The sequence below is a fragment of the Falco cherrug genome, chromosome 3, assembly GCF_023634085.1.
Source record: "Falco cherrug isolate bFalChe1 chromosome 3, bFalChe1.pri, whole genome shotgun sequence".
NCBI lineage: Eukaryota > Metazoa > Chordata > Aves > Falconiformes > Falconidae > Falco > Falco cherrug.
In genome coordinates, this window is record NC_073699.1 from 58,968,197 (window position 1) to 59,256,516 (window position 288,320).

The window sequence follows — 288,320 nt, forward strand, 5'->3', positions numbered from 1 at the left end:
CTTCTGGTGAAGGCTTGGAGTCTTTGTCTGCATAAACTGTCAAGCTGGGGTCTCTTGCATAAGCATGGCTCATTTCTACTGGTTTAAAAACTTGTTATCCTATTCTTCTGAAACACACCATCCTGTTCTCTAGTGACAGAAAACTTGTATCTTCCTTTGCAGTGCTTGTTTACCATTGTCCAAGGTTATCTCTGACATACCCTTACAGTTCTACAGCCCCCAGTCTAAGCTCCCAGACACAATTAAGTAGCAACTAGGTATTTCTCTACATTCTACGTATGTTAGCACATTGTACAAAGGTTACTTAACTGCCAACTCACCAAAGTTGACCGGTCTCTTATTCTTTTAACCCTTACGTATCAACATGGTGGGCAGGGAGGCAATTTGAGACAGCCAGCATGGCTTCCCCAAGGGCAGGTCCTACCTAACGAACCTAGTGGCCTTCTGCGATGGAGTGACTACCTCAGTGTATAAGGGAAGAGCTACAGATGTCGTCTGTCTGGACTTCTGTAAGGCCTTTGACATGGTCCCTCACAACATCCTTCTCTCTAAACTGGAGAGAGACAGTTTTGATGAATGAACTGTTTGGTGGATGAGGAACTGGTTGGATGGTCACATGCAGAGGGTAGTGGTTGATGGTTCAATGTCCAGATGGAGACTGGTGACAAGTGGTGTCCCTCAGGAGTCCATATTGGGATGAGTACTGTGAAGTGTCTTCACCAATGACAGTGGGATCAAGCGTGCGTGCCCTCGGCAAGTCTGCAGATGACAGCAGGCTGAGTGGTGTGCTTGACATGCCTGAGGATGCCATCCAGCAGGACCTGGACAAACTCGAGTGGCCCACGTGAACCTCATGAAGTTCATCAAAGCCAAGTGCAAGGTTCTGCAGTTGGGTCAGGGTATCAACACAGGCTGGGGGATGAAGGGATTGAGGGCAGCCCTGTGGAGAAGGCTCGGGGGGACCGCTGGGTGAAAAGCTGGACCTAAACCAGCAATGCACGCTGGCAGCCCAGGCAGCCAAACGTACCCTGGGCTGCACCAGAAGAAGCGTGGCCAGCGGGTCGAGGGAGGCGGTTCGGCCCCTCTGCCCCGCTCTGGTGAGACCCCACCGCAGCGCTGTTCCAGCTCTGGGGCCTCGGCACTGGAAGGGACAGGGACCTGCTGGGGCGGGTCCGGAGGAGGGACACAAACATGGTCAGAGGGCTGGAACACCTCTCCTGTGAGGGAAAGCTGGGACAGCTGAGGCTGCTCAGCCTGGAGAAGGGAAGGCTCCGGGGAGACCTTATTGTGGCCTTCCAGTGCCTAAAGGGGGCTTGTAAGGGAGATGGGGACAGGCTCTTCAGTAGGGCCTGTTGCGCTAGCACAAGGGATTATGGTTTTAAACTAAAACAGGGTAGATTCAGACTAGATGTATGGAAGACATTTTTTACTATTAGGGTGGTGAAACACTGGAAGACGTTTTCCCAGAGAGGTGGTAGATGCTCCCACCCCTGGAGATATTCAAGGTCAGCCTGGACAGGCTCTGAGCAACCTGATCTAATTAAAAGATGTTGCAGATTGTTTCAGGTGGGGTTGTGTAGAGGAATAGTAGAGGAATGAAGGTGGGTTAATTGACATTGATAATGTACAGCTGTGGGCTGGCTTCAGGGCCGGCGGGTTGGCTGATGTGGATAATGTGCAGCTGTGGCTGGTTCCTGCTAAGTAGTTAAATAGCTCTAAGGGGTATGAAAGAGGAGCACTGGATGAAGAGAGACCTGGAAGAAGCAGAGGGAGGAGAGAGGGAGAGAGAGAGCGCCCTGAATGTAGGAGAGGCCCCAGGAGAAGAAGGGGGCCCAGAGAAGGATGCAGCAGGGGCAAGAAGCAGGGTGGACTGGCCTGAAGAGGATGGAAAAACAGCACGAACAGTAGATGAACTGTTGAAACCTTGTGGGGGATTGGTGGCTGTGCCAGGGCAAGGTGTGGGAGCTACTTATTGAAGTTAACCTGGTATGGGGTGGTAAAAGCCTTGTTGCAGCCGGCTGGTTTTGATAGTGCTGCAACAGGGTTGGACTAGGTGACCTTTTAAGGTCCCTTCCAACCCAAACCATTCTGTGGTTCTATGGTTCAGTTGAAGAACTCGGTTTTACTTGATGCTGCTCAGGTGTTTAAAGATTCATTACAAATTAATTGTTTGGGCAAATATTACATCATTCCAGCAGTCAGTTTGCTATAGACTTTGCATTCTTTCTTTTTGTTGTTAATCCTAACAGTCATTTTCTCCTGGTACCTTCATCCTCCTCATCACAGTTTGTATTTTCTGACTCTTCAAGACTGCTTCTATCTTACTTCCTTTTTGTTTTCCATGTGATAGCAGCAGTCAGCATTGTTTTTAAAGATTGGTTTGCTTGTTTTTTCCCCAATCCCTTTTCCTAGCTAGTGTAACAGGGGTTCTTAATCAAAGACTTTTATGATTATAGAATGTGGCTGAGGTTGCGGTGGTGTCATTTCATGGACATTTAATAAAGCCTTAGTAAGGCACCATCATTAAAATGTGGTCCGCTTTCATGCATAAACATTTTCTCCCAATAAATTGTCCTCCCACCCTTTTTTTCCATATTTGGGAAAGAAAGCCACTTCCAATTGCATTTCATTAGCACACAGAAACGTTTCCACTGAGGCAGCCATCACAGAAGAGATCTCCAGTCAATTCCTTTTCACCTGTCAGAATGCAGTCCAGCACAAGAGAAGCCAAATTACTTCTAGTATTTTTTTATTTTAAAAGTCTGCTTATCCTCTGGGAATTAAAACACATTTTACTGATGGTAGCAGTAACAGTATCTTTCCGTATAACATAGCTGCTAGGCTCCCTTTCTGCCTGTTGCTGGAAAGGGTGTATCCAGTGATTTTGACATTCCTGCCACACCAGATCATCTCCCCATGCTTCAGCAACAGGGATCATTTCTGCTTCATAAAAAGTATAGGCACGTGTATGTGCGTACACACAAAAAGATATGTATGTATATGCATACATATAGTTCCTCTTCTATTTTATTTATTTTATTTCCATAAACAGGCTCTTCCACACTCACTGCGACTATGGAAATGCATGAAATTCCAGCAGAGCTACTGTGCTGACTAGGTGTACTTTAGCTGCTCTCTCTGCCTGTGCTGCATGTCTTTGCCACAAAACGGTTCCAAGAAACACCGCAACCTCAGCTTTAGCAAGCAAAACTTATATGAAAAATGTGTGCAAGTAAACTAATCGAATACAATTTCATTTTAAGCCACCCTATAAGTAAAACTAAGGAAAATTTTCAGATATTGGAGGCAAACAAGAAGCACCATGAATTTTGCAAATATATTAGTTCCACAAGTTTTACTGTGTTTAATGTATGTTAATGGGTTCTTGCATCTCAGTATTTTTTATAGGACTGGGTATTTGTGAAGGCTCTAAAGCAATCACCACTCATTCCTTTGTGAGCAATTATTTTATAGCATGCTAGCTGTTTACAACTACAACATTTAGGCCCTGTTTGTATGCACACAATCAATCACACATGTAGTTTGCAACAGAAATGGACCACAAATAATAGACCTTTGTTTGATTTGCCAAAATTGAAAATATTTTACAACACCAGAACTATTTGTTTCACAGTCTTACATAAGAACAAATTATGTAAGATAGGGTTTTTTGTTTGTTTCATCTAGTAACATAGGCCAAGAATTTTTGCCTAAACTATATACTAGTCACTTTTCTTAGCAAAGGAATGTTATGTTCTAATTGCTTAAGGACATTTAGCAGGCTCTTATTTCCTATCGTACACAAATTTGCATTCATGCATAATTTCTAGAACACAAAAACTGCTTTATTTTCCCCCAATGTACTTACAAGTTTGGAAGAATGGTGAACCAAGCAACTGACTGCAGGAACCTCTCATTCATCATTTTTCACAGAAACTTGGTAAGCTAAAAAGTTACTGAATAAAAAACTGGGCTATTGAATTAAAAGTTGCTGCTACTTTGTTTAATGAAAATGATCCCAAAAAACCTAAAAGTTAACTTTCTGCAGTAAACAGCTAGTGAAAACATTATTTCATATTACATGCAGCTCCTGCTTTTAGCATGTTCTTACAGCGAGCCCAAAATACAGTAGAGAAATGAAATAGTGGTTTCATAAAATTAGTAGTTAATTAAAAACTCCTTCATAAACAGGCAAGGTGGACTGATGTGCTGCTCCTCTTTGTCTTACTTTCAAGACCCTGTCTTTTTAACTCTAAGGGGTTTTTAGCATGTGCATGCCCCTGTGTGCAGGTATAATATCGACTTCAATTAACAGCTGCTGTGTTGGAAGATACAGATCTCAGGTCCAGCTCCAACCAAGCTGGAAGAGCTGGTTGTGCAAGAGGAAGATTCATGACAGCCTGAGGAATGCAGTGAAAAGAATTCTTCTGAAACAATGGAGGAGGCCATTCTACAAGTTGCTCAAGAGCTTCTTTTCTTCAGCAGAGTCCTGAGGCAATTCCAGGACAGAGGATGTCCTGTGAAAAGTGAGAAGGGATGGTTAGAAGTCCTCTTAACATTAGGGAGCTCTGGCAGAAGCAGTCATGAGAGTAGTTTTAGTAATGCATACCAGAGCTAACTCAGTGAGGGAAATCAAAGCAAAGCTGCTGATGTGGAAGCACACTGAAGGCTGGTGCACACGCAAGAATCCTCACGTGCTGAAATTGAGCCTGCTTCTGTTGCAAATGGTAATTTTGGCAGATAAATTGGCTACAGAGATCTCCGGTACAGCAACTTTATCTTCCACACCTGAATTGACCCGAAGGCATACAACAAGGCTGGTTGAGTCAAACTGCTGCAACAGTGTGGTAAAGATGGGGATGGGTTAGATCAGTTACTGAGTTACGGTGTGTTTCTGTTGCAGTGTGTTGTTAGACAGACATGTGGAAGCTTGCAACTAATCATGTCCTTCACTGGCATTTTAACCATGGTTTTGAAGTTTGTAATTACATCCTTCAGATGCCAAAGGCAGTTTATTGTCATGCACAGCATAAAAAGAAAAGTCTCTCTGAAAGCGGACAGTCAGGCCAAGACAATTATCCAGCTGGACTCTGGGTGGTGTTTTTATCTACCTGCAGAACTGAGCCCGTCTGGGAGCCAGCGTCAGAGCATCCAACCTGTATGAGATTTGAACATTCGTGTCCTCCTTACTCTGCAAGCACCGTGAGGCCAACAGGAACGCTGGCGAAGGGCTGTACTTGTCTCACACTGCACAAAGCCAAAAGGGTCTTTACTTTTTCCTCTTGACTGTTACTGGGAGTAAACTTGTGGTGCTGGTAGAGTCTCTCCCTTCCACAAAACTTTGCTGCCCATATGTGCCAAGATGTTTCAAATATAAACGAGTCCTCAGAGAAGTCCGAATGGAGGAGTGTGTGGCAGGGAAGGGGGAAGTGTGGAAGTGATGGAAGTAGCTTAAGGTATCAGACATCACTTTTTCACATCTCTCAAAAGGAGACCTGACATTCATTAGACCTCTGGTTGTTGTTGGATGCTTCCAAGACTGAAGCAGCTTGAGGTTAAAGATGGACAAGCCATAGAGGCTACTGGCAGATGACTTCAAGAGCTTCCAAGAGACTCAGCTCTGTGGTAGGAGTTCCCTACAATTAGATGCTGATAGCACAGAGAAGACAAGCAGGAAACCAGAAATGGTTAGAGGTCCTGAAAATAAAACCCCCAGGTATGCTAAGTATACAAGAAGTAACGTGAAAGCTGAACTGAGGAGATGGATATGTCCATCAACACGAGAGAGAGTTACTGGGGTAGATATATGGGCGACCTCACCAGCAAGGCTTCTAAAGCTGATTTCTGTTTCCACGCCGACAGGTAGGTGTAGGTTCAGGATTCTAGATTATACATTGCAAAACCTCTACGTAGAGTATTGCAACTTATGCCAAATATCTTGTCCCAAAAGACTTTTTCTGGGCCGCTTTTCCTGACAATTGTGATCACATAACTGCCCTGCATTGCTGAAAGATCAGGGAGACAATCATTTTTAAACAGGGTTTGGTGGTACAGTAAACCATTTTTCTTATGGGAAAGAAAACTCTGATTTTTTTAGACTTTGTATCTTCCTTGTGGGATTTTTTTGTGGCTCCCAGAGACATCTAATCCCCAGTTAATCAACCACCCACTGAATCACACCGTGGGAACATATGTTCTAGGATATGCAAGTCCAAGTAATTTTTTATGTTAATATTTCAGAAGTGTAAGCAGCATTTTCTAGAAAATTAAGTTAAGTGGGCTTGGAGAAAAAGAAATAACCACGGATATATGCAGATATACTTCATGTGCTTTCCATACAAAATGTCAGGTATTCTGGAGAAGAGTTGCTCCTTATATATTCATACACCAATTCTTAAATCCCATAAATACATTTAAAATGTGCATGTTGAATTTTTTTTTCCTGAAGCGCTCTACTTTCTCTTGTCTTAGAATGGTAATATGTATGACTTCTGGTGTAAAGAAAGATTGGAAAGATTATTTTAACCAAATGTGTTGAAGTGCAAATAACAAATGAACTTTTGAACTCTTTTGCACTCTTTGAGGGTCTGGAGGGGTCTCTGCCAGGCTTTGAGAAAGAGCAGAATGCGGATGCTTTTGTTAGAAATTTGGCTAATAGAATTATCTGGAATTAACATGGTTTATTCAGATGTGTACATATTCCAACTTTTACTTTTAGGGTGCTACTAAGGAAATTCATTCATGGTTCGTGATATTGAATCAAATGGTGTATTTTCACATTGGGGTGGTGAGGGTTTTTTCTTTACTTTTACAGATGGATTTTCTCAATAAAAAACCCATATTTTCAAGTGATCTGTCAGAATTCTCTCATACCTCAGATACTCTTGCACTCAGTGCATAAGAAAACTAGCATAGCCATAAAACAAAGGATATTTGCAATGTATTTGGTTTGGGGCCCAGCTTATCACTTCAAACTGGATTTCTCTTGAATAAGCGTTACCCAGTTTCTCTTCTGAAAGTCTCCTGTATGTGAGAGAGTAACAGTGACCCTGTGTCAAATGCATGATAATATTATCAAAATTGAAGAATCTGGGGTCAAAGAGTTTGCTGGTTAGGTCTGTTGCCAAGATTGACTGTTCCAGATCCTTATAAAGACATGCTGACACATCTATGCAGTGTGTCAAGGACCTGGTGATATGAAACATTTTCCACAGCCCTACTTGAAATGTGAGCCTTTCCTTTGTTGAAAAACTCTCCTACATATGCAGAGATTGTATGTGAAAAATAATGAAAAATATGCCATCTTTCTGGAGAGTAAGAACGTGAAAGAAATCCGGGCTCTTTTTCCTGAGCTGGCAAAGCAGAAAGTAGTTCAGTGTTCTGCACTAAAATGCGATTTTGCAAAACATTTACAACACAGTTAGATCTTTGGAAATCAGAAAGTTTATTAATTGTTACCTCGTTCTTTTGTTCTCAGCTTTCAGAGTGTTTCTGAATTTCAAAATCACAGCTATTGCTTTCAAATCTGCTCTGTTTTGGGGACCTATTTGCCATATTTTGCACGCACACTGACTGTATATCTCCCTTCACTCCTTCCAGCAGTGCTCCTGATTCCTGGGAAAGAAGGAAATTTGTGAGAACATTCCTCAAGTTTTAGGCAATGCCCATTATTGCTCTTGGAACACTTTGACAAAGCAACTACACAGAGAGAGAGATACAGATGTAGTCAAATCCTGTCAAAATTCACTTACGTGAGAAATAAATAATATTTCTCAGATTCCATAACATTTAGGGGTTTTGTCTGCATATTTTCCTTTGTCATCTTACCTTTTAAAAAAACAACTGTTTTCTAATCCTTTGCATATATATATGTAGCTAGTAAAGATTGAGAAAGATTTGTGAGTGGTAAATTTCCTCTCAAAAGGAAAAAGAAAAACCAGAATCTTGAGGATGAAAAAAGAGCTATCGGCTTATCTCTGCCAAAGGGTCTGAAAGGCTTTGAAGATTAAGTGCTGGATGTCACGTCACACAATTAATTTCTTTCTTTCCTAAACTTCAGGTTAAGTCTGCTGGTATAAATTCCTCCAGATGGAAAATAAAGATGATTAAATAGGATTCATTCCTGTAGGCAGTGATGCAGTAGATTTCTGTGGGAGCTGCTGGCTGTTCTGTACTACTGAAAATCAAGCCATTGGATTTCCACCCTCAGAACAGAACACAACACAGTGGCTCTCTTTTGGGTACCCGTTTTTGTTCTGAGGGTGATGACGAGTAGACTTGATCTGCTCATCATTGACTGTTAACAGCTGCAAAATCTGCCTGTTTTAGATGATCCGTCATTTAGTAACCTGCACTTGAAGTTTTAAAACCAAATGCTTTCTCCCTTTTTCTTCGTTTGAAATATCAGAAAAAGAACCAACATTCTAATAATTACTAAACAGCAGCTGTGGATGGGTCCTGTCTTTTTTAACAGTCTGGTCCTCTACTAGACTGGATAAATGTCTTGACCAGAGGTAGAAGCCATCATTCATTTACATGTGTACGATTCTGAATGTTCCAAAAGTCTGTATTTTCAGCATCAGCTTGTCCATGCAGCTACATCGGATGCTAACACCTTAAAGCACAGACACAGGGGGCCAAGATTCAGGCTTCCCATCTGAAATGGCTCACAAGGTCTACAAAACTGAAAAATTGATTCCCTGTATTGTACATTCAAATGCACTGTCTGGTAGAAAAAGTAAATAAAAATGTTTATTGTGTACCTTGCCTACAGCAACTGCCTGCTAGTCTGCTGTTGGTCTAAGAACAACAGATGGGTATATTGTGCATTATCAACAGTCTCAGCTACAGCACCAACTGCACATGCACTGGTAACTTTGTACTTACTGCTTTTCCTCACTTTCACAGGCTGTGTGTGCTTCATGCAGAGCATGGAACCTCCAGAGGCCCCTTGCCTTCAAAAGGCTCAAGCCAATCTCGTCCTTAACAGCAGTGAGTTTTTGTTGTCAGTGTAATATCATTTATAACCATCTTTTGCCAATGGCAGAACAGGACCAGACCCTAGAGACAGTCTGTACAAAAGGATTGTTTTGTTTCCACCCCTGGATATGTGTCCAACCTATGTTGCAATGTTTGGCTGTGGACTTTTGTCTTCCCCTGTCCCCACCCCCCTGCTTTTTTTTTTTTTTTTTTTTTGTTAACTGTCTGAAAAGAAAAAGTATATCTATGCAAAGGATCTAGGCTTGAATTTTAAACTGAGCTCCTCACACTTGGAATCACTAAAGCCTGGAAACAATTATGAAGCCTGAACACTTATTCTTCTCAGAATTGTGCAAGTCACCAAGAAATGAGTCAGGCATGAAGCACTGTCTGTAGATTTAGGGGGCAGCTGAAAGACAAATACCCAGTTACCACAGACTGAATTGAGGGAAAAGAAGGGAAAGTGTCTTTTACTCTAGGTTACAGCAAGTACCTGTTCTGAAAGTTTCACGCCAATAACAACCAAGATAAATGACCTGTACCAGAGAATGCTTACACACAAGGAAAATTATATCAAGTAATTGTAGAGGAAGGTTGAGCCATAAGAGAGAAGAGTGAAGAACTCTGATTCCATAATTGGATGGAGAAATTCATTAAAGTCTTTATTGCCTTCTAATATGCCACATAGTAAACAGTGCTTTCTAAGATAATCTGCATTGTAGAACAGCAACTCAGAGGACCACTGCAAGTCAGAAGCAGGTGGATAAAGACAGTAAGTTACTGCAAAGCTCTAGCAATAAAAAAAATTGGAAGACCAGCTTAAAAGTCAGGAGATTTAAGAAGTACACAGTTCTTTGCACTTGCCTTTTTGTTTCTGAGTCTGTAGGATGATTTTGAGTCAGGTTTTCAAATTACGCTCTGCAAAGGAATGCCAGAACTAACTTTTTCTTGCAATACAATCTGATGTGCTCAGATCACGCTGGAATTCCAGGAACTGGAGCTTGAATGAAAAAGCAAAATGTAGGAGATGCTGCAATACTAAAAAAAAAAAATGTAAAGACAAATGAAGCACAGCAGTTAGGGAGATGATTTTTTTTTTAAAGAGAAGACTAATGGAACAAAACATATCCCATAATCTAACTATGATAAGACATTCCTCCTCCATCAGGGTTTCACTGTTGTAACAGGTAAAGTCCATTGAACTGATCAGACCTCTCTAGCAATAAAGGTCTTGGGAGCATTCCCACTTTTTCAGGGCAAAAAGGACAACTCATGAGGCAGTCTTAGGATACAGTCAGTGAAGTGGCTCTTGTGAGTTATCTAAAACTAATTGAAACCCCTTCAATTACACACAGTTGATGTTTCTAGACATTTGGCTTACTGTATATGCCCTGGATATAGATGTCATCTTCTGTGAAAGAGAACTGTCCCTGTAATTCATGCTAATCTTCTGCAGTATACTATTTGCAGTGAAATCAAAATGTAATAATTTGCAGTGACTTCCTTGACCTCTAATTAGGAAACATCCTAATATGCTTCAAATATTTTATTTTCCCCTCGTGCAGTTTAAAACTATGTCTACAGCTATAGCCTTAGCGAGGTTATTTCTATATTAATGACAAACTTCAGGGAAACAGTAGGAAGAACTGATGTGACCCATTAATTGAACGTTTGCCTTCAAGTGGTCTGCTGTTGGTAAGATTGGAAAACTGTTCTTACTGAATGGGTAGACTGATGGGAAGCAGGGTGGCATCTCACAGCAGAGATTGTTCTCTTTCTCCACAATTAAATTTGAAAGGAGAGATACGATAGCCAATATGTTTCTTAACAGCAATGACAAATGTAAGCTTTTTTTTTTTTTCTTTTGGAAAGAGCTATACAATGTGAAAGGAAAGACAGAAAGTCCCTACCCCTTCTCCTCTGCTTCCTTCCTGCTGCCTCGTTCCCCATCCCAACATCAGCTGGCTCACAGCACTTAGCGTGGGTGCTGTTATTACTGGAACAGAGGGAATTTCATCTGACACAGAGCTTAACCACTTCCAAAACTGAAAAAGGCTATACCAATTTATGCACGATAGCCACATCTGTATCTACAAATCTTTTTTCTGGCTTTAACACTGTTAATATAGCTGAAGTGGCAAAACTGCCTGTAAGGACCAGGCCTTGGCACAAAGCTGGCAACTGTGTAGCGCTGAAGACAACAGAGCTCTGGTTTTGTTTGTATCCTCTAGCATCACTGACAAGTACCTATAAAACAACAGGATTTCTTCCTTTATCATTTCTTATCCTAGACAGTAATGACCCCACCATGTTGTTCTGTAAATGGCTAAAGGGAATAAAAAGAAAAGCCTAACACCAACAGGCACAGAGGGTATTAGCAGTCCCTGACAGTTCATCCTTAACTTTTGGTTTGCATTTAACTGTCATAAAAAAGTATTTTAAATAACACTCTACAAGCCTGCAATTTTGTGCTCCTAGAAGTAAAAGCGAATGCTGTAAATAATGCCAGATGCTCTGAATTGTGTCCATGACTGAGTTCATTCTTGAACACATGCTGCTATACATGAATTCTTCATATCTTATGTTCTCTTAAGTAAATTCTGAAACCATGAGTTCATTTTACCACTACTGCATACAGTCTTATTGTTCAGTGGAAGTATTACAGTCATTTGATTCACCGGCTTTCAGCCCACCACACAGGAAACACACCAGCAATGTTCATCACTTCTAATAACTTCTCCCTCCACCCCACCCCCCCCCATAGCCATAGCTCTTCCCAAATGATATAAAAGACACACCCTCTTTTGGAAATGGATATTTCTTTTTAGCAATAAAAGACAAATTAAAGAGGATACAAGTCTGTGGCTGATCAAGAATGCTCACCCATACAGCCTGCAGCAGGACGTGTCTGAAAGAATCAGAGGAAATGGTGTCACCAGGATGTTTTTATCTCAGGTGGGAAAAAGGAAATTCAAGACTGAGCTGGACTTATCTCACAGGTGATTTACAGATACTGCTGAAATCTCTGATGTTCTAAAATCTAAATATTTGTCAATATTTATAAATATTTACTTAGCTAAAGGATATTATGATGCAGAATGGAAATGCCGGTGGTGAGAGGGTTTAAATATGTGTTCAAATATTCCTCACTGTCTACTAATTGCAATTAAACTACATGGCTATTGCTTGTCAGGTGGCATGTATTTAAACCTACCTACCCACCTGTCCTGGTACTGGAAAGAAACAATCAACAAAGCCATCACCTGAGGAAAACACTTCTGTACTTCTCCATTCTCCAAGGACTTTGCCATCCAAGTCATGGAATTGCTTTAACCCAGCATGCCTGAACAAAAGGATATTTGATTTTGTTTAATTAAACTATTGATTTTTGCCTGAGATTTTCAAGAGAAGGTGACAGAGTGCAGCACACAATGCACACAGATAGTATCCAGTGATGTTATCTAGCAGAGGTTTGGTTGAAACAGATCTTGGGTGCTTAATCTCTAGTTCCCACAGAGATGAGGACTGTTAGCTCCCATCAAAGTTGGTAGGAGTGAGTGCTTAAATACTTCAAAGATGTTGCCCTGGGCTCATTTACATCGCTTAACTGATCAAACCAGAGCGCTGCTACCACCAGTTTATTTACTTGCAGCCCTGAGAAATTCAATACAAATGGCTTGCACAGTCATTCCTACACAATTAGGACACAATGCAAAATATTTATTGAGAATAATTTCTTGAAAATAATTTGCAGAATAACCTCTAGAATAAACACAGATAATTTTTTTTGTAAACTCTGTGAACAAAATACTTTCCTTTTTCCCAGTTTAAGATATTTCTTGGTATATTTGTCTTTGCAACCACACATCCCTTCAGAAGGTATTTAGAGTTCAGTAGTGGAACATTCACAGCCAGACTCTTCCTGGCATACAGGTATTTAGGGTTCAGTAGTGAAACATTCACAGCCAGACTCTCCCCAGCATGCAGGGGGCCTGAGGAAGAACAAACACTTTCCCCTCAGCCCCAACTAGTAGAAATTTATGTTAGAGCAGATGAAGTACAGGAAAGTACAATACAGTAAGGCATATGTGTAAATAACAAAGTTTCACAGGATTCGAGCATATGACCAGGGCAAGATGCTGCCCATCCTTACACCATGGAGCTCACCACCTCCTTTTTCCACATCTTACCTCCAATGTCTTTTTGTGCCTTATCCCCAGTTAACATTCTTGTGCATTCTCTTACGTTTTACTTCGTCTTCTTCCTTCTTTTGTTTAACTTCTCATTTTTTAAAATTGCCACCTCCTTTGAAACTCTTGGATGATAAAAAGAGAATCAAAAGCAACTGCAAAAAAAGATAAGATTGTTTCCTTTGCGTTTCACACTACAACGAAACAAGATATGAATTGTCACAATACAATACTGGAGCTTACAGATGTGCTGAGAATCATAACATTTGCTGCCTGAGTCTGATCTGACTGAACTCTTTTGGGTCAAAGATACATGTTCATTTTTATGAACTGGATTGTGATAGCCTTACTATTATATAGGAAGTCCTGTTGCTTTAGTAGGTCTGCACACATAGAAGTATTAATAGCCTCATCAAGTATTTGTAGGAGGTTGCCGATGTCCTTCCACACAAAAGCACTTTGGGGACTGAGCAGGGGAGAAAAGAGCACTGGGGAAGGGTGAAGACAGTGTTCTGCTGAAAGGGACTCTCCTGCCACCTTCCTCCCCATAGTTTTGCATTTCTGGTTAGCAGTCTCACTGGCTGCAGGCACCGGAGCCTGGGGCTGTCATCTGCTTTGCTCATCAGAAACCGCAATCATGTGTTTTCAGTTGTAGTTTTTGAGATGAAAGACAGCCACATACCATCATCATCCAGCGAGAATATAAAAATGGAGAAGGCAGGTGAAAGAAGAGGTTTTGGTTTTGTTCTTGTCTTTTATTTGGTTTGTTGCACCTTCAAGCTGCTGTAACCTTCATGAGCATTTACAGGACCAAAAATGATCAGCACCTTCTACCAGGGAGAAACCAGGAGAAACTAGAGAAGCTGAAGGAATTTACTCAGGGTCCAAATGGCTGAATCAGAAAAATGAACTAGCCGATACAAATCCTCTTCCTAAAACATGGTGTGACTGCAGAGAGTCATGAAATATTTGCGGCCATGGTCTTTACCTAATGAGGTCTTATTTAAAATATTCCTGGCATTTTTGTGTTTGGATAGCTCACTTTGAAGCACAACATTTCCTTAAGAACCCTACATTTTCTTTACAGTGTGAAAGTTAAACAGAATTTAACCTTGCTTTTGAATGCGAAATAGATAAGAATTAGAAGAAATTTACAGAAGGCTTCCTTAAAACTAGCAGTCATTTTTTTAAATTTGGAAATAAGTAGGCCAGGAGTTACTTTTTCCAAGGAAAAACACACACCTGTTGTGGCTAACCATGTGGTTACGTGGTCAAACTTCCTTTACTGTCTTGCTTAGTTAAAACACCAGGAACTTCAGCAAGAGACTGGATAAACTGATGAACAAGGAATTAAACCTTCAGAATCATGTAATTTTCTATCAGGAACAATGGATTTGTTTAAAATTCTGTTGACAGTTTTGTCCCAAACACTGTAAAGTCATGTGCCACTCCCTTTCTTTCCTTTCCAGCTCATCTCTACAAAATCATGAAAGCTGAAATCTGACACATTCAGAGAGAGGCACATTAGGAAGGGCAGTGTGCGCCATGAAACTCTGGAAGCTGCCCTGTATTGGAGATAAGGACTGCACAGTAATTAATGCCCTCAGTTTTATTCTTTGTTCTGAGCTATTGCGCTACCATCAGAGGTGAGATATCAAAACCAATGGCAACTCTTGATTTCATAACAACCAAGACTGGAAGAAACTCTTTACAGTAAAAGTAAACAATGCATACAAATTCAGACTTAGTCTTTAATTACGTTTCAGCAATTTGCCTGCATTTTTTTTGAAGGGTCTGTTCACAGGTAGCAGACATAGCTTTGTATGAACCGACTTTGTCCTACTGTATGTATATAGTAATATGAGAGAGCAGTCACCTTTCTTATGGAAGCCATGTAGATCTTAATAACTATTTTTTTGACTGTCATGACTATTTAGTACAAAGTAGATAGGATGTTCCACAAGTGTGGCATACTTGCAGTTTATGATGTTCCAGTGCTCAGGCAGATCATTCTTTCTGGTAGAGAATAATGTATATTGATCTCGTCTGTCCTGCCTTGAAGCCTTGAGCAGATTTTGTTCAGATAGCTGTTCCCAGGGACTAACTTTGTTTATTTTGTTCTCCAGCCAAACCCATAACTATGACAATAAAGAGCATCCTTTTGAATACAAACATTTAATGCATGCCACAACTGGGCAGTGCTTGGGCTGTTTGTAATACACTGATTTGGTTTTCTGTTTAAATAATTCAACTTAGCACAAATGTTTTCCCTGAAAACGGAAATAACACCAAGGAAGAAAGGCTGGAGCTGTGAGGTTGCCCACCCATGCACTGGAACACCCCCAAGCCTGTTCCACGGAGCTCATACAGCACCACACCATCAGTGCCCAGATAGGCAAATACATCAAGTAGGTGAAGATGTGGCCTAAGCATTGGTCAGGACCACATGGGCTATTTCTGTGCTCAGTCCAAAGCTTCTAGAGTGGATCTCCACTACAGACCTTTTTTGTGGAATTAATGAAATCGTTAAAGTTGTGTAACTGTTAAGGCCCTCCAAGGTGGCTCTTCAGTAAAAAGAAAACCAAAATCTTCTGTTCTCCCTCCTCTCTTTTGTTTATTTATTCACCTCTGACTAGGGCTTGTATTCTTCTCTTTAAGGTTACATGTTTATAAATAGTAATTTTATTAGCATCTCTTATTTACTTTTCATTCAGTCATTAATTTTCTTTAAACATTCACAGCTAAGTATGTCTCTGGCTGACCTTAGTGAGGTGATTACACATAAACATTTCAAAATTGAAACCTGACTCTTGCAGTGGGGAATAATTTTTGAAATTATATTGCAAAAAAAGCTCATGATCTTATCTGATAGGGCAGAAGTTGGAGGACACCAATCCTAGACTCAACTTAGAAATGTTAATGTTAATATTAAGATTACTCTGTGGTGACATATACACCAGGCCAAATGAACGGGACAGGGCTGTATCACATCTCTGCAAAACAGTATTCAAACTCCTCTTTCCCCATGGAATACTTTTACTGGTATATCCAAACCAGCATGCATCATACACCTCAATCAAAGCCTTCCTCTATTAGCTTGGAGTTTCCTACAGCTTCTTTTCACACTTTTCTTTGTTCCCTAATACCAGTTTCATCTTCCCAGAGGGACACTGTGACCTGCTTTGACTCATGGATGGAGTTAATAGAGCACCGAAGAAAGCCAGACTATACACAGATGTAGCCTGGCTTCTTGCCTCTGGTGGCCAGGTGAGAAGTATCTGAAAGACCTTTTGTGCCACAGACAGTATTTCTGGAGAGTTTTTTATTAAAGAGGAGCGTCAAGGGAGTACAAATGCCTTTCTAAAACCCAGTCACCTCAGGTCATTTTGGCAATTCTTTGAGGCAGTGAACCTGAAGAAAAGGAACACAGAATTCACGAAGCAATTTGTTGCTGAAATCCACAGAAAGAGCTGACACATGAGAGAGGTAAACTGCAGGGGGAACACCGTTTCCTCTCCATGCACCACACCATTAAGACACATTTCTCTTTTGGAGCTCTGCAGTAAATACTCTGATAATGTTTTTGCTGTTTATCCTGCCCACCTGCTCTGTGGACCTTTCTGTCTCTGGCAGACCCTTACATGTGGCCCTAGCTGCTTCCCCATCATCATCCTGTTCTGAAGCATGGAAGTGTTGTTGATCTTGGTGCTGGACACGCAGTCTGACTGCTTAGTAAAGAAACAAGAACTTTACAACAATTTAAAAGGATTTATGGACACACGCCTGTGATCTCCGTCTCCCAAGAACATGTGTACTGACCTTGCCGGTACCCGAAGCCCTCCTCAGTGCATTCACAGACTACACGCTCCATTTGGAGGGAGGGGTGGAGGGATGCTTTCCATGTACTGTAAGAATCATCTGACTTGGGATTTCTGTGAATTTTAGAGATGAAGGGATACAGCACAGAAAAATAAAGTGTGAGCACTGCTGTCTCCTTGAGAGCACTATTAACCTTCATACTTAGACTCTGAAATAAAACTAGTTACACCCTTAGAAAAAATGCAGCCATGAGCAGAGCTGGGACCACGTGTTCAGTGTGCACCTGAGCTAAAGATTCTCCTGGCAAAGCCCAGTTTCTGTACTGGTTGTTGTTGAATCAGCTGATATCATAGGCCCAGTGTGAATATTAGAGGAGCTGAGGTCAACAGTATGCATCTGCCCAAATTCATCCATTTCTCTTCAGCTCAATACTGCTCAGCACAAGTCATCCTCTGCTGTTACTCCTTACTGAGCCATCACTCAGCCATGCATAAAACTTCACTCTCTGCAACAGCACTTGGATTAAAGTTCCCACAGAGCTCTGGTTTCAGCAAGGAGAAGCAAATGATCCTGCAGGATTTTGTTTTTCATTGTTATGGTTTATTTTAAATGAAACAAACTCAAAAATACATTGTGCTTTGCAGTGGAAAAAGTCTCACATATCCTTATAAAGAAATGGCAGCAAATACTATCGAAGTCCTGTTTCATAATATTTACAAAGCAGTTGATCCAGACAATAAAGGGACAACTCCTCTATCAGAAATCAAGAGACTTCCTTGCACAGTTCTTGAGTGAACATTCACAGAGTCCTGAAGTTACAGGCACCTTCTGACTCATTATCTGCCATATCCATGGGGTAAGCAAAGGCTGTAAGTGCCCCATGTTATGTTTGATCCTGCAACTGAGTCTGCAGTTCACAGGTTAGAAGGGTGCCCTCATGGCAATTCAGGTAACATCTAGTTTATTTCACTTCACGGTATGTTTCCATACGCAAAACATTGAGCTTATATTTTATAAGCTCAGTGGTTTGTGTACGGAAACATACTATTTCTTCATGCTAATTTTGTTTAAATCAGCCTACTAATTTTTGTACCGTGCAGTCATTCTCAAGATGGGCATGACCTCAGTCTTTCATTATTTAATTATTTTCCCTTTGTGGGATAACACACAGCTCTTCCATGTAGCTCATCGCTTTTGGAAAAGGACCAACTTTGGGAGCTCCTTGACTGGATGAGGAAGGGAAAAAGGAAGAAAGAGCCTTCTTCATTGCTTTTTAGGGACTGAACTGTATTCTTGCTTTCTTCAGGCTGGAGAAACTCCAAATAGTTTCTGCTGGCACAAACAGTGACACCTGAAAGGGCATGCTGTTGCAAATGTAAACAGTGGCACAGCAAATTGTTTAACCTTTGCCTGAAGCATAATTTCTTCAACACTGAGGTGCTACCCTTTCCAAAGCAGCTGCAGAGCATTAGGACAGTGCCATTTTTTCAAGTGAAACAGGACAAATTGAAACGACAGTAATAATCTCATATTTTCCCATTGCTACTTAGCACCAGCAGAGTGTTCCTACGCATCTGTAATGGGACACATTTCTCTTGGGGGCAGAAAGCTTTCGTGTGCACTTCCAGTGAAACAATTACCAAAAAAGCTGTTTAAAAGCGTAATTTTGACCTCAGCATTTAAAGCTTACTTCCCTGTCAGACTCAGAGGCTGAGGGAAGTTGTTGGGTGAAACTGGCAGATGAGAAGCCCTCCTGTTTCAGCAGACAACGAGGTCCCGGTTCGGCTGGGGCAGGCTGCTGCCCACAGCGCAGAAAGGGCCTGTCCCTGCTGCCGGCTTTGTCTGCATGAGAGACCTGGAAAGCCTGAGCGGCTGCTGTGGCTGTGAGAGTCCTGGGAGTGCCTGGGCAGGGCTGGGACTTGTCAGGCTCAGCAGCAGGCACTGCTCCCAAAGCTCCCACCCAACCTTCTCCACCCAAGCATCACATTCTCCCTTCCCTTCCTTCCCTCTGGTGCGAGCAGCCTGCCCCGGCCCAGCCTTGACACCTTGTTCGGCTTTGGCTGATCCAAAGCAAATGCTTCAAAAGAGCTGGAGCTGGGGAGGACAGAGGGGGCTCCTTGTGGGCCAGGCCACGGTGGGACGAATCACAGCCAGCCTCATGCGGACAGGTCACCCAGCCAAGGTGCTCGAGTTACGTTTTAACACCCCAGTGAGCCCGAACACCCATTGCTCTCCCTGCCCAGGGAACGTTTCTCCTCATGACTAATGGCCTCCCCTGCAACACTCCCAGCGGTAGCCGCCAGCAGCCCTCCCAGGCCCAAGGGTCGGAATGAGCCGTTGGACTACACAAGAGAACTCCGGCCACGTCAAGCGGTGTCGAGCGGGGCCACAGGGCCACCACACGGCAGCAAGCCCACCAACCCTCCCTCACACACAGCCGGCGGCCAGCGGGCCTGCGCCGGCACCACCGCAAAGGGGAACCCGCGGCTCTGGGGCCGCCGCCTGCCCCGCTCCCCCCCGGGGCCCAGCCCGCTCCCGCCACCAGCACCATTCCAGTGGGACAAACAGGCCCGGGGCGGCCGCCGGACAGCTCGGGCAAGGGACGGAGAGCGGGGGCTGGCCTCGGGGGTCCAGGCGCCATGTGCGACCGGCGGCTGCCCCTCCGCCTGCCCGCCCCGCCGCTCCGCTCCTCCTCGGCCGGGGGGCTGGGGCGGGGCGGGGGCCGCCAGCGAGCGGGGCCGGGGCCGGGGCCGGGGCCGGGGCTGGCCGGGCGGGGGTGGAGGGGAGCGGCGCCTCGGCCGGGGGGGGTGCGGAGCCTCCGTGGAGGGCGGAAACGGGGTGGGGGGGATTTGCGTCAGTGAGGGAGCGGGGAGCGGGCGAGGGCGGGCGGGACGGACGGAGGGACAGACGGACGGAGGGAGCCCGCCGAGAGGCACCGGCCCTCCCGCTCGGCCGCCGCCGCTGCCCGTCGCCCCATGGAGCTGTGCCCGGGGCACGCCGCGCCCTCGGGCTGGGCGCTGCCGCTCCTCCTCGCCCTGGGCGCCGGTCTCAGCCACGCCACGCCGCACCTGCGGTACACCCGACCGGGCTCCCGCAGCAAGTGAGTACCGCCCGCCCCGGAGGGCGCTGCGGGAGCCGCTGCCGGCGGCGGGGCAAGCCGGGGCGGGCTGGGCAGCCGGGGGCGCTGGGGCGGCGTGTGGGCTCCCTCGTGCCGCCACCCGTCCCTGACGGCCGTTGTCTTCCCCCCCAGGAACTGGTGCGCCTACATAGTGAACAGGAACGTGAGCTGCTCGGTGCTGGACGGGACGGAGAGCTACGTCCAGGCCCAGTACAAGTGCGCCTGGAACCAGTTCCCCTGCCAGCCCACCCCGGTGTAAGTAGCCGAGGAGGCGACCTCGGGAAGGAGAGCGCTTGGCCACCCACCGCCAAGCCCCAGCGGGGAAGCGATCGCAGCCGCTGCGCTCGGGCCGCTCCGGCACCCCAACGAGCGCAGGGCTGGGGCGGGGGGGACTCGCACCGCCTTCTGCGCCGCAGCACGCCCCGAACAAAGCACGCTCTTAGTGCAGACGTTAAGGCTGCCGGAGCTAATTGGAGCCAGATTGAGTGCGTTGCCGGTCCGTACAGCCAGTCCGCTGCGCACAGCTGGAAGGGGAGCTGGGCTGGCACACCTCGTCACCCCGCGGCGGGGGGCTTGCCGGGGGGCAGCGAGCGCCCAGGCCGCCCTCCAGGGCGGTGGGAATGCCAGCACCTGCTAGGAGCACACCTACGCACCCTGCTCCGGGTTTGCCAGGATACGGCGGCGATTAAAATCAGTTTTATAGTTGCTCTGTCTTGCTGAATTGGTGCGTAACGGCAAGGGAGAGCCAGGAACATGAGCCAGTACATTTACAATGTGTGTCCTTGTCAGTTGTCCAGCAAGAAGAGCGGCCAGGGCAGAGATTTTTACAGGAGGTAATACAAAGTTACTTGTTTGGTTTTAGGCTTCATGTTGTTGAGTGTGACCACTGGGTCGTCTGTAGAGTGACCAGGTGTGCTGTAGCAAGGCCGTGTGAGCCTGCAGGTACAGCAGGAATCGGGGAACAGCTGTATCTCACTTACGTTCTGGCTAATCTCAAGTAAATCCCCTTTCCTCAGTTTCCCACTCGAAGAGCAGTAATACACACTTCTGTTTGAAAGCTGTAGGTGATAAGCACTCCAGCATGCCCAGAAGTCAGTGGAAGGACGCCCACGGATTTTCATGGGATTGGTATCAGAGTTGGGCTGAGATGATGGTGAGGATTCTTTTGCAACAAAGAATAACGAGTTTTTATTTTGACATGAAACAGTGAGGATGAGACTGATACTGATAGATCCTGGGTGCTACCGAGATAAGACTGTGGACGTTGATGCTGCTGCTGCCCCGGGGCCTGCAACAATAGGTGTTGGGCGTTTGGCATTCAAGTACACCGTTTTCTGTTTATTTGGGTCGTTATTTTTGTTGAAAAACCAGCTTTTCTCTACTGGAATATATAAACACTGGGATTTGAGGGAAATAACAAAGGCAGCAGACAGCTGAGTAACATTGTCTTGTGTAATTTCCCTTGTTTCTCTTCTGAGTGTCGAACTGGCCATTTTGGACTTCTGGCTGAGCTTATGGGCTGTGTAATGGGGTGTGCCCTCTGTCATGCCAAGTCTCAGTAGTGGAGCTACAGAGGAGTGAGCTGAAACTGAGCTCTTTGAACACATAAATCACCAAGCATTAAGATAAGGAATTTCAGGGGTGGTAAATTGGGATTTTCTTGGACTGTTTGCTAGTAGATAATGAAGAAAGTGCAAAGGCATTGCTTGTAGCTCAGGAAATTCCTGAACCAAGGACTGCTTGAACAGGTGAGATCTTTGGCAGGAGTTAGAAGGGGAAGCCCAGCTTGAGCATGGGGCTGGACTGGACGACCTCGAGAAGTCCCATCTCTTCCAGATTACTCTCTCTAGTTCTGTGAAACGCCATAGTCTGTCCTTGTGCTTCTAAACATCTGGAGTTTGCTGCTGTCAGAGAGAAAATATGGGGCTAATCAGACATTTGGTCTCGCCCGCTGTGGCCAATCTCATGGGGTTTTTTTGTTCTTTTGAGAATGGAATTAGATATTTACAAGCCTTTGTTTCCTCAATTTGGCTTTCTTCAGTGAGCATCACTGTTATGTTCTTCATAAGGGTAATGGCAACTGCAAAATAATTCCTTATTCTTAACATAAAATATTTTAAGTACCTTTCACAGCACCAGCTGATTTAACACTGAAAGCAGCTGGAATATTAAAGTCTTTTTATTTTATTGTTTTCAAAGCTCTCTGTTTGGAGGCTGTGACTCTTATTTTTCTGTCTGTTGCTCATATACACATTCTCTCAGTGGCATAGTAAGAAAGGAACTAAGCCAGAGCGTTGGAAATACACTTTCCAAATCCTGCAAACCCATAACTTCATTCCTGTGAAAGGTATTGTTTAATTCAGTAGGAGTAGTGGTCTGAATAACAAAAATGTGTTTATATACGTTTGTTAGCTAATGTTGACAAAAATAGCACAGGAAGGAGCTATAAAAGCAACAAAGAAATGGCTGTGAGGACTTTTCTGAAATTATTCTCTTTTTTCCTTTATGCACTTACGTAGAGAAGTTAAAAATGAACTAAATAGCAGATATTCATTGGAATAAACTACAGTCCCTGTGTAGTCTTCTTTTGATACCCATGGTTCATCTAAAAGCTCGTTCTGCTGCAGACAGTGAGGGCAGTGAGATCCAAATCAAATGAAGAGTTTGTTAACTGTGTCATAGATGTATGGGGTTTATTAGTACTTAAGTACTATTAAGGCTTTTTTTAATCAGTCAGTGGATTTACTGTTGATTTAAATTAGGTTAAGATGAGGTTTAAAGAGCCCTTATAGTGTTTATGTAGGCTAGGTTATGCATAACAATTTCTTATATTAAAAGGCTCACTGCATTTTATTTGGGAGTGTTTCACTGGTTTAAACACAGTGTGCTCCTGAATTCCCTGTGTTCTTCACATACAAGACAGTGTATTGCAGATATGGACTGCAGTCAGCACTGATTTTATTTTTTTAATTTTTTTTTTTAGAAATAGAAAGCTCTGGTGATTATGCCTAAAAATTATATGCATACATGAACCCTTTTTATCTACCCTTTAGGCCCATTAAAATATAATTTGTCTGAAAGAGCCTACTGTTGGAATGACTGCACTTCCAGGAGTGTTAACTGTATTTTCAGTTTGGCTACAGGGTTTTTTTTCCTGAAATGTTAAGTTGAAATTTGGGAAATTACTACACTTCACTGTTTAACTGTTCTATAGGTATTTGGGCTCGATAGTGCATTTCCTCACTTCACCGTTAGTGGATGCTTGGCTGATTAAGGTGTCAAGGATAAATGTGAGTTGAAGTGTGGCTGCTTAAGAGATAGGAAAAGAGGGAGTAGGAAGAAAAATCAGAAGGGCCCTTTGAAGTATGTTCTCTTTGAAGTATGGAGACTTCTGACTGATTTTTCTTAAAACTGTGACTAGCAAAGGAGGGTGGAACTTTTGTTATTTGTGGGTCACTGGACTGGAAGATACTTATAGAAAAATATTAGTGTTTTTACCCACTAAAAAGAACTTGTATGTTTTGAAATTTAATATTACTTCATAAATAACTTACCCCTCCCCACTTACTGTGTTGTGAATTTCCTTTCCTAGCTTTCTTATGAATGGTTTAGTAACTTAATTAGCAATTTGTAACTAATAGCATTGTCTGATTCTAAAAGAAAAATATGTTGCCCTTCTGGCTAGATCATACACACTTTAGGGTTGTGACTTCTCTTTGACATCCTCTGGTCAATGTTGTGGCTTCATGGTAGGATGTTACACCAGTTGTTTGTTTGCCTCTTGTGCTGTAGAGTATGTTGGATCACCTGGCTGTACCAGAGGTGCTCCAATTTATGACCCACTATTTTTAGGCAAAGTTGCTTTCACTAATAAGATTTTAATATTAAAGTTTGAAGTGAACTGAAGCAGAGGAACGTTTTCTGGGTTTCCATCTTTGCTACAGAACTGCAAATGGGACTTACGCATACGAGGTAGTAAATCAAATAGAAAATAAATCAGATTGGGAAGAACCTCTGAAGGTCATGTAATCCCCGCATAGCACACAGCAAACAGCAGCCCCAGCTTCAAAGTTAGATCAGTTTGCTCAGGGACTTGAAGAAAGGATGTTTTATCAGATCTCCTTTTTCAAGTATCAGCCCCCATTAATTCTGCTCATGTGAATAAATATATTTGTGTGCTCAACTGTGTAATGAGTCAGGTCACCTGTCCATAGCTTGTGGGGACTAGTTTCATAATTTAATATGAGCTTCTCATCTTAACACTAATGAGAAATGTATAATAAGCAAACTCATTATTTCACTAGGTTGCGCATACTTAGGAAATGGACAAGTAAATGATGAATGAATGAATAGCTAAATTAGCAAGCCTTTCCAAATATCTCATTGAGCAACATTTTCCAACTTCTTGTCATTTAATACTTTCAAATGAACGTAAATAAGCCCACTGCCAAATTAATGACAGCTTTATTCATTGCCAACAGGAAGATTTGAGGCAAAAGACTGAAATAACTATTTAGAGACTGGTACTGCTAGTTTTCTGCAGTCATAACTGTCAGGCTAGATGACTATATGTATGAGTAACACACCATTTTCAATAAGCAGTATCCGGTGTTTATTAATAAAATAATATTGAGTAAAAGTGGAAATTGTAGTAGCGAAAACTAGCAAATCAGACTCCCAGTTCAAGTTAAATGGCCTTATTGATTCACCATTTTCTGGCAACCCCAGAACAACCTGAGTGGAGCATGTCAGCCCCAGTCTAGGAACATGTAGGAAATCCACATGTAGTTTTCAACCCTTCAACAGTCCCAATGTATTTTTCGGTGAGACAGTTCAGTTGCTAGAAATTAAGCATACAGACCAGTGCCAGGCTGCTCAGCACCAGGCAGGATCAAACCTAAGATTTACAAGTTAGTACAGATCAGAGCCTGTTTGCCATTGCCTTCTAGCAATGCAGATCTCATAAGAAAAACTTTCAGGATGCACAAGAACTTGAAGAAAAAGCAAGGGCTGTTAATGTTTCCCCTCTAAATATCTAGAAAGGTCTTTTGGATTATTTTTTTTTTCCCTACTTAGTGTATTTTGTATGAAGCAGAATTTCTTTGTACAGGCTCCAGCTAGCTGACTGCATAGGGAGGTTAGCCTAAGGGGTTGTGCATTGAAAACAGTAAGGAAACTTAAAAAACTTCAGAACGTGCTTCAGTTTCCTGGAGTGCTTGTTTGAAAATCTTTGAGCCCCTGCTGGGTGTGGTAAACTTTCCTGGCTGTCTCCCTTAACTTGAAATTGTGCATCTCTGCCTCCACGCACTGAACGCAACAGAGTCTGACTTCTCTGTGAACCGGACAGGGAATTTTCATTTCACACATCGTTCAAGCTTGTTGCAGTAATTCAAAAAAATCTTGAACGAACTTCTCCTTAGTTCACATTAATGTAAATAATTAGAGGTTTTATACTTTTCTGGTGTGAGAATGTGTGACCTGGAGGTCTGGAGCCTCTTCTGTTAAACATCAAACTGTTGCCAAAACAACAAATGTTAATTTTGGGGAGCTGCTTACCAGTTTAAGGCCTATTTTGTCATAGGTCACCCAAATAACAAAGGAACATTTTGCACTGTTAGACATTTTTACACATTGCAGATTATTACTCCCATCTGACTTCCTTTTTGCATTCACATCTCATCTTTCCTCTCCCCTCTGGTTCATTTTTGACCTAGTGTCTTGAAAAGCATCAGCTCTCAAAACAATGCTGCATTTTGTTCTGAAAGTTGGGGTCCTTAGCTGATCCCACAGGTTAGCTCTTTGATTCGTGAAAGTACTGGTTATATCTATTTTGTCTGTGTATGTTTTCAAATAATCTGTCAGCAGTAGCTTTTTCTTGGAGTGATCCTGGAAATAAGCTTATTTCACAGGCAGAGAAGCAGAAGAGATACTACTGGAGCTCAGTTTTTCAGGCAGCAGTATCCATAGCAGCGCTCTGCATCCTCATTTGACATTTCCACCGGTGTAAGGTGAGAAACTTGGTCCCTGCTGCTGGAAGAGGTATGTGAGCATGTTAACACATAACCCATGGCAAAGTTGCTCCTGTTCCATCCCCGTTAGACTACATCACACTGCTGATCCACAAAATTTTTTTTACATCCTTTTGAAAGGACTGTATTTTCAGGGTTCTCTTATCCCATTTTATTTTAGCAGTTTTTATAATAAAAATAAGTATTTAGGGGTTTAGTAGCGTACTGTTGGTCTTTCAGCATGTGGTTGACTGGCATAGGTTTATCTTGTGGCAAAATGGAAGGAAGCAACCATGTAAGATAATGCAAGATTGTAAATCCTAAGAATGAAGCTCTGCTTTGAGCCTTGCCACAGACTGTGGTTGTAAGTTACTTAAATGCATTTTATGTCTTGGTTTCTCTGCTCACAAGAAGAGGATGCCTACCTAGCTTTCAGGAGTGGTGATTCATGAACATCAAGAGTATTACAATTTTCAACCCGAAACTTACTTTTTGAGCATTTTCTACTGGTTTTCAGTGGTCTGCTTTTTAAAAGTAAAGTCCTTGGCAGCTGAGAGAGTTAAACAGATGTTTTCATAATATATATTAGGGCCTGATTATTATGTTATACATAGACCTAACCATGGCCTTTTGGGAACTTCAAATGGCATGGCTGTGCCTGTGCCAGGCATTGGGCTTGTGGGTAAAAACGGCATTTTTTTCTGAAGAAAAAGTAATTCCCCAGACCCCAGCACCTGGAAACACATGCACTGACCTTTTTTTATATAAACTTTGGAAAGCAAAAATGACAACTGAAGGAAGAACAGCAGTGGAAAGATGAGACTTTTGTAAGTCCATCTATAAGAAGCAGCTTAGTGTCTATAATGCCAGATCAAAATAAAAAACTATTTTGGGATTCACTAAGATTCTTTTAAAATTATTTTTTCTGCAACATATAATTGGGATTTCTTACGGACTTCATGGCTTGCTTTCACTGAACACCTAGGCTTCTGTAAGCTAATTTATTCCTGTCAAAACATCTTTTCACTGCTTACCCTAAATGCCTTAAGGATAAACTTATAGTAAAGACATATTTTTCTCAAATTAAGCTCATCTGTGGGCAGGAACACAAGCTAGCTACCAATGCTGCTGTGTAGTAGCAAAGTTATTAAAGAACAAAACACAGAGATGGGATTCCACTTGCGTTAACTTTAGTTGTCTGCCATACAGAGGAGTGCATGTGAGCTTAGGCACCTGAAGTAGTGGTGATTCAAATGCAAGTTAGTGGTGTCCATCATGCTCTTTAGGTAATCAGATGTAAATAATGACTTTAGGATGAGAAGCAGCCTTGTTTCAACTCTACTGGCTGTGTTGACTATGTTTCTGTTGGCCATAATGGAAATACAGAAAACTAGTGCCTGTCCATACCTACACAGCAGGCACCTGAAATTCATGTGTGCTGAAACTCACTGTTACAATCACTAAAAGTCTCCGTGATTTCACTGGGACTAGGATTTCTGCCACCATGTGTAGGGGTTGTAATTAGGCTTGCACTCTTGGGAAACAGAAAACTTGGAATCAACTAGTTCAAGTTCAGTAACTGTGTAGTATAAATGGTCAACTTTGCTGTATTTTCAGCGGAAGCCTTTGCAGCATACAGAATAAAAAATGCTTGGTCAAAATATGATTGCATTTAAATGTATCTTCTAAGTAGTATTTTTTGGGGAGTGTCTATGTGCTACTTCAGCATTCCCATTGCAATATGTTGGAGATTTGGATGACTGGGACATGTAAGAGCAGACTATATAATTTACAAAGAATGGATCTACATTCAATAAAAGCCTTAAATAGTGAAGATTCATTATCTTCTATTCAGTAAGACTGTGATTTGCAGCCTGCTGAAGTTATGGGACCTATTCCAATGACTACAGAATTTTGGACCAACCTTGAAGTTTTGTGCTTAGAATAAACATTTTATACACTGCTTATGTAGAAACATATGCTGATTCTGCAGTCCCTTCCTCACAGTGAGGATGTGGTAGCACTTATCTCCTTGCATTTCCCAAAAGGTGGAATGTTAGTGTCTAGTTACAGAACTGAGCCATATGTTTTCCCACCAATTTTGTCCAAATGTTTCTAATTTGTTTTATCACTATTAGGTGACATTCGAAATATCAGTGCTAACTGCTTCCTTCTGTGGTTTAGCACCATGAGAAAATTACAGCTTGGTCCCTAGTCAGAATGTCTAGCATTTGCAGCAAACATGTATTTTTAATTAAGCATTTTCCTAAGAAAATGCTTTTCTCTCAAGAGGAATATTTGAATGCTATTGCCACACTTTACAGCTTTATTTCAGCTTTGAAAAACTTAGATATTAAAAGCAGTGTTTGTATCAGTGTTCTGAATGTTTTCTCATTTGATCAGCATGTTGAATTCATGGTGAAGGTAGTAGGTGTTGGTAATTGTAAGCCTGTTGTGCAAAGACTCCTAAAAAACAGCTGTTCTTATTTTCTCTGTTGCAAGGAAAGATCAGAGACTGTTGAAGTCACCCTTTATTCATGCTTTCTAAAAGAATGATTTCATTTGTAGTGTTTAGCTTAGTTCACCAAAAGGATACGATCGTGATCTTGGGCTGGAAATCCAGAAGAGGATGGGTTGACTAGGTACAGTAAATGCTGGTGTATCGTATGTAACTTTTAACCACATAAGATTATGGTTTTTTTTAATATCTTTGAGGCACTTGTAAAAATAATTGTGTTTATTAACACTTACTTGAATAGCAGAAATCTAAGTCAGCTGGAGGAAGATCTAATGTTTTACTATTTTTTAATTACATTCTGGCATATACAGGCATTAAAGTGGAGCCTTATTTCTTTTAAGAGACTTTATGAACCCTTTTGATCAAAATGCCTCACTAGGTAACTGTGCAAATATTCACTCCTGCAAAATACAAGGTGTGAAACTGGCATGTTATGGTCTAACCATGAAACTCTAGCCATCTGTATAGAGAAGCACCACTTTGTATGTTGGCTACACTGAGTGCATTTTGTGTGCTTTGAATGTTACATGTTTGCAGTGACTATGAGTGAGCAATTGGCTTCAGAATGTTTCAAATGTAAACAAAGATGTGTCTGATTTGTATATTCTAGTAGCCCCCAGTCCTGTGTCATTAGAATACATAGAATCACAATTTTTTCTCAGGACGTGGTCCCTAGCAGAAAGTTGCAGTTTGTTTTGTTAGAATTGTAACCAAGATCATAATTGTGTTCAGCGCTGTTAGACTGCTATATCCTGGCAAAATCCTGGAAGTCTCCATCTCCTCTACTGAAATCCACTGAGTGAGCAAAGTTCTGGCTTTAAAAAATGTCGAACCACTGAGAATCTCTCTCGGGCTGGATAATGAGAGGTGACTCTCATTAATCAGCGCATCTGAATGGTGCTGGCACAGTGACACCATTCCTTGCATGGGCGACTTCCACAACTGTGTATGAATCTTGTCATCGGTAGAGAAGCTGTAGCAATGAAACTGTGATTTTTAAGAAACTTTTATGTGACTGGATTCAAATTAGAAAGGTGTTGGTGTAAGTTCCTGTTTCCCAGCCTTATGTGACTAGCCTTGCTGAAGCAAATGGGACTAGCTGTATGATTAATTCAGCTGGACTGGTAGTATAAAGGAGCAATAGTTCTTGGCAAGTAGATCCCAATTTAATTTCTGACCCACCGGTGAGTATAGCTGTCTTGTTACCATAGTTCCAGATGTAAAATATGGAAGCAGTTCTACATCCAGATTTTGAAGCATTTTGGTTCTAGCTTATTTTTGCTCTAGGGGAATTGTGGTTTAGGATTCAGGTTAATCTGTATTTGATGTGCCATAGCTGAAATCAAAACAGATCCAATTTGTGTATTTGCTTGAGCTCTTAGACTTGCAAGAATTTGTAAGGAATAGGCTGCTGTAACACTCTAGATACACAGTGTTTATATAAAATACATATATATATATATATGGTTTATAATTTAGAATGGGAGGATTCTTCTGCATTTCAAATAATTTTTTATTAAATCATATTAAAACATTTAATGCCTATTAAGATCATAAAACTATGAAGTAAAAAAAAAGTGAGCGTTGAACTTGCTTATCTTTTAAGATGGAGTTTTGAAAAGTTTCATCATTTGCCCATATAAAAAGTACTAAGCTTGATTTCTTTTGATTTATTTATATTCTTCTTGTGTATTTGGTTGTGTCTTACAACTTGTCTGAATGTTGAAGTCATCTGAAGGTGTCTACGTTGCTGGAATGTAGAGGAAGTACACAAAGAAAAACTTGTGGAAAATATGATAGGAAAGGCAGAAAGTCCTCATTCTATAATTTGAGCAAAGTAGTGCACAATTTGCATAAAAGTAGTTCTTATTCCTTTTATAAGATTTGTTTCAGCTATATTCTTAAAACTTTGTTGGGAGAAAATAGAGAAGTTTAATGGTGTTTGAAGATAATCAAAATACTGTAATTTTCAGGAGGGAGTTTGGCCCTGAAAGTATAGAAAGGAACACACACAAAGTTTGGAGCAGCTAAATGTTTTATAGAAATCAGAGAAAAGTATGTACTATCATTTCCGGCATGTGAAAATTGATCTGGAAGTTCAAAGTTTGCATTTCAGTAATGTGGTGGTTGTGAGAGAAGTTGTAATGACTCTCAAAACCACTTCAAAACACTAAAGCATCTAGCTAATCCTGTTGCTTCTCTGACTCTGGCAGCTAGTTGGAAGAAAAGGAATCAAACCCAAATTACCTATGTGAGATGTGGTTTAATACTTTAGATAAGGGAGAAGGAAAAGGAAGTTCCTGGGTGGCCAGGATGTTGTCCTTCCCAATGCAGTTCATACTTCCTCTACACTGCACTGTTCTATTTAATTTTTAAAGCACTTGACTGTGGGGATGTCTGTACTTTAAATTTGTAAACAGGATTCAACAGATGTTTCAGTGAAAACTATAACAAAAAGATGAGCTGGGGTGCAGTCTACAGCTGTTTCATATATGGTGTTGCAAAGGTAAAAAAAGGATTGGAAACCCACTCGTGAGTTTGCGTGCTCCAAGTCAGAATCTGAAAAGCTGACAGCCACAGCAAACCACTGGGGTTACAGGCAGCTGATAAGAGTTACAGCCTAGCCTGCCCCTGCCTTCCTATGAAGATTCACAGGAGAAGGGAATACAGAGGCTTATTAGAATGAACTACTCTTTGACCCCAAAATAGTTCGAAAAAATATGACATTATTGCTAGTCATAGTAACTTTTTCCCCTTAAATGAGAAGTAGTAGGTAAGGTAATAATGCAAAAGAACACAGTATTTCCCGACTGCAAAAATTAGAATATATTGTGGCAGAATTGGGAAGGACATGGTTGGAAAAGAAACAAATTTGTAGTTAGTAGTTAACATTTTAAACCCTCGTCCCCTAGTTTGCTAAGCAGCTTGCCAAAGAGAGACAGCAAATGGCTATCAGATGTGGGATGTTATATTAAAATTATGTCTCTGAAGATGAAAGATGCTGAATAAAAAAATACAGAATTATTCAGCAATTATTTGCACACATGTCAAGAGAAGCTTTGAAGAGTAACAGTTAAACTCTTACTCTGTGACTTTCAATAGACTTTCAGAGTCACTGTAAGGTTTAACTCCATTATTGGTAGGTGATTACTGGTTATTTTTAAACAGTAAGGAATTTTGCATATTAATACAAGGCAATACAATTTTGTGTATTAATGAAATGTAACTGATTTTTGTGTGATTACATTGCTGTTTCTGGTGCCCATTCTGTACTGTATTCTTTCTGCCCCAAAATATACTCCCTATGAGCCCAGCCAGGCTATCAGTGAAATCTGCTGCAGAGCTCCTGTTGAGTACTTTGCCGCTGTCCTGTATTGATTCTGCTGGTTTTACTCCGTTAGGGACACCTCAGCTGTAAAGTGAGCCTGTTGTTCATTAATGGTTGCAAACTGGAGTTCTAATTTGAAATAATTTTAAGAAAAAAGTTCTGGAAAGACCATAGGGAGGTTAATAGTATGATACTAGTTTTATTCAGAGTGAATAATGTGAGAAATTGGAGTAACTTTTTTGTTTCCATGTGTTCCAAGTATACTAATTTATAGAGCTCAGGTGGCAAATCCCTGTTTTACTTACTTTCCTCATCTCTCAACCTGAAATGAGCTGTACCTTACATGGATTTAGTTTTTATGAAATAGCGCAGCCCTGCTTGTGATCTGGTGGGACACCAGAGTGTCTGACTGCAGTTGAGAACCCACGGTACATGTACTGAAGGAAAGTATGGAAGAAGTCTGTGGTTAAAGAAAGTTGCACAACCGGAATCAGTTTGCCATTTATTAACTTTTGAGTGATTGATCGGGGAAACTTAAGGTTGTATGTACATAATGTGTGCATAGGTTTGTCTGCAAGACCCTCTTCAACTTAACTAGTGAAGTAGGAGAGTTGATTCCTTTATTGGTTGTAGCGTTTCATCTGACTCCTTCTTTCATGTCCTTATCTGACTCATGCTTTCAGCATGTTGTCCTTCCCTGGAATATCCCTCCTAGCTTTTATTGCTCTGTGCATACAGATTCTGAGGAATGGTTTAAGTAGACTGCGGAAAGACAAGTGGAACAAAGCAGACAGAAACATTTTTTGAAGTCCAGAATAGTTGCGGCCAGAGTAGCCCTGTGGGTGGGTTTGCAATGAGAAGCAGTTAGAAGAAAAAGGGTAATACACTGTGGTCACTGTTAACTTTCACCAGTGTCTGATGAGTTGAACCTTCACTTCCCACAACATGTATCCCTCTGCTCACACATGAAAGCCCCTATCCTATGGCCATATTTGCTCTCCCTGACATGAATGTGGTGAGTGTAGATAATTTTAAAACCCAGAAGCATTTTTTCATTTGATGTTTGAAGGAGAAAATTAGTCATAGATGAAAGTAATTGATTTTCATTTAAAACAACCCATTTTAATTTTAGCTTTAGTCTAAATAACAGATTAGATTATGGATTGTTTAAAATGCTTTCTGTTTTGGCAGATACCGGATGAGTTTCAGACCTCGATACACAGTTGCATATAAGACAGTAACAGAGCTGGAGTGGAGATGTTGTCCTGGGTACAAAGGGGAAGACTGCAGAGAAGGCCCAGCAGAAAACCCAAACACTGCTCGTCGTCCCACACCGCCAGTGAAAGCTGTTGTGAAGAAAGGCTTGGGTAACTTTTTGTTTGAATTTTGGTATGCATGATCACATCTGGTTTCTTGTTTCATCTTTTAAGTATAAAAGCCGTTATGGTTTCTATTAAGCTCAACTACTGGCAGGTACAAAAACCATATGGAAGATACTGTGTGGTGGGAAAATAATAGCTAGTCAGTAACAGTCCTGGTATAGAGAATTTTCTGAACAATAATGGAAGGGTGGCTGTAGAACACTGGCTGTAAACATTAACTAGCTACTCATGGTTCAGGAAAATATTTGTGTTAAGATTGGGGTTTTTGTACGAATTCAGGATTTTTTTTGTCGTTTCTTCAATGTTCAGGAAAAAAAGATGTATTTGAGAAGAACTATTATTAAGACAAAAAAGGAACAGGTACTAATTTTAATGTTATATCATGCTCCTTGGTGGTTTCACAGTGTTTTGTTTGTTCAAGGGCTTGTGCAGATTTTTCAGATTCATGTTCTTGATCACCTGCCTCAGTACTAAGGAGTAGGGGAATGTCAAGCCTCAATTTCTGAAAAAATACCTTAATGAATGAATGAATTATGTTTGTTTGTGTAAGATGCGATCTTCTGAAAGAGTAAGAAGGAATGCTGTTACTGCAGTATTATACCTTTCCTGCATTAACAAAAAATGATAAACAGATGTTCCCTTCTGAAGGACTTTTTCCAACCTCATTGGAGATTAGTGTCACGAATAGTGCTTAGTCAGATTTCCATTTGTGTTTTTTGTATAGTGGAATGGATTGGTCCTGAACACATGGTTTCAAACCAGTCTTATAGATCATATACCTCCTCTAAAAATAAGCTTTTAAAATAATTTGTTAGCCCACCTAAAATATTATTTCCAAAAGACGATAATAAAACAGTGATATCTCTAAGTCACATGCGCACTACTTACGTCTAGAGATTTTCTTTCTGCTCTTACCCTGAAAGAACTGTAATTCAGTGCAAAAATAGACCAGTGTGTATGTAAAAGCTATATTCTGTGTGTGCATACTTTTTTATTATTATTAAAGGAATTGTCCCCCTGCCAGTCTTGAAGACTGTATCTCTGACTTCCTACTTTCTTTGTAATGTCTTTAAGCTGAAATCCAGTTTAAAACTAAGAAAAATTCCAACTGCATGTCCTTCAGACCCTACCTCAGTGTTCCCCTCCACTGTATATCTAGCATGCATAGCTTGGAACCAGTGCTAAAGTTCTTTTGTCTGAAGACTTAATGGTTAACACCACTTGTCATTTGAAAGTTATTCTAATGCTAACAATTGTGTATCTCTTCTCTGTCATATTTAAAGAAGTATATTTCCTTTGCTTCTTAACTCATTTGCTTTTTTTATGACCGCAATAGTACACCTTCACTGTGCAAAGGTCTTTGGATTGTGCTTTGCATAAAAGGTATCACGCAAAATCTGAATTACGATTATACACGATGTATTTATGGAGTGTACACCTCTGTGCGTAATGGCAAAGATGTATGCTAGCATGCAAATGAATATGGTCATGTGGATCCACACATTAAAGTGGTGTTAAATGTTTCTTAAACAATTGGTAGTCTAGCTGCAGGTTTTATTAATATTAGGTTATTATTTGGGATCACACTCAGTATCTTGACTTACTACTGCTTTGTTAAATGATTCTGTGGTTCTGCAATCCCAGAAAACAGGACTAGAGGAATCTTAAAGGGTCTCATTACCCATCCATAAGGTAGGATCAGCTATGTCTGTCCAGCCTCCAGTGGTAGAAATGCTGCTGCCTATGTGGACAATGTCTTATGGCATTTCACTTTCTGTACAGCTATCCCACCTTACCTGCACTTGCTCCAGTTGAAGCCCATTCTTCTTGGCCTGTCCCATCAGTAGCAGATGTGGGAAACAGTTTGTTCCCTACCAGTCTGCAGATATCTTCCAGAATATCACTCTTCATTCTCCTCTCCTCTAGCCTAAATAACAAACTACTTTGACTTTTTTTTCTACAGTTTATACTTCCGTGACATCTGATGTTTCTTTTTTTTCTTCTGCATGTTCTGCCATTGTTACACATTTTGCTTGAAACTGCACATCCAGTATTGCACATGCCTCTGCAAATGAGGTGCTGCCGATGACAAACATATTGGAAGGATGGTTTCAGATTTATTACGTGATTTGTACTAGGTAAAAAGTAGATTGCGGCTAAAAGTCTTTTACTTGATTTTGGCTGTGTAAAGTTTATGCTTTTATACGCATTTTTATTTCCTACTTACATATGTGTCAAATAATTATTTTTGAAGCAAGTGTGATAACTGAAATATCTTGCAGAACCCCATCCAGTATATGCATTTGGACCCCAGTGCAGCAAAATACTGGAGCACAAACCCACTTCAGGCACATAAATTACTGCCTCTTAAGTTTTCAATGGGAATTCAGAGCAGCACCTCCCAAATTATTGCTACAGGAGATGCAGTGGCTCTAAGGTGATTGTGTTGTGGTGTGTATGGATCTATAATGGTCTGTGATATACGATACAGCTTAGATATATTGCTGAACAAGAAGGGGGGTTCTGCTTTCTAATTTATTGATTTATTGCCATTGTATCTTGGCAGGAATTTGTCAAAGTGCTAAAACTTTTAGTTTGGAGTGTTTTGATAATATTTTAATAACAAATTAGAAAATAAGTATAGAAAAGGGAACAAGCATTATGCAATTTAAATCGTTATTTGGCTTTAAAGAAAAGTGAAGTTAGCCTCAGCTGATTAAAACAGATACCACTGGGAGTATTTACATCCAGACTCTGTCTGTTATTTCCATTAAACAGATGCAGAACCAACAGAAGTACCAGAACCTCCACCATATGAGAAGAAAATGCAGTTTCTTGAGGATGAATTGTTTAGACTTACACGATCAGTGCTTGAACTTCAGTCCTCTGTGGCAGGTGTGAATGAAAACCTGAAGCTGACTGTCCAAGAAGACGCTAGTAAGATGTTGGTCACTTGGCTGAACAACCTTTATGACCGCCCAGAGCCTGATCACGCAGTTGGTGGTGAAACAGACACTATTCATCTGCCTGGGCTCCTCAGCAATAAAGATCAAAAAGACCCTTTTATTGATTTTGAAATGGAAGACATAAAGTCTGAGCTAGCTGAGGTCAAAGAAGCCTTGAAGATGAGGAATGACAAGCTGGAGGAACTGAATGGAAAAGTAAAAGGCTATGAAGGACAATTAAAACAACTACAGGAGGCAGCACAAGGACCTACAGTAACAATGCCCAGTGACAATATTTATCAGGAGTATATAGACTCAAAATTTGAGTCCCTTAGACAGGAAATACTGGAAGGATTTGAAAAGAAAATGGCAGATCTGAAGAACTCCTGTGAATATAAACTACAGGATATCCAGCAGCAGTGTGATGACAATGAAAATAACTGTTTAGGAATAATTGATGTTATAAGAGGAAAAGAGAATGACCTGAGGAAAGAAATAAATACTCTCCGAACTCAGATTCCATCAAACAAATCCAGTTGTTGCAAAGAGGGCGAGAGAAATGACTTTGACCAACAGATAAAAGATTTAGATAAGAAGATTGACAGAATTGTGGAAGCACACAGGATCTTGAATGTCCGAATAGATAACGAAATCAGTCGATTGTCAACTCCAGATCTAGAAGACATGTTTGGTGAGAGGTTGGAGGAGCTAGATGCGAGGATGAATGTTACAGAACGAAATGCTGAAGAACATTGCTTTTATGTTGAGGAAACTCTCCGTGGTGCTATAGCTGCTGAGGTAGACGAATTGAGAGACTTGTTTGACCAAAAGCTGCGGGCACTAGAAGATAGGCTAGGCGGCACCATTTTAGAGATCGCCAATACCACAGACCCAGATGGAATGTATATTAATCCTGGGCCCATCTTGCCCAGTGACGCAGGGTTTGCAAGTGAGCAATTTACAGCAGAGGTGAATTTCCTGAAGAACAAAGTACTGTCGCTTGAACACCTCTGTGGGCAGAAATGTCAGTCTGCACTACAAGGTACAGAGGACCTTCAGAAAGAACTAGAAAACTGTAACAACAGATACAATCACTTGCTTTTGAAAACAGAGAATAATTCTGTTCTCCTGCAGTCTCTAAATAGTTCTCTTAATGAGAAACTCAACTTAATTAAGGGTAACCAACGTGACATCCAGAAAATGCAGAGAGATGTACGTGTATTCCGGTATAGTCTAAATATCATGGATAAAGATATGAAAAATCTTCAAGATGGCTTGAGTAGCTGCAAGGAGCAGCTTCTGGGTGTCAATTCTACCTGTAGAAAAACACAACGAGGTGTCTTCCGAAAAATCGATCAAATGCAGAGGACATTTGCAAATCAAACTGCTCATTCTAGTGATAGTTGCTGTGGTGAAGTGAAAGAGAGACTAGAACAATTGAATGATCATATCCTGGATGATCTTAGCAAGTGCAAGGAAAAGACTCAGGGTATCCAGGAGGGTGTTTCAGATGTTGAGAGCAGAGTCTCACGTGTTGAAAAAGTTTGCGGCAAGCTGGACTCCATTTCAGGTAGCCTGCAAAAGATAAAAGAAGGCCTGAATAAGCATGTGAGCAGCTTATGGAATTGCATCCACGAAATTAATGGAACTGTGTCATCTCATTCCACTGATATTTCTGGCCTCAAGAATTCTGTCCAGCAGTTTTATAGTCAGGTCTCCAGAATCACCGCAGACATTGAAGGCATGCTGAAATCTCAGCCTGACACAAGTAAGGGGTTTTTTTGCTTTTTTTAATACTTTTTTGTTTGTTTTTCAACTGGTTTTCTTTTCTGAATCATTTATAAAGGAACTAAACAAGAAAGGAAAATATTAGTACTAAACAAGGAAGGAAAATATTAGTATTAAGCGATTTCTACTTTGTTTCTACAGTGACTTAAATTTTGGCTCTTTGCTTTAGAATTCTTAGAGGACTTTGAGTGCTTTTAAAAGTATTCTCAAAAGGAAAAAAAAAAAAGAAAAAGTCATCTTTCATGCTTTCATGTTTACTTTCAGCCAGAATAAAGAGAGTGGGAAAACTAATATTTTTGGATAGTGAGTTTAAAGTAATAATTATCTGTGGGTATTATTCCAGTTGATTTGGTTTGATTTTTTAATTTTTTTTTTTTTGGTTTGTTGTGTGAGATTATTCTTGATTCCTCAGGGGAAATTGACAAGTAAGTGGAGAAAACCGAAGTCAAAGGAATTCAAATTTACGATAAGGAAGATTCCCTGTAGGTCTTTTTCTCAGCATAAGTTAATGATTATAATTCAGCACCAACTCTTTGATTTAGGACTTTTGCAAACAAGCTCTGGCACATCTTGGTGTGGCAATATAAGACTTCTGCTTCATAGCTCTCCCAGAAGTTTTCATTCCCACAATGTAGTTGGCAATAGGTGCACACCCCAGCTGGCAGGGTTTTCACACCTCAGCCACTTCTGTTAGTAGTCCAACGTGTTAGCTCAAATCTGCCTCCACAGATGGTTTAAAGTTTGCAATAGAGTGGCTGAGAAGCAGAGGCATGTTCCCTTTGGCTCGAAGTGCTGTGAGATGGTAATAACCTCAATACGTTGGTGAACCTTGCCGTGAAGGTTAGAGACCTTGCCAAATACCACTCTGTTCCCTCTGCAGTTCTTGCCCCAGATTTCAGCAACAGGTTGTTTTTCTGAGTCAGAGTTTACAGAGGGAAGCCAAGTTCCTGTTTCTGTTAGCATGGTACAAAAACCTAGGAATTGCAGGCTGTTTTGAAACTGCACTCTTCAGTTGGTTGGTGCTTCTGGTTTTAATTCTGTGCACGTATGAGATAAATAAGAGGCTGATTTCTGTAACTGGCCTTAAATCAGAAGAGGTGCTGAGGGAAGAGCCTGTGGGCTGTTGCAGCTGATGGTGGTTGGGGGAAATTTCATGCAGGACCGAGTGCTCTTGCTTGAATGGACAAGTTGTGCTTCATGAAGGGTTTGAAAGTAATTTCTTTAGGGAAGAATATCCTTTGCACTCTGAGGCAGAGACATGAAAGCCTGTGATAAATGTTTTTCTTCTGAGTGTTTAACTATTTAAAACCAAATGTACTGCAGTACTTGACACAAAAATCCTACTGAGGTGAGAAGCTCCTGTGTGAAATAAAAAAAAACCCCAACCCCACATTTCTCTTCCTTTAAGGGAAGGAGTGAAGGAGAATGGAAGGGGTTGGTAATTCTCAGATAATTCCTTTGGTGAAATCTTGACTTAAATTCAGAAAGGTTAGGACCTTTGCCCCTAGATCTTGCAGAAGCAGACCCGGTGCCCTTTAAAATGCAGTATGATATATCTGTGTAATCCTGTTTCTCATCCATCTTGTCCAAAACAAATTTGCACTAGGGACCGACATTGGAGGAAGGTCCAAGAGCAATCTTTCTTTTGCTATTTAAAGCAGGTGTTCAAGCAGCCTCATGAGTTTCGTTTATCAGCCTCTATTACAATATTGCAAAGCAGTAAAAAGCCTCAACATGCCTTGGTTTCCATAAAACAATGCTGTCTCAGGGCAGAGCTCTCCATCCACCATTGCGTGTTAAGTGCCTATGGAGGGACACTGCTGCTGGACCTAGGGTGCAGGCACTCTGAAAGATCGGTGAAGCACGCACTTCAGTCCCAAATGTTTCCAATTACAATAACACTGTATAGCACAGCAGTCCAAGTAAGTTCTGATGCCTGCAGTTGCAGAAAGGTTTTGGCAAAAGAGCCTTTTTTGGAAGTAGTTTAGGAACCCTGTTAGATGAGTTGGGGTATGGCTTTAACTATTTTTGTATCCGTGATCTGCAGCATTGTCTCTGATAGCAGTGTTATTTGAATGTCAGTCAGTCCTGGCCATAGATTGGTGTGGAATTTCTTATGCACTGTTTGTCAGCATATCGTAGCATTCAAATGATGTCATTTGACTTCAAAAGGGCTAAAAAAGAAACAAGTTGTTACTAATAACAGTTGAGGCCAGTAAGGCAAGGATATGTTGCAAGACATACAATATAAAATCTTACCAAGCAGTGTAAGCCCAGTGCACTGCAAACCTGAGCAAAGTCAGATGGCCCTGATCTTAGGAATATGGCTGTGTTTTCTTCCAAATTTTTTATTAAGGAGTTTCAGTGCCTCAGTCCAAACTTAACAAGACAGGTTAGTCAATGAGTGTACAGCAGATACAGACTCAGAGGCCAGAAATTTATTTAATTTGTTATAATTTCTGGTGAAGGTAGTGCAGTGCTCTGCTATAAACAAGGTGGTGGTGGTGGCAGGTGGTGGTCTGCTCTAAGTGTGTAGGGGACCGTACACGATGTGGTCACCAAGGTAGTGTAATCCAGCAGCAACTGGTCCACATTAAATGGTGACTGCCCCCAGCTTCAGGTCTAGTAGAGTAAGTTGTTATTGCACTCTGTGCCTCTCTGTGGGTACGTTTGCTCTTCAAATGGCACGAAGCTGAAAGCCGTGTTAAAGTTATTGGTCTCTTTTAACTTATTGCCTATTCATACAGATTCATGAAGTTTTCCAGGAATCAGAAGTGCAGTCTTGCAGCCAAATACCGTGCTGGGAGTGCAGTTTGCTTTGGTTACAGTTATTTGACCTGAACTGCAATTCCTCTGGTAATCGTCTCTGTAGCAGAATTTTGAAAGCAGCAGCAAAATACTGTCTGCTGAAGTTATGGTCTTAAGAAACCCAGTGTATGCTCTGCATTACAGAATCGATAAAGGGCAACATAAAATCTTAGTGTTGTAGTGCAAATACTCATACAGTAGTCGATTCCTCCAGGCTCCCTGTGAGCTTGTGCAAAATGGTACTTTGTAACTTAATTGTCAGATGCCTTTGATATCTATAAGAAAATTCAAGATCTTTTTAGCTTCTTGTGAGTGCAGTCACAGATTCCTTTACTCTCTAGGTTTTTTTTACACACTTTGTTTCTGTGTGTTTTGGGGGCTGAGGAGAGCATGGTTGGGCCAGAACAGTACTAGAAGCTGACACACCCTGAAGATCCACCCATCTCATCCATCCAGGTCACTGCTCATCTTCCTTCCCAGCAAATCATTCCTCGTTCAGTGAGGTAAATTGCAGATTAAAGCTGCCTGGCTGAACAAACTGAATAAAATAAAATATTTTTCAAGAGGGGAAGGGGGAAAAAAAGCATTCTTGTTTTCAACTGAGGAGGAAGGAAACCTTTCTGTTTCAGTTGCAGATGGGCATGCGAGAGCAGAAGCTGTTGTGTGACATGGTAACTGAGCTGTCACTTACACCAGTGATGACAACTGGAGCAGTAAGAATGGTGCTGCTGCGGACAGTGTTACCGTTCTTAGCTGTGTAATGATCTCGGCGTTGCTTTTTGCCTTCCCAGATAGATGGGAAGATGATGGGGAAGATTTTTGTTTTGCCCACTGCTCAGCAAAGCTTAAGCAGGTCCAGCCACATTCACCACAGCCTTCGTTAGGGGTTTATTTTCTCATTGCCTTGTGAACTGAAAACATGTTCTGGAATTCAATGTCAGGATGGGGTGGCTGCAGTGTTATCATCTTTTAACTAGTGATTTATTAGTACTTTGTCTTGCTACAATGCATCTCAGTAGAAGAGGCCAGAAAGGTTGGCAAAGATATGGCAGACCAGACCCCTCTCAACCTGCACATGTCTGATGACTGGCACTTTAAGTTGAGCTTTAGGCAGGTAATTTTGGATTGAACTTTATGGAGATGTAGTTGGGTATTTCTGAATATTGCAGTATTCATGTTGCACACAAAGAAGTTGTTTGCACGGGACACGAGCTGTTGATTGTTGTTTAAAGGTTTAGAAAAGCAAACAGAGAAATTTATTCCTTTTCTCTGTGTCAGCCCAAGTAATTGTCTTAATAAAGCTCAGCTTAACTGACTAGGGAAAGAACAAGTATGTGCATCCCCAGGTAATGTATCTTGCCCATTTCTATTTTGAACGAAGTTAGTCTGATGATCTTAGTTGAAGGTCCAAATCGATGCCACTGTGGACAGAAGATATCTTGCTAAGTTAACAGCTCTGTTAAACAATTCACTTTGATACTTTAAGCCTTTTTAAAAAAATTCTATATGATTTTTTAATCCTGGGATTTTTATGTAGATTACTTTAATCTATATAAAGTGAACATTTCACTCCTTAGTCCTCTCCCTTGTGGACAGAGTTACCGAGTGAGCTTCGGTCTAGATTTGTGGTGTGTTGCTTGTGTAAGTTTCAGTTCTTGTGACAGTTAAAGTCAGCCAGCAACACTCAGTAAGATTTTTTTTTCTAGGAGTTTTATCTAGCAAATGAATGCAGGTGGTGTGAGACTGTGACTTCAGGCAGCCTCTCAGTACCCTGGGAGGCTTGCGTAGACTCTTTATGAGACTGAAAACAAGAAATGAGATTCACAAGGGTAAAGTGCAGGTGTCAAGTAGTTGTGAAACAGCATGTGGGTTGCCAGCAACACTGTCTGGACCCCAGCCATGCATCACGGACAGTACCTGGTTGTAAGCTCTCACCCAAAGGTACAGTGTAAGGCCCTCCTGGGGATCCCAAGCCATGCAGCAGAGCTAGAGGAAGCCTCACACTACGTTTGCTTCTAGACACAGCCATTTGGTTTAGCCCTAGCCACTGATGAATTTACCCAAGCTGATTTTGGACTGTAATAAAGTGCTTCATTCTGACCACTGAGACCTCAGAGCGGTGTTCTCCATGGTGGACCGTGGCAGGCATCTCTGGTGTGATGGGTTGCATCAGATAAATTTGCAAGGGGATGTTTGTCCATTTCCCCAGAAACTCACTCCATCCCTGCACCTAAAGCCATGCTTTAGTCTCGAAATGCAATCAAAATAACCAATGCTAAATTTTAATATAGAATGAAATTCTAATTATTCTGTGTAAAAGCTGTCATTCCATCTGCTGAAGTGTACACATTTGTAAATTCCTGTTCTTCATGTAGATGTAACTCAGCTTCATTCTTGGGAGACACTGCCTCCTGAAGTGTTGTCTAGGACTTCATTTTTATGAAAAAGCTGTAATTCCTATAAAGGGCTTGGAACTGGAGCCGATGATACACAAATGTAACCATGTCAGCATTGTTCAACCCTGATGTCCTATGTGTTGGCTGCCCTACTGGAAAAGTCTTTTTAATGGTACCTCTTCTCTTCAAACAGTAAAGAATTTTCTGGTAGATTATATCCTAGGGATCTGCCTTCCTTGTCAGAAAATATTAGTAATGGGAGTGTTTGGAATTTTAAGTTCATTGCTTTTCAAAGTTTGGAAAAAAGAATCTGTAAGTCAGTGTTCGTTAGGTTCTTTGCTACGGATACTTTATGTTAGTGCTAAAGGGTCAGCCTTGTGCTATGCATTGTGTAAGTACAGAGTCAAAAGTAGGAGTGGTGGGCAGGAGGGGTTCAGAAGAACTGATGTGAAGGTAGAGAGAGAAAGCACACAATGAAGATGAAGGAACTGGTGGGAATAGGTGTGATACACAGCCCACTTGGAGCAGAAAATTAAAGCTGGACTAGTGGGTGAATGTTGGTGGGTTATTTGACTGCTGCTTGTTCTGTCTCCAGGCTGTCTTCATTCCTTGCCCTGTGTCAGAGGCTGGGAAAGAGGAGAGTCTGTAGTACTGCAAGAGCAGAACAGCATTTTGCCAGTGCAGTCTTGGGTATGAGGGAAAAGATGGCCTTAAATTAAGTCCTGTTTTATTTTGAAGTATTTTTCTTACAAAATTATGCAATTTTATATACTATTTTAGGCAAATAATTCTGTATCTTTCCTCTTCTTCCATCATTTCCAAGGGCGATCAGAAGTACCACGGCAACCGTTGCCACCAAGACCACCCCTGCAGCTCCAACCTGGCATACCCCTGCTGCCATCAAGGCCAAGGATACAACCACCACGACAGAGGACCCCCCTCCAGCCACCGCAGCCCAGACTTCCTCCACGCCCAGCACTGCCAGGGTCAGGAGTTTTACCGTTTCTGCCTGGAACAACCGGGATCATCTTGGAGACTGGAGAGGCAGGGCCTCCTGGCACTGTTTTAATGTCAGGAAGAGGGCGGCTTGGAAGTGTGGATGGTCAGGCGGGTCAGAGTACCATGCCCATTGCTGAAGGGTATGCTGGAGCACCAGGTGAGACAACCAAACTAATAGTGAATCATTCCCATCTAGGTGCAGTGGGCATGCCAGGCCTTGCTAAAGGGGTGACGCTGAGGTCTGTTGAGCTTTACCAGCCACTTTTCAGCCTTTCATGGATGCCCATTGTAGCTGTTGCTGTTGGGAATGGGCTTACAGCAGAGGTGATTAGTGAGTGGGCCTTCAGGCTCCAGCTGGCTACAGAAGTAGGAGAAACACATTCGGGGCCAGTTTTGTTGCTTTTGCCAAGGCTGCATAAAGCATGAAGTCAACAGGGCTCATGTAAAATCCTTGGTAACTACAGCAGCCTTTGCCACTAGGGAAACTACTTTTTTTTTTTTCTTCCCATAGAGCTTGCGGTGGATTTAGTACGTTGTAATAAGAATCTGGTTTTCTTTGCCATGATCACCCCAGTTTAATGATCATCGATCATTTCATAGAAGATGCTATTGGTAGCTGTTTTGGTAGGTTGCTGTTAGGTAACAAAGGATGCTTTTTAGAAGGCTGCAGTGATGTTTTGTCATAATGTATTCCATTATGTACTGTGTCACACATACTACTTTTCTTTTGTAGGATATCCAAAGTTATCTCCTCCTACCATGGACTCACAAGGTAAGGCAGTTGTTTCCTATAAATTGTTTACACAGGTACTTAATGTTTATTTCAGTCCATAGAAAGTCACGGTTGAGGGAAGAAAGTGTTGATTTTTAGTATTTAAGTTTAGCGTTGAGGAGTATCTGACAGATTTTTGCTATACCTAAACATTAAAAAAATTTGCATCCTTCAAAAATATGGGGGTTTTGAGGTTTTGAAAAAGAATTCATTTTGGGTCGTTGTTCCTTACTTCAGTGGGTTTTTTTAAATGCAAAGAGTTTCTGTTTCCTAGCAGATGTCAGTACTGACCTTTTTTATGTTTCTTTTAAATGAGAAAAAATATATATATTTTTGATTATTTTAATATTTCTTTAATAAGATATGAGTAAGGCCAAGACTAAGATCTTGAAGCAGTGTTAGTATCTGAGCTAGTGCATGACTTGGTCCTCCTTGTGGGAGAGTTTCTGGCTTTGTTAGAATCATGAGGTCTTCTGTTCCTGACTTCAGTGAACGCCGGAGTGCTGCCACTGACAGCCACAGTTTAAAAAGATTCAAGATGAAGTTTTCTTTGTTTGGTGGTTGGTTTTTTTTTACTTTTAATAATTGTTAATATCACAGTTCATTTGTGGATTTGTATGATAAACAGGTATAAATCTCTTGTGGGACATAGTAGTTGGCCTGGATACATACATGGATTGGGTGCTGCCTGCGCTACGACCTCATACTTAAAATACTATCAAACCCTGGGGAACGGTGTCGTGGATCAAAGTGAATATTCCCACACCCTCTTCAAAAAGAATGATTTCATCTAAATTTGTTTGAGGAGAGATGAGAAATAGATGAAAATAAAGCGTCAGAGCTTTATGGCATCCAAAATCCTACCCTTGGGACTTAGTTTGATGGTCCTAACAAAATCACAGATACATGTCTTGAAGACTGGTCTAGGGACTGACAAAAAGCGTTTTAAAAATTTCACACTGTAATTCTGATATTTATACTTTCTAATTAACGATCTGTCATAGCCTTAAAGCAGTCTGTTTGCATTTGAGGACTGTGGTGGTGGTAAGAACAATCAACAATAGATGAGGCTTCTGGAAGAGGATAAGAAGTAAAGAAATGTTTATCTTGATGCCAGCAAAGCCAATAGAGATGTGTAGATTTCTGTGATAAATGGATTTCCTGGGGGGTTTCTTCCACTTTGTACAATCTATTGCTTTTATAGACTACAGTATTTTAATAAGTTTATGCTAAAACTGTGGAACAGTAGGTGGATGTCAACAATGTTAAAAAGCCAGGATATGGCTGGCATTGCACCTATGTGCTGCTTGATGGAACATGTTGCAAGGAACATTATCACCTGGAATCCAGAGAGTGGTGGGCCTGACCAAGGAGTTCCTTTTCCTGATCCATGTCCCTGAAGACCTATGTAAATATAAGATATACCTGCTACTCTGTTCTATGATTTCCCCCAGAATGCCTTGCAAACCACAGTGGCAGATACAGTCATAGAAAACAGAGAGGTAAGGATGGTACAAATAACCGTTAGACTTCGGTGGAGTACTTTTATCCACTGTCCCTAATCGTCAGTGGCTGCTTATAAAAAGAAAGGGAGCATTCTGGGGCAGAATGCAGCAATTAACAGTGTTGTGGAGATTAACAGCTGGGGAAGAGAAGATTTTTGTCTTACTGGAGGAGGAACTTCATGCTTAAATAAGTCATCAAGGAATCCTTAATATCTAATTTGTGCAGGACCACAGTTTATAATGTCTTTGCCAGTCTTTACCCAGTATGTTTTGTGTTCCTGATATTGAAATTTGAAAAATTAGACCTTCTTGTAAAATAATTCCTAAAGTAAAACGCTTGTACTGTCGGTCTTCTGAGTACTCCCTTTCATTTCTGTTTCTGAATAGCTTGTTACATAAAAGCTGCTTAGGAAGAAGTTGAGGGCTCCAACTCTGTCCTCTGGGATTGAACTAGCACACTTTAGTGTCTTCTTGAATGCTGAGGCATGATTTGCATAGTTTCAATACCAAAGTATTTCTTGAGTTTTTCAGATTTATTAGCTATCTCTTTACATGCATTGGACAATATAACCTTCAAGGATTTACAAGTATTCATGAGAGAGTATAAAGTATGATATTGCATATTAGCTGTATTTTCACAGGTAAGGAGTTTGACAGAGGTGAGTTAAGTGTCAGGACCCAAGTGCATCCATGAAATCCCTTTTAATACAGAAAGAATCGAATCATTTGTTATTTAAAGAAACATCAGCAGCAAATGTTATTGCAGCCTGGCAGTTTTACAGTTATGAGAATTTTTGTTGCTGGAGCAAAGAAAATTGTAGAGGCAGAAGTAATGAATTGGCTGATGAACTAGTCTGGGAACTGATGAGAAAATGCTTGTAAGATCCCAGGTCACACAGCTAGGCAAGGACAGAGCCAAGAAGAGGATTTGGATGTTCTGATTAACATACAGAGGGTCACAGTGAAAAAAATCCACTGAAAGCTCTAATTGCCTTCCCCACCCTGCCCCTCCGTGCAGTCTGCCCTGTTGCTTGTGTCCTTAACCCTGCAGCTTCAATGGAGGGTGTCCGCTCCTCACTAAAAGAAACTCCTGGTATGGTGTAAGAAATGAAACAGCTGAGCTAGTGAGCCCTACCGCTGTGTGAACACTGCTGTCTATATCCGTGCAGATAAAGGGCTAATTTTGGTTTGGGCTTTTTAATTCTTTTCATTTATCTGACACTCAGCCATCTTTACTTCCTCTATGTGACTTCAGGCAGCAAGTCTGTAGGACACGTTTCAAATATAAAGGTATGATCTTATTGTAATGTTAAGATTTACATTGTTGTAGGTGGTCCTTGATTTGAATAAAGAGTTTACAGAATACATAAATTACCCTGCCATACTTGCGATGGGTTCTTGGCTCTTTCTTTTGATCATTGGGCAGGGAGCAGTATTCTTAGTAGTACACGTCAGTGGTCTCACACAGGGGAAAGAAAAAAGCGTGTTTACTGACTTTGAGGTAAAGAACATGTGATCACCCACAGTTGCACCAGCGGTTGTGTTTTGCTGCTGTTTGCATAAAAGAACAGCACAAGTCACAGATGCAGGCTGAAGCATGGGGTAGGAGATGGGTATTTGTGTAAGGAGCGGTAGGTGGGTGCTAGGGCAAACCTCTTGCTGTGGTGTAAAAAGTAGGAGTTGTAAGAGCAGAAAGAGCTGTTAATAAACAGACTCAGGAGAAAAGTAGCTGTGTCTTCATAACACACTGCGTGAGTTACTCTCTGCATCAGAAACGCTGTGACTTAGCAGGGCAGAGCTAATGGGCCCAGACTCATTGAGCACTGGCTCAGCTCATGGAAATAGGTGTGGCACTGTGCTGTGCTGCATGGCCGTCCCATAAGCAGATGGAATGTTCCTGAAAATGAGATGTGTTAGGGTCAAACTGAAGAGTTTTTAAAAAAAAAAAAAAAAAGGGAGGTGATAAATTGCTGATATTTTTGTCCCATTTGTTGTGACTGAAATTACGCATTTTTCCCTCATTTAGATTTAGGAATATTGGCCAAGCAGAGGAAATGTGACATATCCTCTCTACTCATGCCATACACAAAGGAGTCATAAGAGCATACTGACAAATTAATTACATACTTAAGCTCACTTTTTTGCATCGATTCTTGAAGAGTCCTCATTCCAGTTGCTGAGCAATTGTCAGCAGCAGTGTCACACTTACTTATTTTTTTTCTCCTTTTATCTTGACAGAGAGTGATGTGCACTGTTTCGTTTTGCTTGATTTTATTTTTTCGTTGTTTTTTTCTTGTTCTGGCCCTTGAGCTTTGTGGGAGGCATGAACTGTTCTGGGAAGTCAAAAGAGAGATGAAGAATCAGAAATACAATTAGCAGATGGGTGAAAGTAGATGTAACCTAACAAAGGCCACCCATGTACCTTCTGTGATCTTTTGACTCCCCAGAATGCATTATACTAGGCTTAGGCTGCTATGAACACACATACTTGCTCCTGCTTAGTTGTGTGCATATGTGTGTGTATATACGTATATAAAGTGAAACCTTATTGAATATGTCTGAAGTCATGAGTTTTTTCCTCCCTCAGAAGCTGTAAAATTATGGTTGAATCTTTTTTTTGTCTGCCTAGCAGTGTCTTCATCAGAGCTGTGCATGTGGTTCCCAGCTTTTAACTGCTTGAAAACTTCTCTTTCTCATTTTTATAATTCCACAACACTAACTGCTTAGGTGAAAGGAGTTTCCAAGCCTGGACCTTTCCTAGAGAAGCTGAACTTTGATCTTTGCATGAAGAAAAGTGTTTGCAAGCAGGGACATGTAAGAGAAGGTGCTTCGTTTCTCTGTAAGGTTCTGCAAAAGCACTGCTGAGAGTTGTTGGTAGAACTTGTGAAAGCTTCAGACAGGTGCAGTTCCAGCTGGAAGCAGGGAGGAGGGTAAGAGAGGACAGACACGTTGCACCTCTGCTGTGCCTCCTTATCTTGCCCACTGAACTGATCTACAGGATATTTAGATGGGTTTAAGATCGTTCCTTTCAACAAACACAGATGGTGTGCTAAACTAGGTTGCAGATCCCAAGCAATTTCAGCAGCAAACTCTAATTAAACCGTTCTAGCAATTAGTGCAGGAAAATCTTGAAGGAAACCCTGGTGAGCCAGGGCAGGATTTGCTCCCTTGTTCAGATGACACCAACCCAAACAGAACTGTAGCTACTCCAAAGAGAGAGGACAGTGTTTCTAGGCAGGCAGCAAGTAGTTTGTGCCATCTGTGCAGTATGACTGCAGGGAAGAGAAACCTTTCCGAGTGAGCCAATAAAAGTTAGTTGAGGTGCATTTTCAGTTGATTTAAGTCTCAGGGTAAGCTGAGAATACAAGGAGACGCTTTCTGTAAGCAGCGTGGTGTTAAGGGGGTAGAGCTTTACAGAAGCTGCTTAAGTAAGTAGAGTTCCTGCAATTAATTTTTGTCTTTTCAAATAACCTCATTTTAGCTTACAGGAGCACTTGCAGGCACACTGGCAGGTAGGAGTAATGAAAGAGGTCTTCTGTCTGTTTTCTGAGCGTGAGACAAAATACTGAATGAGGAGATTTCCAAAGATACACAGGGCGGCTGGTTACTAGCCCCTGAGGGAAATCAAGGTAGTTATTTGCCATTTCTGAAGTTGCAGGCATGTCTTCCCCTTCCCTTCTCCTCCCACCCTCCCATGCCAAGTTATTCAGAAAAAAATGGATAGCAGGGCGTTTGTATACCCACATTTTAGATGAAGTTTTGACATTTTTTAACTTCAATTTTTAAGCGGCATAGTCTGAATTGAGCCTTGGTTGCTGATAGGCATCTCAGATTGAGAGGAAGAAAAAACCCAAAGGTTTCTTTTAAGGAAGGCAGAAGGAGGAGCAGGGGTGAAACAGCATGGAGAAGACATGGATCCCAACCTGAACAGGGTAGAACAGGAGGAGCAACTGAGGACAACTTTAAGTGCAGTTAGGTAAACAACAAATGTTTGTTGTTTACCTGATTGCCTGAACAAAGCAACAAGAGTTGACTGCTTCTAGCAGTGTGTCCTGCCTTAGGGGAAATGTTTAGAGGGAAGGGAGCTGAAGGGAGCTAAAGTGGCACTAGTAAGTGGTCCATCACTAAACACTTGCCACTGAAGTCAGTCTAGTAAAAGTAAAAATTTTTCTCAGTGGCTCAAATTGTATTTTGTTCAACAGTAGTCTAACAGCAGTGTTTAGTTAGTAAGCAGACAGCTGCTACAAAATACCTAAGTGTCTGTCTGAGCTGCTGAGAAAAGAAGAAAAAACTGCAGAGTGAAAAGTCCCCCAAAAGGGTAGTACTGGAGAGAGAGAAAAGCCCCAGTGATGGTTCTCTTTGCTTCAATGCTGAAGTGTTAATTCTTGTAGCTATTTTCACTACCCTTCAGCAGAGAAGGTAAGAGATCTAAGCCATGCGCAGCTTCACAGGGTGGCTAGGAAAGCTGGCACAAGCTATACACCTTTAGCCTTCCTGTTGCCGTTGTGATAGTGACAGAGAGCGGAGATGTCCAAGGGCAACCTCAGTCCTGAAGAAGGTCGGTGGCAGAAGCATTGTTGAATTGAGACGTGGCAGGATTTCCAGTGCCAGCATTTACAAGCCATATACCTTTTCCTTAGAAGGAGGAGGAAAAAAAAAAGGGGGGGGGGGGGGGGTGGACACACGCGAGAGGGGAATTTTATGGTGGTCCGTTAATTTTATGGTGAGACATCTGGGACCTGGGCCAGCAACACATATTCTGCCAATTCTGGCATCCCTCAAGTGACAGAGTTAGTTGAAGTGGAGTATGTGCAGGAACAGAGACACTGGATTATAAACCATCACAGGGAGGCTGTGTTGTCGTCCTGATGTGACTGACTCATGTTGTTACCCATTTTAGGACCTGCTGCTGCGGCCTCTCTGGTGTCATTTTCTGCTGGGCTGACACAGAAGCCTTTCTCCAGTGATGTCGGCGTGGTTCACTTTAACAAAGTGCTTGTGAATGATGGGGACTATTATAACCCCAATACAGGTAACAGTGAAAGAAGGACTCACAGGGACGCCAGATGAGCAGTAGCATGGGTTTGCCAGTGTTTGATGCTATCTCAGGCCTTGCTAGTGCATTGAACAAAATAAGTTCACCTAAACCAGACACACCTGGGTAAAAGCTTCTTGTGGATGTGGCCAGGCATGCACTTTGCCACTGCTGGTTTTCCACAACTGCCCAGTAATACTGAGGCCCACCTCACCACTGTCTGCTGTGCCAGCAAGGTGATTGTGCTCCTCAGCCCACCTCGAGTCAGCTGAGCCTGGGCAGCCGAGGTGAGGTTCCTTGCTAACCCACTTCACTGCAGCTCAGCCAGCTGGGTCACCTGGGGGAGAGGAGGGAGATGGGTGATACATGCTGCCTCCCCAATAGCAGTAACTGCAGGCTGCTCCCTTCTTGAGCAGAGTGTTGCGTCACTTGAGGGTGTTAGGCATGCTGCTGGGGACTTTCACAGCATGTGGGTGCCTCTTGCCCCTTCGCCTAGCTCTGAGTCATGGCAGCTGCTTAGAACAGGAGATTTCTGAATGTGGACAAGACCTGCTTATGTCCTGAAGGACGGGTAAGCTGTAACACAAAAGCAAGCAACCCTTTGCCTTCATGACTGATGTCAGTTGGTCAGCTACCCAGGCTGACCTTGTCACAGTTACCTATATGTAGCAATGGGTGTTGGTTTATGTTTGTCATAGTGCTTAGAGCGATCAGATCTCTCAGTTTTTAATAACTCCAAAAAGCTCAGTCTGTCTCTTTTCTGCAGGCATTTTCACATCACCCTATGAAGGGCGCTATCTGATCACTGCTGTGCTGGCCCCAGAGAGGGACGAGTACGTAGAAGCAGTGCTGTCCGTCTCCAACGCAAGTGTGGCTCAGCTCCATACAGCTGGGTACAGAAGGGAACTGCTGGAGTATCACAAACCCTACTCGGGGAAACGGACCTGTGGTGGTCCTGGGACGTTCCACCTTGTTCTTCACCTCAAAGCAGGAGATGAAGTAAATGTCGTTGTAACAGGAGGCAAACTGGCGTACACAGACTCTGACGAAATGTACTCCACGTTTAGTGGGGTTCTCCTTTATCCTTCCATTTCTCATGTTTAGATTTACCTTGAACAGGAGAGAAGGGTAAGATATTCAGAAGAAATTAAATGTAATAAAATTCAAAGCTTTAATATATTCTGTTTATATATTTGATTTCAGTGATGGGTTTATATCTCTCTATACTGAGACCTTTTCCTTGTCCCATTTCCAGAGGTAGCTACAAAAGACATGTTTCTGTAGCTAAATTAACTCCTTCCCAAGCCCTTGTTTACTTGTACAAGCAAACAACTGTTCAAACAACAAATATGATTTTATGAGATACTTCTCCACTGTGCTCCTACTATCACCTATTAAATTGTCTTTGCAGTTTTCTCCCTAGTTTTTAAAATTGTCCCTAGTATATCAGAGTTTACATCACTGCTGAAGTTTACAGTTGTGGCCAGCTATTTTCATGTTTTCAGTAAAGCGGGGCCAAGAAAGTGAAATTGTATTGACACGGTTGATGACTTATTATTCCTTATGTTATTTAGTATGTTGGGTCCAGTGAATTCGCATAAACAATTTGCTCAATGCAATTGCTAACCATGATGGTTCAAAGCAAAATGATAGTCATCTGCATCAGTTACCTTTTTTCCTTTAAGGGCCAAACACAGTGCTAGAGACAAGATGAATGACTTATTCCAATCAAGTGGAAGCAGCCGGGCAGAGAGAAACTTACCTTGCCTCAGCTTGCCACCGGGCAGATGTGAGTGTAAGGTGCAGTTGCTGCTACTGAAGGATTTAGAACAGTTACTTTCAATTGATACGGTAAAAGAGAGGATCAGTTAAGTATGATGCTCTTGAGATTATAGCTTGAAACGAATAAAACAGTTAAGAAAAATGTCAATTGTCTATGCTTAGCTAGAAAAATGGTAATTCTGAAATGTTTAAAAAAATTCTACAAAGTTTGCTTCTGGCACTCTTACAGTATTTGCATTAAAAAGGAAGTTTTCCTTGTTGCATTGTAGAATACAAATCAGAGGAAAAATTGTTGATAGAGGAGAATAGTCTTATTAGCCAATACTGTCAAATGCACAAACCAGCCATCTGCACTGTCTTTGTTGTAGCAGCCTCCTGCATTGGTGCCTTTGAGTGAGGTTTGTTTTAACACTCATTGTCTGTTTATATGGGGAAAGCAACTTTTTTACCTTAAACAGATTAACACATTTGGGGCAACGGTATTTTCTCGTACTAGCCCCTTTGCAGTGGAGGTAACAAAAATGGTGTTTTGGCTCTCTAAGCATTTTGATCTTTTTCATGGCTGGAAAAAAAAATATATCTAGCCACACTTTACTGAGAGCAGGACTGTTCATTTGTCATCTATGTATTCTCATGTAAACTGATCCTTTTAATAGCCTATTTGTGCTGTATAGAGCTGTATTTATCGTAGTGGTTTGTGTAGTATGTTTTTCTTCTTGCAAATGTAGAACAGCTGTTTATGGCCTCAGAACAAAGAATTCCTTTAGGTGAAGGAAGAACTCCCCATGCTGTAAGCAGCACAGTATGGTTAGGTGAAGCCCTTCCCATCTGAGGAGGTCAGATGAAGACTTACGCCTTTGTTACTTAGTTTTGGAATAGATAGTCCTCAATAACTCTGTTTCCAGGCAATGAAACAGGGCCTTCCCACAACAAACTGTCAGGTGGAAAAAGCTTTCCCTCTGCAGAGGAACTCTGAGTCAGTCCCTGTGCGGCTGGGATTGCACGGGGGGAGCTGTGAGCACGGGAAGGAAATTGTGAGCAGAGTTGTAAAGCACCTGGGTTTAAGAAGAGCTCTTGGCACCTGATTTTGAGAAATGACAGTGTTACGGCTAAGCAGATAGGACTGGATGTATTTTGTAGCAGGGAAGGCTGTTCCTGTAAAAGCAGCTGTTAGTCAGCAGCCAAAGATGTACAGTGAACTTGCATTTCACAGCTTGATAAAGGGAGCCACCGTCTCATCTCCTGCACATTTGTCTTGATCTGTGCCAGCCTGTGAGGCATTAGCATGCAGTTAGGAACCACATACTTGTTTACTTGTTCAAGGGGGGGGTAGTTTTCTTTTATTCTAAAGCAACAGCCCCTTTCTGTCCCATACCTTTCTAGGTCTCAAAGGTACAGACAGGAAGGATTGTTTTCTGTGTTTTCAAAAGCCAATTACATCAACCACTTTTTTTTTTAAACATAATTTCTTATTATGTACAAAAGCCAGAGTCACTTTTCCTTCTAGATTATTTTCTCTCTCAAGAAAGTTGTGTTCTCCAAGAAGTTGGCTCCAGACTATGTGTGACTCAAGTGTTGTCAGATTATTGTTGCCTGTTCTAAAAATGACTCATGGAAACAAACAAAATGAGCTGAGCGCTTAGGGAGACCTAGCTGGCAAACACAACCTCCCATCTCCCGCAGCTGAGACATTTTTAAGTATCAGCAGAGCAAGTTTAGTGCTATAGTTACAAAAGTTGTATCATCTAATTCTTGCCTAACCGCTCTGGTAGATGTCCAGATCCAACCCACAAATTTTCACGAGCCCAGTTCCGCTGATGGGACAGGGCCATCTCTTACCAGGTTTCTGCCTGTGCCCAGGATCTGCTGCTGCTGAGATTCTTTGAGCCCTCCTGAGGCAGCGTAACTGGTACTTGTACATGGGTATAAAGCATTCACAAACCTGTCACAGCAGGGCCCGGTCTCAATGGCATATTTTGAGGACACCTTTTAGAGCTTTTAGGGATAGTTTCCCATCCACCATTTCTAGCAGCACAGTGGCTAAAGCTATTGACCTTTTACAAAGAACCTCTGTCTTAGATTCCTGCCTTTGTTGAGGGAGACTTGGCCCTTAATTTCCACTTCCTTGGTAATTGCTGTAACCAGGGTAGGTGGCTTGGTTCCTCCTAATGAGATTATTTTCCTGGAGCCTACAAGGTGGAATAATCACCCAGCTGGGAAGACCACAGCGCTGTAGCTCCTGAATAGCAGAGGGGGGAACCCGAGTTCCAGTCTCTGCTCCAGCTTGGATAAAACATTCATTAAAGCAGTAGCTGAAGCACAGATGCGTTCATGGGCCTGCTGAGGGTTTGCTCCATACAGGACAGCCCAGCTTCTGGAAGGAAGGAGCAAGAGCCCTACTCCAGAATATCCTGAACCCACTGTTGGAGCATTTATATCTTCGATCTTAACATCTCTTCACATCTTCATCTTAAACAGAACAAGGAAATGCCTGTACTGAAAGGAACATTTCACACTGTGGGTTCATGATTTGACCACCCCATCCAAGATCATCCACTGGTTTAAATAGGAAGCATCTGTTAACCAAGAAAGCCTTAAAAAAACCACCCTGTAAATGGGAGCCGAGGCTGGTATGCTGCCTGTTTCAAAAATCACAGTACTACCTTTTAGAGCTGCTTTGTAGGTAGCTTTGTAATGCAGTGTATAAGGACTGCGAGATTCTTTAGCAAAACAGCATCTGTTGTGCCAGGTTCTCCCATTTGACCTCAAAACAGGAAGAAAACCAAACCATACCAGGTGAAGTACAGACGTGTCTGACAGCCCCTTAGCTAGGCATGAGGCATGATTTCTCAGGGACTGTCCAAATATCAAAACCAGCAGAGTCCCCAAGGCAGCATTGCTTGCGGGACAGGTAAGTTCCCACAGCTAGGTCATCTGAAGACAAGCCAGCGTGCTGACAGCCAGAGAGGCTCTGCTCTGGGCAAACATGTGAGGCGTATCCTAAAGCAGTATGGAAAAAGGCAAAAAAAGGGACGTGTAGATCAATTGTATCCCCAGGAGAGCTTGGAGCAAAACTGGAATATCCATCACAAAACATGTCAAAAAAACCAAACCAAACAAGCTACCTCATTATTTTAATTTGCTACTACGACTTCACACACCGTGGAGACATTTCTATACTGACCACTCAACACAATGAGGATTTTCTGTGTCCTTTCAATGTATGCCAGGTTACTTGCAGTTTTTGTGCAGTTTCACTGAGAGACTCTAGTCAGCTTGGTGAGGCCAACCAGCCAGTCAAGAAAATTTACAGTCGAAGGAAATAGAGTAAGCTGTAAATGGAAAGCATAGGGAGGCAACTTGAAACAAAACGCCCACCACCTCCCAATACAGCTTTAAAATGCACTGGGAACGCAAGGTAAAGGGCTCCTCAACTGCAACCAGGAGATCCAAATCAGGATTAAATTGTTTCCTGAGAATACATCATGCATTTGGAAGTGAGTTTTATCTGCTGAGTCCTTATGTTACGGCCCAGTAGTGGATATGGACCTATTTCACCAGAACTACAAATGCACTTAGTCTCAGCTTGGAGATGGGAAGAATATGCGCTCCACTGAGACTTGATCAGCAGGTACGCTTGGGCTGCTAGTTGCTCCCAGGTAATAGCATAAAGTTCAGATTGTCAAGTTACCAGGAACACCTGGGGGCTATGTCCTGTCATCACAAGACGGACTTGCACTCGAGCCAGCACCAACAACGTACCCTGCAGACTGCAGAAGGAACAGCTCTGCCAGCCCTTTGTGTATGGGAGACTTCAAAGAACATCTTGTAACATGCTACTACAGAAGCAGGTTTTGACCTTCATCCATTTTGTTATCTTGATTGTGAACAAGGGAATATTACTGTAATTTTTCAGCAAAAAGAACAGCGCGTTTGAGAGTATGCTTTAGGTGTGCATGTGTATACATATGTTCATGTACATATATAGAGAGGGAGAGTAATATCGAGGAATATGAAGAAAATTGTGTGGTGGAAAACAACTGCGAATATGTCCAAATAAAGCCTACCTGTTGTGTGATGTCTTGATGCTCTCTCGCTTTCCACTGAACACAGCTCTGTAAACCTAAGTTTTTGCTCTCTCCTCCACAACTTTGGAAACTGCAGCTTCTGACTTCACAGTCAAGTCTGCATGTATATTTTCAGCGTTTATTCAGCATCAAGCAGTGTTGCATAGGCTTTGTACGGTACACAGAAGTTCTGCCCACACCGCTCTTACCCGTCTTTGTTGCTTATTGAGTGCTCCGAGTCCTGGCTCATCAAAAGTTAAAGCTTGTTAAGGACATTGTCCAAATGCCTCTTAAACACTGACAGGCTTGGGGCATCGACCACCTCAGTAAAGAAATGCTCCCTAATGTCCAGTCTAAACCTCCCCTGGTGCAGCTTTGAACCATTCCCATGTGTCCTGTCACTGGATCCCAGGGAGAAGAGCTCAGCACCTCCCTTTCCACTTCCCCACCTCAGGAAGCTGTAGAGAGCCATGAGGTCACCCCTCAGCCTCCTCTTCTCCAAGGTAGACAAGCCCAAAGTCCTCAGCCGCTCCCCACAGGACATGCCTTCCAGCCCTTGCGCCAGCTCTGTTGCCCTCCTCTGGACACATTCAGGGACCTTCACATCCTTCTGAAATTGTGGGGCCCAGAACCGCACGCCGTACTCGAGGCGAGGCTGTACCAGTGCTGAACACAGCAGGATGATCACCTCTTGTGACCGGCTGGTTGTGCTGTTTGATGCCCCCCAGGACGCAGTTTGCCCCCTGGGCTGCCCGGGCACCCTGTGACTCACAGCAGCCTGGTGCCGACCAGCACCCCCAGAGCCCTTTCTGCGGGGCTGCTCTCCAGCCACTCCTCCCCCAGTTTATACTGGTGCCCCGTGCTACTCCATCCTGGGTGCAGAACCCAGCATTTGGATTTGTTGCTAGACTTCATCCCATTAATCACTGCCCAATGCTCCCATCTATCCAGATCCCTCTGCAAGGCCTCTTGCCCCTCAAGAGAGTCAGCAGCACCTCCCAGTTTGGTATTGTCAGAAAACTTGCTAATGGTGCATTCAGCTCCTGCATCCAGATCGCTGATAAAGATACTGAACAGAACTGGCCCTAGAACTGAGCCCTGAGGAACACCACTGGTGACCGGTTGCCAGTCAGCTGTAGCCCCAGTCGTGACAACCCTTTGGGTTCTACCCTTCAGCCAGTTCCAGGCTGAACTGTTCAGGTTATGTTGCTTATTCTCACCAGAACATGTACACATGAAGTATCATCAGAAGTGGGGAACACAAGATCATAGAGTATAGCAAGGTAGGAAGGAGAAGGAAAAAGGTGAAGGCACGGAAAGACTGGAACAAAAGAAACTACTAGGAAGAAAACATGAGGTGCACCAGCTTTCAGTGCTGGAGTAAGCAAGTCTGGCAGCCACCCAGTCCTTAAAGCAGAATTCAGATGAATTCAGACTGAAAAGGAGTATTTAGTCAAAACCGCACCTATCTGGCATACTTCCTTAAAAGCAAAGGCTTTTGTAGCAACTCCTGAGGAGGTGGCTTAGCACTGGTTGTAGTTCTCCCAATACACAGTTAGTTGTGCCCTGTTCAAAGGCCTACACATGAAACCCGTTAACACAAGTCCTCGCTCCTGATGGCTCAATATCTGTTCTCCCACCGAGCCGCAGCTTGGCTGGGAAGCCTTCCCAACACACACCAGCCTGGGGCCTCAGCCCAAGCTGGCAACCACTCCCGCCACGGAGAAAAACACGGCACGCGGGGTTACAGCACTGGGGTCTTTCTGCTGTTCCTTGCTACAGTCCCCTACACGGTTAAAGGGGTCCTGGGAATTGCCAGTATGGGACAGGAACGTCTATGTGGATTTGATAAATTTGTCTAAGACAAGGGGAGAGGACGAAAAGCATGGTGTACCGTCATGCTTAGAAACCACTATGCATGGAAGTGGCCACCCCTGCCAGACAGAAGACCCTGATAAGCCCTGGCCGTGTCCAACAGTGAAACCTCTGGAAGCTCTGAACTGTCCCCCTCCCTCCCATGCAGCATGTGACACCTGCCCGGGAAACCCTTCAAGCGGCCAGCGGACTCACAGCTCACCACCGCTCTGAGAGCTCGGCTGGCAACTGCAACAAGTGGGAGCACACACGTGCCTCCCAGCCAGAACAGTGCACACGTTGCTTCCTGGGGGCCGCCACGTACAAACTGCATGACGTAACTCTGGAAACGATGCCCTGCACACACACAGGGAAGTACCCATTCTTGGAAACGGTGACTCTGTTCTTTACACATCTAAGACACTTGCTCCAACAGAAAAATCCTTCCACAAAGAACAAGATCACCCCAGTAGAAGTCCATCAGGGCAAGACGGACACAGGAGAAACACCACCAGCTCAGAAGTGTTTTTGCAACAGATCTGAACGTTTGGCACATACAGGACACACCACCCTTCCATTGCTTGCACTGGCACAGCCACTCCCTGCACACAACAAGCAAGTACTGAAACCTAGGTGTGAAAGATGGGCAGTGAAAAGAGCGTGGCGTGAGGAGTGAAGTGCCCAAGGTGTGAAGAGAAGGGTGCAGCGCTTGAGCAGAATCACAGGGGAAACCCAACAACAACGCAGGAGACAGAACTCTAGCAGAAAGCTCTGTGCCTGGGCACAAGGAGAGTGAATGGGTGCTGGGGGCGGCAACACAAGTGACGCACTGCATAAGGATCAAAAGGCACAACATAGTTTACACCTCTGTGCAGATGTGTCATACTTCTATGCGTGACAAACAGCTGCATTTTCTAAGGTAGGCTGCTAGATAGCTGCATTTACCAACAGCAGCAAGAGACCAGGAAGAATAAGCTTCTACTGAAAGCTTGAGGTCCCTTTCACGATAATGGCCTCAAGCAGTTTAACAACTGTCACGGAAGACAAGACTCTTTGCCTTGAAAGGAGAAAGTTAACTTTGATGGAATTCAGTTAAAACTCCAAATTACAGCAGACGAACAAAAGCTGAAGCTAGGCAGCCACGAGATTTTCTTCAAGGCAGCTTGTGTATCCCCAAGTCACGCATCTGTTACCTGGTACTCTATAATATTAATGCATGTTTGCTTTTCATTATAGTTATAAACCAATATCGGTACTGGAACAAAAGGTAAGTTAGATAGCAGCAACTATTTATCAGTTATACAACTACTCTGACAAAAGTAAACTGAGTGCTACAGAAAGAAAATGTATCACAGTCCTTAGAAGAGCAACTTGAATTCTGTGTAAAATATGAATACAATTCAAACACTCCCACATTTGCTAGACTAGCAATACAAGAATTCCCAAGTACAAAGTGAAGAAAAATTCTAGTTTAAGTTTGTTTATTGTGATAACATCGTTCTGAACATCAATAAACATTGCACGGAAGTGTGGGTTACTGTACCCAAGATAGTCCAGTCTTAACAAAACCCACTGTAGCGGTATGACCACAGATTTGACAATTTTAAACACACTACCTTATAAGTGATTGGGTTGCTTAACAATCAAGTATTCCACATCTTCAATGCAAAAATGCAACAAATGTTTGAAGAGAGTTTTCCCACCCTCAAAATAAACCAACATTTTAACTTTCATCTGGAATTAACACTGTAAACAAAATCCAAAACGATCCCACTCTATTCAGATTTTAACTTTGGAAACTAAAACTTCTTCAGGCAAAAGTGACACTTTAAAGGCATCTCAAATTCACTATGTATTTTTGATATTTCATTATGAATTTGCATTACAGTCATTTAAACGTTCTCTCATATGACAGCATTTTCCAGAAGACTTGTATGAAATATTAACATGAAATCTCATCTCTCTTGTCTTTACCATAAGTGGATTCAAAGTTTGCTTCAGAAGTTCCATAACAGAGTTGACACAAGTGTTAAAACTTTTCCAGTTGAAAAAAAAAAAAAGTTTTAGGAGGAGTATACTGATGACAGGAAGCTAAGGATACATGAGCCAAGACGCACATGCAACTGTATACTGTTAGGGATAAGAGCCCAACCTTTTGAAGTACAAACATGCTTGGTACTGTAAAAATAAAAATCCAGAAATGTGTACCACTTGAATTACTGATCTTTAAATAATTACAGAAAATGGGTAATATCCAAGTCACTAACAAGTTTTGAATTGCAATGTTCTTTACTTCCAGACAGGTGTCATTGATTCAGCCTTTGACATGGTTCCAATAAGTATCTGCATCTTCAACAACACAGTCTTAACAGGGGTGTGCATGTGCCTACAGACATACACACTTAGAAGTTCCTCTTTCACAGAAAGAATGATTTAGCTTGCGCTAATTGGAAAGAAGTATAGCACAACTTGTTCTCAAACACTAGTTTCAGGCCACTTCTCTCTACTAAGGTCACAAAAGACAGGCTAATGCATAATTCTTATTTACCCCACTTCATATTAATATTGCAGCACAAGCCTACAGTTTGATAGTAATGAGATGTCGTTTCTAGAGTCAGTAAAGTGCCCAGCAGCCCAAATTACATAGGTATGCAATGACAGGTACAGTGCCCCCAGATTCTGTCCCTAAACAGGGTTCACAAACAATCTGAAAAGCTTCAAACAAGCCAGATTTAGAAGAACAAAAGAAAACCCCCACCCTACTCATATCAGAGACCTGAAGAACACTTTTACATTTTATCAAAAACCAAGTATCAAACCTGTAGCTGTTACAGGGAAAAAAAAAGATTTTTTTTAACTAAGCAACTTGTTGGACATCCCTATAATGCAAAATAACATGTTAGCAGAATGAGGAGCTCTCTACAACCACACAACCCCCATATTCATACCAGCTTAAGTTATATGCATTTGGAGATACACCTGATACTATTTTTTCCACATTGCTCGTTTACTCACGTCCCCACCTTAATAACCACAGCTCAATTTTATGACAATCTGAAAAGATTAATTGAACCGAAGAGAAAAAAAATTAATCAAGTTAAAAAAATCATCATCATCATCAAGCAAGAAAGATACAGCCAAACCTTGGAAACAATCTGTCCTACTTGGAAACCCATCCCAGCTTCATGAAGTGCTTTTATTTTTAGAAAACCTGTGTAATACCAGGGCCACCAAGAATAAGTTGAGCATGGTAAATAAAATTTTGACATCCACAAAGGACTGTTTTAGGAAAGGCAGCTTTACTCCCTTTATGTAAAATAAAATCTTTAGATAGAATATTTTGTCTTGTAATTAAAATACTTTATTATGCTGGATTCTTATTTATTTACTTTAAAGTATTTAAGTGACTTAAATCCCATTGATATTCAAAGCACTTGGTGATCATGAAAATTTCAGTTTCTAATGAAGTCTATGGAATAAAAGATAAGAAAAAGAATGGAATGATCTTTGTAAGCGTCTGACAGTAAAAAACCAAAAAAAAACAACCCAACCAAAAAAACCCAACAAAAAAAAAGTAGTAAGAGCAAACTATCCTATGAGTTGAATCCTGTGAAATCCACTTAAACACAAAGTAGACTGGTGACAGGACCAAGATTTTGCTGAAACAGTCACGGAAAGCATTGTTCTCATTGTACAAGAATAAGGATGCCTTTCGGTTCACTGACATGCATGGCACACCGTGACAGAGCGGTAATTTTTCTTTCCTGCTCTCATACTCCTGCTTTGAAAGAGGGGCTCCATGTTGATTTTGCTTGCCTCCACTCTTTAATGTTTTACAAGCACAGGAATACACTAGAGTTTGATAAAAAAAAGTTATTTCATTCATATAGTGATCTAAAAATGACACACCCCCCCAGCGCTTCACCAACTGTCCAGCGTCAGCTGGTGTTGTATCAGAACTGTGGGTTAAGACTACTCAGCCTGATAAATGAAAGATCATATTCGCAGGGGGGTGGTGGTGGTGAAATCCTCTAAATGTACTCTTTTGCAGGTAGTGGGGGAGAGAGCTCCCTTCCCACGTTCGGCCCAAGTAAGCTGAAGCAGAGGGGCCTGCCCAAGCTGCTTCTGCCAAGCGCAGCCCCTGGTGCAGGCACCAGGGCAGGTAGCCATACAAATGCCTCCTAAAGATCACTGACACTGCCCTGCACGCTTCCCTGCTCCCACTGGGAGTGCTGCTTGGGAACTGGGAACAGAGCTTACCCCGGAGCCTGGTGGAAGCTGCCCCTGGAAGGATCTTTAATGTGTGGCCCCATGAACTTGCTTAAGGTGTCGCAGAAAAGACTGTGCCCAGAAAGCCCAGGACTGATGTTTAAATGACTGTAGTCCTTAAGCCCTCTGGACTGGTGAAACGGTACATTCTCACCATAGATTTGTCCAAAGGAGGTTAAACCACTAACTCAACTTACAAAGCAGAACCACCTTTGCCTTCAACTATTTCTGGAGAGAAATACTAGCTGCTTTTCCAGCTGATGAACACCAGACTTGGAATGCAATTTGTTCACAGGTTCTGATCTGAACCTGAGGAATGAACAGCATAATGTTTATGAATAACCCAAAACTTAATAAAAGGAAGAAAAAAAAAAAAAAAAAAGGTTTTCTTCTGCTCTGCAGCATTTAACCATTCTCATAGCTGAAATCTCATTATTGAGCTGCATTTCCTTCCAGCTAATGAAAACCTGCAATACAGAATTCTGGAAAGACCTGCAGTATACAATTAAAAAATTAAATACATAGTTTTTCAGTATTACAATTCCCTGAATATAATCTGTACATACGTTTTACTGGCCTACACAGCATACACACACATATGCATCATTTCTGTGTTGAAAAAGGAAATAAAAATACCTGCTCCCCAACTCTTACAGAAATGTTCAAGATTTTTCTTGATGGAAATATAACATGACATAGCGCAGCCTGGAAACAACAAAAGCCATACAAGTATCTGAAGACAACTTTCATTTTAACAAGCTGATGAAGTTTGAAACATTGCATGTAAAAAAAGTAATAAGCAGAGTTAGTTTGAGTGTGAACTGTACAAGCAGTCTTGTACATGTGACAAAAGGCATATTTACATTTAAAGAGGAATTTTATGTCTTCAGTCTGTCAGGCTAGTAATGTCTACACATTTTCTGTGTTTTAACTGAGAAAGAGCACACTGGTCTTATGTTCTGGTTCCTTTTAAAAATGGCCCAATTGCCCATGTGAACATTAGACCACGTTTTTTATTAACTGGTCTGACATTCTATTTGGCAGTTTCCATACACTTTTTGGCTTCATTTTAGAAAATATACTATTAACACCAATACCAAAAAAAACCCCAAACCAAACCAAAAAACCCCAATGCATTCCTGCCTACCCTCCCCCTCCAAAACAAAAAGAACACCCACTATGTTTACAATATGGTCTGTATTGATGAAAATGCAAAGTCATAGTTTACCTCAGCATTTAGCTGCCCTGAAGCACTTGGGTACCATGACCATCAATGACAGGCCAATCTCAAGTGCCTTAGAACAGGTATATAAAAACAAGCAATAAACAAACAAAAAACCCCAACACAATCCCCCCCCGCCCCCCCCCCCCCAAAAAAAAAAAAAATTAAGACAGTTAAGACAGTAGCTTTGCATTTTCTTTGTTTTAAACCAACGGAGTTAAAGTGATTTCTTTAGTAAGACTTAACGGTACCAGTATAGAAATTAGCATATTCATTAAGAAAGTTCTTCACATTTAAGCTGAAGTTGAGTAGCTGAATATGAAATTCCATCTCTAGGTGAGAAGTATTTTTCAGGCCAGGTCATCCATGTTAAGGTCAGGAAGAGGCTCTCTCCAATAGCAAAAAGAGCTGAATTCTGGGCATGGAAATGCAGAACTCTGTTCTTTATTAAGCAATGGGAACACATGTTCCACAAGCTCACTTAGTCTGAAATACCTATATTAAAAAAAAAAAACAACAAAAAAACAGACCATTATTTAACGGTCTAGTCACTGTTCAGCAGTAGCCAAAAAGGAGCTTTAGAAGTCTAGACCAGAAAGCTACAGTCAAATAAGGCATGACTACTGCAGAAGCAATTTTCAACTTTATTTTGCCAGTTTACTTTTCTTTTTGTAAAGTTTCGGTCAAGTACCCAAAGCTGTAAGTGTCTGGCAAACAGGATTTTCATGTGTCGCAATAGAAGCCTGAACCATCACAGTTACAAACTCAAAGATTTTGTAATCTCATGCCTAAATACTTTCTTTGCTGAAATAACAAAAATGATCTTACGAAGATTTGTTTCCCTTAGTCCGTTCTTGGATCAGTTCACCCTTTGGATTCACAGTAAATATTCTGCAGTCTGGAACTCCCACTTGCATGTAGGCATATACATCCTGCAAAAAGCATGAACAAAAGCAAATGCTTCAACATTTCCTTATTGAATGTGATAAAACAAACAATTTTTCTACAGAATGAGAAAACCTGATCCAAAAAGGCTACAGTAAAACTGCCCCTACAAAAAATAAAGCTTCCTAAACAACCGCCAAAAAACCAAACAAGCAAAAAAAATCCCAGCACACACATAGCATAACGAAACATTACCCCCATCCCAATCTCTTAAGTGTGGTCCCAGGCTTGGGAACAGAAAACACACAAAATCTACACCACACAATACCATTCCTTGTGACAATATTCTTCTTACAATACCCCCTCTCTCTCTAGCCCAATTACAACAGCACTGAGCTGCAGAGAAAATACAAGAACTATACAACAGGGAAAAGGATTCGAGACTGAGAAGCACTGAATGAATATCCTTAGGTTATAAAGCTGTCAAAAATGCTGAAAAGAGTATGGAAAGGTGGCACACATTCAATAAAATCCTGAAAATACTAACACATCTTTGTAACCTTTCTCATATAAGCAGTTCTAGCAGCTTTTAAGGTATCTGCATGTGGGTTTTCCCTGACCAGCTCCATAAAAGCACCAGTGTTCCATTTCCTTATTCAAATTTAAATAGACAAAAAGAAAAGCCTATTTCTTTTGCTTCCCAAGTACTTCATGCATTTTAACCCTTCAATTAGAAAGGGGCAGACTTACATTGGGCCTGTTTCCAAAAGCAGCATAGAAAGGCTGTTTACTGGGAGCAAACAAATTCTTGATATCATTCAAACATTCGATTTTGAACTTTTCAGGCTTCTTTTCTATTACTTCCCTAAAATAAAATTTCAACAGTCAAATTCTAAATCATGATTTGATAGAGGGTATCCTCCTTCCCCCATTTATCTGATATTTATCTTTGCATTGCTTCCTCTTGCTACTGTTAGTAGTTATATAGACATTGGTCTGTAGTTTTCCCAAGAATGACACAAGAGACAACAGAACAGTAAAACATCTGCTTTTTCCAACATCCATAGTAAAAAAACAGGTGAATAATCCGTGCATAAGCTAAGTAAACAGGATGAAAATTCCAGTTGTGAATGCAGTTTGTGAACTGCTTTTATTGTAGATGGCCATCTGAATCAGAAGACCTACTCAAGTACACATAAGCTTGTTACAACTCCTGTCTCTGACAAAAGTGTCAAAAGCCTATTTAGTGACCTTAATGGAAGTTACTGTCATTGCCAGTCAAGAATCAGTTGTTTTTACTAAAAACAAGCAAAACCAAAAAGGATTTTCCACTATTAGCTCTTCCCATCAAGGACAGGTAGACTAGGGCTGATTCAAAAGACCGAGCTGAACTGTACCTACAGTCCACATATTGCTTTTTAAGTAGTCATATATGTAGCACCCCAACACTGCAAGACCATTTAGTATGACAGTCTACATTCCCCAGCTTTTTTCCTTTTCCCTCCATCTTGCATAGTAGCACTGCACTACAATCCTTCCTGATATACTTGAAAAGACAAAATTGTACTGATATAAACAGAACCTAGTAGTAATCAGTCATGGACTTGAGGAATGAGGAAAAGGGAAAATGAACTGCTCTGCGAATGACATTTTGCATTTTGTAGCCACTTCTAACATGCCCACAGAAACAGAAGTATGCTACAAGTGAAATTCAGACAAAACACATAGCTTAGAAGGTCACTAGAATCACTAGAGGGACATCAAGTCTCAGTAGCAAATCTAGAACAGAGTGGAATGTTTGGTTACAGCTATAACGGTCAGCATGCCAATTCTTTTTTAGCCTGCTGCTTTCTCTGAGATGGGGAGGAAGTGGGTGTATGAAATCCCACATGCTTACCTATGAAAGGCAGAAAACAAACTGCTGGGGGACAACATCAGAGGACCCCTGGGAAGAATTGTTCCTTTGTCATTCACCCAGTGTAGGTATCCTCTGGTCATATCTGCCATCCCAATGGCACGTGCAGAACAGTACAGAAACTTGTAGCCATTTCTAGAAAAGAATTATCATTTTAGTTCATATTTCTGCTGAAGATTCTTTGCAAACATAAGCATATGGTTATAGCAATGTCCAGAGGCATCAGTTCAGGTATTGACTTGTTGCAGTGCTCTGCACACACACAAAGAAAAGACTGTTCCACTCTTAAAAAATCTGCAAGGCATGTAATAGTTTAAATACATGACTCAAAACTGAGAAAACGTGAGTGCAAAAAGAGCAGGGATGGTGATACTCAAATTACACAATTAGATGGACTAGACTGTGTTTAAATCAGTGCCATATTGGTTTATCCAGCTTCTTTCAGCCCAGCTGTAGGATGATAGCAATTATTTAAATTATCTGCAACGCATAATATTAGATGCCAGATCTGACTTCGTTGGATTTTTTCAAGTTGTTGGCAGAACTTGCAGCACAGAGTGAAAGATAACAAGAAGCATTCACCAAACCCCTAAATTTTTCCTGCAGACTTTGTAGGTTCATCTGTTACACAGATTTGTACACAGTTACTGCATGCAGAAAAGGCTTGAGTGTTTATGTGCATTTTCAAAGACGCGATTCAATTTGGCAAGTAATTCTGAAACTACTCTTCTATTATGCCCCGAATAAAAAAAAAAAAAAAGCTCAGGTTATCTCCATAGATGAAGTTTAGCCACTGAATGAAGGCCACAAGAATGAAGGTCAACAATAGATTCTAAGACCCCAAATATTCTTGGGGAAAGACAGACTACCAAACTTAAAGATAAAAGTTCATTATTTTAAGTGGATAATGAAGTGTTTAACAGTTGATCATCCTGTGATCCTTCTCAGCAGCAAGCATTATTTCTGGTATCACTATTTTTTTGAAAAAAGTTTGCTAAACGAAGGCCCGAATTTGAAAAGGGAGGAAATATGAAGGTTTATTCTGCCCTAGGTTAACTGCACGTAAATATTATAAGGCTGTATGTCTCTTGGGTGAACAGTACACTTATAAGGGTGTGGTTCACAACACTTTTGAACTAAGCAAACACCACTGCTGCAAGGGGGAAGTTCCGCACCTGGGCTGCCTCTGCAGGTTCTTGCAGAGCACAAGATGAGCACATTCAGAGACGGGAAGGGGAAACTGCTGTTTTGCCAAATTACTTTTCTACTGTTCTACTGAACTGCATCCGCTTATGCTGTAAGTGCAACAAAATGACAGAAAACTTGAGCCAGGCCACCACCTTCCTTTTGTGGCAGTGGCAAGGTGTTAATCAGGCTTGTTTCAGAACATGAAATCTATCCTAAGCAACATTCACTTGAGTTTGGTCATAAACACATTAAAACACAGAATATTTATGCACTGGAAGAATGGAATTTAGGTTTGAATTACACTGTACTATGTTTGTAACAGGCTTTGGTATCAACCTGAGTTGGCGGAAATGGACATATGCATGACTGTGTGAGAAACTGTTCCTATTATGGTTCTGTTTTGTAATCACAACATTACACACATACTTCAAGAACTAAAATGCAGAATCAAGTGTTTGAGAAAGGAACTAGTAAAAATGTTGGCTTCCATTCCTGTAAAAGTATACATCTGGGGAAACAACCTAGTTTTGTTTGTGTATGGCAGAAGCAGCTTACTTTCCAACATTTAGATCAAAAAATTGTAATAAATTGCGTAATTATTAACAATGATCCAATTACCTGCTCATTCATTCCTAAATTCCAGAAAATCCTAATGGCTTCATAAGATTACATACTCACTCGTTTATGGAATGATAGAGTTTTGCAATGCCCTGATGAGTCCAGTCCTTGCCAAGCTGAGGGAGGATCTGTCCTAAAGCATCAGACCTAAAAGCAAAATCAGAGATACCTAAGTACATGCGTTTTGTTAAAGAAAAACACTAATGAATATACAGTTTATAATGAGCATTCAAAGAAATACCTCTGCAGAAGGTCCTAATAATTTTAAAAGAGAATTAGTAACTACTCCAGACAGAGCAATTAGCAGGGCCATCCAGCACGAGTCAGTTTCCAAGTTAACCTATGGCTGCTACATCTGGAGAAGTCTAACTGAAAGGGCAATAGTCACATGGTAAACATTAACACCTTTGCATTATTCTTTTAAAAGACACTCTCTAGTTTGCTGTAAATGCAAGTACAAATTAAATCAAAGCAACGTATATTTTTAACGACTGTTAATGAACATTCTGTAATAGTTGTATTTATTTATTTTTTAAAGCAGGATAGGATCAACAAAGCAAGACACACAAACACACAAAAATTAAAAATTATATTTACTTGGTTATTGTTCCATCAATGTCTGATATGATGATTTTATCATTCCAGTTCCAGAGATATATTGTTCCTGCACAGCGGCAAGTCCCTTGATACTGGGTTGTAATACTAAATACAACATCATTAGGGCCATCTCTGAGCTTCAACTTTGCCTTTAGAAATAATGAAAATAATTGAAAATGTAAGTTGCCCCCACCATAAGATTTTTAGAATCATAAATGAGTGATAGAAAATGACTCATATACTCTTCCTTGACTATTTTGATTAACTCATCAAAAAGTGAACCATGGTTTAACACTGGCACAGTTCTGCTAGTAAAGTCTGTTTTATAGTCTGAGTACATGTATTTGTCCACAACTCCCATAGCTGCTTACAGCAGCAGATATTTGACTTTCTGCTACTTTAATTTTTGCTATTACAGTAGACTCACAGTAGTACCAAATGGAACTCTCAGTTTGTTACAGTATGCAATAGTATTTTCCAGAAAAAGTTAGTGCATACCTTCCACAAAATTCTTTGCTCATGAAGATTACATGTATAGACAGTAACGGAGTTAACTTCAAAGTTAGACTGCGACGAATAAACTGCATACCAATTTATATGCGAGTTATTAGACTGTTCAGACCCCCGGGTATCCAAATTGCAGAAGCCAACAATGCCACTTTTGGGGCAACGTCTTAATATAGAGATTTGATTATAGAACTTTGTTAGAAATTATTTTTTAATCCAAACACAGATTCTTAATAAAAACAACAGAAAAAAATAACGAAAAATTGCCTGCATCTGCCCACACTACCACAGGAAATGATTTTAAATTTCTTTTTAAATTTTAAATTTCCCCACTCTTTTTCTACTGCTAGAAAATTAACCTGGAGATAATTTTTTGCTTTGTGAAATGTACTTATGTCACTTCTAAAAAGCAGAAGAATCCCAAGTCTTAGAATCAGAGTGGAATTATGAAGCATCCTATGTACAAGGAATGCATGCCACTTACTATTTGGTCTGAAGACAGTCTAAGTGATTTCTTATAAGATGTAATGCTCCCATGGGCTGGATGCTCTACTGGGGCAGAATCTATTTTCAGGGATTCCTTCAACTCCTGTGATGCTTCGTCACTAGAAGAATCATCTTCTGGAGGTCTAACATAACATCAACCAGAATAAGCATAAGCTACAGAAAATCCTTCTTTAATGGTGTAAGATTCTTAGGCAAGAGTAATTTTGGCTTATGTTGAGGATTTGCTGCTAGCCTGACAGCATAGACTAACAAAATCCATGGTCTATCGAATGCCCAGATAAACTCAGCACATGCCAATAAGCAAGTAAGACTTGTAATGCATGCTAGTATTGGTGGAGCTCTAAACATTATTATTACTAGCTGGCTCCATACACAATGGGTTTCGTAAAGACACAGTGTCAAGTGGTGACGAATTAGGTAAACTGCAGATGAAAAGGGACACTGAATGAGTAACAGTGGTTTTTGGTTTTTTTAACAAGCTGCCACAGTTACTACATAATTTAAGATGTGGGTGGTAAGTTAGTGGAGTATCTCACCTTTTAACTTTATTTGGACTTATTTTTCTGCTAATCAGAGATTTCAAGGTTAAAAGCAGCATTTAATCTCTCTAAAGTACTCCATCAATAAATATATGGTTTTAAACCTTTAAGACACCAATAACATTTAAAAGTATCTTCACAAAATCATGGGAGAATATGAATAATAAATTACCTGGACTGGGACAGTTTTGTGCTAGTTGTTAACCATAATTTTGGCCAACTTGTGCACTGTAATTAATATTATTTTATTGTTTCAATTACTTAACATTACAAAAAATTGTACATGGTTTAAGTCATGCAGACAAAATTAGGCTTTTACAAAAAACAAGATAAAACAAAAAAAGAATGACAAACATTATCTCAGAAACAATACCACTATATTTACAAAGCAGTGGCCCATTACTAAAGGTTACCATATATATGTTTGTTGTTCTGTCAGTTACGTGATTATTTAAGAAGTAAACACAGTAGGATTTAAGAAATAATTGTAGTGTATTTGTAGTTCCTACAGTTTTTGCTGCCACATTATTTTGCTGAACTGTTTGCTAAACACATCTGGTTCTGCAGAGGAAAGTTCTTCCCACAGTAAAATTCCTACTGAATTCTTCATTAAAAAACTAAAACCAACCAAAAATACCCCAGACACTATTCAGTCCACAAAACAGTCTTCAGACAGGAACACACCTACTATTAACTTGCTCTTTTATGGTTGCTGGAAGTTCATTTGCTCTTTGTGTCTCAGTTTTCCCCTCTTTTGCCTCTGGTATCTAAAGCAATGTAATAATAAAAAACATATTGACATTTTAAGCATTTTAAACTGATCCAAGTGAATTCATAGTTTGCACTTAAGCAAATAGCTATCAATGTAGTATATAAACTATAGTAAGTCTCAGAATTGCTTATTCTTATTCCGTAAATTATTTAACAAAAGGATGCTTATGAAGAGATCATCCGTTAAAGCTTTTTATTATTTCAGGAAACAAAATTCTGCATGCCAGAAGTTGAGAACTGCTAGTTTAACATGACAAACTTATCATTAAAGGAGCTGGCAACCTCTAAGTTTATAAAATTCATTTTTTGGGGGGGAAGTAATAAATTTAAAGTTTCTTAAGCCTTGAGTATGTGCCCAATTTAGTCTAAAATGGGGTGCCCTCAGCACAACATCTATTATGCAGCACAGCACCTCATTTATTTGTGTATACATTCCTAAAACATACTGCAGTGACTGAAGAGAACCCCTGAAAACTGCTTATGGCTTACAAGGAAGAATTTTAAGAACACTGTGCAACAGTTGAATACAATAAATTTTGTTGAAGCAACTAGTAACAGCAAATAAAGATGTGGTATTTAAGACTAAATATACAGAAGCAGCCACAACTACTACAATGCTGAGTAACTCAGTTGGCAATCAGTGACACAGCTATATGAGCAGCATTCTGAGGCACTTCTGACAGACTGCAATTTGTTCACCTTTCAACAGCTACAGAAAGGTGAACAACAACAACAAATATGAAAATAGGTCTCAGTTACCTGTTTAGTCATGCTTTCTCTCTTGCGCCAGAACCACCACCTTCCAGACTTCTTTGGCATCTTTTCTTTGACCCAAGACTCAACAGTAGCCTGAAAAGTTAGGCATGTTTTTAATTTGTACAGAAAAACAAAATAATCATGTGTTACTACATACAAAATCTTCAAAAAAACATATCCATGTATCTATTTACCTTAGGCAAACTCTTCTGAAACACCTGCAAGCTCAGAATCATTGGAGCAGCCAATGCCCAGTTATAATACCTGTTTTAAGACATGTTATTGATAAGATATTACAAAATCCAACTAGAGGTAGATAAGTATCAGCGTGCAAACTGCCCTTTTCTTGATGAAAATATTTATTTGCTGCCAAAAACTAATATTAAAGTTTTCTGCAAGCAGAGTTACTTTAATATATACAATTCATTATCAGTGGTAACTACTGAAAAAAAGTCTCACTTCAGTTAAAGCTAAATTTAATGCAAATCTTCAGTTCAAAATCATTCTCTTTGAGACCGAGAAACAGATCTATCAAAAACACAAATTCCAGTAGAAGCCGAGAAATACATTCACTTTAAAGGGTAGATTTTAAAAGAGATCTTCTATGACCTAATTACACAACATAGAGAATTTACCTGTTATAAATCCTTATTACCAAATTAGGATTGTCTATGAGTCCAGGGTTTTCAGCAAATTCATGGTAAGTAATAATATGTTCCATGAATTTTTCTGTAATAGAAGCATATTTTAATTAGAAATAATAATATAAAGTCCCAATATGTCCAATTATTTTGTATCTAGGAAAATGCTTTCTGTCGTTTCAGAGTCTTCGCTGATCTTGCAGGATCACTCAAGATAAGCCAGTATGGCCTACCTGTCAAGAGTCTTGTGACTGCCTCCTCAGTAACAGGGAAAGCCTCACACCACTTCAATAGCCACATTAATGAGAATTAAGAAATTAGAAGAGGGAAGATACGAAGGAAGTAGGAACTAATTCAGCATGAAGTCTGGAAAAAAGAGTTATGCTTGTCCAAGTTTTCTTTAAAAATTATTATGACAGGTAAGGGGCCTACATACTACACTAAAAGGGAAGCGAGAAGGATGCTGTCAGCTTTTCAGGTTTTTTTAATAAAAAATATAATAGTCAGTTTAATAAACTGACTACTAATAGCATTTTCGTGACTAGGGACAAGTTTGCAGAAATTCATGATTTAGTGTAAAACCCTTGCAAGGAAGACTTTTTTTTCAAATCAAATCCAATACTACCACCATGTTACCAGGAGTGCTGTTCATTAGGGACACGATGACCATTAAAAGAGTAATACTAAAAATGCTGCAGGACATGTTCATGAAGACTGTGTGCTCCCTCAAAAATGCATATAGCTTCAACATTACAACTAACTAGAGCATGAAGAGAGAAGAATCTGCTGGTGCAAATCTAAAGGTTAACAAAAATTTAGGATAGGAAAAATACAGCAGGAGAAAAGGCAGTCCAAAGTTTTTTCATTGCTTAAAAAAACCCAACCAAACAAAAAAACAAAACCAGAAAATAAAACTGAAAAAGAAAAAATATCAGGCAACCGGAAAGAATATGAATTGTGAAGATTTATATAGGACTAAGCAAGTAATTGCAGCCAGAAACAAGAGTGGCTGGTTGGATAAGCAATATGTAGTAAGAAAAAGCAGACAAAGTTTCTCAAGATATCCAACTGCTCTTGATAATTTAAGGTTAAATTCTGCTATCTCTGCTTGGTAAATGCTTCAGGTTTTCAGAAAATGACAGATTATCCATTCCTTTTTCTCAATATAAGCGTAATAATAAGCCAAAGCACAGCACAGTGGAAATCAGAGCATTCAAGCCACTTCATCTGTTTAGCTGCCTGAGCTTTATTACTGTTTATGATTTAGTCTTTCACATACCTTTAGAAATCTCTCCATTTTCATTGAGACCCCCACAAAGTGAAAGTGTAACATCAGGCAAGTCCATAGCAGAATCAGACATGCACTCTATACCGCTGTCAGCGGCAGCACTTCCTACTGATTGGGGTGACTGGGAACCGGAAAGGGTGTCTGACTCTGTCCACTGCCTGAAGCCTGGATCAGAATCGCTGAAGAGAAGAAGTCCACATTTTCCATAAGTATTTCACTTGCAAAAAACGTATACATTTTAGGTTACAGGACACACACTATAAGATTACTCAAAAAAGTCATCTTGCTGTTGCATTTCTTTTAAGTACTACATCAAATTACAACATAGACTTAAAACAAAACAAACAAAAACCAGACACAAACACACCCCCCCAACCCTTCATAATACTGGCAGACTGACAGTTTCCAGGAAAATAATTACGTTTCTCTTGCCTGCAACACAATTGGATTTAAATGAGGAAAAGATCCTCTACATTCTGTTTTTGCAGAACACCACTACACTCTTCAGTCTTTACCAGAACGCTCTAGAACAAGACTAAAAGGAAAGAGAACACTGCTTGATGTTTTTAGAACACTGTGTTTGGAAAAAGTACAGTAGAAAGGAAAAGTATCCTCTTAAGTAAAAAAATACCACATTATCACCTAAGGTTAGAGTTATTAGTTTCATCCCAAGTAATGTAATCAGTAAGCACAGAAAAGTTTACAATTTTAGTTTTAACATAAACCAATAGTCTCTTCTTATTAAGCTGTATTTTTACAAAGTCTTCTACACAGTTATTCTTCTGGAGAATATTTTAGGAGTGTAAAATGCTTTGATTTGATTTAAAAATAAAGTGAATTTTGAGACTGAGCTGCCTTGCAGGAAGACCTGGTGGGATTTTTTTTGTTGGTCTTTTTTGATATTAAAAAAAAAAGTTGGAAGGGATGTACAGGTCATGCAAAAACCAAGCTGACGTGTGTTTATCTGGAGCTAGCAATATGGCACAATACAGTACTGGTGCAAAAGAAGCACGCAGTTTAAACTTATCCCACCTCTGTATCTGCAGAACATACATGTTCCACAAAGATGACAACTCTCAGTAATGACCTCCCATGTGATCTTTCAATGTGTTTCTTGTCAAATTAAAAACAGATTCTCACAGTGACATCAGTACTAATTACTCCACAAAAGCCTAGAAACCTGAAGTCCAATACTTTTTTTTCAGAACTGGTTCATAAACACCTAAATCATACATGTAATAACCCTCGTTCCAAAGAACTTTAATTCAAAATTACCTTTTGGGAAAATAGAGTGCTGCAACTTCAGGTTCCAAAGCTTTTAGGTCCTCCAAGTAAATATCATCAGGTCCCTGATGATGACTTCGCTTGTGCACCCCTATTAATTTTAACAAATAAGATTATTAAGATGATGCTATCCAGATGCATTAAAGAGAAATGTGATTGTAAGAGACTCAGACTTACTTGTAGCTTTTATAAATGCAAGAGTTTAAATATACTTTTAGACAGGTAAGACTTTAAATAGAAAACATGGAATAGGCACTTTTATACTACTTCCACTACGGCCTCAAATTTGGTAGACCACACTGAAGGAGAAAATCAACAGCTTTATTATATACCTTTCTTTTTTGAAGGAGAGTCCATTTTTGTTGTTGGCTTTGTTTCTGGTAAAGGGTCCACCAACAGCCTGGAATGATGATCAGCATCTAATGGCAATGGATCTTGTGGTTCTATGATTGCAGAAGCAAGAGAATCTTTAACATCCATCTGCTTAAGCAGAGGATGAGTTCTTGGCTCAGGTTTCAGTACTGTACAGACAGAATCTTTCACATCATCATCATCTTCAACTTCATCAGAGCTGAGAATGACCCTAAAATGAGTCTTCTCTGATGGAGTAATGGTAGCTGTTCTGAGATGTTCCAGTTTCTCTTTCTTGCTTATCTGAAAAACAAGACTGGTCAATCCTTTCACTTCACGTTTGTTTTATTCTGGTCTAAACATTGAATTTGTACTCATGGTAAAATTCTGGTCATACAGGTAAGAATTTAAACATGTATTTTAGCAACATAAAACATGCCCCACCTTATTAGCAAAGTCCCCTGCAACAGAAGCTTCATACGAGCTTATTTACAAGTTCAGTAAAGAAACTGGCATAGAGGAAATGCTGACTTGACTAAACCAGAGCAAGAAAAAAGGATAAATGTGGACATATCAGGGCTTCTGTCACCAGCTGTCCTGTTAGATACCAAATTTACTCTATCAAGGCTAAAATTCCTCTGGAATGAACTAGAAATTAGCCTATAATAAAGGAAATTAATTTCTCAAGTTTCTTTCTTCGGTTTCTAACTAAAAATTTTAAAATTTCAGACTTTTACTGTTAGGTTTTCTGAAATTACTTTGTTGACCAGCTTTTGAACGTAACATATTCTACTATCTTCCAGCCACAAGGGGGCGCTACTTCCCCATTTCAGCTGAAGCCTTCTCAAGAACCGCGGCAGATTTCCAGTCTTAGGACACAATTTGAGATACGTCAAATCTCAGTTCACAAAGTGAGAGCCGACAATAAGTTTACCTTGGTTGATTCTGGGAATCCTCCCCACGTCCATTCCATGTGAGATTCAGATCTCAACAAGCTCTCAGCAGGTTTAACTTCCAGTTCTGAATCACTTTTAGGGCAGACTGGCTCAGAGAAAGGGCTAGCAAATCAACAATTAAAAAAAAAAAAAAAAAAAGAAAAAAAAAGCAAGCTACAGTGTTTAAAATGCGTTTGTTGTGCAGCTACTTTGTTAAGACTTTTCTACAGCTTAACAGGGCTTCAATTATACAGCAACATGGCAAGAAGCCCAGCAGGGTTTTCAGACTGAGAATTAGGTTAAAACCAAAATCACATTAAAGGACTTACATAAGCCATCACCCTAAACAGATTCCTTCACTCTGTCTGCAGTGTAGGTATAGCTCTCCCCTCAGCCCATGCTCCATTTTTCAAACAAAACAGAACACAACAACAGAGTTTAATCTAAAAGTAAGACAGAAATTAGCTTCAAGTTCCTTTCCTCTGTAAAAATATAGCATTTAAGCTTGCTATGCCAAGACTTGAGTAATTGAAGTCCTGCAAACCGAACTCACAAATGCACAAAACAACACCAATTCCCAATGCAGCAAAAACAATATAAACAAAGTAACTTTGGAGAGGGGAGATCACTTGAAAACTTCCTTCAGATGTGTTTGGTCTATATGACTTTTCAAAATCCATCCTGTTTTTCCTATAGTGGTTATTATCCATAAATCCGAAACAGACCTCTGAAATTTACTTTAGCCAAGACTATTTTTAAGCTGGAAAAAAACCCTCTGCAAAATGCTAGAAAGGTATTATTTCAAAATCATTTTGCTCTTATGATCTTAGCAAGGACAGGAAACACAACAGGTTATTTTAAAGTAGCATTTAGTGTTGGGACAGATCCAAACCTCTTCTTTCTTGAACAGGGCAATTATACTGTCTATTATTGAAATGCTCTTTTTACACTTTGACATTCACAGTGTATTCTGGTTTGTTTGGGGTTTAGATAGATATAGATATATATATACACACATATGAAATCCTCAATATTTGATTTTGAATTTTAAGTACAGGAACTGGACACAGCACTCCAGATGTGGACTGACCAGTGTTGAGTGTAATGGGATGATCACATCTCGGTGTCTGCTAGTAACACCCCTCCAGATGCAGCCCTGGACCCAATCTGCCTTTGGTGCTGCAGCGGTGCTTTGACGACTCACGTTCAGCTTGCCGTCCACAGGAGCCCTGGGCCCTTTCAGCAAGGCTGCTGCCCAGCCACACACATCCGAGCCCGTACTGGGCTCTTTGGTTATGCCACCCCAGGTCCAGGGCTCTGCACTTGTTGCACTGGGAAAGGCTTCATCCTGATTTAAGAGATCTTTTACAGTGAGAACAATCATTCACCAGAACAGCCTTCCCAGGAAAGTGGTCCCCATCACAGGATATTTTCAATTTGTGACTGGTTGGGATGCAAGATATCTCATCTAGTCTCCCTTTCCCACAAAAGGCTGGACCAGGTGATCTTTCAAGGTCCCTCCTAACTTGGGCTGTTCTATGACATAACACTGAAATTTTACAGTAACCCCTACAGGTATTCAATGTGTGGAATTCCCTCCCCCTTACAAAATTCCTGCAACAAGTAGTTATCTAATGCAGCATCACATCTGAAAACTTTCTGGAGGTTCGTGGAGCCAGGGTTTTGCAGTATCATACAAGGCTAAACTGATCACAATTCGGACTGTAAAAACAGACAGTACACAGATCAGATCACGATCCAGACAGTAAGAATCCCTCATATTACTCAAACTGACACAAAATCCAAGACAGAAGGAAGTTTAAACATGTCTACAGTGGTGACTCATGTCACTGTCAGCTTCCAACCTTTATCATCAGGAACACAAAAAAGAACCCATTTAAAGATTTCCTCCCTCAGTTCTCCTGTAACAATTTTCTACAGAAATTACATTTTCTGTACTGTTAGGAGGGCTTATTTAAAGTAACAGATCGATGAAAATACATGTACATATTTGTTTTCAATGGAATCTTCAAAAGGAAGAATATGAACTCATTTTCTCTACATGCCAAATCCACCTATAACACAAGTCAACTGGAAGCCATACAGACATTAACCTGTTTCTAAGCCTAATTCTTATTAATATTCAGCAGTACCTGCAAAAGATTTAATACTTCAGGACTTTGAGAACCTAAGTCCTGAACCTAAGTTTTCCACTGTCATTCTCAGGGAGAAGTCTTTAGTTAAAAAGGTACATGCTTGTACTAATGATTTAATCATGCTAGTATTGCTGTTAAAACAGACAGAATATTGATGGTATCAGGTATCCAATAGTTGATCGCTATGTTTCTTAGTTTTATTACAGTGAATCGGACAAGCAGAAGTGTCCTCATTGAAAAGACTTAGGCTATTACCTTCCCTTAGCTCCCTGCAAGGGTTCTGAAGAGCAAGACAACCAACCTCAACTAAAAGTCAATTAGCTTTTCCAGATCTCCAGAAAGGAGGTTATTAAAACCTACCATTTCTCTTCCACGTTACGATGGCTACATTATAAAAAATCTTTCTTTGGTGGCTTAGGAGAAATAATTTCATGCAAAATTTATCTTCTTCTTGATGGTTCATGTGAGAGACAATCCCCACCCCCCAGCTGCCCAAAGAGGGAAAAGAAAATTGCCAATTTCTGTGTTGCACTGCAACGTGTACTGGATAGCTTCTTGTTTAAAAAAAAAAAAAAAAAAAGAACCAAAACTATAAGGAGCCTAGGCATCTCACATGATGCACAAACAAGTTGTTAAAAGCAGACTATCCCCTAAATATGTAAACAAGAAGAGAGACATGAATCACATATCCAAGATATAGCCTGGTAGTCTCTGTTAACTAGAGTTTTATAAACTCAAAAGGAGTATCAGCCTCTGTGCTGCCATTATCTGGGTGATACAACCCATACAACACCGCGTCAGTCCTCAGGGTCAAACACTGTGACTACTTTTCAGTCACAAACCACAAACGTTTAGGGAACATTTGAAGGCTACACATCACCAAGTACAATTGAGGATGTGGTTGTCACCCCAAAACATGAAAAGGAATGATAATGGGATTTCCTGTCCAACTGCTTCTGTTCATTAACAAGCTATGGACTGGGGGAATGAGCAGGCTCCAAGCATGGTGTTACACATTCAGACTCTACTGAGGCCACAGCTTTGGAAAAACTCAAAGCAGAGAGATTACATACACTTCAAGAAGTATTTTCTGAAGCTTAATCTCTTCTGTTCTGCACTACCACCTATTGATACAGAAGAACAGGCACCTGTGCACTGAGCAGCTGACATGCATCAATGGGTATCTCACAAAGGCTGACCGGTAATCCTCACTGACACTGAATGTATCTGCTGTGAGGCAGTTTTCTTAGTCAAACTGAACAGCGGTAAAACTATACACTCAAAGTATTAAAATGAATCGAGATACTGCTCAGCATGCTATATACTATATATATTTGTTCTTCCTTATGTCCAATGTTCAGGAAAAGTATGAAATTTACCTCAAGTAATACTGCATAGGGACAGAATGCTTTCTTTATGCGAACAGAAATCAGTATTAGTGGTGAAACCCAAAGGGTGAACCTTGAAAAATCTAGAAATGGAATGCAAGAGGAATATAATAGCATGAACATCAGAAATTGAAGAGCTTGAATGTATAAACAGAAGCGTACTAGTCACTGTAACTGAAAACTGGCGAGCTGTACTATGCCATTTGTAAGAACCCACCATCAGCTCATACTGTTTCTGGTATCTCTGAATAACCAGAGATACCACAATTCCAGTAACACAAATCTGTTCTGAAGTAGAATATGATTCAAGTTTAGGACCTAGCCTTACCTCCAGTAATTTGTGTTTCTTCACCTGGTAAAAGCTAACTTACATATTCAACATTGCTTTATGGCACATCAAGTGTTGTTTATGCTAGGGTGAATCACAGAGAACATATTCATTTTCCACACACTTCCCAATCTAAAGAAATTTTATTAAGTGTATTTTCTTTCTTTACTAGTGAATTTTAGTAAGAAAGTTGTTGGTTTTTATTTGAGTGGGATAAAAAAAAAAAGCCACAAATTGTGTTTCATACATACAGTGGAGAAGGCAGCCATTACAAATTCAAAGTAAGTATCAAATGCTGCATTTGGTACCACAGAAGTTAGGCATGTCTGAAGTTTTACAGCTCAGGGGGAAAAAATGAATGAAACAGCAATTAATATTTTTTAATTATTAATCATTATATATATGATAACATTACAAAGTGACTTACTTCTCCAGAGGGGACCAGTCTCCATCAGATAAGGGGTAATGATCCTTCGAGTGATAGATCAAAGATTCTTTCTGTTCTTCACCCTTTGGTGATGAATTTGAGGAACCTCTATGGAGATACACGGGACATTAAGTCAGCTACAAGAAATCGTCATTATCAATTCAGTTAGAAAATTTACTTATATATTATTCAAAACTCAAAATTCAAAGAAAGGAGTGTATATCTTCATAAATTCCTTCTTCGCAACACACCTTTATGTAACTTAAAATGTATATGAAAACTATTATTAATACTTGAAAATACTGCAAGTTTAAAAATCTACTACTCCAACACATAGTAATTTAATATTGAAAAAGCCACAATAGCATAAATGATATTACTCTATACAGCTAACTAGTATTACCAAACCCCAAAGATGAAAATAAAAATTTACACATAACCGTTATTATGTAAATGTTAGAATCACTGGAAAAGTTAAATAGAAAAGGTAGTTTTGACAACGCAGTTTACACTGCACATTTCACAATTTAAAACCAGTCAGAAAATAGGAATATGCATTAGCCTCACAATTTACCCAACAGTTTACAAATTAACATGAACTACAATAAGTAGCTAAAGTGCTGTACTTTTCTAAACAGTGGGGTTTGTTTTGCACTGGGAACTCTACTCAAGTGTCTATAGCAAAAAAACCTGCCAACCAATCAACAGCAAGACCTATTGAGTAAGCATGCACTATATTTTACACAGAAGTCCCTTTTAAATATCACCATCATAAGTACTTCAGATCTTTTTACAGCTCTCTGAATTTAATGGAATTAATAGCTATTCTCAGGATACAACTAACTTGTTTTGAGGTTAGATCAAGGGCATCATGGCTATACAGTGGATAGACTACAAGGAAGATAAGCCTGGACTTTTGAGTATAAAATGCATTAGAAATTACTTTAAGACATTATTATGAAAGAAAAAAGCATTTTTCTTTATTTTCAACACTGTTGCACTGGACGTTTTTGGAACACTAATGCTAATTTCTCTTACGGATAGAGAAAAAAAAGATTTTAACATTATCTACTAAAATACATAAATATTTAGAATTTACATGCCTATGCAAAACAGCCCATTAGACCATAAGCAGTTACAGTGATCTACCTAATTTGCACAAGTCTTTCACTTGGAAGACAGTCTAGACTGTGTTAAATACAGGACTCTACAAACATCTTAATATCTCCACTTCTCATTCAGTAGTAGTACTCTTATGAAACTTGATGGTAACAGCTTGACTTGAGAGCTACAGACTGTACATCCTCGGTATTCATAAACCAAGCTAACCGTGACACAAAGATGTTTCATGCTGTCTTTGTCTGTATGCAGTGCTAAGTATCTCCAAAAAAGGAAAAAGGTATTCTTGAACAACTAAATAAACACACGCAAAAAATCAGAGGTCCTCAGCATTATGACTTCAGAGGGGGGCAAGATGACACACAAATGGTACTGAACAGATTTTATTCACTGGAAATTAGTGATCAAGTTATTTCATATGAAGCATAAACAAAACAAAAAACAAAACAAAAAAAATCAAATTTCATCCATAAGTGAATAAATCTGAATGCTAAAAATCAAAATGCAGTCAAAGATTACTGAAACAAAGAGGAAAATCAGTATGCATTATCTTGAATTTATAAGTTGCACTACCAACTCTAATTTATTTTGCAACATTTATAAACAGTGCTACCACTCCTAATCCTTATCCACTTCATACATGGTCTAAATAAATACGTAAGATTTTAGAGACAGATAACTACTTTAACTCTTTAACATCTTAGCACTGCAGAAATAATGCCCCCTGTTTCTGAGTTGTACACACTGTAATCTCAGTCCTCCTGGTATTATTTTAGGTAAGTTAAGCACTATTAATGTATCTAAATCACAGCTAGAAAATACAAAGGATGTGTTTTAAAGAAAGCTGGATTTTCCCAAGAACAGAAAACAGTTTGTTTTCCACTTTGTAAGAACAGAACCAGGTAAGACATTACATACTGGTACCTGCGGCTGAAATTTTGACCTTCCTGTTGGAACATCAGCCTCCCTTTTCATTTCCCAGTTTTTCACTTTGAAATCTAAAGTGGTGTCTAACAAGTTAGTTATGTTTCTTTATTTTCTTCTTTCTCCAGAGCCACACATTTATAACAAAAACAAACTCGCTGTTATCACCTTACATGCCCACAGGATGTGAAAAGAAAGCTTACACTTTTTCACAACCATATCTTTAGGTGGGAAGAAAGCAGTGTACGCCTATAACAAGGCATTTTATTTCGTCCCTTAGTAGCCCACTGGAATAACTGTATATGAACTCCACTATCAGATAACCTACTGTCTCTGGGCTTCCATTACTGCAATGTATTTTTCCATCCTGCACTTATACTTGCTATTCACAAGAAAACAGCATTCTTTTACAAAATTTTCTTCCTTCCACATCGTAACAATCCGAGAGTTCATTTCTACTGCTCTTTGTTTATATATATGTAAAAAAATGTGGTTTCCAAATAAAAAGCTTTTTCAATATTTCATTCTAAAGGATACAAAAAATAAAACCAGAGTAACCTTTGAACGCACCGTGGTCTGTTCAGCTATGACTAAACATCTGACATTTCAATCAAGCCTTCAATTTTTTATTCATCTCTAGTCAAACTAAGATAATTGATACAATAGCAATTTGAATTCTAAACACTGAATGAAAAAAGCCATTTTTGGCCTGACATTCCTAAATTCTTCATACATTTGTAATAATTAATTAACTAAAGAAATAACAATTCATGGGTTCTATTTTCTTTCTTCCTGTACTTGATGCTTGTTTTTATTTTTCATGGTTTCACTATGACAAGTTACTGTCTTAATACCCTCACACTGAAGACTGAACAAAGATCTTGTTTTTCTTAAACTGGAAAAAACAGGAAAAATCTCAAATTAAACAAAATGCCAATTCCCAGACTTAAACAGATGAGTATCTAAATGACAATTCGTTGTCATGACAGTAAAAAAATAAGGCAAATGAACTAAGAAAGCCACAGACATTCTAGAAAACACTTTAAAATCCTAATTTTGTTTGTTGTGTTTTGTTGGTCACAGGTGTGATAACAGTTAGTATTCATGTTTTTCTGTTGCATTAACTTTTTTGATCCATACTTACTGAAGTTGAGACACCCTCAAAGACCCACAATGAAGGAGTTTTTTCAGTTATACTTTATTCTTTTATAGCAAAACGTTCTTTCAATTCCCAGACCAGATCTTTAATTTATTCAGACAGTACTACATTAAACAGTAATGCTGTCCAACAAAGCAGCTAGCTTTGTCTAAAAACTACGCCCGCTTCTTTTGTTAAGCAGCCTAAGAAACTTCCACATAAAACTGATGAGGCCGCCTTTCCTGGATTTTAAGCATTTATATGCTTGATAGCTTTCTTCTATTACTATAATCTTTCCTACTACTCATATAAGCTTCTTCAGCTTATTAGTACGTGCTACCACTTTACCACAAGCTCCACTTTGCTAACAGTTTATCTACTTCAAAATTCCTGACTGATTTTTTCCCGCTCCTTTATGACTACACAGATGTAAGGAATTATCTTTTCTAATGTGAAGGATCATTAACTTATGTAGTTTTCCGTTACCAAAGTAAACTTGGAAGATACAGAGAAGTCAAATTCAGATGAGGTGTACTACAGGCATTCCACACTGCAGTTTATGTAGAGTTTACCAAACACTCTAGAAGATGATGGCAACACTTCCTTACCAGAATGGCCTTAATTGGATTTTATATTCATAATAAAATGGCCAAACTTGAAAGGTTCTAGAAGAACCTAGAAAGAGGTTCTGTAACTCTTACAGTTACTGAGTTAAGAGTTACAGTTTCTCCTCTAGAAAGAGGTGGAAGATAATGGTTTGGAGTTCTGTTTGTTTGAGGAAAAGCCTACCCAAAGCCTATTGAAACTTATGCACTGCTAGCACAGAGGAAAGGTACAAGTTACATGTTCAATGTTCAGTGATAACAATGAAAGCAGTCAGGAAGTATCTGATAGCTTACCTTAGGGGTTGAACACTTTTTTCATCATCTGAGCTTATTTCCATTTCAAAAATCTCTTCCGTCCCAGTAGAAGAGATCTGATCTTCCTTCCTGCTATCTTGTTTGTATTTCTTTCTTCTTCTTTTTTTCTTCTTCACAGAACCTGGTGTGAATACAGTCTCTGTTTCCACAGTGTGTGGAATTTCTGAGTTTGCACATGTCCTCTCATTTTCACCTGATTTCAAATGATTGTCAGTATCTTTAAAAAACTGGTCTTCAGTGGGTATTGGAGATGTTGCCAAATATGCAGGAACTTTTTCCTAAGCCAAAAAAGAAAATAAAGAACAGACTATATTTTTTACTATGTTTTGTGCATACAGGATAGTTGTCAGCTACAGATTAATCCCTGCATCTATATTTAGACACAAAACCATGTAACAGCCCAGTGGTATGAAGGTGATATCCAGAAAAGAACCACGTTCACTGGAAGGATTACAAAAAGTTCAGAGAAATGAATGCTAGTATTCTTACCGTTTCAGACATACGTAATTGATTTTGCTAGCAAAACAAATACCCAGTCAGTAGAATGTTTTCAAAATTATCTGCTCTTGTGCACATCAGTTCTATCCAGGCTTAGTAAATGTGTTAATAGGCTAATTAGATCCACTGCTGTCTCCTTATTTCGAAACAATTTCACAGAAAGGTGTAGGTTAGAAGGGACATCTGGAGAATATCTGGTCCAATCTTCTGTTTAAAGTAGGGCCTCAGGTTAGGTTATCCAAGGCAAAGGCTGAGTATCTCCAGTGAGGGAGTGTCTACCACCTCTCTAGACAACCCATTCCTGTGTTATATTGTTCTCATAGCAAAAGATTTTTCTTATATCCAGCTGGAATTTTCCCCTTTGTCCTATTCACCAGGCATCCTTGTGAAGAGAATGCTTCCATCTGCTCTGTAACTACTTGTAGGTACTGTAAGACTGTGGTTAGATCCCTCTGAGTCTTCTCTTCTCTAGGCTGAACACAATCATTTCCAGCAACCTTCCTTCTTATTTCAACTTCTCCAACCCTCTGATCACCTTGGTGGCTCTCTACTAGACTCCTTCCAATTTTCCATGTCTCTCCTGAACTGGGGAGACCACAACTGCATTCCAGGTTTGGTCTAACATATACTAGGTTGAGTGGGACAATCCCACATGCCTCCCATCTGCTGGCTCTACTCCTGCTGATGCTGCCTAGGACACACTTGCCTTCACTGCTGCCAAGGCACACTGCTGGCCTTTACAGTAGAGATGCATTTCATCCAGTCAGACCCCAGCCTGTACTGCTGTGTGGAGTTCTTCCAACCCAGATGCAAGACTTCACATTTATCTTAGTTAAACCTTGTGCAAATCTTCACCAACTGGGAGACTGGATCAACAAGTTGGCTCTTTTTCTGGCCTGTCTACCTCCCCTCCCTGTTCAGCGTTACCCACAAAACTGGTGAAGATGCGTTCAGTCTCGTCATCCATGTCAGAAATTACTTATATAAAGTATCTTTCAAAAAGAAAACCGTGAATATAATTTACTCGCTAAAACCAACAACCAACCAACTCTCTATTAATTACAACTCACTGCCTTATGAAGGAACAATTCAAATGAAGGCAAAGCTTAACCAATGGACTGCCTGGGGTTTATTTGCATTGTAACAAGAAATTTAAAGATACTGACAACGAGATTGAAAGAAACACTGCGAAAGGACAAAGTGGAACAAAAATAGAGAATGGAATCTGCATAGCAAGGAGAAAAAGTTACCGAGCTTAATTTCACGGTAAGAATAGAACTAATTACAAAACGACTGTTATTTTACAGGACTCTTACACAGATTAGTCAGGAACTACACTGTGATCAGAAACAGCCAGAGCACTGATACTACTTTTGATGTCTTCAAAGCCTGAACTGATAATATTTAATATTAAATTCAATTTCTCCACTGAGTTAAGAGTTACAGACCACGTTTTATCCCAGTAATTGTAAAGTAGAGAGAAGTGGAGAAAGGAGAACAAAAAACAGCTTTATACTGCACTGATACAGATTTTGCATTGTAAAAAACCTCCAAATAAAATGATAGCACCTAAAAGTTAATATTCTATACAATTAATGACAATAAATCCAGAATAGCAAGACAAAATAATAAAAAAAAAAACCAAACAAAAAAATCCACCAAAAACCAGAGGAAAGGTTAGAAGAAAACTGGCTGAAAAATGATGCCTAAAAGTTACATTATAGTAGTCCTGATTTATGTGAATTGAGGTGTGTGGTATTACTTCTGAAAGTCCAGATGTGAAAACAGCAAAGACTGACCAATTGAAAGAACTTTTCTGAATCCATCGAGAACTCTAGGAGAGCTTTATCATTTATACCTTAAGCATAGCTTCAAGAAGTGACCACAAGGACAAACTGATCAGTAGCAGAAATACTGAGAAAAAAATAAATTATGAAAGCACTAAAACCAACTCAGTCCTCTGCTTTGTAGCTAACTCGATCTATAGTTTTGGCATGAACTACCAGCTTTCTGAAACACATTATACACAGATAAGGCACTCGTTATAAATTAAAACATACTAAGCAAGTGCAATAGCTCCTTTAAAACACTGTGCTGGGAACAACAGTAGTGGTTATCACCCCTGCTTTCTGAAAAGTCTTAAGACTGATCAGTTCCCACCAATGGCTGACACAGCCCATATCTATAAAAAATTGCTTTCAGGTTTGATTTTAATCATGGTATATGCTAAAACAGAACACAACCTTCCTTTCTCTTAAATGTTATCATTTGGGGTCTCAATGCTTAAATTCTCCTTCCGCTTTAAATTATATTTAACTCCTTTCAAGATGACAGCTTCCTCCAATCACTCACAGTAAACAAGCAGCATAAACTATAAAGTGGATGAAGCTCATTTCCTTGAAAGTCTGACTCCTAATAAACAACAGGAAATTAACACTTCATCTTTTACTTCACTGAGACTTTTTTTTCCCTCTCTCCTTTAATGGGCTATTTTCATTAAACTTTTTGGAACTTTGTATTTAGAACTTCTTTCCTTCTGTCTTATTAAAAAATGCCAACAGATTCAAAAGCAAGCAAAACCAAAGCTCAGGACTGACAAATACTATGACTATATAGGTCCCACATCCTTAGGAAATCAGACTAAAAATGAACTATTATTCCCGTTTTTCAGAGGCTCATTAGCTTGCAGTTGCAACAGGTTCTTGGGAAATTTAATTACTGTATTATAATACAGGATATATTCTCAAGTCAAGGAAGATACTGTTAACTGGTGGAAGTTCATATATAAAATTGTGAAAAACTATGCTAAAAGCTGTAAGAAAAATTAAAAACATGCCAAAACAGACAACCTTTATTAGTACAGAGGTCAGTAGCACAAGCTATAAGAACTTAAGGCAAAAATTATTATAAGGCACTGCAGTTTATGTAACTGCAGTCAACAAGAATGAATATACCAAAATAAAGTAAAAAATCCAACAAATCTTTTTTTAATTAGAGCATTACTTGAAAAAGTAGTTACTTTTTTATCACTGATAGGACTGTGCAAAGCACCAGGCATCTTGGTGGCATATGAAAGTGATGTTAAGGTTCAGTCACAGAAAATGTAGCTTTCATAAAAGTTACAATATTGACAACATTATGTTAAGCATTTTTAACACACTACTCTGTTAATACTGCACACAAAGCTCTTACATTTTCCTCCTCAGTTTCTTGTACAAAGAAAGCTTCTCCATTGTCACCCAGTTTCATATGAAGATCAACAGCATCGCCATTAATTTCTATATCAATCTGCAGAAAGAGACAATTTAATGTAAATAATTCGTCATAGAGGAAAGCACTGACCTCAAGGCCCACTTAGCTCTGACAGTAAACTTTGTTCTATTGTATAATCGCATCTCATTGTCCTCACTCCGTTATAAGAGACATTTCAAAAAGCAATGTTCTTTATTTTGTTAACCTGCAAAATATATCATGTTCCTAGCAGAGAACCTAACACCTACAAGAAAAATAGGAAAAAAATTAAAAAACATCTAAAGACTGAATCTTGTTCAATTAATCTGGAGAGCTAGAAGCATAAATAATATTCATTGATCTAGTCTTTATTTCCCTGAAGAATAATTGAGACTGTTCATATGTTTAAAGCTCAGCCTGAATTGGGGCCTGGTATAAATCTGAGTCCCGAGTACCAGGAGTTCAAGACAACAAACAGGAAGCCTCCTGGAGACAGGCTTTGCTTCAAAGGGATAGAGATTTGCCACAATTACTTCTGCAACTCAGTTAATGTTTCAGATTTTCCTTCTCATGAATTTATGGGGATATGACATAGGACCACAACCCTTCTGCAATCACCGTGCTTTTGTCAGATGAAGAATGGTTTTGTTCTTATAGAAAGATACTTTAACTTGGATTACATTGTACAGGTGGGAGAGAGTACCCTTCCCCACATGTATGAAATAAAGGAAAAAGGGAAAAAAAAAAAAAGCCTTTCAAAAACCAAAATACAGTTATTTTACTTTCTCCTCTTTGTGAAACCTTGGGCATCCAGTTAAGTTTCATTTCAAATTTTTCCAAGCAAACTGTGTTCAGTATTCAGATAAAATTCCGATATTTTCCAGTAAATCTGCTTTTCTGTATATCTGCATTTAGCCTAGCTAATTAAAAATAATTTAATACATGTCAGACAGAAACACAATGGACTTGCCTTGCTGCAGAAAATGCCAATGGCATTTCAGATTATATATAGGTTAAACACTTCTGTCAAAAGGAGACCAAGTTAAATACTGTAATTGCTATAAGAGATCCAATATGTACATTACTCAAATTCTAGTTTCCTGTCAATACAAAACAAAAAATTAAACCCTAAGCCATACATCTAGCACTGTGATACAAACACTTATATTTATAGTTGGGTATCATGACATGAAACGGCCAGTCAAGAAAGGAAAGAGAACTAATTTTAAGATTAGCACATACTGCCAAGAAAAAAAACACACAACAAAAACCCCAAACACCACTACAGAGCTAAGAAAGACAGTATTCATGTATCGTAATCCACTCTGTTATTTGCCCATTTATGAGAATAAAACCATTAGCCACATTAGAAACCCAACCATAGGGTATGATAAATTACAGGAAGATTAAGCAAACATGCCTGGGGACTATACCCAAATGCTTAAGATAGCAGCTTTTCTTTTTCCCCACAAGAACTGAAAGGTTTTGATCTGAAAAACATATTTATTTCACTACTGAACACAGTTTATTCTTAAAATACTTTCTTGAATTTCCAACTCACTAACAGAAGGGTTTTTTTAGAAAAACTTACCTTAATGTTTCTTTTTTTCAACCTTTTCTTTATGTTGATTTAGATAGACAAATATCTGTACTTTTAGTACCTATACCTCACACTGGTTTCTGGAGACTTCAGTATGTATCTTAAGTATAGAGCTGAAGCACAGATACGCGTATTTTGTGTTCCCATACATCTTGAGACTACCAATTGATCCTAGCCTCATGACATGCCAGTGAAAAATGCATACACAACACAGCAATAAACATGCAATTGACTACTAAAAGAACAGTCAAATGCAGAATGGCAACTCCAAGGATGAAGGGAGCAAGAAGCAGCACCCATCCACTCAAGCAAAAGCTGAGAAGTACATTGACAGCCTAGTACAGCAGGTACCAAGAGCAGATGTTTCTACTATTCAACAGCTTTTTAGAGGTACCCAGAAGCTGAAATCCTCTCAAATTTGGTTCAGCTTCTCAGAAGTGTAATTGAAGACATCCAGCAAGCTCAAGTTTCATGTCATTCCTGTTGTATGTATATCTCACTTGCTTAGACATTAGAAGTACAGCTACATCACCTCTCTCATACCTTGCCAAAAAACTGTAATGTATTCAGTTGCAGAATTGTTAAGGAAAATCAAATCTGTCATTGGTGTGCACATAAAGAAAAGTACTAGCAAGTGGAAGATCAAAACAAAAAAATGAAACAAGGAAACTGCTGCTAGCCTGTGTTACTATGATTAACTTGCAACTTTAATGCATGTAACTCCCAGTATGGACTATTAACAAAAAGGTCCCAATATAACTGTTCTTTTAGTTGCACTTTATTCTCCTTTTACCACCAAAATATAAAAATGGAGGCAGTTTCCTGCCGTGTCCTTTCACTTCTTAGAAAAGCAGCATATAATCTTAAGATTTTATGATCTGTTTAAATCAGTCCATCCTTTTGTAGCACATCCCCAGGCAATACTGCCATACACAGTATTCCCTACTGACAGTAATGCAAAGTCCCATCCCACACACACAGTAGGTCCATTTTTCTGCCCAATTTACAACCCTATCCAACTCACTCCCTAGGCATGAGTACTAAAGCCTATGGAAAGGGGACGGCAGGACAATCTCAGGTAGTGCCACAGTTTCAGACTGCCTGGACAGGGAATTACTATACCAGGTTCTCTGTCAAATATGCCCACATACGAATGAAGCTTCAGTCACAGTTTTTATTTGCTTACGGATATTAATAACTGCATTTTCTACTGCATATCAGCTTTGAAGCTAACAAGGAGTACTATTTATGCTAGGTCACCAACCCTTAAGATATGCTCTATTTGTCCTCCAGACATTCCAAAAATAGTTGCTTGTAATATCAAGCCTCAGTTAAATGGCAATAAGCATTTCCTTTCCAGCATACTTAAATAAGAAAATAAATAGCCATGTAAAGACTGTGAAGTTTGTATGTTTGTGTTGTTCTTTTTTTTTTTTTTTTTTTTTTTTTTTTGCAGAGCCCTTAGACTACCACAGGAAGTTCTGTTTTGCATTCCAAAACCGTCACTCCACAGAATATATATGCGAAACTGCTTTGTACTAAATTGGCCTGCTAACTGGGTATGTGGGGGTTGGGAAGGAAGGAAGAGGGGGGGAAAAAAGGAATGCATTGGTATTAAAAACTTTGTTTTGGCACACTTTCTGAACTTACCACTTTTTCTTTAGAGCGCAATACACCAAGCTTCCCAAATCGGACATGAAAAGGAGAACATTGGTATGTACCATCCTGTTGCCGGACCACAATGACATCAATGCATCCTGAAAGGGTTGCCTGATTAATGCCTTTGTACAGCTCCTTCACAGTAACCAGGACTTGTCCTGCAAGTTGTCCTACGTAGTTCATAGTCTGAGACTAAGGGAAAGGAAGAAAAAAAAAATTATTTTTTAAAAAATAAAAAGGTTTTTAAAATTAGTTTTTTAAAAACATCTAAATAGAGATGTGCAGCATCATTTATTAATTACTGATTACTGTAACAAGCTTTACACAAATGCCTTCAAGTCAACAGAATTTTGAGCCAATTCTTGTATTACTAAGTCTCCAGAGTCATAAAAGCTATTCTTAATAGTTTACCAACTTGAATCTATGATTATTTAAACATTTTAAATTTTGAAGCATGTCATTTTTCATCCCCAAAGCCTAGATTCAAGTGATAATTACTCTGATAAGCTGAAAAGACAAATTCATTCTCTGAAAACTGCCTATTTAACACAACTGATCCTCTACTGAAAATGGAGATAAACTGTACACAAGGATGCAAAAAAACCCCTAAATAATCTCAAAAGTCATGAAAAGTTACGTATAGTACACTACATGTAATTCTTCCCTTTTGGCTCTGTATTTTTAAAAAGGCTGAGTCACCTTAAAGAAATTATCAAAAGGTCTAATGGGAGACAGGAGTTTGCACGTGTGTGGAGAAAACAAGTATGGAAGAAATTCAGTTTTCCTCCCAGATAAGGAAAGCACACCACCAGTGAACTTACTTGCCGTTAAACAAGTACTAAACCTTCTTGCAATGTAAAAATAAATGAGCTTGTAAAAACCTGTCTTGAAGAGCACTGCCATCAACCTTCAAAAGTTAAAACTGAGAAGAGCAAGACTGCTACCTGTGGTAGGTGATGCTAGATACTCAAAGTTACTGAGACTCTCCTATTAACTTCTGATTTAATAAAACTACAATACTTATCATGTATAGTTACAAAGTACACTTCCCTAAACAGCTTAATGAAGCTTGTAGGTACCTATATTTAAAACAACTGCAGAAGTAAAGTTTGCTCTGCAAAAACACAGTGAACCTAGTGACATGACCCTGTCCCAAACACACTTCTTGTCCATGAGAAGTGGATGACTTTACAAGTTAACAAACATTACTTCCACACAAATTACACCTGAAACATAAACCTAAATGCCAAATACTACATTTTCATATATGAAAGGCAAGTCTTAACGAAGTTTACACACTCATGCAATATATTATTTTAAGTGTAAAGAGTTATCTTACCCACTAACCACTTTGCATAGGTTTCATAGTTTCAGTCAATAGAAAACAGATCTTTTACAGGTTTTTGTGGTTGTTCATACTCCTGACATCCGAAAATTGAAAAAGAGCAATATGTAGTGTAGGCAAAGGAATCTGGGAGTGAGGAGTTCAGGACAGAATACAAAGAAAGGAAGATGCACACAGTAAGAAGAGTATACTATAATCAAACATATTAAAGAACACACAGAATCACTTATCAAACATTCTGTCTAATCTATTAAAAATACTTAAGTGAATGAAGGAATTTTGAATGATTGTATGTCTTTCAGATTACAAATACAACATGAACTACAACTGCCAATAAGAAAAGATGTCCAAAAGATTTCTCAGAACATCTGAGCTTTGATAGAAAGAGCAAGGAAAACTGTAAAGGTGTTCTAATGGAAACTTAAGTGCAACCCTTCCTCATTCTGCTATCTCCTGCCTTCCACCCAAAAGACTGCTACAAGCTTGTTTCAAATATATCCAAGCAATTGCATGCCTCTGAAGTTAATGGTATTATTTGAGACAACAGAACACCGCTGCAAACAAGCAGAACACACAACACCAAGCACATAACAGGGCTTAAAGTATAAAAAAAATCTGGTTTGGGATAGTATTTATAAAACAAAAAAACTACAGTGAATTTCTTTTTTCTATTTGCTAATCTGTTTTTATTAGCCTCTGAACAAGGTCTAGGATTTTTCTTAATGACTCTAAACAAGACCATATTGCACTACAAGAGTTCTTCCTCCTGATACTGCTTTAATTACCTAGGTAATTAATCAACTATTTCTGTTCTGAGCCCTCAAAGTTTTCCTTACAGTAATGCAGGGTATATTGCATTAATTCAAAAGGAAGCTACTTTTATAGCATCTAACAGTACCAATATAATTGTAAACATGTAGGAAATCTAAAACTATTTTCACAGACTTAGAGCAGCTACAGAAGTATTTTTCTCCATTTTAGGCTTCTCAAGCCTAACATATGCTACCTAATCATATTTAGACTTTTGAAAAAAAAAATTCCTTCCTCTCCACAAGACTTAAAAAGGAAGAAAGGGCTTTTCCAATACAGTTTTTAAGTTCTTTTGAAATTATCCACAGAATTACTATGCTAGGTAACATCCTAGAGAATTTTCTCCTGTAGCTTTTGTACAACATAGTTGATGAAGACAGAAAGAACAGACCATCACTGAGTGACTAATGGGATTAGCAGAACGGACTCCCTATCAATATCAGTGATTAATAAAATTAAGTTTCATCTCTAAGTCATTTAATGTACAACTACAAAACTGACTGCTTGGTAATGAAATAATAGCTCACCCTTGCTAAAAAGGGGAGGTGTCACTTCAACCTTTCCTCATCTGACCCTCTTAATGAGCTGATTTTAGCTCACTGACACAGCTGGCAAAAGTCTACCCATTTTGTCGTTGTTTGTTTCAGTGGATTAGTAGATTAGATTAACTCATGAAGAAGAACATGACAAACACCAGAGAGTCATGAGGCACACGGCAGTACCAGAGAGTTAGAAAAAAACGCTGGGGTAGGAAACTGAACATCTTCCTTTTGACAAGTGAGATACTTGCTGCATCTTATGGAAATGTAACCCAAGACAGAAAGGTAGCAATGTCTCTGCTTTACTGTTTATACAATTAGTCTTCCCCTACAAGGGCAGTCATCTTTATTCTCAATCTTAGGAAAAATTCTGTAACACATAGTCATTACCATTCATGGCTGTACCTTGGCTGCTTCCAAGAGGACTCTATGGTACTGGCTTACAAAGCAAAGTTGATTTCATGACACCGTGGAGACTGAATTTGTTAAATGTTTGGGCACAATCAGGCACAGAAGTCCTTAACAGACTCTCCATTCCACATATTTCATTTCAGTGAACAGGACTTGAGAAGTGGACATCAGCAAAGAATTCTCTATCATTTAAGAGGCAACTGTTCAAAAGATCAGAATTTCACACCAACTGCTAAAATTTAGTTCAGTTAATAATCTAGTTTTCCTCACATACGTGCTGACCTTGTCTAAAATACAGAAAATCACCCAAAACAACCCACAAGACTGAAGCATGAACCTATTCTACATATATTCTTGCTTTCCTGTAGCAAAAGTTCTCTCTTTTATAGATCTCAGTTACATTTCTGTAGCTCACAGCACAGTCACTTTTATGATCATATATAAACAGAATAACCTCTTATGCACGAAAGTTACGAACTTTTCAACCCACTGAGTATTAAAAATAATGTTTATACAGAAAGAAACTTTTCATAATCCAAGTCTTAAAGCAAACATTGTTTTGTACATTGTAAGTAAACAAAACTGCAGATCAGAAACTAATGTATGTTATTGCTTATCAAGTTGTAGTTCAGCTTTTAACATAACGGTTCAATTTGTAAGATAAACAACTTATTTAAGAAGGCTTGAACTGTAGCAAGAAAATGATCAAATAGAAATAAAGTGTCACTACATACCTGAGAAACATGAGATATTTAATTTATTTCAAATGTCAGTAGAATCTCAGCTAGGAGACTTAAAAATGTTGGGGTGGTTTGGTTGGGGGTTTTTTGGGTTTGCTTTTTTTTGGTGTGTGTGTGCGCTTTAAGTTTTATTGTATATTGTTGGAAACCTTGTGGTCAGCAGTACTGAACCTGACTATAGAGAGGAACAGCATAAAATGTTGTTAATTCTTGCAAACGCAATAGAAATAGCCTGATCACAGAAAAACCAGTAAGACAAAGTATTTCCTCGACAACACTATTTCATGCTTAGTAAACATTTGTTAAATGTCATTGCCCTGAAAGCAGAGAAAAGTGGAGAGCAGCATGCCTTCATAACCTGCCATAAGAACCTAAAAAGCATGCCAATTTCCAGTCCTGCAATTCAAGACAGAATTCTGATGGACAAGACAAGCTAAGAAACAGCAATGCAGCAATGTTTCACAATACTGTTTGGCTTTTTTAATTTATTTTGATATCCAGAGTATATATATATATTACTTGATGCAGTCAAATTCCAGAACTCTGCATAAAAGCTAAAGTTAACGTAGCTCACTATTACTTATCCTTCTAGGATAGCAAATCAAAAGGCTATCAATACCTAAGGTCTCACAGCAGAAAAAGACTTTCTGTGTTCTGAGGCTCCAGAAAGATTGATTTTTGAAAGTTTATGCAATATTACCTACTTTGCAAAAATTCTTATAACTGAATATATTAACACTACTAAGCTAAGTGCAACTGTCTGGAATGCAGGAAAGGGTGTCTCTGTCCTATATCATAAAAAAAAGATTTTGTTTCTGGCAAGAAGCCATTACACTGCAGAAGGCAGAAACAGAGAGAGAGAACATAAAAGTAAATACAAAATAATAAAATATCTACTTTGGAAATTCAAGAACTAAAAATAAAATTCTGTGCCTCATCTATAAAATACATCAGTTAAACTAGAATTAACCTTGCATATGTTGGTTGACTTCCTGACGTTGCAGCAATAAGCAATAGAATGGCTTTCAGATAGAATGATTAAACACTATGACAGCTCAGATAAGTCTCTAACATGCTCTACATGATAGACCACCAAATTGTCAAAACTCACCATCAGGAAACACTTACATTAGCAGAATTTAAGCAGGAGGTTCTGTGGATAGGAATTATAACATCTTTGTTGATGGTACATAGATATTTTGGCTGCTACAAACCCAATGTGTATTCTTGAACAATTTTTTAATGTTACTCAGCAACACCCATATAAAAGTGCAAGATATACTCAAAAGTTGGACCACAATTTTGTGTTTTCTGTGCTTCTGGAGTACTGCTTCAGTAAAGGTAAACCATTTTTTGTGTTCTTAAAGTCATATATATAGGTGCACTTATATGAACAAGAACACTAAAAATGCCCAGTTCAACAACATAAAAAGGGGAGTACAAGTTACTCAAAGGCAAGCTATCCGATTGCTCTAGAGAGACACAGCTATAGAGGGCATGTTTTTTAACTATCACTGCAAAAAATAGGTACTTAAATGTAGATCTTAGCCTGCAAGAGAGTAGATATTTATATAACCCATTTATTTTGAGATACATTTAGAGGATTAAAAGATAGTCTAATGCCACATGATGTAAACAGTAAAGAAGTTGCACTTGTTTCAAGGGACTGGGTAAAACAAAAATCATGCATAGCAATGGTTTCCCCTCAATTTATCTCATCTTGCCTGTATGTGCATGTATATATATTTACGAGGCAGAAGCTCTCCTTAACCAGACAGAATCTTTAGCAAGTGTTTCACTAATTTCTACTTTGTACCCTGAGGAGATTGGCAGGGGGGGCAGGAGCAGAGGGAATGACCATGTGAAAAATCACCACTGTAGCATCAGGTCTACTCAGCAAAAACAAGCAAACAAAACCATCCTTGCTCTTAAGCAAAGATCTTAACTGGGGTTTAGGATTGCTCCTAGTACAGCACAGAGCACTTATGGAACAAAAGTGAGAAACAAAGCAAGTCTGTTGAACACCTAATTAAAGTCTTCCACATACATACAAATTGACTGCCTGTGTTTAATAGTATTTTAACTATGCTATAGGAAATTATATACCCATAGTAGCAATAAATCTGTCAAACTCACCAAGATCCCAGAAGGAACCCTTTCCTGGGCAGCAACAAGACTTCCACTGAAGTCATCTTCAAAACCATCCATTTCTGAGAAATGCATCTCAGAAAACAGGAAACTAACTTTCCACAGTACAAGTAAACCCAAAGTTTACAGCCATAACAGAATGTTGTATCAACATTTCTTCTCTTTCCATGGAAGCAGAAGAATTACGTAAATATTCTGGTCACTTAGACAAAAACACTTAGTATACTTTCCCACGCAATATTATGATTAAAAAGGAAAGGCTTCTTTAAGAAAGCTCACATAGAAACTCTCACCAATAGGCTTTACTGGAAATGTCACAGCCCCCTTGCGCTCTTTGAGATAAGTAATAACATGGGCAGACTTTGCCATATGTTTGCACTGATAGGTAATGATCTTGTTTTACATCAGCTCACGTGACTTTAGCTGCAGCTCCCACGAAAAGAAACAGGGATTTAGTTAATGATTCTTAAGCAATGTCTACATTGGCTCACTCAGGAGACTTTTTGCCCACTGTTGTAACTCTACCATCTGTAGCAGCATTCAAAGTCCTCGTTCAGCCTGCTGCACACCTAATTCAAGAATGCCTGCTGCCACTCCATGTGCCCACTCCCTCCACTGACGGCTTTACTGGGCTAGCTAGCCACGTTTTATAGGACAAATTTGATGACCTTTCAGGGTCCTGTGTTTGGGAGCTGTTTTCCCCAGTTTTGAAATGACATTAGAATAGTAAAGAGACAACTGACCTGGTGTCATTTATACTACGCCATACAAAAACAGTGCACGCCAAAATAAGCATTTTTTTTCCTGTGTAAGTTTTCCTGCTTTCTTTAAACTGAATTGTTAAAGCAGTGTAATTTGGGTACGTGGACAACACACAGAAAATTAATGTACACCTAGCTCCATGACTGAGAATAAGAATTTTTGATCTGAGGAATTTTGCAATGTCATTACATCTTTAAATAGTATCATGAATTGGTGAAATAACCGAGGAATTGTAGTAGTACAGGGAAAAATTCTACCCCTGAATGGGAAAGACATTCTCTGAGGACCATTAATATTCCCCTCAATGTAGACAGATTCTCGTTACCTTAAACCCATGCATTTCCTCCCCACTCCCATGGTGTTACTTTGCATCTCCTCAGAAGGCTGTGAAGGACTACTTTTTGAATTACCAGCTAAAAGATAATCTAGGATACTGCTACCATCTTCACGCTATCCTCCTCTTAAGTTTTGCAAATTTATGCATTAAGCTCTGATGCAAGGACACTGAATTACATTACCAGACACAGCCCAACGGCTTGCAGGTTTCCAAAATAATTTATGAACTGCACCCAAGGCCAAAACTAAATCAGTCTTGATAACAAACTCCTGACTGTCGGGACTGCTACATCTGCAGTAAGGTTGCTGCCATCTCTGGGCTGTCTTCTATACACTAAGTTTGTATTTAATATGGCTCTTCACAGGAAAAATTACTGGTTTTGTTAGCAGACATGAGTATTTTCACAAGATATTAAGAATTACTAGTCACACTCAATTTTCCTCTACTTGTTCATCATTCCTTTATCATGTGTGTTCAATTAAAATATGGTAAAAAGCAGATATGAGCAGAATGGAAGCCAGATTTGTTAAGACAGTACTTCTTTTCAAACACTTTTGACTTAGTTTATGCGATTTTTGTTGTTGCGGTGTACTGTTTTCTCTTATATGTATTCTATTTCAGTATATTTCAGATTGACATTATTTTCTTCAAAGCTTCTAAAAGTGTTTTAGAAGACAGCCTTTCTAGAATACAGAAGAAATTGTGGTGACTGCAGTTAAGGTTAGATTTACACAGGTAATAAGCTTTGCACATTTAGTAAGCCTCCTTGTCTTTTGTTTGTCAATATTAATAAGGTAAATAAAATTCCCTCTGAGTAAGTCCAAGTACTATGTTATTTAGTTACAATTTACCCAGGAAAATGAGCTTTACTTTTGAAAGGCAAGTACTTCACATTTGGAAGTATTAGAAGCAATGTTTTTCATACAACCTTAATACAGCTCTTCGGGTGGATAGATTTTACTGTGGTCTAGCCTCAGAAAGCACATACAAGTTCTTTCACTAGCCTCATGTAAGTTAATATTGCTAACAAAGACCAGTCATCACCTTACGTTCCTTTTTTTTTTTTTTTTGGCTGCTCTTTGGGGGGGTCTACACATCTTATCTCATTGCTCGTCAGTCAAAATCCCCGATCGGAAGTATGATTCCATTTTTAAACAGTACTTTCCTACAGAAATCTTCATAATATATTTCATTGCATTCATCTAATTTTACAGCATCCCAGAGACGCAGTAGTATTTTTTTCACCTATGTAATGGAAAACTCAGGCCAGGAGACTAGGAATTAAAAATACAGGGGATTTAGCACAGCTAAAACTTGACTTTGCAGAGTTTCCATTTTTCACCTCTTTGCATATTCAAAACATTGCTTCCACAGGCTACATTTGTAGCTGTTAATCAGATTTACATATCCCAGATGGTCATAACAGCCAAAAAAAAAAGTCTAATTGCCTGTTAATATTACATTTAAATGATCTGACCCTGCTGTACAGGAGCTGCCAGACCAGCATGGCCAACACACAGCTACAGGACATTTCCCCAGCTTTCATCGGCACATGTCATTTTAAGTTCTGGAAGGAAGGAAGCTGAACTATAGACATGAGCTTCTACCAGTACACAATTGCAATACATTCAGATCAGAATAAATCAGTTAAGATGAATAAATGAGATAAATCCTCCTATAATCAACATATCCTAATGGATATGGCAAACGTAGGACAACCTTTGTTCATGTCTCATGTCTCTCCTTCACCTCATCATGCCCCAAATCATTTACTTACTATCAGCTAAGACTTAAGCACCACAGTTCTCAGCCTCACACCCCGTCCTGGCATTGGAAAAGGTCCTTTCTCCCCAGGCCTCAACTTCTATTCCTAAATTCCACCGCACTTCATTTTCATGCACCTTTTACACTTGGTCTATCAGGTGCAAACAAAGTAGAAGAGCTCCCAATTCTCCTATAAAGTTTACGAAAATCAGACTGGGGTTGAAAACATTTAGTCCTGTGCCCAAGTTCTTGATCCTAGCCCTGGCCTGAAGCATCTGCTCACTGAAACTGGAAATAAAGCTCTGTTCATTCCAGCTTGTGATAAAATACATTCAATACAGCATCCCCACTACTTTTAACTACAAAAGTCTATCCATTCTCAATATGGACTTTTAAAACTAATTCAAAGGCTAGTAACTTTACCAAAATAAAACAAGTTTAGATGTGAACAACAGAAGACATACTGAATGAAGACCATGTGCCTCATATCCCTTCTTGTAAGAGAAAACAGCTAGATTTTTTCCTCCAGTAGAGTGGAAACATACCATCAAGTTTTACTCCTTTTCAAAAACCATATACTTGCTAAAATTTTCCATATAAAGGCTGAAGGTGGCTAATATATAACTTGGAATGAAATATTCCGTTTTAGCAAAGTTATGTGCAACTACATAAATCAAGTTCTGCACAAAAAAAGCTGAAAAAGACTAAAAGGCAGTGTTACCTGCTTTTACCTGCAATTCCCATATGTCCAAAACATAAGAATAATGAAAAAACCCTATCACAAGTAATGCTAGCATGGTACAAGAATCCAAGCAGTTAACAGATGTTAAGAGAAACACCAGTAATATAAAAGCAATGCATTGTCCACTAAACTGGTGGTTAAAAAAAGAGTAAAATCAAATGTCTACTTTTCCATCTATGATGCAAATGGTAAATCCAATGCCTTCAAGATCTCCTGTCAGGTGGAGTCAAGAGACATTCAAATTAAACTATTTTTCAGTGCAGTTTAAGTATTTTTTATCTCCAAGGGGAGAGGGGAAAAAAAGATAGCAAGAAAGGAAATCCACAGTTTATTTGGACTTGGCCCTTTTGTAATGTGTCAGTTACATCTGCACAATCTACTATGAATCATCTGATTCTGGCACTATGGCATCTTTCCTTGTATTAATTTGAGCATTTTCTGCCCCCCCCCCCCCCCTTTATTATTTTTAGGGTTACCTTTTTTCCTCACTTCAGTGAAACCAAGAATACTCCAAGAGTCCATAAAGTGAGTTTCACCGTTAAAATGATTAGTTCAATCAAAAACTTAGGTTACATGCACACAAAAAGTTCTTATGTACATGAGAAGACGCTAGCTTCTTTCAAAGGACTGAAAAGAAGTAACTGGCTAATCCCAGAGTGCACCCCTTTGGGATTTGTACAGGCATATCCCACACAAGTGCCTGCCACACTTGAAATACATCTATTTTTGAGCAGCACAAACTCTTCTACAGCCACATCATCCTTGGTTGAACTTCTAGACACATACCACAGAAACCAGTTTCTGAATAGACATTCCACCCATCTCATTTTTACATGAGGTAAGAAAGCAGATGAAGCTTTTCCTGCATGTTTCTAGAAAGCACTAAGCATTTCCCTAATGAACAACTCCTCACCTTTCTATTTTCTCCATTTGAAAAGGTTTCTTTCCAGACACTGATCTGCCTCAGGTGCATTTACATTTTCTTGCAACCTTCCAGCAATAGAACACAGTCATGTATTTAGGCATGCAATGCATCCTAATCAGTTAGTGGTGAATAATTTGGTTACCTTTAGAATGGATATATGAATACAAGGTCTGAAACTAGTATTTATCTTCAGGCTAACAAGAAATATACTTATTGTGAGAAACAGAATACCAAAAAAATTCTGAATACAGTTTATATAAACAAGAAACCTTTTTTTACTCGATAAGACTCTCCACATCGTTGAATTGATGAACACGAACCAGAATGGAACAACATCCATAAATTTAACTTGAACATAAAACTTGGCTAATTTATTAGAAAACCAGGTAGAAATGCTCCTCTTACAGAATTTCCACACAAGGGTATTTATAGCATGAGATATTGGGAAGGAGAAATTTATAGCTGAGAAAGCAGCATATGCTTACTTATTCACCAAACACTACCTCTTGCACTATTGAGTTTTAATGAATGCAGAGATCACATCTGTCTGAAAGATACCTGTTCAGCCCTAGCACACAACAGCATGTCTGCATCATCTATATGGGATATGACAAACCTGTAAAGCAGCCTCACAGTTTTTCTTGTTTGTGTTAACATTCACACTTTTTATTTGGGGAATGAATGGCTTTAAGTAACTAGTAAGTAATTACATTTTTTAAAAATCATCGTATTTCAGTTCACATCACAAATTAAATTCTACTGTTAGCCAAGTGAGAGACAATTACTTCCACTTCTAATAGAATCTCAGCTACAATTCATTATTGGGAGCACTCTGAAATAACTTTGCAAAGAATTCTTTACATGTTGCCTTTAAAAGTCCTTTACTAACCATCAATCCAGAAGTACTTTTCCTGAGGAGACAGTTATGCAATCTAAAAAAAAGACAAGTTAAACTAAAGACACAGCCTAAGACTGGCTTAGCATGTTTAGCATGTGCTGGCTTCAGCCTCATAGACCAACAAAAACATGTCACCTAGTACGCTGGAGACAGAAATGGGCCAGTTCCTCAGTTCAAAATCTTATCCATTCACTCAGTACGGATAGCAGCAATGAGGAAGCATCCCTTAGTTCTGGCAAAAAGAGTGACTCAGGACAACTTCTAGTGGTTATGCCAAATGACATTACTGCAAAGCTAAAAGAAACCGGTAACAATAAAATACTTAACTAGGAAGGGGAAGCTAGCATCCTTTACTTGGAAATGGCCTTGAAATATAAACACAAGTTTCTATCAAAATTTTAAAAAAATCTCCCAAAACTATGCTTAAGCTCTGTCCTCCAACACAAAGACAATCTGGCTTGACTTGGCATGACAGTTTCATATTAAAACAGCCTTCCTGTTCAAAGTTCAATGTAAGCACTAATGCTACTACACACTAGAGCATTTGTAACAACCATGATGAGATAGCAGCTAAGCGAATAAACACTCTTTTAAAGTGAAACATTCATTGCAAAAGCAGCAACATTTTTGATATGTTTGAAGTGGAAAATTTTATTTACAATTTTTAAAAAAATCTCTGCTTACCTATATTAACAGTGAGGTATTTACAGAGACGACATCTTTGTGTAACTGTAGAACCTTAAAATGCAGCTTCAATGAGATCAAAGGTTCCTAAAGTACTCCTGATCAGCACTGCCAGACACAAAATCATTGGGATACAGTATGCTATGTTATGTTCTCAGAATTTGCCCAGTATGGCATGAAGATATCTAATGCATACACTTTAGATTTGAATTAGATCACAAACATATAACCCATTGTTTTGTACAAGCCTGAAAGCTTTTTCACTGTGGACATATGTAGTATGCAGCACTGAATCTCACACCAGAAGGTGTCCTTTCATCCCTTTTCAATTACGTGCAGCTTATTTGCAATTCATGATATAAACAAGGATTAAAAGGTACTTTATAAGCCAAAGCTATTTAAAAAAAAAAAAACAAAACAAAACAAAGAAACCCACCAAACATTCTAATTCAGCACAGACATGCTATGACCCCACACAGACCGTGAAGAACTGTCTGTTCTCCTGTATGCTGTGATCTTGCACTTAAGATGCAAGACTGGAAAAGAAGAAATTTGTGATCTGGAGTATTAACCGTGTGAGCACCTTCCAGGAAGAGAGAAACAAATGCAACTAATGTATCCTCTAACTTTGACAGAGCTTCCTAGTGTGGCTTTGGGCAAAATCCTTTCAGCTTCATCTGATCTAGACTGCAAGTTGAGACCAAGTCAGAAAGCCTGCAAGGCAAAAAAGGGCTATTCTGGGCCTCAAGATACATAAGTAGGTGTCAAGTGTAGTAACTGCAGTTTATATTTCCCCATAATTGAACATGACATTAAACGAGTGGAAAGAAATGCTGTAAGTAGGGAGAAGGACAAAAAGTCCACTGCACTGTGAAACTAGAACATTTTACATGTCTGTCTTCCAAGTAAATAATAGCGAAGAACTAAACTAAATTTTGTAACAAATTAAGATGTTAAGTTCTAAAAATAAGACAAGTTCAAACACCACCTCTTTCACATGCCATTAAAAAAATGAAACATTTTCATATGCTCAACTGAAAAGTTGCACTACAACACTAAAAATTAATACCGTACCTGCTTACAAGGACCTTTCAGCACTATCTAGTTATTCCTACTGTAATTAAGAACAATACCAAATAATACAGCATTTCATTCGAAGTTCCTGACATCCTGAGTTCATTTAGATACTTTTTGACTTTAACTTGTCGGTTGAATATTCTACTATATAACAGTAATATGTTTTTACAGAGCACCTCACGTATCATACCCTCATACCCTTATTTCACTCTGGTAAAGGGATGTTTGTTGATTTTTGTAAGAGATGGTGAAATTGTTCACATTCCTGTGTGAGCTGGGATGCAAAACAACTAGCAGGGACTAGGAGAGAAAGCACAACTAATGGCCTTGACTGGAGCTAGTTTGCCGGTGTACATACAATGGTTAGGTATCAGCTACTGAGCGACTGACATGCCCACACTTTCATAAACACACAAAGCAAAGGCATTTGGTGACTTATGATTTTTCATCCTGACTAATGAAATATGTCCATTCTTAAAATGCATGTAACTGCACTTTTTCCCCTCTTTCAATGTATTTTGCAAATATTAAGAGCTCAGTATTCAAAACTGTCCTGAGAAATGTTATTAGAAAGCATAAAAAACCAAAACCAACCAAACAAAAAAGCAAACAACTGAGTTCTGTAGGATTGTCTGTCATTGTTATCCTAAATAACACCGTATACCATTATGGGATACAGCTAACAAATTATCGTAACAATGGAATTGGGGGGGGGGGGGGGGAAGTAATCAGATGATGCACGCACACAGAGCCAGCCAAGCAGCCAAAACACAGGTATATTTATGACATCATTTTGTAATGTAAACGCATGATGTAAACGCACACGTTTAAGCGGCGTATTGTCTCGCTCCGTTAAAAACCATTGATGTCTGCTACATGTACTCAGTAACCAGCAGACGAGAAGAAAAATGCAGCTCACACCAATGAATTCAGGAGTGCGCTTGGCCAAGGCGGGGACGCGCACCCCCACGAAGGGCACGGCAGCCGGTGCTCCCGCTGGCCAGCGCTCCGCACCGCCGCGCCGCCGGGGGCAAACAGAAACCGCGGAGGAGGCGCGCCCGCAGCCAGGCGCCTCGGCAGCCCGCGGTTAGGCAGCGCGGCGCGGCAGGGGCTGGGCAGCGGGCTCGTACCGCGCCCCGGCACGCTGCGAGCGGTACCGCCGCGCAGGGCCAGCCGCGCCGACGTTTCCAAACGGTGCGCGGCCCTCGCGTCACCGCCACCGCCAGGCGGGAGGGCAGCGCCCGGGGCCACCCAGCGCCGGCCGGCAAGGCTGGCGGACTCGCAGCTCCCGCCCCCGATCTAACCGGCGCACCGGGCAGCCGGGGGGGGGGGGGTGTCTGCCCTCTCTCCCTCCCCCCCCCCCCCGCACACCGGGACAGCGCGCCTGCCGCCGGCCTGGGCGGCGGGGAGCGCAGCGCAGCGGCGGGGAGCGCTTCCCAGCGGCGGCCGCGGGGGGCTCAACGGTCGCCGCTCGGGGCTCGCTTCGGGTTGGGGAGCGAGGCCCGGCCGGCGGCCGTGCATGGCCCGGCACCCCCCCTCCCCCCTGCACCCGCCCGGGCTCGCTCGGCGCCCCCCCGCCCCCGGGCAGACACCCCGCCCCCGTGCGCGCCCCCTCCCCACGGCGACGCGGCGGCACCCTCTCGCTTACCTCGAGCGAGACCCGGCGAGGCGGGCGCCAGCCGAGGAGGGACCGGTGTATGAATGGAGCAGCGCAGCCCGGGCACCGGCGCGGCGCGGGGGGAGCCCAGAGCGGGGGCGGCCGCGGCCGCGCTCGGCTGGATGCGAACTGCGCCAAGCGGCGGCGGTTGGTGCAGCGAGGCGGGTGGCGGGGGCGCGCCGCCGCGGCGCGGGCGACTGGGCCGGCGAAGGCGCGCGCCAGCTCAGCGGCGCGCTCCCGCCTCGCCCCGGGCGCCACGTGACCTTGGGGCGACGCAAGGGGGAGGGGGAAGGGCGCGCGTGCGCGGGGCGGGCGCCGGCGGAGCGGGAGCGGCGGGCCCGGCCCAGCCTAACTTGCGCCGTGTGGGACAGGGGGCGGCTGCGGGCCCTTTAACCGGTGTCAGCGAAGCGGGGGATAGAGGAGCTGAGCCTGTGGCGACGGCGGCCTTGCCGAGGCAGTCACCCGAGGCGGGTTCGGGCAGCCTCCTCCGAGCCTGCCTTTCTCGCTAGTCCACCTCCTCCTCCGCGCCCCCAGCGCTGCACAGCCTCTCGGGGGGCGTCGGGAGGCTGTGGCCCCTTGCCAGGCTGTGGCTTTGCTGTCACAAGCGCAGAGCGGTCGTGGCTTGTTAGGCGTCCCGGCCGGCCGCCCGCCGCGGGGACGTGGTTGCCGCCTATTTCCTCAAGGCGCGGCGCTGAGGTGACGAGCAGCGCTGAGGTGACGAGCGGCGGAGTGCTCTGTGCAGCTATTTATAGCCGTGGTCTCAGCGTTAACACCTCGTGACAGGGATGCTTCAAAAGAAACTGCACGTTCAGGGTCTTTGCTGCTTTATACATCCGCCACTGCATCCTTCTTCTGAAAGTTACCTGCCTACCCGGAGGAGGCTGGAAAAGAGATTTTTTAATGTATATAAATGAAAGTGTAGAATTGCAAAATCAAAACATGTCCAGCTGGCCAGGTATGTCTTTCAGGTCAGCAGCTTCACTGCCCATTACTTAGGTGATTCATGCCACTGCTCACTGAAGTTGGCTCGATTACGTGTTATTACTTACTTGACTCATGCAGTTGCCCAGAGACCCCAGATGATACTGAGACATCATATGTACTAAACCAGGAGGGATAGTATTTGCACCCCAAACTAGCAGTACAAAAAAAGGGAAAAGAGAAGTAGCATAATTAGGAATGCAGCTTAGGTTTCACAAATGTGAATGAAGTCATTTAGCACTATCCATGTTGCTTGGCTATTCTACTGTCCTTTGTCTATCAATTACCTTTTCATTTGCCAGCCTGCTGACAAGAGTCTTTAAAAGCTGGCTTTGCCCCACTTGGTGTTAGAGCCATTTTAGGCTCTCACATAGGTTTTCTGTAACTGTCACGCAAGAAATCAGGCTAGTTAACAAAGCATCCAATGCAACTGGCAAAAAGACATGCTAGCGTGCAAAGTATTGTACAGACAATGTTTACTGTAACAGTCCATGTCTCTGAAAGAACCTTGACCATCTTTTGTACCAGCCTTACGAAGAGAGATCTGTTTACTCATCTGTACTTCCTGTGGCAAACTGCCTAAGTCAGTGAGTTTCCTTATTTGAAAGTAATATATTTAAATCCTTCTGAGCATGGAGCAACAAAAAATCTACCCGTGTAACATGCAGGCTGGATTTTTAAAGAAAGCAATTCATGGAAGAAGATACAAACACAGAATTACATGGATAGGGTGACTATATTATACATATGTAAAAAGAAAGAAAGGTCAGATTTCATGCCTGCCCATTTTGATGATGTTATTTTTGTGTCAGAAATTCTGAGTCAATTTTGGAACACTTTCCAGGACTCGGGATACATGGATGCAACACAGACTAATGGAGCAATTTCCCACTCTTTAGTTCAACCATGTTTCAGCTGCAGCAGTTTTCTGAAGAGGCCTCTCATTTGAATGTAATGTCATAATAATAATAATTACCTAGCCATATTAGCATAACATCTGTTGCAAACACGCTTCAACTAAGAGATCATTTCCCTGCTTTACTGAGTTCCTTATCTGGCATCTTAGTTGCTTAATTTGTGAAGGTTACCACATCAGCAGTTGCTCTAACCAAATATTTTTATGTTCCCATGATCTTATCTTCACTGGTCATAACAGCAAGTGGTTTTTTTTAGTTGAGGGGATTCTTCTTTCCAACACCAGACAGCCCTGCTCACAGGGAGGTAAGAGTTAAGGGCTAAATGTATGTCCTTCAATATAAATTTGAAGCTAGATCCTATTATAAAATTAAGCCTAATCCAAAAGCAGGCTAGCTTCTTAGGTGACAGGAAAAATCATTACTTGAAAAGCGGTAACAAATTGATAAGTCATACTCTTCTACTTCAGACCTGGAATTTGTGCTTCTGATTAAAAAGCCTTCATTTGAAAACAGTGTTTTCCCTTTAGATAACCTTTTCCATTCCAAAATATCATCTCCAGACAATCAGAAGGCTACAGAAGTTGACAGCCTTCAGTATTTTCCTTTTGTATTCTCTACTCTTTTGCACTTACACAGAGGAGATTACAATCAAGCTTTAAAAATGGCCTGGATTTTCCACAGCTGTATCAAGTGAGATTTGTTTCCATTCTGATTGTGTGGAGTTACACAACGTAGTGGTATAGATAGGATCTCTGTACATCTGTGCATGATTTGTGGTCCTCCTTGAACCATAACTCACTGGTAGTTAGTTAAACCAGGGCTTCCAGGCCGTAGAAAACCTGCCACTTTATTTACATTAGTTTTACCTTTTCACCACAAATGTCACTATTATTTTTCCCATCAGGGACAGGGGAGGGTGTGATAAGAGCAACTGCTTACTTTTTTGGATTTTTTTTTTCCTCTCGTGGAGGGGAAATAATTTGAAAGTGTGTTACCTAGTGCCAACGGCTCTCCAGTTAGCAGCAATATGTCTAGCAGCAATATTGTGTGAGAGAGGTAATCTGCTTAGAGCTAGGCAAGAAATGATGAAGAGTCTCCAGCAAGTTAGGATAGACTGCCAGGGGTAAATCACAGGTCTGGGAGAGTATAGGGTGCTAGGCATGGCTTTGGTGAAGTCTGAGAAAATTTGTGGTTCAGCGGATAGAGAGCTGTAGGTGTAGGGATGTAGCATCAGCCAACCAGCTTGCATTGATCCCTGAGTGCTCAGCATATTACTGACATTTGTAAAGTAAAGAAAAAATGGCCTTTGCTTATTTGTTACAGCAGTTTTAAAAAAAAAAAAAGTCTTTGGCCACATAAGGCAAAAAAAGCTGACATCAGTGGTGAGACATTATTATGTCATTTGCCTGTTTGTATGCACGCAACACCTAGAAACAACTTTTGGAATACGTATTCCATGCCCACCATCATCCCTGTTCGTATTATGGTAGTCAGGATATCCTAAAAATTTTTTTTTAATTGTTTAGACTCTAGCTGTTATACCTTACCTCTAGTAAACCTGAGAGATTCCTCATCTCTGTATCTTAGATCTCTGAGATCAGAATGACATTATGACAGGGTGTAACAATTTAGTTTATCTTTTTTATCCCATTTAACAGGTGGAAAAGAATGTGGAAAGTTAATAGCAACGATTCAAGGCTGAAAGGAAGTGTACCCTGAGCTACCAAAATACCTAGGCACACCAGTAGTCCCACTGTAGTTGATGGACTTGTTTGTAGGTTTAAGGTATTTGGTTAAGTCAGCATACAGATCAAGTCTCATGTGAGCAGTATGTCTCCATTCTTTGTCAATCATTAGCAGGTGGTTTCACAAACCTTTTTCTGTTAATAGATATGATAGGGTTTCAGGCCTCCTGTTAAGAGGTTCCTTATCTTTGCCAAAGTCACAGCCTAATTAAGTAGGAGGTTTTATTCTGTTCCTGTTAGCAGTAGTGATGAAACAGTAAATGGAAATGACTATCAAATAGAATGGACGGTAGAAGATGCAGAGGGGGCGAGAGGGAAGGAAAGGTGTTGCATTTGAAAATGTGCAGGAGAAAGATTACAGGAAGGACATCTCACATAATGAAATGGGAAGTGAGACAAGGGGAAAAGTCAGCGGTAGGTTGCAGCCAAATCTGGTGCCTGCCTTCCTCTCCTTGCCGTCAGTCTCATCCTCTCACCATCTTGCTCACAGTACCTTCATCTCCAGACGCCTTTGTGGAACAGAGCAGTTTTCTGTAACGTTTTTCTCTTTACAGCTTTTGTTGCTCTTTTCCCTGGCCAACATTTTGCTTCAGTTCTTAAAACTTACTGTCCTTTTAGCAAGACAAAAAAAAACTTCTGTGGAAAGATTTGTTTCAGATATGTCTGGTCAGTATAAGTGCAACTTAGATGGAATATTGTTTGTGTGTTCACCTTATGTAGTTCAAGGATACAGAGCAGAAGTTCGCCCTATGCTAGTTTAAGGATGATCTCACTTTGCAACTGGCTGCTTCAAAGATTATGGCTTTATGTATTACCAGATTATGTTTTGTCGGTCTCAGACCACAGACACATCTTCCTCAATAATTGTCTAACAAATCCAAAACTAATTCTCAGAAGAACTCAAGGACATCTGGAATCACAATTCTGTTACTACAGTGGAAGGTAAAGCCTGTTTTTCACATCGTTGATCTTCAAAAATCACCTTTTGTAATTTTGGAAGGTGATTGGATAATACAGATTGATGCAACACCTCCCCAAACTGTTAAATATAATTGTTATAACACAAGAATATAAATTTGTAACAGAATTATAAATTTGAATATGAAGAGTAATGCATGCTGGAATGGAATATGTAGGTAAGAACGAAGATACTATCCAGAAGTGGCACTTCAGATAAACATTGCAACCAGTGTCTGATTTTAAATATAGTCAAATGGTTCTCTGTGTTTGGTAGGAGATTCTGTTGCTTCAGGAATAATTTGTATTCTATCATTATGTAATGGACAGAGACTGAAACAATTTTTCATTATTATCATGGAAAATAGAACATAAATTACACATTTTGATTGCAAGAAAAAAGAATGTTTCAACCATGGTAGCATAATAAGCTTTAATATAGTCAGTTCTGTTAATAATAATTTTGAACATTTTTTATACATTTGTGAATAACTACAGCTTGAATAATCAAAATGAAAAATAAATAAAGGGTTTTTTTTAATCTTTGATATGTTTATTTGTGTATTTCATTTACCATGCATAACAACACTATGCTTCTGGATAGAAATAATTTCCAGTAGAACAGTAGGGATGTACTTCATTGCCAGCTGTTTGAGGAACCATCCAAATTCAACAAAAGAAAACCAAATACCCTCGTGCATTTTAGTTAAAAAAATTTTAAAGTATTTCTAGTAGGTTTTAATTGAAATACCAGAAAAGTATTGGGTTTTCTCTCTGCAAAAAGACCTGATTCTGCCACAGTGACACAGGAGAGATCTGCCATTGGCTTCACAGTGAGCAAAACAGTCTTTGTAATCTGAGGTTGGGACATTTTTAGAACATCCCTCTGAGATCCAGCTTGTTTTCTATTAAAACTAATGAAAAGACCCCTGTGGCATTTTGCAGGAATTGGATCAGGCTCTCAGTGGTACAATCTGTTCTATATATAACTTGCGCGTTGCCATTGATGTTTGTGGGAGATAGGCTCCCAACCCAAAGGAGCTGTAAGAGATGATGGATTTTTAGAGAGGTAAGAAAGGCTGAAATAATTGCCATGGCAAAGATGAATTAAGAGTTGTGTGAAACAACCTGCAACTTTGTAGTGTTTTGAAAGGTCAGAACCTGTAACTGTCCGGCAGAGTGATATCATCACACATCTGTAGATATTTATCATTTTCTGTAACAGTTGCATGAGAACCTACATGCATTAAGGTTCTCATTTAAAACGTGTCCTACCATGGAAATGCTCCTTACTGCGTTTCTGTGTGGGACCTACCTCATGTTGTTTGCTGCTGGGCTACTCCAGTTTTCTGCTAAGTTAAACTATACTACATAGATGTAGAACAAGATGTAATGTAGAACTGAATCAAGCTCTGCATTAAACAGATGTTGGATGATGTTGGTTATAGTCCAGTCTGTATTTTGAGTTTCTCCCACTACTTTTTTTGTGTAGCAGTCAATATTTTGATTTGCATATTTTTTTCTGTTGCACCCTACATCTTTCTGTCACTCAGAATGGACCATCCAAATTATTTAAATCCTTTACCTTGTTTACAGTAAGGTTATTACTCTAACTGCCTCCATATAAGTGCTCTATCTTATATTTCATGCAGCAGGAATCTTTTTGTTGGTCTTAAAAAGAGTTGAACTGAACCCTGTTGGAATTCTGCTGGAAGAAATGGATTTCTTTATATCACAGATACAGTGTCTCAGGTGTTACACTTTTACATGCTATTAAGATTCTTTGTTTTCTTAAGCTAACAGTTCTGTAAGGATGGATTAGGAACAAATATTTCTTGTGTTTTCAGTTTTCTGCATTTGTCATAGATCTAACAACCTAGAAACATCAGTGGAGGTCAGTAATCTTTCAACAATAATCCATCTGGAAGAAGCCAATATAATATGATTGAGCCTTCTAAGAGTTGGTATCAACACAAATATTTTCCTAGTAATTAAAATACCTTATGTTTAATTTTTGTATTTAATAATTCCTGGTCACTTAAAAGTTGAATTCAGCTTGCATATTAACAAAATAAATTCTGACCTTTATTTTTATTGATTTGTTTTTCAGCTTGAACTCTACTTCTTCCAAGGTATGGAAGAAATACTCACCTACAAATGAGTCATATTTTCTTATAGCCTCAGTATATAAGCATGTGAGTGAACACAGTAATGATTTAAAGCAGAGATTCTTGACTTAATATTAATTCCTCGCTTACATGGACCATGAAGTTACACTTTCTTATAAGAAACCAGTGGGTCTGATCCTAGTGAGGGGAAGAAGGTATAGCGGTGGGCTGAGTCACTCAGAGGAAGGAGGACAGTGGGTTTAGCAGGTCTTGCAAGCAGAAATATGATTGCTGTAGCAAAGAGGGTGGAGAGAAATGAGCATGTGGGGCAGTGGATACTTTATCGGTTAATGCTACATCCATAGTACCTCACCAGAGCCATGAGGGAGTTAATGCAGAGGACCAAAAAGCAGTCATGTGGGTCTCAGTGATAAGGAATGGCCAGATGTCGTCCTGATCCTCCTGACAAAACAGGTTTGCATGAAAGAAATTTGGATCAAAAGAAAACCTACGTATGGCCCCCTTGCATCCATAGCAGATGGCTCTGTTTCTGGAGATCTTCCCATGTGGCCAAATTGGTTGTGGTGAAAAGTACAGCCCGTTTGATATTAAAAGGATTGTATGTAGAGTTTCCTTGAGAAAGTAAGTGGGGTCTGCCTCAAGCTGTGATGGCCTACAAATATCAATTAACAAATCCACACAACTGATACCACCATTCTTTTACAGTAAATATATATATATATATATTATATATAGTAAATATGTCAGTTCTGCACAGGATTCACTCTAATAAACTCTGCTTATCATGGACATTAATTAAAATAACTTTGTCAGTATGTGAATCATTATTAAGATACTTAGAAATGACTGCAGTGCAACTAAACTGGTATAGAGACATAAGTACCCATCTACTATGCATTTAAAGTTAAGAAGTATTACAAATGTTATTAAAAAAAAACTAATAAACTTTTGTGTTAAAATATTATGACTAGTCTACCACCCATGAAATCTCAGCTTGAACTAATTATCCAGATCATAACAAGACCACATTCTTCATTCAAGAACAGCAGGGTTTACTCAAGCTGTTTTTTCCAGTGGTTTCTTTCCCTGCTGATCCAAGCTTCCTGTGGGCTGAGGAACCATTTCTGCTACTGCTGCTGCCTTTCCATCAGTCATCTTTGCTGCTTGCTGGTTGCTTTTTGTATCCTTTTCTGTTTCCTCACAGGGGATTTCATTTGGGTCAGGTGTCTCTTCTGTAGCAATAATTTCGTCTGCATGTGGCTTCATAAAATCTGATTTAGGAAAAGTAATATAATTTCTCATATATTTACTATGTTCAGCAACACAGAGGTATGTAGAGTGAGCTTTTGCTTTCACATTGGTTATGACCCTATCATGTTCTGTTCCTCTTCCCATACCCATATAGAGAGATTCAGTATCACGAATAAAGTTACTGCTTTTTACAGAGCAAAAAGCAAGCCCAGGTCTTTATGGTCTCTAATTAAAAAGTTAAGGGGTAGAGCCTGCAAAATATTTACAGATGTAAAAAATTGTTTCTCACATAAGTCACCTCATTAACAGGACTGCTCAGATATGTCTAGGTTACCCACACCAATAAGACAAGAGAGGAAAAAAATGCAGTTAAATGTTTGTTCTTGCCTTAAGAGCAGAAAGGGGAGGGGAATAGGAACACAAATTGTTCTGTCAGCAATTATATAACATGTGTACACCCTGCATACAAAGAAAAAATACTTGGGCAAAAATATGTAGAACATGTTCTGATAATGTTGGAATTTAAGCCTTATTTGGAGCTAAAATGCTTTAGATGAGTTGTAACGAGGGAGTTGTAATTGTGAAGAATAAATCAATGTCCAAGTAGCAATTATATAGTAAGAGTCTAAAAGAACAGTAAAAATGTGTAATATACAAGGATGCTGGCTCCCAGAGAGCTTTTCATTTTCCACCCTTTCTCTAAATTGGACCAAAAAATGTTCACCTATAATTCCAACTTTAGTATTCAATAGGGACATAAACCTAAGAATAACTGATTAATCTCAAATCATGGCTCTACAATCAGCATTTTCTAAAACACTTTGGCATTTAGGATCCCTTAATTAACAAAGCTTTTTTTTTTCTTTTTTTTTTTCTTTTTCTTTTTTTTTTTTTTTGTTAAGTGTCAAATGTCTAGCTGCTGAAATAAGTCCTACTTTGGAAAATAACCATCTGTATATATATATATACATACTTAGGAGGTCTTCTGTCTGCATTCAACAAGTTGGAAGTATTTATTATGGCTTAACAAACTTTCATCAGCCAGGTGAGCTAAGGTGAGAACTCACAGCCTAGTGGAAAGAGGATTTGAAAGTGTTGATTTAAATCTCTTTCACTGAGGTTTAACCTGGCAATTCATACATTGCATTGTTGTTGGTTAAGAGCATACATACTGTAAACTTGATTGATTGGGACCTGAGAAATATTGATTGGCACAGACTATTAACTGCATCACGTTTAACAATTTTTTCACTGGAGAAGACCATAAAGGGGAAAGTGCTTTTACCTTGCTTTTCCCCTTCCTTCCGTTTGCTTGATGTTGTTTTTTTCTTTTTCGATGCAGTTTTATTTTTTTGATCATGTCCTTGGACTGTGGCAGTCTGTCCTGACACAGAAATCACAATCACCTGAACCAAAGGAAGAACAAAAAGCGCACAAGCAAAAAATGTGGATGCATCACAAACTCAGTTTGAAACCACCGTAACTGAATTCCTGGCAGCAACATGTTTAGAAGCAGCTATTGCTCTAACTTTCAGAGACACATACATCTTCTAAAGCAAAGACGCACAGGCTCCAGCCTGTTACCTGGGAGATGACCTGCTTTTATTCCCTCACAGTTCTGCCAAAAGGAGGGAGGCAGGACAGATTTTTGAAGATAAAATAGTAGAAAGAAACTGCTGCCAAAATGCAATCATTATTAAAAATATGTTAATGCTATGTAGGAAACATCAGTTATCAGGTATTGCAAAGAGCAAGTCATATTGTTGTTTGCACTCTGAAGGATGGGGGGGAGATGTGACACTGTTGCTTTTAAGGTGTATGTCCCGGGATCAAGATGGAGTGACCTTATATCATCCTTGAATTGGCTTCATGTCATACTAAGGAAAATACTAAATAATTTTACATTTGTTCTTTAAACTCAGAAAGCTTGCTGTATCTCTAATTACAGATTTTGTCATGATTGTATTTTTAAATCTTAGAATTAAGCTGTTTTACTTTATCTGATACATAGCACCTATAGTAAATAGTCTGGACTTTTTTATAACATATTGATCTGTTAATGTACATAATTACACGCTTAAACCTTAAAATCGCTATAATATCCTTTGATATTTGAGTTTTAACTGTTTTAGGAGATAAGGCTGTGTGAACACATGCACTTGTTTATGTGAAATGCTGAAAACACGTTAGTTTTACATAATTTCATGTTAAAAATCCCTGTGATGTAAAATCTGTTCTGGAAGAAAAAAGATTTATACCAGATAAACTTAACATGTTCTTTGAAACTGGTGGTACTATTAATGCATAAAGTTAAGGACATGCTAACATGTTTTGGTAGGTCATAAATCTGATATAAATCTGTATTATCTTTTTTTTTTTTAACAATTAAGATCATAACCATTAGCTCTTTATAGAAACTTATTTAAAAAAACACTATTAAAAATTGCAAAAAATCACCACTTCCACCATTGATACCTGAGCCATTAAGAACTTCCTTATGCTTCCACTTTGCCTTTAATATTAGCTGACAGTAAACCTCAGATGGCAAGGGTTTAAGTGAGCATTAACTGTACAGAACTTACTTGTGGCATCCTCACAGAAATGAAAATACTGCAGTAAAATGAGTACTTGAGAAACAGCACTATTTCTGCAGTCACAGTAGCTAAAACCAACAGAAAGCATGTGAAACCTGCACAGATCATGCTTATACATATGTTTGTTCTTTAGATTTTGATGTGAAGAACTGTGTTGTGGCACTAATAATTAAAATAGTTAATATGGTATGTACATTGCTCTCCTAGTTATCTATTGGGCTGATAACTTCTGCTGATCTTATATGTATATATGATATATATTGTATCACATATATATAAATCATATATATATGTCCAGAATGGACATATATGTACATTCTGTTGCTCTTCCTCAGCTAACATTAATCAGTGGCATTGGAAAATAACTGACATGGAGTTTTTAATCTATGTAGGTTTGTTCAAAGATCTGGACAAGTGTTTTTTGTCTGATTTTTATCTGAAAAAAACCCACATGTTCCAGTGAAGATTCTTTTTGTAGCTTTAAAAGATCTTGAAAAAACGTGTTATTTCTGATCTCTCACTGTTAAGTTTGGATGAAATTGACTGAGGTCTCAGTCTAGCAAAATACTTACCTAACACCCTTAAATCAAAATTCATGAGCAGGTCCATTGAATTGCATGCAACTACTATGTCTGAATCTGCAAAAATACCTTGTCAAGTTGAGATGTGAAGGTCTGTACAGAAAGGTGCGAAGAGATGCTGTTGTGGGTTTTGTTGTGAACAGTAAAGTGAAGATTAACAGGGATCTAAGGGAAGCTGGAGGTAATTATGGTGGTAAAAGCATTAAGACACTAAGACACTGTGCACAACTACCAGAGCCGTGACTAGTAAAACAAGACACAGTGAAACAAGCTTGTGATGGAAGGAAAGAAGTGAATTCCGTTTATTTGTGAACATAGAGGAGAAGTTCATACATTTTTGCAGACACACATACACATTAGTATTCTGGCCTCCTCAGCCTAATTTTCATTTATGGTACAGTACTTCTACCCCAATTGGGCAGATTAAACAATATTTATGGGTGTAAATGACACCCATATTAAGGCCTCTCTAAATTAACACAGCAATACAAAGGGACCTTAATGTAGACAAAACCCAGCACTAATTTCTCCATGATTTAATTCTCTAACACATTCCGTCTATGCTACTTTACCAAAGTTGGAACAAATCTAAACTGCTGCTCAAAAATGCCTCAATCATTTTTTATCTTTCCATCTACCTCATCAGTTGCCTCCACTGAAATGATTCTTCACCCTTTCCATGTTTGTTGTAGGGTCAAATGCTCCAGGAAGAATGTCAAACAGCAGACTTGTGATACAGTGAGCATGCATTTGGTGCGGCTCAAGATGCTATGACTAGGTTCTGTGACGTTAGCAGTACGAAAACATTTAGGAAAGGCCCTGTTTTCCCTGGCACAATTAAGTGTATTAGAAGCAAAAGTGAAATGAATAGAAAAATTCAAGGCTGCCTGCTAAAGCAGAAAGCCATTTACACACACAGATTACATCAGCCTGTCATTCAAAATTTCCCCCATACTTCTGTTTTCTAGTCTTAAATTCATGCTTTTGTTTTGTTATCTTCATTCTTTTTCTGTTGCTGAGACTGTCTCTCTTCCTCAGGTATGAACACACTTACAGTGACGTCACTGGTCTCTGTGCCATACTTATTCTTCACCACAATGCTGTATTTCCCAGAGTCGAGTGTGGACACAGTAGAAATGGTAAAGCTGACTTTTTTTCCAGATTCATATTTCAGGATGCAATTAGCATCTGATACAAATGACTTTTCATTTTTCAGCCATGAGACCTCTGGGGTAGGATCTCCCCAGACAGTACAAGAAAGATTAAGTGCCTGTAGAAAAAGTACAAAAAGATTATAAGTAAAAGTCAGTAAATGTTTGCTGTGGTTTTTGATGCCTGATTCTCCAAATGTTCCTACTCCCCATTTAGTTTCCTGCTTTTAGTAAATGGATGCATATCATCATCAGTAATCAATAATTTTTGTCAGAGTCCTCTGTATCATAAAAGAAGAAACTCAATTCAAAAACTCTATTAAAACCTTTCAATATTTTATGGACCTTCTTCTCAACTCTCATAATCATTAGCACAGCTTTCTCCATATATGTTATTTAATATAAAATTAGATATTATCTGCATTTGCATGTTAGACCTGAAATGAGAATTTGAGGAACCGTCAGATGGATTTCTTCACAATAGACTCACTAGATGTTTACCCTAGAAGTAAAGAAAGTGTGCCTGCCTTTTTAAATAATTAAGAACAAAGGGTCCCTGGAATATTTTGTTTAATTAGAATGTTTTTAAACTATGCCCTGACACCTCTTCCAACAAATTTGAATTGTTCTGTATACTCCTGTAAAACTATTTGTTACTGAAATCAGTACAGGCTTTACCCTTTCTTTGGTGTTCATATAAGTGTTTCTCTTTGGTATTAGTAATGTTCCTAAGGGCTGAATTCAGTCCCATCAGACCGAAGGAAGTCTCTTCATTGTCACAGTCAGTTGTTGGAGAGATCACTGGCATTTGGATATTTTCTGTAGGCTGGCAAGTCTATCATGCACACAATGTTCAGGCCTCCTTTTTTTGTTGTCAGCTGAGAAATTCATGTTTGGAAGATACCAATACATACAAGTGATCCCCTCCTTCAGTCACAGTGCTATGGGAATCTTCTCAGAAGAGTTTACAAAAGTGAGTATCACGTAGAGAGTCAAATGTGAAAAATGTTCACATGAAACTTCAGCGGTACATAGACTTTTCTCTGGACCTTTTTTTAGGAAGGAATGCATTTGTATCTAAGTATTAAACAGCACATTGGTCTGGATTGCAAATGTTATTCAAAGCGGAATCTAACTTTCTCAGTTGGAAATTGAAGAATTTTTACTGGAGAGAAAACGGTCTTCAGTGGTTCATTAGGAATGCACTAAATGATACATAAGGAATGGACAAGCTTCCACTTGACTGGAATGAAGTTTCTCTTCCTTTTTTTTTTTTTAAAGGCTCTTGATAAAAATATGTGAAAAATAGAGACAACTGAAAAGCATTCACGTCATTGGCCCTATCAGCTGTCAAGATAAAAATCTACTGTGAGAAATCTACTTAACAGGCTACCTTCCCTTCACCTCTCTGCTTCTTATCTGGTAGTGAAATGGTGGAAAGACGGGACAGAAGAGAGACACCCAAAAGGCTGTTGAAATGAGCAGATAGAAAAAATTGATACCTCTATAAAAACAAAATATTTTTGTACCTCTGAGAACAAAATAAACATCAAATAAATCTCACATGCCTTGAGGACCAAAATGAGAACAAAAGAGAGGGGGAAGCCTTTCCTCCATCAACAACACAATTCTTGGTACCGAGGGAAAGACAGGTTCCAAGGGAGAGGTGGTTACGGCACGGTGGAATGGCCTCTGTCTGATTCCCTGCAGCACCTGCAGCTGGCTACAGTGTGGGGCTGTTGACTGCCTTCTCTTGTAGCCCACTGCTGTGAACGTGAATGTGGTTTTGATTGCCGTATCAGTCCATCTTTTTGAAAAATGAGGGGAAAACAAGAGGTTTTACATTTCCCCCTCTTCCTTATCACTCTTGATACAAACATGCCCTCAGCCTCCACCAGGCATTGCATATGGGCCCCTTCAGGTGCTCAGTATTTCTTTATTGTCTTCTGATTGCCTAGCAAGCAGGAGATCAGCACCGAGTGGCCTCAGCTCCCACTCCAAGATGCTAATGAGCTGAAGTCCATGCCCAGGCAACTCTATTAGTGGCATCATTCAAACCTTGGGTGTTTGAAGTAGTGTCAGTACTCCTTAATTCAAAGAGATTCAAGTGGCAGTGATGACTTTTATTCTTTTAAATCATTCCTTAAAATAGCTGCGTTTTCCTTAACCTCGCATCACTAGTTCCTGTTTGACATCACTGCCTCCTCTTGATGTTCTCAACTCTTATTATTTATTTTCCAGCTACTGATGTGCAGAGATATGTCTTATCATTCACTATGTAGATGGTGAGATCTTTGGTTTTTCTGGAAGGTAATTCCATAATTACATATTATATATATAGAGAGAGAGCCTTAGAAAAGGAGAAGTGATTGCCCACTGTGTATGCATCTATTTGTGTCAAGTTTTCTGTTCTTCAGGCAGGAGATTGTCTTTGCTCATGTATATCTTTATTACTCAATGAAACCCCTGATTATAGTGCTGTATTCAACTTTAAATCCTTATCCTGGTAAAAAAAAAAAAAAAAAAGTGTCCCCTCTAATCCTGGGGGGAAGAGGCACCTTTCCCCTTCAAGATAATCCCCCTTTTCCAGTAGTCATCTGCCTCTAATGATTGCCTGGGGCAGGGGGGAGGGGGGGAAAACTGTCTGGATGTCGTGGTTAGTGAATGAAATCTGTCAGGAAATCAGATCTATCTGAAAAATGCTGGGTGAGTAAACCCCATCTCTTTGAAATGGATCTCAGCATTTCAGAACTCCACACAGAAGTTCCCATAACATGTGTGGACCTGGGGCATTGAGGCATGTGCACCTGGAGCAACCAGCAGCCTCAGGTCCAGGCCCTTTGTGCTCCCCACTAGCTTTTCTGTCTTTCACTGCAGATTATCACAAGTAGGGTAGTGCAGGTGGCAGAGGAAACGTGTCATTGTATTTCAAGTATTCCCTTTCCTCTTGCATATTAGCACAAACTCACACTCATGTGTGGTTTGGGCTAAGATGCCGGTGAGTGAGTTGAAGCAGCTCAGTCAGGGGAACCTGCTTCCTTCTTCCAGCCTCCCTGTGAGGGCACCTACCCCTGGCAAAGGGTAGAATAGGGAGTAGGTAGGCAGGAGGATGTAACATGTTGCTTCTAGGTCTGAAAGTGACTGTCTGTCAGAATCCTAAGTCTCTCCTTTTAAAAATAAAACCTCTTACTCACTTACAGGTCTTCATTAAAACAGTTAATTTGGCTGGCTTTACACAAAACTTACACTAGAATTCTCTGTCAGGTCGAATTCCTCCCTAACATGAACTGACATTTAGCCTTTTCCAATTATATCACACTGCTAAAGAGCATTTATGTCTATCAGTGGAAGCCTCTTAGGCCATCTGGAAGGCTGTTTCATTAACACTGGGTAAACAGTGGTTCATTTATTCTCACACGTATCCTTCAGCTTACATGTAAAAAGCTAATAAATAGCATCACAGTCATGGTGTTAAGTTTAAGTCTGAGATATGCATATGCTTGGAAGTTCAAGCCAGGGGGACCAATCTGTTCATATAGCTCTGTAGTTATGGCTGCACTTCTATTCAGAATCAAAGCTTGCAATTGCCAGTCCTTTGCTACCTCATTTTCTGTTTTTCAGAATCCTGGGTGACTGTGCAATTTGCATGAATTACACAACAGAGAGGTGCATTCCCCTCACTCCAGCATATACGCAAACAATAGACAGATGAGCCAACACCACCCAAACAAGTAAAGTTTTCCCTGATCACTCTGTCCCGCTGCATTTCTCAAAAACATTATCTACTGAATCCAGAAACATAAGGTCAGGGATATTTGTCTCAAGTTCTGGGAGGTTTTCAGTCACTTACTCAAACATTATAAATGTCCTTGTGGTCAAGGACATTGTGTGTCTAGGTAACATTTTGCAACTCATTTTTTTATAAACACTACACATTTTGCTATAGTGAGTTTATACTCAAGTTCATATTAACTCTCTTTTGGCAGAAGGCTTAAAATTGGTAAAAACCATGCAAATTTATCCCCTGCCAAAGCAGCATAAGAATCTGGTCCCAAGCTCAAGCACTGTTAGCTGAGAATCTGCAAATTCATTGTTTCTTTGTGGCTTCTACCTACAGTTACAATTCTCATGGGAGTGCTTCTTTCTTCTACAGCATTTCCCAAACCGCTAAATCCTTTAATGAAAGGTTTAATTAAATGCTATTTCATTTTGTAATGCCAACATACTTAATTTTCCCAGAACTGCTGCAGTCTACTATTTGTTGGCTATGCTACATCTCGCATTGTTAAGCAATTCAGATCAATATTTTAGATTCTTAACACTTCTGCTCAGCTTATAGTCAAATGCTTCTAACCCAGCTGACCTACTGCCAGATAAAGCCAGAAATATCAGGAGGCTGCTGTAATGGAGCTGTCCTGTTACACGTTTTCAATGACATTCATGTGCCCTATTTCAATGTTCGCACGCACCATAAAGAGGAGCTGGCTAGTGGCAGACCAGTGGGAAGCAAAGCACAAGCGCTTCTTGGTCTCAGTACTATTAAGCAGCAACTTGTAGAAGCAGCGTGCTGGGAAAAGGTTGTGTGAGAGTGAGAACTGACTTTCTGGGTCATCTGTTCTTTGCTCAAGCATTAATGTAGCCGTGTTCCTCTGGGAGTGCCTTACAATAAGCTTGCGGCTAAACTCTGCTAATATAATCCAGCGTGACCCCAGTGACTTCTTTTGACTTCCTTCTCATTCACACTGATGAAATAGAGAAAACATTCTCCTTTTGTCTGGATGAGAATTGAGTTGTTATGGTTTACTACTTTTACACCATTTAAAAGCCAGCCTTGATGGGTGTGACTATCTTGCCACATCGCAAGGAAGTTAACTGCAAAAGACATAGAATGACTAGCTATTTTGTAAAAAAAGGAATTAAACTTCTCTGATACCCTGTTACAAAAAAAAAAATCTAACTGTGAAACCTATGCATGAATTTTTAAAGAGCTGGTTATATAAAGAATTTAGTTTCAGCTCACATTGTCATCTCACTTTTATCTAATGCTTAAGAAAAGACACTGCCCTGAATACATAAACCCATCTGTGCAAGACCGCTGAATTATGTACAGAAGGCAGGGGATGAATAAATAACGTAGCAGATTTTAAAGATGGCATCTTAAAAAAAAAAAAAAAGGTGAATATTTTCCCATCATTGAAAGGCATTCAAGCTGTTGGGCTGTTGTGTAAAGCTTCAGTTACTTTACTGTACCTTGCCCTCCTGGATGGTGACAACATCGGGCAAACCTCCAAGTACCCGTGCACGATCTGGAAATAAATGAAAGGAATTTTCTTTAGTGTCTCAAAATCAACTGTGTCCCAGATCTTGTTTCCCCTCTAGTTTTTTACCTTATTTAAGTACAAACTTGTCTCTGATATCTGCACTAGCAGAGAACTATTCAGCATTCTTAGCACAACATTTGGACTTAAAAAACCATTGAATTCACAGCAATAGATGTGTTGATAGCCGGTGTCAGTTACTTACAGAAGGGAATTAAAGTACATGTGCTGTGTCCTGCAGATTTTGCCATCAATTCAGTGTTACTTCTGAGTGCACAAAAAGAAGTCTGAATTTTTGAGATCCAGTGCTCTAAATTTTTAGTGACATAAGCTAAAAACTTTGGTTTCCAAAAGGAGATGAATGACACCTAATGAAGTGGTGGAGATTAGGTTTTAATCTAAATACAAAGAGACTTCAGGCTCAGTGACAACACTAAAATTCCACCGCTTTGTAAGCATCTCTGTGTAAATGACGTTGATACCTGATCTAGTTTTAAGCTCAGTCCCATAGGAATCTTACATAAATACAAATAAACTGATCACATGCAGTCTTTGGTGCACTTATCCTGGAATATGGATTTTGTTCGTTATATGTCTTGGTGGAGCCTAGCAGAGGAAGGAAATGACTATACAGAATGTTGCCCTCTAATGTATTCTGTAAAAGATGTGCTCTGCAGCACAGAGATAACAACCCTACGAGACCAGGAATGGGACTGTGTTAAGTCATTTAACATGCCAGCCCCTTATGAATGGTCCAGGGTTAAAAACTAAATGCCCAGGGTAGGACTATTACTGACCCCTTTGCGCTGTCTCAGCTGGGACATGTAGGGGGTCACTGTACATATACAAGCTCCGCTCTATTTGGAGTATATGTCCAGGAGGAGTTAGCTCAGATCAGAAAAACACATTTTTCTCCAATAACTTTTCAAATGCCAGTTCTGCCCTCATTTTTATACAAGTCTGAAAGTCATCTGGAGTGGGAGATTTTTTTGATGTGTTACATTTTTTCCATGTGTTTTTCTGTAAATAGGGAGAATACTGAGCTCAATAGTTCAAGTTCAATTCTAATGACTTATTCCTTGGGTAGTTAATACATACTTTTGTTTTAGTTGCTATGTTGGAATTAACACACAGGCAAAACTATGAGAGGGTTCAGGGATCTGTCTTTAATGCAAAAGCTGCTGTTGCTTTCTTACCCATTTCTGTATGTAATGCAGAGTCATTTGACATTTTATATAGTTCAGAATTAGCCAAATTATTTCCTCCATCTTTGAAAACAAAGTCACTTTTGTGCATAGAACATGCATGAGAGATCCCAGCAATAAAGCTAATTTTTAGAGAAGTCTAACTGGTAATGACAACAGGAGCTTAGATGGGAAAAATCAACATAATCCATAACTGCAATATGATTAGCTGCAATGTGCACCAATGTTAAATCACAAAAAGGTCACTCTCCATGCTTTTTCTTGGTGTATGGACAAACTTGTTTTAGGATGAGCACATGCACATACACATGTATACAAGCCCTTTCTTTCCCAACACACAACCTTCCTGGAGAGGAAGAAAACCTTCATAAACAGTTTGTTGCAACCATTGTCAAAGAAGGCACACTTACTTTTCTCTGCAATCGCAGCTTGCCTGGAATTGAAAGAAACAAAAAGAAAGTCCAATTTCAGTTAAGGCTTACTTAGAGTGATTGAAAAACTGCTTATCTTTTTAACTGGCTTTAATCCATTAAGGAAACTCTCTCTCATCATTTGGCAATACTGCTTTTTCTTTATTACTCAACTGTTATATAAGGGTTACACTAAAGAAGTCACATGCAAAACTCCTACAGGCTTCTGTAGTCATAGCGTATGGTTAGCTCCAGCACAAAATAAGCCAACACTATTTTTATTTTATGACTGCCATTACTGTATTTAGATGGCATAATACTTACTTTAACCTCTGGAACTCGGCAAAGGCTTCATCAAATGCTTTGTAAAGAGAAAAGTTGATTTTAAAGGTAGGTTCAGAGATAAATCATCACAAGTTCAAATTTAAAATGCAGAAATAAATTTAAAATGTAGACATCATTAAAGAAATATTAATGGATGGATGGGTGTATATTGTATAAACCCTAAAACGCTGAATGGTTCAACTAATAAAGGCCATCTATGGCAGCTATTATATACACGTATGAACACATAAGCACACTTTTTTGCTTCTAAAAGTCAAGCTTTAAGACAAAGAGATAGCAGGGGAGCAATAGATTGAAATAATTTCACAAGAAGAGGAAGAAACCCACAACACACCACCTAAATGATAGCTTATGGCAGTGGTCTCCCAAACTTTTTTTCACTTTACACCTCTATCTAAATTTTTTTTTGAGCACACACTACCACTATATGTATATTTATTTATAAATTATGTAAGTGCAGTACAGAAGTTCTCTTATATTTTCTTCCCACATCCCAGCAGATCATCTTGCATGCATCCTGCTTTGGAGACCACTGGCTTATGGAATACAAGACATCTGGCTTTCCCAAGTGCTTTTCACAGCTGCTCTGAAGTATCACACTGACGGCCATGAACAGACCAAACAGCAAACTATTGTCTCCTTTGTAAATTCAGACTAGGCTACCATCATGTGGGAGGTCAGCCTTTCCTGCTTTGAAAGGGAAGAAGAAACCTCTTTTCTCAGGAAGTGGAGATAGAGTACAGAAGGAGCAAGGGGGAGATGATTATAAGGTTGTGGCCCTTACACAGCTTGCAGACCCAAAGTGAAGCTTTAAGGGTGGAAATGGCTGGGGATGGAAACTCAACAGGTCGGAAGGAGTTAATCTGTTTCCTAGGATCCAAGAGGTCTCTCAGAGCAAAAGCTTCCAACAGTCAATCCAAGTAATTTCAGCTGTTCCCCTAACAGTCCTTCATCATGTTGATGAAAGGTCTTGTCAGCTCTGAAGAATAAGGACCCCTATTATATCCATCAAAGAAATACAGTAGGAAAGAAACAGAACAAACTTGTCCCTCACTTCCTCCTCCAACTACTACTTGGAAGGAAGAGATAGAGAAAGCGTTCAGTGCTACAGCTTGTACTTAAAACTGCCAATCAATGCCAGCAACACAGGGGGGTTTATAAGATAGCTCAGAAACTGGGCTGATGTCTCAGTAGGCAAACTGTAAGCGCCTATTTGAAATAGGAAAAAGCTGTTCATAATTTCCGACTCAAGAGCACAGCTTGGAGAAAACAAGTTGCACTGTCTCCACAAACACTGCTGGGTACACACGCCGACCCTACAACCCCAGCAGTCACAGCTCTGTAGCGAGATCCTGCTGTTGACACCCCCGCCCCACCGCACGCAGTACAATGCCCACACACACAGTGTTAGCAGAGGGAATGGCCTACCTTGTCCAGAAAGATCCACTGTCTTTTTGTGTCCTGTTTTACCGTCGAAGAGTTCCATTGTGTATCTGCCTTTGTCCTGCGGAGTTGGTTCATTGATCTGCAACCAGATCTGCTCCCCGGTGACACCAGTCTTCACTCGGTCTGTAAACCTAATCTGGGTATCACTGGAAAATACAAAACAACGTTACTCTTTCAGTTTACTGGAGTACAAATGGGATTTGCTCATGCTGAGTCACTGAGTACATCTGCAGTTACTACATGATTTCCAAGGAGCAATGGTACGTCAACATATGAAACTTTTGAAGTCAAATTCTTGCTAAAGCTGCAGGCCAGCTGGGCAGAACTGGTATGACAGTCTTTCCCTGTTCAAGGTCTAGCTCTCCTCAGAGCTTCCAGGAAGGTTATGCATCTTAGCCTATGACCTGAGCCACAGAAGAGTTATACAAATGTAAAAGCCTGATCTCTGAAGGGTAATCCATGCATCCTTAAATGTTCATCTTCTCTTTTTAGCATAGGTTTGTTTCTGCTTGGGCAAAAAAAACCTATACGGCGCTGTACCTACAAAAACCCCACACTTTTGTCACAAGTGGTGTTTGCCCAGTTGGGCTGTTTTCTGATGCTCTGCTGTGCTTTGGTGTTTACAGTTAAACATATTTTGACATAAATGTATCCTCTTCCACAAAATTATCAATTTCTCAGCTTCCTAGATAAGCAGTTAAGTGCCCTGGATGAGGCAAAAGATATTCGTCAAGTAAGCTACTGATTTTATTTTAATCTTTGAACTGATAATTTCGAATATACTGAAGGGAAAAGAACACTTTTTTCTAGTTTAATTTGATATGCTTCAAGACAAAACTAGTTTCTAAAAATTAATAAGAGAGAAGGGGCAAAAACTCAGAATACTTCATACTCACTTGCAGTTTTGAAATACTTAGGACCTCTGGTGATACCAGGTCAAAATGGGTGCCAAGAAACAGGAAAGCCTCAAATAGCTTTCATTTCTCTGACAAGGTTTCTGGTTAGCATCGGTGTCAATAATTACAGCCAGACTGCTACAGCACATCCTGGGTATTCTCTCAAGAAAACTCATGTAAATGAGTTTTCTTGAGATGTAAGTAATTCAGATTCCACCCTAAAGTCTAACTACTACCATGTCCACAGGAAGTGAAACAGCAAGAATAGCAATAATAGATCTGAAGCTGTTTACTTTTCTGGGTTTTCCAGTGCGTGCTGTTTGTGCTGGCTGAGAATTCAAAGCTGTCTTATGGATCTGGATATGCAACTCCCATTAATTTTGTGGGGAGCTGGGCATTCAAATTCTTTTTAAAAATCACAGTTCTTCTGTCCGTCTTGGTTAGGTTCTTAGCACTCACAGGAGGAGCAGTCTGGATTTTACTGCCCCAGGCACACGCTTGAACTTCCTTTGCCTCCTAACATGAACCCATGCATTAAAAGGACATTCCCACTTGTCCCAGTTCCCATGAATTGTGGCTTCTAGACAAGCAGACCTCCAGGCTAGGTATCTCTGAACCCACAGTGCTGGCCTCTTTTAAAGCTTGTCAGTCTCTCAGGTTATATTTGCATCACTTCTTAAAACTGATTCAGGGAAAGCTGCAGCTCCCATTTAGGAGGTGGGAAGCACCTGAAGCAACACAGCCCTGACAGCATCTCATGGCATGGGACTATCTGTCTCATGAGGGAAACAACAGGAGGGCCCTGCACCACCAACACCTGATTCGTACTGGTTTCATGTGGACGTAATTCACTGAAACTAACTCATATGAGATAAGGACTCATAAGAGGTGAGAAGAAACCAGGGCCTCGCCCCTCTCATATATCCAGGTTCTTTCTGAATCTATAAAACCAAAATTGCACTGGCATTTGCAAAGCTCTTGCATACTTACTTGTGCACCCAGCCTACTCTCAAATCTTCCACATAATGAGTAACATAGGAGTACAGTCTGATACCCTCAGCTGTGCTCTGGATTTTCAGGTCTGTGGCAGATAAAGCTGAAAGAAGAGCACATGGTTTTATGCAGCCGTGCAGCCATTCATTGAGTGTCACAATGAGTCATTCATTCGAAGAGAGAATGAAGTTCTTACCAATCCTTCTGCATACTTCATTCATCAGATCTGCAAAAGCTGTGGAAATAAAATCCAGAGACTAAGGCTCTGTGTCTGCAGCTCAAGCAAAGTCAATAACAGGACAAGGACTGGCTCTGAAATATTCTCACCAGTAGGGTTGAAAAAGAAATCGGACTGACCTTATAAAGCATATTAGAAACGTAAGCAATGCAGCAATATAGCCTGTTAATCCACAATTTCCAGGCTTTATTTAACTGCAGCCTTGATGAATACTGCTGCAGCTGAACAAAACTTTTTGGTTTGTTTTTGGGGTTTTTTGTAAATGACACTATTCAGTTGGAATGCTAAGCCATCTATATACATTCTAATGGATAGAGTTATTTGCCTCTTGCTTGGAAACGTAAGCGAAACTTTAAATATATAGTAATCACATTGAGTGGGAAGGCCCCTAAACAAATGAATGGCAAAACATAATAAAAATGTGTAATCTTTTAAAATTACGTAATTCTATAATTTCTTTCTATACTTGTAAACTTACACTACTGAAGGTCCCCTGAGGAAACCCGTTATAATTTCACTTAGCATTAGTCATCATATTCTTCCAAAATTAGACAGAATCCAGATGCAATAAGCTGCATTCAAACACTATTTGAACTGAAAAATCTCATTTTTTCTAACAAGATGACCTTGTATACAGGAGGAACAAAGCCACAGGAAGGCGACACATTGCTTGTACCCCGGACCCGCTTGCAGGCGAGCACCCAGGCTGCCAGCTGGTGTGGCTGACAGCATGCAGAAAGTGGCTCTGACCTGTGTCCTTAAGCTGTAGCTCAGTGGAGTCCTTTCCTCTGTCATCCTTCAGTATGACTTCATAAGTGCCAGCATCTTTCTTAGAAAACTGCAGTATTGTAACAGCAAGACCAGTTTTCAGAACAGTTACTGTAGAAAAGTCTAGATTTTACTCCCGAACACAGCTGATGTCCTGTCCCCAGGGAGGTACCCCAGGCTGGGGCTTCCCCCGGTGCCCCCCAGCTGCCCTGCTGCTGGCCAGGGTGGTGGGATGGGCTTGGGCTGGGGGGTCCTGGCCTGCAGCTGTGGGGGAGCCTCCAGCCCCGGGGGGTCCTGACACTTCTTCCCTTCCTCAGCCAAAGAACCAAGAGCAAAGAAATGAAGTGGTGAATGCAGGTCACCCCCTCAAGCCTGCAGCAAGGCTGGGTAGGGACCAGACCTCTGGTGACTCCGAGGGTGGTCCTCGGAAAGCCTGAGTGACAAGCGCTTTCCAAATGCTATTTGAAACATAAATGTGGTTTCATTCTGTTGTTAAACTGACATAGAAAGGAAGTGACAAGCTTATTATCTCTTCTGTCATCATTTCCTGACAATCTGAACAAGCAGTTATAGACAGACATTTGCTCCAGCTAGAACGCAGACGCCTCATTTTTCCATTTTGAAAACCCACTTCCTTTTTTGATTGTTCTGCTGAAATATTAGATTAGATCGTATCGTTCATCTGAATTCGTAACACTGACTTCAGCTGAGGGCTAACAAGGACAGTCACTCACCTCTGATATCAGCAGAGTACACACGCCGTCTTTAAAGTCATGTTCTTCATCTACCATTATCTCCCTGTCATCTTTGTACCATACAATGTGTGTTTCCTTCTTAATATTAGCCACCTAAGATGGATGAAAACCACATTGTAATTGTTCTCTTCATTTGAGCAGGGGAACTTAGTACATGGGCCAGCTTGTTCAATCTCTCATAAAAGGACAGCGAGCTTTACAACTTGATCAGAGTGAGTTATTGCAGGCCTCCATTTTAAAATGAGGGATGCAAGAGGGAAAACAGCAGGGATGGAAAGAAAAAGGACTGCCAACAGCTTCAAGGAGCCCAGGGAACTAGTGAATCCTGCCCAGGGGATTTCTACCATCCAATGATGGCCAAAAATGAGAAAGTCCCAGGATTTACAAAGACTTGTCATTCCTATTCAGGTGCCTTTTCCTGAATGGGTGGCTGACAGACCTGGAGAAAAAAGTTCAAGCTATCTTCCAAGGTATTTTGTTACACACAATGAGCAGTTGCCCCAGCGTGATTAGCCTTCAGAGGCTCTGTCGGTATCCAATATGCAACTGGGAGTACAAAAGCAAAGGGTGTATCTATAGTCCCTTCCTACCCTCATCATCTAAGTAGTGGTAGGTCAAAGTGCTTTGAACATTGTAATCAATGTTTTCCTTGCCCCTTACCTTACATTTCAACATCACGTTACAGTCATCCGTAACTTCCCATCCCAGTTTATCCACAAAATGAGGACCTGTATAAAAATACAGATGTATTATAACAAAAAAATATTTTTAAAGGTCACATCAATGCTATTCATGATACAAAACCAAAGACAAATGTGTTTTTCTTGACAAGAATACTGTTATATTTTAATGTGGTTTTATTTTCCTATTTCTCCTTCAGAAGATAAGCAACCATATAACAACAAAAAACATCTATTTAAAATTAACATATAGAAATATAAACAAACTCTTAACAGACTAACACATATGTGATTCTTATAAGTAACCATATTATCACCTTGTTTCCTGTGCCATTCTTTTCTCTGGAAATCTGCTTCATCCTGCAGCTTCTTGAATACTAGGAATTAAAACCAGCAAAAAAAAATCCAAGGTTAGACATGGTGTGCCATTTGTACGGTGCTGAATGTCACTGTAACAGTTAGGTGCAGCTCTGTCCCTTAGAGGTCAATGAGAATCCTGCCATAGGGCCAGGTTTTCACTGAACATTTCAAAGTGTCAGAAGCTGATTATGGCTAACTCAATTCTCCTAGCTGCTTGCAGTCATCAGAAGTTTGATGTGTCATGTCTGATGAAGCATAACCCCCGATTATACAGCTACTTTCTGCTCTCAATAGGAAGGCAAATGAGTGGCACCAGAGTCAACAAGCTGCATGAGCTCTAGGAGGTGCAACTACTTGCTCCTGGCTGAATGGGCTTTTTAGAAATTTTCGTTCCACACATAGAAAACCAAACCATGGCAGGCTGCAATATTTTACATTTCTGTAACAATTCCCCTCCCTCCCAGGACTTTAAAAATTTCAGTTGACACACATGCCCTGTACTATACGAGGCAGGCAAGCAATATGGCATGAAAAAACACTGGAACATCTATTAGTATTGAAAACAGTGGAAAGTGAAGATGACAGCTGAGGTAACCTCAGGATAATTTTTCCAGCCTACCGCATAATATAGATCACTTTACCATCACCAATTAGGACAAGGCTTGATTGATTGGTTGCTTTTCCATCCTGCAGCTGGAAAGTATAAGTCCCTTCATCCTTGTCCTCGAGTTTATCCATAATCATTTCAACAAGGCCAGTCTTCTGGTCCACCTTCATTTTATATTTCTTCAGGAATGGAAAGTAAAGCAATGATTAATGGATATCAGAGTGATAAATATTTGTCAAATGTTATATAGTATCTTCAGGTGAAATTCTGCTTTCTTTAATCAGATTCCCACTTATTCAGATTCCCGCTATCTCTAGCTCCAGCTTTAAATGTATAACCAAATAAATAAGAAATCTGTTAAAGGTGAAGCCTATTTAATGGTACTATACAAGCACGTGACATGCCTGTTGTATGCATGTACCATGTTCTTTTTCATTAGAAAGGTTTAGATTTGCACCTCTTCAGAAAAACACTTTATTTGAAGATGGTTATACTTTTACAAGCTTTTGTGTAGAATGCTCCATCTCTGCCTTCTACCTGACATCAGCGTTGCAACAAAAGCATGCCATGTCATGTCTGTGGGAGTAACATGCTCTGCTGTAATAAATTCCTCCAAACAGCAAAGAGAGGTGAGAACCAAGCACACAGGTTTGCTAGGGCCATAGATGAAGGAGACAGGATGAATCTGGGCTACTGCAGTGACTCCTTCAAGACCACAGTAGCTGCTTACCTGGGACTACCTTGTTGCAGGAACTCGTATGATCGCCACTAGTTAACGGAACGTGATACTCACAAGGATGGCAGGAAGTCATTTAACTCCACTTTATAAACTGCGCCCAGTAGAATTCATCTGGAGCTCAGAACTATGGACAAAATCTTTCTAATGATGCTTTCAATTACATATGTTATTTCTCATGAAAATGCATTAATGTGGAACGCTATTTGGAAGTATATTTGAGACAGAGACATTAATATTCATTGATACTCATAAAAATGCAAACACATGTGAGCAATGAAAAGGCTTACCTCTCCATTGAAAATCTCCTTATCATTAAAAACAAAGTTGGCCTTTGCATTGCCAGACAGTTTTTCAGCTTGCAACCAGAATCTCACTTCTCCTTTTTCCAAAATTTCCACTGCCAACTCAGAGGCAAGTGGGACAGCTACAAAGAAGAAAGAAAAGAATAAGGCATATACTTTGCCTGTGCCCCAACAACTATTTTCTTCTATACTCAGAACACCACTTCTTCCTTTCATACTCAGGTACTGCATGCAAGGTAACTAACTTATGACAGCTCTTCATATAGACAGAATGCCTCTCCACCCACATATACATGGGATGAGAGTCAAGATTTAATCTTTTGATCCTTCAATCACTAGGTCTGTACAGACTGGAAGTGTTCAGGATTTGAGTTATGCTCCATTCTGATACCAGGCTATTTCAAAGGTAAACTGCAACTATCTCTGCAGCATGATGTGAGTCTGTATGGCACAGACCCATGTTTAATGAGTTGCCTAACAATATTGCTCTAAGACAGTGAACTGGTTCAATGGAAAAAAACACAAAAATAAACCCCAAGCATGAAGCCAGATTAGAAAGTCAGCTGCTGAGCTGCAGGTTGGGATATTTTTGTAAGCACTCTGATCCTTTGCTGAGCAGTACCTCTACCTCCAGAATTTACCATGTATCATAACGTACCCTCGATCTCCCCAATACATTTTCTTTACCTATAAATAATGGAAACCCCTACATATGGACCAATTATTTGTCTTAGCAGGAAAAAAATAGTGTAAAGGGTACTATACCATAGATAATATTAGTATCTTTTAAATTTTTTTTCCATTTTTCCCTGTTCTTGTTAGTAAAAGCCTTCAGCTTGCATCCACTTTAATTTTTCGTTTAAGATGTCTTAATCAGCAACATTAAACATGATCATTTAGACTCTGATATTGCTCATTTTATTGGCTTCCATAATTTTTAGCTGTCTTAGTGAATGCTCAGGTTCTTCACAGAAATCATACTCTGGGAAGTACGTATGTTGTATGTGAACTCTCCCCCAGTCTCCACTTTCACAGCAGTGTAAAGTCTGCATCGCTAGGGTGTAACATGGAACAGCTGAGGACAGTGTACAAACACATTGCAAAATGCTTGATGATATAGCCTGGTGATAGTGTAAAGACACACCTGCCAGACAAATCCCAGGGCAGGGCTGGTTCTTTTAGCTCCGTGTATGCAAAGGCCCAGCTACAGCAAGAGAGGACTGGGACTGAAGCAGTGTCTAATTGCTCTCATCTTTCCATTGGCACCATACTAAACAACTGGGGTGCCTTCTGGAGCAAAGCTGCCATCCCATCCCACTGCCAAAGAAAGTCTGAGAGTAAGGACCCCCCACGTCCTTCTTTCCCACGCTCAACCCTTTGCCGCATCTACGCCCTCCCACACCTGCGGGTGTGCTGAGCAGCACAGGACCCATCTCTGGTGAAAATAAGGCTTCTGGGAGGTGAGGGGAAAAAAGAGAATTATGGAAATGGTTGAGTCACCATCCCTGAAGCTATTTAAAAGACACGCAGATGCGGTGCTTAAGGATATGGTTAATGGTGGACTTGGCAGTGCTAGGTTAACAGTTGGACTTGATGATCTTAAAGGTCTTTTCCAACCTAGATGATTTTATGATTCTATGAAAAAGACACAGGCTTAACCAGAAAGAGGAAAGCCTGGAGCCTGAAGGGACGGCATTACCACAAGGGAGCAAGGCAAAGAACGACCCCATAGGAGTGTGCCTCAGCAGTGCAAGTGGTGCATGTGATGCTTTCTCACCCAGCACATCACTTTGCTCATAAGAAACAGAAGGAATCTCAGGTCTTGCATAATTTCTCCAAACAAAGCGACTGAAATACTATGGGAGACAGTGGAAGTAAGAGGGAGAAGGTGTGAATAGATATCAGGCTGCACTGCTTTTGTCTCATTGTCAGCTCTATGGCAATTTTAAACACCCACTTGGTTTGCATGTAATTAACTATGAATATCTTATTCTAACAGCGAAAAGAGGAAAGTGTCTCAAAAGCTGTTAAATAAAGGGCTGAAAGGATGCAAGAGAATTCTTTTCTGGGAAAAGGCTGTTCACTTCTCCACCCAAATGAACTGGACAAACCTGCATTACAGTCCTCCATGAGCAAAAGTCTTATTTTAAGCTATTTCCATAAGCACTGACTGACAGCCACTTTAGGCATTTTCCAGCCATCATGCTTGCCAGGTTTTACATCCGATTTGTATAGCATCACAAGTTACTCTGAGGACTTCAGAGGGAGTCCTCAGGCAGCTGCTCAATTGAAGAGCTAGAACAATTCATTTTTACCTAGCACCAGTACACTATCATGCCCATACTTAGTTGCATTCTGTAAGGCTGCAGATATTTCTAAGCAGAAGTTACAATTAAGTGCAGTTCAGAAATACAAACAATGCAACACACAGGAGCTCATGTTGAATCAGAAATGCCTAGCAACTAATTTTTTTAAAGAAGCTGGGTAATCCTCAAACATATTATCTGGAGATATGACTAAGGTTTCATGTTGATCCATAGAAGCTCATTATTTTTCTAGCCTCATAGGCATAGCCAGGTATATCTCAACCTCTGTTTGTAGTATTATTTTTTTTTTAGTGTCCACAGGGCCTGGAATGGCCAAAGCAAGTAAGATAGTTTCCTCCTTAAAGATATATTCTGCAGTGATCTCCCTTATTGCCTGTGCTACCTGGAAGCTCATACACAACTAGAAGTGTCCTGTTACCTAGTACAATGCAAAAAAAAAAAAAAAAGAAGACATGATCTATGTCCTGAGGAGCTTATTTTGTGACATTGGTTATGAACACAGAGCATGGAAGAGCACTCAGAAGAGAAGGGTCAGGGCACGTCAGGACATGCAACAACAGGAAGGTTTTGTGATGACTGTCTTTAAATGTGAAGATATAATTAGGAGGAAAGAACTGGGAGGAGCAGGAGTAAACAAGGGGATGCTTGGGCTGTCATTAAGCTGTCAAAAGGTGATATAATATGATGAGAAGAGTAGAGCTGATATGGAAAAGACAAGAAGGAAATGAGAGAGAAGATGTGGGCAAAAAGGCCACTTCTGCATCCAAGTATTGACTGGGCTGAGAGGCGCAATGTGGGCTGAGTTGGCAGAGGTGCCACCAGTGCATATGCAAAGCTGAGGATGTTAAAACATAAGCAAGAGTTTTCGTGCCTAGAATGAAAAAGAAGAGAATGCCGTGGGAGAGCATGAGACCAGGTTCACATCTTGTCTCATTGTGTATAACAGGACTCATCACACAATCCAATTTTTTTTTTCCAAATTATTCAAATTACATTCCAGTGAAAATAACCAAGTTGTGCTACTATCAGGATATCACAAAGGTATGGAAGGTCTGTGGGGTTGACAAATATACCACCCTAAACAGCAGGAAGGTTGTTCATATTGTCATGTGTTACAGGAAAGAGGGGAGGAATTCATTTCGTCAGGATAATTCTGCATATATATATATATATAATTACAGCAGAATTTACTACAGCTTTGTTAAGCTTAAATTTAACTTATGTTAAATTCAGTTGGAGCAAACTTAGAGAATTTTTCAAATTCTGGTTTTCAAATCAGGTTAGGTGTGTTGAGTTCCACAGAAGAAACAAAGCCAATGGGATACTTATTCTCCAGCTGTTATACAGACTTACTATATGCTAGACCAGTAGCCTGCAACAAATCAGGAAGAACATCAGTAATACCCAAATGTACTGAAGGAAAGAGAAAAAAATAAAGGAATCTTAGATTTTTAATGCAAAACCCCTTTCACTTGAAAATACTATAGTGACTTCCCCAGCTGATGGTGGCAGGAGCTTTGTGATACCCCACTGCATGCAGAACATTTCCCTACAGACATATTTGATTCACTTACTTGGGAATTTGCGTTCATGGCTCAGAGCAAGCAGGCGTTTCATTTCTGCAAAAGACATAAAAGAAATAATACAAGGTGTGTATGCCTTATGGGTCTGAGATACACAGCAGCAGGGAAAAACAGATGTGAAAGCAAAACAGACATGCTTAATAGACATTGTGTTTACCTTCCTCATCAATTGTGTGGCTTGATGAGACTCCATCAGTGTCTGTAACAACACAAGAGTAAATGCCCAAATCATCTTCTCCAAGATCCTTAAAGATAGCTTTTGACCTTTAGGAAGAAAAAAAAAGCATTTTGATAGAAAGATGAGATCAGTCTGAACCAACCCCTTCCCTTATGTCTATAACACCAGATAAGAATAGTCTTGTATTAGCTTTTGCTCTGACTGAAGAGGCAAATGCAGGGCTCTGGCCAGTATAAACCAGGGTAGGTCCTATCACGTGTAGCACAAGTGGAGATGGCACAACTCTCAGATAGCACCAAAAGTGCTGGAGATAGCTAGTTTAACCTAGCTCAAGAATGCTTAAAAACACGCTGTCAAGTCTTGGGTGAGCGTGGAAGGAGATTTAAGTACAGGCTGATTCAATTTTCATATGCAATACCATGAGTGTGGTGAGGCACCGTTTCTTTCTATATGGTTTCTAGAGCTAGAAGAGCACAGAGGCACTTCATAGGCTGAACCTGTGCCTTTGCCACTTCTTCCTCTCTGTTAAAAGCCTGAAGAAACAGAGTAGGCTTGTAGAGCATTAAGAAGTTACCAAATCAGGCTGTGGTGATGCCATCAGAAGAGAGTCTTGCTTATTACAGCACCTCCAAAAATTGTGAGAGTATTACATGGCAAAAGCATTTTGCAAGCAGCCAAGTAATTTTACCCTTTGGAGACTTAAAATAATAACAATAGGAATAATAATAATAATAATTTGCCTTGATTAACAGGTTATAGGCTGACAGAAGACAGATTTTCCCTCCCTATGCCTCAACATAACTAAACTGCCTAAACAGGAGATCTGACTCATTCTGTGCAAGTTACTTCCTAATGGTCTGCATGTGGACTTGCTAGAGAACAGCATACTCATGAAGTAGCCTCACAGTAATGGAGGCAGAGGTACCTCTTACTGAGGTCATACATCCAAAAGGATGGATTTCTTTGACCAGTCTAGATCTCTCAAACATGAAACTATTGCTGCCCCTGAGGGTTCTTACTTTCCACCTTTGGTATCGATATTCAGTCGGGAGTCATCCGCAATTGGTTCATAATTCTTGGACCAAACAAACTCAGAGTTTGGAGACATCTGGTCACATTCAAAGTTCAGGGAAATTACTCCATTGTCATCTACATCAACCACCACTTCCTTGGTTCCTGAAAGAGCAGAACAAGGCAATTCCATTTTCTCAGAGAAGCCAGGAAACAAATGCATATAGATATCATTCATAGGGTGGATTAAAACAGATCCTTGCCATTTTCTCAGCTGGCACATCAACTGCTGCAAACATTGGCATCCTCAATCTTTTGATTCACAAGAACTGTTCTTATTCTAATCCAAAGATTAAAGAGCATCATAAATCAACTGGTTTATTTGAGCAAGTCTAAGCCTACATGAGAGTGATATTTGTTCCGGAAAAATCTGAAGGGAAAAAAATAAAGCAAGCTTTTAAATCCACTAAATGTTTGAAATATTAAATAGCAGTATTTTCCATGGTAAGGGGTAGACAGAACTTTTGTTATACGTCATGATTTTATTATTCTCTAGTAAGATAAGAACTTCTACAGGGAATACCGTGTGCAAATGTGGGTGTTTGAAGAGGTGCAGGAGGCAGAAGAGGAAACAATGGAGTTACCCTAGCAGTGCACACTTGTGCAACTGAGGCACATTTTCAGTGACTCTGGCTTCACTCCGGGAGGTTGGTTTAATTGCTGTGCTTGGCACCTGGCCCTGCTACCGTCTGCAGCATTAATCCTCGGCCCACAAAGGGAGCGAATATTTGCAATTAGCTGCTTAAGTCGCCCACCCTGTTTTGCCAGTACCTACAGTCCTTGAGCTGGATAAAGTGACCCAGTTTGTCCTCTAAAAGGCCCTGGGGCTGAATCTCAGATCAGAAACCCAAAGGCACCTCTATACTGATCCCTCGCATCCTAGTGAAGCTGAGGGAATTTTGTCTGCGATTTGGGAGGCTCAGCAAGCCCGTCATCTGTGGCATTAATTTTCATTTCAACAACTTGTCTGAGAATGTCAGGGAGAGCATGTGCACTGAGAGGTGCTGGAGAACGTCCAGCCTCCTTTTCCAAACAGCTCTGAGCTGGATCTTGCATCTGAATAGGCCACTCATGTTATGTTACTTAGCCTAAGACAATTCTGGGCTGCCCAGAATGCTAATGACACACTTTTCCACAAAGTATTGTACCTTAAAGACAAAAGCCTTATTCCTGACATTGAGATTAAATGCTTTATTTTCAGCATAATTCTTAATGAGCCTCAAGCATACAAGGAGATCTCTGTTTCATCATCCTAATACTATTCAGGTCCTTTCCAGCACTGTGAGTAGCTCCTGTAATGACAATTTGTGTACATGCAGCTTTCTTAGTCTTTATAATTTGGCATAACCATTTAATGAAAGATGAGATTAATATTCCCATTTTGGTACTGTTATTTACCAACCCTTGCAGTAATGAAGCACTAAGTACTAATATTTGATAAATGAAGTCTAAGGTCTACAAATATTTTACTAGGCAGCAACATATTTGCAAATTTTTTATAATTTAATTTATTATATGCAAATTCATCACTTGACATTTCATTAATGTTTAGTTTCCTGTAGATCATTAGCACATGAATCTTTTTATGGCAGTTTATGCAATGTGCAAAGAATTACAGCCAGAAGGTTCATTTGAAGGACAGGATGTTTTATATTTGTTTTACGGCATTCTCATTATGATAACAATACATAGCATTTATTTTCAGAAATGATGATGGCATTTACCTCTAATATTTACACGAGTAAAAAAAAATATCTGTTTAAATTACTGACTAGAGGTCTCCATCTATCCTATAAAGTGGAACCAAAGAGGCAGTCGTAGTTACCCTCCTCTAGACAGCTTGGTGGTTTCAACATATCACCTAGACCGCCTCTTAAAGTCATCACAAGAAATAAAATACTTAGATGTCATATCAAATCTCCATTTATCTGAGTGGTTTAATGCATTAAAAGGAAAGAGGTAGCATGAAGGTAAAGCAGACAGCCTCAAAACACTGGAGTTAACGGCACCATTTTGAATACAGCTAGTCAGAAAAGCTGAACAGGACAAGGTTTCATTAATTTCTGAGGTTCAAGCCTTTCTCAAGTGACTGGTGCAGAATCACAATTTTTGCTTTGCACAAAGTTGCACAAGGACTGAGGGCAGCAATGGGGAAGAGTTGCAGTCTGCATTTCCCCTGCTTCCTGTAATATACACACACACTGAAGTGCTTTTGTCTAAAGACAAAGTTAGGGTTCAAAGGTAGCCTGGATTGGTATTTGTTTATATGGGTGGGTTTTTTAATTTAATTTTAGAAGATAACTGTAAAAATTAAATGTGGTTTTCAAACAGGAGAAGGTAGATGTAAAGTATCGCATCATTATACTTACACATTTCAGTGGATAAAGACAGTTAGTACCAGTTGTATGCAAATATTTTAATTTAGGATATTATTTACTTACGTTCTTTGATTAGACAGCTCAGTCATCTTGTGATTTTACACATTTGCCAAAAAGCAACATACTAGCAGGGATTGTCTAGAGAGATCTGACACTATTTTGTCTTCATCCAGGGTGGTAATAAAGGCAGAATTCATTGGGCAACACTCAAAGACTTGTGATAATTTTTAAAAAGTTGTATGATTGTTCTTGAGATTTGTGTGGTTTGAGTAAGAAAGGTGGCAGCCTCCCCAAGAGATTGCTTTCTGAAATAATTATTTTAATTAGCCTTTTGTCCTTTCTTAATACTTTTAAGAAGATTAGTTTGGGGGATGCCATATCTGCAGATCTCTGCTCAAAATATGGGTCAACCGGGTTTGTACAAGTAAGCCATTTCCAGCTTCCCTGAGATTTCGCTGTGCCAAACCCTGACTTGCTGGTGATCCCTCAGACATTACACCTGTGAAGCCTGGCCTCACTTGCTAAAAGGCCATGATCCCAAGATGTAGCTTCTTCTCTACTGGTGAGGTCTGTAAACCAAATGTTCTGCTCAAGTTTATATTGCCAGGTGGGCGTGCGTCTCATTTAAGTGAACACGGAAATCACTGTACAATTTTTTTTCTGTCGTGATGATCATCTTCACAAATTTACATTGGTGTGTTGTTTTGAATTGTAATGGTCTCACAGGCAGTCACCCCAGTCTCCCCACTCTGAGTTTTCCAGTTCTTTTACACCCCAGCTTCAGACCTCCTTTTTCAGACTTTCTTGACTTACAGCCTCAGGATTACCCTGGACATAAAGACCAGGCATTTATAAGAGCTGGGCCAGTGCTGCTGCAGGAATAGGAGATGTAAAAATGGACCTGGGAGTCAGAAGCAGGGGAATGATCCCAAGGAAATGCTCCTGAGGCAGCCAGGTGGGAATGGGAACTGTTGATGGGCAGTGATGGCTGCTCAACACCTCACAGTCAATACCACCCCAAATAAAACCCGACTGTTCCTCCAGGCAGGAGCAGCTATCAGCCTGACTGTGCAGACAGGTCAGTCGGCTGTTTGCCCAGCTAGGGACCTCCTTCGCCTGTGCCCCCACGCTGCCACTTGTGCTCCCCGTGCCCCGCTGCCCCAGGCCCCCGCGCTGCCCTGCCTGCCCGCTGCCTGCCCACAGCCCGCTCCTGCCTCCGTTCCTGTCCTTGTAAGGCTCTTAGAAATCTTCCCAGGTGGGATCAGGTATGAAAATCTGCAGCTGAAGGAAGGGAACTTGTCAGGGGAAAAAGGGTGTGTGGTGGATCCAGGCTGGGTTGTACCTCTGTACCTTCTTGCGTCATACTGACCTTATACCAGATTTGGTTAAAATATCGGGGAGTTTGTTTCTCCACCTTGTAGGACCCTCCACTTCTAAAATAGTCTATAGATGACTAAGCCATAAGCCCATGCTTGTGTTTTCTGTTAGGGACTTAGTGACAAAAAGGTGTTGACTTCGATCAAAGTCACTTATGTTACCTGTACAGCTAAATAAAACTCAGAAGTTTTCTGAAATTCCAGGTGTGGAGATTCTGCCTCTGCACCAGTTCCTGCGTTTCTTGCTGGCATTATAGCCACGCTGGAGCCAGCCTTCAAGGATGACTCCAGCAAGTTGCACTTGAATTCCTACTGAGAGAGGCCTCCAAAGTGACTTCATTACATTTTTGAAATCTTTATTTTAAAGGCCAAGGGAAAAAAAGTAATTTCTTTTACCCTTTCTTTCCTCAGACATATTACAGAAGCTAAAGAAAGGAGAACGATAAAGCATAAACAACCAGTTTACTATAGGAAAGGCAAAATATACAATTGTACCCTTTTTTGGTCAAGCTGATCTTGGTGGGTCCTCTGCTTATGCATCTATCTATAGCTATATGCAAATCTTACAGCTTTATTGTATTTTTGTATCCCTGGATGTGTTAGACAATCTGTTCTGACCTTAAAATATACCAGACATGAAAGTCAAATATTACCCTTAACTTATTTCCTGCTTAGTAAAAAAGTTTTACTTGAGGGGGGTCAAACTGCATGCAGCCCGTGTGCAAACACATCACACAAACAGGAACCTGTTTAAATATGATGAAAAAGAGGAAGTATTTCTAACAAACCTGGTCGTGTTTCAGCTACGACAGGATCTGTGACATCAGATGGTTTCCCAACACCAGCTTGGTTTGTTGCCCGCACACGGAACACATAGCTCACACCTTGTTTTAGGCCACCTATCTGGAGGAAGCAAATATACATACACTATGTGTTACAAAACACTGATTTTAATTCCACACTTATTACAGATCAGTCTGGATAGTTGATAGTTATATTTCCTTTCTTTTTTTTTCTTTTTTTTTTTCCCCCTTCTTTTACAGTGGACAAATATTTCTTCCTCTTTTTTTTTTTTTCCAGTTCCATAGTGACATGACTAATCTGTATGGCTTGCTCTTTCCTTGTATGCATAGCTAACGTTTAGACAGCGTCATCACTGTCATCGATTTCTTTGCAAAAGGAGCATTGTTATTGGAACAGGATGTTTTTAACTCATGTACTTTGACCTCTGAAACATCATAGTCTTTTACTGCAGGTAGATCTGGCTTTTAAAAATGAAATTATCAGGGTAATAAGTGGCAGCCACACCTATTCAGAAACAGAAGGGCATTTAATTGTACAGATTTAATTATAGTGACTTCAGGAATCATACTGACATTATAACATCTGTGGATACTCCTTTTAAACCTATATAAAAGGATCACACTTTAAAATGAGTTGTCTTTCAAATATTCTGAAAAGCATACAAATAGCAAAACTACTTCAGACATATCTCTAGAACTGAGATACTGCTGAACCCTAATTTAGAAGTCATTCCACAAAATGATGTAGCATAATAGTACAAAAAGCTTGGGTTTAACTTGCTGTGAAATGTGAGAAGGTACTTTCTATTAGAAATGATCACCTGCCACACTATCATGGCATCTGGTTTTGTGCCATCTGTTGCCATACCTATCTTGCTCTTGAACCAGAAAATGCTAGGGATGCCTCCTGTGTTACAAGAGTGGTATTTGGGTTTAGCAGTGCTTTCTTTTATTTTTAGCCTTGTCATACCAGGTTGTCTTCTGAGTTACTGTCTTCTCTGACTATACAGGCATTACAAGTATATATCCTTGGCACAACATAGACTACTATGTCTTTTATTAAATGGAACCATGATCAGCACAGGAAGATGCTATTGAAGGCTGACTTCTTCAAGGTTATACTGTTATACCAGTATTTGAATCTTAAGCAATTTACCTTCAAGAATTTCTTTTGAAGTGGCTTCTCATTGACACTTTTCCAGTGTTCCTCCTTTGCTTCAGTTTCCTTCATATCAACATAATAACCAACTATGGGACTACGACCAGTATAAACTGGTTCCTTCCACAGTAAAACCAAAGAGTCCTTCCTAACTTCTGTGCATGTGACATCATGGGGTGGCCCTGAAAGGTAAAAGCTGAAGTTGTGATATCAAAACAAATCCCAAAGGAGCTAGTGCAGACTTCAGAAACAAAACCAGACACCATGTTGTACACCTAGAGCTGACATAATATGTACAGCTCCTCTGTATCATATCTAGACCTGATATAAATACAACCCATGCCTATTAAAAAGACTAGCCCAAAAACCAAAAAATCGTTGAGGCTGGTATCTTGATCAAATATTTATGAACAAACAAAACAAATAAGTAATCTCCAAACTCAGGGAAATAAGTTAATTATTAAGCTAATGTGCTGCTTCAAGGACTGCTCTAAAGTCCACTGAAGTCAATGAAGGTTGTTCTCATTCATTTCAACTAGTGTTAAAAGGCCAGCAATCTTGACCAGAGACAAGGGTTGCAGGACCTCATTCTTCTCTGCCCTGTACCTTAGACAGGTATTTATGCCTACCATTTAAACTAGGAAGCAAAGTGGCAGACACAGTTCAGGAGCCAAGCAGGAAAGATAAAGAAAATACAAGCTGCTTGTAAAATGCTACTGATTAAACACGGATTGTTTAATGTATCATTGTAAATGTACTAAATCAAAGCGATGGAGATTCAAGCCTAGGTATGAACTTCAGTGCCCACTGACTCCCCTGGAAACTGAAAGCATTGAGAACTTAGGCAACCGACTGCAGAGCACCCTTGGGCTGTGAGTAACCTCCAGTTCCCACTCAGGATCCTACCAGGTACAGCAATGGTCCATTCTTCACATTTGAAGGGCTGGCTGGGTAGGGAGGGTGTCCCAACCCCAGCCAGGTTAGCAGCAGCCACCTGGAACTGGTACACCATGTTTTCCTTCAGGTTTTGAATCTGCAGAATTAACGAGATGGTACTTATTGACTTTGGATTACGGCTTTAGAAAAAAGTCTCAATGACAATTATTGAACCCATGAGTGTGCTTTTAAGTGCCTGAATAGATGAAAGCATTATTGACATCATACATAAGGCAATAACTATCTTGGCTTTTCCCCTAATCCACAATGGAGCATACATGAGTGGTCTTGGCATGCTCTAATTGTAACCTTTTTCCTATTGATAGACACTTTGGTAGCCAGGGAGGGAGCAGGGTATTGCTCAACAATCACATTAATCTGTCTCTTAATACAGAGTAAATTCACTTAAGGCAAGAGGTGTCCTCACAGTGGGGTGCAACTCAGTCCTGGCAGTGCTTTTCATTTGTGAAGCAGCTCAACAAGGTTGTAGCTAGCTCTGTCTTTAAATTGGGTCAAGAAGTGATCACAGAACACAGCTGGCACAGAGCTGGTTCCAGCACCAGCAAGCACTGGGGTAGGTCCACCAAGCCCAGTAGGAATGCCATTTGTTGTGAGGGGCTGACTTACAAAAGATCAGACTATGTCTAGAGTAGTGAATTCACAGATGACAGTTGGTGCCAGACTAACAGGTAAGTGCACAGACCATTTTGCACAGACGTTTAACAGAGCTAAATAAATTTGTTATCACAGATATAAAACCCTCTGAACAGCAATCTGTACACTGAATCATAATTCATCTGAATCTGCTTTTGAGGTCTGTTTTGGAAATATTATCTGCACCCACAGCAATAACAGAAATTAACCTCTTACCCTGTACGCCCTTTCACTAATGGCCTTGATGTTGGCTTCCATCCATTTCCCAGGAACTCCATCAACCACTTCACGATAATTCACGTAGTAGCCGGTAATTTCTGTTCCACCAACGACTTTAGGTTGTTTCCATCCCAATACCATCGAGTCACGAACACTCTCAAGTATCGTGATGTCATAAGGTGGAGATGGAGCAGCTGTTTCAATGTGAATAATACATAAATAGGAAGTTATATTTTGATAGTTAGACTGGCATTCAGCTACCGTATTCAGGTGGCTCCCATCCTGCATTTCCTAATTAGGACAATATTTATGTGGTCAAGGGAAATTTCTGGAGCTGAAATAAGAAACGCAGGATAAAAGCTTCCATAAACCAATTGAAGAAGTCTAAACTGCACAGGAATTAGTTTTCAGGATTGTTTGTTTTTTGAGAAGCAAGCTGATACATAGTGAAAAAATGTGTTGCAGTTGCAGCTCTGATGTAAGTGCTCACGACTCGCTTCAAAACTGTGAAGAATGAGGAACTAAAACTAATATTACAGGAAAAGTAAAAAAAAATGGAGATGCAATGATTTGGTTTCTTTTGCTGAAAACAAACCCTTTTTTCACACATACAATATTTGTTGTATTGATTGTTGTATCTTTTTTTTAAATAGGCCCACATTCTTCCCTTCCGAGAATGGACTTTATCTGTTCATTCTTTTTTTTTGTTTTTTTTCTTTTAAATTTACACACTGTGCAAATTTTATCATTGCACCCATCACATGATCTTACCTTTAGTGGAAGGAAGTGTGATCATAGGCACTGTAGACTGACCAGAAAGGGAACATGTCTGTTACTGGAACTTACACTAAAAAATCTGTGGCATAGTCTCTTTAGTCTCTTTCTTTAATTTCACTTTTTTTTTAACAACACAGAAATCATTAACTTCATCCCAACCCATTTTCTTATAAAGACTTTTCTGTATCTAGTGGGGAAATGCTTGCCCACACCCAATATGTCATGGACCAGTGAAGAGCCCTACTTGTGACCCTTAAGTTCTTTTGATAGAAATCCTACATCGTAGATGTTTCCTTTTCTCTTTCATGTTTTATGTCAGTGCCAGCTAGCCCCAGGCGCCTCCACTTCATTTTCTCTTCAGTGCTTTGCATAAGACTTTTGAGTCTCACTTCAGAGGCCTGGGGAGGAATTCAGTTCACTGGCCAGGTACCAGGACCTATATGAAATTCAAGCCTCCACATTTCTCAGGCACAATGGGTATTTAGGTGTTGACAACATAAAACACGATTTTGTGTGTGTACCTGCAACTTGATAGGTTTTCCTCACTACATATTGCTGTCAGTCAGAGATACAACACAATGTTCATTAGCACTGTGTCTCACAGGATAAGCTGTAGCTTAGGCATAAATCCACAAAGGATCTTCATACATCCTAACAGAACACAGATTTTCATGCTTACCATCCTAATCAAATTTTTTTTCCTTCACACATACATAACCCAGAGGCTAGGTAACAAAACACCTAACAAATTACTGAAGTGACTTAGAAATAATACATTAATATGTAGTCAAGCAAGCTATTAAATTAGTAAACAGATTTGTAGGTTTCGCTTTCAGTAGTCACTAAGTTTGTAAAGTGGTCTCCAATACCATTCCATGCACAATGATCTTAACGGAGCATGTAATTAATGGGTCTGATAGAAGATGCATCACTGGAGAGCGCTTTCACTTGTGGCATGGACAAGCAGAGGTTATAACTGTCTGAAGTGGATGTAACAAAGCAGTGAAATCTATTTATTTTATTAACTCTCACCTGTATCTTTCTTTGTCACTTTTTCCAGTGTCAAAAGATTCCCAGGTCGAGACTTACTTGCCTGCTTAGCAGCAATATTTTGTGGTGCAGATGTGACAGCATCTTTAACCATTTCTCTCATGTTATTGTCTCCTGTTCTCCCCAGTTTGTCAGAGCTACTGGGTAGTGTGTCTTTATTAAATTTAGCATTGCATTTTAGCAAAGCATCTGTGTCAAAGATAGGCTGGGAGGACTCATGCATGCCTTCCCAGCTGATAGTGCAGTCTGTTAGTCCACCAGCTTTACCACTCAGTTCAGGACACACACCATGAAGCAATCCTCCCCCTATAATTGCCAGAAAACAGCAAAGACATTTTGAATTAGAATATATTGTTTTTTCTTCATTTAGTCAACAGAACAAAGAAATGCATACAGTGAACAATACAGCCAAAGTATGACAAATCACAGGTTTTACATGCAAAACGTTAAGCTTGCATTCACAAAAATTTGAAATGCACCTAATACCTCTCAACTTGCTCACAAGCAAAGCAGAATAAATATGGAAAGTTAATAGTAATCTACATTGGCTACATTTTTTTTTGTATCAGATCTTCCAAGTCATATTTCTGATCCTTTCAAGATGATTTCATAAAATTGCCATAGGCTGTATCTCTGTGCTCTAAGGCTGTGAGGTACATGGTTTTGATACAAATGAGTGAGGGTGTTGCAGACACACAACTTATTGTGGCTCGATAATCTCATTAATCTTTATGGATTAGTTCAGGCAGTGGTAAACAGAAATAATTAATCAACAAAGGGAGAACACACAGGGTTATAGAAGGTTTACAAAAGACACATTGCACTGATTATTAGATTTAGGTATGGAAACAAATTTCTTAGTAACTGATGGTATATAGGATGTGTGCATTAGAGGTGATAAATACCACATTACAGAATCAGAATGCCATTCCATTTTCCAGGATACCTATGAAGTGAACTTGGCAGTGCTCTCTTACAGTGGTTCACAAGAAACACCTGAAGAAGACTGGATGTTGAAGGTGAACAGTCTACAAGAGTGCAGTGACTGTGAAACTATGACTGTGAGACCATAAGATCTATGGATAAATTATTATTTGTGGATAGCATTGTAAAACAAAACAATTAGTTACAAATAGTTGCTGAAAACATCTTTACTTAATTAAACCCCAACATATTTATAATTGAAAAGAGCAATGGAAAATAGCTTACCAATGGCTGCTTGCACTTCTATAGGCTCTGAATCCTGTGAAAATTCACTGAGCCCCGCTGCATTAACAGCTCTGACTCTGAAAATGTACTTCTCACCATTGACGAGCCCATGGCAAATGAATCTAAAGTAAACCAGTGAAGGAATACTTAGAAAGTATGAAGAATATTAAAAAAACTTAAGAGGAAAATAAAGCATTTCTTCCATAAAATGTATTCTGGTTTCTGAAAACTGAGGATAAACCATGACCCCAGTCACTTAAATGAATGTCAGAGAATGCAGAAAGTATCTAAGCACCTCACACATGCAACAAAGATAATATCTAAAACCATGTCTCTTCAGACATACCATTTATCAACAGTCTTTCCTTCTTAAGAATACACAAGTTTTTGTGTTGCTAGAGGGTCTAACTTACTTCTGTTATTATGTACAATCCATACTTTCTAATGGAAACAATGCAAAAATCTGCAGACATAAGCTCTGTATTTTCTTGTGGGATATCTTCATAACTAAAAGACACCTGTAGCGCAAGTTCCCATAATTCACTTCCAATCATAAATGAAAAATTGCAGTGTTCAAAAAAAATTATAGGGTATTGTGCAAGAGCTATGCAGTGTCTGATTTTTTAATTTCACTTTCTTGCTTTCGTACATGGCACAATAATCTAAGTCAGACAAACTCTTTTATTAGAATATTTTTTCTACTGGATTGCCTAATGATTACATGAAAAACACTCACCAATTTTCTCTGGTATTCACCCTGAAAACACAAAATTTCCCAAGACAGGAATAATTTCTTTCAGAAAAAATGAGTTTCGGGAATGTAAATACTTTATTTAAAACAACATTTATTTTTCAATAGGTATTTTCAGTGTATTTTATTTCACATTACTTTTATTTTGTTCTGCTTCATAATGTCACATCTTCCACTAGCAATGCTGACATCATGCACACATTACTTTTATTTTGTTCTGCTTCATAATGTCACATCTTCCACTAGCAATGCTGACATCATGCAATGATGTACAAAGCAAATATAACATGGAAAACAATATTCAAAAATGAAAATTTTATTGTAGTGAAAAAAATAAAACCTGAATCAAAATTTTCAGAGCAGAATCTTCCCTGCCCATTCAACCAGACTTTTCCAAATCATTTGCTTTAACTAGGATGTGTGCAGAAAACATATTTCAGAAGATCAAAATATACTGCATAATGCAAACTATGAGCTACAGCTAATGCCTTGAGACTGACTCAGCTAGAATTTACAGACAGCCTGTGCCTGACTGCATCATACATTATATTGCACTGACTAAAAATGCAGTGATAGGAACCTAAGCAGTGTAGTAATATCACAGTATATAGAAACTCAGAACAATATTTTTATTTCTACAATGAATAAAGATCACATTTCATATTTTAACATCAGAAAGCAACATGAAACTTCACCAATACTTGATGCAACCACAATATAAATCATAGAAGTATATAATATTACCACATACAACTGTTGCAATATAAATGCACAAAATACTTAAAGGAAATTGTTGTGCTTGTGTTCAAGCAAGTGGGGGTTTAGGTACTTTTGATATACTAAGCATTTACAGTGCCCTTCTAAACAATAAAATTGGTCCAAGGGTATTTAGCAGAGTGTTACTTATTGCGATAAATGTTGTCATGGATAGCAATTACAAATAAGCATAATCAGTCATAACAAACAGGGACTGCTTCTGGATTGACATTAATCCACTTGTGATCAATTTTTGCAGTTACTCCTTTAGACTCTGAAGATTACATCCTCATTCAAATAAAACCAAACCTGATTTAGCTTGCAAAGTTTTAAATCTTGATTATTTCTTCTGACTGCAGACTGAGCTTCATGTCAGTAAGCAATGTGAGTTTACACCCAATATTTAAGAGTGTTCATTAGTATCTTGATAATTGCAAGAGCAGTTAGAAAGCAATATTGTTAGTGTGATATAGTCCACATGTCCTCCTGACATTCTAGATACACAGTCCAGAAATGTTAACAGCAGTCTTCCAAAACAAAGGACTTTGCTTCCAAACATTATGCAGTCTTCCGCATTTGTAACTTCAGTCATTCCTCACTGTACTGTTTTTCATCAAACTGATAGGCTGTAAAACAGCTAGAACTAGTGAGCTGCTTCTCTTTTCTTCACTAGCAATGTACATGTTTCCTTCCCCCTTGACTAATTATTTCTATTATAAGGTTGATTATAAATTCTTTTTGGAGAAGACTCACAGTTTGAAATATGTGTTTGTAATTTCTTATGAACTTCATCTGCAAGAGTGATTCCAGCCTGCTGGCTACCACACAGTGATTAACTCTACTACTACTACTAATGGCTGGAAAGCACATCTCTCCAGTAAATCAAAAACTGATGACCATAATTTCCATGCTTAAAATCTGTTACCTTGTGCCTTTCACTGGGTTGTTGTTGCATGGTTCCCAACGGCCGGATCCAACTACACTTGACTCAATGTAGTACCCAACCAGCTCCTTGGCATCTGGGGGCTCTGTCCAAGTGACAACAACAGAGGTATCTGTATTCCTAGTTGGCATAATACGGCCCGGAGCTTTGGGAATATCTGTGGGAGAGAAACAGAAATAAATCAGCGACCAGCCAGTCAAAATTTACAAATAAAATAAGGATGACATTCTATTCTTGATTATATTAGTACGACCAATACAGATTTAACCCTCAAAAAACTCCTCTGATTTAAACTAAGTAATCTGGCACAACAGGACAAGATCAGTAGGTTCAAGCCTTCGGTGGTGAGCTGCCTCATTTCTCCATTGCCTATGATTCAGGGCATTTCCTTCAAACTACATCTAGTTTATTCCCTTGTGCTGAACATCTGCACTAGAGATGTGATTTGGAGCTTTCTAAAAGGGAAAAAGTTTAGGTGCACACTGAAGATTTTGTGCCTGCAGAATAAGTCAGAAACCAATGCCCCTGCTAAGTGTAAAAGGCATCTAAAGTGTTTTTCAGAAGAGCGGGTTTACTCTTCTAAAAGAATGTAGTTCATGTGCATCAGACTGCTCTGAGAATTCAAACAGTATGAAGTAAACAGAGACAATCCGGGAACTGGCTTGAAATCTGCACTGCTCTTTGGAAACAAATTGCTAATGTAGGTGTAGCTACTGATGCTTTACTGTGGTGAACATCTTGGCTTCTCTTGCAGTGGAAATAGACTCTGCATTCACATAAGTATTAAATTTCTCACTTTTGTTTAACTTGGCGAACAAGAAAGGTTAAACTCTGCTGATGTCTGGGCTTATTTTCAATAAAGACTGTAAGTAAAACAAAACATTTTTCTACTTCCTTGAGTATTCATTTTCTTTCACTATTTGCAGCCTTCGCAGTTCTTGGCATCATTATTTGCAGCTTAATTCCCTTGGTTTGCATCTGTCATTTGAGTATACGTTAAAGGTTCAACAACCAAACTAAAATTATTTTAGCTAAAGGGAATAAGTCACTGGCTACTGTTTATACTTGAATTATTTACTGGGCAGCTATCTGTCTTCGGCCAAAACCATTACATCATAAAATGAAAAGATACCATGGAGGTAATTGAATACATACGACCACACACTTACCAAGTTTGTCGTCCACTACAGTGGCTTCAGTTGCTTCTGAAGGTTCACCGATTCCAGCTGAATTGCAACAGCGAACTCGGAAGCAGTAGGATTTGCCTTCAGCCAAATCAAAAACTGCAAAGCGAGGAGACTTCACAGGGATCTCGGTGTTCACCCTTTGCCAGTCCTCTGTGCCAGCAATGCACTGTGGTCAAACCCAGAAACCATGTTTGGAACAAAAACATCTAAAAGCTGAGTGTCTAACCCAACAGGACATTCTACCCAGACCACCAAATGTATGTCTGCAATGGAGAAGAGGGAGTCACGTTCCTTTTTTGGGCCTTTCCGCAGAATGAATGCATTTCAAAGCTTATGAATCTGCCAAATGTTTACCTACCCCAGAAAACATACATAAAATCTTACTGGGTTTAATATATCAAAGCTAAACTCCTCTCCACCACAAGGAAGTGATGTTGTTATGAACTGCACCCAGTTCTGAACCACTTTCAAAATAAGTTCTGCAGACATTCAACATCATTGAAAGAACAAAATTCTAACATTGCCACATTGCTTCTAGATGTTCATGTCACTCAATTTTTTTGTGGTGGCTTCCAGAATTAATCAGGATCTGCCCTTCATTCTCCAGAAAAAATCAACATGTGCAATTAATTTGTGAATTATTTTTATTTCTGTGGCTAGAAGTTCTACATACTTCGACCATTTATACCATTAATATTAGTGATTAATTTTTGCCTGTGATTTACATTAAGGATAATCTCAATTAATCATTCTGGTTTCTGAGGGATTTCAAATTCTCAGGAGAACATTATCTATGTGACATTAGTGCTCAGTACTCAGCATGCAATATGTTATTACAAAGCTTTCTTATATGGAAACTCAAAATTCATATATTCATCCTCTCTAAGTCTGTTGCTAAGTGAAAGTCATCTTTTAGACCAGATTTTGTAAGAGAGATGAAAAACACATAATGGGAAGATATTTATGTCTCCCTCGATGACACCTCTAGATTGATAGGGAAAAGCATTGATAAAAAAGTTTGTGAGCCATGAGATACAAGTAAAAAAGGTGATGGAATGAAGAATTTTCTAGGCTAGCAGCCAAGCAAGAACATCTCAGAAAAGCAGGACACCAAAATTCAGACTTATGCTGTTCTAGAAAAGAAATTTTGTCATCTTTGTTGAGCTTGTGAAGCAAATGGAAAGTTAATGTAAAGGATAAACATGAAAAGACAGCTGGAGGAGAAAGCACTGATGCCAAGAAACTCTTGCAGAATGCCTCCATCCAAAATGTTAACAATCTGTCCCACCAGACAAGCTTCATTTATACAGATTTTATTTTACATATATATATATATAAATACACATTTTTATATATCATATATATGTGTGTGTGATATATATACATAAACATGTGACTTTGCTCTGTGCTTTCTCATTATGGAGGGAGTCTGACAGCTTGTCTACTCCAGGGTAGGTCAATGACACAATTCATAAAAGGATATTACAGTGTGTGACATGTTCTGCATCTACTTTTCTATTTCCCATCTTTCTTTTCTTCCTGGTTTATCTTAACCTACAGTAACAGTTATCTTGACGGAGTTCTAGTCCTGGCCCTAGTTTGGAAGTCTTAGGTGGAAATGAAAGTTAAGTAAAAGTCCAGAAGAGACGGTAAAAGAAATGTAAAAGATTGCCACAACATGGTTCTGATTTTGTCCAATTTTACCTTTTCCACAAAGTACATGATACCCTCATGGCCCCGCTGTCCTGGAGGTTTCCAGCTAAGCACAACATAGTTCTTGGTGGCTTCAGTAACTTGGAGGTCTGTAGGTGGACCAGGAACAACACCCTCTGAAGAACAGTGGAGAATAGGAAAGGGAACTGGGATTTAATTCCTTCATATTTTTATCAGAATTAGTGCCATTAATTAAAATATAGGAGTATTAATGTACTGTGGCATCTGATATTTTTTTTAAACATAAAGTTAAAAGCCTTCTAAACATTGGTTTTAAACGTCCTTCTAATTCTAAGCATGTTTATTTGTTAGGTCTTGAATAATGAAACCTCACCTTGACAACCAAGTTGTGAGTTATTCAAGGTCAAGTGACTCTCAGAACAACGGACTTTGGGTGTGTGCCAAAGTCTACTGAACTCACTGGGAGTTCTAATTATTCAGCCAGCTTCACATTAGGCTTTTGTAGGCAAAAGGACTGTGTTTACCTGCAGGTTCTTCCTCAGTGACAATAATCTGTCCAGTCCATGGAGCAGAAGGGTGACCTGAAACAAATGTCAGAGGTATCAAGGGAATGGGAGACTTCAAAAACTTTTGAAATAATGAGAAAACTGACTCCTGTGGTTCAAAATTAACATTTGCAAGATTCACATCAGCTCTATTTTTCGTTACTACTGTGACTGTTACTCACGTAGTAAGCTAGTTACCCAAACTAGTTGTACGTTTACCAGCTTGAATATTAAAGGCAGCTCAGTGATCAATAGAGCTAGACAATTTAATCCACTGAAACAGCTATTCCTTCCTGAAACGTCACTGAGGTCACCGAGGTGACAAGCAGAGGTATTTGGCTCACTCAGCTCATAGTTTTCAAAGAGTGAACTTCAACTGTCTTTTCCATACCCTATTCACTTAGTTTAACAGCTCACTCATTAAACGAAAAGCCAAATTCCTGCAGGCTGCTCTTTGTCTCTTTTTAACCACTTTCCCTCACATTACCAGCTTTCAAATCATGGGTCACAGTCACAAACAGAAATGGCTCAGCCTGACTCAACATACCCACTTGATATGATTTGGTGGCTCTCTCAGCACCGCTACGTCAGCATATTACTGCAGTTATGCATTCAGCTATCAACCAGGTCAATGCACTTTCAGAGATAATTTTTGCAAATTCTGTTCTCCACCTCCACATGCTTGACCTTATATTGGCTGATCTGTTGGATCATGAAGGATGAGAGGAGGAGATCAGTTTCCACCCTTCCCACCAAGGAGTCTCCTCCAGACTTCAGGTTTCACATGTTTGTCCGAGCACAGTGCTTCCCAGCAGCGCCAAACCTTCTTCCTCTGGCCTTTTGTTTTTCTTTTGAATGGGAACTATGATCATCTGACTGCAGCCTGTAGCTTGCAGCTTTGTAGACATACAAGCTGGGACTGTGGGAGCCCTGTAGCTTGCATGCAATACCCCTTCACACTGCACCATTTTAAATAACAGGACTTCCAAAATTAGTAGAAATAATTGGATTTTAGGCATATGATTTTGGCATATGGGTAGAGAGATGTATTTGGAAGCAAAATGTCTGTGACACAGGAGAAATATCCTTGACTGGCAAAATGTCAGAAAGCAGGGAACTTGGGATCTGTTGGGCTATCCTGGTATTGTACTGATGTTACTGGAAGACTTCGATCATCACATGAGCCCAGAATGAGCCACCCTTGTCTGCGACTCAGAGACAGACTATTCACAGGATCCATTCAGCTATTTTGTTGGCTGAACAAAAGCAAGTCTCTTTAGGCAATTAGCTCTCCTGTGCCTTTTTCCCCCCTTCCTGCAAGTTCGGAGCACAGCACCACAGCCAGCCAAAGCCACTTCAGCCAACAGAGCACTTTGTGCAAAGAGCACCGAGATGATTTCTTCCTGGCAAAGCTGTTTCCAAAGAATATTTTGTTTTTGCATTGCTCCCTCTAGTGGTATTTCAAAGGTTTATGAGTAGATCGTTATATTATTATTTTTTTTTAATTACTTAAACCTCGCAGGTAACCTGCAAAAAGCACATCTTACTTCTAAGCCTGGCTCTGTCAGCAGGATCCAGAGCAGCCACGGGCTCTGACACCCGGGATGGCAGGCTGATGCCAGCTTTGTTCACAGCTCGGACTCGGAAAATGTAGGAACGGCCTTCAATCAGGCCAGTGACAGGGAAACGAGCAAATTTCACAGGAGTCTCATTGCACTGGGTCCAGTGGGCCGTGCCAACCTCACACCTGAAAAACAGAAAGAACAAGAGCAGTGCTGGGAAGGGGAAAATGCCGACTTAGCTGGTTCATACCAGTTTCCTCTGCAGCGTTGTATACTGGTGACAGCAAAGCAGCTGCACCCAGGGGTCAGGGATGAAGTACCATCTGGGCATGCACTAAATCCCTCACAGCTGCACCCCTTCTTTCCTGAACTGAGGAAGGCGCATGAGCAGAACTCAATTCACTGTTTAAACTCTCCGAAGTATGCTTAAGGAGTGTCAGCTTTAGCATTCTTGGAGTGTCATGAATTACATGTATCTTTTACATTTGCCAGAAGGTGACCAGTTCATGTTTCATGCAGTGCTTCACTACATCCTACAAAATGATGGGCTTCATGGGGCATGGAGACCTCCGTTGTGAGTTCTGTGACCAGCCCAGCACACAGATGGCTGTGAATGGGGTTAAAGTCAGTCACGCAGCTGGACCCTGCTTCAAAGGCTGCTGGGGCTGCCAAGGGAGCCTTTGGTTTGGTGGCTGCAGCCACTGCAGTGACAAGACCCTGCAAAGTGATGCTGGTCCTGCTGCTGCAAAACCTCACACCTGACAGGAGGCTGTTTTCTGGCAGAAGAGATAACAAGCAGCAGGAAGGGACTGCGGTGACTTCAGCTCAGGCAGCCAGGAGGAGCCTGTGGGGATGGGTTCCCTGTATCCGCAACATGGTCAACAGGAACATGAACTAGCAGCTTGGGAAAGACTTTTTATTGTTAATGAGATACCTGCCAAACTGAATGTTGCAGTGCCTACCCAGATTTCTTGGCATCTGTGAGCATCTCTTTTCTGGGAATTGTTACCATCTTGCTCAGGGTGGTTTTGTGGCTCTGGTTTCTGCTTGGGGCAAAGGATGCCCACGCTTTGCCCCTAGCATTAGCACAGACCCCTCCTGCTGCCTTGGGTTACCCACTTACTCTAGGGTCCTTACTCCAGGTTAGGGGCTAACGTGGCTGAATATTTGGGTGCCTAAATACCTTCAGTGGGATCAAATACTGGAGAGCAGCAACACAGCTTTGAATTTAGGAGCAAATTTAGAATAAAGAAGGTGAACACAAAGGAAAAAGCAAAGTGCCATTCATCTTGAGGTTAGTCTTACTGCTGACATCCCTCAATAGCCTACTTTTAAAATGAGATATTATTTTTCAGAGTCTAGTCCTGTCTTTTGTTTAGGCTTTTTCAATGAATGTGAGAACCATAGCTTAGGTCTAGCGCAGCATAGTTACAGTGGCAACTGACACTCAGAAGTTAGAAAACCATTTTTTTATTATTTTAATTATATTTGAATTGAACGTACTAATGTTAGATTTATTTCACAAAGCAATGACTTCTTTTTCACATATATAATTTATATATATACAACGGCATAATACAGTGGCATATATATATATATATATAAAATGTTTGCGGGTTTTTTTAACATGCATCTGAATAAACCCACAGGAACACCGTACTACTAATGATGTATTCTGTTACTGACATTCAAATAGATATTAGCAGCTCCGAAGATCATTGCAAGTCTCAAAATACTGACTGAATTTCTTAAACCCCAGGCTTCTGGAATCCTGCCACTGTGTGACACATTGACGTTTCATATTTTTAAAAATTATTTCAAACTCTTATTGTTACAGAGAAAAACACCTACGCGTGACCTGCATGCAGCTTGTCAATCTAAGAGTTTGGAAAACAACAGTGCATAAAAGAAATGTAAGTCCCTTTGGGATAATATTTTGCTTTGTGCTACGTAGTAACTATTTGGAAAGGTGCAGGAGAGCACTGACACAGAAGGAGCCACAGCTGCCTGATGGAGCTGATTCTGTAAGCTACCAACCGCTGCAGAGTCCCAAAGCCTCTCAAGCCCCACAGGAAGCAGCGAGGGCTGAACTATGCAGTGTCTCACAGAATCCTTTCTATGTAGTTAAATGAAGCAGGACGTAATTATTTCCATGAAAGTTGTATCAGGCCCAGCCAATCTAAACCAAAAAAAATGATTTTCTTCTGGCCAGCAACAAGAATTAAAATAACAAAATGACCATTTTATCTCATGCTTTTCAATGTGCTTTTAGATTTTTGAGTTAGAATGAGCAGCAATATAAATTCTCCAGTCTGGCGTGCTCACTGACCTGTCAATGAAATATCCAAGGATGGGGTTTCCTCCATCAACAGCAGGCTGCTTCCAGGAGACAATGACATAATCTTTGTTGGCATCTAAGCACTGCACATCTAGTGGTGCGCCAGGGGCTCCTGGGATTTCAGCATCAGCATCTGTGAGGATGGAGACATGTTTCCAAATGTGAACCATAGTTCTTTCTCAATTATTAATCTTTAGGACCAAACTCTGCACCTAATGAGCCAAAAAAAGAAGTTCCATTACTGGCTTCAAAAAGTATTTATTTTTATATTGCCAGTGTTTTTTCTAGGTTTTGGGTTTCTCTTTGGCACATTTACAAATGCTTAGTATGTTATAGCATACTGTACATGTAGTTCACCTAGGCATTTTAAACAAAATTAGTAACATGCATTCTGGTTGGGTCACTGTCAGAGACGTAGCTGAATGAAAAACTCCACAGACTGTATATTTACCTGCTATTCTACTTAGGAGAAGAGGCTGATATATTGTCTTACTGCCAGGTAATGGCTCAATCAAAAGTATTCATCCACTGCATATACAACACTGAAAGCTCTTACCTCCACACATGGCCCTTCATTGTTTGTTTTCGCTTACCTATGAACTGCAAAGGTATCAAAACCTTTTGAATTTTAATTATATTACACATACACTATCACTGTGGAATATAACCTCCATAAGAATGAGCATATTGTTCCTTTCAAGTGTTTATCACAAACCTGGGACTGCTGATGTCAAAGGGTCCTGGCTTCAGCTTCTGGACATATCTTATTGAAAACTTTAAAAAACAGAGCACAGTGCTGGGCACTGGGGAATTTTACTGTTTACACAGAGTCTGATTGGTGAGATAGGGTAATTTTCATGTCGAGAAAAATAACCTTTACTGGAAGAATGTATGAAAGATTTTCAAAGAAAAGAGGTGGTTTCTCTGAAGAATAGCACCAATTTGTACACTTACGTGTAGCATTTTTCAAGCCCTGTTGTAAGTTTAAAAGAAGACCTGACTTAGACAAGAAAGATGTATAGATCTGAAGAAAAAAATACTTTGCTAAAAAACCTTTTTCATACATTCTATCTAAACCCTAGACTTCTTAAACAGTATCGGTGTTTCAAGGCATTACAGGATTTTGTACTGCAATATACAGTAATCCCTATTTTTCATGCTTTTGGCTTTCAGAAAAAAAATGGCTTAAGTAAAACAGTAGTCTTCAGAAAAAAGAAACCCACATTTTACACTGTTTCTTCTCTTACAGGCAGAGTAGCATCATATGGAGCTTACGTGCTCTAATTACAGCTAACCTGATGTATTTTTAAAAACAATAACATACAGGATATAAGCAATCCAGATAACAAAATAATAGGAACATTAAGAGCAATAACAACATGCATTTAGTGCTCTCCATATGAAAAGTTTTAGTTGCCCGTATTTACCACTTGATGGAACATGAGACACCACAGTTTCTTTCCAAGACAGACTGGGAAATAGCTGGGACAACCAGCATTGCTGATCAGCCTCCAGGAGGCTAGGATTTCACCCCTGATGGGCTTGCTGACAAATGCTCATCTGTAACCATGGCAGAAGGGTCACACACCCTCTCTAAGTCCATCTAGAGACTTAACAACATGTACTTGATCAGTGCAGCGCTCACTTCCATCTATACACAGGAATTTCTGTGTGTAACACAGAAAGACAACGGCTTGTGCCTAAATACCATAGCTAGCCATTTACAGCAAATCTGTCTACAGTTTAGAAGGAGCAGTGAGGAATATAGTAGCTAACCTGAGACTGTGGGGACGTTTTAAGTAGGAATGTATAATATAATTGCTCTAATTAGAATTTGGCAAACACACTGATGGGCTAATAAGATACTCTGGTGAAAGGGATTGTGGGTTTGCAATCAGGTCGTACCTGAGCTGCTGGAAGATGTAACAGGAATGAGGGTGATTATTTATTTATATGGCAGCACAATTTTAAACAAAGCAAGAAAGGCAAGTCCTATTTCTTGTCACAGCTGCTCATTTCAGTAGAGTCTTTCCTCAGGTGATGAAAACATCTGCTCCAGTCATATTTTCTGAGCAGGCTGTTATCTCACACAGCTCTGCTGGACTTGGCAACATAGTACCATTCTGGGCATGGTCTTAGAGCCAAGAATTCCCAGAGCATTTTGAGTTAGCATTACACACTTCAGCTGCTTTTAGCAGCTGGGACAGATATAGAATCAGCACACAACCTGATAGCCATGGCTCCTTTTAAAGAGATATTTCTCTAATAGAAATTCAAGGAAGTTTTTTTGTGGTACAAGCAAACAACACCTGGAGAAATTGCATTTTAATTGTACACTCTGCTGCTTTACTATAGAGAATCACAGAATGGTTGAGATTGGCAGGCAACTCCAGAGATTGTGTAGTCCAACCCTAAGATCAAAGCTGGCTTGGCTAGACCTGGTTGCCCAGGACTATGTTAAATCAGGTTTTGGATATCTCCAAGGATGGAGACTCCACAGCCTGTCTGGGTAACCTATTCCAGTATTCAGTCACCCTTGTACTAAAAAAAGTGTTTTCTTATGTTAAAATGAGCTTTCCTGTATTTTAATTTGTGTCCATAGCCTCTTGTCCTGACACTGGGCACCACTGACAAGAGCCTGGCACTGTTGTCCTTACTCCCTTCCGTCAGGTATCTATACATATAGATAAACTCCCCATAGCCCTCTCTTCTCCAGGCTGAACAGCCCCAGTTCTCTCAGCCTTTCTGCATAGGAGAGGTGCTCCAAGCCTTCAATCACCTTCACAGCCCTTCACTGGACGCACTCCAGTAAGTCATCTCCCTTGTACTGGGAAGCCCAGAACTCAATCCAGCATTCCAGATGAGTCTCACCAGTGCTGAGTGGAGGGAAAGGACAACCTCCTCAACTTGCTGGCAATGCTTTTCCTAATGCAGCCCAGGATGACACTGTCCTTCTTTGTGACAATGGCATGTGTTCACCTTGGCATCCACCAGGACCCCCAGTATCTTTTCCAAAAAGTGGCTTTTCAGCCAGTGAGCCCCGAGCCTATACTGGTGCATGAGCATATTCTTCCCCAGGTGCAGATCTTTGTGTTTCCCTTCCACTGTATCTTTTCCTGCATTGTGCATTACAGACCCCTCAAATGGTGCACAAAATCTTGATCAAAACAGTGTACTTTTGGCTGGCAGTGAGAGGGTTACAAAAATAAATTTTGAAGTTATTATGTAGATTTTTCCTCTTTATGACTTATGTCCAGTACTCTTTTCAGGCTGAAATTGAGAAAGAGTTTTGTTACATCAACACCCTAGATTTCCTCCTCAGAATGCCAATGGTGTCTGGAAGTCTTCTAGCACGTGACACCAATGCATGAGATATACATTCAGTTTTTCCAGAGTTAACAATTGGAAGCTATATTTCTAGAATATATGAATAGAAAATCATTATCCTCTTTTTAATGGGAAAAAAAAAAAAAAAAGCACCTCAAATGTCTAAAGCTTATTTTGCCAGCATGTTTTCCTCATTTTGGTATCCTACCAGTATCCTACCTCGAACGAAGACATAAGCACTGTACTCTTCATAGTAGTCTCCCATCACCACTCGTAGAGTGTAAAGACCTTCATCTTCCTTGTTTGCATGAGTCAGTGTTAATGAAGCTCGCTCCCCACTCCAGTGCATCTGGACCCATTTGGATGGTGTAATAAGAACACCTAGAAATTAGAGAATTTCATTATGAGAACTAGCTGGATATACTAAGGAACAGAGTCCAAATATGAAGACTATATTGGAATAGATTGGAAATACACAAGAGACCATTCTTACTATGCAATTTTCTGTCTTTGAACACAATCATAAATTATAAATCATAAATGTTCTCATGCCAATTTTGTCTTAGTTTTCAATGTGTAACTTCAGAAAGCAACAGCTTTTTAGTCAGCTGTTGCACAACACATTTGTGCAACTACTTAAGAAATGTCTTGTCATATAAATAAATAGTAAAAACTACGTGGGCTATGTAGATGGGCCACATAGATGTTGGAGCTGATCAAAATGCTTCTAATTTAAATATTTTAAGGAAGAAAAAATCCCTAGAAGACATTTTCACAGTGCTTCATCAGTTTTCTAACTGTGGTTCCACTTCAAAATGCTGGATTTTGAAAAACTTTTAATTGAAAAAGAGAAAATGTTACTCTTTGAAAATCTGAGAAAGTGACGATCAAATCATAAAGTTCACATGTGCTGAAATAAGTAAAAATTTACATAAGAGCAGTTTTTATTTCTTCTTGTCAAACTTTCTCACCATTTCTGTACCATTCGATTTCTGGTTTGAAGCGCTTGATATCAGGACTGATGACAACTGTGCAGCCCAGACTCATTGTCTCGCCTTCTCTCCCAAAGGCTACATCAAACTTGTCGACAAAGCTGATTTCAAACCTGGAAGCATAGCCATGAGGGGTAACGCCAACTGTGTAAGGGAAAAAAAACATCTGGTTGGTTACTTTTTCTTTCCTTTTGTGACAAGAGTAGGAAGCAAAAGTACCCAATAATTATGAGTACAATCTCAGGCAAAGTTTAAGGTATAAATAGAAACAATGTATATAAAATCATCATCTTCAGAGGTAATTGCAGTGTTAAATAATCCAAGCCTTTACTATCACAGAGAATCAACTATTTATTCATACAACTCTAGTTCTTGCAGCTAGTTCATTTTCTCAGGGAAAGGCTCCTGCAGAATTTCAAAATTTCAGATCCAGCATTTTATCATAAGGTTTGTTTTATAACTTTAAAAGACTTCTATTTATGATTAATGATTTGTTCAGGCCCAGCTGATCTTTAGCTTATATGGTTCTTCTCTTTCCCTAATTTAATTCCTGCTCCATCTCAGGGCAGTCATGTGTCCCCTCAGCCTTCATTTTCATAAACTAAATAAGCCTTTGGGAGGGCTCTTAATATAAAATTAGCTCCCCATTCCCTCAGGCATTCAGGTAGACTGTTTCTGTACTTGCTCCCGTATTTATCTTTTCTGGTGCTGTGAGGCCCAAGTTGTGCAGTACTCCAGACAGAATAGCTGAAGTGCCTTACACTTGTACTGAATGTACATGGCACGGGAGCTTCCATGTTTCTTTTGAAAACAGCTCAGCTGGTAAAACCTAGGGTCACATTTTCCTTTTCCACAACTGCCTTACACTGGTGGCTCTCAGTCTTCCTGTAATAAATGAATATATGCAGATTGTCATCTTCCTTTCCCATAACCAAGTCATAAATCCCAAATTATATTGGAAATGTGTGGCCTTGCATTTTGTAATGTGGTACATAATTTTGTTTCTATTGTTTCAGAGCTTTGGTATATAAATACCAGCTAGTATGCCTTTGCAACATATCTCTGATTCTATTTGTGCTGCTACAATAAAAGAAATGTCCACAAGTCTCATCTGTCAAGCCTTTCAACCACAGGGCCCCTAGGGCACTTCACCTGCATGACATACACGGGTGGATTGTCTTAACGTCATGGAAGTATCTATGCAATACTGTAAATCACTTCAAAGTGTGAGTTTCTTACGTAAAACAAGCTACCATTTTTACCTTGATATATCCAAAATATTCAAATTGGATTCTGGCTCTTTGATCTTTTCTACACATTTACGCAATGCATGGAGTCACATAGCTGCAGACAAGAACAATTAAGTCAACTATTCTACTTAGGTGCATGCACCCCCTAGATTTTTTTCTAGGCCATGTTTTACATATTGCAAAAGATGAAGTGTCTCTTCTTTTGACAGATTTTATTCCACAATAAAGTGCAATATTAAAAAATTGTTTCTTATATAATCAAACAGCCATAGTCCTAGAAGGCAGTGTCTTTTTCCCCTATAGGTGAGGCTAACATAATCTGAAACTGTAGAGCTCAGTACCTTTGTAAATCAGACCTGCTTCCTTTTTAAATAATGTTAAAAAATAGTCTGCTTAGTCATTTCTCATAATGTGCAACTGTAAATGGATGGGTCAAACAAACATATGGTGCAACTTACAGCCCAGAGGCATGGAAACTGTTCCAGCATGCAGAAGACTTGGATCAATTTCTCCTTTGTATCCTAGGCAGAAAAAGAACAACTTCAGTCACTATCACCAAGAGGTAAAGGCTCTCTGAGCCACAAAACCAAAACTGGTAATGTGCATCTTAACAAAAAAAAAAAAACCCAAAGGAAATATTTTGCAAACCTACTCTTTACCACAAGAGAAGCATAAGCCGAAATTTCTCCTTTAACATTCATAGCAGAGGCCCGATACTGAGCAGTGTCGTCAAAATCACATCTAAAATGAAAGAAAATATTAAGCAGAGCACCCATTTTACTCCTTGTCATGGCCTCTCCCGTTTCAGATTAAAAAAACACTAAGAAATCTAGGCAAAATCTATAAAGAAGTAAAAGCTTGGAAGAAAGACACACTGGACTAACTAGTTAAGTTTTTATCAATGTTAAAAATCCAATATTTGAAATAAATGTCTCTTTTCAAATATCACCTACAGATTTGAAATTAAGAATACAGCATAAGTAGGAACAAATTGTCTGATGATATTTATCTAAGTTATCTCTAAGTGTTCTCTTATTTACTGCCTCCTATGGAGAGATGCCTAATGTGGAACCTGTAGAAATGGTAGATACCATAAAATATTTTCAAAAGGCACCCACTAGTATCTGAAACTAGTCAAAATCTATATCAAATCTAGATTGTTACTGATTGTCAAATTAACTGATTGGGTCTCATGTTTTCAGTGTTTTTTAAATCAAAGTGACTGCAAAGAACTCCTGTTTGGAGGATGACTACTGTTAGAGATCTTTTTTGTGTCTAAGTGAGGACATCTCAGTTCTGTTCCTCATTTCAGTAAGAATCAGGAACTTTGCTGTATTTGAGAAAGTTAACTCACATATTTTTATCCTGGATCAGATTTTTCTCATGTTAAACTATACTCATGAAGCAGACAAATGGAAAAAAATAATCACAAATGTCCCACATGTTTTTGACTCAGCCATAAATAGAATAACAATCCAGATAAATTGCTCACTCAGGTAAACTGCATACCATCTACTGAGGAAAACCAGAACTGCTTCAACATTTAGTAGACAACATTCATTTCAGCAGTACAAACTTGGTCCGTCTTACATCCCCAAGAAATATGTTCACATCTTTCAGGTCTCAATCTATACCAACATTTCAGCTTAAAGGGTTTGTTCTAGTATCTATTATTTGCTTACGTGCTAATCTCCAGTGAGTGCAGCCCATACCGACTTTCAATGATATACTTGCCAGGGTGAGTCTGTACATCAATGGGTACATTGTTTTTGTACCTATGGAAAAGCAAAGAAACCGTATGTCACAAATGGAAGTGTATAATTTTATACTTCAAAAGGTCAAGTGCTTGATGTTTGAAATAGAACATCAGTTTCTGCATATTTCTCCCAGATAAACTGTGAATTTTATTTTCGAATTATAAAGAGAAAATAGTCTTGAATGGGATGAGAATCAGTTTCTATTACTATGAACTTAATGTTACTACTTGTAAAGGAATGGAGGAGTCACATTAATAACACCTCATGAGTAACATCTGTGAATTGCAAACTGAAAATTCTGTAGCATCCTTACCTACTAGATATCGTACGCAATTTTTTTGTCCGCATATTTGATCTACTTTCAAAACCTGCATATTCACAATAATGTCAGGTAGGAAGTTAACTTTTTTATTATTATTTGCATAGCTAATTTGATGGGATTAGACTGGTAAAGAAAAATTGTCTTGCTGGTAAAGTGCATTGCAGCGAGGGATCAGGCAAAAGCTGTACTACTAAAAACTTCTCTGCCTTTACAGGTATACACTATGAGTGTTTTCTGGTACAGTTACATCTTCAGGTAGGAAAAGTTTACTGTTCAAAATCCCCAGTAAGTAATTTGAAGGAATGAACAAATACTGATCTGTAGTGAGCTGGTACTGCTAATTTCAGAGTTGCTGTAAACAGGTTGAGATTCACAGAGGGAGAATTCAGTGGTTCACGCTAAATTCTTCCTCATCAACCGTTGCATAGAGTCATTCATTCTGGACAACACATGTATAACCAAGTAAATGTTCAAGTGAATCCCATCTTAAGTAAGCATTAGTAATAAACCGTCAACAGGAGTCTAATAAAATTACACACTGAACTGTATTCAGTACATTTGGGATTGATTTGAGGTCTATAAAGAAACAACGTTTCCTAAGATAGTGTCATCCTTTAACATAGCTTTCCCTGTGCTCCGTAAGTTACATATATAAGGGAAGTGGAAATAAAAATTATGATTGATAGATAGAAGTATCTTCATCTCTTACTTTGATGTAGCTTAAATAAACCTTTCCCTTCCTAAGTCGTAACAGATATCCAGCCAAAGAGCTTTGCTTCTTCATTACAGATTTTAAATTTTAAATCTCTCATGATTTGCAGTCAGGAAAGGGAACTGGTCTTGTGTCAGTGGCTTGTCCTACTTCACCCAACAGGTCAGTAATAACAGATTTTATTTTTACCAAGAATATTATTAGTTTAATATATGTCGAGATGAAACCATATCCATGATAAATCTGCAAATTGCCTTTCAGCACTTTCAGTGTTGAGGAATAAATAATATTTCCCTGGCTACAAATATTTTTGCATAGTAATACACTGGGATTTTTCCAAGTGCCAGAGTAAGGGAGGATCATAATCCCTTATGCTTTTCATCCTGATCTTCTTCTTAGCAAGGTATTTATGAAAAGGGACTCAATGCAGGCCAAGACTTCAAACACTTGCAGAGATGCTTGACCTCATTACAGATCTCCTACTGCGTTATCCTGACTTACAACAAAGAATAATGCATGAGTCCAATAAGAGTAATCCATTCACCACCACTCTTCACCTCATCTGTGCAATGGTGCCTCCCAGACTGATCTGCCTGGGAACATCTGGGCATCTTTATATTCCATGTAGTGCATCAAATAGTTTAGAAAAATAGGATAGTGCTATCAGTTCCTAATATTTTCCAGGGAATATGAAATCCTGTGAAACAGCACTTGACTCCATGATCTCTTTACATTTTCTCCAAAGGGCTGGGCAACCCTCAGATCCTGTTGGCAATGAAGGCATTTGGTAGCATGTGATGCCATGCAGAAACAAGCTTTGACTGAGTCATGCCAGCAGTGATATGACTTGCACTTGTTTTATTTTCATTATCAGGTTAGTAAAAAATAATTGATTTAATTTTCATGTACTTATATTCATCTATGGAAAGCATATGGCTTGTGTGTGTTAGAAGGACCACTTGTTATTTCTGGAAATGCGAGTTCCAGAACAGCCAAGTCATTAGCTAATGTTGGACTGCAACCTCCCACTGTCATTATGCACTGATAGTTTATGCTTCTGCTACTGGTTTCAAGTGTCCTGGGTTTTCCATATGCTTTTTCCAAGGGAGTCAGAACAGCTGCATGAGACAGTAATGTTTTCTTTAGAGAAAGTTCATTAAGTTTTATAACTTTTCAGGTACGTGAAAAGGTCTTCGTTGCTTATGCAAAGAATGACTGTTTGGAATACGCGACTGACATTTCGTTAGAAACGCTGAATGAAAGCTGACATCAGCATTGTTCTGTGTCTCAGAGTAAAGGCACCTGCTGAAATGGCTGTGAACTCTTGGGGTTTTTTCATTAGTAGCCTGTGCTGAACTGAAATCCCTTTGGAATTCAGATGTACAGTAAAATGATATATTAATTTCCACCACCCACATTTAGCACTTAGATGAAAGGCAGGTTCACAGTGAGAGCAACAGCAGACAGCTGAAGGTTTGCTTTAACCACGTCAGGTTTCTGGGATAACGTGTATCGCAACCGAAGTGAAAAAGCCTCAGCTCTTGCATTCTTGGCTAGGATTCGGGTTACAGAGCTGGATTACAGCCGTGAGTGTAGCTGACCATTCCTTATGTCCAGCTGAGACCAGACTCAAAGGGTTTGTCTGGAATCTTGTCTAGGAGCAATGTCAAAGCAGGGCACTTGCAGCCTTTACACGTGTCCATGAAGAGCCTGGCTACTGGTTGTCATAAGTCTGAGAAGAGAGACCAAGTGAACTCGTGGGTATCAGCTCTGGCCTATTAATGTACCTCTTAGCAGCACTTTTTATGAAGCTCTGAGATTAAGGTTTTTAAGACCTAAATAAACATAGAGTCCATTAAGCAATTCAAGCAGTAAATTGCAAAAAATTAGTATTGCTTTACATCGTGATATAGTAAACGTTTTCTGTTTTCTCCACAAATAGACTCCCCATAGGACTTACGCCTAATCAATGTTTACTGCTGAATGCAGGCTTAGGGTTTTTTAAAACATTTTATAAACACATACACACATTTTATATACACATTCTAGAATAATCTTTTAAATTAAATAAGGAGCATCAAATCTCATTTTATGTTTGGAAAAAAGCTGTTACATATTATATTACCAACTTGATGGTATCCGTGTAGCATGAAACATAAGAAAGATCAGCGCAATAGGTGGTGAGACAGTAAAGCTTCACAAGTCACTGTTAATTAAGTTAAATCAATTCCAGTCAGGGTAAGCTTTAACCCAAGAGTCAAATTAGACCTTCAGCTATGACTAAGAGTATCTTTTGGGTTTCTTACAGTAAGGTTTGGTTCAAAACCCATTCAAATGAATGGAAAGTTTCCACTAGACTCCAAAGCTTTCATAATATTTGAATGGTCCTGGATCCAAGTCTTTGACTTCGAATAATTATGTCTGCTATGAACACTCTGTGTCATGAAATTCCAGTTTCATGGAGATTCAGTACTTGGCTCAACAGCCAAGCAGCTAGCTTTTAACCAAAGCATGCTTTAATGCTTCAGAACATTAATGGCATTTGTAGACTAAATAGAACTATTTGGAAAATATTATTTTAAGGATAGTACTGGTGATAAATTAAACTGCTATTTTTCCTTCATCAGCAGATGGAATGTACTGGATGTCTCTATGAAAAAAAATAATCTATGCATTCCTATTGTTGTTACACAAAGTATTATTCTGCTTTTTAATATTTTGCTTTCTTTTTGTATGAGGTTACTTGAAAGGTGTTTGACAGTCCTCTGTACCTGTTTTTTTTTATAGAACTTGCATCTTTGCATCTTTCTGGAAAAAATACCACATTCGCTAAGGTGACTTCAGATATTGGTTATGTGATGACTTTCAGTGCTTGAGATACAAACTTACCATGTAACACGGGGTGCTGGCCAGCCAGCTACGGAACAACGAAATTTGACATTTTGCTTTTCCCAGACAGTGTGGGAACGAGGCTCAATAATAAACTCAGGAGCATGTAAAAGTTTATCTTGATTCAACTTTTTGTGGAATGCCTGAGTATCTTCTAGCTGGAAAAGAAACATTTCATTATAAACTCCAGCAGCTATAAGTGCAAATTATTAATATGCAAAAAGCTTTTTTTTGAAGACCAGTAAAAAATTATGCTTTTTTTATTTAAAAATCCAGACAGACATACTTCATTTATTTATCTCACCTAGACACAGAAAACAAAGTTTTCATCTTCAAGAAGCTCTCCTTCCAAAATAGCTAGAGTTGATTTTACTAGGGTTTTTCCCTTAAAATTATTCTAAGTAGAATAATTTTCCACATTTTTTTTTAATACAGAGTGAAGGGTGAAATATGTCTGAAACTCAAATGTCTTCTGTGCTTTTTCTCTAATGCAATATCATGTATGCCTAGATCATCTCTGACAGACCTGCTCTCAAACCTTTCCTACTGATGGTATCTTTCATCCTCCAGGAGTAACTGTTTCAATTGCATGGCTATCCACAAAGCTGCAAGAAAGAAATCCTAATATACTATAAATCTTGCTTTCTTCAGACTATATGATTTATTTTCTGCCCTAATTTTCACATATATGGAGAATTACAGGTCCCTGTATTAAGGTTATTGAAAGAAGACAGCTTTCATAATCCTCTCAGTCTTCCATAAACTGTGCAATGCCAATTGTCCTTACAATTGTTTCTCAGTTCTGGACAGGTTCTACTTGTCCTCAATGTTCATAAAACAGTAAATACTCATTATCAGAGGTCCAACAGTCTCCACACAATTAAATAATTCCTCCCCATGTTTTAGTGACAATATTTTTGTTAAAACACTCTAGAATGGCATTTGTTTTTATACATCAATGACTGACATCAGATTTCTGACCTGTCACCTCAGGTACTTCTACCTAGTCAGGTATTCCTCATTTACTTGTTCTTTTCCTTCTGTGTGTAGTAAGCTCCATTGCTGTTATCAAATTTTACATTCACTGTTTCTCAATTTTTGAGATGATTTTGAACTTTTACCTTACGTTTAAAAATGTATATGCCCTTTCCAACCTCATGTCATGAGGCTATTTTATAAGCATATCACCAGTTCTTCTGCTCAAAACATTAATATATTTGCTAAATTAAACATATTTTCACTTGATATATTCTGCCATTCTGGTCATAACGTATTTGTACCTTTGCTCTGAGTACTGGTTTTTAAGAATTTGCAGAATAATATCAAAGCTACCTACAGTTAGACATTCAGTTCCAGATGTCTTTGGCAATCCCTGGTTTACACCCTGTGATTAAAACTCTGGAGTAAATATTCTTCATGAGCTTGTTCCCAGGCCATAAAAACCTAGAAACTGCCCCATCACATTCTTATTTGCAAGATACATGTATTGGCAGCTTTCTGCTCTGCCCAGCCACTGCCTCATTGTCCAGGCAAAGGATGCTGTGCCATTTAATTAGGTGTGGGCATGACCAAAGAGTGTTCCCCAGCCCTGCTCTCCCTCACTTTCTCCCAGCACAACAGAAGCATTCCAGCATACCTCAGGCACAGTGCCTCTTTTCTTATCTGCCTGACACCAAGATAACAAGACTTTAAGTCATTGAAAAGGTTTCCACTGAAAATCCTTTGTTTTTTTACTACCAGTATTGCGGTTGCCCACATGGTGTAAATCAGGGCCCTATTGTGCTAGGCACTTTACATACACCAAACAAAAAAGATCCATGCTGTTTATAGTCTAGGTGTTCATTTCTAATTTTTTACCGTTTTCTTCAGGGCCACACGTTCAGCAGACTCCCGGATCGCTACTTTCCTTGATTTTTTTTCATGACGTTCCTCTTCAGAAGTTGACTTGGCCACCTTGCTGACACTAACTCCTTCACCTGTGGCAAAAAGGTTCCTCTTGGCAACATATGCAGCACTTTCTTTAATTCTTTCTTCTTCTGTGTCTGTGATCCCACTGATACTTACTTCTCTGAAAGAATTTTTAAAAAGCAGAATCCCATTGGAAAATGCTGAAAACATATTCCATTTATACTTTCTATCAAATTAGCCAACTGCAGTGACCAACACTTTCATATTTCTGCTATTACAGTCTCATATCTATTCAAAGCTGAAACATGGAAGGGTACTGCGGTATGACTAAGTATTTCACCGTCCAAAGTCATGGCTGTTGTCAGTGCCTCTCTGTGTAACTATGCCATACATGTTCTCAGTTTAACCATTATCCTGCTGTGGTTTTATATGTGCATCGCTATAAAGATTAGCGTAAGGTGTATCCACAGATCTTCAGTTATTGACCTAGGGCTGCAGCATTTATAATAACACTACCAAAGTGGTAGGAGATAATTGTAGCTGTATAAAAATGTCCTCGCTTGTGATTCATACAGAAAAACATGTTACTGTATATCACAAAAAGTTCTCTTTATTCATAGAAAATGCAATCCTGTACTGTTTGTAGGGTGACTGTTCTTCCAAATGTTACCAAGAAGATGATTAATGATTTTCTTGAAGCACCGTTCTCAGTCTTTCTACAGAGGAGAGATGCAAAGAACGGTTACTCTTAATGGGGCAATGCTGTTTCCATACGCACATGTGGAAGTGTCATTGCAGCCATACTGTTTTGCAACTGCCAGGACATTATAGCTGCTACAGTAGTGCATACACAATGAGAGTTCTTTGGCTTAAGGAGAACCATTAATATCCTTCTGCTGTATTTAGTTACTTTAGGGTGACGTTAGATGGCACACTGAAAAGAGGTTCTGTTTAAGTTATTAAGTGCCATCTTGCAAGCACTACGAAGAAAGTAGCCTCTGTTTCATTCCAGAAGGCACTCAAGCATAACCTCACTATTATAGCATAAAACACTTAGTACTGCTACAAAGCAAAAAGACTAGGAAGAATTATTTTTTTCTGTTTTCTTTAAGTTTGCTAATATTATGCATTTGACAGCACACCTCAACACACAAGAAAATCTGGATTCAAACCCATAATTAACTGTCCAAAACTTTATCTTTGGGCTATGAAGTCAGTTCAATGAGATGCAAGACAGCCAAGCAGTGGAATGTGCTGTGAACTTAACTACACATAAAAATTGCTGAAAAGACTAAAAAAAATTACTTAACAGCATAGAACTTTGACCTCCCTCATGCCCTCAAACTCTGCCTTGAACTTTCTATGTTTCAGGCTACTTTAACAGGATGACTCTTAAAAGTGCCAGTGGGATGATGGATTCCCTTCAGTTAGGCACAGCAGCCCCCCCACAAACACCATCTGAAACTGCAGGTATATGGCAGAGGTTTCTAAAGAAAATTTTGAAAACCCACTTTAATGAATATGAATGGAGCTACATGCCATTTAAATGAATCAGTGCCACTTTCCTTCAAAGGCAAGCTGACATTATTTCCTCCCTAATTACAGTAGTTAAGATCTCAGCAACTTCATTGTATGGACCTGCTCTTCAAGGCATAAAGCGTCTTCTGGGAGCTAATGAATATCTTCAGACTAATATAGGACTCAGCCTAGTCATCTGCAGTAGTGGTCTCCAGATGCTTTTGATCAACAGTATTAAATAATTAGATTTGCTAATAACTTCTTCCTGTTATAATGTGCCCAGATGAAAAAGAAACGTGTTCCCTGAAATGAATGCATCAAAAATAGCACACAGTACCATTTAAGAATTGATTCTGTAGTCAAGTCTCAGGGGTTTCAGCAGAAAACACTTTTCAAACAGAAACAACAGGATCAAACCCCAAATGGCACACACAAAATACTATTTAAGGGTATCTGCCATCTGCACTCCTTTGGCATAGGGTTATTGGTGGCTGCAAATAGTTCCACAAGCCACATTCAGTATCTTAGCACCTATGGCATTAAATCAAGCACTGGGTGTTTAATTATCTACAATACCGGCTGGTTGTCCTTAATTTTATCTTGCAAGGATTACGCTAGGTGTTTAAGAAGAACAGTTGTGATGTCAATAATCTGAGCAAGGGAGGTTTTTACAGCAGAAGCTGAGAGCTCCAAAATAGAACCAAATAATGGAAATAGTGACACGGCACTGAAGGTCGTCCAGCAGAACAGACAACAGCTCTGATGAACCCACAGAGAGATGACCTTTATAAATACTATTCCTTGTAAAAGTTATCTGCCCATGGGAAACAACACATCAATTTCAGAGGGGAATTTGGGAATGACATATAACATGCACATGGTTCAATGGGCTTCAGCTGTTATCTTACAAACAAAAATAAATATCTGACAGGAATGTGGCATGCAGCTTCTGCAGTTTTGGCATGTGGTCATGAACATGATGCCAACAGAAAAAACGCCTAAAACAGATACCCCAACCATTTCATGACATGTTGAGTTGGGCACCCTAACAATGATCATATGCCTTTTTTATATTTTTTAACTAATTAAAAAAAAAAAAAAAAAAAAACACAACAAAAAAAACTATTTGGCTCATTTCAGTGGTACAAAACCACACACAACTTCCTCAGCTGCCACGTGCAAAAAGTAAGATTCATACCAACAACACTAAGAAGAATAGTAACAATGATGTAAGAATCCAACAGTATCTTTTGATGTACAATCCCAAAGTATTGCAGAGACACATATAAATGAAGTTACACACCACCACACTAAGTTAGATATTACTGTATGCATTTCAAAAGAAAAGAAAAATAAAAAAGATTATTTGTTAAGATGTTAACATGATGTTGTAACATCACAGGGGCCTGTAAAAAAGCTAAGAACATCATCCAGGAGTACTAGCCATCAGTCATGATTTTCAGCTATTGACCAGCACTATAAATTTTACTTCTGTAGACTCAAGACACAATAAAAAGGGAGAATATTTGTACTTGAGGGCATGGGAGACAGATGATAGTGAGCTGTAAATCTACTGCTATGTAAGCAGAAACAGCAGGTGAGACACAAAGGTAATGAGAAGCCTTGAAAATATGTACTGCAAGTTTTGTGTGAGACATATCTATGTATTTCTGTCACAGAAGATATAGCTGAAACTCCAAAGCAATGTTTTAAAAAGGCAACAGTGTGTGCTTCTGAATGTTGGTTGGATCAAAGAGCAGTAAGGCAACACAGAAATGTACAAGAGGTGTAAAAAAAAATTACTCTCGGATAGTGAGAGGAAATTAATAAAAACAAAAACTGCTGGTCTCATCACAAAAGCACCACAAACCCTCAAAAGGTTAAAGCAATACCATCTCCCCCTGACAAAGTGGAACTCAGTTTCACATGAAAGCACAAGTTTAGATGCAAAGCATAAGTGACATTGGGTGCTGATTAAGCAGTAGACAGAAAAACACTGGCTTCCAGGAACAGCTTGGAAGTGTCCCATGAACAATGCTGTGCTGCAGAAGAAAGTCAAGTTGAAGGAAAGTTTCTGTTCAGCTGCAGGTGGGCAAGAAATTTTCCTCTTGGTCTCCAATCAGGAACCAGTTTTCCACACCACACCCCAGTATGTATTAATCTGAACAAGTGACTATGCTTGAACTGCCAGAGACTCCTAATAAAATCAGCACGCCATTCCCCAAAAAGGGCAGGGCAGCCTCCGTGCTCGTGTTGGTTCTGGCTTCCACATAAAGTTCACATTCAGCTTTACTGAGGGCACTGCTGCAGTACGGTGTATTACATCAGTAGTAACTATGCAATAAATGCCACAACACGTGAGATCAGTATGAATCATTACAATGGATTTGAGGAAGTATTTGGTTTCATTCCAGGTTTTCCCTGTGCCAGGACAAAGTATTAGCACATTGCTTCATTGTTTCTATGATTAATGCTTGGTAAGAGACATTGAATTACAGAACAAGTCTTCAAAAGAACAAGCTAAATAATATGGACAACATGCTAGTCTGGTTCCCAATAAGCAGAGTTATAATTATGTCTTAATTTCATAGAAAGTGGCCCTGGCGATATGTTCAAAACAGATCCTGGCACCTAGGTTCCTTTGTCCTGGCTTTCGATGATCAATGTCTGATTTTCTGCCAGTTAGCTGATTTTGTCTCTTTATCACTCATGTGAAGTGCAAACAATCACCTTGAGATCCATGAGTGTAAAAAAAGAGTAATGGATTTGTTATTTTATAATTTGTTAAGAAAATGTCAGAAATAAGATACCAAACAAAAGGAAAATCGACATACCGCCCTGTGAATATGGGCACTGAGTAGTCCATGGCTTCGTTCTCTTTGTCCTCAGATACAAAATTCTGTTTTGCTCGCTTTGCTTTGGGACTCATCTTATAGGATTGATTTTCAATCATTAAATTAGAATCTTTCAGCCTGAAATAAAAATAATACTGTTAAGTTCAGAAAAAAAAGCTGTTAAGAAACACTCCAAAATAAGATTAAAGTACTAAAAATTTTTGCTGTCTTGTTTAATAATAAGAAAATATAACTTTAAATAGCCATCACTTCAGAATTACTAGACACATAACTAAATACACTTTTGACAAACTCATTATTACAAATACAACACTGATGCCCCTTGATATCAAATCTAAATAAAGAGCATAAACAATATACATGATAGCAATGCACATTTAATAGCTTCTTGGGCTGGGACTTGGAGAGTTTGGATACTCAGTAGACCCTGAAGTCACTGAGACCGCTGTGTAATTCTGAAGATTGTACCCGAACTCATAACCTCTCTTTTCCAGAATTTACTGTCCTGAAATTGCCTGGTCCCCCACCAAAATGTTGGTGTGTAAATGTATTCAAAGTAATAATGCATTTAAGTCTCTACAGAAATTGTGGGGCAGCATATCGCTCAGTAACCATTGCTCAGTTGCCATTCCCACTGCTCTCCCATACCACCCCAATCCATTGGAAGCAGAGAGCTGAGTCAAGTACCACCATTTAACACAGCACAGACAAATGGAGAATGAGTGGAAAGAAAGAAGAGCAAACCAAAGAGAAGGCTTCCCCTCCTCACCCGCCTGGGAGGGATTCTGAAGAGTGTGAAGCATATTTGAGGCAGTCATTTGGGGTTCATTTTTAACGTGGTTACAAATTGTGTTAACAAAGCTCCAAATGCCTCTGCCTTTTCCCAATGCAACACATCTTTAACTCCCAGAACTATGCAATATCTTGATCTAGTCTGGAGATTTGTCTACACAGCATAAGCTTACCACTTATGTGCACAGATACAGGAGCAGGATTAAAGCACATGGTTTCTCAGCAAGGCTCATTAGCCCAGACACATACCACCACAATGGCTAACCTGATTCCCATACTCTGGGTAGCTTACACCGGTGTCTCTATGCAACGTGCTGCACACATACAATTGAAACTCATGCTAGCACTGGATCCCTGAGGATGTTACACATGCATGATGTAAGATTACAGATACATAATTGAGCTGATGGTTTTCTTAGGCTACAGCCTTGCAAAAATACCAAGCTCCAGAAGTGCCACCAACACGTCATACCAGCAACAGTGCTTACTTTCCAAAATACGTGTTAATAATCTATCCATGTGGGACTCTGTGTGTGAGAACACATGGGTCCAGTGTCATTCTTCTCTTTCCTTCCTTTGTTTCTTTGTGCCTGTCCCTTTGCTCAGGCTGAGTTTTCTCCCTAAGTAGTGCCTATTAAATCAGTCTCCCATTCCCTAGCTCTTTTAATAGCTTTCTTGCTGTCATCTCTTCTCCTTCTTCTTCTAGTTCCTTTCCTGAACTTCACATCCCCTCCCACATCTGCTTTCCAGCCCTTATCTCTTTGCCCTGCCACTCCCAGCACCATCACTGTTTCCCTTCCTTTCTGCTCAGTCCCCATCTCATCAGACTCATCTGTATTCAGCTCACCCACATCGCAGTGAGACAGCACCCTCCCCTGTGCTCCTTGTGTGCCCACTTTATAGGCACCACCACTGAGCCTACAGCACCACCGCCAAGACACACTCAGTACAGGAGGTAAAAGTAAGTGTGCACTGATTCTCCTTCTTTCCTCATCCTCCTGGTTTCAATGCAAACAAAAGCACAGCCAGCGAGAGGCTGTGGCACACACCACAGGGCTGGGGCCAAGGGTTTACCACAGCAGGCACCACTGGGTCAGCCAAGGCACAGACTAAGCCTACAGGAGAGAGATGCTATCTGCTCCAGGGTCTGATGCCAGGTTCTTCCTCCAGGGAAGGAGTCCAATTGAGGTGGAACGAGCTTTAGGGACAGAAATCCAAGCAGAAAACACTCAGGAATGGTCCAAGCAGAGTAAGATAAAAAGGTAGAGACAGAATGAAACAGGGTATGCAGTGGCCTCGCTCCTGGGTTGGGCAACAATGTAGTACAATCACTATGGCCAACCACAATGTGTTGGGAGAACTCGCCATCAAATAGGTGGTGAGAAACATCAAAGGCAAAGTATTTTCATTATTTTTCGTAATTGAACTATAGTCTGTAAGGAACTGCAGTTCTTTACTTAGCAGGCGACTTTTATTCCTGTCCTATTTTAAAATGGGACAAACCTGGAATTTTTACTCTAACTGCCATCAGATTTCCTAGGGACTTTAGTCTGAACCCTTTAGGAGGCCACTTGATTCCTTTTTTTTTCTGGATTGTGAAGGATCACAGTATTATTTAAACTTCAGTTTAAATGTCAAAAAGTTTCTATTTTCATAAAAGCAGATGAAATGTGGTGAAAATTTCAGCTCAGGCATTTTGAGCACAGTTAAGTCAAGACTAGCTCTTTGTTCCTAAAGAAGAATTTGGCTGTTCTGTTGGTTTAGTTTTCAGTTCAGGTCCAGGTTACACACTCATGTAGGGAATTAATGGGGAGCGTACGTAGCAGTTCCCATCACTCTTTGCTAGGCCTTTTGCTGATGTCTTTCCTACATATTTTTTTTCTATCTTTCACTTATAACTCGCTAAAATTATTTGAAAAGGAAAGAATAAGTTGCTCTAGGTTCTGTTTGTTTGGTGTTTGTTTTTTTAATCAAACACTGCAAGTCTTTCAAGTTGAATATCTCACTTTCATTTTTAATGCCTTCTATAGCTGGCTTCATCAAAATATCCCCCAGACCTTTCAGATTAACACCAGAGATCTCCATCACAATGAAGCGTGAGAAACAGAGATAGAACCGGGACTTTTATGAGGTGCGATGACTAGGTTAAACATACTGTACATGCACAGCTGATTCCCGCTCTCTTTTAAGTTTTCTAAACCATAATGTCTCTTGATTGAGGCACTTTTGCTGCAGCCACCTGATTATTTTCTGGATTACTACTCTTGGATCCTTCAAGTTGTTGCATCCTTTGGTCAGCCCTTGTGTGTAGGTGGTCAGGACCAGAAAAGCACCTTTCCAGATGCCTTTTCCTCCCTTCTTCTTTCTCTGGAAGGTACAGCTGCAGTAAGAGTTGTTGTGCTGTCTTTTTTTTGTGTTGTGTTGTGCAAGGGTTGGGTCCCGATGCTTTGTAGTGGTACAGAAGAGGGAGCACTCAGCTATCAAAAGTGCAGATGGTAACTATGAGCTGAATAATGGATCCATGTGGATTCTGTAATTGTCTGCTGTTCTCAGATCCCTAACACAACACTCCAACCAATTTGCTTCAGACGTTTGCTCTTCCAGAAACTTGACCTGGACTAAGCGAGGCTGCAGTGAAAAGCATTCCATTGAAAAACACCAATGGTGCTTTTAGACCAGTTCCCTGTTCCAGCAATGGTCAAGAGCAGGTAAAAAGAAAGTTTATGTAAAGAAATACCTCCCTGGATAAATCCTTTTGGTTTCAAGCAAAAGCCTAGGGATACCCTGAGCCAGAGGTTGCATCCTGGCTGTAGCAGTGAGCTTACAATGCATATATGAAAATGGCACTTTCTTTTGTGATTCTTATAATTTCTTCTGTGTTTACATACCCCTCTGTGTGAAAAATCATTCCTTGTTCACTCTGCACATTTCACTATTTTATACATTAAAGTTACATACCCACGTTTGCCTCTGTCCCAAGGTAAGAGCTCCAGTGTCTTACCTTCTCCCAATAGAACATATTCCACACCTCCCACTACCCTACTTGCTGATATCTGATCTTTTTTCTGGTTTCAGACTGTACTGTTTGAAATTAGATGATCAGCACTGTGCCTAGTATTTCAGCTACAAGCATACCTTGGATTAATGCACTGACATAATATGCTTTCTATTTTATTTTCACTTTCTCTCACAGCTGTTCCTAAATTTCTAATTTCTTCATGACCACATCAGAGCATCCAGCTGGTGCTTTCAGAGAAGTATCCAGAGTAACTCAAAAATCTTTTTTAGAGTTGCACTCCATAAACCACGAGCTGAAACAAATGCATTTGAAGCAGAAGAAAATGTTTCTCTTTTCCAAATCCTGTTATCATTTGCTTCCATTCAGGCAGAGCTATATGGATGCTAGTAGAAGTGCATATTCAAATGGAACTCCTCACACAGGAAAACAAATTGATCACTATTACTGTCATGATGTTTATTTCCCTGTTTTCCTTTTTTTGTTATTACTATTTCTTCCTGTGCAACACAAAACCCAAACCCTGCCTACAACCTTTATTTAGGTAGCCCAAAGAAGGACTCTACTTTCTTGAGCGAGATTCTAAAATCTTGCCCTTTATTTTAAAATGTTCCAACCTTTTAGCTGATATGTGGAACAGAATCTCCCTGGAGGAGAAGGAGCAGGGTATCAGTGCTCTCTAGTTTCACGGGGAGGAACAGTACCATGACCTTTTAACAGCTTTCAGTCTCATTTGATATGCCCAGAGCGCATATGTATGGTTTTTTACAGATCAGATACTATCTGTACTGCCTTATCAAGGTTGGTGACCCAAGCCTACTGTCCTCATTTTTTGATGGCTTTCAGCATGTTAAACTATCAACACCAGCATTTTCCTACTTTCTCAGCAGTCACTGAATTGGGAGTTGCGTGACTGCAAATGCTAAAGGCACAGGCATTGCCCTGTAGAGGTGTGAAAAACAGACACTATTAGCTTTTTGCTTTAGCCCAACAGAGGAACTAAAGACAACAACACTGTGCAGGACATCTGAAACTCCCCAAACAGAGGTTTTCTTTTGTTGTCTTATTCTCAGATAGAAATGTACTTCAATATGTTGGCACTGCCCTTGTTTCTGTGCCTGAAGGGACAGGTTTCCCACCCTGCACAGTCTGTGCCCAGTGGATGCAGAAATGTGTTCTGTGAGTGGACCACAACACCCTATTCCTTAGTTATTCCACCCCTGAATGAAGAAGCACCTGTAAGCTCTTTTATACCTCTAGAAAATCATGGGTTTTGTCCTTAGCATGCTTTTGTTACGTCTCTCTTTCACTTTACTTGGACAGCAGAAAGGGATGCATTTGGTACGCACAGTGGCTGCATCTGCTGAAGGAGCCCCATTAGCCAAGAGGCATTTTCCAGGCTCTGTAGCAGCTGCTTCTTTCCTAATATGCAATGTTTGAATTTAGTCACCATAAAGAGGAGATAGATTGGCAAACTCAGTTACAAGAAAAAAGAAAAAAAAAATATTTCAGCAAAGAGCTCTTTAAAGCCAGCCTCTAAAGATGAGAGGTGTTTTCTGGTTACTATATTCAAGTTAAGTTGCTGACAGATTTGTCACAGGCCCAGGCATACTGCTGGCAATAATCATGCTGTTCCCTAACACAGCTTCCACAAAAAAATTTTTTTGAAGTGGGATTGTTTCTTTGCAGCAGGTCTCATTAAAACAATATCTATGCCTGGTTATGAAGTCTGGAAGCCACCTTCTTAACCCTCACCTGTAATAAACCAAAGGATGAGCAATACCAAGATCATGGTCTTCTCATATTTCTTTAAGTATATTATTTACACAGCCCTGTCTCAACCCTGGTTACAACGTTGCTCAGAAGAGCATTCACTCTTACTGTCCGGCAGCCTAATTGATTGCATGCTAGTAGGGCATCTCTGCCCTGTTTGCTTGGTTCACCTGAATTATACCATGTCTTTTCTGTTTCTCTTGACCTGCAAAATATATGCAAATGCTTGAGCCACAGCAATAACTGCTGGTTTCTCTCTAAGCAAGTCTCTGGCCCATTTGGTGGCAGATAACCTGTCTGTGTCACGATGGGATTATCTGATGCTGCTGGCCAGGAAAATTACTCATGGAAAAGCAGTGAAAGTTTGAGCAAAGGCAAATGACTGAGCTTCCAAAAAAAGAGGTAAGCAGGTTTAATCCAGCAGTCTCGTTTGACAGGCCTGTAGTGCTATAAGCAGCTTTGGCAGACCTGACTCAAAGCTTCTTAGAAGCGCAGAGGATGGAGTGGTGCTATGGGAAGAAGGTTCTCCCACAAGAGCCAAGCTGCCCACCCCAGCAGCTGCTGAGGATGGGACAGGGGAAAGGATGGGGTGGCCACAACAATGGCTTGTGGGAGAGAGCTGCCATCCCTCTCCTGCATGGATCCTTCCTTCCCTTGGGGGAAGCGGCACACCCCACTCTTCCTGGCTCTGTGGAGGCCAAAGAAGCAGTGTACGCTTACAGACAGCCCCTCAATCTGGTAGAGAGGGCTAGGTGTGAAGCAGCAATCTTTAAATAGTAAGACTTGCTGTCTTTTAGGAGCCCAGGGTTTGGCACTTTGGCAAACTGTGACCAGCAAAGCTGCAAGCTTCCGTACTTGCTCTTAGTTTTGCCTGTTTTCATTTCACTCCTTTTACTTCTTCAAGCTGTCATGATGTAAAGAAGACTTTAAATGTGGGGAAAGGATAGCCCACTTGCAAATGGGGACTTTGTTGTCCTCATGAAAAAACAAGCTGCAGCTCCTTCAAGCTGTCCATGTCCATGCTCTGGACATGTTTTCCACTCATGCGAGGCTTCAACATCAGAGAACTGGGTTCAGGTCAAGGTCTTATAGGTTACCTAGCCCCAAGTCCTTCTCCAGTCTTTTCCCATGATAAATTTCCCACATAGCACTAAGCGGATGCCAACACTGTTGCTTCATGAACACTCTCTTTCATACAGTTGCTACAGAAAAAGAGGAGACTTAAATTTTGCAAGTATAATAAAGTTTAGCAAAAGGTATTTTAGATAAAAATAAGAAGTGAACGGAATAAAAGTTTAATGTTTGAATAGTAAACTTTTCCTGTTAAGCTTGGAGGGGTTTATCCACAAACTATATCCATTATACATAAGTGTATATTTGATGTTAAAATTCAGTGATTGCAATAATCAATTGTTAGACAAAGAATTTTAGCTGGATTTGGATTCATGTGTCCATTCAGGTTTCAAGCAACCACCACTGTTGTAGGTCATTTAGATGGAGCATTTCAATTCAAGACTCTTTCTACTTTTTGAAAATTGAAAGAGTTTGAAGGCTCATTTTCTTTTTATTTTTTTTTTTCCTTGCTACACCATTCCTTTCATATGGGCAAAAAAGAAAGTCTTTGATTTGCTGAATTTATTTTAGTAAAACTTTTTGTCTTCACATTATCCCTGGGAGTGTTTTGGGACAGCTGGGGAAGACAGTACAAACGTGGAAAGAATTACTTCAAATTGCCACTACATTTAACCATATAGTCACATTATTTGTTCTACTTTACCTCTTGCAAATTACAGCAAAAATGGGTTGCAAAACCCTAATAAGTACTAACATAGAGGTCATATTAACCATAAAATTAGGTTAAATATTGGGATTATAATTCAGAACCATATTGTGTCAGGTATTAATAAATTTTTGTGCAAAAGAGATTTAAATAGCATCTAGTCTTACATAGCAGCACTGAGTTTCTCAGACTTCCAACACAAAGACAGTATCACAGAAAAAAGAGAAGTTACAACTGAGACATTCTTATGTCTGATTCCTAGGATAATATATCAACCTGTTGGCAACTCTTGTACTACAAAGTAGTTTGGAATTACCACTAAATATACTATTTTAAAACAAAAACTATTATCTTGAACAAAACCTCAGGAAACCTGGAAATGTTTTAAGTTCTCTACTAATTAAGCAATTCCATTTCCTTTAACATTACTTTGCTGATGTTAGAGGAGTTCTTGATGAGAATATACAGGTTTCAGAAGAAACTCACTTGACAAACCAGTTACTGAAGCGCTTGTAACTGGGATCAGAAGCAGGTTACTTAACAATAATTTTTTGCAACTTCAGATAATGTTCCCGTAAGAACATTTTCTATGAGAAGAAGGCAGCTTTGGGTTAGAATCAGCAGTAGCATGAAGGCAGTGCTGCATCACTGCAGAAATTTGGGATATTTTCCCCTACCCAACTCTCTGGAAACATAACCACCAGTCCCAGGATCTCCAGCTTACTTCCCTTCATCAGCAGATTATAAACGAGCTTCTTGCTGCTCCACTCAGTGGTTAATTATTTGCACAAGTGAAATTGCTGCAACAGCAAAGACTTGGTATGACCCAGCCCCAGATAGTCAAGTCATTCATCTGGGCTCTAACAGCCTGAGGTTCAAACTCCTGAACAGACCCAGGCAGACAGAGACTTGTCCCTGAACTTCCTGAAAGCCAAGTGAAGGCTGTAATCACAAGGTATTGTTTACTGTGGTACAGGTAGTCTTTCCCTCAGTGGTTTTGGCCAAAATTCCATCTTTATCCACAATCCTTGGAGGATATTCAGTTTTCAAAACTTAAATTTTCTAATGGACAAGTCTTGACCAGTTCTGTTAATAATACTCTAAATCTTACAGTAATATAACAGTAAGCAGATGTTTTGGGCTATAATTTGTTGATTGTTTCCCTTATTGCTAACAGCTGCTCTAATCTTATTTTAATATGCCCCTAATTTCTGTAAATCTCTGCGATACATAGACATAATGTGAGGCTATGATATCTGAAATATTCGGCTAATGTAATTGCTTAGGCAATATCTATCATCTTAATTAAACAAAAACCATGGCAGCTAAGCATAACTGCTATTCTAGTGCAAGAAACACTTCAGGGTATTCCTACTTTGGAAATAGTATGCCTCAACCAATATACAGTGTGAAAATTTCTATTTCTTGAATCACTCACCATAAAAGTAAAACCATTAGGCAAAAGGACAATGGTTTAATGATATATGGATATGTCAGCTCAAACTTGTGTGAACAGCCTTAAGTTATTTTACTGCTCCAACCTGGCCAGATAAAAGCCAGCCTCAAAGCAAAAACTATCTCAACACTGCATATTAAATTCAGCTGTACTAATAAGGCTAAACAACTTGGAAGGAGAAGTGGTTTGCGCCTAATCAGTTTGGAGCATGAATATGTCATCATTCAACCACATCATCACTGCCAGTGCTATTCTTATGCCAATCCAATCATCAAACATGGTTTAGTCCAACAAACTAAGCTGGCCACAGTCCTTGCCACTGCCAAAGCCAAAGGAAAACACCACACCTGGAAAATGCATTAACACCAAGTTACAGAGACAATTTCTGTGGAGGAGGAGAGTTTTGCCATTGATTTCAGTGGGAGGTGGTTGGACATTTTTGTTTCAGAATATTGTTCCAAAGACGGATGTACTTACCCGAGACTGTAGGCTTCAGATCCCAGCCTGTAGGCTGCAGCCAGCTTGTTGATGGATTCAGATCCATGGCTGTAGGCAGCTGAGCTCTGGCTGAGGGATTCAGAGTCAAGACTGTAGGCAGCAGATCTTTTACTTTGTGCAGCAGAGTGATCATAGGCTGTAGATCCATAGCTGTAGGCTGCTGACTCAAGGTCATAGGCTGAAGAGCCATGACTATATGCTGCTGAAGAGGCAAGGCTGAAGTCTGCTGCAGATGCATGGCGGTAGGCAGCAGAGCCCCTAGTGTAAGCTGTAGATCCTTGAGCATAGACAGCAGATTTGCTTTTTGTTTCCTTTTGGTACTGGTTTAGAGTGGACTGCAGTGCTTTATGGCGGTACGCACGGTCATAGTGCTCATGGTGTCTTTGGTAGAAAGGTAAAGACATCATGGGTGTCTTCTAATTTTGTTTTTTACAGTATGTTTCTGAATGTAAATAAACAGGACAGTGTCTGAAAAAGGACAGAACAAACATAAGGACTACTGTCAAAGGAAGTTCTGAGTTAGCATACAATTAATACACAACTTCCTACAAACTAACACAGAACTTAAAACTTCAAAAATAAAATGCAATGAATTTAGAGTTATCTTTCTATGATGTGTGTTAGACTCTAAGATAGGTTCGAATTTGAGTTTCAAGATAGTCATATGCCATTCATCATGAGAGAAAACCTGCACTATTGTGTCTGTTTCATTTGTAGTTGGTCTCCCTGTTACTGCAAACTATTCAAATTTTGCATGCTCAGATTCTCCATTCATTACTGTGAACTAATGAAATTGTATATGTTCAGCTTCTTCAGGGATGGTGTAAATACTTTTGTTAAATTACAAAAGTGAGAATAAGGTAATGAATTATTTAAAAAGGCATGAGGAATTCCAACAAGGCTATATAAACTGAAATACAAATCTATGTATATTTCATTCATTTCTGTAATCCAGTTGTCAGATTGAATTTAATATTTAGTTTAATATTTTAACAGTGAATTAAAAAGTGAATTAAGATTGAGAAGGATGTAACTTTTTCTGTAAACGTGCATTACATTGATTATTTTCTATGTGATATCAGAGATCCATTTTAAATGGCTTATTGTACTTTTGGTTTAATCAGGGATACAATCTGTATGCAATGAGTAAAATAATGTAATGCTCCTCAGTCCAAATGACCCTTTTTCTTTAATCTAGAATGTCATGTTCAAGATTGTCAAGAAACTTCCTCCAGATGACAGCCCCATCTAAGTTTTACTTTGCACAGTCATCAGATTGTCTTGCAGTCACTCATAGTAGGAAATTTGATCAGGTGAGAGGTGGTTCCTCTCTCAAAATCGGATGAGGGTTGAGTGCAGAAAGGATTTCCCTTGTTTAGTTGTTTTTTTTTTAAGCTGGCAATTCACTCTTTATTTTGTTATTGTTTTATTTTGCTGTTATTAAAACTGAATTCTTCTCCTCTGACGTGCAAGCTTGCCTCTACTAATCCCTATGATAACCTTTCTCTTATCACTGGTGATTAGGCTTACAACACAGCTAGGATTGTTCCTGAAAGGCACATGATTATGAACAGAAATGAGTTACAGTAGGGAAATGTTTAGATGAACTTAAAGAAGATCTAAAAATAATGGTGAGAAGTGGTTGATGGGGTTTTTTTACTGTTGATGGGGTTTTTTTACTATCAATCACAACAAAAGGAGACTTGTTCTGCTTCTGGTTTTGTTCATGTTGTTGAACAATAATCTGATGTTTTGACATAAAATGCACTTACTGAGCTGGAATGTAAATCATGATTTCATGAAAATCAAGATATTTTTTTCCCTGGTTTTTATGCTTCCTAGGTCTCAGTCTTTGGCTTTTTCTTCAGTATTTGGTTCTGACAGTGAGTCAACAAACTGCAAACTATTCTCTTTGGTAACTGCTCAGATACTCACCCTGACTAAGGCAAATTGTGGAGAAAAAAAAAAGTTTCAACTTTCTTGTATTTCAGGGCTCTCTCAAGGGAACTGCTCTTTATGTGATAACAGAACAGATCACTTGTTGGCAGAAAGCCAAAAAGAAAGCCAGTCATTCAGAAGTCTTTAAGTATGTAAAAAGAAATTGCTGATATCCTGACCACAGTGAAACTGTGACTTCAGGAAGACCAAGTTATGAATTTACTTGATTTTTATCTGAGGAAGGGGGAGGAATGAGAAAGTGGTAGCTCATTGTTCTCCACGGCAAAAAATGATGTTCCTTTTCAATCCCCTTATTTCTCCTGCTGGCTATTTTTTCACATAAGCCTGAAGAATGCAATTATTCTGTCTAGTAGCCTTGTTTCTAATACCTAGCAATATTTTGTGTCATTATTTCTTTCATTTTGTTAGCTTCAGGTATTATGTAGTTCCTCTTAATTTCCCAAGTTTCAGAAAATTTCTTCTCCGTTTTTCTTCATTGCTTTCCCTCCCAGCTCGCAGAGCTAGGTTAAGGGTCTGCAAGCCATCGTGAGCTCTGCTGAGCAAAGTTAAGGCATACAGATGAGTATCGACCCCTGCACACTGAAAGGGAAAGAACATGAGAACATCCTGTTTTCCTTCTGTAGAGTACTACAGTTGTCTCCCTTCATCTTCACCAGCTTTATTTGTAGCGTTGGCTGGCTTCATTGTAGATACAACAGCCACAACGCTAACAGCCATTTAGCCCTGTTGTTCAGGGGTTCCCAGAACCTTCCAGGCTTCAATGTAAGGAAGACGATCCACAAGTATAACCACTGCATGTGTTGCCCATTAAGGAGAAGTTAAAAGAGGCATTTCATTCACATCTTACCAGAGCAAAAGAATAAGCAGTGGACTTAAAGTCAGCATAGTTAAAATTCACAAAGGCAGCCTTTTTCTTCCAAACATAAAAGGTCTGGATCTCACTGTCCTCAGGAATAAGAGAAAGAGTCTATGACAGGGGTAAAACTAAGGCAGTAAGGCGGGAGCTAAGCACTGAGTCAGCTCTCATGGTTCAAATCAAAGGCCAATACTGACGTCATATAAAAGGAAACGTCTTTTATAGGTATTTTATCACACTATGAGTTATGTTTTATATTTCCTCTGACACATCAAGCATTGCTCACAGGTCAGGATCAGTTAGTTACAATAGTCTGATCAGATATAGTAGTTTGATGCTATTGGAGATGACAAGAAACTCTGAACCTTGTAAGGATTTTGCTCCTATTTGAAGTACTGTCTGATTATCTGGTTGACTGCAATTTCTTAGATTTTATGAAATCCATGCTATCTGCACCTACTTAGTTTGTGTCCACTAATCAGCCCCCTTTAGTGCGAGGGCAACACTCCCTCTCAAGATCTGTGTAGCATTTCATAACTGCAGAGCTTGGCCTAAAAATATTAGTGGCCATAGTTAGATGAATACGCAGGGTTTGGAGCTATATGTTAGCAGCTGTTGAACTGAATTTTCAAAATGACTACTCAGGAGACAAACAGTTCTGTACTTGTTCATAGGTCGTGGCTACACATTAAAGACAGTGATTTTCTTGGCATTATCTCTTGCACTGTTTGCCAGTCTGTGTAATTCTTTAAAGACCTACTCCATCAATCAGTGAAAACAGTGAAATAGGTGAAAACCAGAAACTTGTAAGCGGGAAAAAATGTGATAACATTTCCTTCAGCTCAGCTAATGGTTTTACAAATCACAAGACATCCTATGCAACTAGAAAATATTTAGATTATATATACGTTCTCTAAGCCCAAAGGAGGTTACATGACAAATTCCTCCTGTATCTCAGTAACCCATGCTTCATCTGAGACTACTGGACAATACGCAAAAAGTTGTATTAATAATAAGTGACCCTTTGCACTACTTTGCTTTGTTTCACAGTGGAACCCTCAAATGTCTTCCGTTCATGTCCCCAAGTCCCTTCAAGTAACTGCTGAACTGAGAAGAATAAAGGAAGCTACTATCAACTCGTCATTACAGATTCAGATTAAAAATAATTGAACACATAAAATCATAAAGGAACACTTACCAGAGCCCAAATGAATGGCAGCAAATGGAATAGCTCTCAAGTGGATGTAATAGCAGAAAAACAGAGCAATGATGAAGCCAGCAAAGAAAGAGGTAGTCAGGATGAGGGGTAAGAACTGGACTTCAAGGTCCAGAACAAAAATAATGCCTGCAGTCAGTGGAATGTCAGAGCTCCAGTCCAGACCTTTTATGGCCAGGAGGGTGATAAATATAGCATCGAAGAGGGAGAGAGAGAGAGAGAGATACCGATACCCTGTGCTATCTCTGTGCAAAGACGTGATGACAGGAGCTTCACACTGAGTCCTCCCCTTAAAGCATTTTCACTAAATTCCATATAAAATCAGCATTTCATTTCAAAATTATTTCTAAGATTTTTTTTCTTTAGTTAAATCAGATTTAGGAGAGAAAAAAATATTAATTGTGTCATGAACCAGAAATGAGGGAAGATCAGTCCCCATATTGACCTCTGCCATGGTACAAGAATGTGAATATTTTATGGGTTCCTTTCTTTCTTTTTTCATGCCAAGCCACAGTGTGTGTAGTGTAGATATTTCAGCTTAATAACAAAAAGACAAACAATCTAGAGAAGTAGTTAGCAGCAAAACTTTATAAAGCTATTCAACATGTTAAAATTCAATAAAAATTTACTTTGTTCTGTTGACAAAGTTTTACTTTTTTATCATCTTATTTAAGATAAAATACTACATTAAAATCATGACCTCATGAGGCATTTAAGTATATATATATAACGCAGCTCTAAGATCCAACCTTTTGTTTCTAAATTGAACACTGTTACCTCTAGGTATAATTAAATGGGCTTGTCTTCTTTCATTTTGGTCACAGCATTTTGGCACAGAAATGTACAATCAGCACAGCTGAATATTACATCACAACAATTTCCATCATCTGAGGTCTAATAGGTGGAATACACTGTGACTTCGTTGTAAATACAGATTTTGCTCTGCACTGTATATTTAACTTTCAATACAAGTGATTAGTCCACTCTCTTTTGTGCATTTGCATTGACAGAAATATTAACCCTCTCAGTTCTGCTATAGCACTTTCCACCACACCCACCAGGCAACAAAACTGAGGACTTTTCAGATCTTACTCCTCTGCTGAGGTCTTCTCCCTTATGGGTGGAACCACCAGCAGAAGGTCAGGATGAGGCCAACAGGTCTCAGGTTTTTCTGTACGGTGGTTCATCAGTATCTTCTTCTTCACCTCGCTGCCTTGATTCCACCTGAAATCTCTTCATTCTCCCCAGTAGCTACTTGTTGCCTGCGGAGCTGCTAACTGATGCCTGATGCCTCACCATGAAGTAAGTTCACACGCCTCTTCATATCCCACACCAGGAACTGCTCTGCTACATTAACCATATGGGCTTTTGGTCTTTGCTCTTCAGCACACAAAGTATGTGTTTGTACACATACAAAAGTTGTACAGTCATAGAAACCGTGTCTTGGCTAAGGAAACTGTCCAAAATTGCAACAACAGAATGAAAAATGGGAATCCAAATACAAGCTCTACTGCCCCCCAGAATTCTGTGCCAATGGCAGAGCCACTGACCTATAGAATCTGGGCTATAATATATATTTTTATGCTAGAGAAGATGGGGGCTTCAGTGGGTGGACTCTTGGATTCTATTACAGACTCCTAATCTGCTGTGGATCATTTAAAGACTAAATCACATGCAAATTGCTTTTTAAAAATTCAGAGATACAGAGAAATGAAAACAATTAAACATCTTGTTTCTCTGCTTTCATTGCAATACAATTTGTATAGATCGCAGGTGGGATATAAAAATCTAAACAACATTTTCAGTGTTTTTCCGGGTATAATGGCACTACCAAGTCCAATACAGTTTTCAAATTCTGTGCTGCCTCTGTTTATTCTGTAAATAAAATGGAGATAGGTGGAGTGTGACAGCAAAATTGTTTGGGTTCTTTCATTACTTTGCCACTTAAATTTACAGTTATATATGACTTTAGAATAAGATAATACCCACAGCTAATTTTAAACCACTTAACTCTTATTTGAATACCAAAGCACATGTTTCAAACCACTTGGAGCTCTGTAAGTCTCAGAATCCCTGAGGCACTGTGTAACTACATGTATTTAGTCACATCAGTCCTGGGAGAGAAACTCTTTGGAAATGTTAGTTCTGTCTTCTGCTTATTAGAATTACATAGTGCCAGAGACCGGTTTGTTTTTCTGAATGGGAAAGCTGGAAGATTAATTTAGAACCTGACACAGCTGAAAAAATAACTTGTCCATTGAAGTATTGAGAGCTACAGCATCCTGTAGCTGTGGGTATTAGTCAAATTCCACTGCATCCAAGTCCATCTCTTTCACTAGATTCCTAAATGAAACTAGCAAAAAAGTTTTTGGAGGACAGTTTTTGAGTATGTGTGTTGTCTTCTGGAATTTATTTTCAAATTTAGGTCAAATTATCAAATGGATTCCCAAAAAAAGATATATTTCTCCAGAAAAAAATGACTTTGGGAAGATGTGCTATTCTCCATTATACCCTAATTAGCCATCTTCATAACCCACTGAAGACAAGGGAGATCTGTGTTCCCTTACCTTCACCCATGAGAAGATCTTAATTCCCAGGTAAAGTCAGTTTTTCTGTTTATTCTCTGCATCACTCTCCATTCTTGTATTTCGTGTGGAGTCAGACTTCTAACAGAACTGACTAGGAACAGCCTGCTGCAGTTTGAGAGTTGGGCCTCATACCTGGAAGACCAAGTGCACTTTCTCCTTGATACGGCTAGAAATCTCATTTGAAGTTTCCTGTAGTTCTGATCAGCAAGTTCCTCCTCACGGACATGGCAGCTGGGTTGCAGAAAGAGGAGGATGTTGCCACTTCCTGCACTGCCAGTCTGTGATTCCAGCCCTCCTATTGTTGCTCTGCATGAAAACAAAGGTTAAATAAGAAACCTTATTTCTCAGATCTTATTTTGACACGCAGAGGTAGGGGGAAATTAATCAGGTATGAAATGAACCAACACTGTTGCAAGTTTTTCACTACGAGTGCTGAACGTTACTGCTTGTTTTGCATTGGGAGGTGCTGGTCTGTCATTATCCTAGTAAGAAAAGCACTCAGACTCTGGAAGGTGTTAGTCAAAATGTAATGTATTAGTGCCAACGCTGTAAGAAGAAAATAGTACAGATAATCTTACACCCCCTTATATGCTGGGAACCCCGGGCAGTGTAGCATCAAACAGGACCAAATGGCAGAGCTCAGGGGCTGTGACCAGCAGCGCAGAGCCCAGCTGGAGGCCTGTAGCTGGCGGGTTCCCCAGGGCTCAGCGCTGGGCCCAGCCCTGTCCAACGGGCTCCCCAGCGCCCTGGGTGAAGGGGCAGAGCCCTCAGCAAGGCTGGCGGTGACACAGCCCTGGCAGGAGCGGCTGGTACCCCAGCGGCTGCGCTGCCGTTCAGCGAGGCCTGGGCAGGCTGGAGAGCTGGGCGGGGGGGACCGAATGCAGTTCAGCGAAGGGGGTGCCATGGGGGCCTGGGGGGCATCGGGAGGAACGTGGCCGGCAGGTGGAGGGAGGTGATCCTGCCCCTCTGCTCTGCCCTGCTGAGGCCGCACCTGGAGCGCTGTGTCCAGTGCTGGGCTCCCCAGTTCAGGAGAGACAGGGAACCACTGGGGAGCGCCCAGCGGAGGCCTACGGGGATGATGAGGGGACTGGAGCTTCTCCCTTGTGAGGAAAGGCTGGGAGAGCTGGGCCTGTTCAGCCCGGAGAAGGGAAGACCGAGAGGGGATCTTATCAATGCGCACAAATATCCCATGTGTGAGTGTCAAGAGGACGGGCCCAGGCTCTTTTCAGCGGTGCCCAGTGACAGGACAAGGGGCAACGGGCACAAACTGCAGCACAGGCAGTTTCGTCTGAATATGAGGAAAAACTTGTTTACCGTGAGGGTGGCAGAGCAGTGGCACAGGCTGCCCAGAGAGGCTGTGGAGTCTCCTTCTCTGGAGACATTCAAAACCCGCCTGGATGAGATTCTGTGCAACCTGCTGTAGGAGAACCTGCTTTAGTGGGGGTAGGCCTAGATGATCTCCAGAAGTCCCTTCCAAAACCAACCATTCTGTGATTCTGTGACTCACAACCCATATGCAGCACACCATGCAGACCCTGTCAGAAAAGGATCCCCCATTTCAGTCATTTCAGCTATTAGAGGATTTTCTCACAAGAAAACAACTATTTATCAGTTCTACTGTCAAACAGAAAGGATGTTCACAAGAGAACTTCTCACTGCACTGCTGGACAGACAGGCGAGGCCATGCAGGTGGTGTAATTGCTGGTGCCATGTGGGAGCTGCCTGCAGGCTCCTTGGTGCAATCAGCTGGAAAAGTTAAACCCACAGCTAAGGCATGTGTGCAGCAGCCCGAAGGCTGTGCCGTACCTGCAGCACAGCCTGGCACAGCACAGCACAGGCCTGAGCATGCTTGGGTGAACTGCTGTGTGGATCACTCCCCCATGTACAGAGGTCACTGGTCAGGATGACTGCATAGCTCCACCCCTGGTCCCAGCTTCCTCACTGTACGCTCCTTCCTTCTACCTGCTGACAGGCAATGATGGAAAAATATTTGTCATAAACTTAGCAAAGCCCACCTGTACCTGGTCCTGCTTGGAGTTATCTTTCTGCACCAGGGGTGACCTGAACCACATACAGTACTCCAGAAGCAGTTTCATTAGAGACCGTTACCTTCATACTGTGACACATTTCTGTCTCTGCTGAAAAAAACTCAACTGATAAACCTTATAGTTGCATTGGCCTTTTTCACACACGCATTATATTGGTAGCTCACAGTCGTTCTGGCTGATTAACGTCTTCAGATCTCTTCAGTCCCCTGTCACTTCCAGCTGAGGCAATCTAGTAACAACTTACATCTCATGACCTTGCACTCTGTACTACTGAATTTCATCTCAATTACTCTAAGCCTTACTGCTATATAATACTCTAATCCTTCTTTGCAGGCAGATGCCCCCCAATGTTATGTAGTCAGCAAATTACATTAGAACCTTTCTATTTTTTGATAATAAGACTACCAGCAGAAAAATTAAATACCACTCCCAAGACTGTTCCTTTGCTACTAAAATCTCTCCTCCAGTTCTTCCCTTCTCACCAAAACCTAGTATTGCTTGACTAGCCATTGGGCTAGCGTAGGGCTTGGCTGCCCTACATCTCTTACGTAAATTTGCCATTTTAATTAACAGTTTTCCAGGTGGTAGGATATCGAATCCAGATGGACTCAATCTGTTGCACTTCTATTGTTTGGAAAATGATTTATCATGTTATAGAAAAAAATAGGTTACTCGATCTGTTCTTCCTGATTTTGGGGGGTTTTTTTTGCTCTAGGTGGGCTACATGATTTATTCCACAGTGTGTCTCTGGAACTGCAAGTGTCCCATAACAAGTTTATTGCTGGCAGCGTTTATTTTCCTTTGTAACATTTTAAAGGTTTCTTTTCATTTTAAAACCTCACCCTGAGAGCCTATAGCAGACTCCTAGAGCTATTCCAACAGAAATTTCTTGTTATTTCTTTAAGTGCCTTTGGCACTCACATGGTTTTTCAATCCATAGTATCTCCTGTCATTTAAAATTACTTATCAAAAGAGATGATTGTTAAATCTTGTCCTATACTGTCTCTGTCAGTCTTTTCTAAACACCACAGGTCCTTCCATACCTTTATTCCAATGATGATGGATAATTTCTGTTACCCTTATTCTATTTAGGTTTTCACCTTGGAAAGACTGGCCAAAACACCTTGACACGAGACTGCTGAAGGACCAGAGAGTTGCTCCAACTGCAGATAACCCAAAGTCAGAAAACTGGACTGAGGCATATCATCTGAGCTCTTGTCATTTAGTTACACAGCTTTCAGAAGCAGATAATACACTTCAAAACATGAATTAAGTAGTTTGGTCAGGATATTGGCCAAACAGAGGTGTCCAGTGCCTGGAGCTGGAGCTGCCCAGGTGTCCCCCAGCTGCCCTGCTCCTGACTGGGATGGTGGGACAGGCACTGGCTGCCAGGACATGCCCTGATGTACCCCCACGAGCAGCCCCCATGGCCCCCAGGGAGCCCAGACACTTAAACAGTGACTTTATATTAATTGTCTTCCTCTTTCCTGTTATCAAAAGTCTGTTTAACTGCACTATTCCATTACAAAGAAAATAAACTGCAGATATCATCCCACTCAAATTAAAGCCACTATTGCAATAATATGAAGCAATTGCCTCAAGTATTGCAATAATCATTACCACAATCATCCAGGCATAGCTAACACAAATTTACCACCCAGTAGGCAATAACAACTTTAATTTTCCTTGTCCTCACATTGATTGATGAAATGTTTTTGAATCAATCAAATGTTTCCATTAAGGGAAAGATAGTGGCAATATCTTAATAGAAAAAAAAAAAGGGTTTAACTACCACAGTTGGAAATTATTTCCAATATAATAATAAAGCTGAACAAAGTTTGGAGGAAAATTTGCATCAAAAAATTACAAACTGATTGTTTTATTCAATACTCCCTGCAAGACAGAGCCATCAAATTTAAAACATCAATTATGAATGAAAAACTTTTCCAGAAGCTGGGGATGTAACGCAAAAAGACCTGGGGAAGACAAAGAGAGGAAAACAGACTGGAGTTCAGTATTTGGAGAAGGAGGTACACTGAAGAAAAGAAGGAAATGAGATTAGAAGGATCTGATGGGTGAAGGCACAAGCCAGAGACGATTCTGGTGATTATTTGCCATGTGTGATTTAGCTTTAAATGAAACAGCTCAAATACCAACAGCAGAAGCTGCAGCAGCAAATGATTTTGAGACAACCACCAAACCTACCAGTATTTTTTATAAATATTAAGACAGTTAATCAAATTATTTGAGTAGTTTTTTCTGGTCACTTAAAACATCTGCTATAGCTGGTGGCTTCAAGCTGCAGTGCAATCATATTCCATGAGGGAAGCAATGTGTTTAACTTTGAAATGGATCAGTTCTGGGTTTTATGTGATGGGTGTTTGTTCCTCCATCCATGCTACAGGACAAGTTTCCTACAGTTCTGAGCAAGTTCACGTTTGGAGACCCAACAAAAGGGACCAGCATCAGCTAAAGTAAGATGCTTCAAAGGCTGGAGAATATATGAGTTTTTAGGGGGCAAGGCTGGTCCAGTTTCCTGACTGACAGTGGTCCATGCTAGATGACTCAGGAAAAGATGCAAGAAATCACACAGTGGGCAGGTTTGCAATATCCTTTCCAAGGGGATGTTTCACCTTAACATTTGTTGTTTATCAGTTATTTTATGATCTTATAACTCATGTGACTTATAGGAGAAGTTGAGGTGGCTTAACAAAGTCCTTTATTAAAAAAAATAAGATTTGTAATAGCTATTTGTAGTAAAACTTCAGAAATCAGTATAACGGTAGTCCTACAGATGACAGCTCAACCTTTACTGACTGTCTGAAAATCAATTTGGATTTGGTTGCTTTATAAGCTGTCAAAAGTTACTAGTTCCCATCTGTCTTTTTCTCGATATAGCTTGTCTTTGGCTTTCTACCAGAAGTTGTCAATATCCTGTTAGCACATCCCTGCTCCTTCCTCTGAAATCTCCTTCAGCAGGACACTCCAACAAGGTGGCAGCAGTCTTCACCCACAATGACTGGAAAGAAGCAGAGGACCACTGCTTCGTTTCTAATGACTAGGATTCACAACTCAGCATCTTTATACCGAAAGCAAGCCTTGTAAGCCACTGTAAGGTTAAACAACAGCAGTGGCAAAATATGAATCCTAATCTAGCAAACCCATCTCCTCCAAGTCATTTAGCCACACTAAATTTCAGAACTGCTCCTCCAAAATACAGTGCTTGTGTATGCCACCAGTGAAAAATGAAAGTGTAATTTACACCTCTTTTTGGTATTTCCACCATGTAAGCTGCAGTGGTGTTGAGTGGGAGACACAGACCATATGGGCAACAGATGTGCCCAAACCCCACTGGCTGACATGGCTCCTGAGGAAAAGGGACCACAGGTTCACTGCCAGAGAAAGAAATCTCTGAGACTGCAGGTGGGGGAATAAAGAGGAGGTATGAAAAGCAACATACCGGGCAGGGGAAGGCCAAGCAGGGGGTGAGCTTCAGTTATTAAAATATCCTCCCCTGCCTACACAAGCAGCTGGCTTAGAAAGTAGAACATCTTTTCTTCCTGCTATCTCAGAGTATAGATTTATCCGTGCTAGATCTAACTAACTAAATCCAGCATCAGTGATGGTGTAGCTCTGGCAACATGAAGCTCAGCATGGGACTTTTTCAGCTGCTAATTACTGAGCTAATCAGTTTTGGGTAAGTTTTTCAGTCAGCCCTGAACTTGGTATTGCTGCAGGTATACAGCTAGCTGAAATAAACTAGTTAGTTTAAAGTGCTCGCAGGTATATCTCTAGATGATGGCTGTGTGGACATATCATTAATTATTTTTTCCAGCACAAGAGCCTGAGGTCACCAAGGCTCTGTTAAAACCCAGATGATGTTATACAATAAGGCACATCACAACATTGCATAATGAAAAAGTCCTGCCTCCTAATGAAAACAAGAAAGAAAATTACTTACCTAGCATATAGAGTGCTATTACATCAAGGCTGCGCTTATACAGCCTTAATTCTGCCCTTGTGTCTGATTATGTTTGTACTTTGAACCACTCCTCCCAGTACACATCATGTCCACATTACATGGATGTGGATGCACATTGATCACCTCCTCCCTCATTCTTCTTCTTGTGCCATTCATAAAACCCCTACTCTTGTTTACTTTTCACCTACATATTTTCACTTTGAAACACCATTCTGCATGCTGATGTTGCATGTCACCACTTGAGACAAAATATTAAACCATATTTGGCATGTTTTATTTGGCCTTAGAAATATAAAGTTACCATTCTACATGCTGTCAAACAGGTAAATAGTATCCCAGGAGCTCAATTTCTGAGACCTTAAATAAGGTCTGAAAAGACTGAGATATGATGTAATATGGCATAAACAAATGATGTATGGACCATTTTTGTGGTGCAAAGCACAGGCTGTAGCACTGTTGAGTGTACAGCCTGGCCCACGCTGCGTACTCAGTTTCTCATTACGGTATTTTTCATTTGGTGCTTCAGTCATTTTAAATGGATGTTGAAAACAAAACATTGTCCAAATGAGCTAAAAAGCTTTCCATTAAAAATCTTTGTACTGTTTCACACCAGCTACTTTGAACCTCTTCCATGCTTTGGCACTGTTCAATCTCTGCATGGAAACTGTACAGAGATTTTATATGTGCTTGTGAATTTGACAGGCATATGTAATAGAAATTATTTCAGAATATGCAAATTGATAGGGGTAAACATTCTCTTGCTCTCTTTCTTCCCTGACTCTGATGATGATCACTGTTGCTTTGCATAAGTCAGAGCAGAGCTGTAGGAGCTGGAGAGGTACAAGATTCAAGCTTCCTATGTGATGTCATTTGTCAAAAATCTTCCACATGCTGATGTGCTCTCCATAAAAAAAATCACCATTTTAGATTGAAGATATTGTATCTCACATCTCCCAGTTATTTCATATTTTAAATATTACTTCATTTAACTTTTATCTGTAAGGCTGGATTTTTTCATCAGTTCTTATTTTCTTGTGTCAAAACTTTTCCATGTAGTACCTATCATGGCTGTCTCAGCTAAACTGGAATTCCCTATATGTTTTAAATTGGACCCCTTCTGTTTGAAAGAACAGTTGGTGGGTTTTTTACCCATATTATGAATTTTTACATTTAAAAAATTCTGAATGTTGGCCCATAAATAATAATTTTCTTACCATATTAAAAAACAGGCAGGAAGGCTGCAAATATAAATTAAATTTATTTTAAATAATTTTTATTTTAACTAGTCCTTTATTCAAAACCATCAAAGATCAGTCTATCAGACAAAGAAAATAATTTAATGTGGAATCTTAACAGAAACCCAGCTGCAATATAATGGTTTGCAAAAGGAAAAACTCATTCACTGTGAGGGTGATGAGACACTGGGCCAGGTTGCCCAGAGAAGCTGTGGATGCCCCATCCCTGGAAGTGTTCAAGGCCAGGCTGGATGGGGCTTTGAGCAACCTGGTCTAGTGGAAGGTGTCCCTGCCCATGGCAGGGGGGTTGGAACTAGATGATCATTAAGGTCCCTTCCAACCCAAACCATTCTGTGATTCTATGGTTTTCTCCATGCCTGTGGGTCCTGTTCTTGCAGCCACTGGCTCTTCTGAAGTACTAGGTAAACATGAGCTGGAGAAATCCTGCTGGAGGCTCTCACAGATGAGTAACTGTCAAGCATTGCTAGTAGGCTGAGTACCAGATTTTTCATCTGGGTACCAGATAAAAAATGAACCTTTATAATGTGATTAACTTCTCATTCTTTTCTGGTTTCCAAGAAAAAGACTCACCCAATATCTGTGGCAAAACATCCCCATTTTGATGGCCAGATGGGTAATTTGGTACTGCTCCTTTTACCAAACCACAGGAATCAGGGAAATTTTCCCAGTGTGTAACCATCATCTCTGCATGCTACCCATGGCATAAGAATCAGAAGACTTTGGTTCATATTTCTTCTCTTTATAGAACTTTCTGACTTGTTATTCTGTGCTCTTCCTTTACTTTTTTTCTCATTTTCCTCTTTCCCGTCAGTGTTTTGGTCTTCACAGGATCTTAGTATCGTTTGACTGTACAAGACGCTGATTTCTGAATTTTCCTTACACCATACAGAATTACTACTTAAAACAATGCACCACCGCAGAATTCCTAAATCTAGCTCTACTTCATTTGTGGTTTACAATCACACTTCTCTCTAGCAAGTCTGAACTGTGTGCAGCAGTATAAGACCAGCCTTTTAAGCTACTCTGATTGGTTTTACTTCAGACATGTAAACCAAAGAGTGTTTATTACTTTTATTCAACTGCATTTACGCACTTGGAACAATATTCAGTTACCAAGAAAGTCATTACTGATCTTAAGCAGAGAAAAATCCCTCTTGGAAAAAATTAAGCCTATGTGTAAGTGAAGGACTTCAGAAATTGCTCATATATTTTTGTAAGATAGGATTGTTGGTGCTAGACAGAGGACAAGATTTTACTATCATCTGTCTATTTGACATAATTAGCCCTATGTTTGTAGAAATTTGCATACTGTTTTCCATCTCAGGGTACCATACTGTTAGTCCAGCTAATAATTTTTAGTACTTGGTTGACTATCAGCATACAGTAAAGCGCATCTGAAAGGCAATTTGGATCTACAATGAGAACCACAGAATCACAAAACAATTCAGGTTTGAAGGGACCTGGGTGGTCTCTTGTTGAGCCTCCAGCCCAGGGGTCCTCAAACTACAGCCCGTAGACCAGATACAGCCCCCCAGGGTCCTCAATCCGGCCCCCGGTATTTACAGAACCCCCTGCCCCACCCCACCCCACCCCCCCCCGAGGGTTGGGGGGGGAAAACCAAGCAGCTGCAGATGGCTGCCTGCCACTTCATCCGCGCGCCGGCCCCCTGGTTAAAAAGTTTGAGGACCCCTGCTCCAGCCCAAAGCAGGGTCAGCTGTGAGATTCATCTGTGAGATTGCCCACAGCTTTTCTGAGCTGTATCTTGAAAACCTCCAGCAAAGGAGACTGCACAACCTTCCTAAGCAATGTGTTCTAGCTCTTGAATATTCTAACAGCTGAGAGACAGAAGCATCATCCATAGATCCTCACAAATCTGGGGTTTCCCCTCCAGAATCATAGTTTGAGTCTTTGTTGACGTTCTTAAAAAACTGTGACTTTTCTGGCTCTACAGACTAGTGTTTGAACACCTCCAGACAATTGCAATGCACACAGGTTGCCGGTACTCTAAAAGTTGCAGAACAATAACCACAGACCACGTGGAGGTCTGATGACAGATTTGTTTTAAAACTCTCCACAGTTTAAACAGTGTTGTATTTTACTATTCTTGTTACTGGTTCAGATCTGTTAGGATCAAAGTCAGCCCCAGAACCAGTAGTCCATCAATGGCACAAAGCCAAGTAGTTTTGCTCCATTGTACATTTCCAGTCTCTTAACTATGGTTGTAAAGCTTTCCTTAAGTCCAAAGGATGACTTCTGACAGTGACAGGCTCTAAAGATTTAAAGGGTATTTCTATATTGCAACCTACTTGCCCAGTTTTCCATCTCCCATCCTATATCCCGATCTCATGCTTTCCAAACTTTGCCTTACCTGGAAAATCAGTGGCAGAGCTCCAGTCATTGGGCTGGGAGCATTTGAAGGGATGCAGCTGGTGAAAGTCTCTCAGGAGAACAGGTTTCCCTACCATCAGTTGGTTCTATCACCAGAGGGGAGGTTTTTCCTAAGAAGGCAAACTGTGACATCTGGATGATCCCTGAACATAGTTCAAGGAAGGGTTAGTGCTGCCTCTCCGCTACGTTGTCAGGACGGCTCACAGAGTTACAAACATTTAATATTAACAAGCATATGATGTCCAGAAACATGGTTAGGTCTTAAGCTGCATGTTCAGATAAAGGATGTGGACCTGAGAAGAAGGAAATAACTTTTCCATAGGTTCTGAAAGAGCTGCATACCAATGCACAGAAGCTGAAGTGGCTTCAGGAGCTTAATGACCTGTATGAAGGAAGATTAACTTCTTCATGCCAGACAATGGCAAGGGAAAGCCACCAGTAACAGTCATGAATGTCAGAGGCAAGCAGTCTGTACTTACCTTACACAACACTGAAAGCACTGAGCTGTACCTGTATTGCAAGCTGTGAGAACATGGAGCTGTGGCAATCACAGGCATTTTAAAAATTTAATCTGCTCACTCAAATTGCTGAACAACATTGATTTTCAGAGCACTGCATCTCCGAATTATGTGTATAACTAATAGATCAGTATTCTGAATGTAAACTCAGACTAGCTAATCAACCACACACTTATTTGCATAGATCAGTGAAAACTGCTGAAAGCAATATTGGTATTCACAATCTCTAGCGAATGCAGCAATGCCTTATTTGTTTTTTAGTTCTTCTTTCCAAGTGTCAGATACAAGCATAGTATTATTTCACTGAAAATAACTCTGAAGTAATGAGCAAACAGAAACTGGCTATACAATTCACAAAGCTCTTTAGTTCCAGTCCCTTCTCAGCACAAGTTCTTAAAACAAGCTTGTAATGTCAAATTGGTTTTGGAATTCAAATAATTTTACTTAGGAGAAGCAATTACCTGGGAAAGACACCTCTTAAGAATCCCAAAATACTTCAAGGAATAAAGACTATACACTAGGGCATTACTATACAAGCTGTAATATTCAGGGAGTTTGTGAACAGTGTTCACTGGGTGAGCTGCATGTACACTTAATTAACAACCAGCTTTTAATAACAGTGGACTTAGAGTTCATGGGAAACTAAAGATTCATTCACCTTTATCACAACCTGGGCAGGCAGATGTAGGGCTGACATCTGAATGCAGTCTCAGGGAATGGCACCGGTAGGATCTGGGCACAGAGGGGTTATCTTCTCCCTGCCTTTTCTGCTCTGTGATCTCTGCTTTTTCAGCCTGCACATGGAGGTGGCAGGCAACAAGGAGATATGACATAAGAACCAAATATGTGCAAGACTGACCAGAGAATGTAGTGGTGGAAATGTATTTCAAACTCCAGTTATCTAAGTCAAATTTACAAACATTAAAATCCTGCTACATAACTGACTTTGTAAATTTTCCTTTCTTTCTTCTCTCCTTTCTCTGTAGCCCAACTAAATGGAGATCTATTTCCAAAGTACGTTTGCAAACTATTTGGTATTTAAAGCTTTTAAGTCACAATCACTTTGCTGCTGCATAGCTATGTCTTATTCTGAAAAAGGGTCCTCTGAGAGCTTGTTCAGTACAGCAGGTACTACCCCTACTAAGTGCCAGTACTAACTTCACTGGCCAAGGAAGGTGTTGCCACCTAATTCTCTGCAACAGCTAGAAGGTTGGTGACCTTCTTGCTTTGCCTGGGTTTCTCCTGCTCACCTAGTAAAGGTGCTACATGGGCAGCATGGCAGCCATTTGAAACCTGTCTGGGATCTGGCATTAATAATTCTGCATTTTTGTCACAAAATGTTTTTAGTTCTAGTGTCCTCATATACACTTCTTCTGTGATTAACATTAGCTGTTTCCAGTTCAAGAAGCTAGAGATTTACCGACATCATGGGTTTTATCTTCCTGTGAGTCTCTGAATTGTTCTGATAAAAGTATTATAAAAAACTTTGTCAGCATATGGTCTTACTACTTGATCTTACTGTTGCTGGTAGTGAGCTGGCAATGGGGCAGAAAAGTCTTGCCTAGGAATTTTGCTTCTGAACTGCTTATAATAATGGTTCCTCCAGCACTCTTCCCCTGTGTATTAAAATGGGCTAGATGAGTAATCCAAAGAACTACACACAGAGGGCTGAACTCTTTATGGATAGACGCACACATTACATGATTCTATAATGCCTACTAGCATAATTGCAACACAATCTCTTTATCACAAGAGATGCCACTCTGCATGGCCCATCACACTGGTAACCCCAATGGACATGACTCCGAATCTCTATATCTATCAAGAGAAAAACAGTGGAAGGGAGATAGCCTCTAGAGTTATCTCTATATACACACACTCCTCGGATTAATTAGAAACATTCCTATAGATAACGGCATAATCTTTGTAGGAATAATTAGAACAGTGATACAGCCCCACAACACTTGAAGTTGTTAGATAAAGTTAGAAGAGTGTGGAGCCTGGAGTTGATTCACTGTGTTGTAAAGCTGATACCAACCCAAGAACTAAATATGCACAGCAGAAAATACAGGGTGTATCTTTGTTTACTATTTATAGTCACATGCAGGAACGGAGGGGAAGCATTTGTCCACTAGATATGTCTTATTTTCTATAAGATGGTCCAAATTTGAGCCCATCTGTTGACCATTTATCACCTCCTGGCAGTTCTTTGAAGTTTAGCCAGTTACTGTATTTGCTGTTACAAGAAAGATTTATTTAAACATCACTTTAGCTCTGGCCAAAGGCCAAAGAAAATTAAAGTTAGCTACCAGGGAGAGATCAAACTGAATAGTTCAAGCCTATTTTTATATTCTGTGGTTTTATGAATTAAAGTTTTAGATTACTTAACTTGCAGAGGCTGAACTTTGTGAAAGTTTCAGATTCTGATGGGATTTGGGGAAAAATCTTTGCAACTAATCCACACTTGGGGGAAATAGCAATATTTTGGGACCAGAAACATTATTATTAAATATTTTTGCCAGTATTTTCTTGTGTTTGTCTATATATGATGAAGAAAGTTTTCATCAAGCTATCCAGACACACCTTGAAATTTTTAATACATTTATTTATCATTACTTCTGCAGGGTGGTAAGTGTCATTAAAATAAAATACAGAATGAATATATTTCATCTGATATCAGATTTCTGTCATTTTGCCTACAGAAAAAAAGTTAATAAGTGTATCACAGTACTTTACACTTCCCATCAACAAAAAAAGTCCTGTGCTTGGGGTTTCAGAGTGGAAGGGTGTGTGCTGCTCCGACAGCAATCGTGGGCAGACAGCTGAATCCTCAGCATCCAGCTCAAAGCACAGGGCACATCTGAGAACAGCCCTGCTAAAGGTATTAGTGGTTTACTGATGCGGGCTGATTCTCTGCTTACCCTCCTCCATCTACATACAATTTTACTCTTTCATTATAGCTCTCTAGGGACTGTTACAGTAGCTGGTAGAGTGAATACGGAGGGAATGTGTCCCTTCCCTCTGCTAACGTCAGCAGGGACTCATAAGCAAGTGCAGCTGCATAATGACTCCTAGAGGGTTAATAACAGCTGATGATGAGCTCCAAATACACCTGGTGGAGCAATTAATTTTTTTTGCTGCTGGGTTGCTAATGAAAAAGTCTGCCTGCTGGCAAATCTCAAATGAGCGGTGTCTGGTCTTGTGCATGTGCTGGCTGCCCTAGCAGAGGGATGCCTCACTGGGAGGGTGCAGGAACCCAACCTGCAGCAAGGAAGCCAGAGTCACTTGTTGCTCCCTGCAGCTGCTCAAGAGAGAGCAGCGAGGGCTGGGTGAGTGGAACCTGGTGGGAAAAGGACCAGACAAGGGCTTCAAAACTTCCAGTTGGAAAAGTGAGAACTTGTCCTTTTTTCTTCTTTGAAATCAGTATAAGAGGAGGAAAAGGGGAAAAAGGATTTTTATCATGTCTCTCAGACACCCAAAAGAAGCCTTTTTGGGGTGCAGTCCTGGGGGAGCATGATCTGTCAACAGCTGTTCAAGACACTCACAAGAAGACTACCTTTAAAATGTGAGTAACTAGATGGACTTCAAAACAGGTTGGGTTTTTTTATTCTGCCTACCATTTGCAATCAGCTCCTGTTCACTATTATCGCTCCAGAGCCGTGGGTCAGATTACAGTTTAGGGTGGAGTGTCTGGAAAATGATTATGCTTTCCTTTATCCCCACTTTTAGTTGGAGAAGTTGAGTCAAGTTACACATGCCTTTTCACCTTATCATCTGTTTTCTGGTCTCAAGGCTGCTTTCATGCATAAAAAGGCCAGAGACGTAATACTTTTTTTTTTTTTTTTTTGAACTGACATTTCCATTTAAAAAGCACAAAAGCTGGCTCTCTAAACAAGGGCTTTTGAGACATCTTCCCAGCTCATCAACAGAAAAAAATGTCTTTCCATAGCTGGCAACAAGGAGCCAGTGGAGTCCTGGGTACAAGCAGAACATCCAGATAATGTTCAGTAGGATAGGCTTGCATACAAGAAAAGCTCAGAATATTTTATTTTAAAAGCATTTATGTCTCTTGCCAATTTTTCACAGCCCTCATTAAGTCATTATTATTTTTCCTATGCTACACAAGGGAGAGAACATGTCCTAACATCAAAGCTAACATGTTCCTGCGAGCTATCCAGGCAGACTTGAACTAGGAAGCATGGCTAGAGAAGGAAGGTGTGGCTAGAGAAGGAAGGTGTACCTAGAGCTTTGTGAAGCTGGGTTTAATTTGCTGTGTTCATTTGCTCATTTTTTCATTGTAATTTGTTTGTTTGTCCACTGCTGTCCATGGGCTCATTTCATCAGCTCTCGCTGAAAAGGGTTCATAAATTATGAGTTCTCCATTGGCTTTCAGGTTTGAATGAAACTCATCCCAAACCTCACTTTTTCCAGCTCTTGGTCTGCTCTAGAATATTTGTTTTCATATACTTTCCAAGCACTTAGATATTTTAGTCAAGCCAGATTTATTCAAAATTTCCTTCTGGCCTGTTCTAAATTCAATCCAGATTCAGAAGACTGCAAACCTCATCTAAGCAGTAGGTCAGCTCTGGCTCATTACACTCACACAGGTACCTCTGCTGAAAACAAGAAGACTAAATTTGTTATACAAACAGAAAACATATTTACCATAGGTGTTATTGATTACTATGATGTTGTACCTGTTATTGCATTTGTGACTTTGATTGCAATGCCATAAAACAAAATGCTTTCCATCCCAGGAAAAAAAAAATATTTGAGTTTTTCATAAAATGAACACACTGATTCCCAGCCTATATCAAAATCAGAGATACTGCTCGGGGTTTCATCACAGGTGAAACTGTGATGTCAGCTTTCACACAGCTTTAACAGCTGTGATAAATCCAGCTCTCAGGAAAGCTTCTGAAGCAACCAGAGCTTGGAGACACATCTGTAAGTTTCTGATGATTTGGGGAAAAGCAATTAACAGCAGTGAAGCAGAGCAGAGAGGGACTATTACAACAAGGCAGGCCCTCGCTTTGTAAAACATCCAGCGATTTTTCTCTGTAGAGGCAGGCAGACGCTTGCTACAGGCATTTGAGGAGCTCAGAAGCACCCCAAGTGTCACCCCGGAGGCCGCGGCACGTGTAGTGTCTTTCCCCTTCCTTTTCCAAGCCACAGTAGGATTTAGCCCAAAATCGCTTAACGGCTTTTTACAGCGCCCTGCCCCGCCCGTGGCGGTCCCGGGCCTCGCCTCGCCCTGGGTGCCCACCCAACTGAGGAGCGCCCCCTGCTGGTGGCAACCGGTACGGGAGCTGCCCGCGGCGCTTCCCCCGGGCGGGCGCTCGCAGCGGTGCCAGCGCGCCCAGCTCAAGGTGGGAATCGGGCATCAGGGTGGGCAAAGCACCCTCAGCCCCCCAGGGCCGGGCGGCAGCAGCAGCAGGGCCGCCGAGCGGGTGTCTGGCACCGGGGCGAGAGGGGAGCTGCAGGAGTATGGGCTCTCGGGCCTGATCCACCGTGTACGTACTGCTGTGCTGCCTCGGGTGTGCAGCCTCTCTGTCCCAGCGTTTGTAAGGACAGCACGGAAAGGTGGCAGGCCCCTGATGTAAATAAAACAGGCCCCTTCCTCCTGGAGCAAGGCACAGTCATAAGTGCTATTTAGTCTTAAATGTAGTACAGTCAACGTCCACAGCAATCGGGAAAGAAATAACCTGGAAAAAAATAAAACATTTCTAGTACAAGTCATATATAAATTACAGGATGAGGATTACAACAGGGGCTTAACGAATAAAGGAATGCTGCTATAGAGAGCAGGGATGTCTCACCCGCCAACCAGGGAGGCCTGGGACTCCACACAGTCGACACTGCAGGAATGTGGCTGTGCTGCTCCCAAACCTAACCTGTTCACACAGCATCCGCATCGAGTCTGTGCACCCCTGACTGCTGCGCAGCCTCCGTAACCTGCCCACAGAGAACTAAGATGTGACAGAAGTGGTCACAGAGCAGAATGGGTGTAGAGGATGGACGGGCCACTATTCCTTTTACTTCCAGTACTCGCCATGTCCAGGGTGTGGCCTGACTCCTTGCACTCAACATTGGAACCAGGTTTTGTCCCAAAATGGGAAGACAAACCTGCTTCACACATAATGCAACAGTAGATATAAGAGAGAGAGATCCATTTGCAAGATTAAAAAGAAAACAACATTACAGAGTTGTTCAAACTCAAAACGTTCTTGTAGTACTGATCATGGCTCAAAAAATGTAACATAGCTTATGTGATCGACTGCGGACAGAAGTCTCTGGAAAGAGCAAGAAGGTTGAATATCAGATCTGATGTCATCCAGCATACCGTAATCAAAGGTAACTGTATTTTTATTCATTAATTTGCAGTTATTTGCTCTTCAGCAATATCAGAGGACTAACTCAGTACATAGACACAGTATAGACAGTCCACCAAAGTGCTCTTTTTTAACACTTCAGACACTTTGGTCATTTCTCTTTCTTTCACATGCTGTCACCTACAGCCTCATGGCGCTGGAGGATGGCAACTTGACTTAGTGCTTTTGTTTGGTTCATTCTTAGGTGTATTGACATCACTTTGCATTTTCAAAGTATTTCTTCAACTGTGAGCAGTACATCTGTGTTGTGCAAGAAGCAAATGGACAGTAAGGCTCGACTTGCAGAGTGAGCAAGCTGCAGCATCCCTGCTTTCTCCACAGGCATACCTTCACTGGTCACTGAGGTGCAGGGCCGTGCTCCCATGCTAGCAGTGCCCCAGGAGCAGCACCACCAGGCCTGCCACGTGGCACCCACCTTCCACAGGCTGGTATCAGCTGGAGTTGCACTGTTTAAGTAAACTCATATTATTCACTGTAGTATGGAAGATGTGTGTTGATTGCTGGAGCTAGTAACAAGTCAAAGCATGTTCCTTCTTTCCTGACTGTAACTATAGTTACACTTTCCCAGAGTGTAACTATAGTCCGGCTTCCTTGTTGTTCTTTTTTAATAGTCTGACTATACTATTGTTTACATAATTGAATATCAAAATATATTCTGACCTTTGTTTTAAATGTAATAAATTTGTATTACTGTTGTTGTTATTACTATATTTTGATATTATAATGTATGATTATATTCTGTTATATTACTGCTATTATTTAACCACTTTGGTAGCTGTTTCATTTCTAGACAAAGAAAATAAAACATATGAAAAGCATTAAACAAATTGCTAAATTTGAAGTATGGTTAGAGTAGGTAAATCATCTGCTTGAGGACAGTGCTCTGATTTTGTTTCTTTGAATGCCCTAGGTCCTACTGAGTTGTTTGGGGATTTTTATGAAGCATGAGCTTCATTAAATTATGCAGTTCCCTGAAGTATGCTTCTCCCAGTAAAATGCATCCTCACAGAGGAGACACACTGATGAAGAGGTGTGACATCCTGGCCCTTCACTTCCATGTGTCCAGGATTTTGCTGGCCACAGACTCTTCTTGGTAATTTCATATAATTAATTTTAGGCTGCCATTGCCAGCCTGGACTGCAATACAATTGTTTCCATGGAGTAAAATTGTATGGCATGTATGTGGAAAATACTGATTGACATACAGAGTAAGGTATTATTGAGAGTGAGAAAAAGTTCCCAAACAGTGTACAGAAAGCAGCAGGGGAGAGCCTTATAATGGTGGAGCGTGAAAAGACATGGAAGATGCAAAATCCAATAACCAAGCAAGCCCAAGAAGGCAGACCCTTCCCAAACAAGCAGAGAAGTTCCCAGGCAGATTGCCTGCTAGCCAAGAGAGGAGCCTGGCTGCTCCATTAATACTGTATTTACTTCAATGTGACTATTCATGCATTCAAAAGAGACTCCAACCCAGAAGGATTAACCTAAGTCTAGCATACATTCAACACCGAGTTTAAAAGCAGCCTTGGCAAACTTCCTCCTTTACGGACCTCTGGCCTCTGAGAAAGTAGCAAGTAAGTCACTTTAAGGTATATTCTAAAGTTATTTATGTGTCCAAAGACTGGAATCTCATAGGAATTTTGGAAGCGTGCAAGCTTCCAAAACCCATTGAAGACAGACTCTGAAACTATTTACTTTAATGAAAATCCTTTTACATTCCCAACCACATCTTCAGCATTTATGTATGTTTGTTTGGGTTGTCTAGCCCACCTGTGCTTCGTTTTCACCATCTGTAAAGTGGAACTCATTATGCTTTTATACTGTCTAAGGAAATGCAATGAAAACTAATGAAGAAAAACGTTACAAACAAATAATGTTTGTTTTATAACTGGTTAATTGTTTTTTTCTGGAAACACGAGTGCTCTTCATAAATCAATATTACTGGCATCTGTATTTCTTAAAGATGCCAGAAATCTACTGAGTCTCTAAATTCCTCTCTACCTCACAATATAAAAGTTTGCACACCTTTTCCCATTAAAAAATTACTCAGGAAAAAAAAAAATCTTGCAAAAGGTCAATGGGCATTAAGGTAAACTCAGCTATGATAATTTAGAGTATAGGCTGAAGTCCTCTGTGGTTAGTCAATATATTAAGTATTACTCATCATGTTAAATATTAAACGTGGCAGCTACTCATATCCAGACACTTCCGACGCAGATCCCAGATACAAAAGCTTATTCTGACAGGTCCTCCTACATATTCTTTATTCACATTTTTGCCTTTGATTGTTCTTTTATTTGCACGTTTCATTATTCTAATTTTGGGTAAGCTAACAAATTATTTTAGAATAGGTCATAAAATAAACATACCTATAAATCATTGAGTTAGTATTGCATTAATTTTTGAAACAAAAAATTAGCAAAACATTGGGGTTTAGTATTATTTATTTCATTGTTGGATAAAAATACCTCTAAGATAAAGATCCCCATTCCTGCTCTTACCAAAGCTAAGTCTGCTAAATTACATGTCCATTTCGCCACTGACTTCAGCAGTAGAAGTACTGGAGTCTAGAAGCATAAGTAAAAAAGATTGAAAAAAGTGGTTCAGAACAGCCATGAGTTTCATCTGTGGCACAAGGAATAACCTGTTTCTGGATGACCAGAGGAAAGTCTGTCTCAGCTTCCACATCACAGCCGCTCTGCCAGAGATGCAGAACTGGGGTCAGGCACTGCCCGATAGGATGCAGAAGGCTCGTACCGAGCGGGTGGCCTGCAGCACCTCACTAGCGCACCAGAGAAACGCAGGGGATTTGACAGAGACCATCAAGCTTCCCTGTAAATAAAAAATGCTGCCGGCAGCACCAGCAAGAGGGAAAGCCGTGCAAGCAGCTCCCCCTGGCCCAGCGGCCCCCCACAGCCCTGCTCTCCGCCCGGCCCAGGGAGCCTGTGGGGAGCACAGCCTGGCACATGCACCTCCTGGTCACCTCCGTTAAGTTTATTTCCCTCAAAAAAGTCAGAAATATGGGTAATCTTTCACTGTTTTCACAAACTGTGAGAACTGAACCTGCCTGAGGCCGCTGGCTGTCCATTATGCCTGCTGGCATTGGCTAAAGCGAGTAAAAATTATTCAAAGATGGGAGGACACTGAGGCAACAAACCGCTGTAAGCCCTTTTCCTCAGGAAGCCAGGCCCGGCCTGCTCCGAAGCCCAGCCACACCACATAGTTAACTCGTTAACAACAACCTTCCAGACCGACCCGCTCCATCGGCTGTTGTGACACTTCACCTGCCGAGCACACACGACAGCTTAATAAAACGTACTTTTAGGTTTTACTGGGCTGGCTGCCGGCGCCACCGCGCCACCGCCCCACCCCGGGTGGCCCGAGGCGGCCGGGAACATGCGCTATTTTTCTGTCAGAAAACGAGAACAGCTGAGGCCGGTGGTGCGTTGTGAGGCAGCTGCAACCCTAACCAGCAGTACGGACGCCTGGGAACAGGAGTGCGGTGACGGACGGCAGGAGGGACCGAGGGCAGCCCAGCACGGCGGCCCCAGGGCGGGGAGGTGACACCGGGGAGGTGACACCGCGGACCCCGCCCCGCCGGAACGGCGACCGCCCTGTGGCCACACCCACCGCGGGGCGGGGCGAGGGGATAAGGCCCCGCCCCGCGCGGGCAGGAAACTCCCGCCGTTGCCTTACAAGGGCAGACGTGGCGCTGCCTCCGCCTCCCGCTCCTGGAATGCGGTGACCGTGCCGCGCTGCACCACCGCTGCGCTGCGCCGGGGGGAGGCGGGCGGGACAGAGGCCGAGCCCGGCGCCCGGACCTCGTCCTCCTGGAGACGGTCGAGACCCCCGAGAGGACGCGCGCAGCCCACGGCCACTGCCGGGGCTTGTCCTTGGCACGGCCCGTGGCACCTTGCCGCCGAATCGAGGAGCCCCGCCGGCACCCCTCCGCCGCTCCGCGCGGATGGTCTCGCCCACGCCTTCCTTCCTCTGCGCCGGCGGGCGGCGGCCGCTCGCTCCCTCTCCGGAAGTGCCGGCGCCGCCGCTTCCCGCCGCTCTCGGACTAGGACCTTTTCCCGCAGCCGCCAGGTGAGGCTGGGCCGGGGGCTCTAGCGACCGCCTGCCTGGTGTGGAGCTGGGGGGCGGTGCGGGGTGCGGCGGGCCGGGGCTGTCTGATGAGGCGGGCCGGGGGTCCCTTGCGGCGTCACCCGCCTGCGGAGCAGCCCGCCTCGGCCCCCGCCTCTGTGCTGCCGGGCCCGGCCGGAGCCGAGCGTGGCGCGGACGCCGCGGCGCTCCCTCAGCGAGGAGCCGGGCTGGGGCTGGGGGCCGGCAACGCCCGCGGGCCTGAGCAGCCCGCTGTCGGGAGGGGGCGGCTGCCTTCCAGCCCTCTCCAGCCGTTTCCTCGCCGCCGTCGGAGCGGGGGAAGGGCTGGCCTGGAAGCTCCAGCCGTCGGAAGAGGCTGAGATAGCAGGAGCTGCCGCGAGTCTGCCCTTCCGTGGCGACGTTTGGAAATAACTATGGCCGCAACGACTGCTGGGGACAGCCCGTAGCGGTTTCCATTCCCTAACTTGCAGACAGGCTTCGTTGAGTCACAGGCATTAGATTTTGAGGCAAGTGTGGCTCCTGTACAAGGCTTTGGGAAAATTATTGGTGAGAAGTGTATTAAGGTGGCTTTCAAGACTAGGTGAGGTGGCATAGGGCGGCTTTTTTCCTGGAGGGTGCCTTGGTCTTGCATTTTCCTGCTACCCCCAGACCGCGGTGGATGCGTGGTGGTACCTGATGCTGTAATTGATGGTGTGAGCAGAACTTGGGGTTTAGCTTTGAGGCTGACCTTTGAATTTGATGGTTGAAAAAGAAAGTGACTATTATGTCTTAGCCCATGTAGAGATTTTTTGGGGGGTGGGTTGTGGGGTTTTATTGTGTGATGGGCTTCGGGTTTGTTTTTTTTAATTATTTTTTTTATTTTGAGTGATAGACGGTTACAATCATTGCAGCGTTGTTTTTATAACGTGAGGGTGTCTTCTAAAGTATAACTTTCCATTACTGCCTCTGAACAGATATAGCCTACCACCACTGTTAGTGGGTTGTAAAGTTTCCTATCTTACTGTCTGGCTCAAGCTCTTTAATTGTTCAGTTTTGTCTCCTCCTAGGGTTTATCCTTTTCCCAGAGGTAAGGACCATAAGATGACTTTCTGTGCGTCTGTAGTTTTGATATCAATTGCTTGACTAAGCAAACAAATGTAAACATGCAAGCAGCACGGTGCTATTACTACCTCTCCAGTCTAGTGGGTGTGATTTATTACTTTTTTAATATGTGAAAATCTTCCTAAATTAAGGTTATGTTTTTGGAAATGTCTTGTGGCAAGCGTTACAGGCAAGATCTTACATCTTACATTCTTGAACAGATGCCAAAAAAGGCCCAGACCATTCAGTGCATCATAGTATTAAACAACCGAGACTAAACCTGTCTGTCACTACTTGTACTGTCTAATGTGAAGTTTTTCCACTTTTTATCTACTGAAATTATATTTTTTGGTATATACTTACTCTATTTCCATTATAAAAGCATGATTTTTTAAAAATAATAAATTACCTCGTGGATTTATCAGATGAAATATTATTTTTGTAAAATGAGTGGGTTCTGTGCTTGACTCCAGTGAGGTTAGTTCTGGGTTGTTATTTGTTCCCTGTCGTACATGGAGAGATAACACTGAGTGTAAACACTTGAACTTTCTCATCAGAAATTGATCTCTTTGGCTAAATGTATTGATGTCCTTGTTTTTCTGAACATGTTCCAATTTATAATTCGTAATAGAGCTTCTCAGCTCTGAGTGCCTTGATTCAGGCATAGCTGAACCAAACTTCTGCTGAAAGGCATTACAGTTCTGCGAGACCTAATGTTTCTCTGTACGCAGGCTGACAGGTCTCTTGAAGTGAGAATTGTGTCTTCTGTATTCTGTATGGCTGCTTCTCAAGCCTGGTTGAGGATGGCTAATACAAGCATTGGCAAATGTTTCATCATCTTTAGTATGATACTCTGATGTGGCAATCTTCTGAACAGAATTAAAAAAAAAAAAAATAGGCTTTCTTCCCACCATGTGTAGCTACAGTTGGCAGTAGTCTGCTTTTGTTACCTCCTCTTAGGATTGAATTGTACATGAGAGAATAGCAGATAGTGGCTTGCTGGGAGCACTGCCTTGCAGCACATGCAAAGTAAAATTTTTAGCTTACTTTGGATAGGCCATATCCTGAAAACTATGAATTGTTTCAGACAGTTATTAATAGATACTGTTTGACTCTGTTTTGGGTAGTTGAATTTTTAATCAGTAATTCAGAGTTTTAACAGTAACTTCTGTGAGTGTTTTTACTGAGGTAAAAAAAAGACTGAAGTTATGCACAACCCTTCACTGCTGCTTGAAAGCTAACTACCTTTATTGTCAGCTGTCTTCATAAATACCTAGATGTCAGGAGTTCATATTTATTTGTTGAAGTGTTGTTGGAGGCCAGACATCTCAGATAGCTTGTGATTAGTGAATGCAATGAAGAGAACTTCAGTGTTGAATGATGCGCAGTTGCATTTCATATGCTATTTATAGTTCAGGACATAATGGTTTATACGTCAGAAGAACGTTGTATATGCACATAGGATTTAAAAGTGTGGAATTAGCAGGGGAAATCAGTAACACTCTTTGTAGACAGGCTGAGAAGGACGTAACCATGGAATATCCTTTTATGATCCAGATGCTTGGTACAGCATGTCAGGTATCTGATACAAAGCAAGGTAAAATGTCTTTCATCTTAATTTAAAAAAAAAACCACCTGCTTTTTGCCTATTGGATTGATTAACTGTGTAAGGGAATGAATTTGCTTAATTTTATTCTCTGATTTTTAAGGTTGAATCCAAGTTAGTGACTTCAGTCTTGGCTTTCAGGAGTCTAACAGCAAGTATTGTAACTTTGAGAACTATATGAAAAAGTTAGACCTGTGCTGTGACTGATTACAGTTGCATTTCTGACTAGATATTTTTTTAAAGTTATAAAAATTAATACTTTGTAAATTTCAAAATGTTGGTGTTCTTGTGACTACAGGTGCAGCTTAAATTTGTCCTCTTTCAGGACATACTTGCTGCAGCTGCTTCCTGTAAAATTCAAAATCAAGGATGGAAGGAATCTGGTTTACATAACACTTGGTTTGGGCATAATAATGGGCTATAGCTGTATAGATTGCTTGCATTAGATAAAACTAGAGCATAGAGGCATACAAGACTTGTAGAAACAACATTAAACAGGGTCTGTTTCCTTCTGATCTGATGTTGAGGCCTTTTGTGTTTGTGTTTCAGTGAATGACTCAGCTTTTTGTGATAGTACCATCAACCATAGCTGAACACTAAATGTATCTTCCCAGCTAAATAGAAGCACTTGAAAGCCTCACTTCTATCCTGATTTTATTAGTTATAACATGTTAACTACCACATTTATTTTTCATTTGACAGCTCAAGGGTAACAATGAAATCAGTATATTACTGATGCATGGAGCTATATAAAAATTCTAAGAATATATAAAGTTTTTAAAGGTTGATAACTTACAAGAAACAGTTAAGATTTTTAGAACTATGGTGTCGTTAATTCATTTAAAGCAGAGTATGCTGGCATTTGCATGTGTAATGGTTCCACTGTGTAAGAGAAGAACAATGCACTACTTTTGAACCAAGTCCATGTCCTTTCTCTAACACACACAATCCTGTAGTTGACTTTGATGAAAGAACTCTAATAGGACTTCTTTAGCAGATATTTCTCCCAGCATCGTTCAACAATCTTCACAAAAACCTTATGCTTGATTTCTTTAACCACTGTATACTATGCTAGGCTAGCAGCCCCATATACTTCTACGTGGTAGGTCAGCAGTGTGCCTCCTGAACTGATAAATAATGTAGTCATCCTAATGTGTGGAAGATGCTGATAAGAGTATTGACTCAGTAATTCAAGCACTGTGATTTGATTTGTTTCATGTAGCCTGCTATTGGCCTAGAGTGCCAGTCCCTGGATCCTGAAGTGTTATGTTTAATAGCAAGTGAAGTCTGAATGAAACGAAATGGAGCCTGAGATATTAAAATAAATGTGTACTTTGGGGTATTTGCTTATTACATGGAATTTGATATGCCTTTATCCATCCCTACCCCAAGGACTTGTAATATGATTTAATAAGGCTAAATCTTTAGTATGTTTCTGTCTTCCTAGAACCAACAGTCAACATGTCCAGCAAAAGGGCAAAGACGAAGACCACCAAGAAGCGCCCTCAGCGTGCCACTTCCAATGTATTTGCAATGTTTGATCAGTCGCAGATTCAGGAGTTCAAGGAGGCCTTCAACATGATCGACCAGAACAGGGACGGCTTCATTGACAAGGAGGACTTGCACGATATGCTCGCCTCCCTTGGTAATGTCACTTTTCTGTTTATGGTTGCCAAACAACTTTGTGCAATACTTACATTATTATATTCTAAATAATATTTAGAATACTGTGTTTGGGATAGCTTATGAGAAGTGTCTCCATTTGTATTGAGCTATTCAGCTTGCTTTTTCTTTTAGTTTGAAAGCTAAACCAAATATGAATCCCTTTATCCCTAGGAAAGAATCCAACGGATGAATACTTAGATGCCATGATGAATGAGGCTCCAGGCCCCATAAACTTCACGATGTTCCTTACAATGTTTGGTGAGAAGTTAAATGGCACCGATCCGGAAGATGTAATCAGGAATGCGTTTGCTTGCTTTGATGAAGAAGCAACAGGTATGTGGGTAAAGTAACAGTGTATGTGTATTAGTTTTGTAACAAATAATCATATTCACAGAGGTGGTGATGACTAGGTCTGGAAACTCTTTTGATTTCTGTAAACTGAAAATCATGCCTCATCACCTGAAATTACATTTTCAAAGACTGCAAAGCTTAAAATCACAGACTTCTGGCACTTCTTGCTTCTGTTGTTCAAGACGGGTGAAAGTAAAAAATGTGGATTGGAAACTAGGGTCTTAAATTTTTCCTAACTTAAGTTGCCCCAGAGCTGAATATTATGTAAGGGGAGTCCTTGTCTTCAAAGCTGTTGAGCTTTTATGAAGAACTTATTTTCTGTCAGCAACTTGTATCCATGCACCTTCCCTCTTTTAAGCTACACTTAACTGGAGAAGGAAATGAATCGGGGGGGAAGAACCTTGTGTGACTCAAAGTGCTGACAGAAGGATCACAAGTTCTATATAAGGTTGCTTGTTTAATAAACAATGCCAAAAGTGTATTCTTTGCAGCCAGTCAGTCTAGTAAATCTGAGTGGTGTCGCTGATTTAAGATCAATTTAATATCTTTGAAATATCTCAAACTTTCCTGTGGTTCATGCACTTCTTGAACACTGGTAGTCAGGTTCCATCATTTTTTTTTTTTCAGTGGTTTCCATTAGGAATGTTCAAGACCAGATGGATTCCCTTTGTGTAAAATACAAATTTGTATATTCTTTGAAACAACACAGGCAAATCTCAGAACGGCCTTTACCTGAAGTGAGAGCATGCAAATCAACAAAGAGGCTTGACTTGATTGAATACTTGTAATTATTCAGTAATTACAGTAATAGGTTTTAATGGCTGTTTTCATTTGGCAACAAAAACTGTAGGTATCATTAATTGAACAAAAAAATTTGAAGACAGACATTATTATCTGTCTATCAGCTGATAAATGTAAACACTTATGTCCTCTTCTGTTGTGTTCAAGGGTTCATCCAGGAAGACTACCTGCGGGAGCTGCTGACGACGATGGGAGACAGGTTCACAGATGAAGAGGTGGATGAGCTGTACAGAGAGGCCCCCATCGATAAAAAGGGGAATTTCAACTACATTGAATTCACGCGCATCCTGAAACATGGAGCAAAAGACAAGGATGACTGAGCAAATCACCTGATACCTGCAGATTATCTCTACTTTACACTTACATTTATTTTTGAGGGTTTCTTCCTGATAGAACTTGTTGCATGCATTTAGCTTTACAGCTTTTGCCTTTGTCAATGTATTTATCTATTCCAGGCCGTTTAGGCATATTTGCACCTGTGTAATCAGACTGGAACTGGGGAAAATATTGTGAGGAAAAGGGTATGGGGACAAAGATGCCTGGATTTGATGGTCCAGGAAAACAATCTCAATGTTTCTGGATTAGCTGGATTTTTACACTTTTGTAATAAATGCCATTTTGGAATAAAGATTGCTATATAGATAAATACCCTAATTTTTTTGTGAAAAATGACACTTCTATTATGCTTTTACAAATGCAGGGGTTAATTTGCAACTGCAAGTAAAATACAATTAAGCTGGAAAACTCATTTTCTTAATGTCTTGTTTGGTGTCACACAGTCCTGAAATGTGCCTAGTGGGATGTGCTGATCTTTAAAAATGTAGCTGTAGTAATTTCTTAACTCAGATTTTTAAGTGGGATTGGACTAGTGTAAGTAGTTAGCCAAAGAAATGGTTAGGGAAGATTGTTAGAATTGCCTTATCACCAGCAGAGAACATTAATGATTATTGAGCAGGTATCATGCCCAACTTTTATTTTCTTTTAATATTGCTTTTTAGCAATAATTTCATGTCAAAGTTTGCATTCCTGTTTGCTAAGTTTTTATGTTGGCAATAACTGGGAATTAGGCATATTTTTTTCCCTTCAGTTGAAGGAAGCTTGTGCAATGGAATCTGAGAAGCTACAGTGCCTGTGATAGCGCTAATTAACAGCAATACATGGCTGGAAAACCTATATACAGCTGTATTCTGTATCTTAATGCGTTTGCATGTCAGAATGTCGGCAAAGTTGTTCTGAGAATTAACTTGGTAAAGTGCTATACATGCTGAAGTCCCTCTCACTTTTTAAAAGGTCATGCATATTCCTTAGGTACATTGGTAAGATGACTTTTAAGCAAGCAGGAACCATTCATTCAACAACATCTGTGCTGATGCTGTTGCCGTTGCCTCAAATACCAAGAAAAGAGGAAGGTGGTTCTCTTAAGCATGACTGTATCCTTCCATGTGTCTTATTTTTCTGGCTACTGCCAGCTGAAAGAAATAAGAGAAATTTCTCGCCTACATATTTTATCAGTTAAAGTGATGACCTCTTACCCAGGAACCCTGCCCTCAGCTACTTTGCATGACTTAGGACCCCAAGGAACAGAAATTTTACTTCAGCTAAAGGGTTGTAAAGGCTGGGACAGCTTATCTGGTAAGGAGGGTTTGTCTCGTTTTGCAGTGTGGTAGCGTGAAGGCTCAGTTACTTAATCTTGCTTCTGTTCCCAGTATGGTAGTTCTTGAAGGTATTCTGGCTTTAGCTTTGTAAATAAATTAGTTTGACAAAGTATACTTGGTAGGCGTACTTTTTAATTTTTTTTTGTTATTGCTGTGTAGCTTCTACTTCTAGGCTTAATTGAAATGAGTTTTCAGCCATTCCTTTTCCGATTTTCTGGTTTATTTGCTAACTGGAATGTAGCCTTAGTTTTTGTTTTTTCCTACCTGTGTTATTTGCTGTAATACTACAGACTGCCATGCCTGCTCCTTTTTTTTCCAAAGTTTGTTTTTAAACTATTTCAGTGCTCCTTGCAATGGTGGCTGAGGTATTTCTCCATGGCATGCCTGCAAGATTCTAGTAATGGCTGATTTTTTTGGAAGGGACACATGGAAGTTTTCACGTACATAGCCTGTGTGACAAAGATAAGAGTGGCGATCTAGGAAACATTTGTCTTGTTGAAACGTTGCTATGTAACTAAGCTGAAGAAGATACTGTCACTTCTTTAGACCGATCTTGTCACATCCTTGCAATTTAATACTGTGTGCATACGTGCAAGCAGCCTGTAGAAAGGATAGATGTTAGACTATGTTGATGATTTTTTTTTTTCCCATTGACTGTCTAAATGGTGTATCAGTTTTCTTATGTTATGACCAGTGGGCGCCCAAACCATTCTTTCCCTGGTACTATCTTCTCAGTAAATTTTAGGTGCTGATATGTTACACCAAGTAATAGGCAGACAAGCCAGCTGGCTGCTTCTTGCTGGAAATAAGTTTTGAAGTAGTGATTTTTAAATCCTGAATATGAGTTACATAAAAGAGAATCTCTTATCCTCCTTGAGAGGAAATTGTCCGCTTAATTTTCTGTACCTACTGCTCTCTGTTTTTGAACAGCTAGCTGAAACATGGGATGTAGCTACTTTGTTCCTCATCGTGCTGCACAGGTGCTAGGCTCTTGGCTGCTTTCCCCAGTTAGGGGGTGGTGAGGGCAGGGAACTGTATTAATGCAAAGGTACCTGCCCAGGAAGACATGCCATTGAGAAAGAATTTCCAACTGTGTTCGAGTATATTTAATGATGGCCTTCCAAGTTCAGGTTTCCCTAGTATCTGTATTGTAATGTGGGAAACTAGTTAACCTGCAAGTGGGCACAAGCCCCTTAACCGCCAGAAGGCTACGAGACCTACAGACCCAGCCAAGAGACCATATAAGAGCATCTGATGCATTTTGTAGCCAGGCAGCGAGGAATGTCCAGACAGCTGAGGCTGCATGCTGAGGGCTGTAGGGATGTGTCATCAGTGATCCGCTTCCAAAAATAAAAATAACTGGTCACTGAAGCAGCTTAAGCTTCTGATGACTTAGACTTAGCATTTTGCAGTCAAAATCTTGGAACCTAATCTTTTCTCCCTTGGGGTTCATATATAATGATCTCCAAGCCCTATGCCAGAGTAAGCTTATGATGAAAAACTATTTTCATAGACTGATGCACACATTTAATAGCCTTACATCTACAGTGATATAAATAATGCCTTGTGAAGCACTACTGAAAACCAGTGACTTATTTTATGTGACCCATTTACCCTGTTCTAAGGCTACATCCGCAAAGGCTGACTGGAAGCCAAGGAGCTGCTGCGGCTGCATGACAAACCTCCAAAGGGGACTACGTGTGTGTGAAGGGCTGCCAGCGTGTGCCTACCTGCTGCCTTCTTTTTTTTCCCCTCCTCTCACTGCTGCTGGAGATACAGGTAATATGCAACACTTTAACCATTTGTTTCTATTCTATTCTCTATGCTGCCTTTCAGTGAATGAAACGATCAAACAATCTTTTATCACGCGGTGATCAGGTGAGTGAAGCATTCTGCAACATGAAGTCAGCTTAATATAAGAGCTTAGCAACTAACGGATGTCACAGAGGTGGTGTCGTACGCTCTGAAGTAAGGATCTGTTTCACCACTGCCCTAAGAACTATCTTTAGATGGGTTGTTTCTAGGATCACTGTCATATGTCGGGAAACAAAACTAACGCAGGGGCCCCATCCTGGCACAGGAAACCAGCAACAGTATGCCTTTGTGTCCTCCCCAGTGCATTTGTTCCAAAAGCTGGAAAATACCTGAAATCTCATCATCACATGTTTCTCGTGACCCTTTCTTGTCCGGAATGTTACTAACATATTCCTTGGTATGTTCTTGCGGAGTTTCAAATGGCAACAAATAGCTCTTTTGCCATACTGAAAGCATTCAGGCAAGCTAAGTCTTAATAACAGGTGAGTAACAACCAAAGTTGAGTCGGGAATATTTTAGCTATCACCAGTTAATCTGCCATTGGTATTGCCTGTGCACCCATGCTCCTCTTTTGGCTTGCCTACTTAATTTTTCAAACTCCACTGTCACTTCTAGATAATCTCCTCCTTTTGAAAAATTATTTAGGATGACAGTAACTCGGAAACAGTATTACAAAAGCCAGGAACAATATAGAGGCGAAAAGAAATCAGTAAATGCATCTCAAAATGCAGCTTAAAAATAAGTTATCATGAAATGTCGAAAAGCAATACTGGGGGGCAAACAAATTCCACGCAGCTCATTTTTGTTGTGTTCCAACAGGTGCTCCACAGAGATCACTGTTTTCCCAAACTTCTCATAGACAGAAAACTTTTTATCTCCAAAAAAAAAAAAAAGAAAGATAAAGAAAAAAAAAGTAGCAGCACCCAGCTGCTCTTCCTGTTTTCCTCTGCAGCCCATGGGCCTGTACCCACATCGTTGCCTGTTCCTGGGGACCACTCATTGTGGGTAGGAGCCAGCTCGGTGCTGGGGGCAGACAAAGCAGGCAGGCTGCTGTGGGAGCAAGTCCCTGTGCTAGACCTTGGCGGGAGCAGGGGAAATTGTCTTGCAAATTTCAACAATACAGAAAAATATACTGGAAAGGAATGTTTTCAGACCAAAGGTGTGATACTCCCTAGAGAAAAGGTGATACGTAACAGTCATTGCATCACAGGGCTTAAGGGGTCATTCGGTTTCTAACAATGTAATACATCTAAGGGAAAATATTTACATGTTTCTCAGAAGCACTTGTTTAACAGGAGAGCAGGAAATCAAACCGCCTCCTAGAAAATCCCAGCTGCTTGCTGTGCTGCACGCAGGCTCCCGGCCACGCAGCGTCATCCAGTCCCTTGGCAAACCAGCCTTGCACCCTTACAAAGCTTGAAAGACGGTTACAAATACTACAGGATTAGGCAGGTCAAGCCTAACTTTAGGACGCATGCCTCAAGGAGCAGATGGTATGTGACAGCAGCATTCATTTTACATGCTTGTAAGCTGTCACTGTTCAATTTTGCCACGTTTATTTAATCCTTAAGTTGTAATATTTCGTCACATTTTAAGGTATCAGTGAGTACAACCTCACTAAATACTGAACTAAGTTTTGGTTTTTTCCCCATGAGTGTTGTGGACACAGCTCCTTGGAAGTTAAAAAGACAACATTTCACATTACTTTCCAGCTTCTGTCTAGCATATTCAAGGAAGTGGGTGTAAAAAGAGGCCTGCGAGCCCTGTCTTGGTATGTGCTAAAATAGAGCTGGCGTCAGATACCAGTAACCTGAGCCTTGACTTAGCGTTGTATCTAACTGACCGGGTTTTTTCCCTTTGTTGAATTCTTCTTCCTTAATTGTGAGCTAACGATCTTCAACACAATACATTTTATACTGGTAACATACTACCACCCCACAAGAAGCATGTTGATTTTGAAATGGTTCCACCAGCTGACAAAACCTGCATAGGCATTAGCTAGTGAGAAAACTGGCAACAGCTTACTTTTTATGTCAAAGACCTGACTGAATTTGCTCCTCCTTGTTTTCTGAGTATGTTTTAAAATATCATCTTAGGCCTTCAGCCAAGCATTGAGCACATCTCATTTTCTTCCTTATTTGTACATACATATTGTCAGATAGATACAGAAATGCAAGGGGAGGGCATATACGTAGGTCCTTAGGTTTAGCAGAATTAATTCCATGTATTTGAAAGACCGGTGGCCTCACTCTCTTCTTACTAAGAATACCTTAGGAACACTTACTTTTGTATTTCACTTATAAACATTGTGGAATCATGGTGTCTGGCAATACTTCTCATTAAAGCTAGTGCAAAAAGGGGAGAAAAACCCAGAGCCTTGGGTAAAATTATTGGCACTTACTAGTTGGAATAAAAAACAAGTGATGGACATACAGCACAAATAGCAGTACGGTGACTTCTTTGTCATAGAGAACAGGTAGCAAGGGACAAAAGCCTAACAGAAATCAATGGCCCAAGATGTACTTTTCAATTTTTCCTTTATTTTTTTTAATTTGTGATTGTATATACAAAGGACTTTGGACTTAGCAGACAAGGTGCTCCTTGCATTTCCAAGTCCAGTCCCTCAATACTTTGTCAGACGTGTTCAGTGCCCATTCATATGGTGACTGAGGTGCAGATTTAAATAATTATATTGAGGTTTTTTGTTTTCTCTTGTTTTACAACACTTCAGAGGCTATTTTATTTATGTTCATTACATTTCTCTGCTTTGTCCTTGGCCCTGGCGTACTGTTGTCATATGATGCTCTAGAGAACTTAGGTCCTCACCTTTTTCTCAGCTATGCACAGTGGAAGTTACCAGAAAGTCAAAACAGAACTATTTCTCATTTTCAATGTGGAGAAAGATTGTATCTTTCTTCTATAGGCTCCAGTACATTCTTTGAGAGCCTTTATTTTTCATGTTTTCAGCATCCACATTGTGGCAGGCACCACCTGGAAATGCAGTAATTTACCATTTTTATTCATGAGGTGTTTGAATGAACACAGGGAACACCCTGCAGCCAGTTAGAAGTCTTGCTCTGAGGCCCTCCAAGAAACCCAAGCAAAGGCATGCATTCAGAATCCCTTCTTTCACTCATGACTTCTCAAACATTTTCCCTCTGGATGACTGCACGGGAGCTATTTTTGGAGAAATTCCAGAACAACTCTGGGACACTCCCAGCATCACAAAAAGAATGGCTGTCACACTGATACAGCACTGCACTTGGGATAGCTTGGCAGAGATAACAGATGCCAGCTGGAATCAGGGAAGAAGGGATGATGGAAAGGCAGATGAATGAGCCAAAATACAAGGTGAAGAAATTGACAGTCAAAATGCTTTTGTTAAATGACTGTTTACACCTAGAACTGTCTCAGATGGATATATTTAATTTTGATTGTGCTGTCAATACTAAACCTCTGTAACTAGCATTTGCTGCTTTTGTTGAACAGTGATAACATGCTCAGAAAAAAACCCTGCACTTAACCAGCAAAACTTTCCATCCAACTTCCACACATTTTTAATTCTTAATTTGATGTGAAAATCACAAATATACTTTTTCATCTAGTCTCTCTTTTTAGACTCTTCGGTTCATTCCCTATGCATATCCTCAGTCTTCTATGATGACCAAGGGTATGGAATAGCTTCTGTACAAAATTACTGAAGTGGGACTGTGCTGTAGCTGACGGAACATGCAAAAGCTCTGTAGAAGCAAAAGTAACATAAAAGAGGTGGACACGCAATTCAGCCTTAGCATTTCTTCCAATATAAAATCTAGACCATCAAATAAAAATAGGAATAGGTAGGTTCAAAATCAGTAAGGTGAAGTTCTTCATGTAACAAATAGCAACCTTGCAAAGAATCCAAAAACACCTGCAAAGGATATCAGGGATGCTAAATTTACATCAATTCAAGCACTGCGTATTAGGCAAGCTTGTGAAAGAAGTTCATCATGGGTTACTAAATACCACATCTGGCTCAGGGTGGCTTATCCTTCCATGAGCTAAAAATAGCAGAGGGTGGGAGAAGATTCTGGGAAAACAGGCTACCCTGATTGTTATTCTTCCCAAAATACCTGCATATGGCTATTGCTGCTGTTTTCCCCCTCAAGAACAGGCTAAAAGCACCCAGTGTGCTCTATTCTCTAAAAAGAAGAGGAAGTATAGAGAAAGAGGTTCTCAAAAAATCTGATGATTTTTAAGTTTCAGAGAATAAACCAAAACAATAAAACTCTCCAGAGACTTGGAGACTTCACAGCATCTATTCTTTGTTGAAGGCACTCAGGGAAACAGTAAGCACATCCCAGCAGTGTTCCACCTAGAAATGCAAGAAGAGGACACAGCCGCTGGGCTTCCCCTTGCCCACTCTCAAGACGAATTTTGACTTGCTGAAAAATCAGGGTGAGACTTGGACAATCTCATTTAACCCCAGCTTCATGGTCATCATTATCTCAGGAGGCAGCAAGATCTGAACGTTGAGCAAAACTCCAGCTTGAGCAATCATGACAGGCTTGCTTTCCTCCTCACCACTGTGTACGGCCAAAGGTGGGCGCTGGGGGTGATCCTGGTGCTTTTCCTGGCCTTGCAGTGAGCAAGACTGCACAGAAGCAGACCAGTCCCCTGGCCCCGACTTGTTCAGTACAGTTGCTTTTGTGGAGCAGACAGCACAGACACACGGTCTGTGGGAACGGCAGCACAGCAAAGGATGGCCAAGACTTTGCTCCCTGCTTTCCACATCCAGAACACACATCTCTTTACAGCCAGGGTGCACTGGGCTAGGCAGACTTCTACTGTGAGCCAGTCCCGTTGTTCCTGTAACATTAATTAGATTCATACAGAAACATCATATGACACAGATTGATTCTGCTTCATTAAGCAACCAAGTTAATCATAAATATTTGCAGTGTCATCATAACTCAGCAGAGGTGGTGAAATGGAGAGAATTAAACGGAGGGAGAAGGTTTACTGCAAATCGCTTGCTGTCACAGCCTTAGAACTTAAGTATGAAACAAATAATTTTGAAGGCTTTTAGACAGTTCAAAGAAAATAAGCCTAGGAAAACATTCCAACAGCACCAAAGTAGTTGAGTATTTTAGATGGAAAATACATGGAAAAATTATACATTTAGCTTAAAAGTTTTTTTTTCTAATGACTGACATAAATGAGAAAGTGGAAGTAACAAAAGTAGTAGAAAGAAAACAACCGAAGGATTTAAGAGTTCAGCACTTGAAAAAATATTTTCAGAATAGATAAATAAATTCCTGTTCTGTGCCGTTTATGCAGGAAATCACGCGGTACTGACAAATTAACAAATTTTTGGCACACATTCTGGGACGCTGTCGTGCAAGCGCTTTCCCCCCGCCCACAGAGCGAGCGCTGCCTGGGACCGCGGCCCGTCACCAGGCGGCGCTGTTGCGGGTCGCAGCGCTGTTGGGGGCGCAGCCCCGCCCCCGCAGGCGCACCCCCCCGGCACACACGGCCCGGGCCCCCCGCGCTCGTTCTGCGGGGGCTGCACGGCCGGACCGCGCCGTTCCTGCTGGTGGGGTGGCACAAGGCTGGGTGAACGCTCCGCAGCACAGCTACCCATCCCCGCCCTGCGCTCCCCAGAACGCGCTCTGCCTGGGATGTGCCCGGACCGTTCAGAAGCGCCCAAAGGCCGTATTCAAGACCAGGCCTGCGGTCCCATCAGATAGCGATCTGCAAGCGCAGCTCTGTACAGTCAGGAAGCGCCACCGGAGCGCAGAGCAGCCTGCGTACTCCAGAAACAGCCTGTGGCTTCCTCAGAAAGAGTCTGCAAGGCAGCAAGGAATGGGATTACAGCCAGCATCAGCCAGGGATGCACAGTCACTGTGAACTAAGCGCTGTTGGAGGCTGCGGGCAGCTCAGGGGTACCATCCTCAAGCACCCGGCCTCTCCAGAGGGAGGTTTAAACAGCAGAAACTAAGTCCACCCTTCACCTGAGAGATCACCACAACCACCTTAATTAAAAGCTGAAGTACAAGCTAACACATTCACAAAAAAAAAAAAAAGGCCTTTATTGGTTTTGTCTTTTTTTACGATTTATGTTAATAAATAAAAAAATATTCACAAAATATTATGAGGCAAAACAAATCCCTTTTACCCCCTTTAAATTCCTTTAGTTGTACCTTGAATGCTGGAATCAAGTAAAATTGAACCATTTGTAAAAGCATTATATAGATTTACGTCACACAGAAAATGGTCTGCTTATAACAACTGCTTCTCATTCCATCATCACGGAATCACAAAATGGTCAGGGTTGGTTATGATGCGATAAATTGAAGACAAAAGCCGAGAGAAAAGAGAGATTGAAATTGAGATTTGTCAGTAACAACTGATCTCACACTGGGCCAACAATATTACCGTATCTATTCTCACGTCTTTGAAAGTTAAACGCTAAAAACAACATACACGGTGACAAGTTTCATGTAACACCTTTTTAATAGCATGAAAAACAATACACTATAGCGTAGCATGTTTACAGCAGTGGTTCAATTTGAAGTAACTGATGAAAGGATTTTAAATGAAGATATCAAATAACTATTTTCATAATTAAATTGCAACACACAACTCAGTTGTCAACATTATCCCAGGGTATTTTAATAACTCTATTACTATCTTGGTGTTTCTACAGCTCTCCTGACCACTCACACTTTGCATATAATTACCTTGAAACTATGTGCCATGTCTAGTAAGTACAGAGGATTTTCCCCTAAAACTGTTTTCCATTAGCATGCTCTCAATTCAGCAAAGTTTAGTATTTTTTTCCATTGCATGTTGAGGCAAATTTTAGAAAAGCAATATTAAAATTCATCGGGGAGGTATTTCTATAAGCTAATTAGGCCAAATTCTCAGACCTCATGAAGTAACTCTTCTGGTTTAAGGGGAGGGCAGGAAAGAAAGTTGGCCCTTCTAGCAGTTGTGTCTTCAGATCTCGGCCTGCGATTTCTAGATTGTATATTAACTTCAGTATATACAGTACCTAAACATAATCCATTTGCATTTGTAAACACAATCAGTAATTTCAACAAATGCACGTTCATGTGGTTTTTTCCATTTCCTCCTTAAGAGTTACTGTTTAATAAGATACTGATCGTATACCAACAAAACTGATAACAGACAGCAAAGGAGTTAAAAGAATGATAAACTGACAGTGCAGCTTTCCATCTGACAATATTCAGAATGCCTTTGTGTACCAAACCACAGCTACTTGAAGCCCAAGTGATTTCTATGGGGCTTCAATACGCAAAATGTGAATAAGCATGCCCTTAAGAAAAATCTCAGAAATGCAGAAGCGGTCACGGGCTACAGACCAACTGCTTCTGATGTCATTTCAGACCCCATCCTCAGGGGAGCTCTAAAAAGACCTTGTAACTCAATTTCTTTGAGATCCTACATCAGTAAATGAAGCAACAAAAAAAATATAATAGTGTTCTCCTTTGCACTTTTTTCATGAAGAAAATATAAGAAAGTATAAATCCTCCGAGTATGGCTGCAAGAAGTGTAAAGTCTTGCTCCGGCGGCAGTACTCGTTTAGAAGGCTTAAAGATGCGAACCGGATTTTTTCAGGTCCCTTCAGCGGCGCCCGAGGCGGCCCGAGGGCACGGCTCCGGTGACCCGGGCGGTGCCACCACACGGCCAGGCTTCGCTGACCTCGCCGCGATGGACCGCGAACCGGTAACTCCGCGCTCGCCGGTAGAGGCTTCAGGAACACGGAGCGAAGCTCCCTTTTCCACGTGATAAATAAACCTAACCGCGCGGGAGGAGGCGGCTGCCCCCAGGCGCTGCCTGTCCGCCTCTCAAACAGCGGCGCCGAGCGGGGTGTCCCCGTGCCCCCGCCCCGCTCGGGTGCCGGCGGCCCCAGCCCGCAGCAGCTCCGCGTACCCCCGGTCCCAGCCACGCGTTTTTCAGGCAGTTCGGGCTTACCTTCCTTCCCGCATCACCTTCCTGGGCTCTCCACGGCACGGCACGGCACGGCTTGGCTCGGCTCGGCTCGGCTCGCCCCGCTCCGCAGCGCCAGCCGCCAGCGGCCGCCAGCGGCCCCCCCCGGCCCCTTCCCCGCCGCCCGACACCTGCAGGCGGCGCCCGGGGCCGCGCACCGGCGGCGGCCACTTCCCCCGGGCCGCGCCAACGCTGCCGGGGCGGGGGGGGAGACGGCGGCGGGGACGTCCCGAGCCGGCCGCCCCGAGGAGCGGGGCGCTGCCAGCGGTAAGGGGCAAGGCCCCGCTGCCGTTCTGCTGCTCTCCGCTGCCTCTCCCGCCGCCGCCTGGTGCCCCCGCCGCTCGTCGCCACCCGCCGCTCAGGAGCGCGATGGTTTCTCCGGGAAGCGCCGGAGCCGCCGCTGCTTCCTCCCTTCCGCGTCTGTTTCGCAGCGGGTCCCGCCGCGGCTGCTGGGGTGAGGCGGGGGGGCTCTGGGGGCGGGAACGGGCTGTGGGGACAGTGACCGTTGGGAGACGCGTTCGGGCCCGCGGCCGTTGGGGCAGCTGCTGCTGAGGGGAAGCGATGGCGCCGGGGCCGCCCCCACCTTCAACCGGCGGCGGGCGAGAGCGGCCCCGGCCCCGGCGGCGGTGGCGTCGACGCTTCATGGGGGCAGCGAGGGTTCTTCGGCTCTGGGCGCCCTTGAAGCCTAGGGGAGGGATGCAGCTTTTCCCGAGAGAGCTCGGCGTGCCTCCGGCGCCAAAAAATAATAATTTTGGTGAAAGACCTCCTCAGTGGTGTGCGCTGGAGAGCTGAGCGCTGTCACCGAGCTTCATTCTCCCCACGTAGGGCGAGGGGCGGCTGCCAGGTTGCTTTCAGGTCACAGCCTTCCAGTTAAGGCGGAGAGGGGCTGCATGCAGGTTTCCCCCATCCCCCCCTCCTGCCTACCCAAAAGGACAAGCGTAGTCTCCCCCTGTTCATTTTATAAAATCTTAAAGCTTGCTGTGCGGCCCCGTACGATGGAAACCTGAGCAGGCATAGCAACAGGTAAATTAAATGACAGTGGTAGTGACAAGAATGGCCGTGCCTGGATCCGTTTTCTGTGTTGTTCAGACCCAAGCTCTGGGTGTTACAGGTGACAGTACCTTTTTTGGAGCACTTGGTCGAGGGAGATGAGCAAAAGCCGTGTGAGTTTGTTGCTTTCCCTTTTTGCTTAAAGGAGTAGGCAGCAGAAGTCAGCTTTCAGGTATGGCCGACCTGTAGTATATTTCAGGTAAAATTAAATGCATAAAAGTAAATGGAGGTCAGGCAGAACTTGTTGGTATGAGCAGAAATATACCTTCCATGGTTTTAGGCTGTTTTAAATAATGGAAGGCAAGGCAGGGAGAGAGACCCATCATACAGACAGCGGCTTCTTACCACTGTCAGGTGTCAAGTATAGGCAGTTCAGAGTTTGTTCAGGTCTACTGAGTTGCGTTTCTCCTTCCTCTACTACCTGATATTGCACACAGTTGTTGTGTATCCGTATCCATACAGAGCTCTTTCACAGGCTTAACAACAGCTTTCAAAACCTGGCTTTGCTCTTTTACACTTGAGACCAATTTGAGCTCCCTTGTTGCAGGTGCATGTAGCAAGAAGGGATACCAGATAAAAGCTGTCCTTTTGAAGAGGGAAATTCAAGTTTAAATGTGTCTTCTTTTAGTGACTGTTTTTTTTTAAGAGTCTGTCTTTCAGTTGTTTGTACTTCATGCTTCTCTTTTTTTCCTTTCTTGGTTGGGGATATATGTTCTGATGAGAGGAAATGGAAGTGTGTTAGACGTTTTTCTGTCTGTGAACTTTTAACATTAAACCTTAGTATGGGGGGGGTGCGTGTGTGTGTGTAAGTCCTAACTCTGATCTTGTATCTTACTGTATTTACTTCTCTCCCTAGTGTCCAAAAATCAACATGTCCAGCAAAAAGGCAAAGACGAAGACCACCAAGAAGCGCCCTCAGCGTGCCACTTCCAATGTATTTGCAATGTTTGATCAGTCGCAGATTCAGGAGTTCAAGGAGGCCTTCAACATGATCGACCAGAACAGGGACGGCTTCATTGACAAGGAGGACTTGCACGATATGCTCGCCTCCCTTGGTAATGTCACTTTTCTGTTCATGGTTGCCAAACAACTTTGTGCTGTTAAAATCAGAATACTGTGTTTGGGATAGCTTATGAGAAGTGTCTCCATTTGTATTGAGCTATTCAGCTTGCTTTTTCTTTTAGTTTGAAAGCTACACCAAATATGAATCCCTTTATCCCTAGGAAAGAATCCAACGGATGAATACTTAGATGCCATGATGAATGAGGCTCCAGGCCCCATAAACTTCACGATGTTCCTTACAATGTTTGGTGAGAAGTTAAATGGCACCGATCCGGAAGATGTAATCAGGAATGCGTTTGCTTGCTTTGATGAAGAAGCAACAGGTATGTGGGTGAAACTCAGCCGCATGGAGGGTGGGGGTACTTTTATGTTGTTTATTTGGGTTTCTAAATAGTATGCTGATTTTCGCACCTTTATAAATGAAACATGGCACAGTAATCCTAGATGACGTTTTCAACCAAGTAATGAGAATTTGTCTCGATTACTGAGTGAGAGTAAAACCCGTCTGGGTGTTCTGGGGGAGTACTGAGGACTAGTAGTAATGTTCTTCTGTGAGGCTCTGAAGAAGAATGTTTTAACTGGGCAGTTTGTATGTTCCTCAGAGTGCAAAATAAGATGCATTTGCTCTAAGATGAGGAATTCAAATTGGTAATACGTGATATTCTATGACATTGAAAAGGTGACAGATGTGAAATCTGTAATACAACTGAGTTTGTCCTCCCTTGCAGTAGATCTGAGATGCATCTGAATTCTTTAGTGTTTCCAGTATTTCAAGAGAGGCGGTCCAGACTACATAAATTCTTTTGAACCCTCATCTTGCCTAGTGTATGTTATGGCTCCGATGACAAACGCCATGTCGTGCCCTCACTCGCAGCTCTGTTTGTTTTCAGGTTGCAAGGAAGGGCTGTACCCTTAATGATCTAAAGATAAAAACCAGTTGGGGTCTAGAAGATGGGAATGACAGATTGGACTGATTTGAGTACTGAGATATAGAGAAAGAGGAAAACATAAAGCTCAGTTTTACTGTATCGGACTTTCAAGGTTGTGTCTGTGATCTTGAGGTTAGAGTTTGTGCTTTTATTTATTATGTAGGATAAGATTCTGGAGAAGTGTGTAGCAACCAGGGATGAATCCTTGGACAGCTCTGCAGAATTACAGAATGTCAGCACTTTGACGTGTTGTGAACATGTCTTACTAGCGCGTGCCATAATTACGTAGCCTCTTCACTAGGGATGTCATTGCACCTATAACTTTCCTCACAACTGTCCACCGCAATATTTCAATCTAACCTGTGCATATGTGCTCTGAACCTTTCAAAGGATATTATTCCATTTCAAACAGCTATTCTGAGTCTGTGTATTTTTAGCACCTTTTGCCTTTTCAAAGAGCATCCCCTTCCTGCTGAGGTGTAGGTAAACAGGCCTTCTGTTGGTAAGGCCTTTTCAAATGTTAATTTACTTCCTCCCTCTCAAGGGAAATCTCTTTACTATCTCCTAGAGAAGGAAGTTTTGTTAGTAGGTTAATTATTTTCTCTCCACAGGTAGTCTGACTCACTGTGCTACAGGGGTTTTTTTGTGCACACCAAAACAAGAGCCTGTGAATTACGATATAAAGAGAATTATTGTCCTGCCAGTTCTTTTGAACAGTAACCTTCTACGTCTGTGTAAACAATAAGTTACTAGTTCAGGCCCCCACGTACTGATAAGATTGATTTTATTATCTTTCAACTCTGTCCTAGGATGATTTGATAATGGTTCCAGCCACTTTTGTGTCTCATGTCATCCTCAAATTTTAACCAGGAAACATGTTAGTTATGCTGTTGCATTGATTTTTTTGATTCATAATAGTAAAAATGCAGTCTTCAAAATACCGTGTGATGTATTTATAGAACTCGTGTTATGTTTGCCCTTTATTCGTTTTACTCTCAAATTTGTCTTCCAATCAGTTTGTTTCTTTTAAAAACGAACAAAAGCATTTCCAGCTATGTAAACCACCTTCTTTTTCCCTTCATAACCTCCATGTGCGTGTGTGTTACAGGCCTGATTTTCTAGCTCTACATCAGTGTAGTCCTTTTGAAATAGAATAATATAAATCAGATGCTTTTGATGAGGATAAGGTAGTTTTACTTGTTGGTTTTTACTTACATTTTCTATATTGCAAATCTAGTTGGGTATATTGCTTCAACATTACTATTGTGTGTAGTACTGTAAAAATAGTATAAAAATCCTATCTGTCTGCATTTGGTACATCTTTTATCTGCTCTTTGATCCTGCATTGCATCTGTTTTGTGCTGTTTGCCACAAGATAAATCTGAAATTTTGCTTCGTTAATTTGTTATTCCCCATCTACGTTGAAGGCTGGAGTATGCTTTGCTTTAAGATTTTGCTTCGTTAATTTGTTATTCCCCATCTACGTTGAAGGCTGGAGTATGCTTTGCTTTACAATTTGTTGCTGCTAAAACTTCTAGCATATTCCTAGTCTGGCAATCTAGTTCAGTGTTTAAGATATCTAGCTGTTCAGCCAGAAGTAATTAAGTCCTTGAGGCTAAACTTGCAGCACCAAAGGCCTTGCGTTATCTGAATACTGATCCCTGTGTCTTCTCTCATCGCTGCCTGTAGGACTGCAGAAATAGAACCTCATCTGTTCAGCTGGTTTTTCCCCTTCTTTTTGCACATCTGCAAAAGACGACTCCAAAATTTGACCCGATTAAGACGGGCTTGGCTAACTAAACGTTCTCCCTGGTTTTAACGTAGAACACTGCTGTTAGCCTTCTTAATTTGGGGTCAGTAGTCAAGGGCTTGCCTACACTGGGATACGATGCCATTTTAATTAGTGTAGAAACACAGGGGTTTCTCCCTTCCCTGCAGCATACACCAACCCCATGATAATTTGTCATGCTCATTGACTGCCTTTTGGTCCCCTGATGCCCCGTTTGGCTTTGTCTCCCTACTGAATCTGCTTGCTTAAGTTATTCAACTCTTTTTTCCAAAGCAGAACTTTTTTTTTTTTTATTAATCACATTCTAATTGAATCTGGATCAGTTGATGTGGGAGTCTACATATGATTTCCAGCTGTTCTGCACAGTTTACGTTGGGGGTTTTTTTGGAATGTACTTCTACTTCCTCTGTTCAGTTGTTATTTCTCCAACTAAAGTTCAATAACCAGTTTCTTTCTCAAATGAAGCAACTGTTGTGTATTTAAAAGCATGGCAGGTCTTCTTTCAACATTAAGTAGTTTCTGCATTCTTCTGTCTACCATTTGTTATGTGCATTCCTTTTTTCATCTCTCAACTTCCCTGGAATTATTTGGCAACTGGTGGTTCTGCCCACCTATTGAAATTGAATTAACAGAACATACTTAGCAACTGCTCATTTTTGTATTTTTTAATTTCCTCCAAAATCTTCTGCTAATGTTTTAGCCTAAAATAAATAACTTTAATATATCCTACCTTCTTTTTTTTACTAGCTTCTCCATCTCTACCTCTCCACAGTAAACATTCTTCCTCCCTCCAGAGTTAACTTGCTCAATCTTGTCTGAAAGTCTTTTCTGTTACAAACTCTTTCCCTGGACGCTTGCCAGCAGTTCACTGTGTGCACGTAAACTGCCTCCAGCAACAGTATTGTGCAGCAGTGAAGAGCCAACCAGTGGTTTTTTAGTCCCCAGAGGAAACTAGTTCATAGAGGATGCAAAAATATATCTAATTAAGTCAAGAAAAATATAATTCAGAGAACAGCTTGCGTAATCAAGACTAGCAGTGACAGGAACTTGTTTTCCCACTCTGAGCTGTTGAAGATCAATACATGGAAACAGCTGTTATTAGATCACAGCAGATCAGGCCCTCTTTTCTTAAATCTGTATGCAATGCATTAAGCTTCCCTCTTTTCCCTTTTGCATTCAAGGAATTTCTTTAGAATTCAGTTAAGAAAGTATTTTGGGCCCTTGGTGCAAATGCATATATTACATGCTGTATAAGCTAATTCCATGTCTTGTTGGTATGTCTGTCTTACTGCTTTTGAAGACTCAGCTAAGAAATGGCTTCTCTTTTTTGTTTCTCTTTATATGTCTCATTCTAGGGTTCATCCAGGAAGACTACCTGCGGGAGCTGCTGACGACGATGGGAGACAGGTTCACAGATGAAGAGGTGGATGAGCTGTACAGAGAGGCCCCCATCGATAAAAAGGGGAATTTCAACTACATTGAATTCACGCGCATCCTGAAACATGGAGCAAAAGACAAGGATGACTGAGCAAATCACCTGATACCTGCAGATAGCTTCCCGCCTCCCACCACCGTTAATTTCATTTCTCAGGATCTGTTTTTTTCTTTTTTTTTCTTGTTGGGACCTTTTGCATATATTTCTGACATTCCAGCTTTTTCCTCTGTGGACTCTGGGGCTACTCAGGCACACCTGCACCTTTGTAATAAGACTAGAAACAGACAGGGAGAGAGGAGCAGGGAGAGCTTACAGTGACAGAGGTTTAGGGACAAAGATCAGTGAGTGTGGAGGCCCAGGTAAAAATGTCAGTGCTACTTATCCTAGCTAGATTAATTTTACATTTTTAATGGTAACTTTTCAAATAAAACGCTCCTATATTAAGTACATCATTATAATTTTCATGCTAGAAGTGGACTGTGTATCTAGTCATATCTGTGAATATTTTTGCAACTGTATGCAGTTGTGTTGTTATCCATTTTTGCCTTAAAAATGAAGTGTAAGTCACTTAAGTGTACCGATGTTTGTACTTCAGCGATTGAGTACTTCACTTACTACTGTGAGCGTATACAATGAAGAAATTCCCATCCTTCAGATTTTTAGTACATTGTAAATTAATGATTCCTGTCCAGGACTTGCACATTAAACATTTTAAATCATATGGATTAATTGAGGGGGTGTTTTACCACAGTAGCGCCCCCATTTCGTGATACTGAGTACAATATTAACACTGCTTTTTAAAAACTTATGGTGTTTTCTTAAAAAAAAAAAAAATACCACGTGTGAGTAGAATGCTTAAGTGATGCCTCTTACCAGATCTGCAGGACTGGCAATACAGAACTGATTCCATTTCATTGCAACTTTTCTTCTTTCTTTTCCCATGTTTTTTCGAAGTGCAGTGGGGCTGGATGAAGAAGGAAGGTGTGCTCTCTCTCTGTTTTCTATCCAAAAATGTTATTCTTGCTTTCCAGATGAAACCATATACAATATATTTTTAAGAGCTTCTGCTGAGAGTGGTGCTTTGGAGGTATGAGAAGGAGGCAGTCTTCCATTTCTTATAATTAACATTGTCTAGTTCTTGTGGTATGGAATGCATAGCAGGTTTGCTACAGTACTCTCAAGCAACTTTGTCCTAATCTGAATACTTGTTTCTGTTGGTCTTGTGAGAAAGGGTGATCAGAGCTGCTTCTGTCACTTCTAAGAATGACATTGTTATCCCTTAAGAATTTAGGTTACAAATTTAAGAGAAGTCGTTGGGCTGAGAGCCTTTTGCTGTTTCTTGGTAGGATGCTACTGCGAACTGAACTTTTATTAAATTTCATTAGAGGACAGTGATTACTTGTTTTAGAAATACACTGTTCTTTCACGAATAACTTGCCAGGACTGTCTTCTCTTGAGAGGGGCAATGCCGTAAAAATCATCCACTGTACCTGAGGGAAAGGGCTCTGAAGCTTCTGCTCAACCTCAGCCCCAGTTCTCTGCAAAAGAAGGGGAGCTGTGTGAGCATACAAAGGATTACAGAATGCTGACATAGGTCTGTAAGAAGAGTAAGGGAAGACCCTGAAAAACAGAGAGGTGGGCGAAAGGGTTCAAAATGCTTTCAGGGATGACAGAAGGAGAAATCCAAGTGCTTCAAAAATAAGTTTTCTCCCAGTTGCTGCTTTTTTGCTGAAAATATTTACATTTAGACGGGGCAAAGGTAAAAACTCGAAAAAGAACTTTTGTCAACTCCCAGTGAAACCACTTTTGCCGTCTCTGAAGGAGGCGAAGCCCCAGCCCACCGGCGGAGGGCCGTCCCCCCTGCCCGCGCACCACCGGCACTGCCGCGGTGGCCGCCCGGCTCCCCGAGGGGAGGGGGCTGGGCAGGCGAGGCCAGTACCCGGGGCCATCAGTAGGTGGCGTTACAGCTCCTAGCACGGACGGGGAGGGCAAACGGCTCGCGGCTGCTGGCTCGGGTTTTTCCGAGTCCCGAGGCGCTCACTGCTCCGTGCGTGCAGCAGGGAGAGGAGAGCGCGGGCAGTTCCCGCAGCAGCTCTGCTGTCGCAACCAAGCGCTCGTGCTGTCGGGATTTTTCACCTTGCAGCTTTTGTAGGCACTGAATTTTGGCTCTTTAATCAAATTCATTCATCACAGAAGACAGTATAAAGAGGTATGTGTAAGCTGGTGTTGCAGTCGTGTACGTACAAACACGCACGTGGTGTGTTTGAAAAAGATTGGGTTTCAAAAGGACTCAAGGCCTTCCGCGAGACAAACCAGTTACACCGCTCCTGCATTTCATTTCTCAGCATCTCAGTAAGCATCCTTGTCTTGTAAGCACTTGTAAGATTAGCTTTGAAAAACTCCTCCAAATTCAAATGTATATGTTTACATAACTTTGTTTACATATGAAAGACTAAACCCTGTGATATAAACTCAACTGTTGAGGCTCTGAGTGAGGCAGCTGGTATTTATCTGTAGCAATAAATGCCCAATTGTTAAACCCCAGTTCCTGCTTATAGGCCAGGGCTGTATAGCAACACCTATATGTCATTTGGTCTTGTGATGATGAACTGGAATTCACTAATGCTATTGTTCTCAGCCTTGCCTTTGGGAGAATATTTGGTTTACTCTCTCAAGTTTAATGGCTTTTAATGCTCTCATAAAAACATGTCAGAGGGACTGATAAAAATGGACTTTTGGTGGGTAATTCAGAGGCCTCTTCCAAAGAAATTTTAAACCCCCACTCACCTCTGATGACACCTTAAAGGTCTGTGCCTGTCTGAAACTAGTAACACTGGTTTTATAGACTAATTGCAGTTCTCAGTCCTGGCAGAATCAAGTCTCACTGACAGCCACGCAGAAGTGGGTTCTCGCTGAAGTGGGTAAGCAGAACATGGAAGCGTTCATGGTGGGGTATTTTTTTCTTTTCTTTTTTATTAATTTAGTTGTTTTGTAGCTAGGTCATTTGTGTGGAGGGCTGGAACAATGTGGCCTTGAATCCTCTCAGCTAGAAGAGAGAATTAAAAGTAGGTCTGCAGCATTCGGGCTGAAATGTTAAACCGCTGAACAATTGAATAAGGGAGGATGGGACCACCACAAGCAGCTGTGTTTCTTATTGTGCGGGGTTTTTTGGGGGTTTTTTGGGTTTTTTGGCAAATGAAGGAGCTTAGTCAATGATCCCAGCAGAAAGGATTAACAAGATCAATTCTACCTGAAGAAAGACTCTTTCCTGCTCTTCAAGGTGAAGTTCCCAAAAGCTATGATTCACAAGTGGGGCCGGTATGCTTGTTTCCTGTGGCTGCGGAGGCAACAGAGCTAAACCCTAAATGAGTTTCAGGTTATAAACCGTTTCCTCTCTGGGACTGTTTGTAAACGTTTTCCTCTCCAGGACTGTTTGTGAGAAGCAGTGCCTCACCAGGGAACTGTCTCGCACATCCTGTATCTGGCTAACACCGCCCCCTGCGACTCCCCGTCAGCATCAGCATCGGTAATAACTCATAAAGGGTGCCGCTGCCCTTATTCTGTTTTAACGTTGTGCACTGTAAGCTGCTGAGGCTCAGCACCCAATTATCCTTGAGTAACCCGGCTATCTCTGTACTGGAGGACGGTTATTTTGTAAGCTGTGCTGTCCCTACTTGTGAATTTACAGCCCTAACTCCTGGAGAAAGAGCAGTGGTGACTCCTTACCTTCTCTTCAGTATTTCTTGTTCATGAGATTCAGCAGGTACTTACTCAGTAGGCTTGTTTTAATAGTTACTAATTTTAGTGCCGAACTCTCCTAGATGGGGAGAGAGCAGCATCTGTCAATCTGGCAGGCATGCCTCACTGTGAATAATAGCAATGAGGTCAAGCATTCTTCCCTGTCATCCAGATACCAAGTAGCGGGTATTTAATACAACAATATCCAAATGCCAAATAGAATGACGTTTGGTCTGAAAAACAGGAGAGTCTTAAGAGAATTGGTGTCACCAGGGTGGTAGTGTCTAAATACTAGGCACTTGGTATGACCTTTGTGGACTGTTTCCTAGCGGCAGGCATGGTTTATATTGCTGTTCAAATAACCTTAGCTAACTGCTGACTCATCTCTAGTTCCACTCTATGTATCCCATTGCTTATGTATAAAAATGGTTTTAGTAGTACTCATTAGCTGTGAAAGGCAAACCTAACTAGAGTTCTCATGTAATCATCATGAGATCGGAAGCGTCATGTAAATGGAGTGTTTAAAAATATAAAAAAGCATTCACACAATTTTAATAGGGAGGTATACCAGTCCCAACAGGCTCCTTTCAGTGGGCAGGTAAGAGTTGCAAATTAAAGATACTTGCAGCTGAAAACTTCCTTTTCAAATAACTGCAGGTCACTGTGACATTGGAAATGGTTGCAAATAGCTACAGTGAGACCACAGTCATTGCCTGCTGCCTCTGTCCGAGTCCATCATCCCCTCCTGTCATTGTCATCGATGTCCCTGTCATCCCCCCCACACCCCGCCCAAGACTTCCTGAAAATCTGCTCAGCTCAATGCCCCACAGCCCTACGGAGCTTCAAAGCTATAGGGCTGGAGTCAGTTAAAAGGGGAGTTGACAAGTTTTGCATTAGCAAGATAAGGAAGTGAACTTTGTGATTCAATTCTCTTCCAAAAATGTATGGAACAAAACTGCTTGTAGCTAGTGCTTGCCTACAGTTTCTTTTACTGATTCAGGGATAAGGTACTGTATATTAATTAGAACCTGAGATATATGTTGTGCAAAACACAGGTTATAACACTGTTATTGCTGTCCTGTTGGCATACAGTGGAACTTGACCGTGAATCTAAACGCTTTGACTTTGCCTGCCCTCCTCCTCTGCTAATTAAAAAAAACTCCAAAAGATAGCAATGCAATTTTCAATTGTCAGAAGACAACATTTCTTTCAGACTTTGACTTTTTTTGTAACTAATTGAACATAATCTTAGAATTTAATTAACAATAACTAGTTTCTTTGCTGAAACAAGTGTAGGTACGCAAATTGCATCTGTCTTGCTGGTGTTTGTTATTGGTGTGTTTTAGCACGTCCATCTGTTCCATGGCCCCTATACCTAGGTAAGGCAGAGTGCAGCAGCACTGTTACAACCATATTTGAGGATGTCCTGCTACACATGGACCTAAGAGGAAGGAGGGAGGAGTCATCAGGCTTGTACAAAAGGGTGAGTAAGGAACATGTTGAAAAAACTGAGAACTCTGATTCACTTACTGGAAGATGACTATGGGCTACTTGAACCAACAAAGAGGAGGATAAACTGTTGCCTTGAAGTGCTAGTTATAACTAACCGTGCAATTAGCAGAAACTCCACCTGGTAGCAGCTATAGCCAAATTTGGAGGCAAGTTGCAATGTCGATGGAACAGCAACCAGGAGACAGTGATGAAGCTTGTTGGAAGTACCTGGGTTTACTCTGTCCCTGTTGCAATGCATACAGCCTGTTGCCCCTGAAATTTTCTGCGCCAAGGTCTGGACACAGAGTTTGGGTAGCAGAGTAGCCATCTAAACTAATGAGGATTAAAATTTCATAAAGAAGAGAGGAGACAGGGGCTGAGGCACTTGATGTAATTCCTGATGCAGCTGATTAGAGATGACTCTCTAGTTGAGATCCCAGTAGTAAGCCTTCTCTAGAAGCTCAACGTCAACGCCTAGTCAGCTCTTTAAGTAGCCCCTTACTCTGGCAACCCACAGCAGCTCTTCCAGAGTTCTGTTTTGTATTTGATGTTTCTCTCTCTCTCCCTCCTCCCCACTTCTGTTTTTTTGCAAGCACTTAAATGCCTTCCACATGTCAGGGGCCTGCATCTACCCCTTCTGCTGCGAGATTTACACATGCCAAAGGGTGGAGGCCCACAAGCAAGAAAGGCATTCCCTTCTCCACTTTGTGTACCTTGGGGCTCACCTCACCTTGAGCTAAGATTCAAAGCAGCTAATAAGCTAAAGCTGGCTTTTCAAATTTTGATGATTAAAAATTCAAGCACCTCAGGATTAAGGACTAATTCAGCAGCAGCTTGGAAAATGCTGGCAGTATCTAAAAGGGACATCAGTAGCTCAGACATTTCAGGCTCTTGGCTGAAAGTTGGAATCAGATTCGCGTGCACATCTCTGGATGCACAGCAATGGGGCAACGTGTGACAAAACTGTCACCTAAGGGCGGTAAGTAAGTGTGCTAGGAAAACAGGAGACTCTTTTGGCTGGTGTTCTTACTAGCGATGCCTGGAAGATCTTACCCTATGCCAGGTTTTCAGGGCTAGTAATTATGCCTCTTCCACCACTGATCTCAAGTATTGCTAGGAAGGGGCAAGTATCAAACAAATGGGTGCTGGCTGCTTATTTTCACAACCACTTTCCAGACTCAAAAGGTACTTTACACCTATGTGACTGATTCTGGATTATTCTTACCTATGACAGATCTAGTGCTCACACACACCCTTTGCAGGAATGTTTTTGTTACCTACTGGTGGTTTTTAAAGTGACTATAAAAGCAAGGAAAGCATTTGGGAGATGCTATTATGAACAGGTTAGAGTGTATTTGTTTTAGTTATTTCTTCTCCTTCCAATTCCTCCATGCCTCCCTTAAGCCTATTCACAGGCTTTCCTTCTGCAGGGAAATTGTACTGAATTCAGTGAGGCTCATCTAAAAAGGCCATTTCAGCAACGTTATGTGAGTTTCCAATATTTACCTTTGCATACCAATACATAATTCTGGCTCATTTCCTGACTCTGCTGTTCTTAGTTCAGGGGGTGGTTTTTTGTTTTGTTGGTTTTTTTTTTAAGGTACGGTTTGCTTGAGTTTCAGCCTCTAATCAATTTTACATTAATGACTCTCCTATACAGTTTGCTCCATTTTATCTCTGTGGCAGTTGCAGTTTTCATTTGGTGAATCTCCTTGCATTTCTCTGCTATATGTGGCTGATGTCAGACACCTGTGATATCTGGGCATGTTCTTACATAGTCCACAAAGGTTTGTTTCAAGCTTTTGTTCCCAGAAGCTATGGAGAAAAGGACTGTATAAAAGCTGTTTAGAACTGAAGTTGGTTGGGGGTAAGGGGTGAGAAGTTTTATCCCTGGAAATAAAAGCAATGTGGCATGAAAGTATTTGTAATATGGGCTCCTTTTAATGAATCTTAGCCACTTAGTTGACTGAAGACATTAAATTGTTCTTTCCCTAAAGTAAGTAATTAACTTTCAACACAGAAAATTAAATTGCTTAAGATTATTACACAGCTATCTGAACAATACTTCTAGTGTCTCGTTGCATTTATTGCTTTTTCGCCCCTGGCATTTTGTATGTAATCATCCAGACACCATGAGACATACTGATCAAATAAATTGGAGCCCTTTGCACATTGCAATCTTTTTTTATATAGTATTATACAATATGCTATTACTGTAGCCAGGTAATAAATAAGAGTAGAGTTAAGACAGAAACTTCAGGCAAAGCCAGTCTGTCCTGTAATCCATAGTCAAACATGATCTGGACTCCTGAAATGAGCTACATCTTTACTGGGAGAGAGACAGACTCCCGAGCTGACTTTAGCAGATACTTCGCTATGAGGCTGAGCACATTTCCTCCTACTACGCTGAAAAAAGCTGGCTGAAGAGCAACTTCTGTGCCAATGCTCACAATGCTCCTAGAGCTCCAGACAGGTGAGTAGGTCTCTCTGTGTTTGTGTAGTGTCTAGCAAAACAGAGCGGGGTGTAGGTGAGAAAATATAATGTCTTAAGGCATTTCCATAAGAAAAGTAATAAGCACTTTTTCAGTAGGGGTCACAAAAGCCATGTTTGAACAGCTTCCACTGGGCCTTTTCTAATTCATCAGAACATCATTTTCACCCCTGGCTTTGGCTATGCTGATTTAGCAGCTTTCTGTTAGCAGTGTTCTAGATAACAAGTGGCAACCAAAATATTCCAAGGCTGCCTCGTCCTTTCTTATCCTACAGCCTAATGACAAAAGGAGGCAATTGTACCTTGTTTGTTAACTGCATGCTGTGCTTTATCTTGCAATTTGGCTTATGTTGTCATCAAGTTGCTAATCGTCATTCTGTGGCAGTGTCTGCACAGCTCCTCCATGCAGCTCTTGGCTGCATTGCATGGGCACGGTGTCGCAAACTAGCAAATCCAAGCACTGGCACCTGTCAATAACTGTTGTTTAGAGGGAAGTTGTTCCTTTTGCCAGCCAGTGGAACATCAGCTCTCCAGGCCACTAAATAAATGCTATTTTACATTGTCTGGGCACCATATGGTCCGCATACTTCTGACTAGAGCTGAGCCACAAGCTCCCCATGCAGTCAGGTGCAGGTGAGAGAGCCAGCTTCCAGCCGCAGTAGCCATGCCTTCCGCTGGCGTGTTGTGAAGAGAATCAGGGAAAGCCTTTCATAAAGTACCAAAAGGATTTTGTTCCCTTGCCCAAGCGCTGAAGTTTTTGTTGGCCCTTCCAGGCATTAATGAATAAGTAATCTAGCTGTTCAACGTCGTCAGTTGTGCTACACAGCCCACAGGTCTGCACCCTGGTGTACCTGCAGCTCTAGTGCCTCCTCAGAGAACTCATCTTGTGTTTGGATGTCCAAACCTATGGCTTAAATGAGTTCATCTCATCTCACGCAGCTTTTATTATGTCTTGCAAAATAAATCCATTCTATGCTGGAGCCTTGCTTTGGCACCATGCTTGAACAGACAGAACCAACATGTGGGCATAGCTGGAGGTGACTGGGTTGAATTTGTCAGCAGGCGAAGTCCTTCCACGTAGGGAAAGAGGAAATGAGGTCTGAATCAGTTCCTAGAGTAGCACAAATTAGTGAGCTACTAAGAGCCCTCAGAGAGGTTCCCAGAGAGCCTCACACTTAACCCAGGTAATTATAGCTGCAGGTGGCTGTGTAAGCATGAATCACATAGGTGAAAGTCGTGCTGAAGCCTCAGCAAGACTGGTTTTTTAAGCCTAGGAACCAAGTCCAACTATATTTTATTGACCTTACTGCCAAGACTCTCTCAAGCCTTGTAGTAACAGCTAGCCAGAGTACCGCATGTTATTGCCATTTAAAACACTTGGGACTGGGACAAGCTGTATTGGCCAAACCCTAGTCTATATCCATACAAGTAAACCCAGTACTCATACAAGTTTGACAGGGAAACATCGGCTCTGTGCCTGCAACTCACTTTTTAACAAGCAAAGATCTATTTCCATCCTAAAGTGCTTGAAAGGAACTTCTGTTTTTGAGAACACGACATAACTAAGGTAACAAATGACTTTATCATCTACCAATGTCCTTTAAGTGTGGACACACAGATTTTGCAAAGGAACTTTAAACTTACAGGTTTCAATCCATACTGAACTTATTCTTTGAAGTCTTAACAGAGTGAACTGTACTTTTTCTGTCCATGCCAGATTGTCTGGAATGGCCTTTTACAACTTTTTTTCTAGAAGACTCATATCTAATGTTCCAGGCTGAGCTGAACAGCTTCATTGTTATTTCCAACCTAAAGCCACATGTGGTCTACAACGTGATGATGTCTTTGGGCCTAACTCATGTCCTGCTCCTTCACAGCCTGAGTCCAGCAATCATACGCTGAACATGTTTAGCAAGGGTGGACAGCACTGAGTTAAGCACAAGCACAGTGGTATCTCATGCAAAATCACAACTGATGAGATTCATGCCTTTTGCATTCCAGCTCAGTATCTAATGCTTACATACAGCAAGTAGAGACCCGGGTGCAATTTCCTATTGTGCTTGAGAAGGGTCAAGGCTCTTATACCAGAAGCCGTCCTCGAATGAGATCTCTTTCACCAACAGAAAGATGGCCAAAGCCCTATATAGCAGGTACAGCCTAGGGCTATGATGTGTAGAAAATCATGGCCGAGCTCCTCAGACTCCTAGAATGGTCTTCAGTATCAAAGCACTTGAAGCAAAGCCCAGTTTAGAGGATTAGCATTTGTCAAGCCCAAATAACTGTAAAAGGTAGAGGGAGAGGTACATAGGAACATACCAAATCTGTGCTACAGATTATGCCTGCTTCTGCTGAGGTTCCTGCCAAACCCCATCCTCAGACACCAGTCTTGCCAATTTTTAGCTTGCTCTCAGCAGAGCTGTTATACCACAGCCCAAAAATGCCAGCACACAGGACTCCGCGCCTTTAAATAATGCTGCTTTTCCATGCATGGATTTTCCTTGCCCTCAGCTCCCCAGCCAGAGTGCCTCTCCAGGATGGGATTAATTTGAGAGGGACACCTTCAATGCACTCCCACTGTATGAGCTTACCGTAACAGAGAATGACAGAATAATGGTCAAACACTGGGGGGGAAGGGGGTGTACAAGTGCCTGTGTGAGTGAAGTCATGCATTCACTCTGTTCCATTTTTTCCAGATGTGGCGCTTAGTATTTGTAACATTGCAGTAAGTCCTGTAGCTCTGTCCATGTTTTTACAGCGTACTGTGGGAGAATTCATCTGTCCCTGCCCCGGATCCTGGCAGAAGTAGCATGGGTATGGCAAGGCATCAAAGTGAACTGGTTCTGGCTCCACATCTGTGGTTCCATCGGTGGCAAGGCATTGATCCAGTGGTTCATTCTCCAATGTATGTCTAAGTTGTGCAACAAGCCTGCTTGTTTGCAACTCTCCTTTTAATTTGTGTGGAGTCAGTCCATTGAGTCTATTCCACACTCCAGACAGGTCCATTTTCAGCTGTCTGACTGAGGCAGCCCTTTGCATATCTGCTGCATCCCAAGACATCCTGCTCTTAGCTTTGGTGCTATGCAAGTCAGCACATTCCCCTCCTACTGGCACATTTCAGTATAAGCCTCCCTCTTCTCAGCTTTCTAAGCCAATTTCAGCAATGTCAGCCTGTGCCACATTCCATGCCTTTCTAGTCCCAGTTTCTATCTAAGCTCTGTGAATCCACAGAACAGCACAAGATAATCTGTTCACAGCTCCTGATCCAGTCCAAGCAGTCAGAATATACCCAACTGAAACACTTTTTGGTGCAAGCTGACATGATTGCAGGGGAGAAAGAATTAGGACCAAACATCACAGTCCGATACGACCTTTCCAGGCTACCCCGGAAGGGAAGTCATGGTACTAAAAGGGAATCACTATGGGACTAAAGGGAAGCAGGTATCCTAACGGGGAAGACACCTGCATAACTAGTATATAAGCAGTAATTAGTACAGAAGGTGGTACCAAGTTCAAGAACACAAAAACTATCCAGAGAAAGGAAAGTATTAGCAATACTATTATTAACTACTTACTGCAAAAGATTAATAAAGGTTAAAATTAGTTTCAAGTGTATTTGGTGAAAAAACTAGAAAATGAAACAAAGGTGCTTTCATGATTCACTTGCTGAAAAGGAAGATTTTGAGATTCAAAAGGAAGCAGTTGGACTGTCAACATGAAAGGAGCAATTGATCAGAGGAGAGTGCAGAGGGGCTCCTGCTACAGAGCGAGCTCAGGAAATCTGTACAATGAGCAATAATGGTGATGACTGAGAGCCCAGAACAAATGTTATAGGGGGGTTTCTTAAGTGATGGGAAGGCGTAAGAGCCTACTGGTGTGAGACAGGAGGAAGCAAACTAGTAGTAGTAGAAATTGGTAGGGGATTTTTGAAGGAGGGAGATAATTTAGATTAACACAAAGATCAAAAGTCTTTGCACATGGCTCAGGAAAAAGGCCAAACCGGGAAGACAAACTGAGGAGAGATGAAAGTCACTGGTATTGAAAAGGGAGTCGGGATTATTAGTGTCTTCTGATAGCAGTGAATGGCAGAAATTAGTGTGCTGCTGAACGCAGTGTAGAATAGTGTGGCATCGCTATATCTGAAAAATGAGGAAAGCCATCATCTTTGTCTTTTCTACCTGAGAATCCCAAATTACTTTGTGCTGCAATACCCTGTGGTGTGAAGAAAGTTCCTGGTCTTGAGAGGAGATACCAACAGGCCAGATATAACTGTTTATAATGGCTGAAGGTTAGCAAGGAATGGAACAAGATGGTGAAATCTGGCTGAAATATGAACACTATGTTCAGAAAGGCACTGGCTGGTCATTTTCTGAGCAGCGAGACAATGGAAAAACATATAGAACAAAGGAGCACTGGGTAGGTGAGCCAAGGAGGAGTTTTGGGTGACAAGCAAAAGAGAGGGCAAGAACAGAACTGACTGTATGGAGCATAATCAGACTGAAAAAAAAGAAACCTGAAAGGAAAATTCAGATCAAACCACGTTAGGTTTGCTGATTTGCTTCATTGAGAAGTTTACTTAATATTTCATGTGGAAATCAAGAGTTTCCACTCCTCTGTGGTCAGCTTTAACAATGTAACCCCAAAACTCTGACAGCCATTTTAAAGAAAGAGGAGGAAACTTCCTGAAAACCAGAAGTAACACCATGAAGTTAAAGTTTTGTCTCCTGTGTCCCCCTCCTTTTTCTACCTAGAAAACACATGTATAGATCAAGCCTCCTCTTTTCCCTCTAACAAGCATTGTCCTCTGTGTGCTGCCCCTGGGACGGAGGATGGAGGCTGGGAAGCTGAAGTCAAAGGTTTGTGGGGAAGGGGGGCTTTGTCAAACAAAGGGTGCTAGTAAATGAAGAGAGAGAGGGATGGATGGAAGAACAACCTGTGGAGCTCATGGTTTGGCACTGCAAGAAGTAACAGTTGCAATCAGCAGTGCTGCACAGGGCACAGGTCCTGGGAAAGGACCAGGTAAGCACAGCACATCAGCTGTGGCCAGGACAGGTAGACTGGAAACCAGCCAAAAACTGCAACTGGTGAGTGAAGATGACAGACTTACTTGGCAGGGATGGCACTGCTCTGTTTCTAATCTTCTCTCACTTTGCCCCTTGGAATTTTTTGAAGCCATTTGTCATCCTTACTCATGCAGATCCATTCTTACCCTGAAAGTGACCCTACAGATTTAAATTCAGATGTTAACTGTACAGGCAAAAGCATGTCATACAGAGCATTTAAAGGTAAAATTGTGACCTAAAAGAAATACACAGGATAAATATTTGCTACACAAAATAGTTTCTAGTGTACGGGTTTTGTTGTCAAAGGCTGTGTTGCAACACCGCTACCTAAGACCAGGACTTCAGGCTGGCTAAGACTGTTTTGCCACCCTGCATGGGCTTTCTTTCAGAGGCAAACACCTATACTGCCAGTAAGGTCCTACAGCAGACAGCTGTACATAGCTACTGAGTAAACCAGCAGGGCTCAGTAGAGGACACATGCTACTATCAGTGAAGAAAATGCTGGAGGTGGTTAAGGACCTAGATGGCAAACACATACAGGTAGAAATTCTTCGATGTTCACAAAACATATAACCAAGTCCAGAAAACAATAATACTGAAGTGGCACCCAGATCTGAATCAGGTACTGCCTGTCAGCATTCATGTGCAGAGGACCTGACACAGTGGGGCTTCAACAGAACAAACAACTCCTCCTCCTTCCTCGGTGGTTGACCAAATATTGGACCACACGGGCTCTGCTGGCTTCCCGCTCCCTTCCACATTCCAGACAAGAATGAGGATTCATCCTGAGAGGCGAGAAGTTACATAGACAGCTATTGCTGCCTTTCAGAGAAGGGAAACAAGCTAAAAAGCCGCATAGGAGCCGAGATTAAAAGTGATGAGCTTCTGGCTGGGTGCACTCTGAAGGTCATAGCACTCTTTCTGATTAGAAAGAAAAACATTTGATTTACATAGAAATATTTTTGGCAAGAACAGGGAAGAGACATGCTATATGATGGATATGGTTTTGATTACACTTTGAAAGTTTGCCCAACTAGAACAGTAGCAGCAAAATAGTTTGATGTTTAAGCGACCCCCCTCCAAACTTAAAATAAGGCTTTTCTGTTCAGCCAAATATTAAAAGACATTTCACTACAAGTTCAATCACCTCCCAAAGCTGCTTTCTCTTCACTAACAAAACTTTTGACTTGCACATTAAAACAATGATGGGTGAAAATAATCTTGATCAATCACTCATGGATCATCTCCTCCTGTTTATTCAGATGTTAACCCAGTATCTTTTTCTTTTCTCATTACAACCATCGCTTTAACAGCAGACTTGCATTTAATGTTACAGGAGCCTTTTAATGATGACTGATGAATGTGAACAAAGAGAGAGAAGTTATTTTTGCAATTAATTATTGCACAGCTTTATTGGTGCAGCAAGCACTCTGTGTTAGAATGTGCATAGGAAAAGCCATATAGCTGAAATTATTTGCAGATCTCCATTTTAAACTCTAATTTCATGTACTTGAGACATCCCATTTGTGGTCTGAGTCCAAAGGAGAAATATTCCTCCTTTTGTTTAAAAATTATTTCTATCTCAGACCAGCAGTATTTTGTTGCTATCAGTGTTCCTGCTGTTCTTTAACCTTACGGACATTGTGGATGACAGGCTGGAACAGAACCGTAGAATACCATTCATTTCGGTGCAGATCTCTGAACATTAGAAAAAGGGCTGGCAAAATAGGGATCCAAATACTGGACCTGGACTGTTCACGTTTGGTCAGGATATGAGCAAAGACTTTTCCCTTTTTATTTGCATACTCATACGGGGATTTGGGTTTCTTATTCATTCTCTGTCACAAGCACCATGAAAAACATGTTACTTACCAAATCACTCTGACTCACTAAGCCTCTTCATTTCAAGGCCTCATCTTTTATATATTTGACCAATGTCACTGGAACCCTATTTCATGGCATAGCCAAAACCTTCTCTTTGATTATAAGTCATGACCATGGCAACAGTCCAATTGCAAGATCTGGTGAACTGGATGTCCTGATAAAATTAACATGATCTTATAATTGTAAGTACATATTTGCATTTCCAAGCCAGAGAAAATAATGCACAAGGTAAATATTAATGTTGCTGGATGCATTGTACAGCAAAGGCCAAGGTACTGAACACAGAAGTTGCTTCTCTTTTTATAGGCTCCTAGTTTAACAACTTAAGAGTATCAAGGTAATCTTTAATGCATCCAACATTCCTGGGCAAAACTACCTTATTATACTGCACCGCCATTCTACTAAACCAGCATTCTGAACATGAGCAAAAGCTTCTTCCACAACCTTTATTTAAAAGTTTTCCATCAAAATCCTGTTGGTGGTGGGCAGCTAATTGTCTTTTTAAGCAGACTAAGGTTTTTTATTAAAACCAAACTTTTTCACATAAAACTGGAAATTAAAACAGCCACATCAAATCTGGTACTTGGGAAGCACACCCGATTAAACCAGGATCTGCATTTTGTGAGTGCCACTTTCTGACCTGAGAATACTCTGCACCCATTATATCAGGACACACTAAATCAGAAGTCCTCTTCTGTGTGGAGCCTGAGCTCTCTCTCGGTGCTGCCTCATGGGCCTGCTGGCACAGTCCTCACGTTGCCAAAACTACCCTCCCTTCCATAGTCAGATGAGGTACAGTGGTCACAAGCTTCACCTTGCACCCTGAAGGCTGCTGCCCTGAATATTGGGGAAGACCCAAGTACAGAACAGGCAACTCAAGGGAACTGAAGTCTTCAATCTGTTGCAATACCATGGGACTGGACTCATCTCACAAACTGAACTACTGATTAGGTTGTTTTCACTGGTGGAGCTGGGTGTGCTGGGCAAAGGGGACACACATCTCAAATAGGGTGCTGCTGGATTTGTTGCTTTGGCTGTTTCAGTAGAACCTCCTACATCACCACTGCCTGCAAAGCACCCCACCACAGAAGGTAAGGCCTTTCACACCCGCCAGGCCAAACACACAATGTAGGTCTGCAGAGCAGAGCCATGCCTGTAACACTTGTCTTCTTACAAGGAGTCAACAGTTCAGGTCGCTGTTATTCTCTCTCCCCTCTGGCAGGTGAAGAAAATTCTCCCTGTTGAGATGCCACTGCGCTTTGCCCTTCTCACAGAGGAGAAGCCACCAACAAGATCACTACTTCTGGTGGAGGTGAGCTCAGTGGGCCAGATGAAGGGGAAGCTCTGGTTAGTCAGGTTTCTCCCAGACCTCCTCCCTCCACCAGGAGGTACAGACCCTCCTTCAGCCTAGTTGCCTGTAAGGTGTTTCCACATGGCTGTCCTGGCTCTAGCCGAGCCACAGACCCCTCCCCAGTTCTGCAGAGCAGGGGCGGCACACTGCTCGTAAGGTTTTGCCTTGCATGCAAAAGGCATGGTGTTAGTCCATGACAGTTTCAGCCCCTGTTCCCTAAACATGTTCCCCAGAAACGCCCAGCTTTGCTGTCTACCCCCAGGAAAACTGTCCCTGCTCAGAGGCAATCATACTGAGGCTCTTCCCAAAGACTGCAACTGCAAACATCACCCCTACCTGTTCACAGCACAAATCGAGGATGCCGTAGGGACCTTTGAAGGTTTAACTGAAAGCTGCATTGGTTTTGCCTTGTTACTGAGATGACTGATGTGCTAGAGCAGCTTGGCTGCGCAGTCCTACTGCTCATGAGTGCCATCAGAAGGAAGGTGTGGATGTGGAGGCTGCTTGTGAGCCTTCAAGATGTTAGAATCTGTGATGAATTAATATGCACAAATGTATCAAGAGGCATCATGCAGTGCCTCTCTCCAAGAGAAAGACTGAACTAATTTATTCTTACATATAATTACGTATCTTAATCCTGTCCTAACTCTACTCTGCTGTTGCTGAGGGTTTTTTTTTTCCTTGTCTCAAATTCAAATCATTGTCAGGCCTAAACATCAACAATATTTTTTTCAAAACAACTGTGCGAAAAAGACAAGTACAGAAAACATGCAATACTTGTCAGCATAAACTTAAATAAGCACTGAAAAGAGAACTGTAGAAAAATATGTTGTACTTGTTATGGTTTAGGCCACATCCTGATTTCACATCCTGATTTAATTCAGCACAAGTCTGAAACAATGCCATTAAATCCACTTTGCATTTACCCCAGGTAACTGAGCAAATGAGGACCTGGAATGAAATTAAATTTGATGTTAATTTAACAGTTAGTTTTAGTAGCATAGATAAAATTATAATCCCAAAAACTGTTCTTCCCCTTCCTTCATGTCAATGTTGCATTTTAAACTCATCCAGACACTGAAACTACTGCAGAGTTGGGCAGTTCCTTAGTTACAGGAACCCAGTTTTCACGGAGACATCAAAGGTTTGTGCTTTGAACCTGCATGGGTTACTTACTTAGTAGCTGACTGAATTTAATCAGTTCGTTTTGCTCTGGAGAGCTCCACGCAGCCCTCAAATCTATTGGGTTATACTGCTCTATGCAGTGAGCAAGTACAGCCTGTGTATTTTCTCCAAAAAGGTTGCTCAGCTTCCCATTGCCTGACAAGGCTGAAATAAATTGCTTTACTGATCTTCTGTCCATGCTGTAAAGCCTGTATATTTTCCTGACTTCCAGAGTCTATGAAAATGCTCCTGAGAGAAAAAAAACCCTGACTGTTAAACCCTTCCTTTTCGAGAGGAAGGGGGAGGTGTTATTCCCCCAAGCTTACTACGATTATGTCTTTAGTTGAAATGCAGTCCCTCAGTCTTTTTTTGTAGTCACATTTTCAAATGTGTCAAGAAGCACTAGGAACAAGAACCTAAAAATCGACAAATAGTTGTTTAGGTCTGTTTATTCCCTAAGAAACTTAGATACTTTCATGAATGCTTCAAGGACCACCTTACCTTTTTTGGTTTTCATTCTAAAATGACAATACTGGGACGCATATAACTAATCCTTTCCTGTATCAGTAACTCCAACTTAACATATAAACATGGAAAAAAAGCTCCAACATCAAGTGATACTAAGGCCACTACAAGAACTACCGATTTCTGCACAAGCTGCTCGCTGACCCTGCGGGTAGGTACACTTCCATGATTTGACATCCTCAAACCAATCCTAGGATCACTCCATAGGTACATCACTGACTGAAGCAAAACCCTGAAGTCTCACAGCAGAAACCTGCAACCAGGCCCTTCCTCCAGCATGTTCACTAGGACAACTGGAGCCTGTAGGTCAGCTCTGAACACCCCTAAGCTATTGTGTAGTGCTCACAAAAGCCAAACCAAGACTTTTTTTCCCCCATACGTTCCCATATAATCTTCTCATATTAGCTTAGTGGTTAAAGCATTCACAGCTACCATGGAAGATCTTGTTTCAGGCCCTTAAACCGGACTTTAACCCAGGGGTCTGTAACTCTGTGTAACACAGGCTGTTGGGTAAGTCTCTATTAGGTAAGCTGTTTAAATAACTCCATATAGCTTTGTATAAATAACTCCACACCTCATTAAAGTGAAGATAGGAACCGAACTCAGTGACAATGCAGATGACAGAGAGGTAATTCTCCCCCTCTGACTTGATAAATATTTAGTTACAAGAGACTGGAAGAGATCTCTTACAGACCACGCAGGAATCCTGGAGCTGGAACATTCCCTTGGGATGTATGTCACTTCATGACTAAGCAGCACATGCTTGTTCTAGGTAATGACTGGCATTACCTTTGAATGACTCGCCAGATTTAAAGATCACAGCTTTAAAAAAAAAAGTTTCCGCAGAGTGGTGGAGAAAGAGCTCCAGGAGAGGATGATGACAGAGACAGAAAGATTACAACCTTAAGGAGGACTTAAGGAAGGGTCCTCGTGATACTGAAAAATCACAGCTGTTCCAAGTTCACTTTCCTGTTTGCACAGCCAGCTCAATATAGTGACCTGGAAAAACAGCAGTCCTTTCAAAAAAGTTCAAATGCAAAGGCAAGACAGGCTAGCTACCTACTCACAGGTGGAGTGACCCAATGATCTGAATTGAGAACTGAAAAAATACATAGTAGACTGAAGACAAGGAACATGTCTCTTTAACAGCCATCAAGCCCAATGTGAAACTGAATCCTTGACAAAGAGTTAACTAAGTGGCAGGGGTGAAATCTTTGAAAATTAAGCTTCCCTAGAATCTTACTGTATTTAAATTCAAGCAGAGGAAACCAGCAAGACTGTCTGAAAACGTTAAAATTTCTAACCACCACCTTATTTCTCCTTTCCTCTCTCCTGCCGTGTTGGATGTAAACTCTGGAAAGAGTGAATTCTTCAAATACCAAAATAAATGTCACCCAATTTTAGTTGTTCTAAATCGCAGCCTTCTCAATATGATCTCTAGATCACAGATCAGAGAGAAAATGACATTCTGCACAAAGCCATGTTTGACCCAGACCTCTGGATCACTGAATTTTATCAGGTGACCTGTGGATGAGAGTTGGTCACAAGGCATCTAAAATGGTACTAAGCACAATGTAAACAGCTTTCTGTAAACACACAATGGACACGAATAAACATGAGGGGTGGGGGGGGATAATAACCATCAGTTTAGACGTATTTTTAATTTGGCTGTAAAGGGGTAAATCATTCCAGCAACATCACACAAAACGTGTCTCCCACCAAGGTAAGATCTGACATGACTCAGCATTCTCTGTGCCATGCCTTCCGTGTAGGACAGCCAGGCAGGAGCTGGTGTACACGCTGTCCGGTTTCCTACTTGGTATGAATGAAGGAACAGGATGTAGAGTGCAAGCATACAATTGCGTGTATTCATTCCTTAAAGTAAATTCAGCCCAAGCCTTCCTTGGACAGAGTCAGTGTTAGGGATTAAGCCAGGGCTGACTGCCTAGTCAAACAAATGCCATTTACAAAGCTAGACTTTGCACTTCAGTGAATGCAGAGATGACCAGCACTAAGAACTCAGGTCATTGGTCCCAAAATACTTCTAAAATTGCATAATCACTCTTTCTAATGGGATAACTAGATCTAATCAAAACCTTTCCTATTTGATCCACTGTTTTGAAAACAAATGATACTGGCACCAAAGAAGAAACATTGCAGATCCAGGTTTTAATTACTTTAGCTGGGCAGTTCTACCTCAGGGTCCCGATGTATGGCTGAATTAGGACATTTTGCAGGGTGCTGCGGAAACATGGTATATGGCTGTTTTTAGCTTATCAAAAGGAGACAATGATTTAACTTAAACCTTCTTCCTGGAGGTTCATGCTAACATATTTTACCTTAGGCTTCCTATAGCCTAGCAGCACATATGCAAGTGGCAGTTACCACAACACAGCTGACACACAGTAACCCTAAGCAAAGAAATTCAAATGTGTTGCCTTTACCCAGATCTCCAAACTCCCAGTTTCTTACACAGAACACTTCTTGGAAAAGCTAATTAATTATTTTCAGTAAAAAAATCCCTTTCTATCCTCTCCTCCTATCTTTTTTACATTTGTTTTCTTAAATGGTGAAATAAACGTTCATGAAGGAAGTACTCATCTGTTGCAAATTGGTGCGTGATCATTATAGCTTTATCACAATGCTTTAGCACTGAGTTTATGTCTGTGAAGGCATTCTGTTAATTACAAAAAAGGGAGTAATTCTTAACAAACCTGAATTTTAGCAGCTAATTCACTATCTTAGTAGCAGATACTGAAATGCTGCTCTATAATAAGCTCTAGAAGCATCTCAGTACTATCACCAAGAGGTAAAGCTACACAGAGCAAGGGAAGACTACAACCAGTGTCAAGGTCTCCCCACAGAGAAAATGCAAGAGCCTAATTCTTCTGCTTCAAAGGATAAAAACTGTGAGTAATAATTTCACCAATATCAAACCTAAACTCATGATAAAATACTATCAGATTGGGAACAGGTCCAATGCATTCTCAATGCTCATTACACAGTATGTCACCTCTTAGTAAGGCACCAAGTAAGAACATACAGCGCCTATATTTAGGTACTGTAACATTAACATTTGAATCCAACTCACACATTAGCATCTCCACCTTTCAGTCTTAAAACGGGGATCATGACTTTCCCACAATAACACAGCAAATGAGGACTGGCAATGAACCACAGCATCACATTGTTCCCATTCCACGAATGCAGCCAGATGAGAAGTGCCCAAAAGCTGCCACGAAGACAACAGCTATTTCTGCAACTTTTGCTGTTCTGAAAATCAATAGTATTCACAGCATTAAAGAACTGCAGGATCAAAGATTGCTATAACTCTTCACTGAAATCCAAGGCTGAGCCCCCAGGTGCTGTTATCCCCAAGGATAACTGATAACCTGCCAGAAGAGTGAGCTGAATCCAAAGCCAACTATATTTAAATCGACTTGGTTACTGTTTCTAGCTCTGGATCAGCACTGCTCTCAGCCAGGCCCATATTCCTGGTGCAAAGCCTTCCCTGAGCCACACTGCTTCCTGACCCAGCTATTGAACAGCTTTGAACTGCACTCTCCCCTTGCCTATTCAGTAATCTTATCAGAACTCCTCCTCAATGCTGTAATTCTAGTTCAACACCTCCAGGCACTCTCTCACACACAAAACAAAGAGCCCGAAACACATGGTACTTCGTACTTCGGCTCAGCAAAGGAATTTCTCAGCTAGATGCTTTATTATTAAGAAGTGCCGCAGAGTCCCAGACTTCTGTCAAGCTCAGCTTTGCTTCCATAGCAGTCCAAGTTTTGTCACTGTTTCAAACCAGTTAAAGATTTTTCCTGCTTCCTCTCTCTCCAAGTGCCCTTGTTCACAAAGAATCCAGGTCTACCTGGATTCCACCTGTCTCTTTGGCCAAGCAGGCTTTCCCTGTATTTGTTATGTATTCCTGCTGAGAAGCAGCAGGTCTGTCAGCCATGCTGGCTCCCTCCTGTAAAAACAAAGCAAAAAATAAAAACTAAAAAGAAAAAAATAAATCCAGAGCCCTCCACCTCAAGGGCCTAGTCCAGCAGTTCTGAGATCAATAAAAAATTGTCCTACCATGGCTATTCTCCAAGAGGTCTAAACATTCTTCCTGGGAACAGAACTTATAATTCAAAATGGGTGTCTTAAATGCAGTCTCCATTTTGAAGAGTGCAAAATTCTCCAGCAGAATGATGACAGAAACCTGCCAGACAGATTATGATGCTGATGCAGAAAACAAAAATATATAAAGTATCTGTAACACTTTTTTTATCTTGCTGCATGTAACTGTATGTGGAGACACAGACCTGCTACACTGATTAGACTCTCTGGGGGCAAAAAGAAAATTCCATGACATAAGGTTATATGGCTCACAATCATGAATGAAGAACTGCTAATTAATCGATTGTTCTCACTGGACAGGCAGCTTTCCAGGGTCCTCTTTTCATGTCCATAAATCAGATTTTTGTTAGAAAGCTAACTGATCAGTGACAGTTGCAGTAAAATCTTTTTTTCCTAAGATACATTCTCACAGTCTGTGCAATGTCTGATGCATGCCTCTTATTTTTCATTAAAAATAAATCACTCTGTACCTCTAACAATTTCAGTACAGACCACAAAGAGTTGAATTAAAATTGAACAGAAATGTAAGCTTTCAGGATCTAAAGGACAAACTGAGGTTAACACTTCAGATGCTTTAAAAGATGAATGTACAATCTGACCTGAACCAAACTTCAAAGTCAGTGAAGGCCAAGTGAAGATAAAAAGAAAAATGAAAAAGATTTCAGCAATTACTTAGCACTGGTATTTCAGTAGTAGGGAAACAACATGTACTTAGGTTAGAAGAAGCCTTCATGCCTCTGATAAATAATGTGATACTTTAAAAAAAAACCCCACAACATCCCAAACTGTGAAATACAATATTACTTTACTCTTTAATTCATTCTTTTCATACTACAGTACAAATAGCAGTAATGACTGTTTCTTGTAACACAGATATTCTTCAAATAAATAATAGCAAGTGGGAAATAGTAGCAAGGGGAGAAAAGGGGGGACAAAGAAGGAAAAAATATTAACCTAGAGACCTACTGAGCTATATAAACACAGGGCGGGGAGAGGAGGAGAGGCAATTTCTTTCCCAGATCCATAAAATTCACCACAATTATCTTTATGGACCCACTTATATCCATCTCAGCAGAATTCTACTACTTCAAAATAGCGTAATATTTCCTAAAAGGAGAATTACTCAAGATCCTTATGAAAGGCTAGAGAATTCTGAGGTCTCCCAAGCCTATTGTTCAACGTAAGAGCTAGAAAAGCTTGGAAAATACAGCTAAAGATGTAAGTAGCACATGGGAATCCTTGCCAAAACTCCCTTCCTAACGGCTTACCGCCTCCCGCTCCTTTCTCCTGCTGCAATCTTTACATCTCCACTGGGTTTTTAAATGATCGTTCTAGAAGCAGTTAAAAATGACTTTTAGGTTAGATACTGGCAGCAGCATGGTCAAAACATCTGATTTGATGGTTTTGGCCCAACAAAGGCTCTACCAACAAATGCTATCCCAATCCCCTTGCCATGTTCAAGAGAAAATCAACTAGTAAATCTGTTGCCAGATTAGTAATGACAAAGTACTATTTCCAACTGATTATTATTTAATATGAAATGAGCTCATGATCTCAGGATGGTTCTGGCTGTAAGGTGGCATTACATCATTCACTCTCACTGTTGACACTGGAGTTTTTGGCGCACGTTCAGCAGACAGCACCTGCCTTACTAGAACTCGGATATCTAATTCATTACTAGCTCAGCTCCCTGATATACTAATCAAGGAAGTCACAACTCAGAAAAGAATAGGCTTTTTTTAGCTAGGACATCCATATCTGACTCAAAGGACCAGATAGCATAATCATAAAAAGAAGTTCTAGTTTTGTCTCTGCAGCAGATTCTACATTCATGACCAACTGCAAAACCATTCCAGTAAACCATAACTTAGCCAAATTAGTGAAGATACACCAGCAGAGAGATCACTTACAACTGACAATAGGTAGTGAACTCGGAATCACATGCATGCCCACATTATCTGACCATCCAAACTAGACACCCCCCCCCCCCCCCAGGTTCTTTTCCTAGGGCAAGTAAAACTTCACTACCAAGAACTCTCTGTGGCATTCAAATACATCTTGGTCTGTCATATAATTTTATTAGTAGCGAGTCTGCAAACCACACAGCCCAAAACCAGGGACACTCATCACTCCTTGCTCCTGTCTCACACTCTGCACACTATCTCTTCCCTCTTTGTCTGAGGCTGGGTAATGCTTTATAGTTTCTTTTTCAGCCTTTAACCCTTTCTTAAGGCCCAAGTAGGAAGCAGAGGTGTCACTGGTAATCCATGCACTGTCCACCCAGTGAGGTACTTTCTTGTGTGACCCTCAGAACTACTTGTACATTTGCAGGGAACATACTAAGCACCATTTCATTGCTACACTATTAACTTCAGAGCTGCCCGGTTGGATGGACTGCCATCCTGACAGACTGCAATGCCCAGAAAACACTAAGCATATACAATGACTTTACACAAAGGCAAAGGATGCATATCAAAACAGCACAAAGTAATCTTGTGAGCTTGGTCATGAGAGAACCTTTTCCTCAATATTTGCCCAGCAGTAAGAGCCGTTCTGGTTTTATGGATATGGAATATGGAAAGACCACTGGTTCCTTGTGCGAAGTCCTTCAGTATCAGATATGAGTCAGGTCCCCTGACTCTTAATTCCCCTATTCTAATTACAGCTATCCACATAATTAAGATGTGTTTCAAGTGTTTTGGAAATAATTATTAAGTGCACATATTGCAATTTGACACTGCAAATACCAGACAGATTTTTAACCTGGTTCTAGGTTCTGAGGACTGCACACTAGTGGTTATGTTGTGCCTTCATGACTGGACGTAATTTTTTTCAAGCTGTAACTGCTGTGATCACTGCTATTGACAAAATAGGATCATCAACTCTACAAGCTTCCATAGCCATGAAAGTATGAATTAGTAAATTGGGAGTCAGAGATCAGAACTTGTATGGAAATAATGAAATCTCTAAATTCAGTAAGGCCATCTAAAATAACCCTCTTGGGTTTTGTGAAGCAACATGAGAAGCTGAATGTCCCAACTTCCTTGCAAATATTCACTCCTGTAAATTTTTAAATACATCAAAATTATCTCCTTGGCACTCTCAAGACAAAGAGGATTTCCTCCATTCTCAGCACCAAAGCAAGAGGCAAAACCACATAGCTCTGACAGCACCTGAATTAACAGCACCAGAGGTTCACAGATAATCTCTGACTTGACTATTACGGTTTGTTTTAATGTTTCATAACCATATCCCCTTTGATCTGCAAATCTTTACATTGGCAGTTCTGTGCTTTGAATTTATAGGAACAGCCACTGCTTTAACCAGTTTGAGAGGGAACTGATTTACATTACTTGCTCAAAATTAAAAAGAAATACTTCCAAAACCATAGTCGAAGGTATTATTCTATTACCAGCAATTGAAATAAAAGTCTTGTCATCAGTTAGCCATCATTTACATTCCACTGGTGATCTACTGTAAATAAAAAGAAGAGGAAGACAACTGAATGTATTACTGACTTCTTTGTGCTGGACCCTAGAACTTGAACTTTGACTAGGGACAGACAAGCCAAGCTACTGGTTTAACGCCTTTGCAGAAAACTAACTTCACCAAGACAAATACTTGTTTTGGTTTTGTGGAATTTTTTTTTTTTTGGTTGGGGTTGGTTGGTTTGGTTTTTTTTTTTTGTGGAGAGAAATCAAGTAGACATCAAATTAATAAGTCACTCATCATCTATGTATGTATTGTAGTTATGCTTGTAGATTGTAACTATAAGCAGCCCAATCTTGGCTTTAAACACACAGATGATCCATCAAATCTTTAAAAGGCCCAAATAGTTCCACAGGAAGTGAAACGTTCTTCACGTTTACCTGCAGCTTTGTGTCTCATATTTGTATTATCCCATTTCAACTAAGATGCAAACTCTTGCCACCTTTTCTTTTGTGCTTGGGGCATTAAAAATTTCCCCCTCGTGGGTCTGTCACTGTCTAAGAACATAACTGAGCCCCTGACAAAGCCTTTCCTTCTGTGGTGAGATTCAGGCCTTTACCCATTCAATCATTTTCATCACAGACAAAGCATCTTTAATACACTTTAATGCTGGAAAATTTATCTGAAACTGTCCTACAAGTTTTAAAGTTACTGAGGAACCCCGGCAGATCAGCAGGCAAGGGTAGCACACTTCTGTAAACCTCCTTTCCTTAGGAATCACAACTAAAATTCCTGACCTGGTTCTTCTGTAATGTTATGACATTTCAAGGTTCATTCAGTGGCACTGGGTACCCGTTGCTGCCTGCTCCTTCAAAGAGAAGCACTCATTTTTTCCTAAAAGGAAACTCCATGCCAAAGCAGCACCTGGCAGCACCAGCTCCTGCCCTGACCCTCTGAAGCCTTTGCCCTGTTTTCTGACCAAGTCTCAGGGGTACAGCTTCCCTGAGATAGGCCATGGAGATAGACCACACTAAGTTTTTGGTTTCACCTCTGTTCAACTTCCATGAAGCTTATGATTCCTGCTGCTTTCTTAGCTTTTAACAGGAGCAGTACATGTTAAAGAACAGATGACCAGCCAACCCAGAAGCAGCTCTGACTTGATTGCATCTGAGAAGGCAGGTTTTCCCTATCCCTCTGCCCCATTTTTATTTAAATCCCCAAGTTCCAATGGCATTAGATGATGTTTCTAAAGAGCATTAGGCACACTCAAGGCCCATCCAAACAAAAAAAAAATGTACTGCCGTGATTTATAATGCATCAGGCAGTGACTCATATAACTGGCTCCCCTGAGAGCTCTTTTGAAGCGTACATGAGTCAACAGACTGACAGGACAGCACAATATGCCATCACCAGGCATTCATGGGCAGCCTCGCCGTTTCTTCTGCGGCATGCCTCATTCTCCTGTCTCCAGTATATCTCTTTCATATCTCCCTCTGGCTCTGTCAAAGCAAGTTACACTTTATTAATCTGCTGATCAGGTCTATTCATATTGCAGAAATTAAATTAACTAGAAGTGCAGCATCTTTGAGTGCTAACAGAACCAGAAGTTATAGTACCTTGCCTCACTGAAGTCTGTGGAAGTTTTTCCATAAATCCGAACTAGGCCAAAGTCTCAATTCCAAGCTCTAAGACCATCTAAACCCTAAGTGTGGCTGCTTGAATAATGTTGAGCCTCCCACTCAAGGAAGCTTACTTGTCCATGCAGTCTGCAGTCCCAGGTGGTCTTGTGTTTATCTCCAACACCTGCTTGCCTTTCTGCCTTAAGCTAGTCCTGACACTGGTCCACCAACAAGCCTTATCTTATTTGTACTGAATTTTACACTTTTGAAATATAACAGACATTCCTGACAGGGTCACTGTATTTCTGAAACAGTGGTTAACAAGTTGTTTGGCCATTTCGTGGAAAGTGTATTGCTGAAAATAATCATCACCTTGACTTTCTTAGCAGTTGTCAAGCATTACACTGTGTTATGTGGACATGAAAGTCTGAAGTTGGCTTTAAGAGTGAAAAGCAGTATGGCTGTATTAATGTGGCGTTTCATCAACACTAAGCCTTATATCTCAGCTAATTAGTGAAGCAGGAATGCCACAATGACAAGATTATACTGTTACCAGTGCTCAAAATTAATTTAGCATGACACGTGTCACTTGGACAGGACTTAAATTTTGGCCAATCTACAAAGAACTTTTACAGAGGCATCTCATTTCCCAGTAGACACAACACACACACACCAGAATGATAATTTCTGCTAGGCATTCCATTCACTAAGCCTTCCAAAAATAATATTGTTACCAAATTTGCAAAACAGTATCTTCCATCTGCACATGTATTATTATTAGTGTGATAAGGCAACAAGGAACATTGATAAAATGCCTTTGTCAAGAATCAGAGTTATATAACTAACATCATTGTGTGTATATTTATACACACATAAGTGTACAGATGTATCAAAATATCACTTAATGTTCTCTGGTTTGTGTTTTGTTCTAAGATTTACATGAACAGTGACGGTCATGGCAGGTTACTACACTGTAAATACATGTTCATAAGCACATACATATTTGTAGGCACAGGACACATCCATACACATAGACCAGAACATCAGTCTGAAGTGCTCTGTATACTCTTTTCCTCTTAGATTGGTAGATCTACCCATGAAATTAAATTTTGCTTTATTAGCAATGTTCAGGCTTTCATACCAAGTCTACATATACGTTAACTGTGTTACTATGAAAGAAAGCAAGAAACATTACAGCACTGTAAGAAAGCAGCAGTCTTCTCTCCATACCATAGAACAAGTTTCTTAAACTTCTGCATTTAACAAAATACTGTGTAATAGTGTCATTTAACACTCTTATTTGTTGTAAATACTAGCTGTCAGAGTTTTAACCTTTACACAAGGTTATAAAGGTTAAACCAAACCCTTATAAAAAGGTTTAAAACAATTTGAGAAGTCTTCTAAAACCCAAACAATTTGAGAAATAGTGCTTCGGAAGATGAGCTTACTACCATCAGATTAATTGCCAAGCAATTAGTACTGTCTCTTCTGTAATCCTTATCTCTGTCTCTCTCAAATATGCAGTTCAGTGTCTTTGTTAAAAAATCAGACTGAAACTTCAGTTCAAGGGGGGGGGGGGGGGGAGGAGACACACAAGACTAAAAAAAAATAAAAAAAGGGGTGGGTGGGTAAATTTATTTCAGCATTTCCACCTTCTGTAACTGGACACAGATTGTAATCCTATGCATTGCATAAAGTCCCCCTTTTCCCTAAAACCTTCCAAACTCTCAGCAAGGGTAATTACTTGGCCCTAGTTTTCATGTCCATTTCGGTGTTGTACATCACATACAATGTAGCGTCTATCCAGTTATCACTGTTGACCAAGAAGCGCTTTATTCTAGAACAAGAAATGAGGTTCACCAGAACGAGCTATTGCTCTACCTCCCTCCTGACCAGCACTGCTCATGGCAATGTGGCTTCTCCTAACCACATGACATTATCACATACACCTTGGCATTTCTATATTTTATCATGAGTCAGGTGTGTTATGTTAACCATGAACAGGTACAGGTTAACAGTTTGACAGTATACAGGTATAGAGCACATTGTGTCTGGAGTTTACTGCAGGTACACGTGATTTATCAAGTATTAAACCTGGCAGCAGCTTCTTTCCAGAGAAAGGAGTGAGAAAACATTCATCGGTTCATTACCAATTTGCTTTCAGTTAACAAGTAAAAAATAAACACGGGATTTGTTAAACTTTCAATGTTGGGGTTTTTTTTTCACATTTAAGGCTAGAAGTTTCTGTCTTCAAAGGGCAAGTTACTCAGTCCTAAATAACATGATTTAAGAACAGAAATGCTAGCCAGGAGCTAGCTATGCGCAGCTTGCTTCGATTTTGTGACTACAGGCACACTTGCAAGAGCTTGAAACAGATGTCAATCATCTGCCTTTACCGAACACAGGTAAGACAGACAATTAGCACCTTGTAAACAATTCAAACAAACTGCAAGTCACTCAGACTAGCTGTAGCCTTCTGTTACATTGTTCAGGACTATCCAGTTAATCGATCAGCTCCACACCTAAGGTTTATCTCTGAACAGTTGAAGTCAGATCCTCAGCCATCTGATGACCCTACATAAGACTGTTAGCATCCAGGTGTTTCAATCCCAGCTCCTCAGGAGACTAATGACTCTATTTAGACTTGTCAGGTTTTGTTACACATCATAAGAGGTACAGGGTTGGAGTAGGCGTAAAAGATTCTAGTATTTGCTCTTACTATACTTCTTAAGTGCAATGGAAGCAGGAAAAACAGATTGTAGCATCTTAATAGGTAACAGATCAACATATGATTAACACCTGTGTAAAGACCTACATTTGCTCCATAAGGACACACAGTTTATTCATCTAGTTTCACTTCGTCCTTAAATGTCCCGAGCCCCCTTCTTATCAAGGCATGAAAACTCCATGCTGTACTCACTTTACACTGACTATCCAAGCTCAACTACTTGTACTTTCAGTGTCTCCTAATGCATTACCACAATTTCCCTCAGCTCCCAGGGCAGTTACCCCCACTTCTCTGACAGAACAACCAACCTGGCCCTGTCTACTGCAGGACAAAGAACAATTAGCTATGACTTATCACCTAGCTAATTATGCAGGCCACAGAGCACCCATGAAGTATGGAGAATGCCCTCATGATTTCTGGCATTTGAGATGACTGTGTTTGAAAACTTCAAAAGATCAAAATCATGAAGACTATTACAAAAATATTTCCATGAAGGACAGTTCACGCATTTACACTCTAAAACCAACCGAATGCCCAAATCTTACAAAACCAAAAAAGACTGCCTGCCATAAAGTCGTTCACTTCACATAAATAGTGTGAGAAGCCTTAATTTAAAAGTGTTGTCACAGGTTCCACACTGTGCCCACGACAGATATTCATAGGGTCACTGTGTTGAACCCTCATGTTCATTTTCAGACATTGTGAAAGATCACTTGGTGACAGGTTGCCCTAGGCCTTCACAAAACAAACTAGTTGCCTCAAGCTGTTTACAGACTGCCCAGAATACCCATGTCTTTAAAGTGCCATTTTCCAAAAATCTGGTCCTGGGGACGCTCCTGGGTTACAGTTTACCCTTCACCAATACATAATAGTAAAATCAAACAAACAAACAAAACCCCCAACAAACAGAAGATTACAGTCCTGTGGGCTGCATCATTTTACTTCAGCATTCACAAGAAATATCCTGACATAGACAAAATACTTTTATATAAAAAGCCCTGTCTCACTTTTCTTTTTGTGTCTAGAGTGGTTTGTTTGGTTTGGGTTGGGTTTTTTTTGTTAAATGGACTATTTTTTTCAGTAAGCAGTAGCCTTTTCCCTGCATCAGGCTGGATCCTATACATCCAAATGGAAAGCTGTCCTAAGTAGTGCTGGACTTGATATGTAGGAAGAACACACTACATCAAGAGCAGTGAGCCCTGTGCAGACTCAGAAAGGTCAGTCAGCAGTACTGAACAGATAGCATGCATTCCTGTTTCTCTCCCCTGCTCGATCCTCCATTATCTGCAAGTCTTCAAGATTTGAGTTTTGAAAAGCAGGCATCGACACCTGACTCACTTTCCTTAGTACAAAGTTATTGAGGATGAAAGCACTGTGATCCTCCCCAAAAGAGCAAAACCCTGATGAAATCAATTTCCCTAGACTGTAGCTCTCTGTCTCCTAACATTCACTCTTGGATGGGCCACACGCAGATTTAGTAACCTTCCTTGGTGCCCTAAATCATAACTGCAGAGAGGCACAGCCCCAAATCATCACAAGATGCATTTGCCTTCAGAAGGCTAGGGCCTCAGACTATGTCTAGGATTTTACAAAAAGGTAGCCAACACCCATTACCGATCGCTTTAAAAACCTTACACACCTTTTTCAACAGTGAAAACCTAATTCTTTTCTCCAGTCATCAAATCCTCCTTTTCATGGCTCCACCCAGGTGAAAAGATCAGCTCAGCACACTGGTACCACCTGCAAGATAGGTGCAGTAGTCCCCAATTCTACAGATTTGCTCCTTTAGGCTGGGCCTCTCAGGTAGGCACTGATTCTTTCCAGCTGAGTACTACGTACATAAATGCTCAGTAAATAAAGTAACATTAACCACTTGCTTATACGTTCAGTTGATGAAGCTGTCCCATAATGCTGTAAATTTGACTGGTCACTCAAAAGTCTGTAACACATTATAATGTCAAAAGATTATTGTGTCTGCACTTAAATATGTGAAAATTACAGCTAACTTACAATAATGTAAGCATCAATTTTATACTGTTTTATTAAAAAGTCACAGCAGCAAAAGTAATGAAGTGGATGCAATACCTATAAAAGTACAAAGCTAGTAACTTTGAAAATAGAGCTCCCAGGTACAGCATAGACAGCAGTGAAAGCTTTTCTAAATTCAGTATACAGTGTTTAATTGTGGCCTGTCATAAAATCCCACTATTTTTTAACTAGTCTGCATCCTTTTCAATATTTGCTGAACATAAGGTTATATATCTGAATAGTTTTTTTCTATACTATTATGTGTAATTGATAACATATGAGTTTACATTCTGCTAAAAAGGCATGGAAAGTCTGCAGTCCCAGAAGGCATTTTTATTTCTGGCATAAGCCTTCCACCCTAATGACAGGGAAGGGCAATGGTGCATCTTTAGCAAGAACTTTAAATTTCCAAAGTATTAAGATGTGGTACCATCACTTTCTTAGTTCACAGGCATAACAAGTATTCCAACTTAGGTTTTTGTTATAAAGAAAACAAATTATGTTATTTATTGTCACACAGAATAATATTTCATGTAATAAACAGTATATTTCATTCATTACCATTGCATTGTTTTGGTCCTTCTGCAAGTCAAATTTAACCTTGTCTTGTAAGGACAGACATAACTTCAGAGACAATGTTCCTAAAATGTAATTCTTAAAAAACAAAACAAACTTTTAGTGTAGACTCAACCAAGCAAATACTTGGCTGACTGTTAATTTGTTTAGAGTGGACTACACTAAACAGAATAAAAGTGCCCAGATACAGCTAATAATAAAGAATTGTTTGATTTTAAACTAACTTTCTGCCCTGAAAAAAATACCACTTTCCAAGTGTAGACATCTCACAGGCTTTGGTTTTGTTGCTTTATACGGTGTTAGACAGATATAGTGTACAGTTAGATATAATTTGCTGATGCAAAACCTTAAGTGGAATCAGACATTTATACATAAATAATATACATATGTTAAAGTATTATATAAATTACACATAAAACATATAACAGTATTTAGTTAGACAAGTCAGCTAAGAAAGGTCACTCTTGCTATGGGCACCTTGCAGTAAACCTCCTGCCTTATCTTTGATATGTGCTAACCGTGTGGTAAAAGCAAGTTAGGCATCCCATAATTAAAAAACAAACAAACAAACAAAAAAACCCCAACAAAACAAAAAAACCCCTAAAACTACTTTTTTTTTGTCAGCCATACCTGCTTTACTTGCTCAACTTCTTACAGATAAGCAAAAACTGATTGCATAAATCGCAAAATTGCACCCACAGTTTCAAATTTCAGAAAAGAGGGATCTGTTTCCTTGCATGCCCAAAGTTGTCGAGCTGAGCCAAGACTGTAAACGATCATGCCATGCGTCATGCAGATTTTTATACACTTAATTGTGTGCACACAAAAAAACCCCCAAACAACAGAGCCAGAGCCTCCCCTCTTAGATAAGGGGACAAAGCAGTTATGAGATGTGCCTGTGGTGGACAAAACCTCTTACTTCCGCATAACTGGAACACATGAGGTCTGTTCCTTGTCAAACTTGTACTTTTATTTTAAGTTAAAACCTGAAAGTGAACACAATTACTCCAGGCAAGATTAAACCTACAATTCACTTTTTTAGTTTTAATTTTACACAGTGGTCTGACTTCAAACTATGGAGAAGAAATTGCTTTTACATTAAGGCAAGTTTCAAAAACCACTCCCCAGAGTAGCCACACAGCTTTTAGTCTCAGAGTGCAAGTGATTATGCCACTTAGGAAGTTTCTGCATTGTCAATCATATCTAACATTATTGCATGTACTTAAGTTGCCCCTACAGTAATCATAAAATTCTATTTCCATATGCTTGTATACTGAGGCACAGACACTGGGGAGGACCATGTGCAGATCTGGCCCAGGAAGAGTTGAAGGAGTCCCCAGAGAGAGACTCCAGAGCACTAGAACCTGCTAGAGAAGCCATTGCTCCCATTTGCCAGCAAATGTCTGAAAAATCTCAGTGGCAAGCACAGCTCACTTCAGCAGCTGGTCCTCATCAGGAAGGATACATATTAAAATACTGCCCGTTACCTCAAGTCCACACTAAGGACCAGGCTGACAACCAAAAGCTTGCAAACCCAGTGCTATATGAGACAGAAGTCAGTGTGATTCTACATAAGGAATTCCTGAGGCTTTTGTTCTTGTTTGATCTTTGATAACCACAAGAATGCCCACATAAAAAAAAAGTTAAAAGCATATTCAAGTTGCAGAGTACGTTATGCAGAAGTTCTGAAATCTTAGGATTGCCTTCAGGACTTTGAGTTACCCTTTTTGCCTTTGCACAAAAGGCGGCAAAGTGAGCCCTAATTATGGGAACACAGCTGGTTAGTATAATTTATTTAAATTTCCAAAAGGTTTTTGACAAGGTTCCATGCAAGGAGCTACTGGAGAAACCAAGATGATGTTAGGGGAAAAATGCAAATGATTGTTATGAACGAATATCTGGTTGGAGCAAAAGAATCAAAGTGTAAGGTTAAATGGTTGGGTTTTATTATGACAAAAGGTTAACAGCAGAGTGTTTCCAGGTCCTTATACTCAGTCCAGCGTTCTTTTAATATATTAACTCATTCCAGTGAGAGAGGGAGAAATAGGTGCCAGAGTCTGCAACTGTCAAAAGTATATTCGGGAAAAGGGAGATTTGTGAGTAAATTCAGTATGACTTCTCTTAGATGAATGAACAATGCAACGACAAAAGAAATTCAACACTAGAGATGAACATGAGACCATGCTCAAGTCAAACTTCAAACAAGCTATGTAACATCCAAAGTTGACAGAGCCCCAAGCTCAGTATGTAGCAGCAGCCAAAGATAAAGCCGAACGTGCTCGATTCCATAAGAAAGAGGTCAGGGAGCAATATCAAATACATATATATTGTAATCAGAGGCATAACTTTGCTTAGAATACTGCATGCAGCCTAAGTCACCTTTACTGAAAAATGGAATGTCATAGGACTAAATAGACCTGGGAGAGAACCAGGGCAATGAATAGGCTGGGAGTAATTCTGATAGGAAAAGAGATAGAGAAAAGTGAAAAAAATTTATCTCAAAGTATGGTGAAAGTATACAAAATAACAAATGGTACAGAGAAGGTAAAAACAAGGAACTTCTGTTTTCATTGTCTCAAAGCACAACTAGATATTAAATGAAATAGAGAAGAAAATTAAAAATTAATGCATTTATGTAATTCACAACTCAACATGCTACTCTGCCACTGACTGCCATTACACAGTTTTAATGCTATGAAGTTACTAAACTTTTATACCAGTATAAAGACCATCCAGCTATCTCATTACCAAAGCCCGATATTAAACTATTGTTCTAGTGCTTGTATTGAACTATTAAAGATTTGGAAGGGACATTTATGTGAATACGTTACCTCACATCTGCCTTCTGTAGACTCTACTTTTTGTCTGATACACCTGAGACTAGTCAATGTCACAGATAAGAAAAACTGAAGAATGGGTGTGACCTACGGGAGCAATTCTCATTTTTCCACTCATAGAACAGATTTGTTAACTGGAAGAACAGTTAATTGTTACACTGCTCTATTCTCATTGCTGAAAGTATGACCTGCTTAACTTACTGTGCACTACTTACTTCTGTTGTGAATATAAAGGAACAAATTTTCTCACAATCATTGCAATGGCATCTGAGCATTCCACAAGGATCAACAGGTTTATTTTCGTAACATCCTATTAAGTGAGGAAAAAAAGAGATAGTCTCCAGTTTATAAATGGGAAACTGAAACAAAGATAACAAACATTGACAAGCCTGAGGTGCCTAGGTCCCAATTTTCCAGAGTACTTCCTTTAAGAGCTTCTGTTCCCAAAGCATGGCCGTGATGACTTTAGTAGCTAGGCAAACAGTCTCAGCATCTCAAACCAAAGCAGTTGTAAAATAAGAAACATACCATTAGTCGTGCAAGATACCACATGTGATAGTGTGACAGGATAGAAACACATGTGGTATCACCACAGAACACTGACAAACCTGTGATACGGACAACCATTGAGCAATAAAAAAATCTAGCCCCTCCAGTTTTATTTCTCTCCCTTCTTGGAATCCAGTTTTACAAATACTTAGCAGCATGTCTATGCAGATGGGTCCAGGCAGAGCCGAACTTGCTCTGACTAAACCAAGCTGTTCAAACCTGTTGGCACAGATGTATCTTGATGCACATGTATACCACACTTACCCAAGGAGCTGCACAGATGCCAAAGTTGCTCATTGAGCAGTGCGAACTGCTTGTGAGACATGATGATCAGTGCTGATGTAGCTCCAGCAGATTACATAACACTAAAAAACAGCCTCACCAACACACAAAGGGAAAAGAAACACTGCAGAAAGTTACATATCGTCTTCTGTACCACTTACTACTGCCTGCAATCAGCAGTCAATACCAGCACCCGTCATCAACTTACAGGTCACCAGGTTACTGCATTCATTGCAAAATCAAGTTGCTCTGTTCCTCAGATCTGAGGTCAGGACAGACGAGAAAATCACCTGCCCTCTCTTTAGGTACAACCTTGTTTCAGGTGTGTTGAGGCTTTATTGGTAGAGAAGGTTGCAGGGGTTTTCTTGTACCCACCCTACTTTTTTGCAAGTTTTATGCACTCTACCACCTCAATCATGAAAGCCAGAATTTGTAGACTGATCAAAGGTATTGCCTAGGCAACAGCTGCGAGATGCACTGCACATTTTCTGTCTTCCCCAGAGGTCCCAACTACAGATACCCCCCTTCATGCTCACATCCATGGAGTAAGTTGGCTCAAAAAATCCCACCTCTCTGCATTTTGTACTCAGGGAGCTAGGAATGACCACCACAACATGAGCTGTGAAGCGGCCCACTGCCTGCTCCTAATAGCTAAAAAACTGCCATGCAAAGTTGAAATCAATCTTCTCCTAGCATCCTTTGAGACAATTCCGAGGAACCCACATTCCAACAGAGCTAGAAAGACTGTTCCTAACGCTCTTAAAAGCAAGCCTGAGCTCACTGTGAAAATAAAAACTATTTTTTTCTCCTCATAAAAGTGACCTTGTCAAAGAAGAAAAGAAAACCCCAACCTCAAAAAAAAATAACCAATCAAACCTCAAAAACAAAACAAACAAACAAAGGGGAGGAGTTTCACGAATTTGCCAGCAGTCCCCAGCACAATAAGCATGGTGAAGCGGCTGGAGCGGTGTGGAGAAAGGGAAATCTCCTCAAATCCTTGACGTGTCTTTTGTTAACTTCCCGTCATTACTTTTTTTGCATGACCGTGTCCGGACGCTCAAAACACCAGTTTGAAGGGTCAGCCCTCAGTGCTGGGAAGCAGGACTTTCGAAAACAAAAACAAAACAGGAAAAAAACCCAACCACCAACCACGCATACGGCGGCGAGCGCGCACACCCCCCCGCCCCTGAGTCACCAGTCCCTCGGAGACACAAGCTCGCGTCTTGTCACGTTAAAAACACCCGCCCCTGAGCGAGCCTCGTCCGAGCGAGCTGCCGCCGCCCGAGCACTCTCGCCCCTGCCCGGCGCCCGCCGAACGGGACGCACAGCCGCGGGGCGACAGCGGCGGGATGGCGGCCGGAGGGGGGGCGCGCGCCCCTCGCCCCGCGGGCCGGCGCGTAACGGCCCAGCTCGCGCCGCCGGCGGCGGGAGCCCAGTCAGCGCCGCGCGGCACAGCCGCCCGCCTGACGCGGCGTGAGTCAGAACGGCTGGGCCGGCCTGCCCCGCCGCCAGGCACCCGCCGCCAGCCCCAACGGTCACCCGAAGGCGGGCTGCCGGCCCCGCAGCGGCCAACACTGGGGCCTTGTTAACTGGCGTGACTCACCAGCCTCCCTCCCCCCGCACACGTCCCCCATTCAGGATGTAACAGCTGTTTTATCTCCGGCAAGGTCGCTGTAATTACGCCACATAAAAATAGTTACAAGGTACTTGGGAGGATTTGCTGTTAAAACGCTGTTGCTTCCTCTTCTGTTGTGAATGCGCGTTTGTGTGGATGCCCGCGCCGCCGAGCGGGAGGGTGGGGGGAGGAAGCAGCCCTGCTCTGCTCTGCTCTGCCGTAGGAATTCATTATTTCATCAGCCGTTTAACACGTTTGCTTCTCAACCCCCACCGCCTGCCCCCGCTGCTCCTCGGCCGGGAACAGCCCAGCACGTGGCGGTGCAGGAGTAACACAAATACGTACACATACACACACTGCCCGGCGTAACAAGCACGCTACGGCCGCACGCCCGTGCCGAGGCAAGGCGGATTATTTTGCTTTCCACGCCGAAACCTTCGTGCGCGAAAATTCCAGCCCGGAGCTCGGCGTTCAGCGCTTTGAAGTACGCGCCTGGCGCCGAAGGGCGTCTCGATCTGACAGGGGCGGGGGGGGGGGGGGGGCAGCGCCGGGACCCGCCGGCGAGGCCACCCGTGCTCGGGGAGGGCTGTCCCCCCCGGCTCGGCGGGGAGCGGCACTGAGCCCTCCGCCAACGAGCTGCTCGCAGGTACCGCGTTCCCCATCCCGCAGGAAAATAAACTGTTGCTGCAACGCGTGCTCGCCCGAGAGGGATGAGTCAAGCTGCGAGACTTTCCTCTTTTACAGCTACGAGCATGTGCCGCAGCAAAACCCACCGGGCTGGGAGGGAGGGAGCGGAGGGGGGAAAAACAACCTTTACGAACTGATGTAAAAATAACACTAGGAACGGGGCTCGTCCTCCCCGCGGGAGAGGCCGGCCAGCCGGGGCTCGTTCAGTGCCATCGGGGGTCGGGAGGGGGGGGGGAAGCAGGAGGCGAAGCAGCCCGCCCTCCGGGCCGCTCGGCAGCCGCGAGGGGGGCGCCGGGGCCCGCCAGTCTTTGGAGGGCTCCTTCTCCTGCTGTATGTACTCTCCTTTATTCTCTATTCACGCGAAGGAGTGGGTGGTTCATCCGGCAGCAACAGGAGGAGGCTAGTCAAGGGCAGCTGTCAAAATCTGCCCCCCCCCCCCCGCCCGCCCCCTTCTCCTTCCAGTTTAATGATCAAATGTCTGCCTGGAATAAAGGCGAGGGAGCGGGAGGCACGGAGCTCTCCCCCCGCCGCCGCCGTTTGTGTGTGCTTGAGCGAGCGGGTACGGACAGACACCCCCCCCCCGCCTGCCCGTCCCTCCCCTCCCGTCTGACAGAGCCACAGCAGCCCGGGAGGGGAGGGGAGAGGAGGAGGAGGCAGGCGCGAGTGCCAGTGCAGCGCTCGGTTACTCTCCCGTACTCGCTGCGGGGAGGTGGGGGAGGGCGGGCGCTGTGCACCTTTTCCTCCCGTGCCTTTCCTCACTTTAACAAGCCGGGGCCAATCGCCGGTAGGAGGGAACAAAGGGAAGGGGGGAGGGAAGCCCACCCGGCAGCAGCCGCACCAGAAAACCCCCGGGGAGGCAGAGCCCTGCGGCTCCCGCTGACAGCAGCACGGCTCCGGACTGGGCGCTTGGCTCCGTGGCGGTGGTTCTTCATCTTCGTCGTCCTCCTCCTCCTCGCCGAGTTTAAAGGGGGAGCCGCGTCCGGCGAAGGGGGAGAAACTTGGGTCGGTGTGCGGGGTTGTCCGGCGGCGGCTCGGTCCTCGCGATCAAGATGAAAAGTAAAAAAGGTAGTTGTGATGGGCACGCTCGGCCGCTGGGAGAAAGCGGGGTGCCCTGCACCTCTCCTCTGCCCGCGGGAACAGCGGGGGGGGGGGGGGGAAGGGGAGTGGGGGGGCTGCTGCCAAGCCAGCCGGAGTCTTGTTTTCTTTCTCGGCCGTTTTCTCCCTGGTGCCCCCCGCCACCCCCCGGCGAGCTCCCGTCGAAGATGGCAGTGGATGCTCCGCTCCCAGACAAAACATGCGGGGCTGTTGTTCGGAGGCGGCCGCCTCTCCGCGCCGCTGGCTCTCGGTCAAAAACACGGCCAGCCGCCCGCCTCGTGCCCCCGCCAAGTTTTGTTTTCGTTCCCTCCGCCGAGCCTCTTCCGCCTGTTACCCGCTAAAACGCCTTTTGTCGCTTTTCCGCACCGAGCCCCGCCGTCCCGCTAAGGTGGGTCGAGGGTGCGGGTCGTTTTCCCAGCTTGGGGCGAGGAAAGCGGGGCCGCTCGCAACTCGGAGCGCAGCGGCCCGCGGGCGGCCGGCAACTCTTTGTTCGCGACGGGAGCGGGCACGGCGGCGCGGGGCTGGGGGCGGCCGCGGCCGGACGGCTTCAGACCCCGTCCGAGCCTCGGCCGTGTTATTTTGCTGAAAGTTGCTGGTTTTTTCTTCCCTTTTATCCCTTGGGGGGGGGGCGGGGGGGACGAACGAACCAAACGAGTCCAAAAGTTTCGACACAGTTAGGGTTAAAAGGAGGAACAACCCCCCCCCCCCGCACCCCCGCCCTAAAAATAAGGCTCATCAAGTTTTCCTTGTGATAATTTATAAACAGACAAACTTTACGGTTAGAGGGTTGTTACTCTTTGCGCTCGCAGTGCTTTAAGTGCCTTTAAATGGGAGCTTGGCCACAAAGGCGCGGAACGTGCTTTCAGATTTAACACATCTGCGCTGGCTGGGAAGAAGTTTTTCGCAAAGCAGAGCCCATTCAGTTGCGATGTAGCAGTCGGTAGAGTGGATGAAGGGTGTTTTGCTTTCAAAGACCATTAAATTACCCGAAGTGGAGGGCTAGAGGGGAGCAGTGCGCATGTTCAGTACTCCACAGAGTTGTGCTGTTTTTTCCCCTACTACGCATTCCAGCGGCTCTATAGTAGAGCAGCCTCGGTCATTGTTAATATCCTTGGAGCAGTTAATGCATATGTAGTTCGTGAAATCACTGGGCTGCTGGAAGGGTGATGTACTAATATGGTTTGTAGCCCTCGTCAGAAGTTTTGGACGTGCCGCCCATCTGAGAGGAGCACACACAAAGGGAATTAAGCCACAAAGACGAAGTTTAAGCAGCGGGCGGGCTGGTGTTTTAACAGCGAGGCGTTGCGAGGTCCGCAGGCGCAGGGCGCGCGGCGCGTTGCAGCCTGCCTGCGGACGGCACGGATTGCTACATTACATGTGCTGCATACCAACCTCGGCCGCTGTGCCTAGCCTGTGACAGCACTGACTTTAAAATGTTGCAGTCCTCTTAGGTAGGTTGAGATTCTTAACCTTATTGCAAGCAGTTGTTTGGTGTTTTTTTTCTTTTCTTTTTTTTTTTTTTTTATGGTTTCGCTGAATTAATTTAGCCCAGTTATTTTTAGGACATTCCTATGGTCCCTATTTGCACAGCAGTGGTGAGCTGGTTTCCTGTCTGCTGTTGCTTCCATTGTTCAGACTTCTCTCCCCGAGGGCAGCTGCTAGTTGGTGAAATACCAAACTCCCTGCACTTTCAACTGTTGTTCTTGCCACCCCCGAAATAAATGCGTGTGAAAAACGCTGACGTAGTTTCTAGGTATGCATGTGTAGGGCTTTGTGTGTGAGTGTGTGTGCGAGAGCGGGGGAAGGATCTGCTTTGAGGATTGCGAGTCCTGGGCTGAAACAATGGAAACAATGAAAGGTGACAGGCAGGAGGGAGAACTTTTGAGAGGGGCCATGGGCCCGGGGTTTGCGTGGCAGAAATTAAAAGGTGAGGAGACAAAGACGGGAACTTTTAGAAGATGTTAGGGCTAGGGTGCCTTTGTTTTATTAAAGGTTGGGCTTGTAGTTATTTGTGACCTCCTGGCATTTGAGGATCATTCAAGAAGTTTCAAAGAGTGACTCTTGTTACAGATTTCTCGCTTGCACTCCTAGAAAAATCCCGTTTGAAGAAAAAAAAATTGTATAGCACAGCCAAGTCTGGCAGCTTTAGAAGCGATAGAGCGCAAGCTGTGAAATGCAGAGGAAAACAAATAAGCTGGTTCCTCAATTATGAAACTTATTCAGAGGAAAAAGTTTGGTGGTGTTTTTTTTTTTTTTACTGTGGAAATTCCCTCCTGCATCCTTGTAGTTCATGGTTACTCATGAATAATTTCAAACTAATTTAGTTTTGTTGCTGCCTTTTAAATTCACATTAAATTTCAGTTAGGTTTTTTGTTGTGTGTTGATTTTTTTACTTTTTGTTGTTTTGTTTTTTGGGTGTTTTTTTTTAGCTACCAGACTGGATTAAAGCCCCCAGGACTCTTCTGTGGATAGTTTCATTTACAAATAATAACGTGATAGCGATCACACTGAACGTACTCAGCTTGTTAATTAGCTGATTTAGACTACAATTTCACAAAGACACAGGCATGTGCTCAAGTTTATACATGCGAAGAATTTTATTGAACTTGGTTACAACAGGATCGGGGCCTTAGAAAGGAACAAGTTCTGTTTATCTGTTCTCATTAAAAAAAAAATGCTCACCTTCAGAAATTCAGAGAAGCCTAAGGGCGTGGGATGGGAGGTTTTGCCTGGGGTGATTTTTGTCCATCCCCTCTCTGGAGGGCAGAGATTGTTCCTCGTGGTATACTTGTCCCGTTTTGAATAACAATTGGCTTTTGCCACTTCCTCTGTGAAGCTCTTACTCGACACAATGAGATATTTATTTTTTTTAATCCTGATACTCAGCCTAAATTTTTCACTTGCTTAACTTCGATTTCATTTGTCTCAGCCCGAGTACTTTGTCCTCCCGCTCCAAGTATTTCAGCGAGCCTTCTTAAGTAGCAGTAATTTATTTTGAAATCAACTTTAGTTATCGCTGCACTTCTACTCAAGTTGTTTCAGGCTGTTAACGCTGGGTGTTGAGCTAGACTCGAGATCCTAGGTGTAATCTGCCCTGAGCTGATTACAGGAGGACCTGTAAAGTCTTTGGGCTGTGGTACAGCTCAGCAGTGCATTCAATCATGCATATGACTTCAGCAGGGAAGCCGGGAGGATAAAGTAATTTATAAAGAAGGGATGCTGATCATGTAGTTCTTAGGTCATTAATAGCGTGGACCGCTCATCTAAGTAGCGATGGCAGGAGCAGAGAACTGTTATTTTGTATTGTTGGTCAGACCTCCCTGCAAATGAACTTGTGCTGCTTTAGTTTAGTCCTGTAAAAGCAGTTTTTCTGTTTAGACTGAATGTATTTAGGAGGCGTAAAATAACCTGGTGCTGGCCTGCTTTTAAGACTAAATAAATTAGTAGGTCAGTTGGGCCTACTCGTCGTGTCCACAAGCCTTTATTCTGGGTGTAAATAGCAGTAAGCCAAAGGTCTAGTCATGGAGCCTAGCCAGAAGCCTTTTCAGTTGGGCCCTGTTAAAACAGGAAACCAGCAGCGAATAGCCTGATTACTAACAAGACGGAAAAACAAAGCTGGGTTGTAATCAGCAGGAATGCTTTAATGAAAACAGAGCCTTGACAGCAGCAACGTGGCTCCTGCTCTAGTAAAGAGTATCAGCTGGGGCAGTGCGAGATTTCTAGCGATGACTTCCTGTTGCTGCTGGCTCCGCACCACTGCCGCAGGTTCAGAGGGCTGATCAGCTATTTAAATGAGCTCATCTGAATGAGGAGAAGTCGTACTACGCTGGGTTTCCTGCTTAACCAAAACCTGCTTTGTGCTACTAACTTGCTGTGTCAATTAGTATGACACGCTGAGCGAGTGGGTCAAAGGGCAGGCCCGGCTGTTGACTCATTTCTTGCTAGGTAGGTTACGGTTAGTCAAATGGCAACTTTTACTTTAGCAAAATATTTTGTTTGCAAAATAGAGCAACGTTCTTATGCTGTTGACTTTCAGACAGTGTTTTCTCACTTGGCTTTCGTGTGAGAAAGAGCAACGGTTCCAGAAGAAGTTTTGCTGTCAAGTCAGTTATCTCATGTTCAGAGAGGCACCCGTGGAATCTCTTCACTGTTAACATCTTGGAGAGGTTACTGCACATGGGGTGGTGTGTAACAAGAACTCCTCCAGATACGCCACGTAAATATGGTTCACAAACCATTAGACACCAAACTTTCTCATAGGAGTAGTTATTTTGGGTTCTTTTCCCTCTTTTTTTCCAACCCTCACTGTTTGCCTCTCCCTCTTTTCCAAGGTCCTGTCTTGGTCTTGCTGCCTGTTACGTCTAAAAACAAACAAAAACCCCAACCCACTGGAGTGCTGCAACACTTCTGGTTTCTGACAAACAAGAAAAGCACACTTGAAAACATTGTCTGAATAGTGTAGACTAGTTTTAGCTAGTTTTAAAACTCAATTTAAAAGGGATGAGCTGCTTTGCAGAGTCATCGTGTTGTCTGTGCAGGATCTTTGTTCCAAGAAGTGCTCCGCATGGCTCCAGGAGCCCATTGTGCAAGGCATGTTCTCAGGTTAGGTTACAGGCGTGACAGCACTTTCCGTGAAGCTATGACAAATACAAAGCTGTGTAGCACAGAATCATTTTCAAGCAGACTTGACATACTTTCTATGTTAATTAAGAACCTGTTTGCATAATTTGGAGTTTATCTTGTGTTGGCTACTTAAATATTGTCCTATTGTTCCTGTTCCATGCCTGGATAATTTATGTAGCTAATCATCACAGGAAAAATTTGGTGTGTCAGTTTGGTGTTTTGTCAGTTACATAAATCAGCGATTGGGAGAATGAAAACAATACAAAGTAAGTAACTAAAGTAACTATGCCAGACAAATTACAGATTGGTCATACTGCTGGGAATGCTTGCGTATCAAAAATATGCATTGGAATTTAGTTAACTTAAACTAGATTTAAGGATGTTGGAGCTATTCATAAATAGGGGAAGGAAAGAATAACTTAAATGTCAGCTTTGGCTAAAGTTTGGAAGTGTGGGGAAAGGTCCGCCTGCTCTCTGAGTGTCACACATACACACTCCCCCACCCCAAGTATTAAGGGAAACTTGCACACAGACACTTTTTTCTTTCTTTTTTTCTGTGTTCTGGATTTTGTTTGTTTGGGTTTTTTAGATGACGTTTATTCCATCTGTTTCTTCTGGATAGAACTATCGCTTTATATGTATTTACACTTTCAGGGCACACTTCTTGTATTTTAGAGCAGACTTTGTTTCCTTAAACAGAAGGAATTTCCTTTTTTAATTATAGGTGTTTGTCCACATAAAAATTTTACTTTTTCTCTCCCCCAAAAAAGATTAAGGGCTTGTTTTTCTTCTGTAGTTTCTAGAAAATGCTTCTGAAAGCCACTGCAATTTCACTTGAAATCAGTATTCAATTGTACTAGTTGAAAACGTGTGGTATCTTATTTAGATTTTTATATACTTCCTGAGATTTTAAAAATTTTTGGTGAATTTAATCTGGTGAGTATTTAAAGCATGGTTTTCTTTGTAATTTACAGTACTGTTTGTTTCCTCAGTGACTTACATATCCTAACAGAGGAGAAGAATTGTGTAGTCTTCCTAACTATTGAATACTTGGTTGTTTTATGTGTGTACCATAGCTTCATTTTACTAGTAGTGTGATGTATGTATGAAGGAATAATCAAATTTTGAAATCTGTTCCTTCCTTTGTGTTGAAGGAAAAAGGTACGCAGTTAACTTGTAAATCTAGAGCCTTCGTAGTAAGTGTAGCACAGAACACCATTTCCACAGATCAAAATGAGATGAAAACTATGAAGTTGAAAAAATAATCAGGATGCAAAGTGAGTGGTACATTTAAACAAACAAACCTGCCCAAATGTTAAAAGATTGTTGTTCTTTAGTACAGAAAGGCAATTAAATAAGTCCATCTCCTGATAAACTGGTCAACTCTTAGGTACCTGGTTCTTTCCTTTTCTTGCATGTTTTTTTTCCTTCCTAAGTGAAAATCCACTCGGGGATGGGGGCAAACACAGTTTTTTTCCCTTTCTCCTTTTCTTGTTCTATTTGTTTTATTAATAGATCTGCAATGAACTATTAATTTATAAAATGTACAAGATACCTCTCCCAGGAGGAAAACATCAGCCTGTTAAGAAGTAATTAAATGACCCATTACCTGATTTGGGGTGTCTTTAAGTTCTTGCTTATTGACCTTTTGCCCAGCCACTGGATAGTTATCCTTGAAGAGAAGTGTTGGATGCATACCATAGCAAGCAAATTTGGACAACATTGGCATTAGATAGAAGCAATCTGATAACGTGCAGCAGATAAAGGTTGCCAGGGGAACAAGAAAATGAGGGTTTGCAGAGAAGAATTCCCCTAGGAACAGATCGCTGGTGCTACTTTTTGTTCAGCTGACAGAAAAGCTACAGCCTGACAAGTTAACGCTACAGGACAGATCTCCTGTATAGGAGGCTATACCATGATTCATAGTGAAGACAGTTAATGTAATAAAAAGTGTCTGAACTGTAGAATGCTGGAGCCAAGTAGTTTACGGATTTAGGAGGCTGATTGTTCCTGTCTTATAATTGTAGGTGTAGTTGCAATATCAGGCAGTGAAACGGAGGATGATGACACCATGGATGTCCCACTGGACCTTTCTTCATCTGCTGGCTCAGGCAAACGGAGGAGACGTGGCAACCTGCCTAAGGAATCTGTGCAGATTCTTCGGGACTGGCTATATGAGCACCGATACAATGCTTACCCTTCAGAGCAAGAAAAAGCGCTGTTATCCCGACAAACACACCTTTCCACACTACAGGTATTAAAAACCACTAGTTCTCACTTCAAAAGGAGCTGATTCCTGTTTTCTTCTTAACTTACCTGTGGTTTGGTCACCGGTACAAATGTTTACACTCCATGTGAGATTTTATTGTTACTTTCCTTCTGATGGCGCTTTTAAGGAGAAATACAAATGCATTGTGTGTTGTGATGGTCTTTGTTAATTGGGAATAAAATTACTTATCTGGGAGAACAGGCAGTAATGAATTTGAGCATGCATGCTAATTTTTGTGGAATCAGGCTCCAAAAGACATGAACTGTTCTGTAAAAGGTAATTTATTGGGATAAGAAGGTGTTTTATTTGTTAACAGTGGTTTTATGGTGATAGATAAGAGTTATAGGTTAAACTGCGTTCACTTCTAAAATGGCAACCTGAGGCTCATTCCTGTAGAATAGGCATGTATATAATTATGTGTTTGATGACTTCCATTAAGATCTGTGGAACAACCTATATGGGATAGAGCTACTCAAGTGCGTCAGTATAGTTGGTGTGGTTAGTCTGGATTCTTATCCCAGGATACACCACTGATAGCTGCAGGTCCCTTGGACACGTAATTCTGGTCTTCTGTGATCATCTTTGGTGGAATAGCTGTTGACAGCTGCTGCTTTCCACCTAGTGGGAAGGTGGCTGCATGAGAACTTGGGTAAACCCTGGTTGGTTTTTTGTTTTTTTTTTTTGAGAGGTGCTAAATATAGCACTCCTGTTGACTTCTGGGCTTTATTTTTCCAGGTAATTCATTAGTAATAATTTTGTAATCGGCTATAAAGTAAAATTTGCTTAATGGAACATCATAAAGAAAACCTTCTTTATGTAGTAAACAGAAAAAAGACGTTAAACTGTAAACTATCCTGTATCACCCAGGAAACTGGTTTGATATTTAAACAAGGACAAACTTAAATGAGGTAATTCATGTTATGTCTGTCGACACAGTCAGTTGAACAAGGAAAATCAGTAACTAGTTGTGGGAGGAGTGGCTCTCTTCAGAGAGAAAAGTTTTTCCTGTTGTTAATTAACCTAAGGGTAGGGAACAATAGCCAATAGGTTAATGTGTGTGCACAGAGTTAAAAGCTAAACCCCTCCATTTGGGCTAGCAGTCTTCAGATGTCCCCAGGCTTTCTGTAACAGGAGTGGGGAGCTGGCGGTAGAGCTTGGGATAAAGGAAGGGCCTTCGCCAGGCATGTCAGAACTTGTCAGTAGGTCTTTCTTTTGTTCTGCAGTTAAGGAAACTGCTTGGAGGGATTCATTAATCTAACACAATGACTCTTAACGGCACATAGTTGGAAATGAATGAAGGTAGAAATTAAGATGTCATTATATTCCCAGGTCTGCAACTGGTTTATCAATGCACGCCGCAGGCTTTTACCTGACATGCTGAGGAAGGATGGCAAAGACCCAAATCAGTTCACTATCTCCCGGCGAGGGACCAAGCTTCCCGAGGGTGGCCTGGTGGAGTCTTCCATCAGCACAAAGAACTACATTCCCCTGCTGGAGGAGTCTGCCTTCCTTCCTGCTGCCACACCGCTCAGCAAGACTGTGTCCTCTTCCAAGCTGGCTTCCCCAGGATCAGTTCTGGCTCGGCCATCAGTGATTTGCCACACGACTGTGACTGCATTGAAAGACGCCCCTTTCCACTTTTGCCAGCCAGCTGATGCAGGCCAGACCATGGACCTGCAGCAGCCCCCAGTGAACGGCTTCACAGACAACTCCCTCTCCTACCACGAGGACGCATCTAAACTGGGATCTGGTACAAATGCACAAAGTGGGCTGTTTAACACTCCTCCTCCAACCCCACCAGACCTTAACCAGGATTTTAGTGGATTTCAGCTACTGGTGGATGTTGCACTCAAAAGGGCGGCAGAGATGGAGTTGCAGGCAAAACTTATGGCCTAAATCCCCTTCCTTCTCCTTCCCCGTTTTGTTTTTCCAGGCAGGGATCTTAACAGCTGTGTGGTTGTTGCCACCCACACAATATCAAAAGACTTACTGCATTATTATTATTTTTTTTATTAATCTTATTTGCACAAGGGATTGCTGAAATGAAGCTTCCTGTCACTGAGATGGTCTTCAGTGGAATATGGTCATTCCAAGAATTATAAACTTAAAAGCTACTGTAGAAAGAAAGGATTGTGTGTTGGGGTTTTTTTTAATGTTTTCTTTGTAGGTTTTTCATAATGTGAGATGGTTCCCAAGATCATGTGATTTGTTTTTGTTTCTTTCAGACTGTGCAATATCTAGTAATGATATAGAGTCTTCTTATCATTCCCATGTGGAACAGAATATACCGACATGCTGTTTAAAATAAATTTTCAATTTTTTTAACAATATGAACTTTGGATGATTATGCTTTTTTCCCATAATGTAATAAAATATTTTCTTTAAAAATGCATGTATACAGAGTATTTTGTTGAATACGAGCTTTGCAGAAAACACAACCTTACTCTTGAAATAAATGGAAGTGAGAACTATTTTTTAGCTCGTACTGACTTTACTTTGGTTTAGAGAGCTATGCTAGCAGTTGTTGTTAACTAGATGTTTAAAAGGAATGCTGAAAATTGGGCCAGAAGTACCTGACTGTTCTCCTGTGTTGAAATTTTTTTAAGGGATCAGAGGAAGCTATGTAGGCAACTCTTACTAAATTTCAGGGGGATATCTCAGTCCCCTTTAAGACTTCCAGATTTTGGCTCCTAGAAATACTTTAGGGCTGGGAGATGTGACAGCCCATGGGGAAGTTCTCCTGAAGATGAAATGAGGCCAGAAAAGGGGTTGAGGTGAACGTTCTTTCCAGGTCTTTGTGATACAGCTCCTAGACATTGCTAGCGACATTTGAAGGAGGGACAAGGGCTCCCAGTCTTGCTCTTCCTGGACTAGCAGTGGCAAGGTTTTGACTCGGTAATTCTAGTAAGATGAAATAAAGAGGCTGTATACGGTTGAAATCTGAGTTCTGGGAGCTAGGTCACGGTGAGATACTTAAACAGGTGGCTAAGATTTAGAAGAGATCCCTGTTGCATTGGGGTGTATTTTGGCCAACAGAAGCCAAGTTACCTTTCAGCAAAGAACTTTGCTATCAAAATGACTTATTACTGAAAAATGTTAAGACTTACAGCTCACATTTCAACTTGCTTGAATGTCAGTCACCCACCCCTTATCCTTCCAACAACAGTGAAATGAGAGACCTCTAACGGGGAAAAAAAATCAGTTTGGCTAATCCTTAAAAACAAGCCAGTTGTCTGGGAGGCTGGGGGAGGGCTTTGTGGAGCAGCAGAGCTGATGAATTTAAAGATACGGTTATGAGTAGAAGATTGCAATATTCAGACTGCAATGTGTATGCGTTTTGTTTTGCTGCGGGCTTTGTCTTTTATTCATTTGTTCTCTGAAGTACTCTGGAAATCTACTGAGCTTCTGCCTTTCTTGAAACTTAAAGTTTAAAATCAATGATTCTATATAAAAAAAGCAAATAGTAAACACTGGCTTACTCATGTCTGCATCAACTTCAGTAACAGTCATCCTAATATACTGTATTAATACAGATTTTTTTAATACTTTCCATCAAAATAAAGCTAGAAAAAATAATTTTGAACATAGTCAGACATGGCTGTACACTTTCTCTTAAGGAATAACATGTTGAGTCCAGAAAGAGCCTTGTGTCTTGTCTGTTTGGACATACTGTACTTTATATTTCTAGGTTATTTTTCCTGGGATACCTATGTATGGGGTTTTTTAGTTGTTTGTTTGAGTTTTTTAATGGCTAATTATAAAATAAAATGGAAGTACACTTTGTGTAACTGTGGAGTCAATGTTGAGGGAAGAGTTGGTCAATAGGCGTCTTTTTGTGGCATTAATGGTGGTTGTCAAAGGGTGCCAGACACCCAAAGAAGAGTGTCTAGTAAAGGTTTGGAAGATGCTTTCTTGTCCGCGTGCAGGAAGGAGCTTTATTGCAACACTCCTTACACCCATGCCTCAAGCACTGACAAATGAAAAAAGGAAAGAACAACCTCATGCAAATATGTTTGCATGGTTTGATTTGAACTTTTTTTTTCCTTTTCCCTATTATTTTTCTTCTTTAAAGCAGGTTGTTGGTGTGCTGTGGGGTAGAGAAAAAGTGGAGGACTGATCATTAAAGGGC

The 288,320-nt window shown here is 40.8% G+C and overlaps 6 protein-coding genes and 1 long non-coding RNA gene across 19 annotated transcripts; 5 read left to right on the forward strand and 2 right to left on the reverse strand.

Moving 5' to 3' along the window:
- The first annotated feature begins 19,872 nt into the window (after window positions 1-19,872).
- On the forward strand, window positions 19,873-57,450 carry EMILIN2 (elastin microfibril interfacer 2). Of its 2 annotated transcripts, XM_055705787.1 has the most exons (8): window positions 19,873-20,088; window positions 20,239-20,361; window positions 33,152-33,327; window positions 36,121-38,055; window positions 44,103-44,435; window positions 45,012-45,050; window positions 51,456-51,587; window positions 52,357-57,450. In XM_055705787.1, exons 1-8 carry the CDS (start codon window positions 19,964-19,966, stop codon window positions 52,692-52,694), a joined length of 3,201 nt encoding a protein of 1,066 aa, XP_055561762.1. In that variant the 5' UTR covers window positions 19,873-19,963; the 3' UTR covers window positions 52,695-57,450. The 2 variants fall into 2 exon arrangements, with proteins under 2 accessions (XP_055561762.1, XP_055561763.1); XM_055705788.1 differs by lacking the exons at window positions 19,873-20,088; window positions 20,239-20,361 and having other exon boundaries at window positions 33,213-33,349.
- Window positions 57,451-60,757: 3,307 nt separating this feature from the next.
- LPIN2 (lipin 2) lies at window positions 60,758-108,003 on the reverse strand. Of its 7 annotated transcripts, XM_055703490.1 has the most exons (22): window positions 98,936-99,003; window positions 96,054-96,259; window positions 94,294-94,425; window positions 92,946-93,146; window positions 89,657-89,752; window positions 85,946-86,244; window positions 81,866-81,973; window positions 77,566-77,689; window positions 76,613-76,934; window positions 76,272-76,371; window positions 74,988-75,175; window positions 73,703-73,796; window positions 73,262-73,331; window positions 73,071-73,160; window positions 72,225-72,307; window positions 70,979-71,123; window positions 69,988-70,136; window positions 69,451-69,537; window positions 67,567-67,719; window positions 66,420-66,534; window positions 65,613-65,716; window positions 60,758-65,279 (listed from the first exon to the last, which is right to left on the reverse strand). In XM_055703490.1, exons 4-22 carry the CDS (start codon window positions 93,135-93,137, stop codon window positions 65,135-65,137), a joined length of 2,664 nt encoding a protein of 887 aa, XP_055559465.1. In that variant the 5' UTR covers window positions 93,138-93,146; window positions 94,294-94,425; window positions 96,054-96,259; window positions 98,936-99,003; the 3' UTR covers window positions 60,758-65,134. The 7 variants fall into 7 exon arrangements, with proteins under 7 accessions (XP_055559465.1, XP_014134817.1, XP_055559467.1 ...); XM_014279342.3 differs by lacking the exon at window positions 96,054-96,259 and having other exon boundaries at window positions 98,936-99,026; XM_055703492.1 differs by lacking the exon at window positions 94,294-94,425.
- Window positions 108,004-108,118: 115 nt separating this feature from the next.
- On the forward strand, window positions 108,119-121,662 carry LOC114015649 (uncharacterized). Of its 2 annotated transcripts, XR_003559682.2 has the most exons (4): window positions 108,119-114,588; window positions 119,987-120,087; window positions 120,978-121,072; window positions 121,381-121,662. It is a non-coding gene; the product is annotated as an uncharacterized LOC114015649 (long non-coding RNA). The 2 variants fall into 2 exon arrangements; XR_008731165.1 differs by having other exon boundaries at window positions 120,978-121,662.
- On the reverse strand, window positions 114,599-196,054 carry MYOM1 (myomesin 1). Of its 4 annotated transcripts, XM_055703488.1 has the most exons (41): window positions 195,908-196,054; window positions 194,081-194,407; window positions 187,462-187,950; window positions 178,147-178,284; window positions 173,744-173,954; window positions 171,887-172,044; window positions 167,889-167,981; window positions 166,859-166,947; window positions 166,665-166,727; window positions 164,936-165,100; window positions 164,184-164,345; window positions 160,629-160,770; window positions 158,285-158,484; window positions 156,717-156,773; window positions 156,223-156,347; window positions 154,501-154,684; window positions 153,314-153,488; window positions 150,882-151,003; window positions 149,655-149,978; window positions 147,843-148,039; window positions 146,943-147,069; window positions 146,034-146,218; window positions 144,863-144,977; window positions 140,269-140,425; window positions 139,229-139,335; window positions 139,063-139,107; window positions 135,147-135,283; window positions 134,155-134,299; window positions 133,471-133,530; window positions 133,134-133,201; window positions 132,453-132,566; window positions 131,701-131,788; window positions 130,909-130,947; window positions 130,710-130,815; window positions 128,806-128,969; window positions 127,357-127,393; window positions 127,033-127,055; window positions 125,350-125,405; window positions 120,003-120,218; window positions 117,059-117,179; window positions 114,599-115,793 (listed from the first exon to the last, which is right to left on the reverse strand). In XM_055703488.1, the coding sequence occupies exons 3-41, from the start codon at window positions 187,887-187,889 to the stop codon at window positions 115,579-115,581; spliced, it is 5,358 nt and encodes a 1,785-aa protein (XP_055559463.1). In that variant the 5' UTR covers window positions 187,890-187,950; window positions 194,081-194,407; window positions 195,908-196,054; the 3' UTR covers window positions 114,599-115,578. The 4 variants fall into 4 exon arrangements, with proteins under 4 accessions (XP_055559463.1, XP_055559459.1, XP_055559461.1 ...); XM_055703484.1 differs by lacking the exons at window positions 114,599-115,793; window positions 117,059-117,179 and having other exon boundaries at window positions 119,221-120,218; XM_055703486.1 differs by lacking the exons at window positions 114,599-115,793; window positions 117,059-117,179; window positions 149,655-149,978 and having other exon boundaries at window positions 119,221-120,218.
- An 18,451-nt stretch (window positions 196,055-214,505) lies between these two features.
- Window positions 214,506-221,040, forward strand: LOC102050744 (myosin regulatory light chain 2, smooth muscle minor isoform). The gene is made up of 4 exons (XM_055704571.1): window positions 214,506-214,774; window positions 218,923-219,120; window positions 219,312-219,473; window positions 220,440-221,040. The coding sequence occupies exons 2-4, from the start codon at window positions 218,937-218,939 to the stop codon at window positions 220,610-220,612; spliced, it is 519 nt and encodes a 172-aa protein (XP_055560546.1). The 5' UTR covers window positions 214,506-214,774; window positions 218,923-218,936; the 3' UTR covers window positions 220,613-221,040.
- An 11,056-nt stretch (window positions 221,041-232,096) lies between these two features.
- On the forward strand, window positions 232,097-239,087 carry LOC102051137 (myosin regulatory light chain 2, smooth muscle minor isoform). Its single transcript, XM_055704572.1, has 4 exons — window positions 232,097-232,211; window positions 233,664-233,862; window positions 234,031-234,192; window positions 237,943-239,087. Exons 2-4 carry the CDS (start codon window positions 233,679-233,681, stop codon window positions 238,113-238,115), a joined length of 519 nt encoding a protein of 172 aa, XP_055560547.1. The 5' UTR covers window positions 232,097-232,211; window positions 233,664-233,678; the 3' UTR covers window positions 238,116-239,087.
- A 37,753-nt stretch (window positions 239,088-276,840) lies between these two features.
- TGIF1 (TGFB induced factor homeobox 1) lies at window positions 276,841-287,974 on the forward strand. 2 transcript variants are annotated; one of them, XM_005438417.4, is made up of 3 exons: window positions 276,841-277,269; window positions 283,950-284,176; window positions 285,521-287,974. In XM_005438417.4, exons 1-3 carry the CDS (start codon window positions 277,254-277,256, stop codon window positions 286,085-286,087), a joined length of 810 nt encoding a protein of 269 aa, XP_005438474.1. In that variant the 5' UTR covers window positions 276,841-277,253; the 3' UTR covers window positions 286,088-287,974. The 2 variants fall into 2 exon arrangements, with proteins under 2 accessions (XP_005438474.1, XP_027659993.1); XM_027804192.2 differs by lacking the exon at window positions 276,841-277,269 and adding an exon at window positions 277,963-279,226.
- The last annotated feature ends 346 nt before the right edge of the window (window positions 287,975-288,320 follow it).

Coding starts and splice junctions, on each gene's coding strand:
- TGIF1 (XM_027804192.2), top strand. CDS start 279,142: ATGGAAACAATGAAAGGTGACAGGCAGGAGGGAGAACTTTTGAGAGGG. Junction 279,227..283,949: donor TGCGTGGCAGAAATTAAAAG/GTGAGGAGACAA, acceptor TTATAATTGTAG/GTGTAGTTGCAATATCAGGC. Junction 284,177..285,520: donor CACACCTTTCCACACTACAG/GTATTAAAAACC, acceptor TTATATTCCCAG/GTCTGCAACTGGTTTATCAA.
- LOC102051137 (XM_055704572.1), top strand. CDS start 233,679: ATGTCCAGCAAAAAGGCAAAGACGAAGACCACCAAGAAGCGCCCTCAG. Junction 233,863..234,030: donor CGATATGCTCGCCTCCCTTG/GTAATGTCACTT, acceptor CTTTATCCCTAG/GAAAGAATCCAACGGATGAA. Junction 234,193..237,942: donor CTTTGATGAAGAAGCAACAG/GTATGTGGGTGA, acceptor GTCTCATTCTAG/GGTTCATCCAGGAAGACTAC.
- EMILIN2 (XM_055705787.1), top strand. CDS start 19,964: ATGGAGCTGTGCCCGGGGCACGCCGCGCCCTCGGGCTGGGCGCTGCCG. Junction 20,362..33,151: donor CCCTGCCAGCCCACCCCGGT/GTAAGTAGCCGA, acceptor CTGTTTTGGCAG/ATACCGGATGAGTTTCAGAC. Junction 38,056..44,102: donor GAAATCTCAGCCTGACACAA/GTAAGGGGTTTT, acceptor ATCATTTCCAAG/GGCGATCAGAAGTACCACGG.
- MYOM1 (XM_055703488.1), bottom strand. CDS start 187,889: ATGATGTCTTTACCTTTCTACCAAAGACACCATGAGCACTATGACCGT. Junction 140,426..144,862: donor CGTAGCTGAAACACGACCAG/GTTTGTTAGAAA, acceptor CTGCTCTTTCAG/GAACCAAGGAAGTGGTGGTT. Junction 127,394..128,805: donor AGTGGATCTTTCTGGACAAG/GTAGGCCATTCC, acceptor CTCTTTACAAAG/CATTTGATGAAGCCTTTGCC.
- LOC102050744 (XM_055704571.1), top strand. CDS start 218,937: ATGTCCAGCAAAAGGGCAAAGACGAAGACCACCAAGAAGCGCCCTCAG. Junction 219,121..219,311: donor CGATATGCTCGCCTCCCTTG/GTAATGTCACTT, acceptor CTTTATCCCTAG/GAAAGAATCCAACGGATGAA. Junction 219,474..220,439: donor CTTTGATGAAGAAGCAACAG/GTATGTGGGTAA, acceptor GTTGTGTTCAAG/GGTTCATCCAGGAAGACTAC.
- LPIN2 (XM_005438411.4), bottom strand. CDS start 99,022: ATGCATTTCTCAGAAATGGATGGTTTTGAAGATGACTTCAGTGGAAGT. Junction 71,124..72,224: donor AAAGAGCAAGTTAATAGTAG/GTGTGTTCCTGT, acceptor ATGTTATGTTAG/ACCTCCAGAAGATGATTCTT. Junction 66,535..67,566: donor TTGTTTTCTGCCTTTCATAG/GTAAGCATGTGG, acceptor ATTTTATTTTAG/GGAAGTAATAGAAAAGAAGC.